At 38.0% G+C, this 288,358-nt stretch overlaps 4 protein-coding genes and 1 pseudogene across 11 annotated transcripts; 3 read left to right on the forward strand and 2 right to left on the reverse strand.

Moving 5' to 3' along the window:
* Positions 1-21,542: 21,542 nt before the first annotated feature.
* On the reverse strand, positions 21,543-85,564 carry ACTR2 (actin related protein 2). 3 transcript variants are annotated; one of them, XM_072635395.1, is made up of 10 exons: positions 80,788-81,143; positions 79,943-80,040; positions 64,829-64,939; positions 59,046-59,261; positions 56,648-56,720; positions 43,406-43,542; positions 40,192-40,341; positions 34,931-35,076; positions 32,312-32,444; positions 21,543-24,551 (listed from the first exon to the last, which is right to left on the reverse strand). In XM_072635395.1, the coding sequence occupies exons 2-10, from the start codon at positions 80,021-80,023 to the stop codon at positions 24,381-24,383; spliced, it is 1,218 nt and encodes a 405-aa protein (XP_072491496.1). In that variant the 5' UTR covers positions 80,024-80,040; positions 80,788-81,143; the 3' UTR covers positions 21,543-24,380. The 3 variants fall into 3 exon arrangements, with proteins under 3 accessions (XP_072491496.1, XP_072491498.1, XP_072491495.1); XM_072635397.1 differs by lacking the exons at positions 79,943-80,040; positions 80,788-81,143 and adding an exon at positions 85,254-85,564; XM_072635394.1 differs by lacking the exon at positions 80,788-81,143 and having other exon boundaries at positions 79,943-80,063.
* LOC140529881 (Y-box-binding protein 1-like) lies at positions 46,498-51,336 on the forward strand (annotated as a pseudogene).
* Positions 85,565-85,601: 37 nt separating the features above from the next.
* Positions 85,602-157,784, forward strand: LOC140520931 (N(4)-(Beta-N-acetylglucosaminyl)-L-asparaginase-like). 2 transcript variants are annotated; one of them, XM_072635398.1, is made up of 10 exons: positions 85,602-85,949; positions 117,267-117,405; positions 128,842-128,998; positions 129,392-129,437; positions 132,430-132,468; positions 132,655-132,743; positions 135,734-135,749; positions 149,306-149,373; positions 155,730-155,834; positions 157,225-157,784. In XM_072635398.1, exons 1-10 carry the CDS (start codon positions 85,838-85,840, stop codon positions 157,324-157,326), a joined length of 873 nt encoding a protein of 290 aa, XP_072491499.1. In that variant the 5' UTR covers positions 85,602-85,837; the 3' UTR covers positions 157,327-157,784. The 2 variants fall into 2 exon arrangements, with proteins under 2 accessions (XP_072491499.1, XP_072491500.1); XM_072635399.1 differs by lacking the exon at positions 85,602-85,949 and adding an exon at positions 86,081-86,190.
* A 38,547-nt stretch (positions 157,785-196,331) lies between these two features.
* On the forward strand, positions 196,332-239,775 carry RAB1A (RAB1A, member RAS oncogene family). Its single transcript, XM_072635404.1, has 6 exons — positions 196,332-197,672; positions 223,932-224,004; positions 231,180-231,275; positions 232,672-232,767; positions 237,251-237,382; positions 237,851-239,775. Exons 1-6 carry the CDS (start codon positions 197,650-197,652, stop codon positions 238,046-238,048), a joined length of 618 nt encoding a protein of 205 aa, XP_072491505.1. The 5' UTR covers positions 196,332-197,649; the 3' UTR covers positions 238,049-239,775.
* Positions 237,979-282,962, reverse strand: CEP68 (centrosomal protein 68). 5 transcript variants are annotated; one of them, XM_072635402.1, is made up of 8 exons: positions 282,814-282,962; positions 270,706-270,805; positions 269,345-269,797; positions 264,424-265,971; positions 263,049-263,171; positions 260,531-260,627; positions 245,482-245,640; positions 237,979-243,346 (listed from the first exon to the last, which is right to left on the reverse strand). In XM_072635402.1, exons 3-7 carry the CDS (start codon positions 269,735-269,737, stop codon positions 245,486-245,488), a joined length of 2,316 nt encoding a protein of 771 aa, XP_072491503.1. In that variant the 5' UTR covers positions 269,738-269,797; positions 270,706-270,805; positions 282,814-282,962; the 3' UTR covers positions 237,979-243,346; positions 245,482-245,485. The 5 variants fall into 5 exon arrangements, 4 of the variants coding, with proteins under 4 accessions (XP_072491503.1, XP_072491501.1, XP_072491504.1 ...); XM_072635400.1 differs by lacking the exon at positions 270,706-270,805; XM_072635403.1 differs by lacking the exons at positions 270,706-270,805; positions 282,814-282,962 and adding an exon at positions 282,605-282,769.
* Positions 282,963-288,358: the final 5,396 nt, after the last annotated feature.

Genomic DNA, 288,358 nt, shown 5'->3' on the forward strand with positions numbered 1-288,358 from the left:
AAGAGAAGAAGGAAGCTTGGAAGATGAGCATATGTAGCAGGGAAGCACCATGAGGTTTGTTTTGTATATGCTGACTTTGAGATGCCTGCTGGACATTCGAAAAGAGACATTCAGCTACTTGGAGATGTCTGGTTGGTGCTGAATGACTGGAACGTACAAGGAAGATGACTGTAATAACAACTGTTGGCATTTACATAGTGTTTTAACGTTTATAAAGCACTTTGAATACATTAGGTCGAGACTTCCAACAGCACTGTAGGTAGGACACAGAGATATTTTCCCCCCATTTCACAGAAAACAAAGCTCAGAGAGATTAAATGAAATTCACCCATGGTGACACAGCTGGCAAGGATCAGAGTGAGGATTTGAACTCAGGTCTTCCTGACTACACGTAGTGCTTTTATGACTGGGGCTATGGGTTAAAATTGTATCTTGGTCTTGTTCTAACCATCCATCCTTCTCTAGTCAGCATAGAAAATAAGTTTATAAGTGGTATAAAGGGGCAATAGCAGGAAATAAAATTGCAAAGGGAACATGGAAGTCGTGTAGAAACTATCCCAATGATCAGATTTGCAAATTGCATCATAGTAACCATAATTCACATCCTTTTGGTCTTATGGTATGTAAATTCCAGTCCAGCAGAACACCAGAAAGGTGCTGATAACTTTGAGATGACTTGAAAATTTTACCAATAATTTTGAGATGATCCGGATATATTAATGAACTAACCTCAACCTGGCACAGATAGGAGTTGGTCTGTTCCCCCAAAAAACCCTATAAAAATGAGACCTCAAATTTCTGTCCCCAAAACACTCTCCCATGCCTATTGAGTCCTTGCTGCCCAGTGATCCCTATTCTAATCCTTGGTTATGTGACTGATGTTCTCCCTCCTCTCTTCCTCGCACTGCCTTCCTTCACTATCCCTTTCCCTCATCTCTGAGCCATGCCATCTGCCTCTCTACCTTTTTCACTTCACTTGCCTTTATGGGCTTTTTGCCACCATGCCCTCTACGTTTAATTAAAGTATGATTGCCACCCTGTTTCCAGTTGTGGTCTTTTCTAGCAAATATTCAAAGAACTAGGTGGGCCTGCCTTCATTTCATAATTTCATAAATTAATTATCAGCTCAGGCTGAAGACATAGATTTGGGAATAAACTGCTTAGAGATGATCACTGAATCTATGGGAGCTGTTGAGATGAAAGAAGAGACTCATAACAGAGCCTGAGGATGCCACAATTAGGGGATGGGACATAGATAATGATCCAGCAAAGGAAAGAGAGAGGTAGTAAAATCAGAAGAGAAGTTACATGAAAGCCCAGGGAAGAGAAATTATCCAGGTGAAGGGGAGTAGCCAAAAACAACTATGTAATTGAAAGCTGTCTAAAGGTCAAGAAGAATGAGAATTGAGAAAAGACCTTCAGATCTAGTAAGGATTGGTGGTCATCTTGGAGAAAGCAGTTTCAGTAGCACTGAGGAGAGATAACAAAGAATTGTGAAGTGAGCAGCTGTTAAGAAAGTAGAGTTAATTGGGGTTTTTTTATGACTATGTCTATGAAAGGGAGGAGAGATATAATAGAGTAACTTGAAGGGATCTATTCCAAGCTTCAAATGAAAGCTTTCTTTAAAAATGGGGAAGCCCTATATAGCAGGGAAAGACTGACTAGAAAAGGAGAGAATGAAAAAGAGAGAAGGAGGGAGGATTATTGAGGGGGTAAGTTACCAGAGAAGATTGGGTGGGAATGGGATGGAGGAATCAATAAAGGTTGGTTTTGGCCAGAGGGACCACCTGTTCCTCAGAGAATGGAGAAAAGGAGGAGAGGATCAAGAATGACATTGAGGGGTGTTGAGGTATAGAATTAGGAAAATGAGAAAGGTTGGAGAGGGAGCAGTGTAGATGGATGGGAAGTAGGAGAGAGAGTCTGAAATAGTGTTGTGGAGAATATGTTAAAGAGTCAAAGGATAGCTGTGCATCGGTGAGAACCCAGTTGAGATTAGACGACATAAAATTTTAGTAGATTCAGTCAGCAGAGGTCTGTCCACATCCTCCAGTGGAATTTTGCAGCGTGCAAGGGTAATGCAGGGTTGGAGTGTGCCAAAGAAAGAACAGAGGCTGGACACTCAAGGGAAGAGGGCAGCGCATCACTGAAATGATTCGATGTAGGGTCCAAATTTCAAAGGCAGGAAAGTGAAGCTAGAATCAAGATGATGGACTTCGAGAGTGGAGAGGGATAGAGAAATTGGAGTCCACTTAGAGAACAAAGAAAAGACTTAGATGAAGTAAGGAAGAAGAGACAGAAGAATAAGATGTTGAGACCAGAAAGAAGAACTACACAATTTTAAATAATAGAGCTAAAGCAATTATGGGTGACAGTGAGATCCAGGGTGTGACCCTCCCTATGTGTAATAGAGGTAGAGAAAAGGTGCAGGTCATAGGAGTTGAGGCTGATGAATTGAAAGACCACAATAATTAAAGGAACATTAATGTATTGACATATTGACATGTGAGAGTAGGGTTTGGGATACAGAGGAAGTCTGTGAGCCAGGAATTAAACTCTTTGAGAAAGAAGTAGAATGATCTTTGGGCCAACAAGTGACTTCCTCAAGCATCTGGATAAAGTACTGGATCAATCTAGATGGAGTCAAACTTAAAGGGAGAGAGGTGGCTGAGTGACTGCAGCCAAAAGAAAATCTGGAAGTGGCAGAGAAGAAGACTATGCCAACTATTCTTTCTTCAAGAGGTTTGGGGGAGGAATGAAAGAAAATGCAGTTAGTATTAAAGAGGGTAGAAAGGGACTCAGGGGAGCCAGATTTCTGTTATTTCCAGATGAAAGGACTGGGAGAGGAACAAATTTAAGATGAGAAGTTTATTAAAAATAGAATGTGGCTTCCAGAGGCTTCTTTTTCAAGCCACCAAGGAAGAAAGAAGATTGGGTTGGGAACCTTATTTTGAATTAGTACAGTTTTTAAAGGTTGGCTTTAACTTTGCATCTAAACAGCTATATGACTTTGGCAAGTCCCTTTACTTTTCTAGTCTAAGTTTCCACATATGACAAAATGACAGGATTGGACTAGATGATCTTGACTTCTTCCATCTTCTAAACTTCTTCCATCTCTAATATCCAGTGGTTCTGTTTCTCTTCTCAGACCTAGAATGTCAAATGAAAGGATCTAGTAAAAACAAAAACACCCAGCAGTCTGGATTGCCTGCAGTCCTGAGTTTTAATGTAATCCTATCAGTGACTTCTAGATGAGCCTACCCCAGGCCAGTCCCAGTGATTCAGATTCAGGTTTGGAAACCTTGTAGATCATATACAATTGAATAAAAATGAATTTATTTAACAATAAAAGATGTCAAAAGGATCCAATCACTGATGTAGGGCGATGCTGCTCTCCTCTATCTCTGTGTTTGCCATGTTAGAAAAATTAATTGACTTGCAGTATAGTGGGGAATCTGTCAAGCCTGAAGACCACCAACTCCTGAGTTTTATATAGCTCAGGAAACCATGCCAACAGCTCAAACCCAAATACCAAGAACTACTTCTCTGCTCTTTTGAAGGGAAATCCGAGCAGCCCATGTAAAGCAAATGCTGTTCCTACCATGTAGATACTTTGAGTATTGATAAAGAGGCATGAGTGAAGGTACTTTTTCTGAAAGGGAAATAGTTTTAGAGCAATGACAAACAGAACCGTTATTTTTGGCAAGAGTAAACTCACCACATCTTCCGTAGGAAAAGCTACATTTTTTTTTTTTTAGTTGATGGAAAAGATGCAGGATAAAAAGGGCCCCTAGACTGTGCCCCATCTGTCCCTTGCTTAAGGAAGATCCTATGGTGATTAGTATGGATCTAGACAGCAACCAGAGGAATGATGGGAATTGAAATCCAAAATTGAAATTCAAAGAGCCAATTGAGTTCAAGGAAGAAGAACCTGAAGCATAAACAAGAAATTCAAGAGAGTCTGAGCCCTGAGAACTTCTGCTGGCTTTTGCTCACTGGTTGTATTGGCTGTTGAGTTGGATTCACAAAAAGAATTGAAATAGCTCCTGAGGTTATGATTAAAAGAGCTGACATCCCATCCCCTCACTCTACCCCAATTCCCCCCTAACCCCACCACCAGAAGCTTATGAAAAGATGAGCACATGGCAAGAGAAGCCAAATAGAGCCACCCAGTGTAGACACCAATGGATGACTACCATATAGGGTCAGTAGGTTGCAGTCCAATGGAGAGTTTAGCTCAGATATAAGGTATAGTGGGTTTACTGACAGCCAGTCTCTGCCATCAAGGAGCATATGTTCTAATGGGGGCGAAAACATGTAAACCTAGATATGAGATTTATGCAGAGAGAATAGAAAGGTAATGTGAAAGGAAAAGGCATTAGCATCTTGGGGGACCAGGAAAAGTCTTCAGCAGAAGGTAGGATTTGAAATTGAGTCGATCTGTCACTAATCAAAGAAACCAGGAAAACTAAAGGAAGAAATGACAGGGCAGAGAATTCTAGGCATGATGGATAGCCTGTACAAAGTCCCAAGATGGGACATGAGTGTTGTTTGAGGAATTTTATAATTCTATGATTTACAGACAAAATTCTCCTGACAAAATGAGGGAGAAGAGTGGAGATATATGTACCAACCTGAGTAATTTAACAGAAGCCATTGCAGCCTATAATAGGAGGCTTATAAAACAAGAAAGGCAATCTGAGGTCCTTGAATGAAAGATTCTCTTAAGTACAAATGGTGTGGCCAAGTTGTGATAGAAACAGAATTACAATAATGTCATCTGCTGGGAATAAAGACTGGTTTCACATAGAACAAGTTCCATACTTACGGCTTCTCTAATGTGCTTAATGTATGCCAATGGAAAGTCATTACATATGCACGAGAGTTGGGGGAAGGGGAGAGGGATTGTTAATTGTCAAGTTAAACCTAACAGATCATCTTCAGGCTAATTTCACTTGGCCCCGGACTGTCTGCCTGACTGGTTTTGTTTACATGTACAAAACCTGCAAAATATTTGGCTCCAACATGCTCCAGTCCCCAAAGCCCCGACAAGAACAGCTGTGTAAGACGAAGACTTCAAACTGCCACATACCACTTGGCTTATTAGTACTTGGCAAACTAGAGGTTGGGATAATTTAGTATAGTTACAAAATGCATGCTGTGCCTAATTACTGGAGGTGTTTGGGTGCTGTAACCCCAAAACCAATGAAGATCTCCAATGGGTAGGTCATCATCTTGGAAGCAGGATTGTTCTCCCTCTGGTTAGGCTGAACTGCTATCACATTTATCAGCAAGGCCCTCATCTTGAGTCTTCTACCAAAGACCTCATGTCATCTGTGAGGGAAAGCAAGCCAAGTATATTCCTTGTTTTTCCCTAAAATTCTGCCAGAAGGAGAAACTAGAATCTGGGTTTGCTTTGGACTAATCCTCAAATGGTCATTGGATCTCACTCTCCTTTAATATTTAAAGTGATTACTTATGGTCAATAGTAACATCAATAAGTCTGTTTAATTCCACCCTGGAAAACTCAAGTCCACTTTGGAGCTTGACTTCTAAAATTTGCTGTGTATATTTAAAACGATTAATATGTGGATTGTGCTGTGTCTAAATATATGGAAACATGAAACTGGTCTGTTTCTAATGCAGCTTTAGACCTAGCCAGTCACTCCACCCTCCCTTTGGCTATTTTCTTGGTATTCTCATTTTATGTGAAAGCATTTCATATTACCCATAAGCCTCAAATCTCCCACATGTATCTGAATTACTGATTCTTGCTCATCTGAAGAGTTTTCCTGAGGTTTTTTTTAATTTTGTTTATCCTACACAATTTCCTTCCTTCCTTCAAGTTCAGTAGCCTTGGTACCCCAGGGGTTTCCTATACTAGGCTAACCACTAATCATGTCCTTCTGCCCCAGCAACAGCAAGGAAGAATGAAGCTTCCTCTCTTTGCTCTGTCAAAGAAGGATGTAAGCAGTAAAGGAGAGCCTAAACAACACTGCCATTCTTTGTCTGAAGATCTGAGAAAATATCCTTGAATTCAGATGACTAAATTAGCTGCTGCTTGAGTAACACGCAACTGCTGTGTATGGGTCCCATAGCATCTTCTTTCCAGATACAGTTCTTCCCAACATGAGCTCGCCTCTGCCATGTGGGCCTTGAATTGGATGGTCCTCACCAAGGAATACACCAAGAGCATTCTTGCAATGAGCCAGTTTCAGAGAGCCCTCAAGACAGAAGTGAGGACATGGGCTACTTTAAATACTTGCCTGCCCTTCCCAAATGTTCCTTCTACTGGCTGTTTGGATTCCAACGCTTCTGTTAACTTTTATAACTTAGATTCTTTCCATTTCTTGCTTTCCTGCCTTGAATGGAGATTCTGAAAACTCAGTTTACTCATTTGTCAGGTTTCCATATAGATCTGGGGTCTCTTACCAAAGGGAACACAAAAATTCAAATAGGTAAAATTAAGCCAATGCCTAAGGAAAAGATCCCCAACTTGATAAATCCTGAGTGTTCCAAGTTTACATTTGATCTAAATATCTTACTGTTATACAGCATTTGCTTGTTAACAAACAGTTCAGAATACACCTAATTGTATATTTCAAAATAGCGTGCTATACACAGATAGTTCTGGATATTCCTATCAAAGCACTTTCAAACCATAATAGGGACTTTAATCATTCCTGCCAAGTCAGTGTCCCCATAGCCACTCTCCTTTTGAGTTAAATTCCATGCTCCCTCCTCCTTTCCTAACAAAGACATAATTTCCCCCAGGGCACTTAGGAAGAGTCAAAAAAGAAAACTTAAATTGAATTTGCATTTATTTTTCGTCTTTCCTTTTTCCCGCTTTTTCCTACAATTTTCTTCAACAAGTCTCAGTAGAAACATGTTGCCTCCTGCTATTTCTTCTCAGTTCAGGTCTGACAGTCCTAAGGGTCTCAGTCACTGGAAGACAAAGCACTTTAAGACAGTCTCTTAGAAAGTACTTGTCAAATTAGAGTGTCCCAGCTTTCTTTCCTCAAGGTTCAACTAATGGATTCTAGAAAAGTAAACAAGGGTGTGATAAATTTCTACCTCATAAGCAATTTCAAACAAATATATGAAAAGGGCCTCCCCCATGCCCAACATCATGCTAAGCAGGTGAGATGCCTACTACATGACCTGGCTTTCACTCTTGGAAAAACTTCAACTCAGGGTGGAGTCTTTTGGAAATGGCAGAATGAAAAGATATATGAATTTGTTTTCAAGAGGAGCTTTGGCTTTCCTGTTCCCCGTCCTAATTGTTTGAACTAAGAGTCCCTTAGCTTTGAGGTTTTTCTCCATAAGCCAGTAATGACACTGAGAACTCCAAGAAAGGATGAGTGGTGCTGGGGACTGTCACACCTACATGACTCAATATCTACCTTTGGCCTAAATGGAAATGATTTACACGGATCCTGTCACAAATCCAAGATATCTAGGCTTAAATGGTTTCCTCCTTAAATCAATCTCAACACTCTTGGCAAGCTCTCTTACTCTGCATGGTGGGCAGCTGTGGTTTCAGCCGGGTATTTTTTTTCCCCCAAACTACTCTCCTCTTCCTGTCTTGTGCGGATGCAATTCTTTCTCTCTGTCTGCCTCATAACTAATTATTTTAGCAACCAGGCTCAGATCCTAAAGAAAATAGACCATATTCTTGAAAGTATGAACTATATTGAAATATAGAGGGAAAAGTCCCTTCCATCTGTCCCATCCCTTTCTCAACAGCATCACCCAGAAAAAAAGCCGTTTAGCTTAGCTGACATTTATAAGATGCGCTTTACAGCACTGTATACATTAACTCATTTGATCCTTCCAACAAAGTGATCCGCAGGACAGGCGGGATTAGGCCTACTTTATAGATGGGTGACCCGGGGCATAGAAAGGATGACTGCTTTCGGGTCACTCAGTACTGGGAGAGTGGGTCATAGAGCCCATACTTTCTCACCGTCTTATCATCTTTCTACTGTTGCATCATACTACCTATTCACACTTCTTTTCTCTGCATTTATCTTTTTTCAAGCCCTTCTAGACCAGGGGCTTCTTAGATTTTTTTTCCACTTTTGACCCCTTCAGGGCTTCTTAAACTGTGGGTCATGACCTGTAGAGCGCTGGAGGAAATACAAGGCTTAGATAAGACCCTGGCCCCTGCCCCGGTGGAGCTTACAGACTAATAATAGCAGGAAATCCTCCCCTCAATGACTCAATCAAAAGTTGGGGGGTGAAGGTGTGATGGTGTGACAGGAAAGGTCTGGGGTAGCTGCACAGACACTCTCTCTGTTTCCATAGAAGCCTTGCTCTGATACTTATTTCCCCATGGAGTCTCAATTTTGATAGTCTCAGTTCAGTGAAAGCAAACTCCAGACAGCGCTACCCTTCTCAGCTGTTGTTGATCTGCTTTTGAGCTGAAGGCTGCCCTGTCTGGTGGCCTGGAAGAGCCTCTGCAATTTCATGGTTCCCCCAAAGCAGCCCTGTGTTTTAGGGTTAGGGCTATATTCTTTCCTTCAATATGCCAATCTCTATGATCAATAAAGCCCAGTAGCATCTGAAGGCAGTAACTTCTCAAATTATTAGTAGGCTACAGCTGGGAAGCTCAGTATCTTTCTCATCTCTCCCCTACCTCTGGACATATCTTTACTACTATCTACCTGAATGCCACCTGAACAAAACCATCTTCCAGTTCTCAGAAGAGGTTTTATTCAATAAACATACACGACTATACAGCCCACACAAATGTAACTAAACATTAAATTTCTAAAGAAGCCCTTTTTTGTTGCCAAAATTGTCCACGGAAGATGTCTGTATTTATCACCAATTTTTCCTTCCTTTCAATCTGTTTCCCATAGAAGCAAAAGACCTAACAAAAGGAGTGCTACACACATATCAAGTGGAAATGGGAAAAAACAACTATTATTTTGTCTTCACTTTGAATTTGTGTTAGTAATGCAAAGAGTGGAGTTTTGGGTATGTGGTCAGAACTTCAGTGCTTTGATAGTTTGCCCTCCCTCCCTAGATGCTTAGCAAACATTCAGACGTGAAGTTAGCAATTTGAACGGAGAAGATGGAAAAGAATAGGAGCTAACAGCTGTTGGAAGGATGTGTCCCTGGTTGCCCACTCCCTCCCACAAGTTTGCCCACCTTGAGGTGAGTCTTCTCCCTCTCCCTTCCATAACTTTCGTGGGAACAGGCAGCACCCAATGCCTCAGTTCTCAGAAATCTCAAACGTGACCCAAAATAAATCATGGTGTCTCTTTGAGGAGAACACCTCAGCAACCTACACATTCAGATCACAATTCTTTTTGTGTGCGTTCATTTATGTCAAGCCTTACACTCCAAATCTGTTAGCTCGTTGGAGCTACATGGAAGGTCAGAGCTTTGGTAAGATGACACAGTTTTGTGCTATCAATATTTGATGCATTTGGTTTTTTATGTGCCCAGGGTTCAATGTTACTATATTATCTAAATAAGTAATTGTTGTCTTCTTGGCATGAAGTTTAAGTGATTTGTTAATAGCTGAATCTGAAAGAAACATGGCTTCAGGGAATGAAGACTGAGTCAAAACTTAACTGGAACTTGGTGTAACAGGAAGGCAGTACTGAGGTATTTGCAGGATATTGTCACACGCCTGTTACACTAGAATTAATAAACACTAAAAGGATAGGAATAAAAACTTGTCACACTTTTTTTTTTAAGTCGGAAATAACAGGGGGGTAAGGGCTAACAGCTTAAAATAGTAGCTAAGTGTTCTTGGTGTCCCTTACACCTCATGTTTTTAAGAAAAGGCTAACAGGAAGCATGAATACGCTAGAAAGCCACAGTTATAGACAACACTGCTCCAAAAGACACCTTGTGATTGTTCAGTTCATTTTGCTGTCATGAGAAATATATTTATAGCAAAGTCATTAAAATTAATGTGTGGACTATTGGTCATTAAGAACAATTAGACACTGCTACTCTTGGACAATTTTCAAAAGGTCAACATTCAGAATTGATAAGGCTTCTAATGATCCGGCATGTGTTTTTATAGCCATCTGTGCTCTCAGTCTCAGAGGTGATGTTTGTAAAGGCTGGAAGCTGTTTAGTTCAGTTTGTTGACCTGCAAGTGAAATGGAAAACTTAAAAAGATAAAGAATACGACAGTAAAACAAAATGCAACTGATCTCTTGTGGAATCAAGGGAAAAATAAGATATAGTTACGGAAAACATCAAATTTTTACTACTGGAAATCAATTTTCTAGGGCCTGGAAAGTCACTTTCATGGCTTGAAAGTTGGTGAATCTCCTGAAATAAAGGTGCTCCTTACTGACTCGGAGGATCAGCATATCCCATTGCTAGGAAATTCTCAGCCAACAGGAACTGAAAATTAGACATTCCTTTCATGGACAGCATTCACCCCACCTTGCTAGTGCCCACACCTGCGTAGCACTTGCCACTCCTAGCTTATGCTTTCAGGACACCATCTTCATCTTCCTCTCCTGGAGCCCTGGACTCTACTCCTTGGGTTTGTTTTCTGGCTTGAAGTGGTGAGCTTTCACTTTACATTTCAGGAGACTCAGGCCTCCACACTACCTCGTATTCCCATGCCAACCCCAGAATGGCTTTGCTTTCTTCCCCCATTGGAATTTAAGCTCACTGAAGAGAGGAGCTGTTTTGCTTCCTTGTATTTATTTAGCACAGTACTTCTAAATACAGTTGTTCCTGGGTGGTGCCGTGGATAGTGATGGGCATCAGGAAGACTCATCTTCCTGAGTTCAGATCTAGTCTCAAGACACTTATTAGGTGTGTGACCCTGAGCAAGTCACTTCACCCTGTTTGCCTCAGTTTCCTCATCTGTAAAATGAGCTGGAAAAAGAATGGCAAATCATTCTACTGTCTTTGCCAAGAAAACCTCAAATGGGTTCACGAAGAGTCAGACCGCAAAGCTAGTAACTAGCACTTAAGAAATGCTTGCTACCTAGCTTTATTTCTCTTTCTCTACAAGGGAAGAAAGGTATAGCAAAATGAGCACTGTACAGTCAGAGGAACCCAGTCTTTAAATCCTAGCTCCCACAGTGTAACCTTAGGCAAGCCTCTTAATCTCTTGGAACCTGTTTCTTATCTATAAAATGGTAATAACAATATCTGATCAAATAAGAGAAAATATGTAATTGTTTTGTAAAACACCAAGTACTATAAAAATGTAAGCTGCTGTTATAGACGTCATACGTCGTTATGTAGGATCTGCCCATGTTCGTTCTTTACTAACTTCTCTACATACGCAAACGTAGGCAGTGTGTGTGCTCGTCCTTCGCTGCCGAAGAAGGCCAGGCCATCAGAGAAGTAATGCCATGACTTGCACTGGACTTTGTGTTGAGTGAGGGAGGGCTGTGCAGGTCACCAGCCTCACTTCTCCTCCAGAGCCATCTGAATCCAGTGACCAGATGTTCATCAGGATGACTGGAGATGACCCAGGATGAGGCAGTTGGGGTTAAGTGACAGCTAGTGAGTGTCAAGGGTCTGAGGAGAGATTTGAACTCAGGTCCTCCTGACTCCTGCATTGGTGCTCTATCCACTGTACCACCTAGCTGCCCAAACAGGCAGTGTGGTGCAGTAGAGAAAGCCCTTAGGAAAACTTAGGTTTTTCTTTGGTCTCCTCTGAAACATACAGATCATCTGCCCATGGGCAATTATCAACCTTTTGGTGCCTTGGGCAACTCTGGGAATTTCCATACCTAGACAAATGAAATCACCAATGATATAAATGTATTTATGTAAATATATATATGTACCTATACATACAGGGCACTCCTGCACACACATACATGCACACACAAAAACACACATATACACATACAAGGTACTCCACATACACATATAAAAGCCTTAGTACAATTAAACTATTAAAGTTTCTAAGTAGCTTTATGTGTGTGTGCGTGTGTGTGTGTGAGTGCGCAAAAGACACACTACAAGGCAGCTAGGTGATACAGTGCATAGAGTGCTGGGCCTGCAGTTGGGGAGATCTGAGTTCAAACACAGCCTCTGTTTGGTAGTTATATGAACTCAGCAAGTCGCTTAACCTATTTGCCTTAATTTTCTCATTTGTAAAATAAGGATAATAACAAGATCCTACCTTGCAGCAGGGTTATCATAAGGATAAAATGAGTTAATATTTGTGATAGCATTGTGCCTGGCACACAGTAGACACTATATAAATAGAGTAATAGTAGAGTAGTAGTATTCTATGGGTCACTAGCTATTTCTTTTTTCCCTAAGTCTACAACAATATTGAACCCTATAGTTAAAATTCAATAAATATTTGTTGACTGATAGAAAATATTTTTAGTTTAAAGTTGTAATGTTCTTTGCAGCAAGTTCTCCAATAATGGCTTCAAGTTTTTAATGAACTGATTAAGTTTATAATATGTAGGAAAGGAGAAGAAAATAAATTTTTAATGGGAAAAAATTTGAAACTTTGAAAGTGACATTATTTAGGAGGCAATGGGGTGATACCCAAAGATTTTTGAGCATAGGAATGAATGTGACTGAGAAAGAATAACCTGGCAATAATACATGTAGGAGGAGAGGGAGGACAGGAAAGGGACCACTCAGGAAATTGGTCAGACTCTGTAACAGTTCAAGTGAGAGGTCATGAAAGCCTGAATTAGGGTAGCTGAAGTGGGAACTGGAATAAGAAATTTTGAGGAGGTTGAGTCAGCAATATCTTGCAATCAAATAAATATGGAGCACAAAGAAGGAAAAGTTAGGAAACACAAAGGTTTTGAGCCTGGATGCACTATTAAGAGAAATGGAGGAGATCATAGAAGTAGTAGAGCTCTCTTTAGTGATGGAGTAAGAAGAGAAAGAGGAAGATATGTTCCATCTTAGATCTGAGTTTTAAGATGTTAATGACACATCCAGAAAGTTATTCAGTAGTTGGAAATACCAGTACCGTTTTCAAAAATAGGGAAGGTCTTTGAAAGACACAGAAGTACTTAGCTTACAAAATAGTTGCATTTCAAAAGTTCAATTCTAAGTTTTATGTTGATCATAATTCAAAACTTTCACATAACAATATTATAGTTGGGTTTCCAGGCTAGCCCACAATAACTCATTTAGCTTATAAATAAGGGGTACCTGTAGTAGCCTCGGTTCCAGATTCCTAGAATAGAAGGCTACTGCATACTGGAAAAGGAAAGAGAAAAGTGAGCAGAGGAAAAGGGGGTAGAAGCTGAAGGAAAGTTTATGATGGCACATCCATAGCTTCCAGTAGAGAGCTAGAAACATGAGTTTAAAACTCAGAAGATAAATCAGAAGTAGATACTGGCAGCATGCCTTTTTACTTCTCCTTTTTAGGTAGGCTTAGTGCCAGAGGCAAAATTTCACAACAGTTGAAATATGTCTTTGTTACTTTTTACCTTTCTACAACCCTCTCTGGAGAAACCCATGTTGCTTTAGGTTTCTCCCTGTAATACCCAACTTAATTCCCCCCTACCCTCTCCTAAAAAAAAAGTGTGCTGTGTGTGTGTGTGTGTGTGTGTGTGTGTAGACAGGGGATTATTTGCTTCATTCAAGTGTCTGAAAGAATAGGTAGCAATCCATTTGGGAAAAATAATTGGTTATCTATCATTACTACCTATGCAAAAATTCCTAGACTGGATTCATAGGACCTGGAACCCTACTCAACTTTCCCTACTAACTAACTGCATGACCTTAGGCAAATAATTTCACCTTTCTGAGACTAGTTTTCCTCATATGTTAAAATCAAGAGTTTGGGGCGGATACTGCTGTGGTCTCTTCCAGAGCTATGTGTATTCTACCTTAGGCAGCCACATTGAAATCATTTATTTATTGTGTAGACTGGATATTCAATATCCAAAATAAAGTTGAAATGTGGTTTCCATTTTTAAATTGTTTTTAAGTTGGGGAAAACACAACCTTGTGGGCTGCAAGAATTTGTTATCTGGATTCCACTTAAAAGGCAAAGAAAAAAACTGTCCTCCCAGTTTAGAAGAAATTGTTTTGGCCTTTTGATTTAGACTGTCACCACAATTGGGGGACCTAAAATGACACTTTTTTATACACAAAAAATGTTACACGTGAGGTTTTTCAGTATTTAGGTCTTTGGAAGAAAAGACAGGGTTGAGAATCATCAGACTTGAGTTTCAGATTGCCTCTTATTATTTGATTTTGGACAGACCACTTATTTATTCAACAGGCCTACTATATTAAGTGCCTACCATATGTCAGACATTGTGTGCTAAGTTCTAGAAATATGGAGTCAGAAACAACAGTTCCTTCCCTAAAAAAGATTAAATTTTATAGGGGAAATAACATAAGTAACTTAAGTAAATGTAAGATATATACATAGTTAATTCAAACTAATTCTGAGAAAGGGATACTAACAACTGAGGGGAATCAAGAAAGGCCTCTTGTAGGAAGTGGCACCTGAGCTGAGCTTTGAAGAAAGCTTCAACAGTTCTAAGAAGAGGGGAGGAATTACTACACTCTAGGCACAAGGGGCAGGTCATGCAAGGGCTTGAGCATAAATGAAATGTGAAGGGCAAGCAAGCTGGCAAGTTTGGCTGGGGTTACCGGAGCTCTGACACCTAAGTGACATGACCTGTGTTACAGGCTCCTCAACTTAGAGCTAGAAGAGACCTCTGAGGCTGTTTCATGCAACCTCCTCATTTTATAGATGGAGAAACTGGAGGTCATTCCAGCTAACTGACTTATCCAAGATTACACAGGTATTAGGTGGCAGGGATGGATTCAACCCAGATCCTCAGACTCCAAACCCAATACCACTCTTTCCATTGTACCCTTCTGTTCTCACTGTATCCTATCACTGACAAACAAATAAAGGATTGGAAAATGGAGAGACTTGTAGCTGGGAGGTGAATAAAACAGATGTGGCTGAGATGTGAGATATTGTGTAAGATGGGGAGGTAAAAAATCAACAAGCCAAATGTTGAGTGTTGGAAGAGAATGGAGAGCCAAGGATGAGACCTAAACTAGGTTATTGGATGGTGGTACCTTTGGCAGATATAGGTAAGTTGGGGGAAGGGGAGTGGAAGAAAAGATAACAAATTCTATTTTGGATATGTTGAGTTTGAGATGCCTAACAGGCAGTTGGTGAGGTAGGATTGGAATTCAGGAGAGAGAATAGGGCTATATATCTTGGTAGCTGATGAGAATCTTTCTGGGTTTCAGTTTCCTGCTCTGTTAAAAGACTGGATAAATCCTAAGAAATCATCCAATACTTAAAAGTCTAAAAGTTAATGAAAAGTCATCAAATTTGAGCCAGAAATAAAAAATTCACTACTCACTACCATAATCTATTTATTATCTTTTGTCTGAGCCTCAGCAAGTGAGGAAATTTCTTTTTTCTTCAAAAAAAAAAAAATCAACCCTGAAAGTGAAATATAGAAAAGTGAGTGCAATAAAGAGAAAACAGTTCACAACCAGGAAATCCTTAAGTTTGGTTTCCTGAAGTATGAGAATACTTTCAATTCTCCTGTGCATATTTTATGATATACTTACCTTCCCCCTCAAGGAAAACAGAAAGTTATACATTTAACAAAAGAAATTCTACAAGATCAAATTAATGTTGTGGTAGACCTTTCCCTTTAGAGTTTCCTGAAGTGAATGCCCAAATTCTCAGTCTTTAGGTGGTATTAATGTCTTTGCATTTAAAAATTTATAATCAATCCATCTTTATGTACAGGAACATTTATAAATAACATCCTTACTGAGCTTCTGTTGGTAAAATTTTAGATCTTGAGTTATTTCTCAAGGAGAATAGAATGGGAAACAACAAACTTTTAACAGTTAACAATTAAATAAACCATTTTCTTCTACCTCTCAAAACGTATTCCAATGGCTTAACTTTGTGTCAACTGCAAAAGGTTTAACTCTTGAAATCTACTTGGGACTGAAAAATGTGCCCTATATGATAGGAACAATAGGTACCCCTTTTTGTAGACCCCCAAAGGTTTCAGCTAGATTTCTTTTTTGCTTGAGTGAACCTAAGAATGGGGCAAAGCTTAAGCTGTCCCTCCCTGACCCACCCACACTGGGTTGAGAGCCCTTCAGACTTAAGTCACTACACCCTGCTCTGATAGAGTTGAAGGGGCCTGCAGGGTAGCTATGTACTACTACTGTGTCCTGAATGTCTTTGATACATTAGGGTTAAATAACCCTCCCTTTGTTATTCAGTGACCTAGCTAGCATTTTGTCCAGGCCTACCCCAATACCATATTCAGCAAACTTCTGCTTCTTACCTCACACCATCTTCAACTCAGTCTATATTAACACATGCAAATTCTTCAAGATGTCTATTTACAAGTCATCCTGGAAAAACTATCTGCAAAGTGCTTCCCAGTCTACACAATGAGGAGGAAGGAAATGGATAGGTTTGATTCTTTGATTCCCAAGGAGTAGGGAAAAAAAATCACATTCCACTGAGATATGATTTTGCATGTTTGCAAATAACTCTGAGCGAGACACTATGCAGTGGGGACAAGGTTGTTTTATTTTGGAGGGAGGGTGCCTGTAACAGGTTGGTGTTTGGCCTTATAGAGTCCGGAGATTTTGGTTGAGTACTGCCTCAGAAATGGACTGGCTATGTAACCTTGGGTAAATCAATTAACCTGAGTCTCACTTTCCTTACCTGTATCCTCATTTTATTTGCACAATTTGCTTTATACGTATGTTGCAAAGAAATATTATTCATGCAAATAAAATATGATTTCAGTGTATATAGATTCAGTATATTTCAGTGTATAAAACTCCCCTACAAGGGGTAGAGGAACTCATTCCATGAATGTAAACATAACCCTAAAAAAATTTAGTAGCTAAGTTCCAAGGACCTTTTTTAGATACATAGAGGTTAAGTAACTTGTCCAGTGTGGTCAAAGGGATGTGAACTTAAGTCTTTCTCATCCAAAGATTAACATTCAAATAGTACAGAAGTGATGAGGACATGGAATGAGTAGAGTGCTAAGCCAGTCAGGAAGATTTGAATTCAAGTTTCACATGCTTGCTAGCTATGTGACCCTGGGTAAGTCACTTAACTTCTCAGTCACAGTTTTCTCATTTGAAAAATGACGATAAACAGCACCTGCGCCATAGGGCCACTGTGAGAGTCAAATGTGATAATACACAACCTTAAAGAGATAAATAAGTGCTATTATAAGACAGGCACAATTTCAGGAGTGGATATTCACATAGGGCAATTTAATTTGAATTAAATATAGTAACTTTTCTACCCAAATCTCTTTATTAACATCTCTTTTCCATCAGTTATTCTATTTACTCATGTCTGACACCGATGGAATTCTTAAAGTCATTCTTTTATAGTTATTTCCTTAAGACTGTGAGAAGTATTTTCTTCCCTTGCACAACAGCTGATGAATCAGATCCAGAGAAACATTAACCCTATTCATACCAATATACTCAAAAATGACTGGTGAGCGCACTCTAGTTAGTTTTTGAAAGGTCAAACAACTTCTCCAAGGTCATGTCACAAATTAAATATTAAACAGAAATCAATCCTGTATTTTTCTAGTCCACTGTTCTTTTCTGGTCTGGAACTGTGAATGAGTCAGTATAGGAAACTTTTATAACTTACAGTCTCAGGGTTACATGGGACGCCAAGAGTCAGCGCTAAGATTTCAGCCCAAAGGCTACCCTGCTACTGCCAGTACTCTCTCCCTTACCAATTTATCTTGTATTTATTATATGTACATGTTGTCTCTCCTGATAGAATGCAAGCTCCTTGAGTGGAATAGTCTCACTTTTGTCTTTACCCTAATACGAAGTAGGTATTCAATAAATGCTTGTTAATTTAAATGTATCACCCTGCTGCTTTTAGAGCAAAATTTATTCCAAGGCTTTAGAATCAGAATGTTATTAAATATTCTCTCATACAATGATGAAAATTTAGAGTTTTGGGAGGGTGAGGGAGAAGGGCAACAGGACTCAGAATGTAGTAGGTGCTTAATAAAAACATAGAGAGTAATATATTGACTACATACTACTATTGCATTTCAGACAATGCCTTTACTCTGTGTAATGTAAGCAAACTAGAATGATATCCCCATAAACATATCCCATGTGAAAACTGACAACAAGGTATGTGAAGGCTTTATGGTAATGGAACAACACTCATCCATATCAGTACTCTCTCTCTTTTTCCATGCTCCTGTTTTTAAAGACTTCGCCCCTTTCTACTCCTCCAATTCCTCCAATACAACAAATATTTATTAAAACTGATATGTAAGGCACTATACTAAGCATGGAAGATATGAAGGTAAGACAAGACTCCTTTCAAGAAGTTTATTAATCTAATGGGAAAAAATACATAGAAAACATTAAAGGGAGAATGAGATGAGTTGCAAAGAAAGGGCTCAGAAAAGTATTATGAAAAATCTGGGAGAATCCTGCTCACTTGGAGGCTGAAGGGGAGGAGGTTGTCAGAGAAGGTCTGACAGAAGAAAAGTGGCACGTGACCTACCATCTAAAGAAAGGGACTTCAACAAGTTTGGGAGAAGAGATGCGACAATACATTTCAGACAGGAGAAGACAAAGAACCAGAAAGAGAATAGACTAGTTTGGCTACACTGTAGGATACAAGAAGGTGAACACTATGAGATAAAAATCAGAAAGGTAGGTAGCAGTCAGATTGTGGAGGATCTTTAAATGCTAAGACTAGGCAAAAGGCTGCTGAATAACTGACTAGTCACATTAAGGTTTTTCAGACAAAAATGTGAAGAATGCACTGGAGAGGGTGTAAGACTAGCAAGACTAGCTAGGAGGGTATGACAATGACAGAATTTTAAGGAGGAATTAACAAAATCTGATGACTAGATATATGTGGTGAGGCAGAAGGAAAAGGGAGAGAGTTAAGGGAAGGGAATTTTCCAAGAATTTATTAAATGTAAACTGCACTAAATATCTCATCTGATCCTCACCTCACCACAACCTTGGAAAGTAAGTTCTATTATCCTCATTTTACAGCTAAGGAAACTGAGGTGGAGAGAAGTTAGGTAACTTACCTAGGGTTACACACTTAGAGAGTATCTGAGGCTGAATTTGAACTCAGACCTTCTGAACTCTCAATCCAGTGCTCTTATCCACTGCACCAACTAGCAGCATCTAAGGATAATTATGACTCAGAGCTGTTAGAAGCCTGGTTGACCAGGAGGATTATGGTACCATCAATAACAGAAAGAGATGGTAGGAGAAAGACTGGTTCAGTTTTGAACATATTAAGTTTGATCTCAAGTGGACAAATTATGGATAATTCAGCAGGATGCTAGAAATACTCAACTGGGCAATGTCAGATGAGTTGTGGAAAAATAAACAAACTGGCACATTGTTGGCAAAGCTGTCAATCAGTACAAACCATTCTGGAAAGCAATTTGGAATTATACAAATAAAGTGATTAAAATGTCCGTATCTTTTGATCCAGAGATTCTATTATTGGGCTTATACCCCAAGAAAGTCGCTGATAAGAAAGTTCTCAATATACACTAAAATATAGCAGCATTTTTCTGTGATGTCAAAGAACTGGAAACAACATAAATACCCACCAATTGGGAAACAGCTAAATAAATTGTAGTACATGAATATAATGGAATATTATTGTGCAGAAAGAAATGACTAATGGAATGAGTATGAAGAATCATGGAAAGATCAACGGGAACTGATGCAGAATGAAATAAGCAGAGCCAAGAAAACAATATATACAACGACTACAATAAGGTACACACAGAAATAACTACATATACACACAGAAAATTATCCAGAACAATTTTGATTCACAAGAATAGATATGAGAAAACACTCCCAATTTACTTCTCTGCAGAGGTGGGAGGTCCACAAGCTATCTCACATTGCACGTTTTCAGATCTTCTTTTGGCAGTACTACTCAGTTAAGCAGATTTTTCCTCTTTTATCTTAAACTTTATCTGGGATAGCTCTCTGGGAAGGGAAGTGGAGAGGCTGAGGGAAAATGATGGCTATAGAAGTCATAAAGTGATAAATGAAGTCATAGATGTGAAAAAAAAAGAGAAGAAAATATGGCCAAGAACAGACTTCTAAAGGAGAAAAGCAAAGCACAACTGTGATTTTTAAACAGAGATGAGAAAACAATTTTAAAAAAAAGAGGAGGGCTGGTCAGACAGGTAAGAAAACCATAAGAGAATTCAAAGGGGGAAAAGTGTCAAAAAAGAGGGGGTGATCACATTGTCAAATGCCAGCGCAGAGTCAAGAATGATGAAGGATAGAAAAAAAAGCTATTAGATTTTAGTGATAGTGGTAGGAATACAAGTATGATTGCAATGAGCTGAGTAGGTGGTAAGATAATGCAGGCAGAAGTATTGACTCTTATTTCTCAAAACTTGGCACTAAAGGATGAAGAGCTAAGATGAGAGCTTAAAGACACAGAAAGGTCAAATATGGTTTTCTAAGCATGGGAAAGACCAGAGAAAATATGTGAAAGAGCTAAGGGCAGAAAGACAAAAACTGAAAATCCAGGAACAAAGGTGATAGTTGGTAAAAACAGAGCCATAGAGATGAGAGAGGAATTAATATCAGAAAACTGGTAGCATTTCAACCTGTGAAACTAGAGGGAACGATGAAGATGGGTTGGGGACGTAGCTAGACAGCAGTGAAGCTGAAGTTCATCTGAAATATCCTCAACATAATCAAGTAGGAGGCTGGGTTGTCTGCTAAATGTAAAGGGAAGTTCTGGGGGGCAATTGAGGGTAACAGAGAAAATGTATGATTAAGAAAGTATATTCTAGAGTCCACAGGAAGTGAATAAAAAGATTTCCATGAAGGAGAACCCTGTTGAGACTAGAGAGTATACATTTGTAGTAGATAGACTCCATTAGCAGGACTTCGTGATTTGCTTGGGAACAGAAGGCATGACAGAATTCAACCAAGGCTGAGAATCATAGGGTGGAAACAACAGAAAGTCAAGGATCAGAAGAAGACAACATTATTGGAGTGGCTAATGGTTAAATATGAAGAAGGAAAGGGAAAACATATTTACCACCACCCCACCACCTCTAACCCAGACTAAATCCTAAAAGAGATAAACTGGAAGTGTCACATGGCTGTTTAGTTATACATAATATATTCAAGGCTGCTTTAGTTGTTCTCCATTTACTTCATTCTAAAGCCTGAATTGTCAGAGCCTTTATAAAAGCCAATAAACTGTGAAAACAGATATGTTATCTAAGCTTTGTAGAAGATTAGTAATAATATGTACTTTGATAATCTGCATAGTCTACCTACATAGTTAAAATTTTCATTCAGGAAAATTTTATAAGACAAAACTAGTAAATATACTAAAATTAACAGTCTTGTTTTGGCCAAGTGTGAAACTGGCAGTCACAGGAAAACTCCATCTAGTCTTTTTCATAACATACTTCCTAAAGGTTGTCAACTGATCACATTCTAGTAAAACAAAACATGAATGAAAATGAAACAAAATGTAATCAAACACAATTATCAAAAGATAAGACTAAAACCAAACGAACTCTGAAAAATTTGATTTTATTTTTTAATAAAAAAGGCCTGTGCTCAAATTAAATTTAAAACTCTATTGAAATATCCATTGACAGTTTCTCAAATGGCTTTCCAGATATCTTAACATTGCTCAGAACTGTAATAATGCTTTTGTATCATTTGTTCACCTGGGTTAACATCCTAAATACCAAGGTTTGGTGTGATTTTAAAGCAGATATAGATATTTAAAAGCAGGATGTAACCCTAAGAAACCCTTTAACTGTCAAAGACATAAGCAAATTCTAGATAAAAAAAAAATCAAATTAAAGCATCATAATGATAGATTTGAGCGACTGTGGTCTTCAGAAGACAAAACCAGTTCTCTTTCACAGCAGCATTCCGTTTTAAGCTGTAGGAGCAATTGGAAACTTCCCTGTGGGAACCTTATCGGACATAACAAAAACACCAATTAAACAAAGACACCTAAAAAGACATTTCTAAGTGTACTCATTCAACTCATGAGAATCAGATTTTAAAATGGTATTTTGTAATACATGTAAATAGGGATTAATCAGTAGGTACTCTTTTAACTCAAAATATTACAATGAAAATTTTTCAATTCAAAATTCAAGGGAACAATTTTTTAAAAAGAATATTCATTTTGTTTATTTATTCCACAGATTCACTACTGTGTGAAGGTCAAAAGAGTTGTTCCATTAATGTTGAAAACAGCAACCAGTACTTCTCCTAAATGTGGATTCTCTGACATGGCCAGTGCTCAAGACAGTGCTGAATTTATGAGTATCCCACCCTCATGAAGTCCATTTATAAGACTTAAGGAATCTAAAATACTTCATCTCAATACCGCTAAGATTTATTACCTACTGCTATGTAAAGGTTCTGAAAAGCACATCCAGCATGCCTGCAAGTTTGCCTTTTTCCAACCTCAGGGTAAACATAATTTAATCACCATTATCAAAATATCGGCTGCATAACTAACCTCTTTTTTGTACTTGTTTCATTCAAACAGAAAGTTTTGCCTAAGTCTTCATAAACACAGGGCTAAGCCATCAATTTTTCTGATTTTAGTCAACCCAAAAGAAAAAAAAATTGTTTTTGTTTTTTTGGTCTTTTTAGAAATGAGAGGCAGTGTGGCATACAGCCTCAAAGCCAGGAGCCTAGGGGTTCTCATCCCACCTCTGATACATCTGGGTGACTCTGGAGAAGTCACTAAAACCTCTCATGCTCTAGGCAACTCTCCTAAACTTGCCATAGGTGGAGGGAGAATCCTCCCCGGAGAGAGTTCCCCATACAATGGAATCACAGGTCCAGTCCCCTTTATCCCCTGTCTTTAAACATTACTATTGGTGAATGAATTTCCCTTCTGGAATAAGGCTCTAGGTCTTCAAAATTCTCGTTTTTTTACTCCATGATACAATTTCCTGTTACTTTATTCAAAAGATTTGAACAGAACTTCATCTGCATAATATTACTTGATATTTCCAATAAATACTAAGAACCACTGTGTAGTTTTATACAGATGTGTAGCATAGGCAGCAGCCTGCTATGCATTTACATAAAACAGCAACTCTTCTTTCAAGCATAAAAAATGGATGATAGTTAGCAGCTACAATTATTTTTTTCAATAGTTAAGAGATTTTTAATCCTGATTTTTCTTCTGTAAACAACATTTCAAACAACTGAATTTCACCCTACCCCCTTCCCAGTATCAAATCAAGACAAGCAAAAATGACTTGTGAATGAGTATTTATCAACTGGCAACAAGTCCCATAACCCAATGTTATTTTTTTAATCCAACAAGGAGAGGTATCTCTTCTTAATTACTGCCAGTGACCATAACTGCTTGTTTTATTTATATCAGCACTGGTCAGTTACAGGAAATCTCCACTTTTTAAGAACAGTACTTGGCACCAGGTTACCACCGTTGCAAAATTTTAATGTAAGTGCTTCAGAAATAAACAAAAGCACTTTAAAAAAATTACCAATTCTACAATTCAGTTTTTAAAGTTATGCTTTTCCCTGTACTTTGAATTACTAAAAGCATCTTTCATTTGAGAAGTTTTAGGGAGCCAGTCCCAGAATGATGATGGTTTGGATATTATTCTACCCTTGCTTTTTGTATGGAAATGGATACCAAAATTAAAATAGAAAACCTACAAAATAAAAGTAATGTAAATAAAGTCACCCTATATAATCACAGAAAAGATATACAGCTCAAAAATCAAAATACAATACCTCTCAACTCATTTCTACCCCTACATCCCCATTAACCCCAGAAAGAAGGGAGTGGGGGGAGAAACTTTAACATTTTAGTTCACAGCCAGATATTTCCCCAAGACATTAACATGGAAGGCTTTAAGGTATTTATAGTAGTAGCAGTGACAGCTTAAAGCTACATACTATGGAAGAAAGGCGACAAAGGGTGCAAAGGTAACTCCCCCACAAAAGTAACGGGGTATAAAAGCTGCTGTAAAAGTTTTTCTTATGCTAAGAAAGGCAAACCACCTGGTGTGCTAAAGACAAAAGCTAGCAGCATTATAGCAGTAAACTGAAAATAAAAAGCCTACAGGAATTATCCAAATGCCTACAGAGAAGGAACAATGCAACAGACAGGCCCCTTAGCTCTCATGTTTTGTTTGTAGGGAAGTGGTCAAATTAAATAGTCAAATTTAGCCACATTAACCAACATTTAACAAAGCTTCCCAGAGAAATCAGAACAAAACCTGACCTTTCGAGTCAAAGGGCACAGAGAGGCCTTTTCCATGTCATGTAGCTGAATGAGTTCAAAGATTGGCAATAAAGGAAAAAAAAAGAAAGCTTTAAAGATGTGATGGGAACAAGCTTTGAGTTTATCGAACAGTCACACCAAGTTTCTCCAGCACACGAACACCCTTTTCCTGGTATTCCTGTCTGGTCATCCAAAAGTTGTCTTTGTCCTTCATGATGTCTGCCAGAACTGCACCACCCAGAAACACCATGTGCTTTCGGCGAGGTGGGTCCTCAATGCGGATCTTAAATTTCTAAATTGGGGAGAGAAATAAAATTAATTCCATAAATTGTAGGGAATTTACCATCTAAATGAACTAAAGACAGCCAGCCTGAAGAAGAGATTTGAAGGGGTAGCAACGGCTGTCTTCAAGTACACGAAAAGATGCATGTGCAGAGGGAATCAGGAATATCCAACTTGGTCCTTCAAAAGAGGCATGAGAAGAGTAATGCACAGAAGATGTACAGAGAGGCAGAATGAGTTTTTTTTGCTTTTGAAAGTGAGGATTCAATTCCTAATAATTAAAAAAATTAAATTAAACACCTATCCAATGCAATGCAATTGAAACAATTATTAAGTGCCTACTGTATGTAAAGCAGCAAATTGGGCTACCTTGAGAAGTAGTCGGTTCTTCCACACTAGGTGTCTTCAAAGATGACCAGTTGTCAAGGTCAATTGTTGGTGACCCTTGTTACTTTCTTATACACATTTAAGTTGGACTAGTTGGCCTCTGAGATTCTTTGATTTTAAAAAAATTCAAACTCCATTTTTTACAGAGCCAAATTGAAATAAAATATTTTTAAAAGAAATAAGATGAAATAGTTCTTAAAATACAAACTACTAAAAAGCAAAACATGGATGCAGGAAGTGTTGCAGTAGACAGTGCTGAATCTGGAGACAGGAACATGGGTTCAGTTCAGCCTCGGACACTCACTCACTAGGCTGGTGGTCATTTAACCACTGTTTGTCTCAGTTTCTGCATCGGTAAAACAGGGATAATAATAGCACCTACCTCCCAGGGTTGTAGTGAGGATCAAATAAAGTAACAATTGTAAAGTGCTTAGCACAGTGCCTAGCACGAAAGTGGGCTATTATTGTTTTAAATGCAAATTTTAAAAGCTCATGAAATAACAGATGAAACACTGTAAAGAGTAAATACTCTTTGTATCAGCTAAAATAAAATGATGTATTCAATCAGCATTTGGAAAGAAACAAGGGTAAAGATGTTTTTTATTTCCTACAAGCATGGAAAGAAAAAAGAACACAAATCAACTAATTACCTTTTACAATTATTCATTCTGTCACACATATAGAATAGTGAATCTTAATTTAACAGAGTAGAAAAAAAGGAAAAACATTGTCAGACAAGTTTTAAAATACTTAATTTAATCTAAAAAATTTGTCAAAAGAGATCTCTCCTAAGTCAGCAGACAGAGAAAAAGGCACAGTCAAAAAGATACAAAGACCCAAAGCCAGAATCAGGATTAAAACAATTTTAGAAACAAACAAAACCCCAATTAGCACACATTTACAACTATCTTTTAAAAAGAAATTTCTATATTTGAAATGCAAATTATTTATTATTCTACTTCCCCTTTCATTTTTCATATATATATTTTAGAATATATTTTTATACAACCTTAATTAGCATTTATACTACTCTTTCTTCACTTGCTTCATGTCTTTTTAAGTTTGTTTATATATCTCAGTTAATTTTAAATTGCATCATAGTATTGCATTAATTGCTCTAATATAGAAGAGTTTAATCAACCATTACTCAAATATTGGATATATAGGCTTTCTTGAGATATTTTTGTACCGTTAAATGATATGGTTACTTCTGTAATATTCATTGTGTAATACCAGATTTCTCTACAAAAAGAGTTTACCATTATGTAGTTCCCTCAACAATATAACACAGTCTTGCTTATTGGGGGAATTTTGTTAAGTTTTATAAGTTTTGATAATCTAAAAGTTATTTGATGGAATCTCAAAATTGGCTTAATCTTCATTTCTTTACGACTTTGAAGTGGTAATTTACAACATGTAAATTGTTCTTCAGTGGAGACTGGGTACTGCCCTTTACAGCAGTTTCCCTTTCTACTTTATTTCCTATATACATATTTCATAAATGTTTCATATTGGGGCAGGGAGGTGTCACAGTGGATAGATGCTGGGCCTGGAGTTAGGAAGTTCAGTCATTTCAGTCTCGACCAACTCTTCATGACCCCTTTTGGGATTTTCTTGGCAAAGATACTAGAATGATTTGCCATTTCCTTCTCCAGCTTACTTTACAGATGAAGAAACAGGGTTGAGTGTTTTGCCCAGGGTCACACAGCTAATAAGTGTCTGACTCCAGAGTTCAAATCTGCCCTCAGACACTTACTAGCTATGTGACCTTGGGCAAGTCATTTAACCTGTTTGCCACCATTTTCTCAATTGTTAAACAGGGCTGATAACAGCTTTTACCTTGCAGAAGTGTAGTGAGAATCAAATGAGGTAATTTCTTTAAGTGCTTAGGACAGTACCTGGCCCATAATAGAGGTTATATGTTAGCAGTGATGACAATGGTCATCAGATATGCTTCCTTTCATAGAATGTAAGCTGAAAAGTAAGTAAACGATCTGAGCCAATTTAAAGGTTGATTATACCAGTGGAGATAAAGGAATAACTGCAATGTCTATCTACCATTCCAGATTTATTATATACTACTCCCTTTCCTAACCAAACTGACTTTCTGTTTCTCACAAACTGCCTGAAATGCTTGTCTTCCTCACCTTCCCCTCTCAGAATTCCATTTCTTTCCTTCAAAACTCAACTCAAGCATCACTTTCTACATGAAGCTTTTATTAATCCCACCTAGCTCAGGGGTTCTTAATTTTGGGGTCCCACGATTTGGGTTTTTTTGGTTTGATATTCTGATAACTATTCCAATTGGTTTCTCTTTGTAATTCTATGTATTTTATGCATTTAAAAACACTATTTTGACAAGGACTCAATAGGCTTCACCAGAATGTCAAGGGGATCCAGGAAAACAAAAAAAGTTAAGAACCCTAGTCTGCCTCTCTATAATTGTTTTCTATTTATTTCATATTTGATCTATATATACGTGCATGTGGACATACTATCCTTACCCCATTCCTCAACAGAATGAAAGCCAACGAATAAGTTTACTTTATATCAATGAAGAACATCCTATTTAGCCATTATTCAAATGATGGATATTTAGACTGTTTATTTTTCTTCCAATATCTTTGACTAGCTAGCCTCCCCCTTCCAGATAACACTCATTAAGTAATGAGTTAGGGAGATGTGGGGGACAATAGAGAGTAAAACTGTACACTGAGCGTACTCATGTACAGGAACCAGAAAGGAGAAACATAAAATTAATAGAAACAGAAACGGAAGCAATTTTTTCTTTGGAGTATAGTACAAGGCAAATGGGCAGAAAAAGGAATTACATGTGGAATTTAGGAAATAGGTTATAAGCTTAGCACAGAGAAATGATACAGAAGTGACAAAGAATTTGAATTATGTTAACAGCTACTGGAGCTCTGCCAAATGCAGAATAGCAAGTCCTTTCTTGGTATGTTTTAATGATAATTTCATCCTTCCAAGTGAAGGGACCAACATGGAAAAAGTCTTATTCTGGGTCTTAAATCTCATACAAAAGGAGGAACTTGTTTCTAGGGTATAAATAATGATAGCTAATACTTATATAGCACTTTAGGGTTTTCAAACGCTTCACAAGTATTACCTAATTTGATCTTCTTCCTTGAGGGACATGCTACAGTTACCACCTCCATTTTATACAGATAAGGAAACTAAAGGTGAAAGAAATTAAACAACATGCCCCAAATCACACAGCTAGTAGATGTCAAAGAAAGGAATCAAACCCTGACTTGGAGTCTTTCTGACTCCAAGTCTGCCACCAGATCCACTATTACCTCTCTATCAAAATCTTGGGGAGAAGGCAATGACCATTTCATCTTGAAATGTGTAAGAGAAGACAGAAGAGCCTGCTATGTACACTAAATTTGGGGGAAAAGATTTCACAAGAATTTAGATAGGATCCTATGGTTTAAAATTCTATAAGGAGTCAGCCCAGAAAGATCACAATAATGAAATCATAGGGGCACAAAGATTAAAAAAAAAACCAAAAAACCTGGAGGAAAAGGGGTATTGTCCAGAGACTTAATGTGACTACTCGAGGAACCTAAAAAGATATTATGAGAGACAGGTAATGGAGAATGAATTCAAAAGCACAGCAGAATTCACTAAGAATAATATTAAACATGTCTAAGATGAGAATGACTTCAAAGTGAGAGAGAGAAACTAAGGTTAACAAAACCGGTTTCTAAAGTTATATTGTGTATAACCTATATCGAATTGCTTGCCTTCTCAACTGGAGGCTGGGAGAAGGGTGGAAGGGGGAGAATTTGGAACTGAAAGTTTTAAAAATGAATGTTAAAAACTGCTTTTACAAGTTATTGCAGAAAAATACAATACTAAATAAAAATATATTAAAGAAAAGTTATGTTGGGGAAAAGGGATAGAAAGGAAAACCAATGGGGAAGAAAAAGTATAGCTGCTAGACTCCTTTTTGTTTTTTCAGCAAAGAATGATTCTAGGAATGGAGTGAGAGAAGAAAAGTGGTCAACTGGGAATGGATACCCAAGATAAGTAAAGAAAAACAAGAATACTTGGCTCTCCCAGGTGAGATAAAGATACTTGACCCAAGTGAACATCATCTGAGGTACTCAAAAGAATTGGCAGATGTGCCTGATAAGTCAATAGAGACCTGCCTGAAGGCAGCAGGCACATCCTTGTTCATTCTCCATCCCCTCCTAACCTGTGGACGCAGGGAACCAAATGGTGATACAAGTAACAGGTACCTGCTGGGTCTCCTTTTCAGTGAATATTTTTAAATATTCGTACTCTTTGGTGGTGTCACCAGAGTTTTTGTTCATGTGGCCATCTTAATGGAAGTATCCCCAGAATTAACATTTAATTCAAAGTTAATAGCTGATGTATAAAGCTAGACTACTTCAAAAAGAACTGGGTTTCTAGAATATCGTTTAACCCAAGAAATCTTCTAAGACTGTATCATCAATTTTTTTTCCAAGTCAGTAAATCAATAAGTATTTATTAAGTATCAGCCCAGCACTATACTAGGGACTATGAAAGAAACAAAAATTCGACAGCATGGTCAGAAGGAGTACTGAGTTTGCAGTTACAGAACCTGTGATCAAATCCTGCCTCGATGATTTTCTATATGCATGGGCAAGTCTCTCTGGGCCTCAATTTCCTCATCTGTAAAGTAATGGAGTTGGAAAAGATGGCCTTCAAAGGTTCCTTTTTCTTCTGTCTAGCTAAGGAAAGAAAAATTATCAAATAACTGGACATAAATACTATATAATGAAAATTATTTCACTGCCATATCCTACTGCCTTTTCTTAGTTCACATCATTTTCAACCTCTCTGCAGTACTGAACATGGCAGCCCAAGCCCACTTCTAGATACTCTGCTGCCTGGGCTTCTATGCAGTCAGGGACCCTGCACAACACTGGCTCTCTCTTCATGCTTCTTTAACTATTCCATCTCTGGTTTCCCCTGGCCTCCCATCCTTGCAAGTGCAGGCACATTCTGAGATTGTGTCCTCATCTTTTCTTTATATTGGGGTTCTTAACATTTGTTATGACATGGACCCCCTTTGGAAGTCTGATGAGACCTACAGACTCCTTCTCAGAATGTTTTTTTTTTAATATATAAAATAAAATACATACAATTACATAGGAGGCCAATTACACTGAAGTACAGTTATAAACATATTTTAAAAACAAGGTCATGGTTAAGAACTATACTCTTGTTTGGTGATCTTAAACATATTCTCCACTATTCCCTAGGAATCTTTACTTAGAACTGTATAGAAACTTAGAAATAATTTTTATAGATGAGGGAACTGAGACCTAAAGTGATCTGCCCAATGTCAGCTAGGTGGCACAGTGGACAGTGCTAGGCCTGAAATAAGGAAAACCTGAGTTCAAATCCCGCCTCAGACACTTACTAGCAGGATGACCCTGGGTAAGTCCCGTTACCTCTATGTGTCTTGGTTTCCTCAACTGGAAAATGGAGATAATAGTAGCACTTACTCCCCAGGGTTGTTTTGAGATCAAATGAAATAATATCTGTAAACCACTTACACAATTTCTAACATACTGCAGGTACTTAATGAATGCTTGTTCCCTTCCTTCATTTAAATGTTAAAGGTGCTGTCCCAGGCACTGAAGATACAGAAATAAAATACATTTCTTGTCCTTAAAGACAACTTGGGGGCAGCTAGGTGGCACAGTGGATAGAGCACCGGCCCTGGAGTTAGGAGGACAGTTCAAATTCAGCCTCAGCCACTTGGCCCTGGGCAAGTCATTTATTTAACCCCAATTGTCTTGGGAGAAAAAAATCACACAGAAAAAAAATACAAATAAGCAACGTACAAAATAGACAAGAAAGGGGTAAGCAAAACATTTTAAAAGTAGAGAAAAAAATGTTAAATTCTGACCAAGGGGAAATTTGAGAAGATTGGCTAGTATTTAAAGAGGGCCTTGAAAAATGGACAGAATATAAACAAACAGACATGGTGGGCAGGAGAACAGAGTAAAGAAAAATAAGAACGAAATTACAGGCAAATGTTAAAAGTGCTAGAGGAAACCATGTAGTCCAGTTGGGCTGGAACACAGGGTACATGGACAGGACTAGAAAAAGGTCACAAAGCCAGATCATACTGTAGACAGGCTAAAATGCAAAGCTCAGGAATTTGTTTTTTATTTAGTAGACAATGAGGAATCAAAAAAGAGTATTTTTCAGCAGGGGAATTATACGATCAGAGTCATTAGAAGCTTTCATAGCTATGATGGATTTTAAGGGAATGAGACTAGAGGCCAAAAAACTGATGGTAAAGTTACTGTAACTAATAGTTTGGGGTAAGAATTAGAGAAGGTCTCACTTAAGAGTGTTATCAATGGAGGTGAGCAATACCATGGAAAGAAACTCCACAGGACTTGACAACTAATTGGGTACAGGGAACCAGACAGAGAAAAGAGACAAACATGACTCAGGATTTTCAAGCCTGTTAATTGGGAGGAGGTTAATGACATCAATTGGGGAAGGGAATGGGGAGGAACGAGAAAGGGAAGGAAATAAACACTTATATAGCACTTACTATGTATCAGATACTGTACTAGACACTTTTTACCAATATTATTTGATCCTCACAACAACCCAGCAAGGTAGGTGCTGTTATACCCATTTTACAGTTCAGGAAACTGAGACAAAGAGAGGTTAAATGACTTGCTCAGCATAACACAGATAAGAAGCATCTGAGGGCAGATTTGAACTCTGCTATTACTGACTCCAGAACCTGCAATCTATCCAGCATCACCTATCTTCCTCAAAAATTTGGAGGTCAAGAGAGGGTTTTTTGGAATTGAGTTGGTTTCAGGACATGCGAGTTTAAATGGGGGTGGTGCTGATCAAGCAATAAGAAGAGATCATCAAGTAGTCAGAAATGGAGGGGGGAGGACATGAATATACAAACTTTTAACACTATATTGTTTTGTAACACATAATAAAGGTCTTGTTTATTCTACCCCTCCCCCCCTTACCAATGTCTAACCCAATAAATAGAGTAGGTGCTCAGTGATTGTTAGGAGAAGAAGCGGAGAAATATTTAGTCATTTTAGCTGGAGAATTGGTTATGAATAATAAAATCAAAAAAGATCATTCTCAGAATCACCGTGTGATTTTAACCCAATCCTTGAAGTCTGCCCAAAAAGTCTGGTCCTGTCTGTCACTCCAAAGTCAGAAAATGCAAGGAAAAAGTCATCCCACTCTCCAAGAATGGTTCTAGTTGACCATATATCGCCCAAAGGCTGAGCTCCTAGCTCCCTCTAGTGGTTGTCAGGATTCTTATTCTACCTCCTAGAATTCAGAACTACAATGTTGCTTACTACTTACCGAAAGTTTCTCCACATCTCCCTTCAAAACTCGTTCCAGGTACAGTTGTTTAAGTTCACGTTCCAAACGAGATGGCAGTCCAGGGTACATAGTAGATCCTCCAGAAAGCACAATGTGCTTATAAAACTCAGATCTAAAATAGATAAATCAGATTACAGACTTAAGTTCGGAAAGACAAGAAAAAATCATGCATTTCTCCAACCCCCTCATTTTACAAATGGGGGGAGGGGCAGGAGGAAGAGAAATGGATAAGTAAAGTCATTTATCCAAAGTGTGATCCAAGTGGAACTAAAACTCAGGCTTCTTGTCACCAGTTCAACGCTTTCTTCACTGCTGTCAAAATGCATTAGTTTTGAATAAGAGCACTAGAGTGAGGAATGTATCTGGTATTCTCAGGAAGAGAGTATCACAGGACTTTGAGCTGGAGATCATCTATTCACATCCCCTTCTTTGATAGATAAGAAAACTGAAGCCTTGAGAGGTCAAAAAGACTTGTCTAAAATCACACAAGTAAATTTAGATTAGGTAAATGTATAAATCACAATTTAAGGAGCTGAAATGGCCTTTAGAAGTCATCATCTGATCCCATTCTTTCACAGATGAGAAAATTAAAGGGAAGTGCTTTGCCCAAAGCTCAGAGAGAGTCACTAACAAGGGCCAGAACTTGAACCCAGAACTTCTGACTCCAGAGTCAGTGCAAATTCTCCTCTACTACACTGACATCTCCCTCTCCTTCCATTCTACGAAATCAACACATTCAGTTTAGAATCTGTAAAGAATTCTAGGCAATACTCCCTCAGGAGTCTCTAATCCTTGCCTGCCCTAGACCTGGACAATACTGTCAACTCCACTCTTGCTGGGGACATACAGGTCAGGAGTGTTACTGGTAGGAGTCTAGGAGCTGTGCCACCATCTCCATGTGAAAGCGGTGGCTTTCCATCTTGTGTCTGTCCCAATTAATAAGTGGCAGAGCTGAAATTCAAATCCAGGTTCCAGCTCAGTGCCCAGAATACAGTAAGTGCTTAATAAATACTTACAGATAGCCTGGTTGTCTCCACATCGATGCTTTTTCCAGTAGCTATCATGCTTGACCTCAATTATTCCTGGTGCTGCTTTTAATGTGGTTTCATCTAGATAATCCTGCAAAGCCTCCATTTTCCATTAATATTGCATGGAAAAACACCACTAGTCACAGACCTTAGCAGACACTGACTGGTGCTGTTAGCGGACAACAAGCTTCTCAGTACAAAATTATGGACTCTAGTAAGTGGTATGTTACTCTATGTACTGATAGGAGTGGATACACTGCATCAGGAGCTGTGAGGATTAAATGTATGCATGTATATATATGTATGTATTACATACATACACATGAGTACTGAGTATTTAGATGTTTTTGTATGTGTGATGAAAGTGACATTACTCTCAAATGTAAAACTCCTTTGGGTAAGGAGTTATAGCTCGAATTATGCTTTACATGCTAAATGTGTTTAAAAATACAAAAAAAAAAAAAAAACCAAACCCTACCCCACAAACAAACAGACCAAATACTAGGCACAGGGAGACAATGGGAGGCAGCATAATATAGGGGAAAAAGCACTGGCTCTGGCGTCAGAGGAGCTGGGTTCAAATCCTCCCTGACACTTACTACCATGTATGACCTGGGACAAAATATACCTCTTTGAGCCTCCATTTCTTCATCTATAAAATAAAGGGTTGGAAATTTCAGAGGAGTCAGACAGAGGAGTCAGATGGACTCAAAATGCAAAATGAGACATGTTTTCAGACATGGTCATGGTGGGGGTTTATTTTCCTTAACTGTGCATATCTGCTACTTGAATATTAAGTATCTTTTTTTCAAATAGGGAGGTGTGGGGCTGAGGGAGAAGTAAGCCAAGGATAAAATCACAAAGAGAGGGAGAATGTCACAAAAACATTTTTAAAAAACATACACAGAAAGTCAAAAAGAATCATAGACAGTAAGAAGGAAAATTTTGAAAGTAACATGTTGAATTAATTCTATACTAAAAAAAGAAAAGCAAGCTCTAATTCTAAATGGAAAACACTCATTTGGTGTGTGTGATAAGTTCAGAATTTTTTTTAAAAAGTAGAGGTTGGATGAGATGGCCTATGAGGTCCCTTCCACCCCTACTAGGATCCTATGAACAAAAATGGGCCATGTGAGGTTTAATACACATTATTATATCAACTGTGAAATAAAAATATCCCTGCCAAAGTATTTACCATAATTAGAAAGTGTCAATTAGAGGGTTATCTGACAGTCTTCTATTTGGTTTGCTGTTTGCCAAGACCCAGCCTAAAATAAATATTCTGTTTTAAGATATACTCATTATTATCCCCTGCTCCACAGTTACTTTACCAAAATGACTCATTGGGTATATCCCTTAAATTATGGTCTACTAATCTATGCATTAAAAAATAGCTTTTAACCCACTATAATGGTTCTATTTTTATATTTGAAGTTCACGACCACACTTCAGATATTACTTTCTTGTATTTAAAAACACTAACTTTGCCAATTAATTGACAGCTCAAATACTATTTACAATATTCCCATTTAGAAAAGCTCGCATGAAAACACGAATCATCCTAACCTACCTGGTGTCAATATCAGCAGCCTGGATTGTGTTAAAAAGCAATTCAGCAACACCTACTCCTTCCACATTGATCAAATGAGGTTGAAATAAAGCTTCAGGTGCTTCAAACCTCTCTCCACCAACTTTGATAATCCGGCCATCTGGAAGCTAAAATGTGAGAAAACAAGGGTACAAGTACATACTTAATAAGAATTCATGACCCTACTGGCCCAAAGCAGAACTGACTCCAAAGCCAGAAGAGAGGCGGTGTGTTTTAGCAGAAAGAACAATGGACAAGTTCAAGTGTAGGATCTACCACTTAACACCTTAATGACTGGGCAAGTGATATAAATAAGCTTTTCCTCTTGTCTATAAAATGCAGGTCAATCAATAAGCTTTTATGAAGCTCTTACTATGGGTCAGGAGATGTACTAGGCATTAAGGATGCAAACACAAAGAAGAAACAGTTCCTGCCCTCAAAGAGCTTCTACTCTATTGGAGGGGAATAAAGCCTATTCACAGATAAGTAAAACCAAAAATAAATATAGATGCATTAACGACTGGGGAAATCAAAACAATTCTTTTAAAAGAGGTGGCACTTGAGCTGATCCTTGAGGGAAGTCTGGTTTCCCAAAAGGTGGTGCAGTATGAGAGCAAATGAGGTATGGGAAGACAAGTGTGTATAAAGGTATAGCTAGGCTAACATGACTTGATTGTAGAGCACACGATTGGGGAGTGTTATGTAGTCCACAGACCAACGTATGCTGAAGCCAGACTGTGAAGGTTTTAAGTGACAACGAAAGAGTATGTATTTTCTCCAAAAGGCAAAGGAGAGATGATGGTGGTGCCCTCAACGTAAATGTGGAGGCTGGAGGAAGGAAAGGATTTAGGGCAAGAAGATAATGAGTTCTAATCCTCTTTAGAACAGGGTAAGAAGCATACCTATGGGACCACCAGGTGCAGATGGCCTACAGCATGGTAGAGTGGAAAGAGCACTGACTGGAGTTTGAGCAGACCTGGGTTCAAATCCTGCCTCTGATGTTTACTATCTGTGTTACCCTGAACAAGTCACTTCATTGCCTCAGGTCTTGGTTTTTTATATTTATAAAACAAGAATTGAACTAGATGATATCCAAGATCTTCTCAAACTCAAGCACTATAATCCTGAGACTCAGACCTGAAGCTCAGCAGAGAGTGGGAAGGATCTGGGGGCTACCTGCATAGAGATGTATGTGAATAAATATATTCTAAGAACACTGTTCTAAGTATCTAAAGAGAGCATACATAAACTATGGTTAAAAGTTGGATTTTCACTCTATAGACAAGGGTTTATTACTTACTAAAAGTTAGATAACTAGCTATGGCTAACTATTCAGCAGCAACAGAACACCCTTTTCTTCCACACTACTAGACTTTTTCTAACAGATTATATTATTTTACCTGCTTACTATAGTTTACTACTTTTCATATAAGCTGACAGTATTCCTAAGTTTTGCTTTAAACATGAAATTCAAATTTTCCAGAAGAGTGTAATGGTAAGGGAATTTGAAGATCTTCCCTGTCCCTTAATAGGCCCATGTGACTTGCTTTGAGCTTTGGCCCATCACATGAAGCCCATGGTGGAAGGAGTTCGCCAACCGGTGGAGAGAGACTGAGGCAGAGGTGGGAGAGACAGGAGGCAGAACTGAAGCAGAGTGTGAGTGAGAGAGGGTGCAATTTTGCCTAGGGGATTTTGTTTGTGGGGAGGTCTAACACAGGGAAGGTTTGGGGATGGCAATCCTTCCTCTACTGGTAATGTGTACAAACTTCATTGTTACCACGGTAGAAATGGTTTTCTGGTAACTGAATAAATATCTTGGTTTCATCTTTGAGGAAGAGCGCTTATACGCATGCATATCCATAACCAATGCTGTGAGTATCACATTGGTACTACAAAGAGTTAAGAAAATGCACTTCCCTCCTCTCTTTGCAGAGCTGGGGGACTCTTGTATCTATATCAAGAACTATCAGCTAGTCAGAGCTCATATAGACAAATGCAAATATTGTTATAGTTGATATGCTGACTGTTTTCATTGCACTTCCTTTTTTTCCTAAGAGGGGAGAGCTTGCCAGGTAGGGATATATCTGGAAGTGAATGTCACATTAAAAAAATAAAAAAGATTGGGAAAGAATTTTTACAGCTAAGCTTGGGGATAAAGGCCTCTTTTCTAGAATATATAGAGAATTGACTCAAATGTATAATCATACTAGTCATTCCCCAATTGATAAATGGTCAAAGGATATGAACAGGCAATTTTCAGAGGAAGAAATTAAAGCTATCTATAATCATATGAAAAAATGCTCTAAATCACTGTTGATTAGAGAGATGCAAATCAAAACAACTCTGAGGTACCACATCACACCTATAAGATGGGCAAACATGACAGAACAAGAAAATGATAAATACTGGAGAGGATGTGGGAGAGTTGGAACACTAATTCATTGTTGGTGGAGCTGCAAGCGCATCCAACCACTCTGGAGAGCAATTTGGAACTATGCCCAAAGGGCTACAAAAATGTGCATACCCTTTGACCCAGCAATATCGCTACTAGGACTGTATCCCCAAGAGATCATAAAAATGGGAAAGGGTCCCACATGTACAAAAATATTTATAGCAGCACTCTTTGTAGTTGCCAAAAACTGGAAGTCAAGGGGATGTCCATCAATTGGGGAATGGCTGAATAAATTATGGTATATGAATGTAATGGAGTACTATTGTGCCATAAGAAATGATGAACAAGAAGACTTCAGAGAGGCCTGGAAGGACTTATATGACCTGATGCTGAGTGAAAGGAGCAGAACCAGGAGAACTTTGTGCACAGCAACGACCACAGTGTGCGAGAGTTTTTTCTGGTAGACTTGGAATTTTGTAGTAACGCAAGAACTTCTTAAAAAAAAATAAAATAAAATCCCAATGGTGGTTCTCTAAGGCAAAATGCCTTCCACACTCAGAGAAAGAAATATGGAAGTCATTTGCAGAATGTAGCAGATCATGTTTGTGTATGTGTATGTTTTTGTGTATCATGTTTTGATTTGTTATATGATTTCTTCCATTTATTTTAGTCTGACTACATAGCATGACCATAGTGAAAATGTACTCAATAGGAAAGTATATGTAGAACCTAATACAGAACTGTATGCGGTCGTGGGGAGGGAGGGGGGTAGTGGGGGGTAGGTGTAGGGGGGATAAAATCTCAATTGTATGTCAGTGATTGTTAAACATTAAAAAATAATAAAAATAAATAAATAAATAAAATAAAAAAGGTTGTCATTTAAGATATAAAATTTTAAAACACTTAATATAAGCTTAAAAAATGTTTAGTGTCATATCAACTTTTTTTGGTAGATGATTTTGTAAAGCAAATACTTGGGTCATACCAAGTTTATATTTATTTAAATAAGCAACGCTGAAAGAAACTGCCTCTCTTATACTACCACTACACTGTTCAGCAGACTGAATTATAAACCAAATATGTGCACTGGTATGTTGGCATTTGATATATTTCTTCATGAGATCCTAAAATTAATTATGGTATTTAATCACAGTTGCTTTAAAATTTTTAACATATTAATTATATTTAGCACCTCCTCAATTGATTCTGTTATATAATTAGTTCCCATGATAGAAATAACTCATCTAAAACGATTGCATCTGTTGGCTACAATAATCAAATTTTATTCAGTATCTAATAAGAAGTACATTCAGTCCTGCTATAACACTTGTTTATAAACACAAATTTGTTCCAATACAGGAAAAATCCGAGCATAAAATAAATTTTTAGTTTGTTTGGGATTTCATCAGAAAGAGCAAGAACACAGAAAACTGCACCAATTCAAAATAACTCACAAGCTACAATCTTTTTGATGCTCATTTCCACAAGCAAACTTAAGGTATTTTCCAAGGCAGAATGGGATGTTAGTGTTGATCTTCTGGTGCAGTAAGAGCGACATGCTCAAGCACAAAACACTCTTTTGTCAAGGTAAGCAGTGCCACTATTTATTGTAGTATATATGTATTTCTTAAGCATTTAACGTTTTCAATTGTGCTTGTGATTTATTAGGTTCGTATCATGTTTTTAAGTGTCGCTAATAAAGTTTTGAGTGTTATCTCCCTAACTCCATTTCCCTCAGAAAGCCTGTGGTTTTTGTATGATTTTGCATAGCACAGTGATTTTTAGGAACACATTTCATGTTATAGTAGAAGTGAATGCATTGTCTATTTCTGAGTTGTGAAGTGTTAAGTTCTAAAAGTATAAATTACACACAATACATTTTATCCTCAAATATTTCAAGTGAGTTAACAGAAAATTTGCTTTTAACAGATCAAGAGACCTGAGGGGAAAAGATGCAACATGAGGAGGACTTGGCTATATACAACATGACAAACTTCATGTAATGTTCTGTTCTTTTCTCTGACACAGCCATATCATCACTGTTTCTAGTTCCCTTATTGGTGGAACTTCTTGGTGGTGTCTTCTATTTTCCTCTAGTATCAATCATGAAGGCAAGTAGAAGATTAGGAATGATTTTAAGCACACCTTTAGAAAGAGCTGCAGAAGGAACTCGATAAATGTGATTTTACTTAAAAAAAACCAAAAACTTTATTATACTTTTAGTCAGTGCTAAATATGGCTTTCAATTCTTTCCAATAAAGTTAAGAAAAGAAAGACATTTTATTCAGATAAACTTAAAGGCTAAATGTTGTTCTTTAGGTCAACTAAAGATTTGTAAAAAGTTACCTTAAGTTATAGGAAAATAAACGTTATCCAGCAGATTCATTTTTTTTAATGGATAGGATTTATGAACATCTCATTCTTAAACACTAATTCAAAGAAAAGAATGCCATGTGCTGTATTATCAAAGCAAACTTTTATATACCCAGATTTGGGGGAGGATGGAAGACAGGTAGTGCAAGGTACAACAAATACATACAGAACTTTCAGTTTCAGCCTGTGCTGTACTGCATTATAATCAGATCATAAAACCTTAAGAAATGGAAGGGAAATTTAGATATAAATCACTCTAACCCTTCAAACAATTATTTGTAGTTCTTAACACAAGAACAAAAATATTTTGTTTGAAGCAGATGACTCTATAAAGCAATTACACTCCACTATTTAAATGCTTTGCAACCTCATCAATGTGTGTACTGTTTTCTTCTAACTATGGAGACTAAAACTCAGTCATGAAGAAAAAACATTGATTGTATCTTTTAATTTCTGAAATTAGACACATCGTACTTACTGTATAAGATTCAACTAATACTGTGGTTTCTAGGGCCAGTTTCTGCTCCTGTTCAATATTGTACCCCACATAGCACAGTTTTTCTTTAATCATGCGAACAGTTTCAAAATCAGCAGAATGGTTGAAGGCATATCCTCGAAGCAGAAGCAGCTGATGTAAAAACAAGAGAGGATGAGCACTGCCATTTCTATTTTTAGATCTTCAATGCTGCACAATAATAGTTAACATTTACAGAGTATTTTAAGGTTTACTAATGCTTTATCTATATTTTTATTTGACCCTCACAATCATTCTGAAAACACCATTATTTATCCTCCTTTTATAGAGTCAGGAACAAAAAGGTTCAGTGGCTCACTCAGTAACAGAATTTAAATCCAGGGTTCTTCTGATTTCAAATCCAATGTTTTTTGCTCTGATGCCCCAGGTACTCATGATTTATTAAATGCTAGCAACTCCATCTCTCTCATTTTTCTTTGCCTATACTCACTTTGTCTATACTTCCAATGTCTATACTCACTTCTCAATCCCCTACAATCTGACTTTGTTCTCCATCACTCAATTCAAACCTCCCTCTTATGGCTTTTGCTCATGAAATAAAAAAGGAAGAAATTCTGTGAAAAAAGTTTAATCAAGGATATGGCTTTGAAAGACATGCATTCACAGAAATATATTAAGTTATATTTATGAGAGCAGGTCTTCAGATGATCAATTATTTTTGGACATAGCAACTCATCCAGAACCAAGATTCATTAAGGGGTCTATTGCTGTAAGGCATGGAGGAACTGAGATCTTAAGTGGAAAAAATTAGCCCAAGACAATGACATTTACACCTCTGAAGTACTGAAAACGTGAAAAGGATACAATATGGCTTTTTATCTTACTTGATATTCCTATATTAAACAAAAGTTTACATGGGAGAAAGGTTCTGTGTCTCTACCCCATTTGCCATGGAAATCCTCCAAAGATCCCCACTAGCCATGGGCAGTGGAGTGAACCACCAATTTGCATTTACATACGATTTTCATGTTTAAAAAGGACTTTCCTCATCACAATGCTTTGAGAAAAGAAATGCAAGTATCACAATCCCCATTAAACCAGGGACTCAATAGTCAGTGGTACATAGGAAGGATTAGAAGGAAAGATCAAAGATACTCAATCAGGCCAACCAAGACATGATAAATTCTAGCTCAGAGATTAAGGGATGGCTACTTAAGCCAACAATCAACAATGGCAGACTGACTTGGTAGCCTTTATGTCTGGCCTTTTTCTGCACATGCTAATAGTGAGCAAAGTTTCTGATTTAAAAGATTTCCATTTTTCTTAAGTCTTTAACCAATCTTTGCCCACCCCTCTGCAGCACTGTTCCATTGATCATCTTATCCCTCCATCCCAACCTCAATTTCTCCTAACCAAAAATAAACCACCTCTCCAAATAACCCTTCTCTCAACTCTCATGCTTACTTCTCAGCTTTTCAGCTTCTCTATTCCCTTTTACAGCTCAATATCTAGCATGAGTTGTACACATTCAGTATATCCACTGCCTTTCCACTCATGCTCCATCCCCTTCAGTATGGCTTTCTTCTCTACCACTATAATGAAATGTCCCTCTCCAATGTCACTAAAAAATTTCCAATGATTTCTCCATCTTCAGCCCTTTCTACTGCATGCGACACTGTCTTCTTCCTCCTTCCCTCCCCCCACTTCAATATTCTCTGTCTCTTTCTATGTCATGGCACTTTTGGTTGTCCTACCCTAAGATCTCAGGGCCCTTTCTTTGTTTCCTTTGCTTCTTTTAATCACTATAAAGTGGAGATTTTCGTCAAGATTGTCCTCAGCCCTCTTCTTCTTCCACATGCTCTTGCTTGGCAATCTCATTCATCACTATCATATCAATTATCACCATTATTCAGGTATACTTCCAAAATATGTATCTTGACTTCCACCATTTACTCTAGTTTTACATGTCCAATGTTGGCTAGGTACCTCCTCCTTTCTCCCCATTTTTTAAAAGAATATCTTAAACTCAACATATCCAAAATTGAATTCATTAATTTTTTTCCAAAACCTACACTTTCACCTAATTTCTCCACTTGTCATTTTCTTTGCCCTCTCATTCACCTCTCTCCACTGCCCTCTCCCAAACAAAATTCTACCTCTGAAATCCATTAAGTCCCATCCTGTGCTTTCCATACCTGCTTCTACCAACCTAATTGAAGACCTCTTCCTCTCTTCTCTGAGCCTATTAGGTCATATTTACATAACCTCCAAAAAAACCATTAGTCCAAGTATTAGTCCCTTTTTAACAGGTGAGGAAACAGGTTCTGAGGTTAGGGGACTTTCCCTAGGTCACAAAGAATAATACTTCAAAGACCTAAATGCAGGTACTCTGATTCCAAATTCCATATGCATTTACCATTGGTCCTCACAACTGCTCTTTATCTGATCCTTTATGTTGCTACCAATAGATTTCCTACCATATACATTGGGTCACAGAACTCTCACACTGAAAAAACTTTTAGTGGTTTATTCGTTACCTACTGAATAAAACACAAACTTCTTAGTGTAGTATTCAATGCTTCCCATTATCTCCAGTTAACCTTCTAGTCAGATTTCATAGGACTTTCCTTTGCATAAATTTTATACTGCAGATAAACTGGCCACCTCTTCTTTTTTGCCTCCTTTGACCCTCTCTGTCTTCTGGCTTTCAGGATACCAACTTCTACACATGGTTAAGTTCTCTTCTTCCCTCCTCTCTCCCCTGACAATCTTCCTCTTCTTTAAGGCCCAGTTCAATTCAATAAAGAAAGGCCATTATTTATATCAGTTGTTGAAAAAACTACATGGATCCTAAAAAGTTATAAATTTTATGGGTGAAAAACAGAAAAAACATCCTTTAATATATTCAGCTGATTTATAACAAAAAAAAGGATTAAATAGAGTAGACCTTAAATAATTAGACCCTGAATCCTAAAAAATTCACCAGGAACACCTACATTATGTAAATCCTATTCACTTGTTATAAAAATTGTTGAGGGAAATATTACTGGGAGACTAATTTATAAAGAAGAGCTCTTTCCATTATGTCTTTTGTAGACTGAAGAGATCTTTTTATATTCTCTGAAATGAGAAGATTAGTTCTAAGATAAATCCAACATACTGCATTTAAATGATGACAAACCAGAAAGTGTTTAATATGACTTTTCCCCCAGCTTACCTTGATAAGGTACCTGGTAATATCCCTCCCAGCAATATCCAGTCTTCTGGTAAGGTGAGGAAGAGAAAAGCCTTCATATACTGGACATATATGAGTTACACCATCACCAGAGTCCACAACAACACCAGTCAATAAACCTAGGCAAGAGAAACAATATATGAAATAAAAGGAAAAAGAAAAATTGTGGCCAGAAATTTTAAATATTAGTAAAGAATGTCATCCAGGACTTTTATCAACTGGGAAGCTATAGAAACAAACACCTCTTACATCTACAACACAAAACTTCTATGTAACTGAAATACAGGTTTTCTTTTAGACAGTCCTGGCAAAGAGGTTAAAATTGTACTTAATAGTCTGGACTAAAGGGAAAAATAAAATCTTTCCCTAACATTTCAAATGGAGAAAGAGCAGAAAGCTTCAAAAATCCATGAAATAATAAGTATAGCTAAAATGTATATATCACTTTAGAGTTTGCAAAAGACTTTACTCTATTTGATAATCACAACTATCTTCTGAGGTGGCTACTATAGTTCTATTTTACAGAAGATGAAACTGAGGGTCAGAGAAGTTAAGTAATTTGTGCAAGGTCATATAGCTAGTAGATATCTGAGAAAGGGTTCAAACTAAGTTGTCCTTGACTCCCAGTCTAGAATGCTAGACAGACACTATGCCACCATTTAAAAGTTATTTCAAGAAATAAAGTTGTTGAAAAATATATAATGGGGCAAGTTCTGAATAAAATGAGACAAATGGAAATTACTTGTTAACAGTAATAAGGCTAAAAGAAGTATGAGAAATAAAAAACCTTGTCCTGGAATGTCCCATGCATTGAGACAGTTAGTTAACTGTACTCTCTTAACTTGACCACACCTCTACTCCACTGGCTCCCTAAGGCCACACTGTCCTGGTTCTCATCTTAAATTGTCTGACATCCCTCCTTCTGCCTCCTCTTCTTTCTCCTTCATAGGCATTTATTCTCAAGGCCCTGTTCTTGGCCCTCTCATCTTCTCTCTCTATGATCTCCCTTGCTGATGTGATTTATCTCCAAGGTTTAAATAACAGCAATCATCACCTCTGACTTCAGTTGCCCCTTCTACTGCTTACTTTCAGTGTAATCTTCTACCAATCACTCCCCCCACCCCCAATCTGGGGCATCTGGCTCAGATGAACAGGTCTTCTCCAACACCGAATTTTATAACTGTAATTTCCACTTGAATGTGACTCTCTCCATACAATTCATTTCAAGCTTGATAGATCTAAAATTTGAACTTACCCTTGTCAGGATAAATCCTGACTTACCTTTTCTACATAAATATTGCCTCTCCTTCCTGAATCCTATTCTCTCAGTAACTCAGGCTTGTAACCTGAGTGACCTTTGACAGCCTTCCATTTTGATTTTAGGCTTAAATATCTCACATCCACACCTTCTTTTCCATTTCCACTAGTGAAGATCCTTATTGCCCTTCTCTAACAGTAATCCTTACATGAAGTCTCCTCCCACCAAGACCAGCCTACACATCACTGCCAGATTGGTCCCTCAGTAAAACAGAAACAGGTTTACCAGACTACCAACTTTATGAGGTTTTGTAAACCTTAAAGTGCTATAGAAAATTGAGTAGTATTTCCCTAGTACAATACATCAGCACTTATTGTTTATTGAACAAACACCTAGAATAGTCCTTATAAGCAAAATAAAAAATTTGCGTTTAATCGATTTTTAATAATTAAAATTCTACCTCACATTCCCTAGATATCTGATGAGAATAATTAATAGAAGAAAGAAAAGATTTTACAGGTTACTATGAAAACAAATTTCAGTATTTTATGCATAATCATTGATTTAAAGCTCTCAAACATTTAAAAGTATAATACTGCTGTGAGAGAACAGCTTTATTATTGTAAAAGATTCTCTGGTGATAATGAGACCACATGTAGTCATAAAAACTAATGAATTTGGGTCAATAACTACTCTAATTAACCAGAACCACATTTATGATGCTTCACTTTAAAAAAAAATCTTCAAAGCTCTACAAAATATTGCTTCACGTTTTGGAGGTAATACCTATTAGGACTGGGTAGTATCTGGGAAGAGGCAGCTATGTGGCACAGTGAATAGACTGCCCAGCCTGGAGTCAGAAAGACTTCCTGAATTCAAATCTGGCCTTAGACACTTACTAACTGGGTGACCCTAGGCAAGTCACTTAACCCTGCTTGCCTCAGTTTCCTCATCTATAAAATGAGACTAAGAGGGAAATGGCAAACCACTCCAGTGTCTTTGCCAAGAAAACCCCAAATGGGGTCACAAAGAGTTGGACATGCCTGAAACAACTCAACAACAAAAATGTCTGGCAAGTTCATGTTCTTTTAATATTTTATTATAAAAGGGTAATAACGATTCATTAAGTTCAGTAAAAGTCTAGATGACAGTTGCCACTACATGAAGTTGAGTTATTCTAAATCCTTTCTGTGAAATTTTAAAAGATATTAATTCTTACATGGATAAGTACTAAAGAAGGCAAGGTATTGTAAAAACAAATTACTAGCCTTAAAGTAAAAGTATAAACAAAAGTAAAAAATTTTAAAATATTTTAGTGGAGTATTTGATCCTTACTTGCTTTGTATATACATGATAATGTTAAGTAAAACACCTTTAGGGAACCACTTAGATTTGGTTGTATAATTATAATAACCAAAGGTTGGTCCAAAGGAAAAATGGATAAAAAGCTCCAACTTAACATTGTTGAAGAGGTGACAATACGTGAGTATAGAATGACGCATGTTGTCAGACACAGGCAAGGGATTGGTTCTTTTAGCCAAACTTTTTAACCTTTAAAACAGTTTTTAAAAATAGATGGCTTCCTAAGTAGGGGCTAGGGGAGAAGTCAGATCAGCATTTACAAAGTGTTTACTATGTGTCACACATCGTGCTAAGTGCTGGGAATACAAAAATAGGCAAAAAACAGTCCCCGCTCTCAGGGAGGTAACAGTCTAATAGGGGAAACAACATGCAAATAACCATGTACTGCTCAGACATATACAGAATAAATATATAAATATACAGAATAAATGGGGGGTAATTGCAGAAGGAAGGCATGCAGATCAAGGAAGACTGGGAAAAGCTCCTTGTAGAAGGTGAAACTATAGCTTACACTGGAAGGAAAGCAGGCAAACTGGGAGAGCCGATGACACATTCAGAGCCAAGGAACAGCAAGGACACCAGTGTTACCGGGTCACAGAGTAAGGCGTAAGGGAGAAGAATGAAATGTAAAAAGATTGGAAATATGGGAAGCTACTAGGTTATGAAAGGCTATGAAAGCCAGACAGAGGATTTTATGTTTTATCCTGGAGTTAAACAGGGATACACTAATGGGAGATTTACTGAAGATGAAGGAGGAGCAACACAGTCAAATTTGAAAGGTTTTTTTGAAACGAAGACTAATTTGAAAGCAGAGAAAAGTTTGGGTTAGAGTGGGAAGAGACTTGAGACAGCAAGATCAACAAGAAGAGTACTGCAGCAGTCCAGGCATGAGGTGACGAGGGTCAGTGCGGTAGCAATGTCAGCAAACACACAATGGATGTTACAAAGGTAGAAATAATAGGACCTAGCAACTGATAGGATGGGGGGAGAGGGAAAAGAGAGGAACAGCTGAAAAATGACATCTTGACTGTCAGCCTGGGTGACGAGGAGGGTGGTAGTATGCTTGACAGTAAAAAGGAAGTTAAGAAGAGGAAAGGATTTAGGGGGAAAAGATGAGTTCAGTTTCAGACATGTTGAATTTAAGACGTCTACGGGACATCCAGCTCCAGATGTCTTATACAGGCAGTTGGAGATGTACAACTGAAAGTTCTGGAGAGAGTTTAGAACTGGACAATAAATCTGGAGAATCAGCTACACAGAGACGATAGTTAAATTCAGGGGAAGTGATGTGCTCAACAAGTTAAAAAAATAAAGAGGGAAGTGCCCAGGACAGAGCCTTGGGGGACACCCATTGTGAGCTTGATGAAAATCCAGCAAAGGAAACTGAAAAGGTACTGTCTTACAAGTAGGAGAAAAAACAGGTAAAGAGCAATGCCAGAAAAGTCTAAAGAGAAGAGCTTCAAAAGAGAAGAGGGTGATAGTATAAAAGGTTCTACAAGAGCTCAAGAAGGATAAAGATAAAGAAAAGGCCATCAGATTTGGCATCTAAGAAATCATTACTAACTTTGTAGAGAACAGTTTCAGTTAAATGAAAAAGTAGAGAGTTAAGAAGAAAGTGAGAGGAAAAGAAATGGATGCATCTACTCTAGACAGCCTTCTCAAATAGTTTAGCTACAAAAGGAAGAAGAGATATAGGATGTATAGAAAAAAACCTTGTGCATATAAAGGGTTTACTTTGCAAGGAGAAAGGCCACTTCTTTATGTCCAACAGTGGTATTAGGGGAGATAGCTCTAGAGAGCATGTAAATGACATGAGATAAAGAACAAGCAGGAAGAGGGAGCTCTACGAATGACCTCAGTTTTCTCAGTAAAATAAGAGACAAACCAGATAAGAGGGTAGAGCAAGGGGGAGCCATGGGAGATCTGAAGAAAGAGGAAAAGTTTTGGAAAACAGTTGTGATGAGTTGGATAGTGAATTGATTAGTGATGGATGTAAATGGATTGCCTTGCCATAAGGTGAAGGGGCAAGGTACTCAGGATAAGAGGACAACGTAGAAGTTAGCTGGTTTACCAAGGGACCAGATAGGGAATGAAGGAGAATATAATTAATACAAGAATGATAGCCTAGGAAAGAACTGAGAAGTGGCACGGTTAAAGGTCATGGAGAGGACAATAACAGAGAATTTCGGAATTCATGAACACAGATATGTAACATTTTTTGAGTGATGGCAAGATCAAAGGTATCACTATCTCTGCATGTAGCTGTGTTGGGGTAGACAAGTAGGTCATAGAAATAAGATGAAGAACTGAGAGGTTAAGGTGTCTGAGTGAGTATCAGTATGTATACTAAAGTCCCTCAGCATAAACCAGTTTGGGAAGAAAGGCAGATTATGAACCAGCTACTGAACTCATCAAGGGAGCAAGGAGTATACTAGAGGTCATCAGACAACATCACCAGAATCTCGATAAACAGGGACTGAATGAGCCTCAAAGGAGTAGAGGTTACTAAATGATGGTGGTAGATGGAAGGCCTGAAAGCAGCAATGAGGAGTAAGGAATCATACAACCGTCCCCCTCCCCCCCACACCATGACCAGTGAATAAAAGTACAGCCAGTCCTGAAAAGGTGGTCAAAGAAACTGTCACTAGGAAGAAGCTAGGTGTCAGCAAGTACAAGAAGACAGAAGAAGAAATGAAAAGGTTTAAGATAAAGACTGACCAATGGAATGGGCATTTCAGAGAGCACAGCAGAAGGGCTAGGTAGCTTCTGTGTAGGAAATGGGGAAAGAGAAGGAAGTGACTGAGGACAGAAATATTAGGGGGCTAGAGAATAGGATTTAAATAATAGCAATTAGGGCACCAGAGGAATGGAGTGGGTGTGAGAGGATGGAAGCATGTGAATCACTGAGGGGTTCAAGGTCATTACTGCCCAAAGGGGCACAGTCTTGGGGGAAATTCTTACAAAGTATCAAGAAATCAGATGGGGATGGGAAAGAGAGCTGAGGATACCTAGAAAGAGGCAAGGTAACCCCCATAGAGCTGTAAGTAATAGAAGGGGGTATGTAATGGAATGGCTCTTCAGGAACAGAAATCAATGTGATATAAAACAAAAAGCTATCAATAAATTTTTTTTAAAAAAATTAAATACTTTAAGAGTTCTTGAAAGAACCTGCCCTTATATCAAGGAATTTGTGTCCCAAAAGTCTTTTCTATCATGCAATATCTGACAATTTTTGATCTTAAATGAGTAATGAATTGTAAGGTGGTGGAAATAATTTGCAACATCAAAAATCAAACACCAAAACTTAAGAGGTCAACTGGCTTTCTTCAAACATTCATAGTTGAAGCCTGTCTTTAATTTAAAATAAATCACAACTTGATTTCCAGTTAGCACAGAAATGCCCTAAGTATATTTATGTGCCAAGCGTAGGGACAGTTTTTAATAGGAGGAGCAAAGAAAGCTTTCAAATACTGCTGCTATCCCAGTTTCCTATTTTATGCTATATGAATATGCTATATTAAATTCAATTCAAACATTTACTGAGTTCCTACTACATGCAGGCTATTATGCTGGATGCTGGAGACAAAAATAACAAGAAATAGGAAAAGACAAGTACACAAATAACCACAATATTAGACAAAACGAATTAAGTGGGGAGGAGAGTCTATCAACAAGCATTAACTAACATTAAGTACTTGCTATGGGTCAGGCACTGTATTAAGAACTGAGGATTCAAAGCCAAGCAAGAACACAAGTCCTTGTGTTCAAAGAGCTCACAGCTGGAGACAAGATTCAAATAACTGTACATACAAGATATATACATTACAAATGGAAGGGAATCTTGGAGGGAAGGCATTAGTGGGAGGAGGGGGGAGTGGCACAGAGAGTGGGAAGAGGGGACACTGAGAAAGGCTTCCTATGTAAGGTGGGATTTAAACTGAGTCTTCAAGGAAGCCAGGAGGTAGAGGTGAGGAAAGCACTCTAACCATGGAGACAGTCAATAAAAAAGGCATGGAGTCAGAAAACAGGGTGTGTTGTGTGAACTAATAGCAAGAACGCAATGGTGATAGACTGTGGAGTATGTGGAGGAGGGTAAAGTGTAAGAAGACTGAAAAGGTAGGAAACTCAAATGCCAAACAGGATTTTATATTTGATCCTAGAAGTAACAGAAGCCTCTGGAGTTTACTTCTTAAAAGGGTAACAGGATCAGAACTTTGCTTCTTAAGAAAATCACTCTGGAATTCAACTGGTGTGGGAGCAAAGAGAGGAGGCCAGAGAGCCCTGAAAGCAGCCCCACAGCTGCAGCCACCAAAGCCCTAGTCACTATCACACCTGTTGCTGCAGTAGGCCCCAGTCACCATCACTGCAATAATGAGTAGCCCATATCACTGGAAGCAAAGGTGGTCCTGGCAGCCTCTTATCAGCAGTGCCCACTTATAGAGACAAGAAAGTCATTGCAACGACGGTTCTGGGAACAATAAAATGATTCAATGTAAGAAATGGCCATGGTTTCATCAAGAGGAATGACGCCAAGAAAGATGTATTTGTACAATAGATGGCCATAAAGAAGAATAATCCCAGGAAGTATCTTCACAGTGGTGAAGATGGAGAGACTGGGGGGTTGGAAAGCTGAAGGAGAAATGGTACAGAGGCAGCCAATATCACAGGCCCTGGTAGTATTCCAGCGCAAGACAATCAATATGCAGCCAACTGAAACCATTACAGGTGTTGTCCACGTTACAGGGTCTCCCAAGGAACTACCAGCAGAACTATCAGAATAGTGAGACCATGTGGGAAGAAGAATGAGAGAGCACAGAGTGTTCCAGAAGACCAGCTCTGACAACACTGCAGCACTCCAACTGTCTTGTACAGGGAGAAGTAAGTGATGGAGGGTGCTGACAATGACAATGCAGGAGAACAAGGTAGACCAGTGAGAGAGTATGTACTGGGGTTATAGATCATGATTCTACAGTGGCCCTCCTTGTCAAAAACAGCCTAAAGAAAGTAATGAAGAAGACAAAGAGAACCAAGGAAATGAGATCCAGGATCAGCAGTCAATTTAACATCAGTACCTCTGTAACTTCAATTATTGACACTAATTCCCAGAGAACCCTAAACCACTAGACAAGAGACAAAAGCAGCCAAACCACCAGCTGAGTATGCATCCATCTCAGAGTCTGAGAAGGGTGGTGATGAGTAAATGTCAGCTCACATCTCTATTATCATCTGATTCAGGTATTACACAAGAAGAAAATGAAACTCTAGCAATAAGATTTGGAAGGGATGACGTAAATGCTTGTTTTTTTGCTGTTGACCAAATAATTAGAACTCCCTGAATTATCTATGTGGCATGGGGTTTTTATTATTTTTACCTAAAAAGGTTTATTTTGGGGAATGATATTTTTTAAAAACTTAAGTTTTCTCATTACACCTTTAAAGGTTTTTAAATTGTTTCAAATCTGGTCAAGTTGAGATTTTATCTTATTTTTGATTTGTATAAAAATACACCTGATTTTTCTCAAAAAATCCACAAACTGCAAGCAACTATTAATGAAGATCTTTAAATTTAAAAAAAAAATCACTTTGGCAGCTGAATGTAGGAAGAATCATAGTAGGCATAAACCTGAAGGAGACCAATCAGAACTGTAATTGTAATAGATTGTTTTATTGTAATATAGCCTAAGCATGAAGCGATGAAGGTCTAAACTAGGATGGTGGCTGTGTGAGTTAAGAGAAAGTGACATTTATAAGAACTCAGAAGGGATAAGACTTAGTAACAGACTGGATTATGTGGAGTAAATACAAGAGAAGAGTGGAGGATGACATTGATGCTGTGAATCTGGGTGACCAGAGGTGGGGGAAGGAAGATAATAACTAGTTCTGTTTTGGAAATGCTGAATTTGAGATGCCTATAGAACGTACAATTTGAGATGTTCAAAAGGTAGTGGATGGTGCATAACTTAATAGTTCAGTAGAGAGATTAGGGTTGGATATAAAGGCAGGGGAATCTTCTACACAGAGATGATAAATGAACTCCTGGGAGTTGTTAAGATCAATAAGAGGAAAAAAGAGCCCAGGACAGAGCTTTGGGGGATACCTGTAGTTAGTGAGCATTACTAGATGATAATAGAAACTGAGAAGTGATAAGACAGACAGAGTTCAGAGAACTAAAATAGAGTGGTGTCAAAAATTTAGAGTGCTAAACAGCATAACCTTCGGGAAAAGACAAATGGCATGAGATCAAGGGTGATTATGGAGAGGTTTTCCTGGTATGAAAGGTTACCTCTACATAGGACAGGGGTGAAGGAGAAGATAGGGAAAATATCTGAGTGATGTAAAATAAGAAAGGAAAAAGACATCTCTCAACCAATGACCCCAATTTTTTCAGTGTGGTATGAGATAAGGTTCTCAAGGGGTGAGTAGGGGACAGAGAGAATCAGGGTGGAAGTTTGCTCCTGGAGACTCAAGAAGGAATAAAAGGCTTGGAATCACTTAGTTCTCATCTTTGCCTCCCTTGTTCCCCAAAACCAATTGTCTCCAAATCTGTCTCTCACATCTGTCTGTTTTTTCATTTTTACCACTTTAAATTCAGGTACTTATACCTTTCTGTATACCTGGCCTCCAAATTCCAGATGTCACTTTTCCTTTCTCCTTCTCCCCTGTAAATTGTGCCACATTTAAATAATTTGATGACTGTGAATACTCGCTTTTCCACAGGTAGAGATCACAGGTGCTCCACACTTTTCACCCTGTCCAATTTTTCAGGCTACATTCATCTCCCTAAATTATCATTTCTCTATTTGAAAACTTTCAACAGTTTTTACTGCATATAGGACAAAATCTAAACTCTTTGCACTTAAGCTAAAGTAATGGCTTAAATCCAATGTACTTTTCCAACCTTATTTCCTAACTACCCTTTAATAATGTCCTCCCAACAAGCCTTGCTCTACTCTTACTTCTACATTTTTGCTCTTGATGTTTCATCACCCAACTTTTCCCTTTTCCTATATAAATACAAAACATATTTCTAAGCCCAGCTCTAGGCACACATCTATTTAAGTAAGCCTTCCCTAGTATTCCAGTTTCTTCTTCTGAACTCCTATGGCCATCACTAATTGTATCATCTTTCCACGTTTAATATTATATTACATTATACTGTTATGTAACTTCATGTCTGGTCTCTTTGATTAGAATGTAAGACCCTTAAGGGCAAAGCATAGTGTTGTTCTGTATCCTCTCCATAGCTCCTAGCAAGGTAGGTAATAAATACTGAGCCACGGAATATGATTTTAAAACGACCCAAGAGATCCATTGAAATTTTACAAAGAAAGAAGTAAAGGCTTAGAGAGATGATGTTACTTGTCCAAGATCACAAAGCTAGTAGGTGAAAGAAGACTAGAACATTAGTCTCTTTTCTCCTTAGACCACAACTTTTCTGATTGCTGAATTAATGAATCTGACCACATACTATTTCCAAGTTTACTCAACAATATGCTTTTGTAACACAGCTACCCACACTGAAAGGTACTATCTGTAACCATGAAGCAGAAGAATATCGCTCCCTGTCATTATTGGCCTTTAAATGAAAATCCGCTAGCATTATTAAACTTTCTTAAGATTAAATTTTTCAGAAGTATTATTAAAAATAACTAAGGATATCCAACTAGAGAAAAATAAAGTTATAAAAACAAAACAAAAGTTTTACTCAAAGATGATATTCATAATACCAAAAATTTTCAAAATTCTTTTAATAGACACTGGCCTGTAGCTATAAACTGAATGTTCACATTCATTCTTTTCTACTTGGAGAGAGAAAAAAAGTATAGGTAGAAAAAAAAAATCTTTCTAAAAATAATCAAAGAATGTGAAGAATCTGAAGGAAAATCAAAAGCCTAAATTCAACCTGAGGTATAACTCTCTTCTACTGAAGGACTTACCCTCTCCCCCCCAAATAATGAGGGAACTTACTATGCCACAGGAATATGACATTCCATTTTTTAACATTTTAGTAACTAGACTGGATTGCCTCTCAGATTAAAACTGGAAGGAACCTTAGAAATCATGTCCAACTCCTTCATTTATAGATAAAGAAACTGAGGCTCAGTGAGGTTAAATGACTTGTCTAGAGTCACATGGCCAACAAGCATCTGAGGCAAATTTAAATTCAAGTCTTCCTGGCAGTAAGTCCACTCTGTCCACTAATCAGGGTCCTAGTTTTGTCCTATGAGTCAAAAAGAGTCATCTTGATTCCACATGAAAGCCCTTCAGAAACTTTAAAGTGATCATCATGGTTTCCTCTTCTTCAGGCTGATATTCTGAGTTCTTTCAACTATTCCAGGTTTTGAGTCCCTTTAACACTCTGGTCACCCTAATCTGGACCAACTTATCTATTTCCTTCCTTCAATGTGGCACCCAGGACGGGCCACAATAGGTCAAATGCGATTAGATCAATGCACAATACAGTGGAATTAAAAAGTCCTGGTTCTGGACACTAAATTTTTTTTAATTAACTGAGCTTAATTTCAAATTCGCTTTTTTGGCTGTGATGTAACATTGATGACATATTGCACTTACAGTCCATCATAAATACTGGTCTTCTTTATATTAATTTCTGAGCATGTTTCTCCCAACCTTTGTTTACAAAAACGATTTCTTTGAATGCAAGTGTAAGATTTCACACTTATCCCTACTAAATGTCATTTTCATATTAAGCTCATTGTTCTGGATTCGAATTCTATCATCCCACATACTTGCTATAATCTTTCCCCAGTTCTGTCATTACAAGTTTAATAACAACAACTGTCTTCATCCAATTAATAAAATAATATTACTGAAAAAGTCTTTATTTTAAAAGTCAGATGTAAAAAATCAATCTTAATAAAGCAGTTGAAAAGTACAAAATCATTTACAAATGGAGCATCTCATGGACCTCTCCATCCACAGAAAATAATTCTTCCATTTCAACTTGATATAGAAAATTCTCTAGGACAGTGGCAGATGCCTTTGGCAAATTTTGTGCCCTGATATATGCCTAATGTTATAATAATTAGTAAGTCATAACAGCCAAGTTTTTGTTACACCTTTCAATCTTGTATGGTTCTTGTTTTATTCTGACAAATGCATATGGGATATTTTATTAAGAAAACTTTCGTCTTTTCTTCTACCAAACCAAATGCTTGATTTTAAAACAAACAAAAAGCCCCACAAATAGCAATTTCCATGAAACCTTATATTCTTTATACCCTACAGGCAATGTCTGACTGAAAATATGTATTCTGATATAAAATACAATTTGTAAAAAAACAAACAAAAAAAAAGCCTTTTATTGACCCCCCAGTTACTCCTTGAAATAAAAGCTGATTAAAAAAAAAACACCTTAAAATTCTTTTAATGGTGATATATAGCTATAAACCATGGAACACCACAGTCTCTGGAATTAAAATTGAAGATCGCTCAAAAGGCAAAAGGTAAGTTATCTGCTATCTGGCTATATCCTTATTACTTGTTACTGTGCCTGGTACAAAGTAACTACTTAATAAGTACATTTTCATTCATTCATTCTTGGTGATCATAAGTTCTAAAACCATGGTTATAACGTTAATGAAACACATTAGCAACCATAAACTGCACAAAAGAAGCTACGTAAAGAGACACATCAGAGATGCATGATGGACAGCCTATGTGCTCTTGTGTATTTAAATAATGTCAAAAGAAAAGGCTTTTGAGTATGTGGGGTGAATCCTCTGAGGAAGATTTATGAGATGTTGTATTTCCATGTATTCAAGTGGCAACTATAGATGACAAATTAATTAATGAGACTCAAGTACTCACACTTATTTCTACAATAATGTTTTTCATTTCTCTAAGAAAACAATATTTTTCAATATACTTTAAAACTTGCTTAAATCCTCTAAAGCAAGTGTTTGTTTATTTATGTGCATAGCAACAAACCAAATAGCTTAAAAATTCTACTACCACAAAATTTGTATTTTTTAAAAAAGTTTCAGGCATGTAAACACCCAATGCAGAAAAAAACACTAGCAAGTATTTAAAAGTGTTTGTTGCACAAAATACCAAGAGCAGAAATACTACATTAGCTATAGTCCTTGGTCTATTCAAATCAGTATTATACATTCAAAACAAATCTTTAAATGTTTAATACCTATTACAAACTACTCTAATTTTTCCTTTTCGGTCCATTATAAAATTACCATTCATGATCATCTAACCCCTCGCTGTACCTACATTTCTACTTGTGCTACTTCTCGGGGTAAGAAATTTTGCATACTTATTGACTATAGCATCATAATTTTAGGATAAATATCAAGAAAATATTACTAGCTTAAACAAGCAGTATTTAATAAGTAGGTTTGTGTTTATCTAAAGCAGATCTTTTATTGTTTTAATAAAAGGTAATTTTAGAAATTCAAAGCCTATGATAGACAAATTATTTCACAGATTTAAAATTTACAGTATTGAAAAAACATTCATTTAGGGCATACTAAGCAGATGACATAGTTGAAAAAGAATGTGTTTTCCTTGAATTAACTGACATACAGTTGAATAACTAAGAAATAGTTCCCTGATAGTTAAGTTTCACCTACCTTGTGCATACAAAGTAAGAACAGCCTGGATGGCTACATATACACCAGAAAACTGGTAAGTCTCAAACATGACCTAAAAGAAATTAAAAGTATCCATGACTACAAGAAAAACTTTAGAAAGTTAATCAGCCTTCATTATGTATTATTCGTTTACTCATTAGTTCTGTCTTAACCAATGCTATATAATTCAGCCCAAGTTCAACATGAGTCTTGCCTTTCCAGTTCTAATTGGTTTGTGTTCTCACTAGTTAAGTAGTCACATATTCCCCTAGTTTGATAATAGCTTTGTGAAACTCACTGAATCATATCACCAATTTAACAAAATAATGCAAATGAAAAAATCTGAGCATTTGTTATTTAGTAATTATAATGAAATAAAAGATTTCTACATAAGAATACGACCTTAATCAGTGCTATCTGTGAGAAATAAATTCCAATTCAAACTGTAGAATACCAGAGAAGCTCATCGTTTTGTATATGGACAATAATTTAGAAAAGTAAAAAGGATATCATGAGAAGACAAAGGACTAAAAATATATATATTTAACTACTGAGAGTGGGCAAAAATTAGAACTTTCTTGCTATGAAGCAATCCATCTCTGCCCACCTTTCTTAACAATATGCCAGTTGGGCAGTCAATGGGAAATGGACTGCTTTGAGCAGAATTTCCTTACACCTTGGGTGGATTAGAGTTGCGAATCCTGGGTCACATGAAACCTGTGACATTCAAAGGCCTCGAATTTAATCTAATCCAACTGGAAACACTATTTGATTATGCATACTATTATTCCCCACGAATTAAAAAGTTGAAAAAATTCTATACTTTTAAAGTTTTAAAAAATCTGAATAATGTTCATAACATAAAAAGCAGTTTATAAAATTTAAGGCTTACTGACACCAAATATAATAAAGCAATTACATTAATAACACACTCTGGAAAACATTCCACTTCAATGCCATCTTTTTTTTTTTTTTTAAAGCAATCAGAGTTAAGTGACTTGGCCAGCATCACAGAGCTATAAGTGTCTGAGAACTCATTTGAAATCAGGTCCTACTGTCTAGCTAGAGCTGGTGCTCTATCCACTGTACCACCGAGCTGCTCCTCTATCATTCTCTTTCTAAGAAAAGGTGAGCTACACAACTTATCGTCCTGAACGTTTTCTGTCTCTTGAACTGAGTCAAGTTACCAATTCCTACTATTATTAGTAAGATCACTAAAGTTTTTTGTAATAGTAAAAATACCTTCCATAAACCTCAGTTTCCTTATCTGTAAAAGGAGAATACTTATGCCATCTACATATTACAGGTTTGTGAAGAGGGCAGTTTGCAAACTTCAAAATACCATATAAATGAGTTTATTATTACTTATTAATTATTAATAGGACAATTCTGTGGGTGAAAAGTTTAAAATTAGACATTGCCAGTTTTAGACAAATTTATACTCAAAAGCACAGTACCCAAAAACTAAAATGGTAAATAAATAAAGAACATATGAGATATCTTTAAGCTCTGCTAGGTCAGGAACCATGTCTTCGTTATCTCTATATCTGGTCTTGTACCTACACAGTACTTTTCACGTATCAGGTACTTAGTACATGGTAGTTGGATGAAATAAGTTCTTAAAACGATAGTTCAATATGCAAGCTCCTAATTTTTAAACCTTTAACTCAAATGCTAGCCATCTTCCAGAAAATAATATCTCCCTATTGAAGATCAGTTAAAAGAACACTGGTTCAACAATTCTGCTAACCTTCAAAGAGAGAAGTGTAGCTATGTTTAAGTTCAGATGAAGTCAACATGGGGCTATAAATACAAAAAGAAAAACTGCTTAAAAAGCAAAAATTTGAACATCTCAGAGCTAGCCAAAAGTTTAATAACAAGTCAACTTTTAATTTAAAATGGCTACATTTAAGAAAAAGTTACTAGTTTGATCTACACCCACTGGAGTAAGACAAATTTACCTTATACATTATAGCTTAATATTACTAACATGCAACCTAACAAATGTACTCTGACTTGAAATTAGAAGGCCTTGGCTCTAACCTTGGCTTTGCCACCACTAAGCATGCGAACTTAGCTAAGACTGTGAAGGGTAGTTTTGATCTGTTAAAGGGTTAAACTACATTCTCTTTTGGGCCTACTTTGCTCAAACTCTTTCACTCAGTCTCTATGTTTAAAAGGCTATAGAAATATAGGAGACTAATCACCCACGCTGCTGATGACTCAGACTTTCTTTAGTGCTTTTTCCCTCTGGTAACCTATCTTTTTTGGAAGTAATTCACATTTTCAATATTTGGGAAAGATGAGAACGCTTATAAGATTTCTCTCTATATATTTTTTTAATCCTGAAATTGTGTCACAAAAAAATGTATGTACATAAATCCCATCTTAAATTTACCTCCACAATCTTCTCCCTGTTTTTTGTTGGGTTCATAGGAGGCTCCGTAAGCAAGATTTTACAGTTTCTGGTATCTATGTTAAGCTTTTCTGGTCCAAACGTATAGTCCCACAAATGTTTCATATCATCCCAGTTTCGAACTATGCCATTTTCCATAGGATAGTTAACTTCTAACATTGATCGCAATTCACTTGCCTCATCACCAACCATAAGATCCTAAAAATCACAATAGGAACATGTTAAAACTATTCAAATTTTTATATACAAGGTTTTAGAAAATCACATTTCTGTTATATTTTAAGAAACTTAACATGAGTAAGACAGTCCCTGATTTACTGCAGTACTTTCAAATATATACTTTCCCTTAAGTTTTCAGTCACATTAAATTCTGGCCTTTCAAAAGCACTCTGAAAAAGTTCATTTTTGAATGGCAGATTTCAATGTATACCATGGTTTAAAACAATAAATTGATCTTACCTTCTGTTCTTATGATCCCAAAAGAAAGGGTTATTAGCATAAATAAATTCTACATTTTGTTGTACTAAAGGGCTTTCTGCCTGGTTTCATCTGTTGCTTTTGATCTAATATCTAAGTAATAAAGTATGTGATAGGCTAAATAACACATAAAGGAGAAGAGAAGCTGATAGAAAAATTCTCAATGCATACAGCATATTGTGCATACTGTTCTTGTTACCAAAATGGTAATAATAAATATTTGAAGGATTTAGAATAGTTAAGTAAAAAGGGGGAACCACAATTTATTTCAGCATAATACATATTCATGGCAATTTATATTTTCCATATCACAAAAATAACAAATTTCACGAAACATATTCTTATGGCAGCCCAAAAGAACATTTCAATCTAGAATTAAAAGTTTACAGGTAACTTTTCAAATGGGTATTAAGGGAATTGAATCTTAAGGGAAAAAGTCCCATTTCTTTCAATAAGTGGCCCCAGTATGAACAATAATGTAAATCTCAAAAGCATTTCAGAAAAACGTGGTATCACACACAAAAGTCATTACCTCTCTCTCTATATTCTGCCTCCAATTATACCAGTCTTAATATAATCCAACTACAGAATATTATAATTTATGGGAAAGAATTACAGAAATAAAACTTTTTTTCTCCAATGGTTAACGACAAATTAGGCAAGCTCAACAAAATACAAGGAATCAGTAACATTGGTTTTTTTCCTAAAACTGTCCATCTCTAAAATACTCTTTAAGGAAGAAAAAAGCAACACTATTAAGAACACGTTCAGTCTTAAGATTAGGGAGGAGAATTCCATTGAAAAGCTAAAACTTCCAGCAAATTAACTGTATAAACAAAAACAATTAACAAGAAAAAGCTGAAAAGAAATTCCAACATATTTATCAAGATGCAATAAAGTTACAATGCTCACTTAATTTATAATTGGCCCTTTTCAAAACTGAAGTATTGTAAATGCTTTGTTTCTTTTATTTTAATACTTTTAACATTTTAATACTTCAGTATCACTCATAAAAGATAAAAAACCAAGAATAACTGTCAGCACCTGAATCCTCAAGGTACACAACACTCCTATGGAAATTTAACATTAACTTTAACATATTTTGGTACACATTATCCTGCATTTTATACATGTTAAAAGCTTTATTTAGGGCGATTAGAAGAAATGTAGAAAAAAACACCAAACTTCTCAGGAGAGCTGGGTTCAAATGCTGGCTGCAATACTGTATGACTATTCTCTAATCATCAACTATAAAATGACAACTACAACAATGGCACTTCCAATTTTACAGGATTGTTATGAAAAAAAGCACTTTATCAACTTTGTAGTACTACATAAAAGCATTATGAAGGACAGTATGAATCATTAGTCTTATTATTACTCAGTAAAATAATCATGCTTTCACATTTCATTAACCTAACTCTATGTACAAACTATATCTCATTTATTCCAGAAAAGGTCTGTCCCAAGGTAATGGTATGGATTCTTACAACAAAGTCAGCATCTTACTTTGAATACATTTAAACTTAAAGGAAATTTCTGAACGAACAAAGTTATCTTTACCATTCCTCAACACATAAGGAAATTTGGAAAGAAAGAAAAGATGCAAGAAAAATGTGAATGAATAAATGTAAATTATGTATGCTATTTATACTTATCTTTCTATGACGTCTGTTTACCTATAACTGAGATTTTAATATAATACACAATAACATGAAGAGCTCTTTCAAAGTGAACCTCTAATTCTTAAAATAAAACCTACTGAGAAAATTACGCATCCTGCCCTCAGACCTTAGAAACAAGGTGTGAGTTATGAGGTCAGGCCTCAGGCTTTACTACTCTCTCGACAGCAGTAGTCTTCACTGGGCACTCAAGCCTAAAACATCACCTGTTGCCTGAAAAGAATTAGAAATTATGGTAACTATCTGAAATGCCTTTAGAAAGGTGTTAATACATACAACAAGCAGCAAAAGTTATATTTTACAAACAGCAGGCAGTGTAAATTCCAATTACCAATAATAACAATTCAGAAATATGCAACTATATTAATGTCAAGATTCTGGACAATCTGAATTTTGCAGAGAACTTCAAACATTGAATAAAAAGCACACAGAATGTTGTTATATGCTCATACTACTCTACATAAAAATGTTAGTAACATTTGACCTCATCTTAATCTGTACCTTTTTAGATGTTTAATACTGTTTTGTCACTTATTTTGGGCTAAACTTTAGGCATTCCCCAATCTTCTTAAACTATTTGATATTTAATAGTAAACTAACATGACAAAGACTGAATGCCTAAAATGCTTTGTACAATCTCTAAAATCATTCGACATTTATCTTATCACATTTTCATACAACTACCAATCTTAATTTTCAAGTGGAGGGGAAAAAGTTAAAATGGACACTTTAAAGTCTTTAAAAATATTAAAAAATAAAATTAGCAAACAGATTAAAATATTTTAAATCCCAAGGAAATATAATAAAAGGATAGAACAAATCTTCTGGAGACAAAACTGTGGGGTTCACATGAAAAGGTTACTGCACAACTACATTTATTTGGAAAAATGAAATAACCATCGATTGTTGAAATTCTCATGAGCACCCTCTTTTTCTTAGTCACACACTTGTGATTCCTACTGTTCCTCACTAGTGATAACGGAAGAAACTGATCAATATCTCTTCCTTTCCCTCCATTTATACTTCACTTACATATTGAAATTTTATTCTAATACCTTGCAGATAGCATAAAACATGATGAATAAACCTCAGCTATGATTAAAATGTTTAACTGAACACGTCAATTAAACTTATTTACAACCTGAAAATTCTACCAATCCCTTTCGCTATGTAACACTGAATCCTGTAAAGAATCACTCAAATTCTAATACAATGCACACCACATTCCGTTTTAACTATTAAATTTTTCTACATGGTAGACAAAAAAAAAAGTCAAAACTATGTTAGTGATTAGAAAGTTTGGTCCTTGGTACATGTCCCATTCAGAAAAAAAAAAGCGTAAGACTTAAATTAGTTGCCACTAAACTGAAGCAATGAAGGAAAAAAAAGTAAAAAAAAAAAAAAAAAGAATGAATGTATTAAAAAAAAATTATGGAAATATCCCCCCTCCCAAATACTAAGGGACACAAAATAACAGCTACTGGTCCCATAAAGCAAAAGTGGAAAACAAACAGAGCATGGTATAACCTCACTTACCATCTTGTTATTCTACTTCAACAGGTCAAGAAAGGTGAAGAGAGAGAAGGTAGAAGTAAGAGTCAGAAAGGCCTAAATAAAATCCTCACTAAAAATTTTAAACACACAAGCAAGAGAGACAAATTAAGTAGAAGTCAGATGCAGTACTGCTATGATTTTACTGAGTTAATAAAATCAGGGCCAAATTAACATGGTCAGTATCATCAACCCTAAAAAAGAAATAGTTGTTCAGGCACCTTATATATAAATGGAATTTGCTACTTATGACTTAGATTTCCAGTTTCCTTCTATAGTTAACAACCATGTTAGTTGAAAAGGATGAAATAAAGTATCCACCAAACATAGGAAATTTCAAATTCCAAGCATCCCTCCAAATTCATTAATAAATGTTAATAACATCTGATTTTCTGAAAGTTACAAAAAAAAAAAGGAAGCCAAAATACTCTCTAGGTAGATAGATCAAAGCTACATTTCTGGTTCTTGCATGAAAACTTGGATTAGTCATATCCCTTTAGCCATATTTTTCTGACCTACATCATATGATATTATAGTTTCAAAAGACATGACAGGCTGAATAAACTGAGCCAATGGAGAACGGAGTAGGCAAACCCTGTGGGGGGAAAACTTCCTTCTCCTAATCATTTTGCACTTACAGCAAAAGTCATGGAGAGAAGGAAGACAGAGCCCATGACTACTCCATGGCCTTAAATGTAAAATGAAACATTTCCTAGAATGAGGACATGTATGTACAATACATGAACATGCTATCTGAGGATGAGTTATAACTATACAACATACTGTTTAAATACGGTAAAGCAGAAATGGCATTCTTTATTTCCAGTTTAGTATATCATTGAATAAAAAGGATAATATTAATTTCAGTTTAAAAAAAACTTTATCACAATTTTTATCACAATCAGTAAATGCTTAACTTATGTGATCATAATTATGCCCAAACTGGAATTAAGATTTAAATTTCAAGATAGAATTCAGTCAGAATTAAAGAAAAAGGTGCTTGGAAAATAAGGCATCATAATCACAGAATGCTAAAGCTGTAAGGGACTTTAGACAGAAACTACTATATCCATTTGTTGTCTCAAACAACTTATTTCTGTTTTAAAATCGACTTCTACTGCTTCTATTGTTAAAGGTTTCTCTGGTGATTTTTGTTCTTATTTTTAATATGGAAAAGCAAAGTCTGGATTACTTAAAGGCCTTTTAAAAAGATTTTACATGTTATTTGGGATAAAAAAAAAAATACCAATTAGTACATTTATACATTGAGCTAGTAAATAACATAGCAAGAAAACAAATGCCTACTACATGAAACTGTAAATCTAAACTTTACTATAGTTTACATCTAGAGTTTACTAAACTTTACATCTCGAAAGACTGACTGCATATCCTAATCTCTAATTCAAGTGACTTGGTATAGAACCCAGAAGTCTTACAAAGACGCTACATAAATAAGATCTACAACACTGGCTCATTCAAGGACAACTCTCAATTACTGCTCGTGAACTCCATAACATTCTATATTACCTGCTCCCTATCTCCACTCAAGACTAAGCTAAATAGTACACCAGAGAACCTTTGGGCAAAAGCCAAATGGAAGACATGCATAACTTCCTCCTAAGGCAGTGTATAGGAGGTTGGTAGTGTTAGTTGAGCAGAAGAACATATAAGATTTACATGGCGTCCAAAGTTTCCACAGCTATACTGTGAAAAAATACAGGATCTGGCCACAAAGCATTGAAAGAAAATGCACAAGTTTCCAAAGAACCATTTATATAACAGCAGTTGCCCTACAAAATAGAAAGATAGAAAAAGACCTTTTGAATTTTAAAGAATAAAAGCATTCTAAAAATCATTCTATTATGCAGCTAGGATTAAAATCCTCAGTAGAATATTAAGCATTATATACAGAACTTCATAGGTATTTTATTCCAAATATATGCTGTAGAGTCACAAAGTAAACAAAATTAGATTTAAACTGACATTAATGCTTCACTTTGCTTATTTCAAGTAACAGAGATTTCATTCCTGATTTACTTATAAATAAAATATTACCTTGATTTCAATGTTTCCCACTTTGGTGGTTGATCTGATAATAGGTCTTCCAACCAAAGCTGGAAAGATGTGTTCTGGAAAATTAGAGCCTGCATATCCACATTTGACAAACTGAAAGGGAAAAAAAAAATATGTTAAACACAAAATATGTACTACTTCCTAAATCTTTTGTAGAATGACTATTAGACCGTTATTATGAATATAAGAACACTAATAAAATACTTTTACACATTACTTCATTTGAATATAGAATGCCACCTTTCAAGAGTGAGACATTACTAAAATATATAGTAACAATAAAACAAAATGGAAGCTTCAATTATAACGCTGACTCTTGTACTGTGGATCATTATTTATCATTTATTCATACTGTTTGAACCTAGTTCCATGTGGCTAAAAAACTGTCTAACCCAAAAAGCTTACTTTAGAAGTAGCGGTAAGGCTGACCTCAGAGATACTCAGAGAAGCCAGATGGTTGTTAGGAAAGCTTAGATTCCATCCAGTCCTCCTTTTAGGTCCCCTCAAGTCTTGTTTTGGGTCCACCCCAAGCTGGTGTTTTGGGTTCCCCAAAGAGACTGACTTATTGATATACATCCCAAACTGTTCTTTTGGAGACTACCTACTGCCTAAATGAGACCAATCAGGCAAATGTCCATATGCCCTTTTCTCAATTCTATATAACGTAACTTCGCAAAGACTTGAGAAGGAGCCACCCCTTCCTTTCCTGTGAGCTGGCTTGCTGTTGTTCTGTCTCTGTCTCTCTCCCCCTCAAGCAACCTAACAAATGTCTTCCTAAAATTACTTCAGATTTTATACATTCTCATGAATAACAATACATTTTATACAATACCAAAAAACCTCCTACAACTCTCAGGAAATTATAAGTTAGTGTATAACACTTTACATGCTTCTACATATGAGCCAGTATGTATACACTACTGAATTAATATTGTAACAAAATATATCTTATTTAACAATAAATATTTAATTTTCCACAAAAGTCTTGCTCTAATGCCTCATCATCTATCAAACACTGAGTTCTCGATATACTAGCAAAACACAAGAGCTGGCAACTTCTGCCAAGCAAGCTAGAAAGGTTTCTACTATGATCTCAGAGACAGATTAGGTCTGCTGTCTTGTGAATTAGCTTTGTTCCAAGTACTGACTCATTATCTATCAATCAACAAGTATTTATCAAGTGCCTACTCAATGCTAGGCATTGTACTAGCTGTTGATAATACAAAAAGGACAGAAACAATTCCTACTCAAAAGGAGCTTACATTCTAATGGAGAAAGTGAATATATATTATGTAAATAAACACAGCTGAAATATAAAATCAATAAAATAATTAAATACAAGCTAATGTGGAAGGAAGATACTAGCAGTTGGGAGAATGAGGAAAGGCTGACTCTTGAGCTATGACTCAAAGAATGAGAGGACTCTATGAAGCAGATATAAGGCAAAAGTGAGTTCAAGGCTTGTGGGACAGGCAGCACAAAGGCAGAGAGAAGAGAGAATGAGTATCCTGTTTGAGAAACAGAGAGGTCAGATTGGATGGATCTCAGAGTGTGGGAAAGGGAATAAAAATGTCGCATCAAGACTAGAATGTGGGTTTACCCTTTTTATTGCTGGACCCTTTGGCAGTCTGGCTTCTGAGGGCTTTGCCAGATTGCCAAAAGGGTCCATTAACACACAAAAAGGTTAAGAATCCCTGTTCTAGACCATTCATAAACAAAATTAATTGCTAGTAGCCCAAATCTGACATTTCTATCCAAAGACTTACAAAAAGACAAATTACCAGAGGAACTGCACTCCATCAATAATGACAGTCTCTTTATAAATGAGACCAGAAAACAAGAATATACAACTACTAAATGTTAAATGAGGAGGGGCTTATGGGTTCTCCGTTTGTTACTGTTGTATCATTTCAGTCATGTCTAATTCTTCATAACCCCATTTGGGGTTTTCTTCACAAAGATACTAGACTGGTTTACCATTTCCTTCTCCAGCTCATTTTATAGAGAAGGAAACTGAGGCAAACAGGTTGAAGTGACCTACTCAGCTTCTCCCAGGGAGAGGCAAATAAGGAAGTAGATTTCACCTTGAGTCCAAAGATATCAATAATTATTTAATTCCATTCAATTCTACATTACACAAAGTAATGGGGCTACAACTAGTCTCTTCCTTTAAGGGAGTAGGGATGGTGGCAAAATATATTTACAGATAGGCCAATAAAAAGTATATACAAATAACAGGGAGTACGTTTTGAGAACAGAAAGCATTAATAACTGTGAGGCTGGTACTGGATATCAGGAAAGACCTCCTAACAACAGGTGTCACCTGAGCTATATTTCAAAGAAAGCTAAGTGAATCCAAAAGGTAGAAATGAGGAGGGAATGCATTCCAGACATGGATAACCACCTACACAAAGTCACAGATATAGAAACAGAAAATAGGGAACAACAATTAGGTCAAAGGAACTACATTAGAGAGCAGGGGACAACAGATGCGAGAGATGTTGCGGACAAGACTTGGTAACTGACTAAATGGTGGGAATGAGATAGAATGAAGAGTCAAAGATAGAGAGATTTGAGTCATATGCCTACATCTGACAGTTTAACTCATGAGATCAGCAAAGGAGAGTAAAGAGAAAAGGACTGAAGAAGGACATTTTAGAGGATGTCCAAACTTAGTGTGTTAATGATCAAGCAAAGATAAATGAAAAAGAAAGGTCAGACAGGTAGAAGAAACAAAAGCTGTATCACTAAAGAAAAGGAAGAAGGAAGTGGGGCTTAAGTGTCAAAAAATGCAGAGAGGTCAAATCGGATAAGGATGAGAAAAAAGGTATTGGATTTGGAAGGTAAAGAGATCACTGTTAACCTTGCCAAGCATGATTTCAGTTAAGTAGTGGGGCTGGAAGGCAGGATGCTAGAGACAGAGGAGCAGGAAATGACGAAAGGGAGGCAATGAGGAGAGAAATTGTTCCAAGGAGTTTATGCTAAGGATAAATGATTAGACAATCGTTAGAGGGGATGGTAAACTAGTCTTTTTTAGTCCCTCCCTCCGTATCCCCATTATTACTAATCTGTCTCATATTGCAAACTATCCCAATAAATGAAGCAGTGAACAAGATCCCTAAGTGAATATCAACCTATATTATACCTAAACCCTTTAAAATCTGGATACTGGCCTAGGAAGTTGGGTATCATAAATTCAGGTTATATACAAACAATACCATTTGTTAGCTTCTGAGGATCTGCCATCCTCAATTATAAGAAAATACTGATAAAATGTCTACCACATCCTAGTCCAGAGCCATGAGATCAGGTATCTTCTATGCAATAAGTAATAAAAATACATGTTCACATACCATGAAGTGAGTCAGGCCCTTCCCTCCACATTTTTTTTCTTCTTCACTTCTTCAATGAACTATAAAGCTAAAATATTCCAAAGTATAGATTTAAGGATGGCAGCATTAGATAATACCTTGTCTTCCAATCAGTGACTGCCCTAGAATCCCTGGAAAGTGAGGGAACTGATCACCAAATATGTATCGAAGATGGTACTTTTTTTCTTCGTATAAGGGCAAAGGTGGAGAGACACTTTAGTCCTACTATATTTCATGAACTCATCTAGGGACATTAGTGGCAAAGTTGGTTACTTCTTGTAATCTAACATAATAATAATATAATATATATGATATATAATATATATAATAATAATATAATAATCTAAAATCTTGTAATCTAAAGACCTGAACAAAGATATTCCCCCTTCTAGAAGCACTTGTAAGAAAAATCATGATACTTGTGTCTTTAGCTCTAAATCACCAGACCCACTCCAAACTTGATCTTTTGGGTTAACATCTTATTCTGGTCCGCCAATCGCTTCCCACTTCTAGTCAGTAAAGCAAATTTGTAAGTAACAGCTATAAAGAGGCAATAGCAGGATATAAGATAGCAAAGGGGAACTTGGAAGTCATGTACAAACAGTTCCAAAGATCAAAGGAACATAATTTACAAACTATTATATAGTAACTAAAATTCACATCCTGGTAGTATATGCTGAATCAGAGGAAGTCATCTGCTGCTGTCAGGGCCTCTGGTCCTACAATATGTAAATCTAAGACAAGTTCCTGACATCCATAATAAGAAAAATTGCTGATAACTCTGAGTCAATGTTAGCTTTGAAATTTTAGTGACAACTTTGAGATGATTTGGTTATATTAATGAACTAACCCCAAGGTGGCATAGATAAGAGTTAGTGTGTTCCCCTACAAAAAACAAGACCTCAAATTCCTGTCCCCACCCCAGCACTCATCCATTTCCATTGGGTCTGTGCTGCCAAGCATTTTCAAATCTAATCTGTGGTTGCCTCTTCTTCTTCCCCATCACTGCCTGCAATCCTTTGCTGTTCCATCCCCTGTCCCTATGCCATTTGCCTCTGTATCCCTTTCACCACTTGTCTCCGTACCTTCTGTGCTCTTTGCCCCCACACCCTCTGTGCTTATTAAAGTACAATTGCTGCCCTGTTTTCCAACTGTGGTCTTTACTGGAGACTACCCAAAGAACTAGACTTGCCTGCCCCCATTTTATAATTTATAAATTATCAACTCACTTTTCAATAAGCTTTGCTAGAATATAGAAATTTTGTGCATGGGCTTGCTTGGACAGTGGATATGAGTGTCAGATCACCTCCACCCCTAAAAAGCTCCTGTGAACTTACAAATTAAGATAGAAAGAACAAATTAAAAATTTAAGGATATAGGAGACTTAAGCAAGTTCAAAAGTAACAGGAAAGGAGCCACTGAACAAGGGATGCAAGAAGATGACAGAGAAGGAATGATTAAGGGGACAAGCTTCCAGACATTCTAGATGTCTAGATACACATTCAAGAGCTCACTTGAAGGTGGTTTTGGCCAGAGAAAAATTACCTTATTCATGAGACTACAGAAAAGGAGAAAATGGGAAATAACAAAGAGGGATATTAAGGAGAAAAATGGAGCAGAAGATATTTTAAGTGATGGCTTCCATTTTCTCAGTCAGGAGAAAGATTTAATACAATTTGACAACTGATTAGGTGAGAGAGTAGAGGTGAGTATATAACCCCGGTGCTGAAAATCTGGGTGGTTGAAAGAATAATGGTGTCCCCAATAGAATAAGAAAGTTGGAAAAATGGACTTGGGGAGAGAGAAAAGAGATTTCTGCTTTGGAAATATCAAGCTTGACAGAAAGCTTGGGACATTTAGGTGGAGGTAACTAGGCAATAGCTAACACTGGAGAGAGTTGATATGAGAGTTTGGATGTGTAAAATGTGAGTTATTTGCATAGAGATTATAACTGAACATTGGGAGTTAATAAGATCACCAAAGCAGAGTTTATAAAGAGAAGGGAGACACAGTGGGACAGTAGAAAGATCACAATTCTTGAGCATGTGACCTTAGGGTAAATCATTTAACTTCCTTGCACCTCAGTTTCCTCACTTGCAAAATGAAGAGACTGGATTAGATGGCATCTATATCTGTGATCTTATAAAAAAGCTTAGGATAGAACTTTGGGATACCTCCTACATAGAAGGCAATGCATGGATGATAATTCAGCAAAGGATTCTGAGAAGGAACAGTTAGACAGCAGGAAAACTGGGAGAGAATAATTTCATAAAAACCCAGAGAGGAGACAGTATATGGGAAGCAGGACAAGTGTCAAAAATGGCAGGAGTCAAAAAAGATGAGAAAAAGTCACAGGATTTCAAAATTAAGAGATTACTAGTTTAAATGGATTGCAAGATGTTATGGAGTAAATTAGAAGTAAAAAGTGGAGGTAGTGAGTATAGATAGATGACTTCAAGGAGTTTGTGGGAAAAAAAATAGGGTAAGATAGCTTGAGATGAAAAGGATGATTGAAGATTTCAGAAAAGGAAAGAATTGAACATGTCTGTAAAATGAAGGGAAGGAACCAGGTGAACAAGAAAAAATAAACGGAGAGAAAGAAGAGAGGATAATTGAAAGGGCAAGCTCCCTGAGACGGTAAGAGATAGGATCAAAGACACAAGCAGGAGGGCTGACATAAGAAAAAAGGGCCACCTAACTCTCAGAGAAAGGAACAAAGAAGAATAGATGAGGGAATAAAGTTGAAGAGATATCTGGCCTATAGCCAGAAAGACAAAAAAAAGGAACCCACAATGGAAGATCTCAATTTTCTGAGTAAAGAATCACAAAAGGAGAACGGTAGGAAGTTAAAAAACACCATCACCTCACAAAATAGTGACAAGTGACAAATAGTTCATCCACAAAGGAGAAACAAATCCATAGAAAGCTTAGGTTTCATGTCAACTAAGTCAAATCACCAAAAATATTTATAGATGACATCAGAGGGTCAGGATAACAAAGAAACTCAAATCACCAGTTTTTATCATCAAAGACAGCAGACCTTCCATATTTAGATTCTAATACTTTGTGCCTGATGGTAGCTTGAAAGGGTGCTTAAAAAGATATGGCTAGAATCGATCAAGTATACAGAGAAGAAATCTATACTGGAGGTGATAACTTTGAAAGCACTCAAAGATCAATTTTCAAAATCTCTCAGGGAGGAAAGAATCCCAAGAGTGGAAAAAACTCACATCATTTTGTGTGTGTGTGTGTATACACAAATATATGGCATTATCAATTACCAACAAATGTCTTTTTTCACATCTGAAAAAGGGGAGGTTTTAGGGACAGCTAGTTGGTGCAGTGGATAGACCCCTGGGTCAGGAAGGCCTGAGTTCAAATCTAGCCTCAGAAAATTATTAGATGTGTGACCCAGGACAAGTCATTTCACTGCTGCCTACCTCTGTTTCCTCCTCTGTAAAATGGGGCTAATAATAGCACCTATCTCCCAAGATTGCTGAGAATCAAACAAGATATCTGTAAAGTGCTTAGCACAGTACCTGGCACACAGTAGACACTTTGTAAGTGCTTGTTTCCTTCCTTCCCATCTCTATAAAATCTTTACAAGAAAGGTTTCCACATGTTTTAGAATTGTTTCTCATGATATAAGGAACAGGAACAAGTAGAATTTTATAGATAATTTTCTACAGTGGTTAACATCTTCCCAACCACACAGCTGACTGAAAGGGGTAAAGCAGGGGTGGGGAACCTGCAGCTTCGAGGTCACATGTGGCCCTCTAGGTCCTCAGCCCTTTGAATCCAAACTTCACGGAACATATCCCCTTAATAAAAGGATTTGTTCTGTAAAACTTGGACTCAGTCAAAAGGTGGCACTCAAGGATCTAGAAGGCCTCATGTGGCATTGAGGCTGCAAGTTCCCCACCTCTGGTGTAGAGAATACAAAATCTGGCTGTTTACTAGTTACACAAGAGCATTTGAATGGATAGACCAAAGCTGCTTACCAATAATGTCTCCCATGCATATGTTTTACTGATAAATACAACCACAAAGATAACTTTGTTCTACAATGCACTGCTATAAATACCAGAAGGGGAATGAAACAAGTAAAATTTGCTCAACAAAGGTATTTACCATCATCATGGGAGATATCCCATATAATTAGATAACAGCTAGAATTTACATAGCAGTTTAAGATTTGCAAAATGTTTTACATATTTTAACTCATTTAATCCTCACAACAACTCTATGAAGTAGGTGCTATTATTATTCTCATTTTAGAGATTAAGTAACTTGTCCCACAGCTAATAAGAGTCTGAGGCAGAATTTGAACTCAGGTCTTCCAGTCTCCAAGTCCTGCACTCTTATCCACTGTACCACTTGGCTAAATGGTGCAAGTGGGGTTTTCCATATTCTCTTTTTTGTGGATTACACTGCCAATTGCAGAAAGTTCCAGAGCACTACAAGGCTTGCTCAATGCAATCCCAGTACACTGAAAACAGAATGACAACCCACAGACAAAAAGTCAATTAAAAAAATCTATTGTTCTATTTAGGAAGTGCAATCACATGGGGTGCACCGAGAGGTGTGTATACCTATATCTCTCTATACACAGATGTATGTACATACATGCACCCATGTCTTGAACAGGATCACAGATGGTCAACGAGAAAGACCTAAATTGAATAGCAATAGGAAAGGAGATGACCGGGTTATATGTGGGAGAGGTAATCCCTGATCTTTCCTCACCTCCAGTAAAAAATACATCATCAACGTTTTCCTAGTGATGTTATCTGGCTGAAAAAATAGAATATAACCATCTCCAAGTAATCAAAATTGTTTAGAACTGAAAAGGTAAAGGAAAGAAGGTTAGTAGTTATAAGTTATAACATATTAAAGTAAATTTTGCAAGAAGGAATTGATGAAAAAAATACCATCCAGGAAATATACAGTCATAGATTGGGTCAGTTAGGTAGTAAGAGCACAAAATAAAAGTATTATGCCTGTTGATATGCTCAACAAATCTATAAAATGTTAAAAGATCTAAGATATATTCAGTAGATCCTCTTTGGAAGAATAATAGAGGAATGCAGGTAAGAATTACAAAAAATGAAAAGGTATAGATAAGACTGTAATTTGCTCCAGTGGAAGAAATATCCACTGAAGAGATACACAAAGTCTTTACTAAAACTTCTTCCAACAATCCGTGGTTTCATCTTTATGGATATTCAGTCCACCAACATAGGTAACTCCTTTCAACAGCTTAATGAATTGCTATGGCCAAAAAAATTAATCACCTGGTACTCAACCTTCTAAATGAAAACCTCTAATGAGGTTTTCCAAACTTAGCAAGCCTGGTCTTCAATGGAGTAGAAAATTTTCCTACCAGCTAAGCCCTACCAGAGTTTGTCACTAAGAGCTCTGGACTAAGGATCAGCTCCATTCTATGATATTGGAATTGGTGTCTTATTTTTACATCACTTTGAATTCCAAATATCTTTTCTTTCCCCTTTCCTATTACCTTCCCTTCCCTCCCTGGTGGCTATTCCCTACCCAGTAAGTCTTCCTTTGGAACAAAGATTTTTCAAGGAAAAAAAAACAGCTCAGTAACACAAAACACATTGATGTCATGCACAAGCAGCATTCTACCTACATAGTCTCTCACCTCTTCATTGGGAAGAGAGAGATATAGTCTCATCTCTTCTCCACCTTGATTCCAAGATGTATTGGGAATACTGTTTCCATGGAAGCACTTAATAATATATGGTCACAATAGGTTTTTATTTACCTGGCATAATCTGCCAAAGATGTAAAAAAATGGATAATAATCTTCTAGATAATTCTTACAATAATAACATAAAGATATGAGAATATTCAGGCCCAAAAGAGATTAAATAATTATTTATTAAAGCCAAGGGTTTTCATTCTCATACTCATACAAGTCATTTATTCACTCTTTTTCTAGTCTCCTACCAAATCTTCACCAACCCTCATTTATAAAAAAGAAAAACACTTGAAAGTATATTTCAAAGAAGACAGTAATAAGGAGCTACTTGTTTTCTTTCTAAGATTAACTAATTAAGCAATACTATAGATACAAGTTGACTGATTTTTGCCCCATCCCATAAAAAAACAAATGTATGGGCATAAACAAAAACCAAATGACCAGTATCTACTAAGAATGTACAATGTGCATACTGCCATTATAGTTATTCTTTTTACTAAATGGTTACATGAATCATTCATTAATATCTCTAAATGCCATTTGCAAATTCTCCACATGTAACACATGAAAACTCCATGTAACACAACTTGAGGATCTTCAAAATCCTCCACAGCAATCTGGTTAAAGATTTTGAAGACATCTATTTAATCATAAATAGCTCAAGATATACTGTCATTTAGAATTCTACTTGGCTTTAACAGATGGGACCTGTGAGATGTGTCAAACTCATGCTCTCTTCAACAGATCTTTTATAAAAGTCTGTCTGAAAATTATTTCTTTTATGTACAAAACACTAAATGAATTATCCCCTGATGCATTATGGTTATTTTAAAGGACTAATAATCCAGGAGTGATTCACACATGGTCCTTCTTCCAAAGTACACAAGGACCATACCTAAGATTTACTAAAGACAGTATCAAACAAGGACATTATCATTCTATTTCCCTACAGCTTAACATAAAGGCAATTCTTACTGAGACAAAAATTAAGAGTAATAGAAATAAAACAATAGAAAGTACTTGCTTAACCTCATCACACCCCAGACTTAATGGCATCGGTTGGTATAGAAAGACCTAGGAATTACTTCCCAAATTAAGTTAGTTTTGCACTAAAAAGACTCCACACATTTGGCTTTTACCTTAAACTACAGGAGCTAGTGTGACATAAGTTACTCAACCTTAACTGAAACAACTGGTTAAAAACCAAAAGGGAAGGGAACACAGCAGAGAGAGAATCTGTTCCTAATTTACTCAAATAGTAAGCTCCTATCAGAGGTGGGGAACCTGGGGCCTGAAGGTCACATGTGGTCCTGTAGGTCCTCACATAGGGACCTCACATTTGTTCTGTGAAGTTTGTATTCAGATAAAGGGCTGTACTTGACGAGGCCCCAGGTTCCCCACCCCTGTATTACAGTCCGTGCTGGCTAACATCAACATTAGTCAACACGTATACAAATGTAAATACTTCAGTACCTTAATGAATAAAAATTTATTAATCATTTACTAATACCAAATACTGTACTAAGTGCTAGGGGCACAACTAAAAACAAAGCAAGACACAAAAGAAAGTTCAGATGCAGAGCAGATGAAAAGACCTAAAAGTCCTAAGTGTACAGCAGTGGATTAAATGGACAAGCTCAGGCGTCCTGAGATTATATGAGAAGGTCAAATGACAATGCAGGGAATACATGTAGGGCTGATGTTAAGGCCCAGCGGAATTCAGGAGGCACTTGCAGGGTACATAAGAAGACCTGATGATACGCCAACTCATCACAAGGAAGAATTGTTGACTCTGATCTTATCCAAGTCTTATGAGAGTTGTCTAGGACCCTGGATTAAGGGAGAAGGGTTGCCAAGTGGTGGAAGATCTTCCTTCTTTCTACAAAGCTATTCTTGATAGGTTCCATTTTTTTTTTTTGTCCGTGTGGGTCTTTCTTCCAATAAGCCATACCACCACCAACATATTTACTATTTATCTGGCAAATAGTCTCTATGCCCAAAAGTTACCTCATGGCCAACCTGATGATTATCTTCTATCAAACAACAGACAGATTTCACTACACTTGAACCTCAATTGTTCTGGCATTATAAGACTTGTTGAAGCCAGTACTTCACTGGCAAGACTACTGGCACAGTCTTCAAGAACCCCAGGGTCACCTACATTCTACAATGAGGGATTAGAATAGGACTTCAGTAAAATATATCCATTCAATTATAATTATTTTAATATTATATTTTGTTAATCTCAAAGTTAAATATATAAACTAGATATAAATACAAGAAGGGTCAAATGACTCTGGTGGTTTGAAAGATGAAAATGGTTAGCTTTGACATATAAGCTATATACATGCCTACCCTCTACAAGGGCCACTTTCAGCATCTATCTTAAAAAGAAGAAAGATCTGTGCTTCAGGAAGATCATTTTATCTGGAGAACAGAATGGAGTCAGAATAGACACAAAGCAGGGAGATCAACCAGAAGGCTACACAAATAACACTTACTGTAACAGTTCAGTTTTTAAGGTAGAGGACCTGCACCTGGGTGGCAGCTCTGTGAGTGGAGAGAAGGGGATGTATATGAGAAATGTTGTAAAGGTAAAAAATGACAAGATGCAGTAACATATTGGACATGTTGGGGTAAGTGTAAATAAGTAAGAAGTCAAGGATAACATCATAATTATGAGCTTAGAGAACTGGGAAGATGTTGGTACCCTTGGCAGGAAGAAAAGAGTTCACAAAAAGGGAGGATTTGGGGGGGAAATGAGTTTTGTTTAGGACATGCTCAGATAAATATTTCTATGGGCTGCTTCCCAGCTGCCTAAAAATAAGCTTGTGTATCCCCCATCCTTAAAGAAAAGGGGAATAATGTATAACAAGCTTGGAAAGGTAAGTTGAAGTCTGTATTTCACCATAGAGACATTAGAGTTTACTAGTGAGGATGCTAGCATAGTCAAACCTGTAGTTTAGGAATATGACTTTGGCAGTGATGTAGGGAGGGGAGAGGTTTGAGACTGGGAAACTTATTAAGTTACTGCAATAGTCCAGACAAGAAGTATGGGAGGGAGGTGTGGAGGGGAGAACAGGGGAGTGACTAGGTGAGTGGAAAGAAATGAACAGATACAAAAGATGCTATTGAGGTAGAAGTGACAAGGCTTAGCAACTGGTTAAGTGGGATAAGAGTGAGAAGCCTCTGCTGACTGAATCTTGAGGTATACCTACAGTTAAGGCTAGGACTTGAATGATGATCCAACAAAGACGACTGAGAAGCACTACAAAAACTCAGGAGAGGAAAGATTACATAGGAGAGAATGGTTCAAAAGAGTGGTAAGGTCAGAAGCCCGACCTAGAACAAAGGAAGTTAAGGGAAGAAGTGTATATGGCTTCCCTCCCCCTTCCCCCAAGGATGGAAGAGAATTAGGCATGTGTGTAGACAGCGGGAAATGAGTGAAACATAAAAGATTAGTGAGGGGGACATTTAAGGGTAGTCTATAGAAGATGGAATGGAATCATGATTACAAATAGAGGGGCTGGCTTTGACAAGGACCATGACTTCATATGCAACTAAAGGATAGAATGGAATACAATGACAAGGACTTTTAAGATATAGAGTAGAGGAAAAGATGGAGCTCAAGGCCCATGGTTTTTATCTTCTCAAGAAAGTATGAGGCAGAGTTTTCTGCTGAGAGGGAAAGAGAAACATGGGAGAGGGTTTGAAACAGCCATTGAAGAAAGTCACTGAGTATGGTACCTTAGGCAAAGTTAAGTTTTTATGGTTTAAAAAATTCATTTATGGTTATATGTATATACAATTAAAATGAAAGCATTAAATTGATTTGCATTTGTAGGAGGGGATCAAATTTATAACCTGTTTCTAAACAAGAAGACTAGCTAGATAAATTCAAGTTGCTATTCAGACAACTAAAAGCTGAGTGTTTTTAGGTCACCTATGTACAATGCTGAGTCAGAGTCTTAATATTCTTAAAACTTAATTGCTTGTGAATGTAATGGAATACTATTGTGCTATAAGAAATGATGAACAGAAAAATCTGGAAAGACTTATATGAACTGATGCTGAGTGAAATAAACAGAACCAAGAGAACATAACATACAGTAAGAGCCACAGTGTACGAGTGTTTATAATAGATTTAGCAATGTAAGGACCTGAAACATTTCCAAAGGACTCTTGATGCAAAATGCCATCCACATCCAGAGAAAGAACTATAGAGTTGCAATGCAGAATGAAGCAGAATATTTTCTATTTCATTATGGGTTTTCTTGCTTTTTCTCATGGTTTCTCCCATTCATTTTAATTCTTCTATGCATCATGACCAATGTGAAAATGTGTTTAATAAGAATGTATGTGTAGAATCCACCTACAATTGCGTGAAGGGAAGAGGGAGGGAGAGGAAGAAAAATTTAAAACTTATAAAAATGACTGTTGAAAACTGAAAAGAAATTATTAATAAAAAAAGCACAATATTTAATGCAATAAAAAGATTGCAAACTTGAAAAAAAAACTTAACTACTTGGAAAGCTGCAAAAGACATTTTCAAAGTTTCCAAGTTTAAAGATAAGAGACAGTACTGAAAGTGGAAACAATTTAGATTGTATTTCTGAAGTTATCTGAATTTCTACCTGTTCAAAGAAAAAACTGTTATAATATAACACTCAAATGCAAAATAATGAACACTTAAGTGTTAAATTATTATGTAGCAAATGTATTTATCAAACAATGACTAACATTTCTACACAGGTTTCTTTGGGATGCTCAAAATCATTCGATAAACTATACTATAGCACACATCTTTCACTTTAAATTTTAAAACTACTTCAAAACTATTTTAACAGGTACATAGTTTAAAAAAAAATCTCTACCATAAAAATATAGCCCAGGTAATTCTCTTTCCATCAGCTGTCCCCTTCCACTCCATATAATATCAGGCTCCTGGACTTCCATATACCACTCCCCCTTGCTTTCCAGTTTCCTTTTGAGTGTGGTCTTCTCCTCTTTCTCCCCTCTTAAATTGTGAGCTCCTCAAGGGAAGAGACTTTCTTTTTCTTATTTGTATCTCCACGGCTTAGCACTCAGCCAGGTAACAAAGTTGCTTAATAAATGTTTATTGAACTGAACTGAGAGCCTAAAATCATCTACAAACTCTTAGGAGGTATTAGAGCAAAAGACTCTTAAAAGGGAACTGATAAATAGGTAGCCACCACCACCTTCTCCCTGCCTCCCCACTCCCAGAAGCAAGGAACAGCTCCCCTACATGAAACCATAAAGAATCTGACAGGATAATTTTTTCTGATGTAAGAAAGGGGATTTTAGAAAATTTGATTTTGGTATTCACAAGAGCTGATTAAGTCTGTTTACCGCTAAATACAAGTGGCAAAATTAATGTACTGTACATAATGACTTGTGTTAGCTCTTGCATATGAGTTTAAGCTCACAAGTACATATGCTAACTTTAACGTACATGTCAGCTCCCAAATATACATGGTAGTTTTCATGTTCGTCTATGTGTGCACTTGAGTATACTGTAAATTTAACATTTTAAAAACATGAACATATTCATTTCATTTATAAAAACAAAATTAAGGTACATTTATTTATGTATTATACATAATACATGTATTATACATAATATATGTATAATATATATTCATGTATTATATATTATGTATTACTATGTATTAAAGTACATTATTATGTATTAAAATTAAATGAGTTTTTTAAAAGAAATATATATTAAGGAATTTCAAAAGAAAAAAAAACATTTATTCTTCCTGCACCAAAATCACAATTTTCAGAAAATATGTAGAAACCACAATTATTAATTTGTAAAATGAAGGAAATAAGCCTTGTTCAAACCATATTTTGTCACTTTAATCCTTAAAAGGCAAAATGTGACATGGCATACGCTTACAACCTCTCATCATTTAAAAACTTAGCTACTAATTTCCCCTGGTGTGTGCAAGAAGGCTGTGTTTAAGAAATAAGTTTTACCATATATAGTTTCCTCTTCATAGCATTGTGGTTGAAACTGACTCTCTTACTTCCCACTGAGTCATCAAATGGTAAGAACATTCACAGTCTGTCACAGTCTTTCAGGCAAAAATTAAAGAGTATTAGCTACATTAGCTTGAAAAAACATTTTATGAGCAAATTTAAACCTTGCTTTTACTTGTCTTTTTTCTTCCACTGATTTTATCAGAAACTAGTCCTTTTTCATTATTTTAATCAGATAATTATTAGAACACCATCCTGCAATCCTATTTGTCCCAGAAAACTAAAGACTGAAGAGTTATTGACTTTCACCTCAAAGTTATTCTTTCTTAACCAGATGATGGTTTTATTTCAAACAACCTCAGTATCTCCATAAAATCAGCAGAGTCCCTAAAAAATCCTACCCACAGTTAAATAACAGAAAATTCATACACTAGTGCAGAACTTCTATAAACTACTAAAATTCATAGGGTGGTAACCGGTAGCCAGCAAAGTTCAGGGTTCAACTACATTGTTGTTGAGTCGTTTCAGTTGTGTCTGACTGACTTCATAAATTCAATTTTTGGAGGTTTTCTTGGCAAAGATACTGGAATAGTTTGCTATTTCTTTCTCCAACTCATTTTATAGATGAGAAAACTGAGGCAAGCAGGGTTAAGAGCTTTGCCCACAGTAAGTGTCTAAGGCCAGATCTGAACTCAAGAAAATGAGTCTTACGGACTGGCTTCTTATCTACAGCACCACCAAGTTGTCCCTGCTACGTAAGGATTGATTCTTGAATGAATCACATAGTATTAAAGCTGGAAGTGATTTTGGTGGTCATATGGTCCAACCCCACTATAACATACTTGAAAAGAAAAGTGGTGATCCAGCCTCTATTTGAAGACCTCCAATGATTCTCTTAAGGCAGCCCATTCAATTTTTTGTTCAGTTCTAATTCTTAGGAAAATTTTCCAAACATCAAATCTCAATTTGTCTCTTTGCAATTTTCAAACACTGCTTTAGTTCTGCACCCTAGGGCCAAACAAACAAGTTCTGTTTCTCTTCCACAAGAAGGCCCTTCAAATACTTGGAGAGACAACTATTCTCTCCCTTCCAAGTGTTCTCTGCGTCAAGCTATCCATTCCCAAATCCACCAACCAATCCTCAATTGAAAGAGACTCAAAACCTATGTAGCCAAGAATAGAGTGAATGCAGAAAATTGAGGGAAAAACTCTCACAATCTCTCAGATAGAATATGATTGAGTCATAATATTTTTGTGATGTAGGGAATGATGAGCTGGTGGATCTGGAAAAATATAGAGACTTGGACTTATGAAGGAAGATGCTATCCATCTTCAGAGAAAAAGATGACAAATGGAAACACGTATAATACGGTCTTACATACACACATTTGAATGTATATGTGTATATATGTATGTTTATGTATATGTATATATATGTGTATGTATATTTATGTTATATATAAAAAATATATCTGCACTTAATTGCAGCCTTCTTGGGGAGGGGAAAGGGAAAAATAAAGTAAAAAGTGCACAGCAGAGGATAAAAGAAAATCTATACAAAAGCAAAGAAAAGATGGACGGCTTTGAAAATGTGTTGTACTTATATTGTTTTTCTTGAAATGGGAATTCATTGCTTTATATTGAATCCTCTCGTGTTCTGCTATGTATATGGCAATTTTTTTCTTCTATTATTTTGTATTTAAGTTCAAAATAAATTTTAAAACTTTAATCCAGTCCCAAAGTATATTAAGTATTTTGAGCAGCTACATCACTCTCCTGCCTCATACTGAGTTTGCATTCCACTAAATTCCCCAGATTATTTTTTCAAAAACTAACAAAAAAAACCCTGCTAACTTTCCCTCTCCCATCCTGTGCTTTGGAAGTAGGTTTCTAAAGAACTCAAATCTAAGACTTTGCCTCTACCAGATTTTATCTAATTAGATTCTTCCCAGTGTACTAACCTGTTGAGATCTTTTTGGATGCAATCAAAATGTACTAACTATCCCTCTCAGCTTTGTGTAAAGCCTTCCTGATCTCCAGATTGGAGTTACTTTAGGGTACAGATTCACTGCCAATCCTTGTGATGCCACTTTAGAGAGCAGTTATGCCAAATACTGGAGGAGTTTAAGGGCTAGGACATTTTGGAGAAGAGGGAGAGGAATAAGCATTGATATGTGCTCCTCCTACATGCTAGGCACTGTGCTAAGTGTTTTATTAACATTATCTCATTTGAGCCTCACAACATCCCTGCAAGGAAGGTGCTGTTTTTAATACCCACTTTATAGCTGAAGAAACTGAGGCTAACAGATATTAAATGACTTGCTCAGGATGGTACAGTTAGTGTCTGAGACCACATCTGAACTCAGGACTTCTTTACTACGGGCCCTTCAAACGCCACCAGAAGCCTAACTGAGAAGTATTAGCTTCCTTTCTCTTTGCCTTACCCTGAATGTTATACGGAGTGGAAATATTAGAAATGAAGAAGTAAATACTGCACCTTCATCCTGCCTTGTAACTGTGAAATGCTTGGGCATTTTTAAGCCTGACCAATATTCTGATAATTTTATATTTCAATGGAGTTAGGATTTCATCCCTCCTAATGATGAACACTAGAAATCATCCATGCACTCTCATTTTCTCCCATAAATTGGCCACAAAGGGTCTATCTAATGATTTGGGGACCTACTTCTCATTTTCCAGGCATCAGTGGATATCAAGGAAGTGCAGGCTATCCATTACTCTTTGTTCTTGACTGGCTTACCTTTTTTGGTTTTCCTGATCATGTATTTCTGATTACATCTTTATCACAAGGCCTTTCCTGAGCCATTTCTGGTTTGGAACATACTGTATGCTACCCCTGCCTACCATGTACCTTTTGGTTTATCCTCCATCTAATTCCATAAACCACAGAGTATGATTATATGTGACTATGTAACATCACAATAAGACTACTGGTGTTAAAAAAAAAATAAGAGCTTTTGTTATAGGAAGAAGCTTGGAGGGGAACTGTCACTAAAATAATTGTGCTATTTAACAAACACAGTCTAGCCCATTATTCTTCTTGTTTTATTTTCAGCACAGCTCATAACTGTATTAAACGATCACTTAACTTTTTTTTAAAGCATCTTTTAAGTGTCCAGTCAACTCATACAGGTTAACGTGGATTCTTGCTCTGTTGCTTATTTTCTTTGCTTCAAAAAATTGTTGAACAATTTGTTATTGTTCAACAAATAGAAGCTACAGGTTGCCTATCAAACTGCATAGCAGTCTGGGATGGAGGCATTCTTTAGGTTTCTCTATGTGAATAGTTAAAACTGAACTAAATGATTTAAAAGGCTCTGTGATCTTCTGGGCCTTGGTAAAACTCAGCACATTATTATTTGCAAACAGAAGAATCTGAAGGCAAAAGGCCTGGCCAATAAGTAGTAAAAAATCACCAAACTTTGGCATAAACCATCGCTAAAAAAACTTTGAACGAACAAAGAACAAATGAAAATGCTACATGCATACTATGGCCTTGCAAATATTTAAATGCATATGAAATGTTGTTCTAGAATAAAATCAACATAAAAGACAGGGTGTGATTGATTTACTAGACTGTATATATATATATGTCTATATCAAAAGCTTATAGAAATGCCAAAGTATCCATGAATGTATTATGATGCTATCAATATTACTTCATTACTAATGCTGGTTCTTTCTTCATTTTAAACTAATTAATGTATTCATATTTGCAGACACTAACAATATATATACACACACACACAGTTACAGAGAAGGTGTCAATTTGCATTGTCTGCAGAGGGAATTTCCTCATTTAGAAGTTCTCTAAGCGAATGAACTCTCATCTACTATCACTAACCCTATATAGATCTCTAAATACATGCACAAAATTGCTTTCTGAACATTACTGTGAGTATAGTGGAAATAAATCAGAGATAATCCTATATTTCAATCTTCTCCTTTGACAAAAATCAAAATGAAAGTGTCCTAAGAAATCAGTGTATTTTTTCCAGTACATTTTATATTTAATAATCCCTTTAAAAGGCTATGGCATCAAAGCAACAGGGATTCCCAACCATTTTTTTTTTCCAACAGCCCACACCATTATAAGAGGCAAACCTGTGTAGTACAGTAAGTAATAAATTACCAAGCTGGGTTCTAGTCACAGTGATGCCACTAACATGAGGTGTTACCTTGTGCAAGTCACAACTGCTCTGGGCTTCAATTTCTTAATTTACAAAAGGTTTACTTATGTTTATTTCAAGTTCATTATGTTTTCCACAGTATAATTCTAGAAGAGTTTACCAAAATAATTATTTTTAATTTTAATTCACATACTAGACCCTGCTGGGAGAGAGAAGTGTAGGCAGGATCACTAAAAAAGCATCTGTACATCGGTATGCTGTGGCAACCTCAAGAAGAGTTGAGAACAAATGTACCATAAAAACGTAACATAAAAACAAATGTAACATAAAATCATTCCTGGAGAACACATTCCAAAGAAATCATGTTTCAATCTTGAGATTTGTTCTGATTTTGCTTTCTGATAAAAAATTTTAAAAAAAGGCAGACCTTTCTTCCCCTCTCCCAAAAGGAGCCTGGGGGAAGAAAGGGAGGGGGAATAACCAACCGTTTTTACAACTCCCGGCGTTCGGGGATCTCATTTAAGATCATACCCATGGGGAACTCGCAGTAGGAGAAAAAGAGGAACGGGAGGGGCTTGGTAACTTCTCCCAAGGTCACCACCACACCTGGGCAGCCCTCGGCCCCCGGGGCTCGCCCGCCCAGGCTCCTCCGACTGGACGTCCACGGTGGGCGCCTCCCCCAGACCCCCTCCCGGGAGCCCCTCCGAGACGCGGCTTGCAGACGGAGGCTGCCAGCCCTGCTTCCTTTTTTAGCCCCTCGCTTCCTGCCTCCGAGGCTCTACCTTCGAGTTTACAGGAAGAGGAAGGCCCGACCACTCTTGTTTTATAAAACCACAAGCTGCTCGAGATGGAGCGGGTCTATCTTTCATCAGCCACCCCCGTTGTCCTCGGCAGCTCCTCCAAGGCACTCAGGGAGGGGGCGAGCAGGAGACTATCCCCCCATCCCCCGTCCGCGGGGATGAGAGGCGCGGCGTGGGGGTGGGGGGCTGACAGGAAGAGGGGCGGCGGGGGCGGCGGGGGCGGGAGGGCGCAGGCCCCCCACCCCCGGGGGCCCGCACGGCGCCGCGCCCAGCCCGCCTGCCCACACACCTTCCTCTTCCCCCGGCGGGCCCTCTTCGGCTCCGGTCCCCACAGGCCTCCCCCGGGCTCGGCGCTTACCCCGGTGCCGTTGTCACACACCACCACCTTCCTGCCCTGGCTGTCCATGGTGAGCCCCGGAGAGAACCAACGCCGCCTGCCCGCCTCTCTCCCTCTTCAGCTGGGCTAGCCGCCGCCGCCGCCGCCGCTCCTGCCGCTGGGGAAGCTACCACAGCCGCCGCCGCCGCCGCTGCCACCGCCCAGGATCGCTCGCTCGCTCGCTCTCTTCCTCTTCCTCTTCCTCCTCCTCCTTCTTTCTGCCCCTCCTTCAGCTCAACTTTCTGGCCCCAACCGGAAGTGGTTTGCCCCGCCCCGCCTGCCGTCTAACTGACAGCTCCTTGAGGGGGGAGGGAGAGAAGTCGGATGGAGGACTTCGAGAAAGCGTCCAAGCGAGGAGTGGCAGCGCCGCTGTCCAATGAGAGGCTGGAGGAGGCAGAGGCTCCGCCCCGCGCCTTGTCCTGCCCATTGGGTCTTCTCTCCCTCTCTCTCTATGGTTGCCTACTCCCGCCCACGCTCTCTGCCCCGCTTCCGGCCGCCGCGCCCTGCCACCGGAGCCCTTCTTCCTTCCCTTTCCTCTCGTTTCCAGTCCTCCGCGGGGCGTTACCATGGCCGCCGCCGTTGGCACTTGGGCGTTCTCGATGCCGGCCGTGCGGAAGCTGAGCTTGCTGCTCAAGAAGGGGGCCGGGGCGACGGACTCCGTGCAGGAGGCGATGGCAGGTGAAGGGCACCGGGAGAGGGCGGGCGTGACCCAGCCCGCTGAGCCGGGCCGGTGACCCAGCCCGCTGTGCCGGGCCGGGGTGAGGGGGTGCCCTGGAGTGAAAGCCCCGCCCCCCGCGCTCAGGACACGCGTTATTGGGACCTGATCTGATGGCGTTGTGTCACTTACGTTACTCTGCGACGCGTCAATTACACGTTGTCGATAGGTTAATGGAACGATCGTGTATTGATTAACTGATGCGTATGTATGAATATACGTTATTGATAATATGTAGTGTGTATATTACTACGTAGTATTGAGTTAATTAGGCAGCCAGGTGGTGCAGTGGATGGACCACCTGGCCTGGGGTCAGAAAGATCCGAGTTCAAATTCGCTCTCAGACGCTTAGTAGCTGTGTGACCTTGGGCAAGTCACTTAACCCCTATTTGCCTCCTTTGCTCATCTGTAAAATGAGGAGACACGGGAGAAAAGAACATGATAAACCACTTCATTATCTTTGTTTGTCCAAGGGGTCTTTTCTCCATGTGGTTCTATAGATCTGCACATGACTGAACAACAACGCAACTGTGCTAATACATGTTATGCGTATTATATATATGTATGTATATGTTGTGCATATTATATGTATTGATATATAATTTTATATATTATTATGTTAGAAACATGATTATAAAAATTATAAATATATTACAAGCATATTGCAAATATAACTTATAATATTTAATATATTAATAAATATGTTGATCTATTGATACATGTATTCACATATGTGTATGAAGTAATTGTTATTAATACATTATATATGTGTATTAAGCAGTTGTATGAATATATATTATATGCATAAGTATTTAATACTTTTTTGTATTTTTGTTGTTCCGTCATATTTGACTCTTCATGACCCCATTTGGGGTTTCTTGGCAAAGATCGGAGTGGTTTTCCATTTCCTTCTCCAGCTCATTTTACAGATTAGGAAACTGAAACAAACAGTGTTTAGTGACTTGCTCAGGATCACGAAACTGTGAAGTGTCTGAGAAAGGATTTGAACTCATGAAGATGAATCTTTCTGACTCCAAGCCCAGCACTCTATGCACTCCACCACCTAAGGGCTGTAAATATATTTTCTGTGTATTAATTGATCAATACTAATCATATGTATTAATTCCTACATATTATGTGTATTAATTGATACCTAAATGCATCAACTTGTGTGTACACATGTATGTATTAGTACATATTCTGTGTATCGACTGGTACTTATTTGTGTTAATACGTGTACTGATGAATACACATATAGATTATATTAACCTATCAATGCATTTTAATAGATATTATGTAGTTAATGTATTATATATAATAATATATAATATACTATTTAATATATTAAATGTTATTTTTTATGTATGGCACTGATATGTAACAATATAGCATTGATATATATATATACTTATATTAATAACTCATTTATATGTGAGCACTTTAAGTTTTGCTAAGCATCATAGGTTCACATCAACTCCAAGTTTAGTGTTACGAGTGTTTTTATATCCATTTTACAAGGGGGGACACAGGCTCGGAGGTTAAATGATTCACTCAGTCTAAATATTAGCAAATGAGATAACATGTAAAGTACTTTGCCTACCTTAAAGAGCTATATAAAGAGTAGCTATTATTAATTATTATTATCTGAGATAGGATTTGAACCCAGTGCTTCCTGACACCCAACCTCAGCAGTGTAGTCTCTCTAGTCCAGAGGTTTATTAACCTGTTTTTTAATGTTGTACACCCCTTTGGCTGTCTAATGAAGCTTATGGATCTCTTCTCACAACAGTACTTTGAAATGTATAAAATGAAATATATCCTAGGACAAAGGAAACTAATTATATTAAAATACAGTTACTGAAATATTTTTTAAAAACAAGTTCAAAGAACCCATTCAAGTCTCATCTGTGTCATACATTCTGACTAATCCAAGAGGTAGTAGAAAAAGCACCACTTTTGGAGACAGAAAACCTGAATTTGATTCCCCAGTTTTGCTAGACTGTGGGAAGATTAACAAGCATTTTTAAAGTCCTTTTTCTATGCCAAGTACTGTACTAGGTACTGGAGATACAAATAAAAGAAATGAAACATTCCCTACTCTCAAGAACCTTATAGTCTAACAAGGGAAACAAGTGTGTACCTGAGTGTGTTTGTGTGTGTGTGTGTGCGGACAGAGAGAGAGAATAAACATAAAGAGAACAGATACAGGGTAGTTTGGGAAGGAGGATCCTGGAATGTATCAGGATCTTGTAGGTGTCTTTGTAGAAGCACAGTTCAGTAAAACAAGGCCACACGTGGGCCATGTCCAAAAATGTGGATCTCCCTGGGTACTTCTAGTCTATCTCCTCTCTCTCATGAAAAACACACTTCATCATCCCTCTTCTGAAGTCATAGTTGGACATATCTCTCAAGTCTTTCAAAGTTATTTTTCTTTTTTCTTTTTTTCTTTTTTATTTTGTAATGTTTAACAATCACTGCCATACAATTGCGATTTTATCCCTCCCCACCTACTCCCCACTACCCCCCTCCCTCCCCACGACTGCATACAATTCTGTATAGATTCTACATATACTTTCCTATTGAGTATATTTTCACTATAGTCATGCTATGTAGTCAGACTAAGATAAATGAAAGAAATCGTATAACAAATCAGAACATGATACACAAACACATACACATACACAAACATGATCTGCTACAATATGTGAGTGACTTCCATATTTCTCTCTCTGAGTGTGGCAGGCATTTTGCCTTGAGATCCTCCATTGGGATTTTTTTTTTTTTTTGGTAAGAAGTTCTTGTGTTATTACACAAATCTAAGTCTACCAGAAAAAGCTCTCACACACTGTGGTTGTTGCTGTGCATAAAGTTCTCCTGGTTCTGCTCCTTTCACTCAGCATCAGGTCATATAAGTCCTTCCAGGCCTCTCTGAAGTCTTCTTGTTCATCATTTCTTATGGCACAATAGTACTCCATTACATTCATATACCATAATTTATTCAGCCATTCCCCAATTGATGGACATCCCCTTGACTTCCAGTTTTTGGCAACTACAAAGAGTGCTGCTATAAATATTTTTGTACATGTGGGACCCTTTCCCATTTTTATGATCTCTTGGGGATACAGTCCTAGTAGCGATATTGCTGGGTCAAAGGGTATGCACATTTTTGTAGCCCTTTGGGCACAGTTCCAAATTGCTCTCCAGAATGGTTGGATGCACTCGCAGCTCCACCAACAATGAATTAGTGTTCCAACTTTCCCACATCCTCTCCAGCATTTATCATTTTCTTGTTCTGTCATGTTTGCCAATCTTATAGGTGTGATGTGGTACCTCAGAGTTGTTTTGATTTGCGTCTCTCTAACCAATAGTGATTTAGAGCATTTTTTCATATGATTATAGATAAGTTATTTTTCTTTAAAAAAAAAAATTACTTCTTTTCAGTGAACAATTCTCAACCCTACTTCCAAATGAAAAATAAAACCCTTGTAACAAATATGCAAACATAGTCAAGGAAAACAAATTCCTACATTGACCATTTCTAAAAATAGATGTGTCATTCTTCTCCCTGAGCCTCTGTGAGTGGTATGTGTCATCATTGGTCTTCTGGAATTGTATCTGGTCATTGCGTTGATCAGAGTTTTCATCTGTCAAAGTTGCTTTTATTCATAACATAATTATTATATAAATTGTTCATTTTCCTCTCTTTTCACACTGATTGTCCCTGATTTCTGTTATTTCATCCTTTTCATGATTTCTTATGAAATAATATCCTGTTATATTCACATACTATACTTTGTATAACCACTCCCCAATTGATTAGATGTTTTATTTCCAATTCTTTACTATGACAAAAAGTGGAACTATGAAGATTTTGTACATATAGGTTCTTTCCCCTTTTCTTCCTTCTATTGGGGCTTATGCTTAGTTGTGGTGTGTGTTCGTCCTTCATTACTGAAGAAGACCATGCCATCAAAGAAATGATGACATGACTTGCACTTGACTTTGAGTGAGAGAGGGCTGGTAATAATGGGCCAAAGAGTACATGCAGTTTAGTGATTTGGGGGGTTTAGTTCCAAATGGCTGTTCAAAATGACTTAGACCAGTTCACCAACTCCACCTACAATACAGTTATATGCTGATCCTTCCACCTCTCCTCCAACAATTATATGTTCCTTTTTTGTCATCTTTGCTGATCTGAAGCATGTGAAGTATAACCTCAGTTTTAAAATTTGCATTTCTCTTAATATTATTGATTTGCAGAATTTTTGGTATGCTTCTTTTCCTTCTTTTGAGAACTGCCTATTCATATCTTAATAGTTCGTTGAGGGGTGACTTTTGTTCTTATATATTCTAATCATTATCAAACTTTGATTTATCAGATAAACTTATTGCTAAGATTTTTGTTTCCCAGTTAACTCTTTCCCTTCTAATTTTAATTTCATTGATTTTTATGTGTGGCAAGGCTTTTCAACTTGATGTAATCAAAATTGTCCATTTTATCTTTTATGATCCTTGCTATCCCTTGTTTGGTCAAGAAATCTTCCCTGTCTAATTGTGAAATGTATTTTCTTCCTGTTTCTTTGTTTATAGTGTGACTGTATTCATTTGGAGCTTATTGTGGTATATGGTGTGAATGTTCATGTAAACCGAATTTCTGCCAAACTGCTTTCCAGTTTTCCTAGACATTTTGTTGAAGGTAAACCTTAAATCTAGCTACTGGGTTCTTTGGGTTTGTAGAACACTAGGTTTCTAAGTTTGTTGCTTCTATATGTTATAAACCTAATCTTTTTTTTATTTAGGTTTTCTTTTTTATTTAAACCAGTGTCATAATGTCTTGATGATTCCTGCTTTTAGTAGAGTTTGATGTCAGGCACTTCTAGGCTTCCTCCCTTCCCATTGTTTATTCATTGAGATTCTTGATCCTTTTTTCCTTTGACTGAATTTTGTTGTCCTTTTTTCTGGATTTATAAAGTAATTCCTAGATTGTTTGATTGATATGGTTCTTAATATATAAGTAATTTAAGTAATACATTGTTGTCACTTTTATTATATTAGCTTTGCCCAACTATAAGAAATTAATGTCTTTCCAATTATTTAGGTCCTGTTTCTGTAAATATTGTTTTATAGTTATATTCATCTATTTGTTATATGTGACTTGGAAGATGGACTCCTAAATATTTTATACATTCTGTATTTCTTTTAAATAACTTTCTTTTTATTCCTGTTAAGCTTTGTCAGAAAGGCTATTGATTTAATGTGATCAAGGCTGATAAGAACAGAGAAGAACTAGATGTCTTCCGTCTTCCCTTCCAATTCTACATCTTTGATCCCCATTAACTGGACTTTGGTATCACTCTTATAGTTAAAGTACTCATTCTTGCTAGTCTTTAAAGGTGCTAATTTAATGATGATAAATTTCTATTACAAATTGCTATATGCTCTTACAAGATAAAAGTTTTCTCTTACTCGAGCAGCAGTTTTTCAAAGTGTGGTCTGCAAGACCAAAACCATTTTCATAATAATGATAAGATATTTTCATTTCAAACATATTGTCCTTAGATATAAACCAAAGCTCTTTGCAGGTCCAATGTAATTTTTAAGATTGTAAAGGAGTTTTAAGACCCCTTTAGTTTTAGGGATCTTAAGAAAGGTTTAGAGCCACTGCTCTAGAATATAAACTTTAGCCTCAAGAAATCCAGGTGATCATACCGTTCTCCCAGACCTCCATGCTTCAAAAGAGATCGGTAAACTTGAGCTGGTTAACTTGAAGAGGGCTTTGAACCAAGCCAGTATCTCTGCTACTGTGTGGCTGCTCTACAGCTATGAGCCTTGTGCCTGCAGAGGTGCCCTTTTTTCCAATTGTGCATCTGTTCAGAAGAATTCATTGAGATTAAAATTGTAGATTTATAACTAAAAGGAACAGTCCTCAGATTTACAAATAAAGAAACAGGCTCAAAGAGATGTGAAGAGACTAGTCCAGAATCACATATATTCAGCATCATTGCTGGGAGTTAAAGCCAGGCCTTCTGCTGTCTGATCCAGCACGTATCCACTCCACCAAGCTGGTTTTTTTCGTCTTAGCCTGATCCTTACAATGCTTTTCATACCAACGTACTCTTTGTTAACTGAACACCGTTACCTATGAATGTGACCATGTCCAGGCAAGTTGTGAAATTTAAACCAAAATATTTCAGCTTTCATTGAATTCCCAAGAGATAAAAAAGCCTATCTTGAAATTTAAAGTACTAATGACATCCATTATTTCTGATGATGAAATCTTCTCAGGGTTTATACTTTTTCTGTAGATAAAATTTATTAGTTTTAGAATTAGTCTATAAAAGCTAAGGTACTTTGAGATCTTTCTTCCTTGTGGAGTTGCATGGCTTAAACATTGTTAACAAATGTTTTTGAGAACACTAGGTTGAGATGATTGTGAAAACCCTGGATTTGGGCTAAGCCTAGGAGTTTCGACAAGACAAAGACCCAGACCTCTTTGGAACTTATTTATATGGATAATGACTCCAGTCTGCATGAAAGTCTGGAGACCCTATGAGAATGTTTTAGATTCCTGAAATAAGTGTATTTCTACTCAGAAAGTTTAAGGAAAATATAATATCTAATAGCAGTAAAAGTGGAACTAGGACTTAAATTATCTCCAGAATTTGTACCATTATGTTCAAAATAAGGATGCTTTGCACGGACTTTGTTCAGGATATAGTAACACATACCATGAGCTTCCCAAATTAAAAGACAGGCAGCATGGCTTAGTGGAAAGAGAGCTCAATTTAGAGTCAAAGAATGAGTTTAAATCCTAGCCCTGCCACTTACTAGCTACAGGCTTTTGGACAAGTCATTTAACATCGTTGGATCTGAGTTATTTCAATTGTAAAACAAACTGATTGGACTAGACCACATGTGGCCCTCTAAGTCCTCAAGTGCAACCCTTTGACTGAATCCAAACTTTACAGAACAAATCTCCTTGAAAAAAGGATTTGTTCTGTAAAACTTGAACTCATTCAGAAGGTCACACCCAAGAACCTAGAAGGCCACATGTGGCCTCAAGGTATTAGGTTCCCCCTTGAAGCACCCCTACCCACTAAACCCTCTTTGCTGCTTTCCAGCTCTAGATTTTTGATTGATGAATAAAAAGTGGGAAGGCATCATTGTAATTCTTAATTAATTAATTAATTCTTAATTCTTAATCTAGTTTGACTTTGTGAGGGATCATTGCTGAAATAATCAAGAATAGTCATATTGCAGTTATCCTATTATAGAAACTATTCATTCTACCTCTCTTTGCAGATGATGGGAAAATGGGAGTAGAGATGCTTCACTATTTCAGTGATCTCACCAATGTGGGTATTCCTTCCATTAGTGAAGGGCTACACCTCTCTCTTTACCAGTTCTTGCCCATTGATCCTGTTTTAGGATCTACTTGACATGTTGGAAGAGTCCTTCTGGGCCAGAGGATCTTTACCTTTTCTGTGCTGTGGGTCCCTGTGTCCTTTGAAAAAGGTATAGATCCCTTCTCGGAATAATATTTTTATGTACATAAAATACTTAAAATTATAAAGGAAACCAGTTCTTTTGAAACACAATTGTCAAAATAGTAATGATATTCCAAGATTTTTGAACATGAAACATCAAAAGTAGGACACTCATATTAGAAAGATGTGTTATTTTAGTGGGTTGTAACTTGGAATGGTTAACAATGTTACCTACCCAGTTTCCCAAATGCAATCAGCCTATTTTTTTCCTCCTGTGCAAATTCATTCTCATTCTCCATAGGAAGTACCTGTCCTAGATATATGTACTGATTATCACCTCAGTGAAGTGGCTTAATTAAAGTCTGTAAACGAATAAAGGTTTATTACTATCAGAAAGAAAGGGGGAAAAAAATCTTCCATCTTGTCTTCATTTGTCCCAGGGCATTATTTATCATGTTTACCTTTATCACGTTTATCTTTAGATAATGATTAATATTAGGCATATAACATTAATGTTAATTCATTGTAGTTAGAAGTGAGTTAATGTGTTTTCCAACTAACCTGGATTAATTTAACATACTTTTGTGTCATTTACGGGATTCTTTAGGTTATATTTTGATGGCATAAGCAGACATAATGCACAACTGATAATAAAGCCATCAGGGCTAAAAAAGAAAAAAAAAGGCACAGATAGACACTCCCCTCACATAGGTAAGGTGAGCAGAAAAGGGGGGTTAATCTAGTTTGGGTGCTCTGGTAAGGTGAGAAAATACAGATCTTAAGATTTTATGTGGTTTCTTATAACCTAATGTTGTTTTTAGATCCTTTATGTAAACTTCTATAGTCACTTCCTGATCACACAGGCATATTATGTGACTGGAAGAAAATGTTTCCTCCAGTAATCATTAAGCCCCATCTATGTGCCAGGCACTGTGCTAAGTGTTGGGGATACCAAAAGAGGTAGCAGACAAACCCTGCCGTCAAGGAGCTTACAGTCTAACCAGGAGGCTACATACAAACTAATATACAAAGCAAGCTATATGCAGGATGAATAGGAGATAGTTAACTGAGGGAAGGCACTAGAATAAAAAAGAGGTTAGCATTTTAGTTGGAACTTAAAGGAAGCCTGGAAAGCCAGGAGGCAGAGATGGGGAGGGAGGGCATTCCAGGAATGAAGGACAGCCAGAGAGAATGCTCATACCCGAGAGAAGGACTGTCTCGTTTGTGGAACAGCCAGGAGGCCAAAGTCACTGGATCTGAGAGCATATGTAGGAGAATAAGGTGTAAAAAGCCTGGAAAGGTAGGAGGGGTCTTTGAATGTGAAACAGCATTTTGTGTTTGTTCCTGGAGGTGAAAGTTTATTGGGGGAGTTTATATTGGGGGTTTGAGTTTATATTGGGGGAAAGGAAGTTGACGAGATCAGACATTTCAGGAAAAACACTTTAGTGGCTCAGGGGAGAATGGATTGGAGTGGGGAAAGACTTGAGGCAGGCAGCCCCACCAGCAGGCTGTTACAGTGGTCCAGGTGTGCAGTGGTGAGGGCCTGCACCAGTGGTGGCAGTGCCACAGAAAAGAATAGCATTATCTTCAGTTCTCACATAAGGTAATATTTAATTGGACCATGATTTCCTGATTTTTTGAAACAACTATGACATGAATGGGCTATTGTAATTGAATTAAGTGATTTACAGAATTATGTTTTCATGGCTGTGTTGCTTAAATCATTTTGGAAAACAGGGTACTAAACATGGAAAGAACAGCTTGCTTTTAGTTGGTATTTAGTTATCATTAGCTGATAGTCTTCTGTTTAAACTAATATTAAATCATATTCCATTCTTGCTAGTGGATACAGAGCTGTGAAATACTTTTGGGGATATTTTTAATATATAAAACAATAAACCTGGTGTGATCAGACCGATGTCTGATGCCCTAGGACGTTCCTCTCTTCTTGCAGTCAGTAAACAATAGTAATTAATTCTCCCTTAAAAGCAACAAAACTGTCCCTGGGATTTGATTGGCCTCTGCCCCCCTCAATGCAACTTCCTGGTCACCTGTGGACATAAGTCCCTCCCTTGTGGAGTCAGGTCCCCTCCTCCTTGGGGATTGTCTGAAGACCATGCAAGTCACCATACGCTGTCTTAATGACCAGATACGTTGCCACGTGTAGATGAGATGGGTCCGAGCATAGAAGATAAATGCCTCAGTTCCTTGTTGCATATCCTTGAAGCATTAAGGCAAAGTAACCTTTCTGTTAACTCTTCAGTGACTTATTGGTGTCTCATTTTGTTTCCAGATCAAACCTGAACTAACAGCAGGCTAGTCAAGCCTACCCCTAACACTCAGAGTATTTCAGGTTTTAAGAAGAGCTAACATTTATATAGCACTTACTATGTGCCAAGCTCTGTACTAAATGTTTTACAAATATCTCATTTAATCCTCCCAACCATTAGGTGCTTGCTTTTATTCTCATTTTATAGATGAGAAAACTGTAGCAAACAGAAGTTAAGTGACTTACCCGGAATCACACAGCCACTCCAGGCCCAGCACTCTATCCACTGCAATTTAAGAGTGTGTGCTATCTCAGATTCTGTATTTACATTTTGGCTTGGATAATGATGCTCTATTCTCCCAGCCTCTCTGTATAGTTTTTAAATGCACAATGTTCTTTTTGAAAACAATACATATTTAAGCAAAATGGAAAGATAAAGTTGATTTGAATCCTTTTTCAACCTTTTCACTTAGTGAAAGTTAATATACCTTAATTTTTACATTCAAACTTCAGAGATGATAATGTGTTACAATATGAGATGTTCTAAAGATTATTGAATTAATGTCAATATTCCAATGAGTCTGTTCCCATCGATGTGAATTATTCCTCTTAGGATTCAACTTACAGCCCAGCCGTTCTTGCCTATTGACTCATTTATTAACTTCCCTAAGTCAGTCACATCAGATCAACCTAATGTGCAGGAAGCCTTCCGTGTTTCTCTCGATATCATGAGGATACCAAAGGAGCATATAGAGAGTTTGTAGGTGATCCATCCCTTCTACTCCACAATTGACCTGTCTCCTTCCATGTTTCTTCGGCAGCATTCATACTGTCCTCTGCTTTGTAATGTGTGACAGTTTGCTCACACCCATCATGAACCTCTCTGTTCCCCTCCAGATGACACTCATTTTGAGTACTTCTTAACTCAAGAGTCATGCAATACTAGTAGATTGTTAAATACTTAAATGAATAAATATCAGGTTTATTTCTTTACATGCACAAAGTACTGTCCTAAGTGTTGGAGGTCACAAATAGAAAATTAAGACAGTCCCTGCTGTCAAGGAGCTCACATTCTGGAGGGGGAAGGGGAAATAAAACATGAAAAGTTTCAACTGTAAGTCTCTGACAAGTCTCATTTTCCTTTGAGTGCAATGCATATGGTGATCCCTCTTCTTTAATGTCATTTTTACTGATAGAATCACATCAGTTTCTTGTGTTGTATCATTTACCAGTGCCAAGGACTTTGGTGACAAAAAATTTCCTTTATGGGTCTTCAGTGGATGTGACTGTAGCTGTTATGGGAGCCATTACCAAGCTTCATGTGGATACAAGGCTGGAAGCATGGCTATTCCCAAGGCCTTTGAGTTTGGGATCCAATGCTACCTCTTGTCTTTCTCTCAGAGTACCATGCTTCTTCAGCCAGACTGGCTTGTCTGCTTTGTGGGTGGCAGTTGGTTGGCAGGAACTGTCTCTCCATATGATGACTAAAAGGCTGAGTTAGAAGCAAGACTGGTGGTTTGAGGGATGCTGCCAATCTCAGGGCTCTACCTATCTGCCTTTTGGCAGCCATTGATCAGCAGTTGGTAGTGGTGATAAGGAGGGTGGGTTTCTTTCTCTGTCAATTGTGGCTTCAAAAGCGGGACCAGAAGCAATAATAGTGGTTTTTGGAACACTATTATTTCTAAGCCTCTTGGGTCCAGAGTGCTGGCCTAACTGTCTCAAGGTCTGAGTGGAGAGATAGTGATTAAGGTAGTGGTTATAATTTTACTTGCTTGGTGCTTGATCCCTTTTCTTCCCCAAGGTGCTACCTGAGCTAGGTTGGCTTGCCTCCCTATTAATATTTCATTTAAGTATTTAACAATCTACTAGTATTGCATGACTCTGAGTTAAGAAGTACTCAAAATGAGTGTCACCTGGAGGGGAACAGAGAGGTTCATGATGGGTATGAGCAAACTGTCAAATGGTTAAAAAGATGAACCTTTCTAACATGACAAAACAGGAAGATGATAAATATTGGAGAAGATGTGGGAATGTTGGAACACTAATGCATTGTTGGTGGAGTTATCAGCTGATCCATCTGTTCTGGAGAGCAATTTGAAACTGTGTCCAAAGGGCTACAGAAATGTGCATACCCTTTGACCCAACAATACCACTTATAGGGCTGTATCCTAAAGAGATCATAAAAATAGGAAAAGGACCCACATGTACAAAATATTTATACTAGCTCTCTTTGTGGTGGCCAAGAATTGGAAATCAAGGGGATACCCATCAGTTGGGAAATGGCTGAACAAGTTGTGGTATGTGAATGTAATGGAATACTATTGTACTATGAGAAATAATGAACAGGAAGACTTCAGAGAAGCCTGGAAAGACTTATATGAACTGATGCTGAGTGAAAGGAGCAGAACCAGGAGAACTTTGTACACAGTAACAACCACAGTGTGCATGGAATTTTTCTGGTAGACTTAGTACTTCATTGAAATGCATGGACTTAAAAAATTTCCAATGGACTCTTGAGGCAAAACACCTTCCACATCCAGAGAAAGAACTATGGAATTGGATCACAGACAGAAATAGACCATTTTCTTTTGTATTATGTTGTGTTTTGTTTTGTTTTATGGTTTCCCTCATTCATTTTAATTCTTCTGTGCAACATGTATTTAATAGGAATGTACATGTAGAACCTATATAAGACTGTACACCATCTCAGGAAAGGAGTGGGGAATAAAAGGGAGGGAGTGGAAAAAAATCCAAGATATATGGAAGTGATTGTCAAACACTGAAAACAAATAAAATAATTCAATTTAAAAAAGAATTCCTAAAATACTCTCTGGAATAACACAAATTCATTTGAGCCAGGACAAAAGGCAAGGTAATTAATTGTTCTCTAATTATATGTACTGCATTCCTGTTTTCATTATCCATGTCAATTAGTAGCAAAACCTTGTTACTTTGGTGCTGTTTCTTGAAATTAAACATCCTCCTGTGTCTCTACAGATGCAGTAATAGGTGCACACATATACAAATGTTCATCATGTGAAAATTAAAAAAAATAAAAATGAGGCTTTGTTTTGTTAAAAAAAATGAATTTTGAGATTTCCTAAATTCATTATATCCCATTGTGCCTGTTCAATTCATTGTACATTTTCAGTATTTAAGCTAGATAATAATGGAAGAGTTCCATAGGTTTTCTATCAAATTAAATATCATAGTATAGATGATAAGCAACCTTTATCTAAATACTTTTCTGACAACAGTTAAGCCATTTTAAGTGAGTATGAATCAGCACAATATCATCTGCAAAAAAGAGCATTTGGAGGACCTCCCAATCATAGGAAAGTCATTTTTGACTTAAAATGTGTACTGGATTTCTCCTGTAACATAAGTAAATACCTTTGGCGAGCATATATGCTCAAGTTAGAGTTTACTTTATGATAATAATCACAAGGTTGTTAAGATAATCTGTTGAATCTTTAAGGAACTCTAGCATAATTTTGATGTAGTCATAGGAATCAAATGCTTTTTCATATTTAAAAACAATAGACAATATCTTTTAGTCAGTTGTATGATAGTAAAGATGTGGTCTAAAATGTGTATACACATACTCATATACACATGTACATGAAAGTAGGCATCTGGTAATTGCTCATTTTTTTCATGGTAATAAGAACTGAAGTGATTTTTTTCCTCACCACTTTTCTGCTGTCTTCCCGTCTTTCAAATAACCAAGACTCACTCTCTCAGTGCCCTTACACTTGATCTGGCTTCAGTATAGATCTTCTCCATGTACATCTAGTCTAGTCCAGTCCAGCTCAGTGTTTCTACTTCTTCTCCAACCCCATCCAGGACTGGTATATTAGAGTCCAAGTGATGAATAACTCCCCTGTCCTCGGTGATGGAAAAAAAAGAGTTTGTGATCAGTTTTTGTGTAGATCTTTTCATCTTTTGTCAGTATGTTGCTGTTCTTCCACTTTCATCTGTCAGTCCTCTCAGAATGATTTTGCAAAGTTGTATATCTCACTAAGCTTTATTTTTTAATGTTATTTCTATGATTACTTTTTGTTTTTACATTATATGGATTTTTAAATATATTCCTTCTACCCAGAGAGCCAACCCTTCTAATGAGAATTTTAAAAGAAGAAAAAAGAAAGCTATTCAACAAAACCAACCAATGTATCAACCATATCTGATAGTATATGCAGTATCCTACATCCATAATCCCTTATCTCTAAAGAAAGGAAAGAGGTACATTTTCTCAGATTCTCACCAGGACCAAGATTTGATGAGGTTTTTTTTTTTTTTTTAAACTGATTTTACCCTCCACTGCTTTTCTCTGTTTTATGGGGTGATACTACTTATAATCTACCATACCCTATAAAATTTCCCAAATGATCGCACATTCTATATTTATGTTCCCATTGGCTGCCTTATCTCTCAATTTGAAAGACAAGTGCTTGCTGACCAGGCTCATTTAAAGCCCCTTTGTCTTCTTGTTATGGTAATTAATTTATATCACTTAAACTTTTATATGAAATTATTGTAATTTTGACATTTTTCTATCCATATCCCATTTTTGGCATCAATAACTTATTTTAATGAATCTGCTTATAGTTGTTTTAATTGTCCACCATATCTTTTTGTCATTTTAATTCTTTTAGCTTTTTTATTCATTTTTATTTTTGTCCTAACAGAGTTATCTGACTGTATGTAGAGAACTGATTCAGGAGTGACTCACACATTAAGGATGAATTGTTTTCTGTCTGTTAAAACATAATTATTTTTTATGCTGGTCATCACATCCAACATCTCACTTTTTTCTCAGAGAAATCAACCTGTTAGTTGATAAGTCAACAAGCATTTGTTGAGCATTTTCCCTGTTCCAGGCATTTTGCAGTTCTTGCCAATACAAAAAAGTCAAACATTCCCTTTCCTCAAGGAGTATACATTCTATTTAGGCAATAACAGGCATATATTTAAGTATGTACTTAAATGTGTCCATAGCAAAAAGGAAGATATCTGGGATGGGAGGCACAAACAGCTAGGGGAATCGGGAAAGGCCCTTTTGCAGGTAGTCCTTGAGCAGAATTTTGAAGGAAGGTAGGAATAAAGTTGGTCAACAAGCACTTATTAAGCACCTACTATGTGCAAGGCACTGTATTGGGTGCTAGGGATACAGAAACAAAATGATCGTGAGAGTTAGACCAGATTATTCCAGATCTATGTTTGCCGTGAGAAATGACCAAATGTTCCATGAATTTATGTTTCTTGATACCATCGGATACCCGATAAAACTAGTTCTGCATGCTCACTTATTTACTTCTCCAATAATAATCTGTCAGCCATCTTTCCATTTTGCTGTAACTTCTTTCTGTCTTCTGGTTTCATTTTTTTCAAATTGATTTTTATCAAACTCTTTAAAAATCTTTAGAAGAAAGACTTAGATATAAATGTCTACTTTCTCAACCAGGCTCTTATTGTTCTCTTAAGGAGTGTCTTCATTATTGTTTATATTTTGCTATACATTTCACTGGTAGGCTCAGTAACTATTGTGATACATAACGTTTTGTTAGCGTTCACGTAATGTGTCATTTTGGTAAAAATTATTAAAGAGTGAGAATCTGTTTCACCAGAAAGTACAAAGTACAATACATCAGTCTGACCCATATTAAAAATAGCACAGCATTATATTTTTAGCAGTCAATTTTGAGGTAAAATATTTAACTCATTCTAGTAATGTTTTAAGTTTGAGTGCTGCAGAATGTTTTACAAATAAACCTTGAAACCATGCCTGACGGTAGCAGAAACCAAGCTCTTGATCTTCTGTTGACCTGTCCCCATTGATCAGTTATAAATTTAAGGGCTGGGTGGTGCAGTGGAAAGAATGATGTCTTTGTGGTCAGAGGACTTTTGCCATGTGCTCTCTGTGACCCTGGACAGACAGGTTACTCATCATCTTTTGGTTCCCCTTTATCTGTCTAGGCTGCATTTTCCTCATGTCTAAAATGAAAGAGTTGGGCCAGAAGGCATATAAGGTCCATTCCAGCTCCAAATCTATGGTCCTGTGACTTAAGGATGGTCAAAAGGGTCAGAACAGTAATCTAGGTTCCCATTTTAAGAATCATTCAGAAGATACAAAATGGGAGTGAAAAGAAATCTCATCAGATTAATACATTTTTACCTAAATCACATTTTCTCTGCTCTGAGCTCTCAGACTCGCAATTGAATACTGATAATTTGCAATAGAAAAAGAGAACACAAAGCTTGTGGGGGCAGAGGCAAATTTAGATCTCTAATGAAAGATGACAGAGGGGCGTTTAAGACAGCCTAGGCAGCCAACAGCAGGGTCTGGGACAACATGAGCTTTTCAGAAGCTGTTTAGTACCCACAAAGCTTTAAATAAACAAGGCGAAAAGAAAAAAAGACCTCATCAGAGGAATGGCAAACCTAGCCTCTTCCATTTATTCTAGAGGCGAAATGTCTAATGCACCTAACCATCCTTCTTTCTCATTTCTGTTCTGGTTTTTCTAAATCCAACAGAGATGTCATAGAATTCCCTGATGAAAACCTTGAGCCTACTCTTGTTCTAACTAATCAGTTTATTTCTGGCTTCCAGATAGGGTATGGACAGCCAAAGAATTCAGTAGCTAATTAACTCTTCCAAAACTAAAATGATATCATGGAATCATATTTTTAAAAGTAAGCTCCATCTCTTTTTGTTTTATTTTTAAAAGGTTTAATTGATGCATTTGTTATTTTATATCACTGTCATTTCATAGTACCCATCCCGCTCCACCCCCAACACTCCTTTGCAACAAAGAGGAACAGCTAAGTAAAACAAACTCACCCATTAGTCATGCCTGCCAGTGCATACATACATCATCCTCTATTGATAGAATTTCAGCCTCTCCCCTCTTAACACCTTGCTGTTGAAAGAAGAACTGTGTTTCATCATTAGGCCTCTGGAATCAAGAAGATTAATCTGAATTTTCATATCTTTTTATTGTGATTTTCCTTTATATTATTGAGGTCATTGTGTTCTCTTGGTTCTTTAGTTCGTACAAATCTTCCTAAATTTCTCTAGACTGCTTATTTTCCTCCTTTCTTACAGTGCAGTATCATTTCTTTATATTCATATGCTACAGTACAAATGATTAAATGAAAATTTACCAAGTGCTTAGTATGTACCAACCACTAGGGATACAGAAAGAAAACTGGAGACAGTCCAAGTTTTCATGGAGCTCATATTCTAATGAGTTGAATAACACACAGCTACAAGGAATGGGAAAGTCCCATGGTCCTTAGGATCCACCAGTAAATTAAATCATAACACATCTTTAATGTCAGTTCCACTGACAAGATCATAGCCATTGCTGATGTTAAGCTATTTGACAGTGCCAAGAACTTTGGGAGTAAGAATCTTCTTTTTCCAGTCTTTGGTAGCAATGGTTGCTGCAGAACCCACAGAAGTGCTTAGTAGGTCCCTTTTCTCCACGGACAGCTTCCAAGAATGACGGTTGGCTTCAGGGGCTCGACTGTGGGGTACTTCAGTTCCCAGAAACCTTGGATTCTGAATCCTGATCTGTGTCCATACAAATTTAAGAAGAGATGAACACACCAAAATTAAGAGGGATTAGGAAGAGATTCCTGTAGAATGTGGGATTTTAGCTGAGTCTGGGAGGCCAGGAGGCAGAGGTGAAGAGGGGCAGCATTCCAGACACAAGGGACAGCCAGTGATAATTTCTGGAGTACGGAGATGGAATGTTTTGTTCCAGGAACAGCAAGGAGGTCAGTGTGACTGAATCAAAGAGTAGGTGGAAGTGGGAGGGTTCTAACTTATAAGAAGACTAGAAAAGTAGGGTGGGGTGGGGAGGCAGGTTATGAAGAGCTTGGAATGCCAAACAAAACATTTTATGTTTAGTTCTGGTGGCAATAGGGAGCCACTGGAGTTTATTGAGTGGGGTAGCAGGTGATGTGGTCAGACATGTGCTTTAGGAAAATTGCTGTCACAGCTGTGTGGAGGATAAACTGGAGTGGGGAGAGACTTGTGGCTTGCTATTTCAGTAGTCCCCGCTAAAAGTAATGAGAACCTTCAGTAGGTAGTGTCAAAGGAGAGGAGAGCTCATATATGAGAGATATTATAAAGGCAAAAATTGATATGCTTTGGAAACATTGGATAGTGGAGAAAGAGAGTGAGGAGTCTAGGATAACTCCTGGGTTGTGAGTCTGAGGGACTGAGGGCAGTGATAGTTACCTTAACAATAATAGGGATTCTAACAAGAGGAGAAGGTTTGGGGGAAAGATAAAAGAATCCCAATTTGGACATGTTGAGTTTAAGATGTCTACAGAATATCAAGTTGGAGATGTCTAGAAGTCATAGATGCAAGACTTGGAGAGGCTAGGACTGGACTAGTAGTTGAAGGTCATCTGCTTAGAGATGATAACTGAAACATGAGAACTGGTAAAATAGTGTTGAAAAGAGGCCCTGGGCCAGAGTCCCGTGGGACAGGCATGGTTACCTTTCTAGTATTCTTATACTTTTCTCCCCTTCACACACCCTGTGATCTAGTGATTGTTCTTGCTATTTGTCACCCATGCCATTCTATCCCTCAACTCCAAGCATTTTCATTGGTTGTTCTTCATGCATGAAATACTCTCCCTTCTCATTTCTATCTCATAGCTTCCTTGGCACTTCTTGACACTCTTTGAATCTCAGCTAAATTCCCCTCCCTGTCACTTAGCTCCTTAATCCTCAGAGCTTACTCCTAATTTATCCTGTGTGTGTTTTATCCATATGTAGCTGTTTGCTTGTTGTCTCCCCCATTAGACTATGAGCTCCTCAAGCGACTCTTTTTTGTTTTTTTTGTATCCCCAGAGCTAGGTGACTGACAAGGCCAGTTCTTACCTTTCTCACATTTTTTGCCACTTCCCAAAATGGCCAACGTCCCCCTCCATCCCCCCACCCACCCACCCAGTTCTGGTGCTCACTTCTCAGGCTTGCCTGGATTTTTGCCATGGCTTCCTAATAGGATTTCTGTCTTCCAGTCTTTAACTTCTCCAATCTATCCTCCACACAGCTACCAAAATAATCTTCCTAAAGCATAAGTCTAACCATCTGATTTCCTTGATCTAGAACCTTTAGTCACTCCCTGTCTCCTTTAGGGTAGCACACAAATGCTCCGTTTGGAATTTGTGGCCCTTTACAATCTAGCTCTAGCCTACCTTTTCAGGCTCATTGCACATTACACCCCTTCATAAATATTCCAACCAAAATGGTATACTTATTACTTCCCAAATTTGGCACTCCATCTTCTCCCTCCATAACTCTCTACAGACCTGAACTCCTTAGCTGGAGTGCACTCGTACTCATCTCATGTGCTATTTACTACTGGAAGTTTTTCCAGGAACCTTTAGTCGTTAGTGCTCACCTCCCCCTCCTCATCAGTATGTATTTACTTAATAAAGTCATAGGATCAGGGAATCAGAGATTTGCTAGTCCAACCTTCTCATTTTATAGATGAGGAAACAGGCCTAGAGAGATTAGATCTAAGATTTACCCCAGACCCTTCCAGCTTGAAATCGATGATCCTATAATCCTTGATATGTTGTATCTCCCCAGTAGAATACAAGTTCCCTGAGATCAGGAACCATTTTTTCATTTTGTTATTGTATTCCCACTGCCTTATACATAACAGGTACTTTATAAACACATGTTAAATTGGACTGAATCAGAAAAAGAATAAAGGAGAGATGCATATCAGATTTAGTAATTAAGAATGCACTGTTCACAATAAATAAAGAAGAAATTCACAACAAATGACAAATGAAAGGATTAGAAACTATTTTGCCCTACTGTATGGTAATAAAACCAACAACTCAAGTGAAATGAATGAATATTTACAAAAATACAAAATGCCCAAATCAACAGAATAAGAAATGGAAAATTTTATTTAGATAACCCAATCTTAGAAAAAAGAAATTGAACAAGCCATAAATGAATTCTTCCCCCCCAAAAAACTCTGGGAGCAGATGGATATACAAATGAATTCTAGCAAACATTCATGGAACAATTAATTCCAATATTATGTAAACTGCAAAAAATAGCAAAAGAAGGGAGCCTACCAAATTCCTTCCATAATCCAAATGTGGTCTTGATACCTAAACTAGAAAGAGTGAAAATGGAGAAAGAAATTTATTGACTACTAAGGCTAGAGCCACATATAAAAATACATTTTGATTCAATATTAGGAAAATTATGAACAATAGATTATATTAAATTTATAGAAAATTATAAACAATAGATTATATTATAATTAACAAAAATCATATTATTATACTAATAGATGCAGAAAAGAAGCTTCTGACAAAATATAGAAGAAAACATAGGAATAAATAGACCACTCCCAAAACCATCTAATCATACATATTTTGTAGGTTATATTTCTCCATCTTTTACACAAAAATAACATAAAAGACTTGGTGAAGTGCCTTCCTAAAATCAAGGTAGACTGTTATCTACAGCATTCCTTTCAATCTACCATCTAGTATCTATCAAAAGGAGTACCTGTTCTTGACAAAGCCATGCTGGTTCTTGGTAATCATCACTTCTTTATCTAGATCTTCAGTAATCATTTCTTTAATAATATGTTTCAGAATTTTTCTAAGAATCCAAAGTCAGGCTCATTGCTCTCTAGTTTTCCGACTTCATTCTCTTCCATTTTTTGAAAACCAGGATATTTTCCTTTTCTATTACTTTTCCATTTTTTCCCATTCCTACAGTTCCCCTTCTATTCTTCACATTATTTCAGAGATCGCTGATAGTAGCTCAGTCATCACATCTACCAATTCTTGAAGTACCCTAGAATATGGATATCTCCTCAGGGCCCGGCGTCTTGAACTTTTTGTTGGTGATTAGAGGGGCATTCTTCCTTATCTCCTTAAGAATCAACTCCCTCCCTAACAGTTTTTTGTTTTAACCTTTCCAGTCCAAAGTCTCAGCTCCCGGTATTTTCTCTGGCTGTGCGCCAAGCCTTGAATGCTCTCCCTCCTCCTCTCTGCCCATTGGCTTCCCTCCACTCCTTCAAGTCCCAGTTAAAACCCTGTTGTTCATCCTTTGTTTCGAAGAGGACCAAAGTTAAAATCCTAGTTTCTGTTGGAAGCCTTTCCCAATCCCTCTTAACTCTAGTGTCTTTCCTTGGTGAATATTTTTCCATTTATTCCATACCTAGCTTATTTGTGCATATTTGTTTGCCTGTTGTCTCCCTCGTTAGCTTGTGAGCTCCTCGAGCAGGAATTCCTCAACACTTAGCACAGTGCCTTACACATAGTAGGCACTTAAATAAATACTTATTGACTATTGACTTGACAACTATCATTTTTCTTGGCAAAGAAAACAGAAGCAAGATGAGGTGAACACTTAGGCCTTCTTTCTGCCCTTATTCCTCTTGTGATATTCCATATTTCCCCAGTATAGTGTTTTTAAAAGCTTTTTTTGTTATCCTTAGTTTTCCTCAACATCCTTCCCTCTGAGCTTTAGCAATCTTTAGGCCTGGCACTGTTTCATTTTTATCTTTGTATTTCCAGTGTCAAGTATCAGTTAATATTCTTAAGCATTCTACTATGTGCCAGGCACTGTGTTTGAGGAACAGCGAGGAGGCCTGTGTCAGTGGATCAAAGAGTATTGGGGGGAAGGATAAGGCATGTATTTTCTATGTAGTTGTTGAATTGAACATAGATTATTATAGAATCATACTTTGAAACTCTCAGTAGAAATTTGGGCCCTAGAGAATATTATTGATATTCAATCAGAGTGACAAGTCCATTTAATCACTTTTTACAGCTGACATCTGAATTATGGTAGCTATATATGGTAGTTACAACTTCCAGGTCATTCTTCCTCCTTTCTCAAGGAGTTCATTACCTGACTTACCATCTTCCTCTCTTCCCCAGTTCTTCCCCTTATAACAGGGTACCTTAATATCCAATTAGAGGCTTCATCAAACTTCCTAACCTTCCTATTTCTTCAGCCTCAATAAATCCAATGACCTAGTCTTTCACTTCATCTCAGCCACACAAAGAAATGATCACACAATATTAGATCTCACCATTACCTGTGAATGTTGCATTTTCCTAATTAGAAACTCTGATATTTCTCTATCCAACTCACAATCTTCTATCATTCCACCCCTCCTAAACCTGTTCTTTGCCAAGATTTCCAGACCCTCTGTCTCTCAGTACTTTTTCAGGCCGTCAACACTTCTCTTATTCACTCCCTCTCCAACCTCACTCAGTATTTAACCATATCTGTTCTACATGTTCTTCTACCGATGACTCCCTTGCCCACTTGTTCCATCACCTTTTCTTGGCAGACCTCAGCCCTGGATTACTCCCACCATCTACTTCCTCTTTACTCAGGAGATGTTAGACACAAATGAAGTCTCACAATCATGTTGACTGAATACCTTACAAATTTATCCAATATTAAGTGGACTCTCACTCTAATAAAAGCAGTGCTTTTATTCCTCTCTAATTGATGCCCTATCTCATTTCTCATTGAAACTATTCCAAACTTTCTCTTCTTTCCTCAAGTCTTTCACACATCCCTTTCCCACCCTGAGGTATAGTTCTTGTCTCTAATTTTACTAATAAATTGGGACCATTTGACATGAACTCCCTCTTCTTCTAGGTGAACTCTCTCCTCCAGTCTCCTCATTTTAAAACTCTTTGATATCATCTCTTACTCCCTCTTCCTTTCCCCTAGAATCTGGCAAAGAGGTGGCCTCTCTCCTTGCCAAGACCAAACTCCCTACATGTGCATCCGATCCCCTTCTCTCTTCTTCAGCATATCACATCCACAATCCTTCCTCTGTCTTAAATCTTCAGTCTTTCCCTAGAAACTGGTTCCATCCTGCCTTCAGATATGCTCATGTCTCCCTGAGATTTAAAATACTTTCATTAAATACATCATTTCAATCCCATTCAGCTATTATCTTATGTGTCTCCTTCTCAACCAGATTCCAAGATAAAGCTGCCTTCACTCACTACCTTTATTTCCTCCCCTCTCACTTCTCAGCGTCTTGAAATTCTTAACTCATTACTCAATGGAAACTGGCCCTCTCCAAAATTACAGTCTCCCAGTCACCTGATTTAGTGGTGTTTTCTCCTTCCTCTTTCTTGGCCTATCTACTGCATTTGACATTTGGTTGACAATACTCTCCTCCTGGATACACTCTCTTCTCTGGATTTTCATAACACTGTTCTCCCGGTTCATCTCTTCCCTGTCAGACTAGTCCTTAGTCTCTTTTTCTAGTTCTTTTTTTTTTTTTGCTAGTTCTTAATCTATATCATGGCCCCTAATTGTAGGTGTTCCCCAAGATTCTGTCCTAGGCCATCCTTTCTTTTGTAACTATATTCTGTCTCCAGTAACCTTATCCCCTCCCATGAGTTTAATTCTCAGAGAACTCCCAGATCTATATGTCTAACTTATCTCTCCCTGAAACTTTAGTCCTACATCATCATTTTCCTATTGGACATTTCAAACTGGATGTACCAGAGGCATCTTAAATGCATCATGTCCAAAACTGGACTCATTTTCTTTCCCCCAAAACTTTCTCTCTTCAAAGCAACCTTATTCCTATAGAAAGCACCAACATCCTTCCCATTTCCTAGATTTGTAACCTTGACATAATCTTGAACTTCTCACTCTCCCTTAGCCCACATATCCAATCAGTTATCAAATCCTGCTGCTTCTACTTTCCTAATAACTTCCACATCCCACACTCTTTCCACTCATACAGCTCATACCTTCGTTCATCTGGATCACTGCAGCAACCTTTAATTGGTTTCCCTGCATTTTGTTTCTCCCCACTCCTGGTCAACCTCCTGCTGACAAAGTAATTTTCCTTAAGTACAGATAGACTCTGTCATTCATGTACTAAATAAATTCCAATGGTTTGCTATCGTTTCTAGAATAAAAACAAAAACCTCTCTTTAGCTTTTAAAACCCTCCAGTTTGTCCCCAACTTCACCGGACATTCCTTCCCTCCCACACTCAACCATATAGCCAAAGTTTCTTTTCCTCACATACTATACTCTCCACCTGTCTCCCATACCTAGGAATGTACTTCTTCCTTACCCCCACCTCCTAACAGTGATATTAGGCTCAAGCACCATCTTCTGCATGAAAACTGTCTTAGATTTTCTTAGTTACCACTAGTGACTGCACTATATATTTGTGTATACTGTATGTGTATAATATATATATATATTATGTACTGTATGTGTATAATATACATACATATTATTTAACTTTATAATTATCTTTGTACTTTTCCTGCTCCCATTAGGAAGTAAGCCCTTTATAAGCAGGGATTGTTTCATTTTTTACTTATACCCCCTTATTCAGTGTGGTGGCTGGCATGTGTTAGACACTTCATAAATACTCACTGAATGGCTGATTCTGTAATTGTAAATCTCTTGGCTAGAGGGGCCAATTGAAATCTGAAACATCAAGAATTCGTCCATTTTCATTTTTGCCCTTAATAAAGACACAGAGAAACATGATTCCCAGTAGGGTAGAAACCACATTCCTTTGAGTCAGCTGAATTTAGCTCCTCTAGGTGAAATTTACCAGGCTTAGTGAAAGACCATTTCAAATTGAGAAAATAAATGCAGTTTTTATAAAATTAAAATCTTCCTTATCATATGGTCTCCCGAATTTAAGTTTTCTCCTAACCATGTGGTTAAGATTTCATCCTGGAATATAAAGTACGGTCACGGGGAAAACAGATGGTTTATTCAGACTTGATTGCCTTTTCTTATGAAAATCTTTTCCTTATGATTGTTGTGTATTAGACTTCAGATTCTTTTCAAACTAAACTTCCTTGTTAATTTAATTTTAAGTTAATGTAGGTCAGGAGAGAGGCTATATCAAGACTTTAAGTAACTTAGAGAAAAATAATTTACTAGGGAGTATTTACAGAGACAATTTTGTACTGCTTTAAAGTTTATTTCATTACACATTTGGAAAGTATGGAGTTGTAAGCATGTTTTAGCAAGGGAGTAGCCAGGAATATAAGCATTAGCCAGTTGGGGCCTAAAAGGAATTATGATAAGTCAAGTAAAAATTGGACAGCAGGCTTAATGACAAGAAGGCATTCTTTTTCTCCAGGGCCTATAATTCTAGTTGAAATGAATCAAGATGACTTCCATGCAGGTGCTCACATCTAGTATAATTTTCACTCTTTGTTTAATGTAAACCTAGTTTAAATGACTTAAAATTTTAATATTTACATAGCAAGTTTTTTGGTTTTGTTTTCTTTGACCTTTCATGCTTGTTTAATATATTCGGTGAAGAGGAGGCCCTCATAAGGAGAGCTCAGTATGCCTTTCTACCCTTTTGTTCTGGCTCTGCACTTAAGAGCAGAAGACAACTGCTTCCTCTTTCATATCATACCCTTCAGATAGTTGGGGAAAAAAACTTACATGTTCCTTTTTATTCTTCCCTTTTCCAAGCTGCAGACCCCAGTTCTCTTATTAACACAATTTCTAGACCCATAATATCTGATCATTCTCCTCTGGACATATTCCAGTTTATCGACACCCCCTACATGTAGCATCCCAAACTGAACACGTAATTTTAAATGTGATCTGCCCAGAAAGATTGTTATCTCCCTTCATTTGCCCATAATATTTCTGTTAATGCAACCTATCCTTCCATTAGCTTTTTTAGAAGGGAGACATTACTAATTATTTTAATTGTATTATGTTTTTTAAATATTGAGTTTTATTTTTTAATGTTTTCTCCACATAGTCAAAATTGAGCCTTTGGGAATGACCCTCATTGAAGGACTAAAGAAGGAGAAGAAATGTGTGGAAATACAGGGGAACTCAGAAACATGTAAAGTGAAATAGCCTAAAGAGGAAGGCAGCTAGGTGGCACAGTAGATAGTGTGCTGGGCTGGGAATCAGGAAGACACTTCTTCCTGAGTTCAAATTCAGCCCCATATACTTACTAGCTGTGTGACCCTCAGCAAGTCATTTAACCCTGCTTGCCTCACTTTCCTCATCTATAAAATGAGCTGGAGGAGGAAATGGCAAACCATTCTAGTATATTTGCCAAGAAAAACAAAAATGGGGCCTTGAAGAATGGGATGCAACTAAAATGACTCAATAACAAAAACAAGCCTAGAGAGGGAAGTTTAAATCAGCAACATAGTTATTGATAACCTACTATGTGCAAGGCTCCATAAGTACTTTCAGGGCTACCAGGAATCCCCTGGGGAAATGCATGTTCTATGCATCATCTAGTAACCTTTGTAGCCCTTTCCAAGACTCTGTCAACCTAGATTATAGCCTCAAGAACTTTGTAGACAAGGAATAAGACCAAGAAGATCTAAATAGCAATAAAGACAACATAAAAATATTCATAGGGCATTATATGATTTCCAAATGAGTATTAGAAACAGTCAGTGCTGTTTAGAAGAGGAAGAAGTCACTGTGGCTTCAAATAGGTTGAAAATGTTTCTTAGAGAAGGAACTTGAGCTAAGCTTTGAGAGTTAAGAAAGTTTGGCCAGGTGGAGAATGGAGAGGGCATTTCAGGTTGGGAAAATAGTGTGAAAAAAACACAAGAGTGCTCGTAAGGAATCATCAAGGTGGTTTGAGAAAAGAAGAAGGATTTGGTGAACGGTGTGAATTATATCTCCAAGAAATCTAGGAATTCAAGATTCAGTGAATCCCCATGATTTGTCAAGGAGATAAGTCATACATTTTGAGTAAAATTTCACTAAAATGGTAGGGATGGAGAACAGACAACAGAAGGTGAAACAAGGAAGGGATGGTGAAGAAATGAAATGAATAGGCATTATGAGCTCCCCATTTGATAAGTTTGGAGTGAGAGAAAGGAGAGAAATGGGTTGATCTATAGAAAGAACATCAGTGTTTTTTCATATTTAAATTAATTTTTGTTTCTATTTTTTCTTAATCTCCTTCATTTCCCAATACATCCTTTACCTCTCTCATCCAGAGATCATCTTTTATAACAAAGAATTAAAAAAGGACATAAGAGGACAGTAATTCAGCAAAACAAGTCAGTATATTGATCAAGTGTACACAGAGTTCTGCATGCGTAGTTCCTCTCCTCGCCTACAAAGAAGGCAGGGAAGTGCATTCTCATATTTCTTCAAGGTCAAGATCATCAATCATTATAATTACAAAATGTTCAGTTTTGATTTTTGGTGCTAGTAGTTCTTCCCACTTATGCTACTATAGTCATTTTGTATATTGTTTTCCTACTCCTGCTTGTTTCACTTCTCATCAATTCACATAAATCTTCCCCTGCCTCTCTGTATTGTTTATATTCACCATTTTTTAAGATGCAGTAATATTCTAGCATACTCATGAAACAATTCATCTTAATGATTTTCCAACTGATTAGCATTTACTGCTTTCATTTCTTTGCTACTACAAAAAGTGCTTCTGTCAATATTTTGTTTCGTAGGGGAGTTTACTTTCTATCTTTGAAGTCCTTCAGTTTTATCTTTTTGTACAGTAGTGTGATCTCTGAGTCAAAGGACTTGATCATTTTAGAAAGCATCTTAGTGAAGTTCCAAATTGCTTGCTAGAATTGTTGGACCAATTTGCAACTCCACTAAATGGATTTGTGGGCCCATTTTTTTTCCACAGCCATTCCAATACTGAATATTCCCATATTTTCTCATCTTTTGTCATTTTTCTAGGTTTGAGGTAAATCTTCAAAGTTCTTTTGATTTGGATTTTTATTCGTGATAAGGATTAATCTTTCCAATAGTTGTCAGTAATTAGCAGTTCTTCTTTTGAGAACTATTTGTTCATATCCTTTGACCATTTATTTACTGAAGAAAGTCAGTGATTTTTCAATATGGAAGAAGTAAGTGCATGTTTGAAGGTAGGAGAACAGACTTAGCAAATGTGTAGAGATTAAAGATGCCAGAGAAGGAAGGGAATAAGTGTGAGAACAAAATCTCAAAGGAGATAATCTTAACAAAGAAATAGAAAATATCTTTGTCTTGATTTAGAGGAAATATGGATTTGGGTTCTTTTTTTGGCTTATTTTCTCCTTTTTAAATTTAACAAAGATAACTTTTTAAACTGAAAGCTTTTTCTTTCCTATTCAACTACAGTATTTTTTTTCTTGCCTAGAAAATCATACCATATTCCAAAACAAGTCAACAGATATTTTGGAAGTTAGTGCCTCAGGGAAGAATAGAAAAAATATTATGGAAAATGAGAAAGGAAAGAGGGCAAGGGCTGGTCGAACTGCCACCCTATAATGATGAATGCTTTCTTCAAGAAGAAAGCCAGAAAGTGCTGAACATGGAGAGCGTCAAACAGCATCATCACAAAATCCAATCAACTTCATCTTAAGAGGCAAGATACCAGTAGTTTGGGATGTAGTCTTAATAATCAGAAGCAGTTGTCAGTGTACAATCAACCAAACCATTGGCTATTTAAAGCAAAAATCAGAATTAATGTCAAATTATTAGGCGTAATAGCTAACATTTATCTGGTGCTCTAAGGTTTATAAAACACTTTATGTGTTTTCTTATTATAGTTTCATAATAAACTTATGAAGTGTAAGTATTACGGTTCCTATCCCAAGTTTAAAGATGAGAAAAGAAGCCAAATGACTTGCTCATCATCACAAAGCTCCTCAGTCAATAAATATTTATTAATTACCTCCTATGTGCCAGACATTGTGCTCTATATTGGCTAGTAAATAGTAGAGGTGATATTTCAACCCAGATCTTCTTTACTTCAAGTCTAACACTATCCACTGTGCTGTATTGCTTCGTAAATCAGAAGAGAAGATAATGATTATATTGGATACAAATGCAGCCAATTCAACTTGGCCTTGTCAACAAGCTACTGATGTGGCAAATGGAAAATAGAATAAGCCAAAGACATCTACCTTGATTAACACCATTTCCTACAGCAGTTTAATGTAAAGTAGCCACCATCATCAGGTCGAAAGAGCTAAGAAACCATCCGAGCCAGCAAATAGTCAGGTTCTTTTACTGCCTGGCAGAGAGAGAACAATTAAGCTTCACACTAGTTTAGCATTCAGATTCATAAAATACTATAGAGAAGAAAGTCTTAAGAACTCTAATCAATGCAATAGTCATGATTCCAGATGATCAGTGATAAAGAAGACTACTCCGATTCACAGAGATGATGGACTAATTTGCAGAACTGGATATGCATTTTTAGACATGGACAATGTGGAAATTTATTTTGTTTGATTATCTATGCTTATTTGTTACAAGTATTCTGTTTTTGTTTACTTTTTCTTTTTTGAGGTGGAGGTAAGAGGGAGAAAAAGATATTTGATAATTGAAAAACAAAATCTAATTTAAAAATACTATAGAGAAGGATGATGTTGTTTGTCCTTTGTTTTCAAAGAGGACCAGTGACCTCACAGGGTGATGTCTTGACTTCTACATGAATTGGATTTAAGTGAGGCAAAGTTGCACAGAGTTGTCAGCCTCACTCTCTCTTACAGTGTCATCGAAGTCCAGTGGAAACACAAAAATCAGGATGATCGTCAGTGACCTAGATGCAGTGGATGACCTTGGCATCTTCAGTGCTTTCAGTATCTGACCAAGCTTGCCTTTAGCCACCTTCATGGCCATTGAAACAAATTGTTCTCATCCAGTGCTGTTCCACTGGAGGAGGTCTTCACATGCTTGGGTTCACCCCCCTACCATCTTACCAATGGGTTTAAAGCCTCTTGGTTACCCTCCACCTGGTTTAGACCATCTGTCAAGATGGTTTACCAGGGTATGGCTACTGCACATTGCTATAATTTTTGGAGCCACAGGTGAGAGTTGAGTGCCAGGAGGGCTTAGCAAGCCCTCACACCAGAGGTGCTGGTCCTCTTTGAACACCCCATATAATCTAGGAAGCTGATAGGAAGATTACAAGTAGTATCACTTCATAAAACTTTGAAAAACAGTGGAGGTAAAAGCCAGTCTACGGAAAGCTTAACATAAGCCCCAGTTTAACCATATCATCCCAACGGCATTTATATATACATGGAACTGGTAGGAGGACAGAAAATAGACAAAAGATTCTGTAATTAATCAGTGATTCTGTAATGAAGAACATGGAGGACTGAGTAGAGCACTAAACTTGGAGTTAAAAGAACCTGGGTTTGAATCTCCTATCAGACACTTACTAGTTATATGGCCTTGGGCAAGTAACTTGGACTCTGTAGACATCAGATTCTTCATCTATCAAATGAGAGGGGTTAGACTCAGTGACTTTTAAGGCCCCTTCCATCTCTAAAATACACAGTTCTATAATCTCTTTTCATCATCAATGAAGATGAAACTACCATATTTGGACCCTAGTACCTTGGTCATCTGTGTGGTATGTGAGGAAATAGAAATAACACTAGGAAACACAAAGACAGAAAGAACATCTAGAACAGGCCAGGTACATACTAATGAAATCCAGATTGGAGATGACAGTCTTAAGAGCATTAAGGAATCATTTTATCCGTCTGTTTCAGGGAAGGTAACATACAAAAATAATGATGAGGCAAGGGAGAGAAATCATGAATGATATTGCTACCTAAAGAAAAGGTGTTGAGGTTTTTGCATAGGGATGATAATGTGCTAATTTCATTAAGCCCAGAACACTGCAGGGCCTCCTTATTGAAATTTATTTTGACCAGCTACTCAAAAAAGAGTGGCCTAAGTACCCAGAGAGGAATAACTAAATGGATGAAAAATTCTATTTGTTTGGTCTGTGACATGCAGTTGAAAAGCCACCTTATTAGGATATGCATGACAAATGGATTGTGAATTGGGCCCAGACTTGAGTAGGAGGAAAAGAACAGACTAGATTACATTTGGAAAATTGTATACTTTTTTTAATTACCTGGCACAGAGCCCCATCTTTTTAACACAGATTTTCTTTCAGTGATGTCAAGTGGTTGTGAATAACACCACAGTCTCCAAAGAATCAAAGTTGTGGGGGACCTGTAAAGGGCAATGGAGAGATTCATACAGAGCAGGCTGTTCATATTTACAGTGATGACCTATATACAAGAATTGGTATAGATGGACATCATTCAGGAAATGTATGATCAGAAAAAACAAAAGATGTAAGCCTTTCATATAGAAAGAATGAGAAAATACAGAAGAGTAGCCACACTGCTAGTCTCAGAATGTATTAAAAACACACACATACACACAAACCAGAGGAAGACTTCCCATGCCAGTTAAGTGAGAAGGCATAAATAACCTACAGTCTCTAATGATAGAGAATAGTCCCATTTCAGTGAGATCACAGATCCATTGAAGCATTAAAATATAAGAGCAACAAAAAATGTTTTTATGAAATTCCTTGATAATTTATAACCACTGTATTGTTATGGTACAGCAGTAAGTTTTCAAATGGATATTTACCTCTCAAACTACCATATACAACATACACTAAAAATTAGAGATTAATTATGGTCTATCACGCTTTTGATTATATCTAGAAATCGAGAACAGTGAAGAAACTGGTCAATACATAATTGGACGAGGAGGTTACCCTAACAAAGATGGACTGGTCCAGTGTGATGCAGCTGTCATGGAAGGTCTCCCTGGTCGATTTGGAGCAGTGGCAGCCTTACATGGGTATGTGATAAATTTTGTTAATGTAAGTACATTAATGTGAAGTGTGCTTGTTAGTGTTTACAATGAAGGTTCATTTAACTATGTCCATAGGAGGGAAATGGTCACATACAAAATCTTTTAACACATAATCAAAATTCACATATTCACATGATTATTAACAAATAAGACTTTTCTTTCATCTATATATAACATATGCGTATACATAAACTTATACCCATATATACATACACGAGTATACGCACTAATACTAATGAGTGATAACTTGCTATTAAGGCATGTTGTGCCTTTGACCCTCTACTGTCCTGCCTCTTAAGGGTTCTGAACCTTTCGTTGAAGCTTTCTATTTTCTACATTTTTCATCTCTCCCTTTACACTGGCTTTCCCATTGTCAACTATCCTGCCTAAGTCCTCCATCTTGAAAAAGTTCACTTTACAGGACTGCCTCCACTAGCTATTTCTCTCCTTTGTTTCATAGCCAAATTTCTTTAATTATTGGTCCATACTTGCTGCTTCTACTTCCTTGCTGCTTATTCTCTATCCCTTCCCCTACAATTCAGTTCCTCTTCTCATTACTCTACTGAAACATCTTCCTGGGAGTCACTAATGATTCACAGTCCTCAGATCTAATGGCCTCTTATCAGTCAGTGTTCAGTCTCCATTTTCATAATAACTGTTAACCGCCTCTTTAAAACTCTTTTTTTCCTTGGCTGTCTTGGAACTGTATTACTCTGGCTCTCCTTTTACCTTAGTCTCCTTTACCACCTCTTCTTCTTCTTATCCACTAAACCTGGAAGGAAGGAGTGCCATGACTGGACCCTTTTTTTTCCTAAAATTGTCTGTTCTAGACAATCAGCTCCCACAACTTCAACCACCTTACCTCTATGCTGGTGACTTCCAAATCTCTATTTTTAGACCTTTTCTTTCTCTCAAACTTCTCCCAAATTTCTGCCAAGATCTTCTTAAGATTAGAGTGGGGAGAGGAAAAGGGCTATACAGAACAAGTGTAATCTCTCTTCTAAATTACAGCTCTTAAAAACTTGAAAACAATACCATTAAAAATAAGGCTTCCTAGTAGTCCTTATGCCTTAAGCTTTGTTCATTTCTTTATCTCAAACCATATTTTTCAGTGTATTTCCCATCATTTACCCCTTTCCCCTACCTTTAGATTAGCATTAAAGAATATCAATGAATGTGTTGATTTGATTTGATGAATTTTCTCACATTTTTTTCATTAAATTTATTTTTTCTTTATCTACTACAAGAGAAGGTTGAATATGAACTATAATCTTCCTTGAAAGTTTCGACTGTTTTCCATTTCTGCCTGTGCATACTCAGCTTTGCCTACAGTAAAAACATGCTAAATATTTGTTGAATTGAAAAAAATATATATCATATCCTTTCTCCCTGACTGTTGTATCTGCTCTACTAAATACCCCTGATTCTTTGCCACTGATTCTTGCATGGTATAATCATCTCCAGGCTCTTTCTCATCATCACTATCCTTCAAACACTCAGACTTATCAATTTTCCTCTTAGAAGTGGTTACTGGAATGTACACAATATTCCAAATATGGTCCAGGCAAAGCAGAGTGGGGCAGTCACCTCCCTGGTCCTAGGCACTACACCTCTCCACCTACTGTAAGATCTCATTAGGTATTTTGACTGCTATATCACATTATTGACTCACTGAGCTCTCCATGCACAAGAACTTCTGAATTGTTTTTCAGTTGACCTGATAATCCAACTATATCTTCCTCTATCCTGTATTAGCTGAGTTCATTTTTTTAACCCAAATATAAAATTTTACATTTATTCCTAGTCACTTTCATATTTTTTATATTTAGTCTAACATTCTAGTCTGTCAAGATATTTTTTCACCTGATTTCTACTCAGTTCATTAGCCATCCCTTCCAATATTGTGTTTTATACCCATTTAATAAGCATGACATTTATTTCTTTATTCCTTGATAAAAGTGTTAAACAGTACAAGCCAAGCACAGATCCGAGGAACACCCAATAGGAGACCTCATAGCTACTCCTTGGGTCTAGCCTTTCAACTTTTTCTAAATCCTAATAACAGTACTTTTGTCTAACCCACATTCTGTCTACAAGAATAGTATGAGAGACTATGTCATATGCTTTGCTAAAATTTAAATTTATAACATTCCCTCAAACCAGAGATATCCAACATGGCAACTCAGTGGCTGCTTTGTAGCCCTCGACACTATCCAGTGCTGTCCAAATCAGATTACAATATAGTTGAGAAATATTTAACAAAATAAATAAAAATACAACGGAACATAGAAAATATTGACAAGTGGTTTTCTCAGTCAGTGTGGTCCACAGGGATCCTTGTGTAGATCCTTGTGTATTGGCTACCTTTTCTGTTTGATTTTGACATACTGCCAAAGTGTCAATTTGGCAGACCTATCACAAAAAGAAAGGATTTTAGTCTGGCATATTCTTGTGTTGATAAAGTTATTCTGGCTTTTTGTGGCCACGACTTTCTTTTCTAGATGCCCACTAATGATCTCATTAGTAATATACAACTAACACATAGTAGATGCTCAGTAAATAGTGTTCCACTGAACAATTAAAAAGCAAAAAGGAGAGAGAAAATACAGGCCAGATAGGAAAAAAGAAATACCTGATTTCATATATTGTAAAGTTTACAAAGCAACATAAATAAATCCCATTTAGGAAATGGGAACAAAGAAGAAAGAGGCAGTAAAAAAAGTCAGGAGCCATGAATTTGTCAATAATTAGGTATAATAAAACATTCATAACTTTTTCCTTTTAACTTTTTAATGGAACTATTTCTAAAATATAATTTTTATTCACCTACCCTACATTTGTAGTTATTGATGCTGATACTTATGGTATGGAATATAGAGCTGAATAATTTTGTCCATTTTGTACTGACTGCTGACCTGGGGTGTTAACTGTTGACAGTAGAACTCAGTTGTAGGTGCAGGTGACAGCTACTTTTCCACACAAATATACAGACACAGACCCACACACAAGGTGGGGTCTCCCTTTGCTTGTGCTTTCAAGTGTTACAATATGGAGGCATAGAATTCTGTCTGTCATCCTGAGAGGGCCATCTTTTCATCTCTGACACTCTTCTTCTCTGCTGCAAGGAGCGTCTGCTACTCCTGTTCTGATCTCCACTGGCTACTGCTGCTGCTACCACCTCTGTTTATTCTCTACTGCTTCTGATATCCACTACTCACTTTCTTTTTACTTTTCTCCTTTCTTGTCTCTTCTATTGCCCTGCTACCTTTTCCTTACATTTCAGCTTTGACGGGAAAGGCCTACCCTTTATAAATGTCACAGGTAATCAGAAAAAGGCAATCACCTTTCCTTCTGATTGAAGAAATGACCAGTCATAGAATGGTAAATGGTTCTCTTGCTTTTCCTGATTGTTTTAATTACTTCTTGATGCTCTTTCTTTGCAATCAGAAACAATTTCCAACCATATGAACACAATTACAAAACACTTTTCACACAAATCTAAGCAAGTGGAAAAACATCAGTTGCTCATGGGTGAGCCAAGCCAATATAATAAAAATGACAATTCTACCTAAATTAATTTACGTATTCAGTGCCATACCAAACTATCAGATAATTATTTTGTAGAGCTAGAAAAAATAATATCAAAATTCATCTAGAAGAACAAAAGGGCCAGAATATCAAGAGAACTAATGAAAAGAAATGCTCGGGAAAGTGGCCTCGCTTTATCAACTCTCAAATTGTATTATAAAGTAGCAGTTATCAAAATCATTTGGTACTGGCTAAGAAACAGAAAGGTAGACCAGTGGAATAGGTTAGGTACCCAAGACACAGTAGGCAATGAATATAGCAATTTTGATAAACCCATGGACCCCAGTTTCTGAGATAAGAACTCACTGTTCAACAAAATTTGCTGGGAAAACTGGATAGCAGTGTGGTGGAAACTAGGCATAGACCAATGCCTGACACCATACACAAGAATAAAGTCCAAATGGGTACATGATCTAGGTATAAAAACTGATAATATAAACAAATTAGTGGAGCAAGGAAGAGTATATTTATGAGATTTATGGAGAAGGGAGAAATTTTTGACCAAACGAGATAAAAAAGATTATGAAGTGCAAAATTGATAATTTTGATCACATTAAATTGAAAAGTTTTTGCACAGACAAACCCAGTGCAACCAAGATCAGGAGGGAAGCAGAAAACTGGGAAAGAATTTTGCAACTAGTGTCTGTGATAAGGGCCTCATTTTTTTTAAGTTATTTTTTAATGTTTAACAATCACTGCCATACAATTGAGATTTTATCCCCCCCACACCTACCCCCCACTACCCCCCTCCCTCCCCATGACTGCATACAGTTCTGTATAGGTTCTACATATACTTTCCTATTGAGTACATTTTCACTATAGTCATGCTATGTAGTCGGACTAAAATAAATGGAAGAAATCATATAACAAATCAAAACATGATACACAAAAACATACACATACACAAACATGATCTGCTACATTCTGCAAATGACTTCCATATTTCTTTCTCTGAGTGTGGAAGGCATTTTGCCTTAGAGAACCACCATTGGGATTTTATCATTTTTTTTTAAGAAGTTCTTGCATTATTACAAAATTCCAAGTCTACCAGAAAAAACTCTCACACACTGTGGTCATTGCTGTGCACAAAGTTCTCCTGGTTCTGCTCCTTTCACTCAGCATCAGGTCATATAAGTCCTTCCAGGCCTCTCTGAAGTCTTCTTGTTCATCATTTCTTATGGCACAATAGTACTCCATTACATTCATATACCATAATTTATTCAGCCATTCCCCAAGGGCCTCATTTTTAAAATATATAGAGAACTGAGTCAAATGTACAAGAATACAAGTCATTCCCCAATTGATAAATGGTCAAAGGATATGAACACGCAGTTTTGAGAGGAAGAAATCAAAACTATCTATAGTCATATGAAAAGATGCTCTAAATCACTATTGATTAGAGAGGTGCAAATCAAAACAACTCTGAGATACCACATCACACCTATCAGATTGGCTAACATGACAAAACAAGATGATGATAAATGTTGGAAAAGATGTGGGAGAGTTGGAACACTAATTCATTGTTGGTGGAGCTGTGAGCTGATCCAGCCATTCTGGAGAACAATTTGGAACTGTGCCCAAAGGGCTACAAAAATGTGCATACCCTTTGATCCAGCAATACCGCTTCCAGGACTGTATCCCAATGAGATCATAAAAATGGGAAAAGGGTCCCACGTGTACAAAAATATTTATAGCAGCTCCCTTTGTAGTGGCCAAAAACTGGAAATCAAGGGGATGCCCATCAGCTGCGGAATGGCTGAATAAATTGTGATATATGAATGTAATGGAATACTATTGTGCTGTAAGAAATGAGGAATAGGAAGACTTCAGAGAAGCCTGGAAAGACTTATATGAAGTGATGCTGAGAGAAAGGAGCAGAACCAGGAGAACTTTGTACACAGCAACAACCACAAGTGTGTGAGGATTTTTTCTGGTAAACTTAGAACTTCATTGCAATGCAAGGACTTAAAATATTTCCAATGGTCTCTTAAGGCAAAATGCCTTCCACATTCAGAGAAAGAGCTATGGAATTCGATCTCAGAACGTAGCAGATTATTTTCTTTTGTTATTTTGTTATTGTTATTTCTATTTGTATTATTGGTTTGTTTTATGATTTCTCCCATTCACTTTAATTCTTCTATGGAATATGACTAAGGTGAAAATGTATTTAGTAGGAATGTATATGTAGAACCTATATAAAATTGTATACTGATTCAGGGAGGGATGGGGGAGGAGGGGGAGGGAGGGGTAAAAAAATCCAAGTTATATAGAAGTGATTGTAGAACACTGAAAACAAAATTAAAAAAAAAAAGAAGCAATTTCTATTTTCCCCCCTTTTCTTCTGGATGCAGAAACATTCTAGCTGCTTAAGGGTACCAGAAAGTTAATCATTATATAACCAGAAATTTACTAGAGAGCCCCTTCAATGGAAAGAAGTATTAAGATATATTAAATGACAAAAAAAAAAACATAGTGAGTATGCATGATTTAAGTAAAAAATAGTTGGATGGAAGAAAATAAAGAATTGGATACATCAGGAGACCTTGAAATATGGCACCATATTTAGGATTCTAGAAAGCATATTGCCAGTGAAGCACTGAGAAGTTTCAGAAGCAATAGACATTTTAAAACTGAAGGTGCTCAACTCAGAATACCCTTTGACAAGTAATGATTACGTGCAAGTTCAGGCTTAGCAAAAGTAGCAAGGAGATGCTAGACAACAGATCTGATTTTAGTGTCATTAAAGCACCTTACTAATAGTATACTTATAGTCCCCAGATCCTCTACAATATTGCTTATCTTGAGCTCAGTACGATTGGCATAGCTTGACAAGTGTGCTATTCAGTGAAAGAGGTCATCTTGTTTGATTTAATGCTCAAACTCTTCATTTTTTTGTTAGAGAAAAGGGTATATTTTTAGCTTTCAAACCAGTCAGTGAAATGACATCGTTCTGCCCCTTGAAAATTGCTGTGGGCTATCCAGAAATTTCTTGCTTTACCCAGACTGTACCCAAGACCTGCCTCCATAGTTTCAACACTTCTTCCTAGTGTGTGAATAAGAAATTTTTTGTACCGTTCCCAAAGGAGGATAAATCAGTTTCTGCACAGAGACATTATACACTTATAACAGAGGTTCCAGCAGAATGTCATCAGGATAATAATTTTGAAGAATTCATGGAAACCCTTGATAACTGTGGCAAAAGTTCTTTTAAAAAATGTTATGGAAGGTAACTTAATCAATTATTGATGTACCTCAACTACAGACAAATTCCATTTATGAGTACTGTTAGAAATCCTGAAGTATCTTTGCTACTGATATTCTGAAAATGATACAGTTTTGAAGTTAATTGTAATATAAATAGTCAGGAGCATCACAACTCCTGAGAAATAGGGCCTAGAATAATGCGGTAGTAGATACTTAATAAATGCTTGTTGATTGATTAAGTGATTGATTCATTGTGATGATCCAGGACAAGCACATTCTCTCAAATTTGTCACTGAATTTGGAAGTATAGCATTGCTATAATTCTCTAAAGTTTAATCTACAGGTATTGTAAAGAACGCACTTCCTGGTTGTTTCAGCTCTACCAGTAAAAATTCTCTGCTAGCATGCTAAAGACAGAATTGTTCATTAGATCTACTCTTTTAATTTCTATACTATGTAGTGATACTTACTCCACAAAAGTCTTACTCCAGTGCTTAATCATGTCATGGAGACAGGGAGGAGAAAAGGGAATAAGCATTTGTAGGCTGCTTACTTTGTGCAAGGCACTGTGTTAAACACTTTACAAATAGCAGCTCTACAAAGTGGCAGTTAGCTGATGTGGTGAGTAGAGCACTGAACCTGGAGTCATGAAGGTCTGAGTTCAAATCCAACTTCAGATACTTTCTAGCTGTGTGATCCCGGGCAAGTCACTTAACCTCTTTCCACCTCAGTTTCCATATCTGTAAAATGAGGATAATAATGACATTTGTCTTCCTGGATTGTTGTGAGGATCAAATAAGATAATTATTATAGTGCTTAGCACAGTACCTGGCACGTAGTAAGTGCTATATAAATGTCAGTTATCATCATCATCATTATTAAATCTAGCCACAGACACTTACTAGCTTTGTGATCCTGGGTAAGTCACTTAACCATTGTCTGCCTCAGTTTCCTCATCTATAAAATGGGGATAGTACTAGTTAGTACCCACCTCCGAGGGTTATCATGAGGATTAAATGAAATGAGATGTATAAAGTGTTTTGCAAACCTTAAAGCCCTGTATAAATATTAGCTAACATGGAGATTCTGAGATCTTGAAGGTTATGCCAGAGAAACATACTCTAGTAGATCCTATCAAGCTGGAAAGGCATTGAGTTTGGGCCAAAAGAACAAATATGTGCCAAGTACTCTGCTAAATGCTGGATTAAAAATATAAGCAAGCAAGGCAGTTCCTACCTCAAGTTCATTCCAGTGGGGCAAGACCAGGTAGGTAGGTGAACTAGAGTTGGGAAGAGAAGGGGGCCTCCCCAGGGGACTTATGCATCCTTCGAAATACCCAAGTGATTCTGGTTAAGAGAAAATGACAAGTCACCTCTCAGAGCCCAGATTCCCAGGGACAAGAACCTGAGCTGGTGGGAGGATGAAGAGGACTAGGGTGCAGAGACATAGTTTGGATTTGGATATAAAGTGGGATGGTGGCCTGTTCTAGTCAAGATAAAATTAAAGCTTGCCTACGGTTCCAGTGCAGTTTGCTGAATGTCTGCAATCTGAGGACAAACTTAGGTCCAAAAAAGTTTCTCACCAGTTTGTAGGGTGGTGTTTTTTTGGCCCTAGCAATGCTTTAGAGACTATCTATCAAGTGATAAAAGGGGGTTGCAGTGTTCGTTGGTAGAAGGAATTCTTACACTGATGATATTTCAATGACACAGTCTCAGTGGGCGGAGTCTTGTCATAGATCATTATAAATGTTAAGTTTGATTCACTCTTGGGGTAGTCTCTGAGGGCTCCTTCATGACCTCTGCATTCAAGAGAATCCCAGAACATGTCACGTAAGAAATCTCTCAAATTGCAGTGTTGAGAGCTAGTGCTGTTCCGTAATAAAAGCAGCAGTGCCCTCCTCAGGCTCCTGGTTCCATTTGTGGAATTGAATTCTGGGTGCTTTCTGTAATCCCACAAGTCTTTGTATGGTTAGTGTAGCTGGATACAATTAAAGGTGTCATAGACGTGATTCTCAGAGATTTTCGATGAATGTTATTTTAAAGCCAGTTTCCTTAGCCTTCAGGTAGGAGGGCATCTCATTTTTATTCATTATCTGCTTCAAATATAAAGCAATATAGATTGAACTTAGGAGAAAAATTAAAGTTTCATGTTGTTAGATTTTTATTACAGTAGCTTTTAATGATAAAGATAGCTAGGTGCTTTTGAAAGACTAGTAGTCTTTGAAATTTTTCCTTTCTTGTGAATTTAACAAACATAAACATTTCAGTACAAAGAGAAAAAAATTGAAAAGAGGATTATGTCTGATACTCTGAGCATCTGTTATATACAATTTGAGTTTTTTTAAATGTATATTAAATTTAACACATTAATAACAAATCTGTGTCCCCCTTCTGAATTTCCTTCTGCTCACTTCTATGTATTTTAAAACTATTTCCTTGACACTTTTTTTTGTATAACTATTACTATCTGCCAACTCTACTCCCAAATAGAATCCTTCCCTTGTAACAAATATATATATCTGAGCAAAACAAATACTGAAAATACATATTTTCATGTACTTCTTGGTTGTAACCTCTCTATCAAAAAAAAAAAAGTGAAGCATGCTTCATCAGTCTTTTGAAGTCATGATCAGTGATTGCATTGACCAGAATACTGAGGTCTTTCAAAAAGTTTTTCTTTGCATTATTTCGGTCATTGTGTAAAAATGTTCCATTGATTCTTCTTATGTCATTGTGTTCTCTTGCACTTCCCAGGTATCTCTAAATTCGCCATATTCATCATTTCCTGTAGCAAAGTAGTATTCCATTCTATTCATATACCATAATTCATTCAGCCATTCCCCAACTGATGAGCACTCATTTTTTTTTCTAGTTTTTTGCTGCAACAAATAGTATTACCATAAATATTTTTGTACATATGGGCCCTTTCCCTCTGGATTTGAACTCTTTGACAAATAATTTTTTCTCCATTAACTAAGAAAAATTCATTTCATATCAATTCAGTCTATACTAATTAGATTTATACACTGTATAAAGTAAAATGAGTCAATTCTTTTTTTTTCACTTTTTTTTTACTTAGAGTTCACTTAGCAGTTAAAGGGAACTCTACACATATAAAACATACTATATAATCTATAAGGGGGTAATAATATTGTTCCAGCAAGAAAAAAATGAAATGCCCGTGTCAAGTTAGTTTTGATGTCCTTCCCATTCAGAATGGCATCTTTTATAATCTCAAAAATTAATCAGTTCTTCAAATCTCTCTTTTAAAGAAAAATACCTAAAAATATTGATTTGGAACCCATGGCCATTACCCAAAAGTCTGAGTCCATATGGATCAGGTTTGGTTTTGGGGCTTTTCCCACATCACTTTCTCTCAGGCTTATTCACCTGCCTGTGGAAGGTGCAAGTTCTCAGAGTCCTTTCGAAGGGAACCCTTCCTCCCTTAAGATTATAGTCCTCCACATTTGGTACAGCTCCTCTTCTACAAGGAGAAAGACTGGCATGGAGGTCACTGGAGAGTTACCCTCTGCCCACCAGGACCTGCAGAGTGCACGTAACTCACAGTATTAATGGAGAAAATGATCCCCATTTGCTCCTCCACATAGTAGCTCTGACCCAGCAGAAGATTAGAAAGAGAAGCAGTGAGCTTCTTGAAGGCAGGGACTGCTTTGTTTCTATCTTTGTGTTCCCTGCACCTAGCACGTTTCATGATGCTAAGTGGATACTTTAAAGAACACATTTGGAAAGATCCAGAGGGATGATTCAAGATTCAAAGTCTTTGAGGAAATGCGAGTGAATGAGATCAAAAGAGTAAGCCCAGGGATTAGATTTGCTTAGAAGGAAAAAACCAGCTCTTCTGGTCATACCATCTACAGTTTCTCCTATAGAGATTATTCTAGCTTGGTTCAATTCATTTAATTCTTTAGTTCCAAATTTCACCAGTTTCAATTTGAATATTTGAATCTTTTCTACTATTTAACATTTGCCAAAAAAAAAAAAAAGCATTTGATCATGATTATATTTAATGCACCAACTTTTATTAGTAGAGTGTAAGAACCTTGAAAACAAAGGCTGTCTCCTTTTGTATTTATTTCTCCAGCACCGAGGACAGTGCCTGGCACTTGGTAAATACTTAATAAATTCTTGTCCATTGATTCCTCTATATGAAACTCAATGCCAGGATTCTGGGAGGGATAAAAGAAAGTATAAGACATAATTCTTTAAGGATATTGGGAAAATAAGCATCTGTGAAATGGTTAGGTAGCACTGGTTTAGAGAGTAAGAATTATAGGAATTCATCCAAAGGACTCATGATGAAAAATGCTGTCTATCTCCAGGAAGGAAACTGATGAACTCTGAGTGCAGATTGAAACATGATTTTTTTCACTTTATTTTTCTTGCTTTTTTCCCCAATATGCCTAATATGGAAATATGTTTTACATGACTTCACATGTATAATAGGTATCATATTGCTTGCCTGAAGGGAGGAAGAGAATTTGGAGCTCAAAATTTTAAAGAGAATGTTAAAAAAAATTTTAGAGTTATAGGAATTAAGAGATTGATAAATGTATTATTTATGTAAATAGTACGCAAACATTGCATCATAATATTTTCTTGTCTTAAAAAGAATTTCAACTCCCCTTGCTGTGGCTCGAAAGGTCATGGATAAATCATCTCACAGTCTGCTTGTTGGAGAAGGGGCCATGGCTTTTGCAAAAGAAGAAGGTTTTGTGGTAGAAGAAAATGAACAGATGCTAACTCAGCATAGTGCAGATGCTTATCAGGTAATGAACTTGACTCATGCTTTAGACTTTGGACTCATAACCAAATGCATTTTACAGTCAATAAAAAGATTATTTACTAAGACCAGTCACTGACTTCTTATATTACCTCAAGCTGAGAAAAAGTAGTTTGGGTTTTACAACTATTTTATCCTTTGTCACAGAATCAATCAGTTAAACACTTGTTAAGTGCAGAGTATGTGAAATGCATGTTGCTAGAAGTATGAGAGATGGTCCCTGCCCTCAAGAAGCTTACAGCCTATTTGGAAAGAGTTTCATTCTATTTCTTCTCTGTATGATTTAAAATAATAATAAAAACTAACATTTATATAATGTTTTAAGGTTTGCAAATGTTATCTCATTTGATCCTACTCTTTGCTTATTTTTTGACTACAGGAATATTTGGGGAATAAAGCAAGCCTCACTGGGCATGATACCTTAGGTAATTAATTCATTTATTGAGGGGCTTTTTATATTTTAATGGTATAAAGTAATGATATAGTTAGTCATATTAAATTATAAATGTTACTTTAGGGGTGAAGAAGTTAACATTTCCCAAACTTGGAGCAATAATTTACAAACCAAGAGAATATAACTAATCTGATACATGTATAACTTTGGGTTTGTGTCTTCATATAGTGTTAGACATACTAGACAATTATATGACAAATCTTCACCAAACTTTGTCTGGTTTCCTCAATGTCTGTAGTCAGTCATCACTGTTAACTAAGGTCTTTGGAGAGGGTGAGACGCTTTCTGGGTTTTGTTTAAGACACAGACCCATTTGAGTGCTTTCTCTAGTGCTCTACAATCTAACAACACTTGGTTTTCTATTTTTAGCCCTAAACACCATCTCCCAACTATGTTCCTTTGTACTGGCTGACACCCATGCCTGGAATGCTCTCTCTCCTAACCTCTGCCTCTTAGATTCACTCATTTCTTCAGGACTCAGCCCAAATCCCACTTTCTTCTGCAAGAGGCATTTCTCAGGACCTCCCACTGCTAGTACCTTCCTCTGACTGGGATCACCTCCCATTTACACTTGTATATATGTGTATTTACAAAATTGTTTACATGCTGTCTCCCCCTTTTGAATATGACTTCTGGAGGATGGGGACCATACTTTTTTTTTTTAATTTCATGGGATTATTTTATTTTTTTAATTAAATTATTTTGTTTTCAGTGTTCTAGAATCACTTCCATATGTTTTTCCCCCTTGTTCCCCCCTCCCTCCCCACTCCCTCCCAGAGAAGGCATACAGTCTTATATAGGTTCTACACATACATTCCTATTAAATACATGCTACAAAGAAGAGTTAAAATGAATAGGAGAAACCATAAAACAAAGAATACATAATACAAAAGAATATGGTCTGCTTCTATCTGCTCTCCAATTCCATAGTTCTTTCTCTGGATGTGGAAAGTGTTTTGTCTCAGAAGTCCATTGAAAATTTTTTAAGTCCTTGCATTGCAATGAAGTACTAAGTCTACCAGAAAAATTCCTCACACACTGTGGATGTTGCTGTATACAAAGTTCTCCTGATTCTGCTCCTTTCACTCAGCATCAGTTCATATAAGTCTTTCCAGGCCTCTCGGAAGTCTTCCTGTTCATCATTTCCTATAGCACAATAGTATTCCATTACATTCATATACCATAATTTGTTCAGCCATTCCTCAACTGATGGGCATCCCCTTGATTTCCAGTTTTTGGCCACCACAAAGAGAGCTACTATAAATATTTGTGTAGATGTACTGTGATCTCTTTGGGATACAGTCCGAGAAGCGATATTGCTGGGTCAAAGGGTATGCACATTTTTGTAGTCTTTTGGGCATAGTTCCAAATTGCTTTCCAGAATGGTTGGATTAGCTCACAGCTCCACCAACAATGAATTAGTGTTCCAACTCTCCCACATTTTCTCCAACATTTATCATCTTCCTGTTTTGTCATGTTAGCCAATCTGATAGGTGTGATATGGTACCTCAGAATTGTTTTGATTTGCATCTCTCTAACCAATAGTGATTTAGAGCATTTTTTCATATGATTATAAATAGCTTTAATTTCTTCCTCTGAAAATTGCTTATTCATATCCTTTAACCATTTATCAACTGGGGAATGACTTGTATTCTTGTACATTTGACTCAGTTCTCTATATATTTTAGAAATGTTGTATACCCTTATTACCTTTATCAAAGATACTAGTTGCAAAACTTCTTTCCCAGTTTTCTTCTTCCCTTCTAAATTTGGTTGCATTGGGTTTGTTTGTGCAAAAACTTTTCAATTTAATGTAATCAAAATTATCCATTTTGCACTTTGTAATGTTCTCTATTTCTTGTTTGGTCAAAAATTTCTCCATTCTCCATAAATCTGACAAATACACTATTCTTTGCTCCCCTAATTTGTTTATTGTATCAATTTTTATACCTAGATCATGTATCCATTTGGACTTTATTCTTGTGTACAGTATCAGGCATTGGTCTATGCCCAGTTTCCACCACATTGTTATCCAGTTTTCTCAGCAATTTTTGTCCAGTGAGTTCTTATAGAGACCATACTTTTTAACATTCTTGAATTCCCCAATGTTTTGCACAGTCCCTGACACATAGTATATGTTTAGTAAATATTTGTTGATTGATTGATGACCAGAGTTTGTCATAAAATGACCATGGGGAAAAAATTGTTTTAATATCTAAGTATTCATAGACCTCTTTATTAAATAACACATTAATAATTTAGTGATGTACTCCTTGACAATCATGTATCTTTGATGTTATTCTGAGACTTTCTAAGTAGAAACATTTTGGATTATATGCATTAGTTAAAATTTGGGTCAAACTCCATCATTGTGATAATGTTGTATACCCTTATTCATATCACATTCATCACACTTCCTATTATAATTATGTATATCTATATTTTGTAAATATTTCCTGTGAATTCTTTGTGAGAAAATAAATTTAATCAAACAGATTATATGGGGATTTTTCTATTTATTTATATATCTATTTCTGTTTAAATTCAGCCACATGAAAAAAATACAGTATATTGTTTTATGGCATAACACATGAAAACCTAAAAACTTTGATCTTTTTTTAGCTGCCTAAATTATTCATTTTTCCAAATTAATCTTCTGAATCTATGAGACAGTACTTTCATCTTTTAAATAATCATAAAATCAAAAGTTGATTTCCTGAGGGACTTTAATGAAGTTCTATCTAACCGAGCTTCATTTCTATTAGCAATGAAATTCAAGACTTCCAGAGAACACATATTTTCAGAGAAAAGGTTGAGTAATTTGAGATATATTTTCCTTTTGGAAATGGCAGCCTTTAAACCAATAATATTAATTGGGTGGATGGTCATCTACAAATTCAGACATGAGAACGATTAATACTGCTAGAGTTGTGATTCCATTTGTTTTTACATTTTCCTTACAGGTCTCATTGCCTTGGATGTTCACGGAAACATAACTGTTGGTAAGAAAGAATTAAATGTAGTATTTTATCTACATGAAAAAGAATAAAATGAGCATTTGGAAAGAGAAAATTTAGCAGGATGTCTAAGGCATGGAAAAGAAAATGGAACTTTAATTACCTCTTTTTTCCTCCTTTCTGTAGTTTGAGGGACAAACTTCAAATAAAATTTCAACTTTATCTCCATAGGTGTATCTACATCAGGCTCTCCATTTAAGTATCCTGGAAGAGTGGGGGATTCTCCCTTGCCAGGGTGTGGTCTGTATGCAGATCATCAGGTGAATTTTCTTCTGTTATGCTTTATTAGACCTGAAGTTATCGGGAAAGATGGAGAGGAAATCCCAAACCCTACCTATAGCTTAGCCTCCTGCCACTGACCAGCCCCACAAAGTAAGGGAGAAAGTCAGAAGATAGAGCTTGAAGGAAAAAGTACAAGCAGGCTTACCTCCCTGGGACTCAGTTTCTTTATCCGTAAAATGAGAGGATTGGGTTATATGGTCTTTGAGGTTCCTTTCAGTCCTAAATCTATGATCCCATGATCCTCCTTCCTTAAAGAAAATACTTCTGCATGTATTGAGTACATTTCTGCATAACAAGTGCAGAATAGGGTAGGTGGCATTTAAGCTGCCTTATAGATATGGGACAGTGAAAGGTTTTAACAGTTGGGAGCTACTAAGCATGCTAATGTCTGTTCTCAGAAGTACTACTACATAAGGCAAGTTAATAAAAAGTATTGTCATTTTAAGAATAAATCTGGAATCTGCATGTGCCCAGCAGAAGCCAACTTGGTTCTTTGATTGTACTTCTTATAATGTTTCCTTTGGCTGTCTTTAGGCCCTCCCTGAACACCTACTATTTACTGTAGTAGGAAACCTGCTATAGATTACTAGAAGGAGTCAGAATTGGCCAGAAACTCCGAAGTGCTGGTCTTCAGCTTTGTATTTTCTTCCCACTTCAGTTAACTATGTTAACCTGTGATTGACTAGACCTTGACTCCACAAATGCTGAGAGGGATAGGGGCATCATATTGTCATTTCCACCACTCAACTATCAGTTCTTTCTGAGCAAGAGTTATGTACTTGCTTTCTTTTTGGTAGCTCCCAATCTTTTGTATGTAATAGATGCTTAATGAGTAGTTTTCACACTTAAACCATTGACTTCCTTAAGTGACTCTTCTGCCTTCTGGGTGTTTTTTTCTTAAATCTAGACAATCAATATACTGAATCAAGCCCTAATCTATTGCATACACCACTAGACCTTCAAGGCGTAGATATTCACACCCAAAATGTAACCATTGCTCTGGAGACCAGTACACCTCTGAGTCAGAGTCCTGAATCTGACCCTACTTTCTGTTTAACCCTAAAATCACTCCACCCCTTTTAGCCCCAGCAGCTGTCTAAGACTTCAAGTTGCAAATTGCTTTTGTTCCTTGATAAAGGAAGTTTCTTCACTGGATGTTCCCTATACCAGTGAAATCGCTGGTCCTAAAAAAAGTTTTAATAAAGTCTTAGAAATTCAGAACTAGAATGGACTTTTGAGACATCAACCATCTGGTCCACTGCCCATTTAGAGATAAGGTAACTAATGCTAATGTGTTTAAGGGATTCCCCAAAATTCCAGAGCTTAGAGTGGCCAACTTGAGTCTTGAACCAGGTTCACCTGACTCCCAGCTAGTTCTCAGTTTTATGCGCTATGTAATTATGAATGTAATCTATTATGAAATACCCAAGAAAGAAAACTTAAATCAGGCTTTCCTGGAGAGGAAAATTCTAGTTTATTTTCATAGTTTCCTATATCACTTTTTCTTTGGTCATCATGATCATCAAGCAACAGTGTTTCAATTAAATGTGTAAATATGTATTAATTTAATGTGTAAATATGCATGGAACTGCTTCAGTAAAGATAAAGTATGGAAGTGGCATTTCTTATTCCTTTTTTATTGTATTCAGCAACATATTAACATCACAGATTATTCTTCATTCTAGGTTACAAAGACATGAGAATTTTTTTAAAGTAATGAGTTCGTGCTTACAAATTTAATAAAGTTTAAGAATTCGATGTTTTTGGCCCCTCAGCTGAATCTTCATACTTCATATCTACTCTAGCAGAAATCCTCTCACTGATCCACTTAGTGAAGACCTGTATTTCCTAGGCCATCTTTTGTCATCTGTCCTTTGAACCTCTGTATCTTCTTTAGCAGTCTTTAAATCTCATCTGGTTTTAAGAGAGGTAACTTAATTCTATTCTTCCAAGTTGTATCATCATCCTGAAATTGGTCTACTTTTTGAAGTTTTAAGGCTATCAGTCATATGTCATATTGGAAAATGGAAGTCTAAAAAAACTGTCGACCTTACAGAGTTCATCCTAACAAAGATAAACAGAATTAGTCTGTATGTACATATTTATTTCCCTCAAAGTGGGCAAACATGCATATGGGTACATGGGAGTTCATTGGAAAATAAGCTCAAAGAAAGGCCAGTTGAAGGAGACTATATACCCATAGAGCAAAGAAGTGTCCCCTTCCCTTCCTGACTCAGTGTGCCTGTGTTAGCCACGTGTGTAAGTTTCCTTGTCTGTCAGCCATAAACATGGAAATGTCATAAAACATAAATGTCATAACAGGATAGTATCCATAAAATATCCAGGTAAGAGAAGTACCATTAATCAAGATAGTATCTGGTTCAAAGCACTTGGTCCTTATCAGTCATAAACAGAAGAATCTTCCCTGTCAGTTTCATCTTGCTGAGGCAGCAAGGAGCATTTTGAGTTCACTCAGAGAACATGCAAAGGATTATGGTATGTTAACTCAGAGTGGGCCAAAATGTCTTTCCCAATTGACCAATCCAGGTTTGGGGCCTTTTTCAGATGATGAGGGCTCAAGCTGGTTTATAAAACTAAAGAGGAAAAAAGATATCTTAACTAATAGTTAATTTTCCAAAGCAAATTTAGCAGTTTAAGAAATAACTTTTAAAAAGTAGCTTTTAAAAAAAAAGTCATAGTCTACTCATTTCAATTTTTTTTTACACAGGGAGTACACATTATTTTTAAAATATGGAAAAGTATCTGTATATAACATGCTTTTTATTCTATGTCACTGGTTTGTTTTTATGCTGACTTTTCAATATCTAGGATTTTGTTTTAAAATATTGTCTGAATGTGTTCCTGGTGACAGACTTTTTAAACTTCATAATTTCACTATAGTAAAATTGTTAAAAAATAGTTGCTGCTTAATCCAAAAATAATTTAATTTTCTTTCTCCTAACTTTAGGTTGGGGCAGCAGCAGGTATGTAAATATATACAGAAGTTAAAATTAAGGAACATTGCTCTCTGACTGAGATGAAAATGGTCAATGTATAAAGACTGTCTGTAGGGCTAAACAACTACAAGGACCAAAAGTGTTTAATATTATGATGATGATGATGATGATGGTATCCAGTCACCATTATAGTGAGATCTATCAGTCAGCAGTCATTTATTAAGCACTTACATGCACCAGGCACTCTAACAAGTATACAAGGCAAGATGAAACCATCTTTGTCCATAAGAAATTTAAATTCTATTGGAGGAGACAACATGTACACGTATCAAAATGTGCAGATATTTTAAAATAAGTACAAGATAATTTTAGGAAGAAGGAACTAGCAATTAAAGGAGTGAGAGGGATCAGGAAACACTTCAGTAGTGTTAAGGTAGGAATTGGTGCTTGAGTTGGGTCATTAGATTTGATCAATTAAAAAATTGTTGGTAACTTTGAGAAGAGTTTCATTTGAATGATATATTCAGATAGAGATTACAAGGGATCGAAAAGAGAACAAGAGGAAAGGAAGTAAACAACTTATTCTAGGAGCCTGGCTATGAAAGATAAGAGAGAAATAGGATGATAGCTTGAGAGGGTGGTAGGGTCAGTTGATATTTCTTTAAGCATCAGAAGACCTGGGATTTTTTGTAGGCAGAGAGGAAGGAGCTAGCAGTTTGAAGATGATTATGGGGGCGGTCTGCTTGAGAAGATGGGAGAGGATGGAATCCCAAGTATGTTTGGAGGGACTAACATCTCTGAAGAGAAGGGCTCGCCCTTCATCACAAACTGGAGTAAAGGAGGAGAGAAGAGGGGATGATGTCAGCAAAAACCCTCAGGGGTTTTTGAGATGTAGACCAGAAGAGAAGCACCTCCTGATGAATAGAATGATGTAGATTACTCAGATACTTCAAGGATCTGGTCTCTCCAATTGTCTAGGAAAGCATTTTCTTCTAGATATTAAAACATTCATTTTTAGGTAATAGTCAAAGTGCTCACTAAATGATTTCATTTTGGCAATTTTTGCTTTATCCTAGAAGAATGTGTTTGGTGCTGTAAGAATGTTAACAAAACCACTCACCACAGAACCATTATTTTGGATACCAAGAAATATGATTCATCTCTTCATTACTTGGGATTAGATAAATTGAATTTATTATGCATACAGATGTCTTTATAACATTTTAAACTGGATATATTCTATCATCCCTTTGATAGTAACTATTCAAAGATGTTTTCCTTTGCTGTGATGGTTACTATAATTTTGCAGTTTTAGAATAAACTCAGAACAGATTTTCTCTAAGGAAAGTTAGTCATTTAGGTATCTTCTGCCTTAAAACAAAGCTAGAAACCACACACACAAACACACACACACACACACACACACACAAAACCTCCCTTACTTAAAACAACCTAACAAAAATCATTACCAAAGCCATGATTATGAAGATTTTAAAAAAGAATTTTCAGGCTTTCCTTAACTCCCTCTGGGAGTCTTTATCTAGGTTTGTGAATACCCACTCACCTGCCTAATATTGAGAGGACCCCTAGAACCCCTTAAAGCTGACTCCTTCCAGAGGAACTGTCCAAGTCTTCCAGAAAACCCTCCGCTCCTCACCAGCTATTCTGTGCCTCTGACGGGTAAGCCCCCTGCTCACCATATCCACTTTGTCTTGTACAGCTCCTCAGTTCCCCTCCTAGGGAACAACTTCCCCAGTAATCTGTAATCACTACTGAGAGTTGTACTGATTGAAGACTTTTCTTGTGCTAGAATAATCCCTAAACTGAAGACACCTTCAAAATGTTACACTAAACTTTGCCTAATTTTGCATGGAAGGTTCCTATGAAATAGCAATATTGCTACCACTTTATTTTTTTCTATATGTTTCTCTTGTTCATTCTTTTTCTGTCTGCCTTTACCCTATCATTCTTCCTTTATTTCCATCATTCAGGAAATTTGGGTTCTTATCTTGTCTTTGTCATTTTCTGTGTTTGAACAAGTCTATATTTAACCTGTCTGGGTCCTTGTTTCGTGGTCTGCAAAATGAAAGAATTAAGTTTCCTTCCCAGACTGAAATTCAATTGTTCTCTTTCTTTAAAATGGCCAAATGAATATATCTTGCTTTATTTTTAAATCAAGCAAAACAAACTCCTTTTCTCATTGTCATTTCCATTTTTCTTTCCATGGATTATAGTATGGTGGAGTGGAAAGTTAGGATACATTGATTGTAGGTCTGCTCTTGTCACTGAGTAACTATGTGACCTACAGGAAAACTATGCCACTTCTCTGGCTCTTAGTCTCCATCTCTAAAAGGAGGATTCTGGCTATAGATGATCTTTAAGGACAGTTCCAGTAGAGGAAAGTCTTATGTGTGAAAGAAATCACCTTTGAACTGAGACCTTAACTAATTTAAAGTTTGTTTTTATTTCTTCTTTCAGTTCTTGTTTTTTTTCTTTTCAATGTGATTGACCTTTAGGGCCCTTTCTACCCCTAAAATCCTATTATCTCAAATCCTGTGTTTCAACCAAAAGGATAGTAGAACTGTAGCCCTGAGGTACTACTGTTTTGTTCTACAGTCTTTAGTAGTTGGTTGGAAGCCTCAGTTCCGTCAGGGATTCTGTCTTAGTCTTTTCTCTCTCCCATTGCCTAGTGCTCTGAACATATTGGGCGCTTAATGACTTTTTTTTTTTTTTGCCACTAAATATTTCCCCTCTATCATTTCTTTGAGAGAAAGAACCTTAAAGGGAGTGTTTGTGACCATAAAGAAAAGCTTAATAAATATATGCTCTTTTTTCTCCAACATAGTTATTTAGCCCAGGAGAAAAGTTGAATAAACTCCAATGGGATTTTGATTAATCTACAGTGAGAAATTGGCAAATAATGTTAAATGTTTGTTATTTTCCATCTTTAATAGGCTTTTAAAAATCTCCAGACCCTAAAGTCCATGTACTCTTGGAGCAAGTGGGCAGTAATCCCCTTTCTATGAAGGAGGGATGTGTGCACTCCTAACAATCTGGTTCAGTGTGTTCTGAGCCCTTCCTAATTACTCCCACTTATCTTTCTCAACAAGCACTGTAGTTTGAGAAATATTAATGGGTGAGAACTGGTTCTTGTTTCATCACTGTAATTGTTTTTATATTTATAGATTATCGAAGGGCCTAGTAAAGTTCTTGGGGTAGGTTTCACTTTTTATATAGTTTTATTTTCACAACAAACACACTTGTGGAGTAGAAGACAGATGATCCTATTTTCCCTTTCAGGCATGGTGCACATAGAGTTTAGACTGATTTGTCTGTGCCTTACTGTAGTAGGCAAGTGACTGAGTTTGAACCAGAACTCAGTCCTTCTATTTCCCAGTTCAGTCAGCATTCCCCTTTACCGGCCTAACTTTTATTAGAAGCTCTTAGATGATGTAACATGTTAGACTAATGCTACAAACCCATTGGATTGTAAACTCCTTGAGGACAGGGACTTCGACCTCTTTTTGCATCCCCAGCACTTAGCGCAGTGCCCTGCATATCACAGGGTCTTAATAAATATTTTTGGACTGATAATGCTGTCTTTTATAAGAATAATCATCCTGGGTTAGCTCCTGCACATCAGCCCAAAATGTGGAACTTAAAAAATGAATATCCAAGAGAAAAAAATCATTTAAAATAGGACTGGTTCCCTTTTTTGAATTCACAATTAAAATATTTGCAGACTTTGTCATCAAGAGAAGCCACAAGGTAGAGATCATGACATGGCAGTGATATGCAGGGAACAAAATATAGTTTCAGAATCTTAGATGATTATAAGGCAGTGATCAAGGCTGGTATGGTAGAATATAAGGAAATAGCTAGCTTGTATATCACTGGTGATATGGTGAGTGTTCCAGATGTGGGCATGTAGTACCTCTGTGACAAGAAGATATTTTCAGATTTGCTTCATATTTGTAAGCTGATATGGAGAAAATGGAAGAAAAAATGGGGGCCAAGAAATGTTAATTGAATTAACAACAGAAGTATAGTACCCAGTCAACAGGAGAAAAAGCTTATTTTTTTAAAAAAACAAAAACACAAGTTGCGTTATTTTTTGAGAGTCAATGCATAATTATCATTCATTCAGCGTGCATTTACTAAACTCCTACTGTGCCAAGCACTGTGCTGGATGCTGAAGGAGTAAAGCAAAAAAACCACAATAGTGTTCACCTTTGAGGAGTTCGCATTTCACTGGGAGAAAGCAACATATACCTAAAAGATTAGATCCAAAATATATATTAAATGGATGCAGAATAATTTCTGAGGAAGAGGACTAATGTGGATATTATGTATTGTCCTCTTTTCGTATAATTAGTTTTTTCATCTGTTTTCTCTTTCCTAAATAATTCCTTGTTATGAATGAATCCTGATGTGAATGTGGACTCTGGGTCTTGTTTAAAGGTCTGGGTCTGGATAACTAGACCTGAAGGAAATAGCAGCCCTTTCTCTTCTAGACCTGGAATTTGCCCAAGGAAAGAAGAATGAGAAAAAGAAAAAGACTAGAGAGTGAATAGGAAGAGGAAGTAGAGCTTTCAGTTCTTGTTGTTGTCATTTCAGTCCTGTCCAACTCCTCAAGACCCCATTTGGGGTTTTCTTGGCAAAAATACTACAGCTCATTTGAGAGATGAAGAAAGTGAGGCAAACAGGGTTAAGTGACTTGCCCAGGGTCACATAACTAGTAGTGTCTGAGGCCAAATTTGATCACAGAAGATAAGTGGCCCAGCACTTTATCCAGTGCACCACCTAGTGGCCTAATTCAGAATTACCTACCCAAAGAAAAGCCACAATAAGGGATTTTGGAATGAAATTAACACTTTATTTCACTTGTACCTAAGTTAAGGACAGCAACTTCAAGAGGCAAGTGAGTCACCCCCCCCCCAAAATTTACTAAGTGCCTACTAGATTAATTAATATAACAATTACTGTTTTTTTTAATGTATTATTAAATGTTAATAATTTAAGTCCTCTGAAGTTGTTGCTGGGGGAAATAAAATGATTTTAAAAAGAGTCCTTACCCCCAAAGAGCTTATAGTCTAATTGTAATCTAATGTGAAAACCAGAAAATGTTTAACCATAGCTCACTTTGTTTTGCAAATAAGTTATATTGTGTAAGAGTGGTACATTCCTGTGATATATCACAAAATCCCAGAATTCCAGGATCACAAGAGACTTCCCTGGGGCCAAGTCAATTCAAGATTTTTTTGAAAGGGAACTCACTGCCTCCAGAGGTAGCCCATCTCACTCTAGGAAGGTGCTTTGTTGGGAAATATTTACGTCCAGCTGAGTTTTGCCTCTTTGTAGCTTCTTCCCCACTGCTCTTAGTTTTCTGGTTTCTGGACCAAGCAGAACTAGTTTTAATTCCTCTACTCTATGACAGCCCTTCTGATACCTGAAAATGACTGTCATGTCATCCTGAGCCTTTTCTTGTCCAGGCTAAACATTCCTAGGTCCTTCAACTGAATCCTTATAAACATCAACTCAAGAGTCCATAGCCATCCGAGTCATCCACCTTTGGATATACTAGCATATTAGTGTCCTACAGTTTCTTCAGCTGTAAAATGGGGACAATAACAGCCCCTGTCTCAGTATCAAATTCATTAATATTTGTAAAGTTCTTAACATAGTGCCTAACACATAGTAGTTCCTATAGAAATACTTATTCCCTCCCTCAATCAGAAGTTTGACCCTTGTGTGTTTACATTAATTGACAGTGGGAGGATTCAAGCTAATCTCTTCTAAATAGATGAAAACAAAATAAAATAATTCAATCAAAAATACATGAAAGTGTGACTATAAAATCATGAAACTGATGTGCTTATGAGATTCCTGGAGTCAGGCTCATTATTTCAGTTATACCTCATATATTTATTGAGGAAAATTTGATAGGGAGATTTACATATATTTTTTCATATATTTTCTTCAGTCATATCCAAGTCTTTATGACCCCATCATGTCTTCTTTCTCTTCTCTCATCCTGAATTTTCTTTTCACTCCTATTGGTTGGATTTTTACTACTACCACTATTACTAATGGTTATAGCACTTCAAGGTTTGCTGAGGAAAGCTGTGGCAAATTTGGACAACATACTAAAAAGCAGAGACATTACTTGCTGACACAGGTCTATATAGTCAAAGCTGTGGTTTTTCTATTAGCGGTGTATGGTTATGAGAGTTGGACTGTAAGAAAAGATGAGCACCACAGAAACATGCCTTTGAATTGTAGTGCTGGAGAATACTTTTGAGAGTCAGTTAGACAGCAAGGAGATCAAATCAGTCAGTACTTAAAAGATGTTAATTCAAGCTATTCACTGGAAGGTCAGATGCTGAAACTGAAATATTTTGACCACAGACTCATTGGAAAGACCCTGATATTGGGAAAGGTGGAAGACAAAAGGAGAAGGGGACAACAGAGGATGAGATGGATAGAGAGTGTCATAGAAACAACACACATGAACTTGGATAGACTTTGAGATGTAATAGAGGAGAGAGGGGCCTGGTGTGCTATGGACACAAAGAGTTGGGCACTTTATATGACAACAAGCACTTTATATGTGGTTCGATCCTCCAACAACCCTGGGACAGAGGTGCTTTTATTATCTCCATTTTATAGATGAGAAAACTGAGATAAGGGTTAAGTGACATACTTGAGGTCACATGGCTAGTATGTGTCTGAGGGCTGTTTTGAGCTTTGTCCTTTAACTCGAGGCCCAGGGCTATATACACCGAGCTGCTAATACTTAAGATTCAGAGGATTTAGCTGCCTCCTGACTACTGCACCACCACCACCACCACTACTTTGGTATCTGAAGACTTTTGATAATGTTTAATATAAAATTTTAGAATAATCTCTTTGGTCTCTCTGAAGCAAACTCAGAGAGTGCCTCTTCCTATGTCAGCAAAAGCCAGCCAAGGCCGACTCTACACTCCTTAAGGAGACCTTTAACCTAAGACACTATATCTTGAATAATGAGGCTTTCATTTGTATCTTATTATCTATAGACATATACTGTGTTATGGCATATTAATGGTAAAGAAAAATAGACATCTTAGGTCGTAATTTCTATTGAACATTGTTTACCCTTTCCTATGTCAGTTATCTGTTTAGGGGAGGAAGCCTGCCACTCACTAGTGGTGGGATTTCCTTCTTTATCACCGAGACATATGTTTACCCAGCTGGAATCCCAAGGCCTGACCAACATTACTTTGTTAATTGTCTTGTCTTACTAAATTTATGATTTGTTCAACTAGGAGAGTTCCTTTTTCACAGCAAAATGTATATAAGCCAGAAGGTTTCTGCACTGGGTAGCCAGAACATTTCTGGCTACATATGACTGTAAATTATCTCATTATTCTTTTTCTTCTACATATTGTGAATCTTCTTGCAACATGTATCAATGTTTTTTTTATTGATTTAATATTCCACTATGATGAGGTAACATCTGTTACTCACTGAGAATCTATAAGTTCAAATCAAGCTAAGAATAATCTTGATTTGGCTTGGTAGGTAGGATATGAATGAGTGTCTCTGTTAAATCACATCTTGTTCTGGTCCCCCTAGCTATCTCCCTTGTCTCCCCACCTCCACCTCCCCATCAATATAGTAAGTTTATAAGTAGCTAGTACCAAAGAGCAATGGTAGGAAATTAGATTTCAAAGGGGAACCTGGAAGTTATGTACTAACTATTCTAAATATCAAAAGAGTGTAATATACAAGTTGTATGACGTAGTAATCAGAATTCACATCCTGGTAAGATGTGCTGAATCAGTGTAAGCCATCTTGATGCTACTATCAAGCATTTGGCCCTTTGCTATATAAATTTCAGTCAAATGCCAGAAAATCCAAAAGTTGCTGGTAACTTTGAAATTTTACCAATAACTTTTAGATGATTTGGATATGTTAATGATCTAATCCCAAGGTGGCACAGGTAGGAAGGAGCTGGTGGGTTTCCCAAAGAATATAAAAATGATACCTCAAACTTCTATCCTCTGAACACCCTCCCACCTCTTCAGGTCCTTCCTTCCTAATGCTCCCAATACTAATGTATGAGTATGGGAGTGAGAGTCTATATCTCGCCCACCCACCCTCTTGCTCACACTGCCTTCCTTCCCCATCCCATTCCCTCATCTCTGAGCCATGCCAGACGGCACAGCCTCTGTTCCTTTCTCGCTGCCTGTCTCTGCCTTTTTGGGCTTTTTTCCTCCACCCTCACTGTGTTTAATTAAAGTGTGATTGCCACGCTGTTTCCCACCACCGTCTTTCCTGTGAATACCCAAAGAAGTAAGGGTGTCTGCCCCGTTCCGTAATTTCATAAATTAATTATCAGTTTAACCCCCAAGTATTTGTGCCTTTTGACTACATTTGTAAATGCCAATCTTATTTAAAATTCCATTCATGATTACTAGATACCACATAACATTCAGCACACCATGTTGGATTCTGAAAGAAGCTAGAAAATTTTCTTTTGATAAAATAGCTTCCTTTTAATCTTTTCTGGCTCTACCCTACAATACCAGAAGTTACTGGTAATGCTCTTAAGGAGAACTAATTATTCTTATCGTTATCCTGTTTTCCAAAAATAGTCCTTTTGGAATATATTGCTAGCCCATTAAGTCCTGCTTAGATATATGCAGAGTGTGTATTTTGAGTTATTCGGAGTAACGTTCAGAGTTTTGAATAGAACAGAATCCAGATTGTTGCTGTGAAAAGAACCAGGTATTATTCCTCTAGCTTTTTCTTTTCCGTAATGGAACTTAAAGGAAATAGAGCTATTTACTGTCTTTTGCGATCACCACGCAACTTCATTCCTAGCTATGTGGATTGTTCCTCAATTGAATGTCTGCTCTATGAGAAGCATTCTGTGGAAATACAAGGAAGTATCAGGTGCAGCCCCAGAATTTGCTGTTGGCTTGAGGAAATAGGAAGCATACACAAAAATATGACAAGACTTATCTTACTATTATTGATGAGGGCCAAATAGACTGGATAGGTAGTAAAGAATATTGGCGATCAGGAAGGAAAGATAATCTTCCTGGCAGATCATCAGGCAAGGGCTTAAGGAGAAGGACTAAACCTGGAATAAGGACTAGCAGGAGCAGCAGCAGCCAACACCCGTCTACAAAGCTTTGAGCCTTGCCTTGTGTTTTATACACGTATCACCTCACTTGGGCCTCACAATAGCCCTATGAGGTGCACGCTGCATTTTAGAGATGAAGAAACTGAGGTGCAGAGAAGCTAAGGGATTTCTTCAGTGTCATTGGTGGGATCTGGCTCCAGATATCCAGATCCAGCATGACTCTTTCAGGGCTGGGACTTGGGACACTGGACTTGGGACATCAATAGGAACACCTCTGGACAAAGTATCCTTGACCTCTTGGTACCTCGGTTTCCTCAACTGTAAAATGGGGATAATAACAGTCCATATCCCTACAGAGTTGTGGGGAGGATCAAATGCAATAAAGTTCATAAAACTTTTTACAAACCTTAAAGTGATACGTACATATACATGGGGTGTCCAAAAGTCTTACTGCAGTTTTAAGTGATTAAAGCTATGTATTCAAGCCACAATTACAATAGACAGCTCATGGTAGTTAGCTTTTTCATAGAAGGAAAAGAATGAGGACAATCATGACAGGGATAGCATAAGAACAAAGGCAAGAGACTTATAGGCATATTAAAATGATAAGATCAGTCTATGTAATGGAGTAAAAGGAGATAAAATTGTCGAAATAGGTTGGGGCCAGATTTTTGAGAGCCTTTAATTACAGACTAAAGAGTTTGGGCTTTGTTTAGCAGATAATGGGGAGCCATTAATGGTTCTGAGTGACAGTTGTGTTTTAGGATGATTTGTCTGGCAGTCATGTGCAAGCTGATTAAATCAAACACTGAGAGGCCCTTGATTTATAAAATATTCCATAAAAGAAAAGAGCCGTTTTGGCATGAACTTTTCTTTACCTTATAGTTAATATGGGTTAAGGGGGGACTCAGGTTTAGAAGTCCAGAATGTAAATGCCACTGACTTCTGAGTTATCTTTCTTTCCTGGGTGGCCTTTGTGTCATTGGTTTTATTCTGGAGCTGGAAACAAGTTGCTTTCTCAGTTCTATATTTATTTGACTGTAAGTAAAACTGCTATTTTGCTTGTCTTTAATAGACCGGATATGCCACGTTCAGAGATAGTTAAATTGAATAAGTACATTGTAACCTCATTTATCCAGCCCTGGATGTCTGGTTTACCCAGACAATTTTGCCATCTAAGCTTGCCTATTGAACCTCTGCAGACCTCCCTTCAGGGAGTATTTTACATCAATACCATTCTCCATGAGGCCTTTGTTCAGTTATCTCCCATTAAATTAAAGCCACTGGAGCTAACTTTACTCTTTGGCCTGTCCTTAGAGGTCTTGTTCAGTCTCCCCTGTGGTATGGTGGACCTCTGCATCATAACACCTGTATTCACTTTTACCTCTGAACTTAGAGGTTCATAGAATATTTCAGGCAGTAAAGAGTTCTTAGAGGTCATCTAGTCCAGCACCATTTTTCTAGCCCTAAAGGACTGGGTCTTGCCCCTGGGGTCACATAGTCTGTCAGTAGCAAAATCACAAATAGAATTTAGATCATCTGACTCCCAGGGCATTATTGTTGATAGGACCTAGCTGCCTCTGTAAGGTTCAGCTCTTGGAAAACCAACTTGGAAATCAGAGGAGCTCAGATTTGCCATTCTAATTTAATAAAGGGTACTCAAGCACTGTGTTCCTAAAAAGTATTTAATGACCACCAAGCACTATGCTAGATGGTATGAGGTACAAAATTAAATATAAGATTTATTTCCGGACATCAAAGAATTCTCAATCTAGTTAGGGAGCTAACCTTTCTTTTCTCTGGGTTAGTCTTAATTGCTAGACTATGTGATACATAAGAATTCAGATCAGAAGGGAGCAATGTGGGTTGTGACTGTATAATAGGTCACCACCTATTCCCCAGGTTGAGTATGGGAGTGTTTGGGTTAGAGAAATTATGAAAGGAGCAGGCAGGCAGAAAGGAAACTGGGATAGAGAAATGTCACAAAAACCCAGAGGGACCAACATCCAGGTGGAGAAGTGGTCAGCAGTGTCAAATGCCACAGAGGATGAAGATTGCAGAAAAGGTCATTGGATTTGGCAATTGGATTTGGTCCTTTTAGAGAGAGCAGTTCCAGTGGAAGTCAAGTTGGATAGAAAAGTGGGTAGGATGGGAGCACATGCAGGAAAGAAGTATATATAATTAACCTCAGCTTATGTTGGTGATTCCATGCCCTTGTGATTAGGGTTCATTGGTAGAGAAAACGGGAAGGGAAATGGATGGGAAAACATGAACTGAGGTTTAAGTCAAGACATTAGTTGAATAAGTCCTCACAAACTGCAGGCCTAGAAAAATGAGACGTTCACTGATGCCCACCTGAGGTGTAAAACTTTGGGGGGAGGGGGAAAGAGCTCTGCCACTTGAACTCCCAAGCTTAATGTTTACCCCTTAACTCCCTCTGCCCTCTAGTTTTCAGTGGATTAATTTTGGGATGAGCAATCTCTGGCCATCAGCAAGTAGGGTCAGGTAGCTAGGTAGTAACACCTCTCCTGGTGGTCAAAGTGATATCTTGTATTGTGGTTATTATTTATAGTTCTATTTTCCAATATACTATATACTCCATAAGGGCAGGAATTGTAATATCTAAATTTCAGATCTCCTCAGCCTCTAGAACTGTGCATTCTTAGGTACTTAATAATTTTTTTGTTGATTTGATTGAATTGAATTGGAACCAGGTAAAACTATATAAAACTGATAAAAAAAAATATAGTCAAAACTGGTTTTAAAGTTGTGGGTCTGATTTTTTTTAATGTTTACCCTGTTTTTCCCAGGGTTGCCTTTCCCTTCCTCATACCTATGAAGGCCTATTAAACCTTTCATCTCTTCTAGCAAATTAGACTATGTCATTTGTTGTTCTGATTAATCTGTTACAACACGTGTTTATTTACAAATTTGAAGTTTTCCACTATATTTTAATGCATCCGTGATGGAGATAGGGATAGGACCTATGATTATATCGATATGAGGAACTCCCATAGAGATAAGGAATTTCCCTTACCAAAACAGTTGGCAGTCTTAGAGAGCTACCTAGACTCATGAAAGGTTTAGGTGACTTTGCACCGGGTCATAGAGTCAGTGTGTATCAGAGGTGAGACCTAAACTCAACTCTTGGTTCTGAATCCTGCTTTCTGTCCACTGTGCAACACTGTCTCTCAGTGTAGAGAAAATAAAATTAATTATGAATTCTCATTACAAGTACAACACTACAAAAAAAATTCTTATCAAAATATTTCTATATCCTAGTGGGTGGCTAGTAGTAATGATGCTTTGTTGATCAGGTTACACCGAGAAAGTTGCTAATGCTTACCCATGTAACTGTCATCATGATCATCCTATTTATGTAGCTTTTACTATGTGCCAAGCACTGTGCTAAGCGAGTTACAATTATCTCATTTGATCCTCACAACAACTCTGAGAGGGAAAATGCTGTTATCATCTTCATTTTACAGATGAGTGGACTGAAGCAAACAGGGTTAAGTGACTTGTCCAGGGTCACACAGCTAGCCAGTATCTGAAGCTGTTCTTGACCCCAGTTGCTAAGTTCTGTCTGCTGTGACCCCCCAGCTCCCCTTTTTAAAACACAAGTGCCTGATTGTGTGCCTTTACATTGTTGGTGAGAAGAATGAGAAGAGCGCTGTGCTGTATTATAGGAGACCTGAGCTGATATGGTACAGCACTTTGCCTCAGACAAGTCACTTTATGCCTCTAGGCCTCAGTTTCACCTTCAATTAATTTAGACTAATAACATAATAGAATTATTGTGGAAAAAAAAGCACAACATATTATTGTGTCTTGATATCAAGTTAAAATCAGTCTTCAACTTTCTTCATTCCCTGTTTCCAACTACAAACCACCCCCTGATCCCCAGAAAACCATGTCAACCCTCAGACCCTCAGCAACAAACATCAAAAAGCCCTAGGTCTATTAGGGCAGGGAAAAAGAGGAAGTTGTGTCCAAGAACACTCTCCCTTTTCAAAGTGGATTCAAAGCCCTTTTCCGCATTTGATGATCCTTATTGCATTCTGGCCCTAACAGATCTTGTTACACTGAGTATTTCTTTACTACAAAGTCTTTGGTTGCAGAAGTCTTGGCTTCAAGAGCCTGCGCTTAGCTCGGTTTGTCATCTTCATGTTCTAGGACTATGATTTTCTGAGGAACTATTTATTAAAACAAAATATCATTGTAATGCAAGCATTCAGTGGTTCTATGGGATTAGCTACAATCAGAATTTACTTCTTTATGTGAATAACTTAAGTGTTAATTATTCATTTTAAGTAGTAGAAGTTTGCACAAAATGTTGTTTAATGCAGTATTAGACTATAAGTACCTTGGGAGAAGGAATAATTGATTCTTAAATATATAGACTGTATTGCAAGTAAATTTGTGACATCTCATCTTTTTTTATTTACAGCAACTGGGGAAGGAGACAAGATCATGTGTTTTTGTCCTTGCTTTCATGTTATTCTCCTAATGAAGCAGGTGATGTAACTACATTTGTCTTTTAAAATGATTATATGTGTTTGGATAATATTTATGTTTTTGCTATTTTTAATCATGTGATTTAGTAGAAAGAGTACAAGACTCGAAATTAGGAATACTTGTCTTCCAGATAACTGTGTGACCTTGGGCAAGTCACTTCAATCACTATAAACTTCAGTTTTCTCCTTTGTAAAATGAGGTAGTTGGACTACCTCTTAATTCTAAAAATGACAACCACTTTTTTTGATTAAAATTTTTTTTTCAATTAATGAACATTATTTTCTCTCTGGGGCAGCTAGGTGTCACAGTGTAGGGCCTGGAGTCCTTGAATTCAAATCTGGCCTCAAGACATTTACAAGCTATGTGACCCTGGGCAAGCCACTTAACCCTGTTTGCCTTAGTTTCTTCATCTGTAAAGTGAGCTGGAGAAGGAAATAGCAAACCCTTCTAGTATCTCTGCCAAGAAAACCCTAAGTGAGGGCACAGAGAGTTGAATATGACTGAAAAATGACTGAACAACAAAATGTCTTCTCCTTCCCATCTCCCCCCACTTTTAAAAAATATTCATAGTCAAACAGATTTCTACATTGGCCATGTCCTAAAATGCATGCCTCCTATTTAGTCTGTTATCTTTCTGGCTGTGAGAGCATTTTTCATCATCAGTCTTCTGGAATCATGTTCCTTTGCTGCATGGATTAGAGTTCTTAAGTTTTTCAGTGTCAATTTTTACAGTGTCATTATAGTATAAAGTGTTCTGGTTCTGCTTGATTCCCTCTGCATCAGTTCATACAAGTCTTTCCTGGTTTCTCTGAAAGCCCATTTCATCATTTCTTGATGACCCAAGCGTATCCCATTACATTCACATACAATAGCCATTCCCTATTTGATGGATAGTTTGCCCCCAACAAAAAAAGAAGATCCAGTCCTAATGTCATTTTTCTTAGGTTGCTTCAGAAAAGTTTGCCATCAAATAGATATGCAAAAAAAATTATCTGTTTAGGCAAGGGCAATTTGAATAATAACATACTGTTGCTCTTGGTTTTTCCTTTGGGGCCAAACAAAATAAATTGAATCCCTCATCTACATGACCACCTAAGCAGGGGCAACTGGATAGAGTGCTGGGTCTGCAGTTAGGAAAGGGTAAGTTCACTTTCAGCCTCAGGCACCTATTAATTATGTGACATTGGGGAAGTTGCTTAGCCTCTGTTTGCCTCAGTTTCCTCAACTGTAAAATAATGACAGTAACAGCACCTACGACCCAGGGTTGTTATGAGGATCAAATGAGATAATATCTGTAAAGGGCCTAGCTCAGATAGTAAGGGCTATCTAAGTACTTGTTTTCTTTTCCTTCCCACTCTTCAAATACCTTCTGAAGACTGCCATGATATCCCTCTAGAGTCTTCTCTTCTTCTTCAGCATAAACATACTTATTCCATTCAATCCCTCCTCACTTGATATGGATGGAAGTTCCTTGGTCATCTTAGCTGACCTCTCAGATGGTGTTTAGTTTATCACTTCCCTCTTTAGATTTAGGCACCCAGAGCTGAGCACCGAAAGAGGTGTAACTAGGACAGAGTACAAAGGCACTTCCACCTCCTTACTCCTGAAAGCTGTGCCTCTTCATGTAGCCCAAATTTTCATTAATCTTTTGGCAGCCATATCACACTGCGGATTCATATTAAACTTGGCACTGCATTATAATCCTCGTACAGCCTGAAAATTCTGGGCAGTGTTTTCTTTGCCCTACTTTGAGAATCTCTAAAGCCTGCAAAATGTTTTTATCTCCATGGTATTAGGATGTCCTAGAGGCTTTTTCAGTTGTTGGATCTTGGCTTATCTCCCAAGAGGTCAAGCTAGTTTGAGCAGTGCATAGGGCACTGGGCCTAGAATCAGAAAGAACCGAGTTCAGATCCAGCCTCAGACACTTACTGGCTGGGTGACCTTGTGCAGGTCACCCTGTTTGCCTCAGTTTCCTCATCTACAAAATGAACTAGAGAAAAAAAACTTCAAACCACTCCAGTATCTTTGCCAAGAAAACCTCAAAACAACAGAGTCAGGCATAACTGAAACAACTGAACAACATCTCCCAAGAATGCGTATAAATTTTGTTTGGAGAGCCTCTCTATCTACATTTCATCAGCTGAATGATCTCTTTGTGTTTAAAATAATGTCTTATTAGATTTAATTATGGTCTCCCAAACATATACTTAAGAAAGAGTCACTTCCTAAGAAAGAACTGATGGAGTCTGAATACAGATGGAAGCACACTTTCATTTTATTTTTCTTGGTTTGGTTTTGGTTAGTGGGTGTTTTCTTTCACAACATGACTAATAGGGAAATACGTTTTACATGACTACACATATATGACCTATATTAAATTGCTTGACTTCTCAGTTAGGAGGAAGGAAGGTAAAGCATATGGAACTCAAAATTTTAAAAAACAAATGTTAAAAAATTTTTAAATGTAATTGGAACAAAATAAAATATTTAACAATTTTTTTTAAAAGAGTCACTTCTTTGCTGGAAAGATTTCCTCTTTCAAAGGGACTTATTTATGTCTGTTATAAGGATAAAAATATTTTGGTGATAAATATCTTCCAGAATCATGAAGGTGCCATACAGCTGCCAAACGGATGTTCTGAGAATGCAGAACAGACTATGTTATCTCCCCTCTGCAGAACTCTTCAATGACTTTTTATTGCCTCTAGGATCAAATATAAAATCCATCTCCACCCTGGCTCCCTTCTGTCTTTCTAAATCTGGCCTCAGATACTTACTAGTTTTGTGACCCTGGGCAAGTCACTTCACCTTGTTTGCCTCAGTTTCCTAATCAGTAAAATGGGCAGGAGAAGGAAATGGCAAACCACTCCAGTATCTTTGCCAGAAAAATCCCAAATGGGATCGCGAAGCGTTAAGCACGACTGAAACAACTGAACAATGCCATGCCTGTTCACATAGTAGGCACTCTATAAATTATTTATTACTATTTCATATTATTTGCCTTTATGTGCTCTCAGTCCAAGTCAAACAAAGCAGACTTGCCAGTTGTTCCCTATCCATGACAGATCTTTTGCCTCCTTGCTTTTGCAAAGTTGTCTTTTATGCTTGGAATGTGCTCCCTTCTCATCTCTGCCCTGTAGGAATCCTTGGTGCCTTCCAAACGTAGTTCAGCTGTCACCTGTATGAGGCCTTTCCTGATCCTCCTAATTTCTTTGTGTGTGCTTTATTTTTCCTTATTCGTGTGCACATTTCATCCTTCCAGTTGAACTCAAGCTTTCAGCAGATAGGGAGTGTTGTCTTTATGTCCACAGTAGTGATTAGCTCCCAGCGACTCAAACGTAGTAAGTACTTCATCAGTGTTGAATTGAATCAAATCCTATAAACAAACGTTCTGCATTTGTAGGCCAGCAGACGTTGTGGTGAAGGTCAGTATGACAGAGCACTTCTTCCTCCCCTCTCCCCCACTTTGACCATCCTTGTCTTTACCTTTTGGCTCTGGAGTCTTTCTTCTTTCCCCTGGGAGTTTGGGAAAGCCCAGAAGCCCCGGATTCTAAGCAACCTATTATCTGGAAGACAGATTGTTTGCTTGAGACATTTTTTAGCTAAAGGCAAAAGTCCCTCTTCCACATGCCCCCTCTTTTCTGTAACATTAGAAAATTTAAAAATACCGATTATTAATCAAAATGTTTTGTATCTTTGAGCCTCAGGCAGTCTGTTGAATTCAGCATAGCTAATTATTTACTCACTTGTTCAATCCTGTCTGACTCGTGGTGACCCCATTTGGGGTTTTCTTAACAAAAATACTAGAGAGGTTTGCCATTTACTTCTGTAGCTCATTTTACAAATGAAGAAACTGAGGCAAACGGGATGAAGTAAGTTGCCCAGCTAGTAAGTATCTGTGGTCAGATTTGAATTCAAGAAAAGAGTCTTCCTGACTCCCGGCCCAGCATTTATCCACTGGGACACCTACTTACTAGTTTACTGACTATTTTCCCCTCTTATCTGTGATGTCCATAGCAAGATGAAATTTTAAAAATCTTTATCTAGTACTCTATATAGTACAACTAGTCCTGGTTGTTTACAAACAACTAGGAAAGGTTTAGAGTATGAAAGAAACATTTAGCAGTAACCAGGGCTTGTCCACATGTAAGCAATAACAAGGAAGAAACAGGCACCCTGGTGCACTGTGAAGCAGAGCCTTCTCCAAGTAGGTATAGATATGCTTGGTTTTCTTAAAAAGTAGATAAGAGAGCCAGGTAAAGAAGACTCCAGACACCATAAGACTTAGAGCCAGTCTCCTGGAAAATCCCTTCCATCCGCTATGACCACCCCTGCTGCTCTCCCGTCTTCTGTCAATTCACTCTCTCCAGCTTTTTCCAGAGAGATTTAAAAACTCTACTCTCCAGTGCCAATCCAAGATCACTTCACTTTTTCCTAAAATGAGGAAAAAAAAATACAACTCATGGGATATTTAACAATTCAACTCCCAGGCTCTCTCTCTCACCTTTGTCTCCTCACAAGGCAGCTAGTCCAACCCTTGCATGAATGCCAGATATATAAAAGTCAAACTATCGTGAAGTGAAGCTTTACATTATTGTTTCCAAGATCAACCTTTGCTGCCCAGGTGTTAACTTCTAAAGAAGCCTAAATTAATTATTTCAAATGGTATCATAATTGTGCCCCACATTAACTGATACATGAAAACATGAACTTACCTGAGAAAAAATAGGGGATTGATGAGGTCAGGGAACCATAATGGTGAGATTTGGGGTGCTAAGGACCCCAAAATACTGACACACCAGGTCCTGCTGAATGAATTCAACTCAAGCCTTCTTTCAGCCAAAGTAAAACAAAGTTTATTTAAGATTTGCCATATTGGGTTGACTCTTAAGGAGCCTAACTATTTTTGACGCTTGTGTTGACAAGCGAGCCAGATAGAATCTCAGCCAGACAGAATCTGAGCACCTTCATGGAGGCAAGATGGAACTTATATACAGAAAGACTGTGGGAGATCTGGGGGTGGTCTAGACTTGATGGGACTGGGGTAACTGGTGATGTAATCAAGGATGGGAAACAGCTGGAGGCAATTGGGAGGTATCAGACAATGGAGGGCTTGGGTGGGAAGCAGGTGGGCCTATCCAGAGGTAACTGACAGTGGAGGGCCAGGGTAGGTTAAGGGCAACAGATTTGAGTATGAAAGGCCAGATTAAGTGGGAAGATTCAAGGAGGTTCCCAGAGTCTGTACTGCATCTGGGTGATTGATTAATCCTATTTCAAAAAGATTTTTCACTTTTATGACAGAATTTGCTACAGAGGTCTGCTAAATGGTACATTTAGTGCATTCAGACAACTAGGAGGCTCTGGTGGATAGATTGCTGGGCCTGGAATTAAGAACCGAGTTCAGATCAGCCTCAGACATTAGCTATGAGACACTGGGCAAAACTTAACTTCTATCTGCCTCAGTTTTCTCATGATAAAATGGGGAGGATAGTATTAGCACCTACCTCTCAGAGCTGTTTGAGAGATGAAATGAGGTATTATTTGTAAAGTGCTTAGTAATAAATGCTTTTTCCTTCTCATTTGAAATTTCTTAATTTATAAAAATTCAACTAATAATTTTCTGAACACATTTGTTACATAAGGCAAGATATACACAATATACATTAAAACTTAGACTTTCAGTTCTCTATTAATTTCTGCTGTATTTAAATGAATAAAGTTGATAGAATCACAGACTTAGAGCCCAAAAGGACCTTGCGGACCATCTCATATCTCATTTTTCAGATGAAGAAACTGAAGTACCAAGGAGGGTGGGTCACTTGCCCAAGGTTACAAGCTTTAAGCAGCAAGAAATCCCTCCCTGTCCTCAGAAGCTAAAGCTGCCTCTTACTGTACTACAAAGTTTCTAGCCCCATACTGTATTTGCAAGTACTATTTTATTGCATTTAGAAATTTAAATTATCTTTAGATGTTCTTATGTCACTTAAAATGGTTTGTTTTCTTCCTATATCTGTATTTGTAATTTGAATTTAATAGTTTTCTCCAGTTAAATGCCAAAATAAGATTATTAAAAAGATGCTATAAAGAAAGTACAGTTTAAAAATTAGAAGCAAACAGGAGACCATGAGCGCTCAATCACTAACATAAATGTGTTTTGGTAGTTAAAGTTATTCTCAAATCCTGCTGTGATTTGATATGACAGCTGGAATCTTAAAGGTAGGATGTGTCATTGGCTTCCCTTTTATTTCAAGTATTGGTTATTTATATTTTTATTTAAATAACTTTAGCTCCTGAATTACTTTTACTTTTTCCACCTTGGATTAAAACCTGTTCGAATCTAGCTTTTTCTCTTGTAGGGTTTATCTCCCAAGGAAGCATGTGAATCTGTCCTTAAACATATAACTTATCAAATGGGACATGAAAATATGTTTGAACTTGGAATCGTTGCAATGAACATGAAGGTATGAAATGTGAATTTTTTTTTTTTTATAATTTGGGTGGAGAGGTAAGGGTAGATGAGATCGAAGTAGAGAGAGGGAAGAAATTGGCCCTACCTATAATTTTATCAGTGCCAGGAACTTCTAGTTGGAATCAACATTCTTCACTGAAGGAGATCGGTGCTTCTTTTTAAGATATAGTGTTGGAGAGTTGCTAAGTCTCAGAGAGGTTAAGATTAAGCTCACTCAGTGAGGAAGTCTCTGCCAGAGGAAGGACTTCCTGACTCCAAGGCCAGCATCCTAGTCAGTAAGAGGAATCCTGCTTAATTTTCCAACTTGAAAGACTATATAAATGTAAGCTACCATTCCCTGAAAACTTTGCAAAATGGCATAATACTTTAGGGTTTTGAGAGTTCAAACTCTGCCAGTCAGTTTAAAGTCAGCACCCTGTACAACCTCACCTCATATTGTATCCTGAAGACCTTTCCCTTTCTGATAGTCTGGGATAGCCTCACCTTGCACAGAACAATTCTTTTTTCGGATTTTGAGGCAGAAGAGCCAAGGACCCAGAGTTTAGACAGATCCTTGGAGAAATCTCTGTGATCCAGATTTCTCTGTTCCAACTAAAGTAATTCTAAGATCTCACCAAAATCACAGAGCTTTGTGAATTAGTTCAATATGAATATGTATATGCACATATATGATGTATTCATCTAGTGTATATGTGAGTATGTACATACATACACACATGTATAATTTTGTTATTCAGCTGTTGTGCAGTCGTGTTTGATTCTTCATGACCCCATTTGAGGTTTTCTTGCCAAAGATACTGGACTGGTTTGCCATGTCATTCTCTAGTTCATTTAACAGATGAGGAAACTGAGGAAAACAGGGTTTTCCTAGGATCATAGAGTTAGTAAGCGTCTGAAGGCAGGTTTGAATTCAGGTTCCTGACTGCACACCCAGTATATTCACCATACCACCTATCTGCCTCTCATGTATGAAATATTTCAGTAATTGTACACATACATATACAGCGTACTTAGAAATATATATGTATGTATGTGTATTTGCAAGTGTACAGTTACTCAAATTAGTACAAATTACTCAAATTTCTCTCTCTTACATAACCCTTACTGTTTTTTCTAGGGCAGCTTGGCACAGCAGATAGAGCACTGGGCCTGGAGTCAGGAAGACCTTAGTATAAATCCAAACTCACTTCTTACTAGATGAATGACCCTGGGCAACTCACTTAACCTCTGCCTGAGTTTCCCCAGCTCCAGACTAATGATAATAAAAGCACCTACCTCCAGTATTGTTGTGAAGATCATATGAGATTATATTTATAAAGCGCTTACCACAAGGTCTGGTGATCAGTAGGTGTTGAATAAATGCTTGTTTCCTTCCTTTTTAGGGAGAAACTGGAGCTGCTTCATCAATTCAATTCACCTATTGTGTCTGGTCTCAGGAAAATGATTCCATTGAACAGTTAATACAGCCATCTTTCCAACCATGAAAAACACTACCAAGTATTTTACTTTTACTGTTCATCCACTGATCTGTGAATTAGTTAAATATCTAGATAAATGTAGATTAAATGAATCTTGAATTTGTCTTTTTCCATTAAATATATTTTCACATGCTTATTTTAGACCTCCGCGATTTTGTAGATGCTTCATTTCTTTGTTTTCATAACTTTCATTTTTCAAAGCTAATTTCCTGGTTCTTCAAGTCAAATTTAAAAACTTTTTGAGTTTATATACTGCCTGAAAGACACTGTCCTTTTAAGTGTATGTTTCACCAAAGAAGCAAGATGTTTGTATTAAGAACGGGAGCATTTGTTCCATGTGTTATTTGATAGGATTGAATCCTCCAACCAGAAATCATTCATTTCTTTTGATTGCTCAGTTTTGTGGGTTTAAAAAATGTTGTCAAAAATGTTCCTATTGCAAAGTAATAAAAATCTAAATGGTATTGATGATATGAAAAGTGCTATTCTTTGTGCATATATATTTGCAGGATTAGACTAGATCAAGGAGTAAAAGAATTCTTGACCAGAATTTATTTTATTTTTGCAAAGCAGTTGGGGTTAAGTGACTTGCTCAGGGGTATACAGCTAAGAAGTGTCGAGTATCTGAGACTCAATTTGAACTCAGCCCCTCCTGACTCCAGGGCTGGTGTTCTATCCACTGTGCCACCTAGCTGCCCTCCCCCTTTTTTTTACCAAAACTTATTGGAATCACCCTTCACCTTGGCAAGGAGGATCTTGCCCCCACAGAGTGTGGACATCATACATCATTAATCGAACCTTTGCTGTGTTTGACTAAATGATACAATAGGTAGTAAATATATGGAGCCTTTTATCTAGTAGACTATAAACTCCTTGAAGGCAGAGTCTATTTGAAGTTTTCTTCTTGTATCCTCAGTTCCTAGAACAGTGACTTAGCCATAGTAGGCACTTAGTGGTATTTGCTGAGTGGAATCGAATTTCTCTCGAGAGACCCTACGTATTTAACGAGCAGGGCTTAGATAAATCACTACGCTATGCAAAACTGTACAAGAAAAACCACAAAGCTTATGGGGAAGATGGAGTTATAAGCACAACACTCAAAAATGTTGTCAGTGTCATTAAAAAAAAATATAGAAACCTAATAAAAATGGCAATGCCATTTTATATATGTTAAATGGTAAAATACATTTTCATTGGCTTGGATAATTCATTCTGGCTTTCTTGTAACCCTTCTGAATCATATTAAACTTCCACAGAGACTTTCAGAGCTTCAGACAAATGGCTTTCTAACCATACCTCCTACATCTTGTGAAAATGATTTTTGAACCCCAGTATAAAATTTTATATTTATATGGATTAAATTTCATCTTAATTCAGCCTATTGTTTCAGTCTTTGCTCCTGTCCTACTCACCTCAACATCTATTCCAAACCTCCTCTCTTCTCTTCAAATCCGTGACAACTCTCCTCTTCTCCCTTCTTTCAGGAGATGCCATTGCCTCTTACTTTACTGGGAAAATCGAGATATATTCATGATGAGCTCCCTCATGTCCGAAACTCTATTCCATGTCTCAAAATTCCCTAAGTCTTTACCACTTTTCTCCTCTGATGGTCCTGTCTCTGAGGAATAGGGGACCCTTCTCTTTGCCAAGACCGATGCCTCTACCTGTGCTTTAGTTCCCATCCTCCCAGTTCCTCTAAAAGCTTGCTTGCCTCATCTCTCTTTGTGTCGCTATCTGTGTTTCTGCTCTGTCTCTTTCTTAATCTCTATCTCTAAGTCTCTTTTGGTCTCTGTCTCTCTCAGACTCTATGTCCTGACATTTTCCCTCCTGTCTATGAACATGTGCAAGTCTCCCAATCCTAAAAAACCTAACAACCTTTTGCTTGATTCTAATATCCTCTTACTGTGCTCTATCTCTCCTCTCCCAGACTCCTAGAAATAAAACAGCTGCCTCAGTTTCCTCATAATCCACTTACTTGTCTGTGACTTGCAACTTGGTTTCCAATGCCTCACTCCACTGACACTGCTCTCTCAAATAGTATTTTTGGAGGAAGTGAATTTGGAACTCAAATAAAAGAATGTAAAAATGCCTCATGGTGCCCAGCTCTCTCATCGCCTGACCTAAATCGCTGCAACTGAGTACTTTAAGCCTAATGCAGGCTTCCTAGATCCTCCAAGTGTTCCTGCATATGTATGTTACAGTGAAAAGGACTGCTGAGATGGCAAGTGATCTAAGGGTTCACCATGTGAACAGCAGTGACTTCTTCATAAATGAGAACAACTAATTAGATCCACTGAATGCCTAATTATCTCCTCAAGAAATCCCATTTCAGGCACGTTCCTTGGACTATGCCCCCTTACTTCAGAGTTGAAGCTGTCATTCACCTGGGTTCTCTTTGACATCAGTGACTAAAAAGTAAAGAATGGAGAAAAAATGACACTGAGGTCAAAAAAGGAACATGTAATCTGGAAGTACAAATGGCACCCCTCCCTCTCCCACACCCCACAATTTCTCGCAGCTTCTTATCAGAGTCTAATCTACTTCAAAAAGGACTGCTCCAGATTTTTCCCTGTACCTGGTTTGACCAAGGACCTGGAGTTTACACTCCTATTTTTCATAATTTTAAAGATAATCTTCTTGCCCTTTGCCTCACTTTCTGTGGAAAAAGCAAAACAAAACAAAAGATTATTCTTGATCTCCCAACATAAATCTAATAGCCTTTTCTCGATCCTAATCTTCCTAGGCATTTGTGAAGCTTTTGTGAATTCTTTCTCCTGAACATTCTCTCCTCTTTTGGCTCCCATGCCTTGAATATAGTAAGTGCAGTTGTTGACTTAAATTGATTGGATGTGTGTGTATGTGTGTATACATACTCGTGCACTTACAAGCACACACACTCGTACACATACACCCACACACAGAGTGGATGGAGTACAAAGCTCAGAGCCTGTAATATCTGGATTCAGCTCCTGACTTAACAATTAATATCTGTGTGACCCTGTGTAAATCACTTATATGTGTTTCCAACAACTTCCTACAACTTTATTAGCTTTTCAAATGCTGAGTCCACAGGTTGTGATCTGAATTGGTGAATATAGTTCCCCACCCAAGAAGTTCTGCACATTGTCAAAATCATAGAATTATAGACCTAGAGCTATTAGGGACCTTAGAGTTCATCTAGACCAACCTCAAATAACAGATCCTTAGGTGTTGTGTTTTATTTTCAGTGTATATGCATCTGTATTTTGCATATAGGTGTATACATAAATGCATACACACATACATATATACACATATGTGTACAGAGTATATATGTATTCTGTTAAGTGAGATAAAATGAAATAATATATGTAAAATGCTTTGCAGAGATGTCACATACAATTCAAATAATTCTATCAAGACCTATTTAAATAAGCTATTGATGATGAAAATCAAGTATGGATGGAAGAAAGGATGTGGATACAGACTAAAATAATTTCATAAAGATTTTTAACCTATGAATGAATAGGTGAATGAAAAAAATTGTTAATCATTTACTACTAAGCCAAACATGTTGTCAAGTGATGGGGATGTAGATGCAAAAGTGATATTGTCCTTCCCCTTAGGGGCTTACATTCTCATAAATGGAAGCAACAATAGGAGAGTGATGGACAGGAAAGGAAATTTTGGTTTGGGGAGTCACAGGAATTCATGAATAGTGCCATAGGGACATTGACAGGGTTACTGCTCCCACAGCAAGAAGTGGGAAATTGAAGAAGAGTACACAATGAGGGTGATGGCAGGGGAGGGGTAAGCTACAAGGCAGATGCTAAGATGGCCAGAATGGTGCATGATCTGCTTTGGAACCACCTAAATATTATGGACTATGTGAGTGTCCACTCATTCATTCGTCATTCTGTTCAGCTCAGCCCTAAGGCAGGAGCTCCAAAACCAAGTAGTTTAACTTAGCCAGGAATGAGAGGCATGAATTCTAGAAATCTGAAACTGCTGTTCAAGGTAGTGAGAATCGGGGAAACAATGGGAAGGTGTCAGAATGCCCAAGGTGAACCAATGGAAGTCATTTTCCTTAAGAAGGAAACCATCAGAGCCTAAAAAAGCACCTTAGCAAACATTTGACTTATTTGTCAAACAGAAAGATAATTGCAGCAAAAGGCAGAATCGTTTTTAGAACAAAAATTTATTGATAAAGTTTTCCAGAGGATAATGAAAGATTATGAGTAGCATCCCTTCAGAAAGCAAAGAGGGGCAGTGGAATTAAAAAACAGTTTGAAGAAGGCTTGATGAGAAACCCAATTAGTCAAACTCATCCCAAGAGTATTCAAAGATAAAACTGGAAGAACAATTAGATAAAAAATGGAAAAGTTATGTGAAGATTTAAAAAAAATTTAATGGACTACTGTTACCTTTTGTGTTTGCATTGCCTACACTTCCTTCTTTATCATTCCCCTTCTAACTGCTTCCATATAGTCTCTTCCAACTCAGTATCTCCAATGCTTGCATGAAAATAATTCAAAACATTACTTGAAAGATAAAACAAAAGAGATGATCTAATAACTTGGTTCAACAACTCTGTCATCATCTGGTGTGTCACAAAACAGAGGAACATCCTCGCCAAAGGCATTATTTGTCCTGACCATGAAGAAGAGGCAGAGGAGGGAAGAGCATGGGGGTATTTTAAGTGTTTCTATTTGCAGATGGCATCATCCTGCCTCCTGGATGGGATCAAGGACCACCCAGAAGAGTTTGGCATAACCACACAAAAAACTAAGTGCATGAAGCATATCTATTGTCCATATTAAAACATTTTATTAGATTGACAACCTATAGAACTCAGTGGGGTGTAGGGTGTGTTCAAGGAATAAGAACACCTCTGGTGTGAGGGCTGCTAAGCCCTTTCCAGGGCTGTTCATCAACCTGTAGGTGTCCAACTGATCCACCCAACTCTCTCACCTGTGTTTCTAAGAAACTGTAGCATGCACGGTGGTCACACCCTGGCAAACTTCCTCAGCAGACAAGCTAAACCAGGTTGAGGGTAAGCAACAGTCCTCAAACCTTTCAATGAGTTAGGGGGTGTCTACCTCAGTAAGTGAAGACTTTTCCCAGCAGAATGGGTGGATGAGAACAACTTGTTTCAATGGCCATGAAAGTGGCTGAAGGAGGCACCATGGAGCACTTAGAGCTTGGTCAGACATCGAATATGCCAAGGTCATCCACCACATCCCAGGCCATCACCAATCATCCTGACTTTGTCTTACCACTGGGACTTCAATGACTCTGGAAGAGAGAATGAGGCTGAAGACTGTGAAACTCTGCCTCACTTAAATCCAATCCGCATATGAGTCAAGACATCCCCTATGATGTCATTGGTCCTCTTTGAAAATGAAGGACAAACAACAGTAGTGCTCATCCATCATTATTTTGACATTCATTTCAAGTAGACAATAAGTTGGGCCTAGAATTAAACAAAAGGAGGAGAGAGGGCTGGATTGATTACCTCTGAGAAATTTCAGAGCTCTTTTAATGAGAACAAAAATCTTCCAGAAGCAAAGGGGTAGATGTATGACTTGCAATTAGCACTATGTGTGAACATCTGTGTAATTGAGAACACAGATTCATTAGACTGAGGGTCATGATTATTAAATTAAAAGCATCTATAGTGGCAAGGGTGACAAATAATATACCACGTTTAATAGAAAACTTGGTGAGAAAATCACCAGCTTGTTGTTAAGATCAAATGAGAGGATACTTGTAAAGTTCTTAACACAGTGTATGGCACATGGTAGGTGCTTAATAATTACTTGTTCCCTCTTCCCTCCCTTCCCCCTTATTGATTTTAGAGAAACATAGCGAAAATACTGTCTTAAAAAGAAATGAAGTCCTAAAGACTTTCCTTAAACATGTCTCTCACATGTACATCATAATTGCATCAGATTCCATGACAGAGAAGAAAAGAGATTGTTTTATTCAATAATCTGCTAAGTATTGCCATCAAGCCAAGTATTAAGCAAGGAGAACACCAGAGGCAATCCGTGGAGTCATGGACAACAAAAGATCCACCAGCATTTGTATCTACAATAAGGTTTCCAAATGGAGTTGGGATTAGAATTGAACAGGAGGTTTCTGGGATTGTATTGTAAACTATCTGCTCCTGAAGGCAGTGTTAGATATGGAGGTAACCTCATGGAAGATAGGTTCAAGAGTTTGTAGACCTGGCCTTTTAGAGAGAGAAGGGGATTTCCTGAACAGTATGCTTTTTAGAGAAAAAAGAATCTTTTCCCTTTGCCCTGTGGTTAAAGAAACGGATCGATGACTTGGGGAAACAAGGGCTCTGACCTTGTTGGCCCCCCCGCTGCTATTACAATGAGTAAGTTGGAGAGTGGAGGTATAACAGAAAGGACTATTTCTCGTTCAGCAGCAGCTCCGAAATTGGTTGCCTTCTGGGAGAAGTTTATAGGCTAGTTGAGTGCTTTATATGTTTTCTCTATCTATTTATAGACTCCAGTGAGCTCTCTGTGTTGTCTTCATTTACTGTGGCATAAAATAAAGGCTATCCCATGCTCTAAACTCACATTGCTACTCGAACTGCTTGCTAGGGAGCTAGGGACTCGCTTTACTCACTGCCATGGAAATCTAGACACTATTTATCGTTAACCTTTATTTGGAGATTGGCAGAGAGTAAACTCCAGATGGGTGTATAACAAGCAAAAGAAAGAAAAGGACCCTTTTGGGGTAATGCCCGGAGGTTAGACTCACATATGCCAGGTGGCTAAGGGGGAAATGCCCAGGCCATGAATTACCACTGTTATCCCCAAAATGCTATAGGACTTTAAATCATGGAATTCCACATTCTCAGAAGAACTAAAATGACAAACCCTTTAAAGGGCAATGGGAAGGATGCAGTAAGTATCAATAATTTATGTGTAAGAATTGGCATAAATGATATGATTGAGACTATGTATAATTAGAAGTGAACACTGATTGGTCACATAGTAAGAAGGAAGGACAACAAATGGACAGACCCAGTGATATATTGAACGTCTTCTTGCTCTTATTGCTGAATGAATGAAAGAATCTGACACATTCACTAGATCTTCTCTGATCTTATGGGAAAACATGGGTAAGAATTGTAAGAGTTTTGTTTAGGGAGGTGTTGGGGAGTACAAATGTTAATGTGCCAGGCTAGGTGACCGCACAGTGGATAGAGTGCTGGACTCGGAGTCAGGAAGACTCCTCTTCCTGAGTTCACATCTGACTTTAGATACTTATTAGCTGTGTGACTCTAGGCACGTCATTTCACCCTGTTTGCCTCAGTTTCCATATCTGTAAAATGAGCTGGAGAAGGAAATGGCAAACCAATCCAGTGTCTTTGCCAAGAAAATTTCAAGGGTCGTGAAGAATCAGAAACAACTGAAACCACCCAAAAACAAAAACAAATATTAATGAAATCACCCACCCTTCAAAGTAACAGCGGAAATATCAGCTTAGGAACAATAAGCAAGCATATGTAGCTATCAAGGCTACCTTATAAGTAATTAGCACTATAACAACATGTCATACATTTATGTTCATAAGCAAAATTCCTAATTTTACGTTTTTTCACTTGAATTATTTCACAGAGACTTTTCCATCTCTCTTTATGTCTTATCTTTGTCATTCCTGGTTGTGTATTTTCTCTTTATACCTATCAGTGAAGAGTGTTTTCATTGGTGGAACTAGCTGCCAATGAGGAAACTTTGTTGTTATTAAATCATGTCTGACTCTTCCTGAACCCATTTGGGGTTTTCTTAGCAAAGATACTGGAGTGGTTTGCCACTTCCTTTTTCCACTCAATTTGACAGATGAGGAAACTGAGGCAAACAGGGTTAAGTGACTTGCCATGGTCACACAATCAGTATATATCAGAGAGGGTCCTTTAACCCCAAGTATTATTGACTCTGAGGCCAGCACGATATCCCCTAAATATGCTTGGGATATGCTTGCCCTTCATATTTTTCACTGTATATGATAACATAGTAATGTGTGACACTGTGAGGTCCAGGGAACTCTTTGACTACAGGAGGTTTAGATTGTTTGAAGTATTTAGCTATTATAAATAGTGCCGCTATAAACATCTATGTGCAAATAAATCTTTTTTTCCTTTTACCTGTTTCCTTGGCAAACATTACAAAGGAATGTCTCTCCACTAAGGCCTAACTCTCAGGTCTCAACTTAGAATTTTGTGGCTGTGAGGTAGAACTTCATGATTGTTTTAATTTTCACTTCTTTAAATATTAGTGAACTTAAATCATGTTTCATTTTGAATGAGTCCTTTGAGATTGAGAGTTAAGTGTTTGTAGCAGCAATAACTCAAATTCATATAGTACCCTAAAACTGACAGGGAACTTTGCTTCCAATAACACTGTAAGTAGTTTCCTTATTTCCATTTTACAGATAAGGAAACTGAAGCTCAGAGGTTTTTACGATCACATCACAAGTGGAGTTTTAGAAATCATTCTAGGACAAATGAAACATGCCTATTTTCTATTCATGAAACATTTTATTCTGACATTTGTAATTTAAAAATCACCATCAGCATGTTTTCTAATCCCTTTTTCACATAAAGGAAACATTTAAATAAATACCCCAGAGGCAATAATGTGAGTAAATATGAAATATTAATTTCACAAGAAATTATGAAAGTAAATAAGTTAAGCACCTTGAACAAATACAAGGGAAAATTGTCAAGAAATAATTGGATGACATGCTAGCATGCCTACCTCATGTATGCCCCAACTGAGTTGGAAACAAACAAGCAAATCTCTCCTTGGGTGTGTGTAGAATAGCCAATGATACTCATACTTTTGATGGTTAACTGATTTAGTCTTAGACACATAATAATCCTTGCACCACCGTTCTCATAATCACTTACAACTTTGGAGACATTCTTGACTCTTCCTCCCCCTTTCTGCTCCACCCTCCCAATGCAATTAGTTTCCAGATCTTATGGATTCCACTTCTGTCATATCTTTTTCATCTATCTATTCCTTACCAAACCCACTGCTATCCCCCTAATTCAGGCTTTTATCCCTTCCTTTCATGGAATATTGCAATGGCCTTTCCTTTAACTCACATTTTTATGTTGTAAAGATATACATATATATTTTACCGTTACATAACACTTTACAGTTCACAAAACACTTTCCTCCAAATATTCATTGAGGTCAACAAAGTGAATATTATTATTTCCCTCTTTTACAGATGAGGAAACTGAGGTTCAGAAAGAATAATTCATTTAATTATTAAGCATTTTTTAAATTGTCTACAGTATAGAAGGCACTGTGTTAGGTACTGGGAATAAAATATGATAAAATACATAAGTACAAGATCATTTGAGAGGAGGGAAGGAAGCTGGCATCTTTTTTATGGCAGTTGGGGTTTGTGTCACATGGCTAATAGGTGTCTGAGCTGGGATTTGAACTCAGGTCCTCCTGTTTCTGGGGCCAATAGCTCTATCCACTGAACCAACTAACTGCCCCCCAGGAAACTGGCATTTATTAAGTGCCTCCTATGTGCCTAGCAGTGTGCTAAATACTTTACAAATATTATCTCATTTGATCCCCACAACAATCCTGAGATGTAGGTGCCATTGTCCCCATTTTACAGATGAGGAAACTGGGACAAACAGAGGTTAACTGACTCATTCAGGGTCTCAAAGCTAGGAAATATCTGAGGTTATATTTGAACTCAGGTCTTCCTGTCTCCAAGATCAGTTCTCTATTCTCTGTGGCACTTAGCTGCCTTTAGAGAACACTAACATTTGCCTTCTTTAGAACAATCTTGGTTGTAGTATAGTGAGTAGGGTGTGGGGTCTGGAGTCATGAGGACCTGAGTTCAAATGTGGCCTCACCAGCTGTGTGACCCTGGCCAAGTCACTTAATCCTGTTTGCTTCAGTTTCTTCATCTGTAAAATGAGCTGGAGAGGAAATGGCAAACCACTCTAGCATCTTTGCCAAGAATAACCCAAATAGGGTCAGGAAGAGTCAGACACAACTGACCAACAGCAAAATCCTTTTGTGATTTGGGGAAATTAAAGGTCAGGATGAGCCAGTCTGGTGAATAAGGTATAATTTAGAATGAGTAGTAACAGCACTGGAATTGGAGGACCTTGGTTCAGATCCTAGCTCTTTAACTTACTGTGTGACCTTGAGAAAATAATTTCTCCTCTCTGGGTTCCATTTCCCTATCTATAAAAAAAAGAGCAGATTGGAAGTAACCTCTAAAGTAAATGCTCTGATCTGGGGCCAAAAATATGGTGTGACCTTAGGGGTGGGTTTTGCCATGTGGAACCATAAGATCCCTCCCAAAGAGGAGCCAAGTCATTGATTGAGCAATGGTAGTTTCCTGGAGCAAATGGTTTTTACACAATCCTTATCTGGTGGGACAGGTTCTAAATCCTTCATTTTACAGCCTGCATGCCTTACTCCCCAGCCAGAAATAGCCAGATTGTCCTCTCTTGACCTCTAAGTACTAGGCTTTACTATCAGTATTAAAAAAAAAAGTAGGTATCGTTTGTACAAGTAGTAGTGGTATGATGGCTACAGAGGCACCCTCATAGCCCTGAAAACGTGGATTTGATTCCTACCTCTCACATATATTACAGATCTGTGTTACCCTGGGTAAGTCTCAGCCTCAAAATATCCAGGGCAATTAGATGAGAAGGTGTGGACCTCTGCATTGATAAAAAGAGTTATTTCCCTCTGGGAATTTCCTATACCAGTGATACCAAAGATCCAGGTTCTATCCCTATAACAAGTATTGTTTTCCAGGAATTATAGTCTTTGAATACTTATTAGGAAAAATTATATTCCTGTTCTTTCAACCTTCAGATTTAAAGTGAAAACATATATATACTGTGTGGCTAGTGTTTGCCCCTAAAGTTGTTGGCTTTTCTGATTGAGAATTGACATGTTTCTATTGGTCTTTCCTTTAACTCTGTCTCAGTAAATTCCCCTTCCTTTCATGTTTTATGAAATTTCTGAAGTATATATTTCTTTTTTTAAAAAAGAAATTTATTATTTATTTTTACGTTTTTTAAAAATTTGTGTTACAAATTCTCTCCCGCCCTTCCACTCCTCCCCCCACCCTTTGAGAAAGCAAGAAATGAGATATCAGTCACATATGTGAAATCATGCAAAACATATTTCTGTACTATCCATATTGGAGAAAAAGGCAAGAAAAATAAAGAAAATGAAAAAACACACTTCAATCTGCATTCAGATTCCATCAGTTCTCTCTCTGGAGGTGGACAGCATTTTTCATCAAAAGTTCTTCAGAATTGTCTTGGATCATTATATTGATCAGAATAGCTAAGTCATTCACAGTTACTGGTCAATGTACAGTATTGCTGTTAGTGCATACAGTATTTTCCTGGCTCTGCTCACTTTGCATCATATAAGTCTTATCAGCTTTTTCTGAAACCATCCCCTCTCATATTTTCTTACAGCAAAATAGTATCCCATCATAATCATATAATACAACTTGTTCAGCCATTTACCAATTGATGGGCAAACCCTCAATTGCCAATTCTTTGTCACTACAAAAATAGATGCTATAAATATTTTTGTACATATAATCCTTTTCCTTTTTCTTAGATCTCGTTAGGCTATAGACCTAGGAGTGGTATTGCTGGGTCAAAGAATATGTAGTTTTGTAACCCTGTGGACATAGTTCCAAATTGCTCTCCAGAATGGTTGGACTAGCTTACAACTCCACCAACAGTGCATTAGTATCCCAATTTTCCCACCTTTATCATTTTCCTTTTCTTTCATGTGTGAAGTGGTACCTCAGAATTGTTTTAATTTGCATTTCTCAATTGTGATTCAGAACATTTTTTTATGTGACTATGGATAACTTTGATTTCTTCTTCTGAAAACTACCTGTTCTTATCCTTTAACCATTTATCTATTGGAAAATGATCCATAGTTCTATAAATTTTACTTAAGTTCCTTTATATTTGAGAAATGAGGTCTTTCTCAGAGAAAGTTGTGATAAAATTTACCCCCCCCAATTTCCTGCTTTCCTTCTAATTGAAGTACATCTTTCAAAAGTATATTAATAATACAATATTACTGTAAAGAGCTTCTCTGGGCCCCATGGGCCTTAGGAATCAAAGTGTTCCAGTTCCAAGGGCATGAGTAAACATTCAGAAGGTAGGAGTTTTCTAAAAGGATACTGGGAAGATAAGATTAGGAAAAAGGTAATAGCCACAGGAGGAGCATGTATATGTATAGCCTCCAGGGGCCCCTGCAGGGCAGCTAGATGGGTTGGTGAATGGGGTGCTAAGTAAGGATTGATATCTGTAACACTCATCTTTCCTGAGTTCAAATCTGGTCTGAGATACTTGCTAGCTGTGTGACCCTGGGCAAGTCACTTAACCTTGTTTGCCTCAGTTTCCTCTTTTGTAAAACGAACTGGAGAAGGAAATAGCAAACCACTCCAAAACCTTTGCCAAGAAAACTCCAAATGGGGTCAGACATGACTGAAAAATGAATGAACTGAATGAACACTGTCGTTGTGTGGAGCTGTCAGTCTTTGTCCTCAGACTTGATTGTCCAGACTGGAAAGAGGCAGAATCAGAAACAAAACAAAACAAAACAAAAAACAAACCCAAAAAACACTTTGCTGTCTCCTTCTCCTTTGCCTCCCTCTCCCTCCTCTTTCTCCGTGAAAACTTTAACTAAACAAATCACATTTAACCCCAAAGCACCATGAACAATGAAAAATCTGCATAGAAGGAGTAGAAATCCCCATGGTAGCAGACAAAGGGAGGGAAGATGCCCTCAGTGGTTGCCTTCACAGCCAATGGAAGAATAAGTCCCCTTCAGACCTCTGGGTGTCCTTCTCCAGTTGAGAGTCTCTATTTTCTCTCTCTGTGTCTCTCGGTACCCTCTTCAGAACAGCATTCTCTCTCTTACCCAATATCTGTAGAGCTGAGATCCCCAATTCCCTCTTCTTCCAGACTTATCTCGTTAGTTCTTGGAAACTTGCAAGAGAATCTACCACATACTTCATTCAGTCTTACTGCCCACATAGAGGCTTATCTTGCAACTTAAGCTTTAGGTTATAGAGTCCAGATTTGAACAGGAGATCTATCCTCTTGCCTGGCTTGGGACTTGATGTGATCACACTCTCCCAGACACTAGGCAAATCCATCTCATCCATAAGCAGAGATGGGGGCCAGTTCTTGATCCCTCAACTTTGTGAACAATAAAGGTGATCCAAATTTCAGGTGCAGAATATTTAGTCCGTTGGACAAGTATTCCACAGTTTGTCTGCTGTTTGTGGCTCACAGTGTGGTGTGATAAGGCAGTATTTGGAAATACTAGTAGCCCTAGCTACTCATGAGTCAGAAGTCAGGAGCAAAGGTGGGGAAGAAGGAGGAGTTGGTTTAGAGACAGGATTGCATTTGCTGTATTTTAGTACATTTGTCATATGATGCTTTCTTGATATCACTGCTTTCTATTTTAAGAAAATTTTGTTCCTACTAAGATAGGAGGTCATGTGATAAATACCGACTGGCCTGAAAGATATGGGTAGGGCCTTATGAGTATAATTTTGATGTGATCTTGAATTCAAGCCAGCCTTTATACGCTTAGAAATCACTAGAGGGCACCATGTCATAGCAGGCCTGCCTTTTAAATTGTCAGTGAAGTATAGGGAATTAATCCAAATATACAAGACCAAAAGCCACTCTCTAATAGGTATCAAAAAGTTCTTGAAAGGGAAGTTGTCAACTGTTCACAACTACATGACAGATTGATCTGGATCACTGATGAGAAGAAAAATGCTAATTAAAACCACTCTATGATTTGACTTCCCACCCATACAATTATAAAGGTGAGAAAACCAAAGCTAGAGGTACTGTGGGAAGACAGGCACAAAGACTAGACTGCTGGCGGAAATATGAACTAGTCCAGCCATTCTAGAAGACAATTTGGAATTATGTGAGGAAAATGATAAAACTATTCATACTTTTTGACCCAGACATCCCATGTCAAGACATATAACCCATGTTGTTATTTGTCCTTTATTGTCCATCAAGGAGGTGATGCCATGACGTGCAAGTGAACTGGATTTAAGTGAGGCAGGGCTGTGCAAAGCCACCAGCCTCACTTTCTCCTCTGGAGCCATCTGGGTCCAGTGGTCAGATACAGATCAGGATGACTGGAGATGGTCCCCTGTAACCCAAGTATATCAACAACAGAAATAAAGGTCCTATACAAATACCTATGATAGCTCTTCTTGTATTATTAATGGAAACAAAAAAGAATGGCATTTCAGATATTTGGCACCTATGTGGTAGAGATATTTTGGCATACCAGGGCTTTTCAGTTCCCTTCAAATCACACCATATAGGCAGAATCACAGCATTTTAAAGGAAGAAGACACCTTAGGATCATTTTGTCCACTCTTGCCATTTTTTTCAGAAGAATAATCTGGAGCATTAGGTTAAGTGACTTGCCCAGATTGATGTAGCAAGTAGGTGACAGAGCCAGGATTACTAGATTCCTGATCTCCTGTCTCTTACTCCTGTAAGCTCTTTTGCCTACATGAGATCTACTCTATCCATCCTAAGGTGAGTGGAGTTCCGAAATAATCAAATAATGCAATAGAAAAGGTGTTGGATTTGGAGTCAAAGGACTTGAGTTTGAATCTTGTCTCTGCCATCTACCACCTGGGTGACCTTGGGCAATTCATTTACACTCCCTGGGCCCAAGTTTCTTCATCTGTAAAATGAGGACATTGTTTGAGTTCAAATGAAATATGTAAAACAATTTTACGAACTTAAGCCTTAGGACATTCAAGTGTGTTTGCTATCCTTTGGGTTAGAAGAGGATCAAAATGATATCACTATGTCAGGGTCAGGGCATCCTCAAAAGGCTCTACCACAGGTTGGGCACAAATCGTCCATGTGAACATTTGGAGTGAATTCTCTAAATTTGTATATCTTGTATTTCTTTTGAGCTACTTTGGCTCTGCTTTGCTCACCATGCTGACCAGTCCTGTGCCAGTGTCTCCCATGTCACACAATCAATTACAGAGTTCTTCAGAGAGACTTGAGATTGTCCCTGTACATTCAAGAGTAGCAAACTTCTCCAGGACTACTCTCCCAACTTGCCCTTTTTCACTCCAATTGTGGCCATTTCTACTTCTTTCAAGCATTACTACTCTAGTAGTCATTGTTGCTGCTGCCATCTAGTTCCAACTGCTAAGGGGACCTCTCATAATACCTCTGGATCTCCTACATTCATAAAAGCAACCTAGACATTTAAATCATGGATCATTCATTCACCTAAGATTAGGAGAGAATATAAAACAATTGCTGTGTATTCACACCCTGTATGACTGGGTGGAAGATGTGTCTGCCTTCCCTCCCCCCTCAATTCTTGGGATCAGCTTTAAGTAGTCCTACTACCTCCCAGCTGCAAAGAAAAAGAGGGCAATAAAAGGGAGGGTCATCCTTATGTGTACCCATTCAGATATCCAGTTTGGCAAGCCCTGAGTCATCAGCTCGTCCAGCTCCAAAACCAACTACAAGATTTTTCAACATCATGCAGTACCAGACCTCAGACGTGTAATATCAGAAAATGGCTCCCAGGGAGCCACATACGGTCATTTGGAGTGAAACCAAGAAGTGTAATCTGGTCCTGATAAGACAGTCCCCACTTGCTACGCAGGAAATGCTACAAGAAAGCTTTATTTGTTTTGGGGGGTAGTTTTTCTCCCGTGTCCCAGGCAGTAGAGTTTTACACAAAATCTGAAGCGATTACTCATCCTATGTTTGAAAATGGAAGTATAATCCCCTTCAATAGACACAAGAATGTCCATGAAGATGCATCATTCCAGGTGCTCTTGGCTTCTCTGAATGAATGAATAAATCGACGATCCACCATGGCTGTGTGAGTGCCCTGGTCCTTCAGAATATACAAATATATAACTGAGGTTGCCACGAAATCAAAGTTTATATTCCCAAATAGCTTTCTACTGGTAACCAGCTAAGTGGAAAAGCGGATAGAGCATTGCCTTAGTATCAGGAAGACTCCTCTTCCTGAGTTCAAATCTGGTCTCATACACTTACTAGCTGTGTGACCCTGGGCAAGTCACTTTAACCCTCTTTGCCTTGGTTTCCTCATCTGTAAAATGAGCTGGAGAAGGAAATGGCAAATCACTACAGTATCTCTGCCAAGAAAACCCCAAATGGGGTCCCAAAGAGTTGGACATGATTGAAATGACTCAACATGGCTTGACATCTAACTCATATTCCCATATCTGACGTAAGTGATGAAAGAGAGAATGAACATTGCATAGTGGATAAAGATCTGACTTCAGAGTCAGAAAGACCTGGGTTTGATCTCTATGTCTGAGGCAGCTAGGTAGTTCAGTGGATAGAGTGCTAGTTCAGCAGCCAGGAAGACCTGAGTTCAAATTTGGTCCTTAGATACTTACGAGTTGTGTGACTCTGGATGAGATACTTAACCTCTGACTGCCTCAGTTTCCTCAACTATAAAATGGGTTATTGTGAAGCTCAAATGAGATAATATTTATGAGTACTTTGCAAACCTTACAATGCTGCCATTATTATTGACACATCCTGGCTCAGTGACTTTGGACAAATTATTTAACCTCTGAATGCCCTAGGCAATTCTCTGAGATTATAAATTACAGAGAAGTTACTGATCTCTGTTGGTGGAGGCTCTTCACAGATACAAAAACAGATCTGATTTTTTTTTTAAGTGATAAAAAGTCTTATCACAGAAGTCCTCTTTGCCCTTATTTTAGTCTTGTCAGAGTCCCCAGGCCAGACTGAGCACAACCAGTTTGACTGGAAGTTTGAGCTGGTACAAGAAGATGTCCTGAAACTGGTTTTGGTATGGTTGGGCAACAAGTTGGCCCTTTTGCAGTTATTTTAGTGGAAGGTGGAGGCAAATTTTTCTCTCTTTCCCCTCAAGGTGATGCCAGATCTTGATTTGAGGATGACATTCACTCAATCCAAGGGACCAGAGCATTTTTAGGTTCAAATATAGCTTGCCAATGACTAGGTCAAAGCTACTGAGAGCAGGAAAACTTCCCTGCTAAATAAAGCCTATTCTCTGAACCTTCTTGGCTGAGTCGGTGGGAAAGATAAAATGATTTTACCGCCTCTCCCTAGCCCTAGACTAATTCCAGTAACCCAAAACAAAACCACAGCCACTTAAGCTTATATCACAATGAATTATTAGATGGAGTTCTCATGCCTTTACTTTTCTGTGCATCCTGTTGTGTTTTGCTATGTAACTGCTTTTCTATGGCCAATTGCAAAGTATGTCATTGAGGCAAGTTGACAAGTATTTATTGAGCACCTTCTAAGTAAGGCACTATACTAAACATTGGGGATACAACGAAAGGGGAAAATATACTCCCTGCTCTCAAAGAGTTCTCAGTCTAATGAGGGAGATAAAACACAAACAATTATGTATGAATAAGATACATACAAGATAAATTGGAGATAATCAACAGAAGGAAGTTACTAGCATTAAGGGAAAGACTTCTTATAGATGGTGGGATTTTAGCTGAGACATAAAGGAAGCCAGGAGATGGACATGAAAGGGAAGAAAATTCTAAGAATGGGGACAGTCAGTGAAAATGTATGGAACCAGAAGAAGGAGTGCCTTGGGCAGGAAACAGAAAAGAGCTATTATTAAATGATATAAAGATGATCTAAGTGCTAAAGGTATGTATCATCTGCCCTCAGTTATGAAAGGCGGTAGGGAAAAGATATCCCATACAAGACTCCAAATGTTACAATGTACTTTGACTCCTTGAAATCCCTTGATCACTTAATCAATAAGAATTTATTAAGTATCTACTATGTGCAGGGAATTATGGTAGCCACTGGGAAGACAAATTAAAAACTGAGACTGCCTCTGCCTTCATGGAGCTTAAATTCTATTAGGGGAGTGAAAGTGAAGGGAACTTTGGTTTGGACAGAGCCATGGAGGAGAGAGGAGGGAAGGAAAGAAGCATTTATTAAGTACCTACTATGTGCCATACACTGTGGTAAGGGTTTTACAATTATGATCTCATTTGTTCCTCACAACAACCCTAAGATGTAGGTGCTGTTATTATCCTAATTTTACAGTTGAGGAAACCGAGGCAGACAGTGGTTAACGTGATTTGCTTGAGATCACACAGCTAGTAAATATCTGAGGCTAGATTCGAACTCAAGTCTTCCTAACTTCGGTTCTTTGTTCTATCTGCTGCACCAGCTGCCATAGGGTAATAGATTGTCATACACTTTCCAGAAATAATGGTAATATTGATTGTTATTATTGCTTCCTAAGAAAGAGATAGAGAGGGAAAGGGTACATGAATAACAGCAAATTATACGGTAAGAGGCTCATGTGAGCTAGGCGCTGCTGTGCTAAGAACATCTGGATAAGATGATATGTAGGCTGCCAATATACAGAGGATTGAGATAAAGATTGACTCACTCTCTAATCTGAGAAATTTTGCTTCAGGGTTGGTCCCTAAAATGAATAGACTATTTCCTCCTTTCTTCCCTTTCTTTTACCTCTTTAGCCTCCATCCTATAGAGAAACAGGGTCTCTAGAGTATCTCTGTTCTTGGGGAAAAGTAGGCTGCAGCAGGACAAATGGCAAGATACCTGCACTGACTATGTCCTGGTGTCCTGGTAGATGGATGAATGGTCTGCAACTGGCCAGATGTAGAGGGTTGAGAGGAAACTGACCCATCACATGATGCTATCTGTGATCACAAAGTAGGCTAAAATGTGACATCTATGGACAGCTGTATGGCTTCAGTATTGGATTCTTCTCTCATCACAAGAGCCATCATGTCCATTTTATATACAACAACGCATTTTACAACCCATCCAAGGGTTCTTGCCCATGTCTTTCCATGAATCCTCCAGAGAGTGTTGACCCAATATACTGTGTGCCTTCCTACATTCTTTTGACATTAGATGAATACCACAAGAGGATATGATCTCTCATCAGTGATTCCTTGCTTCACTCTGAGACTGGCTCATTTTTTTTACTAGTCAGATATCTTTGATGCCTGTCTTGCATAATTCCTCATATAGATAGAATCCTAGACACTTAGATCTGAAATTCCTCTCCTCCCCACCCCCTGCAAAAAACAAACAGACAAACAAAAACTTCATCTTTGGCCATAATTTTCAGTATGGGTGGCACCTTCTTTCATATACCCCAACATGTTGATGCTGGAAGGGGAGTCAAAATACTCCTTGCTCCCCATTGTCATGTCACCATTACTTAACACCACCTCCTTTCAAAATCCTCCTTTCACATTCCCCCAATGCAGATGCTGGTTCCTATTATCTATTGGTCTCCAAGTTATTCTCTTTCCTTTCTTGAGGAGTTTGGTACCTCACAGTCTTCCAAACCCAATTTCTGCTGTTATATACTAGAGACCTTCAACTCCATGTTGCAGCAGTCTGACCTCCTGATTCTTCACTCTAGTCAACTGACATGATCTATTCTTCCAACCCACCTAAGTTATACACAGAGATGGGCAACTCCTTAATCTTGCCATTATGCCACATTGTTTTACTTCCATAATTGAGAGCTTTGAAATTCCTTTATCATATCATAACCTCCTATCATTCCATCTCTCTATATACTTTTTTTACTCTTCCATAAACTCTTACTTCAACCTCACCATGATATCCAAGCTCTATACCTCTCAGTGTATTTTCCAGGTTATCACTCCTGCTCTGACTTCACTTTCCTAACCTTCTGCTAAAAGTCCTTTAGTTAACCTCAAGCTTAATTGCCAAGCATTCAAACTCCAATGGGCTGGCCACGTTGTTCAAATGCAAAATGTATGCTTGACCATTTTATGGAGAACTCACATGGGCCAGGTGATCACATGGTGGCCAGAAGAAACGATACAAGGACACTCTCAAGGTCTCTCTCAAGAACTTTGGATTTGACTATGCAACATGGGAGACACTGGCACAGGACTGCTCAGCATGGCATGCCCACATCAGAAAGGGTTCTATGAGCAAAGCAGAATTGAAACAGCACAAAGTAAATGTAAGATGTGCAAATTTAGAGTATCCACCCCAAATATTCACTAGCTGTGCCCAACCTGTGGTAGAGCATTCTGAGCTCATATTGGTGTGATCAGTCACAGTCGGGCACACTGAAATTTCACTTTATCATGGTGATGTCATTTTGGTCCTCTTCAAGAATGAAGGACACCAACCAATCAACCAACCAAGCAACCATACTCCTGGTCAGGTGCTCTATTCACTGTGCCACCTAGCTACCACAGTTAATCAGGTAGACCTAAGTTCAAATCTGGCCTCAAGCACTTCCTAGCTGTGTGATGCTGGGCAAGTCATTTCACCCTGTTTGCCACAGTTCCTCATGAGTAAAATGAGCTGGAGAAGGAAATGGCAAACCACTCCACTATCTTTACTAAGAAAACCCCAAATGTGGTTATGAAGAGTCAAACAGGACTAAAACAACTAAACAACAACAAAAGCTGGTTGAGTGATTGATGGTGTCGTGGGCTGCTCATGGCCACCATTCACCTCTCTATTGCAACATCACCTGGTATGAATGAACTTCAACTCTAGTGTTCATACAGGGCCATAGTCTATTGAATATAACTAAGTGCCAGAAATCTGTGTTATGGATTAAATAAAACTATGGGTCATCAGGAAAGGTGATTTTGATATTGCCTAGAATTTGAGAGATCCTGAAACCCTAATAATAAAGTCTTGGCCCAGGATGACATTTGGTTACCAATAATGGCAGGCTATTGTTATAGGATGGAAGGTGTAGTAAAGTAGAGAGTGGTGTATGCTCTGAATTATCCCTAAGATATTGTCCCAGGAGACAGGGACATTCTGAAAACAGCCCAGTGCCTCTAAAGTCTGGTTTGATTTGGGATCCCTGTGGTAGTCATAACATGTAGCTGATCTCTGACAATATCCTTGGAACTTCATTATTCTTTGGGGGCTCCTTTCAATCAGGGGTGACCCAAGGATACTATAGTAAGTATGCTAAAACCTAACAGATCCCCAAGTGGTAGGGGCAGGACACTAAACAAATAGCCTGTCATTTGTCCTGTGTGTCCTATTCCATGACAAGATCCTGGATGATTAATCTGTAGTATTATTTAAAAATAATAGGGCAGCTAGGTGGCACAGTAGATAGAGTGCCAGACCTAGAGTCAGGAAGACTCTGCCTAAGTTCAAATCTGGCCTCTGACATTTACTAGCTGTGTGACCCTGGGCAAGTCACTTAACCCAGTGTGCCTCAGTTTCTTCTGTGTAAAATGAGCTGGAGAAGGAAATGGCAAACCACTGCAGCATCTTTGCCAAGAAATTCCCAAATGGTGTCAGGAACAGTCAGATACAACCAAAGAAAAATTTTTTTAAAACCACTTACAACACCAGTCAGCCTTTTCCTAACTCATTCCACTACTGACTTTTTATTCTGCTCCTGGAAAGATAGTCATCTCTGATGTGGTGACTTCTCAATGAGCTTTTAAAATACAGCAACTCTCCCAAGAAAGAGATTGAGCTTTATGTGGGGCTGGCAAATGAGTAAAGGAAGGAAGGAAACAGGCATTGATTGAGGGCTTACTATGGGTCAGGCACTGTGCTAAACTCCTGAGATACAAATAGTAGAAAAAAGAAGCACAGTTCCTGGCCTGGCAGAGCTTACTCTGTAAAGAATGAAGGCAACACACAAAAGGAAGTTGAAATAGGATGGGGAGGGTTCCTGTCTGAGGCATGGCCAGAAGCAAAGTCAAAGGGGAAAAGAATAGTTGACCTGGGTAACCTCCTCAAAATGGAGACTCTAAGAGGAATTTGCCAATGGGCGAAGAAGTAAGGCAGCATGGAGGAGAGCCATTCCACAGTGAGGAGGTCCCAGGCACTAAGGTAGCTAAGTCATGGTGCCAGAGTCTCCAAAGTCAGCAGAAAAGTAAAGAGACAGACACACTTGGTCCTAGGGTGCCTGAAAATATTTAAAAAACAAAAAACCTCAGACCAACCAATCAATCAACACTGTACAGATTGAATATTGCCTACAAGATGCTCTATTAGGCACTGAAGGGGAGGGAGCTGGAAACAGAGATATAGAGCAATCTCTGTTCTGAAAGGGCATATTATGTAGTTAGGGAAACAACACACATACAAATATAATTAACAATACAAGGCAAGCATTAGGTTCCGTGGCTAAATGGTTGGTAGACAATGATCTTTTTAGGAGTTCTGAGGAGGAAGAGATTCTATCAGACTTCTGCGGTCAGAGAAGACTTTAAGAAGCTGGTGCGTGTTGAGCTAGACTTTGAGAGGCATTTAGGGAAAAGAACAGGGAAAGGGCATTGTGGGCTGTAGGGCAATGAGAGAGCTCAGCACTGATAGAATGCCCAGATAGTAAATACTTAACAGCCACCTCTACTCTCCCTGGGCACTTGTTTTTTCTTCCAGTCTTCGTGTTAGAAAGAATTGAGTTTGATAAGGATTGCAATGACTCACCCAAAGTCACACAGTTCATACGTGTGCCTGGACCTGAACCCAGGTATCTAGATACTGTTTACCCTACATCACATCGCTTCTCTTTACTCTCCTCCTAACTTCCTCCCTGGGAAAATTATTTCAAGATATCATAGTAACAAATGATGGGACTGATAAAAGAGACAAACACACCAAAGTACAAATTAAATGGTTTTAATCTAGCTAACAGATTTTTTTAAAAATCTAGTTTATTTGCCTGGTTTTTTTTAGTGCCCCATGAAAGCATTTCATAAGCAAACGAAAGGCCACGAATGGGTAGAAATCGACAATGTAGTTTAACGAAAAGAATGCCCCATTTGGAGTCAGAGAACCTGGATTTGTCTCTTGGCTTTAGAACTTAAATCCCAGTGGCTATGCACAAGTCCCTCTAGCTCTCTGGGCCACAATTTCCTCATTTGTGAAAAGAAATTGGTTGGATTAGAAGATTTCTGATAGTCTCTTTTTAAAAATTTTATTATCGCACCAAGAGGAACAGATCCAAGCAGGCTTCAGGGATGGGATCTCCAGCGGCCACACAAGTCCCTCCACCCACAGGTGACAGGGGTCGGTGAGAGAGTCTCTTTGGCGGGTCGAGAGGGGAGTGGGGTGCCCCCATGGCTTGGGCCCCCTCGGGAGGCAGAAGCTGAGGGGCGGTGGCAGACCGGGGCTCCCCAAGCAGGCAGGAGCCTGGATCCATTGTTGAAGGTCTGTGCATAAACTCCCTGAGGGAACTGAGCCTGAGAGGCGGCCCTGCCCCAACCTGACCACCTGAACTTAATCTCACACTGAATAGCAGCCCTGCCCCCGCCCAAAGCCCTAAGGCTGGAAGCAGCATTTGAATCTCAGTCCCCAAACGCTGGCTGGGAGGATCAGGAGGCGAGGTGGGTGTGAGGAGAATATTCAGAGGTCAAGTCACTGGCTGGGAAAATGCCCAGAAAAGGGAAAAGAAATAAGACTATAGAAGGTTACTTTCTTGTTGAACAGGCATTTCCTCCCTTCCTTTCTGATGAGGAAGAACAATGCTTACCATCAGGGAAAGACACAGAAGTCAAGGCTTCTGTGTCCCAGCCCACCCAATGGGCTCAGGCCATGGAAGAGCTCAAAAAGAATTTTGAAAATCAAGTTAGAGAGGTGGAGGAAAAGCTGGGAAGAGAAATGAGAGACATGAAGTCAAAGCATGAACAGCAGATCAGCTCCCTGCTAAAGGAGACCCAAAAAAATGTTGAAGAAAATAACACCTTGAAAACTAGCCTAACTCAATTGGCAAAAGAGTTTCAAAAAGCCAATGAGGAGAAGAATGTTTTCAAAAGCAGAATTAGCCAAATGGAAAAGGAGATTCAAAAGCTCACTGAAGAAAATAGTTCTTTCAAAATTAGAATGGCACAGATGGAGGCTAAGGCCTTTATGAGAAAGCAAGAAATCACAAAACAAAACCAAAAGAATGGAAAAATGGAAGATAATGTGAAATATCTCATTGGAAAAACAACTGACCTGGAAAATAGATCCAGGAGAGACAATTTAAAAATTATGGGACTACCTGAAAACCATGATCAAAAGAAGAGCCTAGACATCATCTTTCATGAAATTATCAAGGAAAACTGCCCTGAGATTCTAGAACCAGAGGGCAAAATAAATATTCAAGGAATCCACAGAACACCACCTGAAAGAGATCCAAAAAGAGAAACTCCTAGGAACATTATGGCCAAATTCCAGAGTTCCCAGGTCAAGGAGAAAATATTGCAAGTAGCTAGAAAGAAACAATTCAAGTATTGTGGAAATACAATCAGGATAACACAAGATCTAGCAGCTTCTACATTAAGGGATCGAAGGGCATGGAATAGGATATTCCAGAAGTCAAAGGAACTAGGACTAAAACCAAGAATCACCTACCCAGCAAAACTGAGTATAATACTTCAGGGGAAAAATTGGTCTTTCAATGAAATAGAGGATTTTCAAGCATTCTTGATGAAAAGACCAGAGCTGAAAAGAAAATTTGACTTTCAAACACAAGAATGAAGAGAACCATGAAAAGGTGAACAGCAAAGAGAAGTCATAAGGGACTTACTAAAGCTGAACTGTTTACATTCCTACATGGAGAGACAATATTTGTAACTCTTGAAACATTTCAGTATCTGGGTACTGGGTGGGAGTACACACACACTCATGCACACACGCACACATACATAGAGACAGAGTGCACAGAGTGAATTGAAGAGGATGGGATCATATCTTAAAAAAAAATGAAATCAAGCAGTGAGAGAGAAATATATTGGGAGGAGAAAGGGAGAAATGGAATTGAGCAAATTATCTCTCATAAAAGAGGCAAGCAAAAGACTCATTAGTGGAGGGATAATGAGGGGAGGTGAGAGAAAAACATGAAGTCTACTCTCATCACATTCCACTAAAGGAAAGAATAAAATGCACACTCATTTGGGTAGGAAAACCTATTTTATAATACAGGAAAGTGGGGGATAAGCAGGGTGGGGGGGATGATAGAAGGGAGGGCATGGGGAGGAGAGTGCAATTTGAGGTCGACACTCATGGGGAGGGATAGGATCAAAAGAGAATAGAAGTAGTGGGGGACAGGATAGGATGGAGGGAAATATAGTTAGTCTTATACAACACAACTATTATGGAAGTCATTTGCAAAACTACACAGATTTGGCCTATATTGAATTGCTTGCCTTCCAAAGGGAAGGGGTGGAGAGGGAGGGAGGTAAAGAAGTTGGAACTCAAAGTGTTAGGATCAACTGTCGAGTAATGTTCTTGCCACTAGGAAATAAGAAATACAGGTAAAGGGGTATAGAAAGTTATCTGGCCCTACAGGACAAAAGAGAAGACGGAGACAAGGGCAGAGAGGGATGATAGAAGAGAGAGTAGATTGGTCACAGGGGTAGTTAGAATGCTTGGTGTTTGGGGGGGGGAGGGGACAAAAGGGGAGAAAATTTGTAACCCAAAATTTTGTGAAAATGAATGTTAAAAGTTAAATAAATAAATTTAATTTAAAAAAAATTTATTATCTATGTATTTTAACTTTCTTTTTCTTCTAAATTTTGAGCTCCAAATCCTCTCCCTCTTTTCCACCACCCACTGAGAAGGCAAGCGACACATCAATAATACATGTGAAACATGCAGAACATATTTCCACATTAGCCGTATTTCAAAGAAAAAAGCAAGAAAAATAAAGGGAGAAAATGATACTTCAATTTGCACTAAGTTCATCAATTCTCTCTCTGGAGGTGGATAGCATTTTTTTCATCTGATCGTCTTTTAAACATGAAAGCTGTTATGCTACGACCCTAAATTGACTGAGTTTGTCCTCTCCTTGAAGTGGGCTTGGCTTTGAAACTTGGTGACCCACGTTGCCTCCAGTTCCAGGTTTTGAAACTGCCATCCATCTTCCCCTCAGCTGCCCAAACTATCTTCCTAACAGATCAATATTGCCTTTCTTTGGATCACCAGTGTGTAAGCACAATGCATGGTATATGGCAGGTGCTTAATAAATGCTTGCTGACTCGTTGAATGTGGCGGCTCTGAACACGTGACTTCCTTGCTCAGACTCTTCAGGGGATCCCCATGTCCTCTAGGAGAAAACACAGACTCCTCAGCCTGGTATCTAGGGCCCTCCGCAGACTCAGAGAGAGCTGGTTTTTTCTTTCCTTCAGTCTTCTTACACCTAACTCCCTTCTATTTACTCTGTGATCAGATGGCTCCTGGAAGGAGACATTCCATCTGACTTGGAACATTTTCATTGGCTCTCCCTCTTGCCTGGAATGCTCTCCCTCATCAAGTCTAATTGTTAGCTTCACTGGATTCCTTTAAGTCTTAGCTAAAGTCCCATGTAGCTATGTGACCTTGGGCAAGTCACTTAACCTCAATTGCCTCATTCTGGGTCATCTCCAGTCATCCTGATGAATATCTGGTCACTAGATTCAGATGGCTCTGGAGGAGAAGTGAGGCTGGTGACCTGCACAGCCCTCCCTTCCTCAAAACAAAGTCAAGTGCAAGTCATGTCATCATTTCTCTGATGGCATGGTCTTCTTCAGCAACAAAGGACAAACACACACAGGAAGCTTCTCCCCCATCAGCCTTAATCTTAGTGCCTCCCTTCTGAGATTACCCCCAACTTATCATATGTCCAGCTCTGATTCTCTTTTTATATATATGTATATAGATAGAGATATATCTACGAGTCAGGAAGATATATTTTCGTGAGTTCAAATCTGGCCTCAGATACTTCCTGGCTGTGTGACACTGGGAAAGTCACTTAATCCTATTTGCCTCAGTTTCCTCATCTGTAAAATGAGCTAGAGAAAATCTTAAACCACTCCAGTATCTTTGCCAAGAAAACGCTAAATGGAGTCATGAAGTCAGACACAACTGAAATGACTCAACAATAAATTATACATACGTATGCATATATATATTTCTAGATAGATATCTGTAGCAGCAAGCACCCTGACACATCCAGGATGGCCTGTTAGCACAGGTTCTTAGATCTGCTTTTCTAAAAAGAAAGCAACTTTGGAGGGGTTAACAATCTTCTTTAATCACATATACCAACAGAGAAAATACAAGCAGAGAAATAAAGACCAAGAGACAGGGCTTCCAGCTGTTTGACCATAAGTAATACATACATCACACATCATGAGACAGAACTGTCTGACCATTACATACATACATAGTTACCAGAGAGACAAGCACCAACATCTGGGTTTTGAAAGCTGGGGGGGAAAGTGGAGGCTCCTTAATGGCTACCCAGAGTCTCACCCAGTACATGAACCTTCCTCCAAGCCCCCAAAGCAAAACCTCACCTCAGAATAAATATATACACTTTTCAGAGCCAGAAGGCATGACCCTCTTGACCCAGTGCCTCATTAGAAATAAACGAAAGGTGTGGACTTTCCTACAAAACAAGCCTCCCCTAATCAAGCTTTTCTTAATGGGCTTCACCTGAGGTCTATTAATGGGGGGGAGGGGAGGAAGATCTTTAACTTGCCTTACAATATCCAGTCTATGGGCCTTGCTACATGTGACTGTGGTAAAGAGGAGAGTGATGTGTGCTCAGAAGCATCCCTTAGGATTCCAGGGGACAGGGAGATATTTTGAAACCAGCCCAGTGACTCTAGGATCCGATGTGATTTGGGACCCTCACTGCAGTCACACCATAAACCTGTTTGTTTGTATGCCCTTTGACACTTCATTAGTCCTTACAGTTTCCTTATAATCAGGGGGGACCCAGGGACACTCCAGTGAGTATCCTGAGGACTAATGGATCCCCAGATGGTGGAGACTAGGCACTAGCCTTTTCTTCAGCCACCTTTTCCCAAGGAAGATTTGATTTTCTGCCAGGAGGGAAAGCAAAAAGTTGGGGCTGGAAGGTTAGCTATTCTGCTCTCCTCAGAGAGATGGGGTACTGAGCTAGAATTCTGTCTGTTCCCTTGAGTATTATTAGTCTAGGGGAAGTGATTTTCCGAGAAGAAAGGAGGACCTTTGCATCCAAGACTTGACTCCCTTCCTGCCAAATACCAGTTCCATAATGAACACACATAAAAATTCATTTATCCAAGTCAATAGCAAAAAATAAATTAGAGAAAATATGTGTAGGATAATACATAGCAGACAAAGCAGAGCGAAGGAACTCTGTCACTGAGAGCACGGAAATTCAGGTCAACCAAGAGAGAGAGTCCTAGATCTCACCCAAGGGAAAGATTTCCAAAGTCTCTAGGGTAGCAGGTTGGGGATAGGGACATAATAGAGACTACCCTCTCCTCTCACATTGCCTTCTTCCCAGAGTCTTTTCCTTCAGCAGCCTGAGGTGGAGTTGGCATCTTCCATCTCTCTGAAAGGTGGAAGCCAGAAGCACCCAAAGCAACTTTAGAGACCAAGATGACTAAAGAAACTCAAAGCAGGTCCAAAGACTTGAAGGGAAGGAAGCTCTCACTCAAGTACTGGGCATTGATCTCCACCACGTAGGAGAGAGTCCCATACCATGGGTTTTGAACTTCACATGTATCTTCTTTGTACATGGTTGTTTGCATGTGTCACCCCTTTGGACTGTGAGCTCCTATACAGCACGGTCTGGTTTGGTTGTTGTCGATGCTGCTGTTTTGTTTATTTTGTCTCTCTTTTTTTTTTTGTATCTCCAGCACTTAGCACAGGGTAGGTGTTTCATAAATTAACTAATTGATTCAGGAATCCTACATTCCAGTCAAACTAGCTTTCTCAATACTTAACATTCCATCTACCCTCTCTGTGCTAAATAAACATCTGTGGAATTTAGTTGAATTTCATTATTTGAATATCCTATAACACTGCAAGATTACCATGGTGTTTAATACTTCTAGACACATATTCCACGACTTATATATGTCAATAATAGATTATTATAATGTACTTTACCCAAACAATCCATATTGATGAATCAATAATTACAATCCACATCTATAAAACAACAACCCTAAGAGATACCAGGTAGTACAAATGTTATTATTACTTTGGTGTCAGGAGGACCTAGGTTCAGATTTCCACCTTTGATTTACATAGGCTGAGTAACTCTGGGAAAATCACCTAACCTCTCAGTGTTCCAAGCTGTCTCTAGACTACAAAATTACAAATAAGGTGCACTCTGTATTAGTGAAGAGGAGTTCTACTGATGAAATCAGATCTGAACAAAAAAACCTTTTTTTTTAAATATAGGAGGCAATTGGTACAGATAAAAGAGGTTAATGATTTTGCCATGGTCCCACTAACCCAGCACGTGAGCCAGGACTATCCTGTCTTCTGACTCTCCTTCCAACACTCTGGTAACTATAGTATGTTGTCTTTCGCAGATGATTTCTGATTCATTTCTTCTATAAAAGTAACTACTACTAAATACCTAAGTATGAAACAGAATTAAACTGATTCATTTGAAAAACTATTTTAAAGCGTGATTTTAGATATCTTAGGTTGAGTAAATGAATTTTAATGAAAATGTCATGAACTTTACTAATTTTTACTAACATTTAATAGGTTTACTAATTTATTAAAATTTATTATAAATTTAATAAATACATTAAACAAAGTAAAACTTACTAATTTATTCATATTGTATGATACACAGAAACTGGTATTGAAAGAAATCAACTTTTTAAAAACATCTGGGTAATATAGATTCTGTCCCTATTACTTGATGTTTGTTTTTGGCCACATAGTTTGTTGTTCGTTCATTCTGCAGTAATGAAAAAATGACAACTTAGCATATTTTGTGTCAAAGGTATTTAAAGCGATTTTGCAACCAGTCTCTACAGATTATTTTCTTGGTTTCTTAGAACAAGTTGGAAGATAAACTTTGGTCAGTGTATTATACTATGCCCTTTGTAATTAAATAACCCAAGATAGTGTGTGTTTAGTAGAGATTTAAATTCCAAACCTGATTAAAAAGAGCTGTTAAGACTTGTAAGATTAAAAAAAAAAGAGTTCTGCTACATGTCACCAACCAAATTCACACACATTAGGGGGGTCATCAGAAGCTGTATGGTGTTTGTGCATTGAGTACAGCCAGATTTGGAACTAGGACAACTTCAATTCAGATCACATCTTTAACACTGCTCAGCTGTGTGTCAGGCAAGGGCTTCAGGCTGCTCACAAAGTTGCCCAAGTTGTCATCTCTAACCCAAGTCATAGTTTGGTTCACTGTGCCTTGTTATACATGACCATTGATTCAATACCCTGTTCGTGTTAATAATCTCTTATGATTCTCCTTTGTAATCATACAGACTTGGTAGGTAAGTTATTCAGCTAATAACTACAAAAAAGATAATATACTTCAATTGACAAGTGGCTTTCATCCAATGAACTAAACAAAGATAACGTTAAGGGTACAACACAACAGTCTTGATATTGCCTATGGAGGCTGAAATCATCAATTCCCAACAAAAAGAGGCCTGTTGGATTTTGCTGAGCCACAGAATGAACAACCTTTAATTCTTAGATGAGAATTAATCAGTTTCTAAATATCTTCCCTTTCAAATGCATACTCTTGTCTCCTGTGCTCTTCTGCAAATGTCCTTGATCTGAGGATTCCATATAAATACATACATATCTATGTGTATTTATGTATATGTATATATACACATAATTATGTATACATACACATATATATGTATACTGAGACAGAGACAAAGAGAATGATTAAAAAGTTGGCAGGAGAGTAGGGAATAATTTGAGCAACCTTTTATTCCTAGGATGAGATATCATTTGTATCACAGACCAATTCATGGAGGAATCATTAAATTTACAGAGGAATTTCCTTTTCCCTTTGTCTAGACACTGAGTTTTTTTTCATTACGAGATTAAACAAACAAACAAAAACTTTCTTCCCATACTTACAACCAAATTCTAAAAGACATTTTTAGGTGAAATAACAAATCCTTGTTAGTTAGGTGGTATAGTGGATAGGGAACCAGGCCAGGAGGCAAAGAGACCTGAGTTCAAATTCAGCCTCAGACACATACCAGTATCATGTCCCTGGGCAAGTCACTTAACCCTGTTTGCCTCAGTTTCCTCATCTGTAAAATGAGCTAGAGAAGACAATGGCAGACCACTCGGGTATCTTTGCCAAGAAAACCCCAGATGGGATCATGAAAAGTTGGACACAACTGAAATGATTGAACAACAACAGAAACAAATTCTTGGAGCTGAGATTTGAAATCACTCCAACAAACTACAGGGAACTCACCATGGAGGACACAAAAGGCAAGAGGGATCAGACTTGTGATTTCACTGGTTTGGGGATCTCTTGGATGAAGAAACTCCCTCTACCAATGCAGGGTGGTCCCTTCTCTGAGATTTATAGTGTTAAGACTTAGGGAAGTGGTGTCATACTCAGAAAGAGGTCACTAATCCTTCTATAAGGATTCCTGCAGTGGCATATTGACTTGGTTTTAAAGTGCAATATAATTTATGTTCTATTGTATTTTTATTTTGTTTACTCTTTCCTAATTACTTTTTCATCTCGTTCAGGCCACAGTAATACCTCTGTGGACCAATGGAGGCCCTGGGACCTGTGTTTGACCCCTTTGACTTACCGCCCTGAGAGTTTAAGTGTCTTGGCCAGAGTCATACAGACAGTATATGTCAGAGGCAGAGTTTGGATCTAGGTCTTCCTGGCTCTGAGTCCCATTCTCCATTCACTACAACAGGCTTCCTCTCGCACTTCAGTTACAAGAAAAGATGAGGAGGAATACAAGACCCCATGTTTTTGCTCTGCCTACTTCAATTAAGCAGATATTGCTTCAATTAAATTCAACAAGCCTATATTAAGTATGTACCAGGTGTAAGGCACCATCCAGATGGGAAAAAACAAACAAGCAAAAACGAAAACAGAGAGAAACAGAACAAACTATATATGTAAATACAAAGTATTAATGAAATTATAAAAAGTGAGTTTGAGAGGAAGAGAGGAGGCTAACAACTGAAGGGATCATTGAAAACCTCCTTTGGGGGAGCCCTTGAGATGAGCCCTGAAAAAACTAGACATTCTATGAGGACTAGATGAAGGGGAAGGGCCCTGTATACATGGGAAACCACTTATGCAAAACATCCAGAATGGATTTGAAATGTTGTGTACAGCAAATAGCTAGCACACCAGTATGAGTAGGAGAGGGTAGATGAGGGAGAATGAAATGAAATAGGGCTGGAAAGGTAGGAAGCTATTACATCAGGCAGGGTTTTATCCAGAGGAAATTGAGCCACTGAAGATTTTTGAGTAGAAAAGTGACACGTTCAGATTTGGTTTTTTAGTAATATCCACTTGGAAGTTGTGGGGGAGAATGAATTGGAGAGGGGAGAGGCTCTCTTGAGTTAAGAAGATGGCAGATGCCTAAGAGGGATGTAGATGAGATGTAGAGTAGAGAAATGTGGGGCCTTCTAGTGGGACAATGGAAATGGGACAATGTACAATCTCTATGTTTATAGTAAAAAACGAGATGAAGTCATTTGCTGAGGGGGAGAGCTAGAGGCTGTGGTGTAGGAAGTCAGAGAAGAGAGGAGGTTTGGAATACATGGGATAGAGAGAGTGATGGGTCGAGCCAAGTCAAGTCAGAAAGCATTTGTTAGGAATCTATTATGTGCCAAGTACTGTGCTAAGGGTTGGGGATACAAAGGAAGGCCAAAACAAACTTCCTCTGAATTAAAAAAAACAAAACAAAACAATCCCTGCTCTCCAGGAACTCATTGTCTATTACTGGCAGGAAAACAACATGCTAACTAGATATATACAGAATAAATTGGAGATAATCTCAGAAAACACTAGCATCAAGGCGAATTGAGAAAAACTTCTTATAGAAGGTAGGATTATAGCTGGGACTTGAAGGAAGCCAGAAAAGTCAGGAGTCAGGAATGAAGAGGGAGAAATTTTCAGTTATGGGGGGCAACCAGCGAAAACAACCAGAGATGGGAGATGGAGTGTCTCATGGGAGAAACAGCAAGGAGGCCGATGACACTGGATCACAGAGTATGTGCAGGGGATTAAAGACCATAAAATGTGACTACAAAGGTAGAAAGGTGTCAGGTTATGAAGGATTTTGAAAGTCAAACAGAAGATTTTACACTTGATCTTGGAAGCAAGAGGAAGTCACTGGAATTGATTGAAAATGGCAGGGATGAGGCAACATGGTCAGAACTGTGCTTTAGGAAGGTCACTGATAACTGAATGGAGGATAAACTGGAGTTGGGAGAGAGTGAGTGAGGGAGTCAGAAAAACGAAAAGGCTTTTGAAACGAGGTGGTATGGGTCTGTGCCAAAGTAGTGGTAGTGTCAGAGGAGAAGGAGACGTATACAAGAGTTGTGAAGATGGACTCAATAAGCACTTGGCAACGAATTGAAGATGAGGTCAGTGCTCCAGAAAGAGAGAAGTCAAGGATAACAGGTACATTGTACGCCGAGGTAACTGGGAGGATGGAGGTACCCTGAAAAGTAATAGCGAAGTTAGGAAGGATTATCTATAGAAAGACACCAAGTTTTAGATATGTGGATTCTTAAGATACCTACAGGACATCTATTTTGAGGTGTCAAGTAGGCAATTGTGAATGCAGATCTGGGGGTTCTCAGAGGGGTTAGGGCTGGATAAGTAGATTTGACAGTCATCAGCATAGAGACGATTTGATCCATGAGAGTTGATGAAGTCACTAAATAAAATAGTATAGAAGACAATAGGGTCCAGGACACAGTCTTGATGATTAGCAGGAACGACTTGGATGAAGATCCAGCAAAAGAATTGAGGAGCAGTCAGACAGAAAGGTAGGAGAAACAGGAGACAGTAGTGTAACAACCTATTAGGGCAGTTAGGTGGATAGAGTACCAGATGTGGAGTCAGGAAAGCCTGAATTCAAATCCAGCCTCAGATATTTACTAGATGTGCGGTCCTTGCAAGTTACTCAGTGGGTATTTGCCTCAGCTTCATCATTTGTAAAATGTAAAATAATAGCACCTACCTTGAAGGGTTGTTGTGAGGAATGAATGAGATAGTAACTGCAAAGTGCTTAGCACAGTACCTAGAACATGGTAAGTGCTACATAAGTGTTAGCTATTGTTGTTACTAACAAAACAGAGAAAGAGAGAGAGAGAGAGAGAGAGAGAGACAGAGAGAGAGACAGAGAGAGACAGAGAGACAGAGAGAGACAGAGAGAGAGAGAAAGAGAGGGAGAGAGAGTGTATCAAGGAGAAGAGAGTGATTGAGAGTATTAAAGGCTGTGCACGCAGAGATGTCCCAGAAGATGAGGACTGAGACAAGGTCATTAGGGTCAGCAATTATAAGAACATTGGTAAGTCTGGAAAGAGCAGTTTCAGTGGAATGATCAGGTCAGAAGCCAGATGTTAGCAGGCGGCAAGTTCCCCACCCCTGCTCCAGAGAGTTAAGAAGACTGAAAAAGGAAATAGAAATCCTGATAACAGATGACCTCTAGAAGTTTTGCCATGAAATCAAGGAGAGATATTGGGGATGAGTGAGGGGTTTTTTAAGGATGGGGAGAAATGGCTGTGTATATCGACAGCAGAGAGATAGCTGGTAGACCAGGAGAGATGGAAGTAATTAATAAGAGAGTAAGGATGATAGAGGGAACAATTTGCTGGAGAAGAAAGGAACAGGATCCCTTGTGTAGGGAGAGGGAGAAGGGAAAGGGGGAGGGCCTCTTCTTGGAAGACAGGTTGAAGGAGGAGATGGTGGGGAAGGCATCAGAGTCATGTGAGAGGAGGAGGAAGAGATAAGAGGGAGCTCTCAGTGAATGAACCTAATGTTTTCAGTCCTTAGGGTGAGGTCCTTACCTGAGATGGCTGGGGGCAGGGGGAGCTATGAGAGGCTCCAGGAGGGCAGAAAAGGTTTGGAAAAGTGTCTGTCTTGAGTGGGATAGCAAGTCAATCAAGGAGGTGTAAAAGTATTGCCTTGCTGAGGCAAAAAAAGGCCCACCTGAGATTTTACATATAAATTTGTAGTGAACCCAGTCAGCAGGGTTTCATGATTTCCTTCAGCTTAGTTTAGCAGCACAAGAGGAGGAGAAAAGGTGTTGGATGGTGGGAGTATCCAGAGCTAAGGCCTGGAAGGTCAAGATCTTCAATAGAATAAGAGAAAGATGACTGTGAGGACTTGAATTGGTTTCCCAGGGGGTCAAGATGGGGAAAGTAGGAGAGTATAGTGAGTATAAGGGGTGATAGCCATGGAAAGAGGCTGAGGGGTAGAAGGATTCGAGGTTGCAATGAGGACAAAGAATAGTGTTTGGGATTGCAAGGCAGGGGAAGAGATGAAATGACAACAGGCTGTGATCCGATAAAGGAATTTCAGAATTCCTAAACATGGAAGTTCATGAACATACATGTGGGAGATGGCTTAATCAAGGGTATGACCACGTCTGTGTGTACTTGAGGTCAGATGGAGAAGCAGGCATAGGAAATGTGCAAATTTGAGGAACTGGAAGGTTAGGGTGTTTTGGGCAATATCAGAGTGTATGTTGAATTCCCCTAGTGTGAGGGTAGGAATTGGGGAAGCGGGGCAGGAGAGGGAGAGAGACAGAGAAAGAGACTGTGATCCAGGCACTGAAGTCATTTAAGAGAGGAGGGTGTCCTTGAAGTTGGTAAATAACAGCTGCCAGACTCTTGATTGGTAGCAAATATAGATTCAGTGAACCTCAAAGGAGACGTTTACTTAATGATCAATGGAGAGCCTAGAAGTGACAATAGGGAGCAATGAGTATTCTAATTCCCCTACCATGATTAGTTGGGGTATAAATGAAAGGGCAGTTAGTGTGGAAAAGGGGGGCCAGAGAAGCTGTGTTATTAGGAGGGAGTCAGATCTCAGTAAGTTTCTGTAGACCAAAGGAGTGAGAAAGGAAAGGGTTTAAAATGAAAGCAAGTTGTTACTTCTGGAGTGGATATTCCAAAGAACACAGTGGAAGGAGGGAGGTAGGTTTCGAGTGGTACATTGAGGGATGGGGACAGTTGGATTGCAGAAGATGGAAATAATGATAATAGTAGTAATAGAAGTTAACATTTATAGAGTTCCATGTGTCAGGCACTGTGTTAAGCACTTTACAAATCTCATCTCATTTGATCCTCACAATGACCTTAGGAGATGGGTGCTATGAATATATCCATTTTATAGATGAGAAAACTGGGGCAGACAGGGTTAAGTGACTTGCCTAGGGCAAAGTCAAGTGCAAGTCGCATCATTAGTTCTCTGATGGCCTGGTCTTCTTTGACAGCGAAGGACAAACACACAAGTGTCTGAGGACACATTTGAATTCAGGTCTTCCTGACTCCAAGCCCTGCTCTCTATTCACTGTGCCACCCAGATCATCAGAATGGATTTGAACAAATCAGAACGTGGATTTCAATGGTTCAGAGTCATGGTGATGGGGAGAGTATGACTGGATAGGAATTTGTTAATCATTGACAGAGGGAGGTATGTAAGTGGTTACAGGCTCAGGTGAGGGGCCTAGTAGAGGTGGAGTTACAGGAGGTCACGGAGCATACTAGGAGGGAGGAGGACGGAGTGGAGGACCCAAGAAGCCTGGGACTAGGCAGCTAGGTAATAGCATTGGCCTTGGAGTCAGGAAGACATGAATTCAAAATTGACCTCAGTTAGTTACTGCCTGGGTGAATCTGAGCAACTCAATTAACCTGTCTACTTTAGATAGACAACCTCTGTCAGCTATAAAATGATTTAATAATACCTACCTCTCAGGGTTGTTGTGAGGATCAAATTAGATAATATTTGTAAAGCACACTTAACAGGGTACCTGGCATGTAATATGTGCCTAACAAATGGTTGTTTCCTCCCACCCTTCCATAGCAGGCAATTCCTTGCTTACTTGACAGGCTCAAGAGAATTAGTAAAGCTTTAAAGTACACTAAGACTTTTGGGACATCCTATATTATAAAGTACCTAGTGGCTGGTACATATAAGTGGTGCTTTCTTTAAATGGTTAGAGAATACAGAAGTTAGCTGGAGTAGTTAAAGAAGTCTTCAAGGTGGAGGTAGAAAAGGGAATAGAAATTAGAGAAAGGCCTAGCCAAGAGAATTAGTGAGCGAAGACCAGTTGCCTGGAGTGGGTAATGCATACTCAGGGAAGGAACAAGGATATCAATCTTACTGAAACAAAGGATTCCTATAGAGAGTGATAAAGTTAGGAAAAGAGCATCCAAGGAGAGACTGTGTCTCAGGGCAAGAGGGGATCCCAGACCTAAACTAGGCACCTCCAGATCCATACTAGGGGAGTGTAATGGGAACGGGTGCCCACTGAAATCTGTGTTGCCTACTACACTTTTTTAGGTCACAGTCCTACACACAAGGGTAGTGTTGCTGGGGGGGAGGGGGAGACAGACTGAGAGACAGAGAGAGATGCTTTTATTAATGGAGTAAAAGCTTGAAGAAAAAAATGGAAAAGAAATTAAATTTCTGAAAGGATTGGAAAAGGGAATTAACAGTGTGGGACAAGAAGTATAAAACCTTGTCTGAGCAACAAACTCCCTGAAAAATAAAATGGACTAAAAAGAAACCAATAACTCCATGAAACAATGAGATGATAAAACAAAATCAAAAGGTTGAAAAATAGAAGAAAATATAAAGTAGCTCAAAATGAAAACAATTGACCTACAAAAGAGTAGAAAAAATTGAAGATTAGACTATCTGAACACCATGAGTGAAAAAAAAGGTAAGTGACCACATCTTGTAGAAAGTAGATATAAGAATAATCCACCAGTTCCCTTCTGAAATAAGCTCCCAAATGAAATTTCCCAGCTACATCACAGCAAACCCCGAAGTTTCCAGATTGAAGAAAAAAATCCAACAAGCAGCCGGAAAGCAAGATTTAAAATACCAAACAGTTAGGATCACACAGGATTTAGCACCCAGAAGGAAAAGAATTAGAGGCTAAGAATAACTTGCCCAGCAAAATGCATATAATGCAACAAGGGGGGCAATGGATCTGTAATGAAATAAAGGATTTCTAAGCATTCCTAATGAAAAGGTCAGTATAGAAACTTTGAAGTTCAAATGCAGGAGGTAAGAGAAACATAAAAAGGTCAATATGAACAAACAATGATAATTGCCTAAACAAAGACTTAACTGCTTACATTCTATTATAGACAGGTGATATATGTATACCCTCTGAACCTTATTATCATCAGGGTTCATAAAGGGAGTCTAACTCTACAAAGTCTAGGAGCAGTTCTGTTACCTCTTGACCTTAAGAGAAAAATGGAAAGAGAAGGTAAGAGAATAGAGGAGGGGAAGGAAGATTAGGGAAAATTATCTGACATAATTAGGGTGTACAAATAGATATCTACAGAAACAAAGAAGAGAGGAGGAGAGAACATCTCACACTTCAATTTCACTCTCATCTGAATGGGGAAGAACATACACACACATACATCTGCTTACAGAAATATAGTTTATTCAACATAGGAGCGAAAGGGGAGAAGTAGAGAGGGAAAATTGGAAGAAGGGTAGATTAAGGGAGGGGTTAGTTTTAAGCAAAACAAATTCTAAATTTGTACAAAAATATTTAAAGTTCTCTTGAGGTGGCAAAGAATGGGAATCAGAGGGGGCACCCATAAATTGGGGAATGGATGAACAAATTATGATGTTTTGGAATACCATTGTGTTGTAAGAAGCGTTGAAGGGGATGGTTTCAGAGAACCCTGGGAAGACTTGTATGAACTGATGCCAAGTGAACCGAAACAGAACAATTTATAGCATGATATAAGCAACTTCCCTCATGTGTTGTTAAATGAAGGTGGAGAAAGAACCGGGAACTCTTATCAGCTAATAACTAACCACAGTTCCAGAGGACTAATGATGAAACATGCTATCCACATCCTGATAGAGGTTTCAGAAGGAAAAAAAAAGGATTCAGAGTGTAAAACGAGACAATTTTATTAAAGGACACGGTCAGTGTGGGAATTGTTTTTATTGGCTATATGTAACAGGATTTGTTCTTTAGTTCACAAGTGTGCGTGGGGGGGGAGAGGGTTGGAGTAGAAGGGTGAGAAGGCAGATTATTGCTAATTGAAAAAATATGTTATATACAATTTTTTTAAAATATTGGTCTTGATCATTAAAGGCCATAACTCCTAGGTTCTTAAGGTGTACAAAGAGCTACCTCCCATCAACCCAGATGGGCAAATAGTCCCCATTTTACAGATAAGGAAACTGAGGCTTGAGACTGGCCCAAGGTCAGCCAGCTCATAGCGTATCAGAGGCCCCGACCGGACCACCTAGACCAGGGAGAGGCCGGCGGACTGGAGAGGAGACTTCGGAGACCGTGTCTGCTCCGAGGTGGGGGCGGGGGAGGGAGGAGTCAGGACCGCTGCGGTCCGACCCGAACACAATTCCAGAGTTCCCCGCGGCGCCGCAGAGCCACCGGGGCATCGCCTTTGCTCCCAGCCCCTTTCAAAGTCTTTTCCTAGGGATCGTCTATTAAGGCCCTAGAGCGAGCCGGCTCAGGGCGGCTTCCCACTCAGCGGCCGTTCTAAAGCTTTCTCCCCCTTGGGTTTCCTCTCCAGCTGGACCCTTCCCTTTTCTTCCTTCCTCCCGGCTCCTTTCTCCCTTCCTCTTCCCCGCCCCTCGCTTCTCGCCCCACCCCTCTCCCGCAGTTCAGCCCCTCCCTTGACACCTCCCCCTCTCCTTTAGGTCGCTGACTCGCCCAGCTGCCACGTTTCACTGATGACATCACCGAGGCCGCTCAGTTTTAGCCAATCCGCTAGGGGGAGTCAGAGCGGAGCCTTCTCCCGAGAGACGGTCGGGAAGGGAGAGGAAAGGGGGGGGAAGTGGGGTAAAGTGGGGTGGTCAACAGCTCCCTCAATGCGCATGCGCCAAAGGAGCCGGGCTCGTCGGGAAAGCGAGTCCCAGCCGTCTTGCCAAACCATCTGGCTGCGGGGCCCCCAGGCGCGCGCCTGGACTATCTTGCCCGGCATGCAGTGCGGTGCGGCCGCCCTCTGGGCTGTGTAAAGGCCCTTCGGTCTGAGGCTTCCCTATTTCCTGGTTCGGCGGCGGCCATTTTGGGTGGAAGCGAGAGTCGAGCGGCAGAAGCGGCGGCGGCAGTGGCAGCTGATTGTGTTCACTGGGTGCGGAGGGGGGTAGACGTTTGCTCTCCCGGAACGGACTTTCTCATTCCTTTTCGTCGGTTCCGGGCGCGGAGAATCAAGGCGGCAGCGGCGGTAGTAGCAGCAGTACCAAGGGCGGAGGTGGCGGCGGCGGCGGCGGCAGCTGCAGTGACATGTCCAGCATGAATCCCGAATAGTGAGTGAGGGGCCGGGAGCGGGACCGAGGCCGAGGCTGGGCCGGGCGGTGAGGGGCGGGCACCGGGCAAGAAGAGGAGGAGCGCAGGGCCCGGGCCAGGCGATGCGGAGCCGGGCCGAGCCGAGCCGTAGGCCACCGGCGCGCAGCCGAGCGAGGCCCGCCGCTCCGAGCCGGGCCGAGCCGGACCTGGCGGGCCCCATTGTCTGACGGCGGAGGGGGTGCGGCTGAGAGGGAGCCGCAAGACCCGAGGGGGGGGCGGGGTCCGGTGAAATGGAGGCTCCCCGAAGCAGGCCCGGGAAGGAAAGGGGGGTTGTGAGAGGCTGCCTCGGAGGGCCCGCTGAGGGCTTCTTTTCTCTGAGAGAGGTGACTTCCGCGAAGCGGGTGGGTACTTCGGGGGGGCCGGGGTGGGGTGCTGTCAGCCCCCCGCAGGAGAGGGGAACGGCTCCGCTTCTCCGGAGCTTGTTTTGCCTTCCTTCCTTGGGGCCCCGCCAGGCGGCAGGTGAACATGGACGCTCCTCAGGGACCGTGGGGAGAGGAGAGGGGCTCTTAAAATGCCCCTACTTCTCCGAGCCTGTGTTCTGGAGGAGCCAAAACCCTCCTGAGGACCTGGTCACTCGGGCCGGAAGGACTCCATCGCCTCTGAAACACTTCTCTGTAGGACCCAAGGAAAACCTCAGGCACAAGCGCACCTCCCCGTCGTCACCGTGTCAGACGAGCCGAGTGTGGCAGCCTGTCACCCTGAGGGTGATGGAGAGCCGGCCTCCGCGCTGACCCTTGGGCCCCCGGGCACGCCGCTCTCCGAGCCCCTTAGAGTTGCCCAGGAGGTGCTAGCCTGTGTGGGGAGAGGGAGTTTCTTCCCTTAAGAGTTCCGGGTGCTGCTGAAATCACAGGTCTTGTCCCTGTCCTCATCCTTACAGTTATAGTAGAGAGAGAAACTGGTGGATCTGCAAGTTTTGGATTACCTTACCTGAATGATTGCAGATAAGGAATGAGGTTTCATGACGTGTCATGAAAAGTTAATGCATTTCTTTTTCTTGCTTAATTGAGAAGCAGCGACAGCAGATGTGACATACTTGGCACCTTTCCTAGTAACTGGAATTCACTTTTCTTGGGAAAATTCTGTCGTTCTTCCCCAAACCCCCCAATTTCCTCCCCTCAATACATGTAAAATTACTCAAATAGTAACGATGTGATTGAAATGGATGCTTTTAAAATAAACCGGTATGTCAGAAGGAAAGATTAATGTTAGAGTGTTTTCTTAAAATTTGAAGTTCTACTGCTAAATTCCCTGTACTCCTATCCCCTTCCCCTCTGGTCAACCCATCAGCTTAGCTGACAGTCATGTGTGTGTCACATGGCTCTTGCAAAATGCATTCTGACTGCAGGTTTTGTAACACTGTGGTTTGGTACTGAAATGTTTCCTTTGGTTTGTATTAAATTGCAGAGAAGGCATCATATTTGATTCGAATTCTGCATATTTTAAGATGTAGCTAGTTGATTTGCAGTCTTGCAGTTTCACCTTTCCTTACAAAGTTCTAGGAAAAGGGGCCCCAAGAAAACAAAATTGCAGAGTTGACTAGTGTCCTTAACTACTCCTTAGCAGTTTCTTGGCCACAGTCAGAAACACTGATTAGCCATTGCTTTAGAAGTTGGTTGCCTTGCTGCTTAGGGCGCTCCTTACGCAAGATTCAGTTTATGTAAAAGTAGTTAAGAGAAAACTACTGTTAACATCATAATCAGATATTAAATAGACCAGGGCAAGTTACTTAATTTTTAAAATTTATTTCCTCATTGTAAAAAGGGAGTATTAATAGCTGCCTAATCCATACCACAGGTTTGCTTTGAGGGTTAAATGAGGTAATATATGGTGAAGTACTTTGAAAACTGTAAGATTATTGTTGTTTATTATGATTATTATTTAAAATCAAAGTTTCAATAGGTTGTTTAGGAAAGCTTTCAAAGGTAACTATCATAGAATTGCTAGTCCAAATTTGATCACTGTTTATAAGGTGCTTGAGTTATGAACAGAAGTAAGCCGTAGACTCTGCGTTTAGGGATTTTGCAATTTTAATTAGAAACTAGAGGTAAACATACTGTCTTACACTATAATTTATAACTGCTTTATGAGCACTGCATAGGAAGGAAGAGATCACCATGGTCTGGAGAAAGCTCATGTAGGAGGAGCCACTTGAACTGCCCTTCTTGATGGAATGGTAGGACTCTGATAAGTGGAAAGGAAAGGCGAGGACGTATGCAAGGCAAGTGAAACATTGTTGGGCAAAGATGAAAAGGAGGAAGAGCCAATATTTTTAAAGTGTGCTTTGGAATTTCTAAAGTGAGTTTCACATTTTTGTGACTAAAGTTAATAAATGTGGTGTGAAATGTATCTACCTATATATTGGCTTTTTAATGAAGTTAAAAGCTTGAGCAGAAGCCCTGCAAGGATACCTTTTTTGTATGATAACTGTTTTTATTGGTTGCATCCTAGCACAGAAAATTGACCCATGACCACACTTTTACTGTCTAATAGTGGGTCCAATTGAAGTAGAAGGGAGTTTGGAAAGAGGAAGTTGTTGTAAATCTTAAGAGTGGATGGTGAAAATTATTTGGGATATGACATAACATTTAGTGGAAAAGACCAGTAACTTGTCAGCAACCAGATTAGAAAAGTCAGACTTTGCAAAACACGTTTCTTGAATTTTTATTTTATTTTTTTGTGGTGAGGCAATAAGGGTTAAAGTGACTTACCCAGGGTCGCACAGCTAGTAAGTGTCAAGTGTCTAAGGCCAAATTTGAACTCAGATTCTTCTGACTTCAGGGCCAGTGCTGTATCTATTGTGCCACCTAGCTGCCCCAACTTTTCTTGAATTTTCAGATTGCTTTTTCTAATTTAAACTGACACTAGTTTTGTGGATAAATAAATATTCTTCATAACAATGTCCTGAAAGTTCATAGTCAAATATTTTTATGTACTTAGAAATGTTTGCTCTGAGTTAATAAATAATCATCATCTATATGGCTAAATATTGAACTGTAGGGAAAGTTGGAAAGAATTAAAAATGTCACCTTTTTTAAAGCAAACTCTTGGTAAGATAGAACTGAGCATTGAGCTTAGTCAGGTCTGGATTCTGCTCCCAGATATGCCTTGGTGTGACTTAGGTCAAGTCTTGTTGGCTTTCTGGATTTCTGATTGCTTGTCTATTTAAAACAAAAAACAAAATAAGGAGGGGGGAGAGGTGTTAAAGTTTGGCTTTGGATAGTAGGCTGGTTTTTAGATTGATGTTTGTCCAGCCAAATGTTCAAACTTCGTTATTGGCAAAAGGAATATTCTGTGGAGTAGTACAGGAATCTTCCCCTTTGACAGTCTCAAAAATTAGGGATGTACTTCATATTTCTTAACAATCCCATAATAACTCCAAAATGTGTTTTCTTGATAAATTCATTATAACCCAAATCCTTTCTGAACACTTTCTATTTTCTATTTTCATCATTGCTGCTGAGTTTAATAAAAAATGGTGGGAGGTAGGTGGAGACAAGGCCTATAATTAGAATGGAAAGTTATATATAGTTTTTTGTTTTTATATTAGTTAATATAAAAAGGGTGGCCTATAGCTGCTTTACCATTTTTTTTTTTTACTTTATGAATTGTAAAACTTGAAATAACATTAGTAACAGTAATTTCAGTCTAGCCTCAGACTTACTCTAGTTGTGTGACCTTGGGCAAGTCACTTGTACCTCTGTTTACCTCAGTTTTCTTATCGGTAAAATGTGGACAATAATTACCTCAACCTCCCAGGGTTGTTGTGAGGGTCAAATGAGATAATATTTGTAAAGTGCTTGTCACAATTCCTGGTACGTAATAGGTGCTATATAAATGTTAGCTATTATTGCAGTTATTGCTAATTATAAGAATAATTGATAAGGTTAAAGTTGTGTTTTTGCTCTTTTCTCCCTAATAACCTGACTGTTTTGAGATAAATGTGTGATGCTCTAATGTGGTGTACTTCAAACTAGGACTAGGTACTGAGTTAATTAAATTTCAAAATATAGGGAAATGAGCAATTCAGAGGATTAAAACAGTAATTTTCTGGAGTTCTTGTGGGGTGGGGAAGAGGTATTCTGCTTAAGAGGTATTTAACAAAGATAAACCTTAAAACTTTACAAAGTAGCTATGATAGTGTTTTTAAAAATCAAAGAATTAGGTATCTACTTTCTTAGGATAATTTAAACACTATTAGGAATCCACTGTTGTTTTTTGCCTTGAGAATTGTAGTTGATTAAAGTGTGATGTTTTTCAAAAAAGAGTTCATAAAATTTAAGTCTTCAGCTTGAATCTTTTTTGGCAATATTTGTTGACCTTTTAAAATGCCATGTCTCCAAATTCTTGTATTTTGAAGTCTTAAAACCAACTTTTTTGGACTTTGCTCTCTCAGCTATAGCAGACTTAGAAGGGCATTTGACCTTTTTAATAATCGCCAGACTTCATAGTAAATCTCTCCATTTAATTTATGAAAATAAAAACGTTAACCAGTTCTTCCAAAAACTTGATATAGTGAAGAACCCTTAGCAATTATACTCACATAGTATGAATTTAGGTTTTACTTTAAACAAAACTGTAGGCTAAAGAAGCAAAAACAACTCAAAGTAGTTTGACATTCAGTTTTAGTTTGTCCCAATACCTTCGTAATGAATACACTTCTGAGCTGTGAATTTTCTTTAAATTATATAAGATTAGAGAAACTTAAATTGTCTTCACATATATGAACTACCTTACTCTAAGATGTAACTACTTTATATCAGCTGATTGCTGGAAGTTAAAAGATAAATTTGTATTGATTACAGAAAACATTTATGAAACTCATTTTATTCATTTATTAACTCATTTTAAAGACAAGTTGAATTGTAGAATGTTGGAGCTGAAAAGGACCTTAGAGACTTGTTTGGTTTTGTTGTACTTTTAAAGTTATTTAGCTTATGATCTAGTTACATAGAATGACATACTGAAATCTTTCTGTTTCATTGTTGACTCTTTTAGTATATTTTTTGAACAGGAGATTTTTAGAGTCCAAGTACTTAAATTTAATTAGTTACTATTAAAAATTTTGCCAGATTTCTCAAGTGGACACAGAGCAACCCTGAGTAGTTAAAGCTTCTGAAAACTACTTTTCTTTGAGGCATTCTGTTCCTTCAGTAATATTAGTCTTCATTCTGAAAGAATGACACTAGATCTATGTCTTAATTTGTCATTTTGCTTATATCGTCTCAGAAATCTTTTAATTTTGTATTGCATCTTTTTTCTAATTATCTTGGGGTTCTTATATTTTTTTTCTGGCTATACATCTATCAATTTGTTTTTTAAAATTGTCTTTATTCTTTCACTACTCTATTCTTTCTAACTTCCGAGGGCAGTATTAGGGTTTTTTTCCTTGCCTCTTGTTATGATCTACTTTATCTTGCCTTCTCCCAGTTTAATAGATAGCATGAAAATGTGCTTCGATACTTAAATGCTTTTCAAGTGTTAGAACATAGAAAGATTTTTTGCTTAACTTTCAAATGCCCAGCTGGAAGAAAAGCCAGGAGAGAAAGAGAAGAAGGGAGAAGGAGAGGGAGAGGAAACGAGAGAGAGAGAGAGAGAGAGAGAGAGAGAGAGAGAGAGAGAGTGTGAGTGTGTGTGTGTGTGTGTGTGTGTGTGTGTGTGTGTGTGTGTGTGTGTGAACTTTTCATCACAGTTTGGCTAAACTATATTTCCAATTTTAGTAAAAGATATAGGTGAAATGCCCCAGGTTTTTTTGCCCCGAACTCCTCCTGGGGGTGGAGAGAGGTGTGGTCAGGCTTTTTTACTGCTTTCCAGTTGAAGGTGGGGCTGGGATTTTTGCTTTGATATCTAGATTGGAGCCTAGTAGCATGCAGAGGGGGAAAAATGACTTTAACTTTAGTCTTTGGTTTGTCAAATATTGATGGGAGAAGAAGATGCTTCCAAAGATTGTGAATAGATTTTTTTTGATTGGGAAGAAACAATCCAGGGTCTCCCAGGAGCCTAGAGAAATACAAATTTAGCTAATAGTTGAGACCACTGTGTTTTAAGCATTTGTACAGGTAGGCTATGGAGAATGTTGTTGGAATTTCAAGATGGGGGTTTTTTTTGTTTTGTTTTGTTTTTTATTTGTACCACACTGCAATGAAAACCAAGGTCATGATTATGGCTTCCTTTGTACTACCTAGCTTTGCTTTGTTCCACAACCACTAACACTGACCAACTGTCCTGCCCATGCCTCCCTTATCAAAAGGGGGACTGTGTAGATCTAAAGCTCCGTTGCAACTCAGAGGTCATCTAGTCCAGCCCCCTTAATTTTTTAGTTAAGGAGACTGCTTACCTAACGTGGACCTTTTTTGAGTAGTTTCATTTCACTGATTATATTCTACAGAACTTCTTGCAAATTTATACTTGCCCATATTCTGATTTTATTACTACAAATTGATCATAGCACTAATATTCAAGTTAGTTTCTAGAAGACTTTTTCTTAGTCTTTTTGGACTTGGAGTCCAGAAGGTTTTGGTTCTATTCCTGCTGCAGACACTTAACTCTGAGTCTGGGGAAATCACTTAATCTCTGGGCCTCAATTTCTACATCTGCAAAATGGAGGATAGTAGCACTTACTTTACTGGATCATTATGAGGATCAAATAGAAATGCTTTATAAACCGTAAAGTAAACTATAAATGTCAGTTGACACAACAGGATTCTGAAATTCTGGGCTAAAGGATGTATTATGGTAGAAATTATTTCCCTCAGATTCATTGACTCAGTATTTAGGGGAATTTTGCCAACTCATGGAATAAAGAAAACGTGCTGTTAATTCTACAACCCGTATGCTAGTTTTTTTGTATTTGTATTATCATCTTTGTTCTAACATCTTGGCAAAAAATTGAAACTGGGTACTGATGGTGAAAAAATCTATGTAAGGAAAAGTATTTGGAGTAGTGGAAAGTGGAGGACATGGGTTTGAATCTCATCTCTGCTACTTATTATCCATGTGTTCTTGACAAGTCACAACTGTCCAGCTCCTAATTTCCTCATCTATAAAATGAGAAGATACTTACAATCTGGATTCTAGTTGCAACTGTGATAATATTGGAATGATAATAATGAGTAGCATTTACATAGTACCTATTATGTGCCAGGCTGTGCTAAACATTTTAGAAATATCTCATTTTTATCCTCACAGTAACCCTGGGAGGTAGGTGCTGCTATTGCCTTACAATTGAGGAAACTGAAGCAAACAAATTCAGTGACTTACCCAAGATCACACAGCTTCTTAAGGTTCTTGAGGGCTTTTGAACTCAGATCTTCCTGACTCTAGACCCAGCTCTCTATCCACTGCACCATCTATCTGTCTAAAACTAGAAACTTTCTGTGTGACCTTGGGAAGTCATTAGACCACTATGCCTCAGTTTCCTTATTTGTAAAGTGAGAGTTGGATTAGATACTAAGGCTCTCTGTTGCCATAATGCTTTCTATGTAATTTATGAGTTTATGTCAGTCATACAGAAATCAGGCACCAAAGAGACTACTTTTTCCAGAAATTCGACATGGGGAATGAGAGGGAATAATAGGATAAGGAAACAGGATCAAAAGTTTTGGGAGAATACTCTCTTGGTTTTGCTTTTTAAAGCTAAGTGATATACCTGGGCATTTTCTAGACTGGAGTGATGCAAAATGAGAGAATTGGCAAGATTGATGGAATAATGTCCCAGAGAGTATGAGATCAACAACACTGTAAGACAAATTGTTGTAACTCCATTTAAGATTGCTGTGTGGAGAACATTAGTCTTTTTGTCACTGACCTGGCTTCAAAATCCTCCCTCTGGTACTTAATAGAGTGTTAACCATGGGCTAGTCTCTTAACTTCCTTAAACCTCATCTCTAAAATGGGTTCTTACCTTATTGGATTGTAATATATGTAATATATGTAAAGTGCTGCCTTGAGGCTCTCAATATCTTAGATGTTATTTGCATTTAAATGAATAAAATGTGGGGAAAAAAGATCTTTGAAACTAGAGTTCCAATTTACAACTGTTAGTAAAGATGGTGAATCCAAAATACCACAATCAGCAGCTAACATCTAAACAGTTTTTATTTTTACCTCTTAAACATTTAAATTAATACTCATCTAAAAATTGTGAGTGAGAAGGTTGTCTTGCTGTTTTGAGCTGAATAAAATTTTTGTAACTTTGTAGTTTCTAATTTTCTATTAAAGTTAGTTTACTGTAAAAATTATGAACTAACAATAATTTATTACCAAACTGTATATCATTTGAAACATTGATATTATATTTGTATTTATGTATTTTATATTTATGTATATATATCACAACTATAAATATATACATACACACACAGAGACACAGTTTTGAGGGTTTTCCACTTAGTTTCTTAGAAACAATTCCATATATTAACATAGTGTAGCTTTCTTACTTCATTCCCTCTAATCATTTGGATTAGTTCCAGGTTTTCTTTTAGTATAAAAAATGCTTTTATGAACATCTTTGTTCAGATTTGTAGAGATTTTTTTTTTCTTCTTTTGGGTGTTAGAATATAGTCTCCAAAGTATAATTATTGGGTCAGAGTGCATGAAGTTTTATAGTTTGGAGTACATAATCTGATTCCTTTCCAGAAATATTGAACCACTTTACAATGTTACCAAAAAGTTTGCTTTTTTCCTCCATATATTTGTCATGATCATTCTTGTTTTTTGCTTTAATGAACTTTTTCTAAAGCTGTCCAAGATCTTCCTTGTCATTTGGCAGATCTTGTTTGTCAGTTTGCTTTCAAACCTTGAGCAGCAAAAGGGCCACTTTCTAAATATAGAGTATAAGGTATTCACCAAAGTATTTATCATATGATCATATAAAGTATTATGATTTTTACAGTAAGTGTCCTGGAAAACATTTCAGAAAGTAAGTTTAGGTATTGCCTATTTATTTTAGCTACTTCCTTATTTTTGGATTGTTAGAATTTTTATGTGAATATTGATATATTAAATAGTTGCTTTTTGTAATTTAGGAAATTTCTTACCTTCTGAAGGAATGAAAAGTGCAAAAATCGATGTTTGTTTAGTTCCAAACAACAAATTAATTGTTGCTGACTAATATTCATAATGAGCCAATTTTGTCTTACATAAAATTCCTCCCAAGACAGAAATCATCCATGGTTGAGTGTTTTGATTTGAGAGGGGAAACATTTTCTCCAAATATTTGTTTAGTAGCTATTATGCACCTGATATTATTATAAGTAAAGTATAGTGGAGAAAGGAGAAGCATTCCGGAAACTGATTTGAGGCAATATTTAGGAGTATGTGGGGATTTACCTTTTATTTATCTCTCATGTTCATTTTGGATATTCTTCTCCATTGTGTTTATAATCTGTTTCCTACGATGCATTGGGTGTGAAATAAAGCTGTAGGAATCAGTTAATTCTGTAGGACTTTACCTGTTTTTCAAAACTTCTTAAACTTTACTATTTGCCACCTATTCAGCCATGTTTGGATCATCACATATTGTTAGCTTTTTACTCTCCTCTGTCTCCTTCACTTTTCATATTCAGTTATCCACCCTACAGTTATCTCATCCACATCATGACTTTCCCTATCAAAGTTTCAATATATCACAGATTGGCATAAGAATTTAAATGAGAATTTTTAAGGAGTTTTTTGGAAGCCTCAGACAACACATGAAAGCCAGCAGACTCCCCAGAAAAAGTTTAGAAACTCAGAAATGCATAAAATATATATATAGTATTATATAATCTCAACTTATTTTATCTTCTAATACCATAAATATACATAATTTCTTTTTGAAAGTTAAATAAAGTTTGCAAAAAGAATGTGACACACATAAAGACGAGAAATGTAGAGATACCACATTGACCTACATATAGCCTGTGACCAAATGCTTAATCTAAATTTTACAATAAGGTACTGTAAACATCCCATTAAAGAAAAAGAAAAAATTTAGACTTCTTCTGTGGTATGAAGAGGGGCCTAAAAATTTTTATGTGGATTTTCTAGATCACAGAGTGCTGTACTCCTAACCCCCAAGATGTAGAAGGAATAACTGTATATTCATTCCACCCCTTCACTGTCCCTTTCTCCCACTGTCACTGCCACCAGTCTGTCAATCAATCAGCATTTATTAAGTGCCTATTGTGTGCCAAGTACTGTGCTAGGCACTGGGGATAGGAAGACAAAAACAACAAAAAAAAGTGAAACAATTCATATTCTCTAGGACCTTATATTTTTTCCAGGGAGGCGATACATACGAAGATAAGTCCTTATTACTAACTTTCTGGAGTATTGCAATAGAATCCAAACAGCTATGCCTTTTTCTACTTTCTCCCCTCTCCAAGCTATCCCTACATAGATCTGGTTGTTACATCTGCTTCGATTTTTAGTGGTTCACAGTTCTGTAGGGTTAATGTCTACTGAATCAGTTTTGTATTCTTCAGGTATTCAAAGGTGCTTTATACTCTGATGCCATCCTACCTGCCTTATTTCATATTCCCTGCCCTGAATTCTGTGCCCTAGCTACCTGAACTACATATTATATATCATTTACTGTCTCCATTTTGCAGATGAAGAAACTGATTTAGAGAGAGATTAACTGACTTGTCCAAGGATATACAGCTGGTAAATATCAGAGGCCGGATTTGAATTCTGATATTGTGACAAATTCAGTAGTTTTTCCATACTACATTACCTCTCAATGTGAACCTGGGTGCTTGGGAGGATGGTTAGATTTAGGGGGAAATTCTCAGTTCTCTTAAGGAACATACTGAGTCTGGGATACTGATAGTACTTGCAGATTTATTTAACAGGTGGTTGGAGATATAAGACTGGAGCTCTAGTAAGAAATTGGACCTGGATAATATCCATTTGGGAATTATCTTCATTGAGACAGTGATTAAACCCATAGGAACTGATGAAATCTCTGAGTGCAAAATTAGAGAAGAATGCCTACAATGGATTTGATTGACTCCCATTCATAGGAGTGAGTAATGAATGGTATAAGAGGATACTGAGATGGAGCTGTGAGACGAGGGGAGAGAGCAGTTTGTGGAAGCTAAGGGAAGAAAAACAGTCAGAAGACAATGTGGTTAGTCCATTTTCAAAATTGCAAGAGGTCAAATGGAATGACAAAAAAGACCAGATTTAACATTTAAGAAGTCATTGGTAAACTTTTAGGGAGCGGTTTCAGACAAGTGGTAGTGCTGGAAGCTTGCATGGGGTTGAGTGAGGAAATAGAAGTGAATGCAGATGATTCTGGGATTTTTGTCAGTGAAAATGAGAGAGAAATGATGAATGTTAGGTGCTGTCTTGGTAAAATGAAGATTTTGAAGGGTAGATAAGGCATGCTTTTAGGCAACAGAGAAAGTCAAAGCCAATGGATAGAAGAGATTGTAGATGAGAGAAGGAGTGATGAAAAGGACAAGCTTGGAAGAGGTATGGTAAGAGGTTAAAGTGTGGAAGGGTTAACTCTAATAGGGAGAAGGGCCACCTCTTCAGGCTGGATCAGAGGAAAAGAAGAAATATGAAAAATACTAGAGTTTGAAATGTGTAGTAAATGGAGATGAGAGCCTACAAAGTACAACCTGGATTTTTCTCAGTAAAGTAGTAAGCATGGTGTCAGATACAGTTGATGGGATTTTGCTTCACTGCTTCCCCTCCCTTTTAAAATGATTTTTAAAAGAAATGATTTTTAAAAGAAATGATTCTTGGGCAGAGGGGAGAGAATTGCATGTGATGTTAAAACAAAAGGCATCCTAAGAAATAGAAATAACCTGCCAAGATAGGGTTAGGTATAACTCAAAAAGAGAAGAGTGTCATGAAAACCTAGACAGGAGAGAATATCCAGGAAGAGAGTGTGATCAGTAGTATCAAGTGCAGTGGATCTGAGGTATCAGACATAGCCACCAACACTTCCAAGTGGGTCCCAAACCAGATTAAGTTGTAACTGGGAAATATTTAACACAATAAAAATATAATAAAGTAGAGAATATTACATTTCAAAACTGTTGGTATGTGACTTGAAGGAATTCCTATGTACAGATTAGTGGTCCACATTTCTTTATGAGTTTGAATCATTGCAACAGATAATTTACAAAGGAGGAAGCTGCACAAAGACTAGGAAGTCATTGGTAACTTTGGAGACAGTTTCAGTTGACTGAAGTCAGAACCAAATTGCAAAAGGTGAGGGGGGAAAAAAACGAGAAGAAAGAAAATGGAGACTTCAAGTGTAAACAAGTCAAATCAGCATGTGTTTAAGTGCTTACTATGTGCCAGCCATTCTATTACTCATGGGGAGTATAAAAGCAAAAACAGGATTTGTCCTCCAGGAGCTGACAGTATAAAGATAATTTGTACATAATTACGGTCAGAGGGAAGGTGAAAAAGGCTTCTTTCAGAAGGTAGGGTTTTAGCTGAGAACTTGAAGGAAGCCAGGAGGCAATTGAGGAAGGAGAGAATTCTGGGAATTCAGAACATGGCTAGTGAGAATGTCTGGAGTTGAGAGATGGAAGAATAGCAAGGAGGCTAGAGTTACTTGATTGTAGAGTTATAGGAATGGGCCTGATTTGGAAGGACTTCAAAAGAGGGGAGGGGGAGGGAAGGGGGGAACTGACATCTTGGAAGCAGTAGAGAAGTTAGATCAGTTTGACAACAGGATGGACTGGAGGAAAGAGACTTAGATAGGGAGACCATCTAGTAGAAGACTTTTGAAATGGGATGATGTTGGCTTATGTGGTGTAGTGGTAGCAGTGCCAGAGGAGACATGGCAACAGATTAGATATGGGAGCTGAGAGAGTGATGAGGAGTCACCTAGGCTTTGTGAGCCTGGGTGACTGGGAGGAGGATGGTGGTATTCTGAACAGATAGGGAAATTAGGAAGTTATAAATGTAAAATTACTTTATGGGGAGGAATATCTCTTAGTTTCTTAGGGACATGGCTATCACTCAGCTTTAAACATATTATCTAGTACAGTGTCTTGTACATTGTAGTTGCTTAATCTCTGGGTTAGAAAACCTCTTAGGAAGAGATAACTATTCCAGAGATTAACCTACAGTAGACACAGGCCCACCACATTAGGGACTATGGTTTTATGTTTTTTCCCACTGTAATGCCCCCCCCGTTTAAAATAGCAGTTTATTTCCCACTCATTACATGTTTTACAAGATTTTGAGTTCCAAGTTTTTCTCTCTCCCTTCTTCTTTTTCTTCCTTTAAAAAAAGTTATCTATTTTTAGTTTTCAGCATTCACTTCCATAAGATTTTGAGTTCTGAATTTTCTCCCTCTCTTCTCTCTCATTCCTCTGCAAGACAGCATGCAGTCTGATAGGCTTTATATATACATTCATATTAAACATATTTTCACATTAGTCATATCGTAACTAAGAATTAGAACCAATGGGTAAAACCATGAGAAAGAAGAAATTAAAAAAAGCAAATAGTATGCTTTGATCTGCATTCAGGCTCCATAATTCTTTTTTGGATGTGAATAGCATTTTCCTTCATGTGTGTTTTGGAATTGTCTTAGATCCTTGCTTTGCTGAGAAGAACAAAATCTATCAAAGTTAGATTTGAACAGTGTTGCTGTTACTATGTACAATGTCCTCCTGGTTCTGTTCAATTCACTCAGCATCAGTTCATGTAACCTGATTATCATTTTTTATGGAACAGTAATATTCCATATGGGTTCGCTTTTGACAGAAATGGCTTTGGGGGATTACATAGGGTCATATAGGAGGGTTAAATAAACTTTACACTTGGAGCAGGGAAGACTTGGAATATCAGGCAAAAAATGGTGCTATTCTGACTGTTCTTAGAAACATTGTGTTCTCAGCAATCCCCAGTTGATGGTTAAACTTCATGTTCTTTCTTTTTGTTCTAAGGGAAACCTGGCTATCTTTTCCAAGCTTAGTTTCTATTTACACATGTTGATACCCTGGACCAGAAAGAGGAGTTATTGCATTCCTTGCTTCCAACTCTTCCCACCGTCACTTCTAGACACTTTGGAACTTCTCTTCATTGGAAATTCACTGCATCTTGTCTCTACGGTCAGCCTTGGTTCTTGTTAAAATTGAATCTGACCTCCAGGTCATTACCTTCTTTTTTTTCAAGGAGTTCAGTAATTCTCAAGGTTCTTGTCTGCAACTCAGCTCAGTCCTTATAGTTGTGACTTTTGTAATACATGCTGGCCTTCTACAAATACTACTCACAGAGAAATATTGGATCTGACCCTTCTTTTCTAACCCTTAAGAATCATGACCCTACAATTAACTAATTCACCTCCACAGTATTCCTTACCCCACCTCCTCATTGTCTTACTGCTATCAGTAACCTGTACTCCCACCTCCAGACCATTTTTTTGCTTTCTCACACTCAGGGCTTAAGGAAGTCAAGTGCTTCTCAACCAGCTTGGTTTGATAGAAATTCTGTGATTAATTCTCTTTGCTGTACTGCAAAACTTGACCTTTTCCTCCATTCTCTCCTTTCTACTTAAGTTATTGGCTGTTTCTTCTCAAATTCACAGTCTCTGTCCCCTTCTGTACCCCTTTTTTCCCCCAGCAGATGCCCTTGTTGTATACTTTATTGAGGAAAATGAAAGCCTCCTGTCTCCATTTTACATTCTAGCCTTTCTCTATCTTTATGCTTTTTTTTATAAGTTAATAATCAGATAACAACCAAGTAAGGAACAGAATCCTGTATAAATCCTGTATTTAATAGAATAGACTTAAACAAATTAATGGAAAACAAACAAATGTGTTTCCTCTTTCTCTCTGAAAGTTGACAGGGCTTCCATATTTTAACTTTAAATATATTATAGTTTCATGTGCATTCTGATTCAGTTAATCTTGCCTAGTATCGTATAGGTCTTCTCATTTTTCTTTGCATTGCATGTTCCTTATGTGAATGTATGTTAATTTAACCAGCCATTCTCAGTAGTTGATTAATAATGGTTGTGGAGTTTTTTTTTTTGTTACGCATAACTATATCAAATGAATGTTTTTATATAGCCAGGTTCCATTTTTCCTTGTCATATTTTTAAATAAAATCTTTTTTCATATATGTATACATATATACATATATATGTATATATATATGCATATGCTTTTAGGCTATTCTCAGATGTTTGTGCCAGTAAAGAATTTCACTAACAATGGATCATTATTGTTTCTCTTTCCCTAGTGAATCTCCATAAACATGAAATTCAATTATTTTTTCTCACTTTTGTTGTTTTAGTTAGTTTATAGTGGCATCTTGGGTTTCTCTTGGTTTGTGCTTTTCTCATTAGGGAATTTAAGTACTTTTTCATATTGAAAAATTGGTTCACATCCTTTGTTGCTCTGTTGTAGAATGTGTGTTTTTTAACACATATATGTATATATGTTCTTATAAATCCTGGCTATTAAACTCTTATCTGATATATTCACTGCTGATAAATATTTTCCTTTAATTTTAGAGATACTGCTTTTTGGTGCACAGAATCCTTTTAATTTGTAATGTAATAAAATCCATTGATTTTTGTTTCCCATCTTTTTTTTGTACCCCATTGCTTAGTGCAGTGCCTACCACAAAGTAGGTAATTAATAAATGTTTGTTGATTGACAATATAAAACAATTCTCTTCATAGCTGGGAAAATATATTCTCTTTTCTTCCAATTTTGCTTTCTGATTGTTAGGATTGTCTTCAATCGTTCCATAAGAAGGAAATATATACTTTCTTGTTATTTCTAAATTTAATAGTCTTTTTTAATAAGTTCTTTTATATTAAAAATGTTTAGGGATCTTTCACTTGTACTTCTGTTTTATTAAAAGATGGTGTTTATCTTTGGGATTTCCTTCCTTCCATCGATTGTGACACATCTTTCAAGTGTGCCATTCAATTCTGCACGTTTTCCAGTTTTAGTAGTTATTTTTCTGTACCTACACTTTCTCTAGTTGATCCCGTGTTAGTTGCAATTCTGTTCTATTAAGTCTAATTCTTTCAGGTTTTTTATTACGATCTTCACACTGGAAACCTCCAATATCCCTTTTTAACTATAATTCTAGCTTGATTTCTTACCCTCATTAATGCGTTACTTCATATCTTTGAAACTAATTGAATCATCTGAGGACATCTTTTGTGATATTCTTCTGGTTTTTCTAATCTGCATTACTTTTGCGTTTTAGCTGATTCAGTTATAATTGTTTAAAAAATTGCATCTTGCTCTTTTGCACATTTAACTTTTAAAAAATTTCTTGTGGCATTTTTAGTTGTGTTCCTTGCTGTGAAACCTCTCATAATGCTACCATAGCTGTCTCCCTTTACTTCTTTCATCCTCTCCTTTCCATACTAAACTTCTTCTACCATGTGTACCTTTGATACTCGTTTATTCCATCCCTCTCACTCTTAGTCTTTTTTAATCTACTTATTCTTACCCCACTGCCTATAAACATCATTGGTCTACTCTTTCCTTAAAAGAGCCTTTACTTGACCAAGGAGGTTAATAGCAGAAGGAAAAACATTCCATAAATCCCATATTATTAATAACACTTTTGTGGTGGCAAAAAAAAAATTCCAGCAAAGTATATGTGCCCATTGATTGGGGAAATGACCGAACAAATTGTAGTACAGGAAAGTAATGGAATATCATTGCATTGTAAAAATGAAACAAAAATCTAGTAAGTCCAGCAAATATGAGGAATTCAGAAAAACATGAGACGATTTGGATAAATCAGTGAAGAGTGAGATAAGCAGAAGCAGGAGAATAATGTAAATGAAAAGAACATTAGAACAAAGTAAGTACTTATAATCTTGGCCCAGGAAGAGGAAATGAAGCCCTTCCCTTTTTGTGGAGAATTGAGGAATAGTATAGAATATTGTATGCATACACTATCAAATTTGGTTACTAGAAGTTGGTTTTGTATACTTTTTTTCAGTTTTACAAGGACAAGGGAGGTCTTTGTGGTTGTGGGAAAGGGAATAAATGTCTGGAAGTTACGGTGATGTAAAAACAAGAGGTATCAGTAAAATTTACTTTAAAAAGAATGTCACTTGGCATTGACATCCATTCAAGCTAATGTCATGTACCTCTGACTTCCTTTCACTGCCATGCTTCTAGAATTATTCACATTTTCTGCTTCAACTTTACCCAGCCATGACTCACTTAATGCCTTGAAGTTTTATTTAAGTTCCACCTCTCAAATGAAACTGCCCTCTTTAAGACTACCACTGATCTTTTTTGATGGACTTTTCTCAGTCTTCATTTGTTTGGCCTCTGGAACTTTTGATTCTGATGACTTTCCTCTCTCTAACTTACTCTCTTTTCTCTGGCTTCTATACCAGGCTTCTTATCTGACTGTTCCTCAGTGTTTTCTGATAGATTGTATCCTTCTTTTCATTAGTGTCAGCTTCCACTGAATCCTCTTTTCTCAACACTCACTTCATAATTTCAGTTACTGTGCTTTATGTACATATGACTTCTGAATCTTGTCTGTTCAACCCTAATTGCACTTGACCTTTAGCCATACATTTTCATTCATCTGCAAACAAGATATCCATGAGGAATGCCTCCATTCTAAAGCTTAGTATAACCCAAACAGAACTCATATAGCACTCTAGATTTAGAGCAAGAAGGAACCTCAGAGGCCATCTAGTTATTCATTTTACACATGAGGAAATTGAAGCTATAGGAGGAGGATAAGTACAAGATCAAGATCATAATTGGTATTTGAATCTGGTCGTCTGGTTCCAGAGCCAGTGCTTTCTAATATATGACATTTCATAATTTCTCCTCCCACATTGTACTTTCTGCAGATTTACTTAGTTTTGTTGAGGGTACTACCAACTTTCCAGTTATACAGGTTTTTAACCTCAGCATCATCTTCCACACTCCCCTTTATCTGATCAGTTACTAATTTTTATTTTTTCTCTATCTGTAATATTTCCATGTTCTACTGGGGAGAAAAAAACATTAAAGGTAAATAGATACACAATAATTTGAGGAGCAGGAGAGCATTATTGCTTGTTGTGGGATCAAAGAAACTTTCCCTTAGGTGATGACCCTTAGGTAGCCAGGAGGCTTTGAAGGCTAGACATAGAGTGCCAAGTTTGGGGAACTATAAATAAGCCAGCCCCTCTCACTTTGACTTCTTTTGTTCCACTTAGAAAGCACCACCCTAATTTAGGTCCTCATTGTCTTTCCACTGAACTACTGTAATAGTTTCCTAATTCTTCTTGTTTCTTGCCTGTTTTCCCATTCCATCTTCCCTAGAACTCCCAAAGTCTTTAAAAGCCACTGATTAACCATGTCAATCCCCTGCCTAAAAACTTTAATGGTCCCTCCCCCTCCCCATTGCTTATAGGATAAAATGTGAATTCCTTAACCTTGAATTTAAGGCCCTCTGTAGTTGGACTCTGACTCACATTTTCAGGCTTGTTTCATAGCAATTCTGTTCAGAAACTCTTTCAGAAACTCTGCATTCTCATCTACCTGGACCATTAGTAATTATTCTTGATGCCATCTACCTCCTTGCATTTCCCCAAAGCAGTCCCCCATACCTGGAATATGTTGGCTTGTCACTGCAGTCTCCCAGAATCCTTAGTTTACCTTCTAGCTTCAATAGCTTTAACACCTCTTAATACAGCTTCCCGTAATAGAGCCTTCCTTGACTGCTCCCTTCTCTACAATTGTGTGCTCATTTGTTCATGTGTATCTCCTCCCTGTCCCCAAAAGATTACTCTTCTTGACAGAGACTATTTCATTTTTGTCTTTATGTCTACTCATGGGACCTTGTGTTTAAAGTACTTCATATCTGTTGAGCTTAATTGAATGGTGGTAAGCAAAGAGCTTTTAAAGGCAAATGCCATGCTTGAATGTTCCTTGGATCATAAAATTAGACCTAGATCTGGAGGAGGAAGGGTTGTTATGCCAGCCAGCCCTCTCATTTTACAGGTGAGAGAACTGAGGTGCACCAGAAGATTAAGGGACTGACTGGTCAGAGGTCACACACTGGTTTTTTGTTGTTTGGTAGTTTTCAGTCATGTCCAGTTCTTCATGACAGCATTTGGGATTTTCTTGGCAAAGATACTGGAGTGGTTTGCCATTTCCTTCTCCCATTCATTTTATGGATGAGGGAATGGAGATAGAGTTAAATGCCTTGCCCAGGGTCACACAGTTAGTGAGTATCTGAGCCAGATTTTAACTCAGGAAGATAACTTTCCTGACTTCAGTCTCACCACGCCATAACTGTTAACCTAGTTGTGCTACATAGGTAGCAAGTGCCAAAGGTGAGATTTGAACCCTAGAGCTCCTGGCTCTTTCTGTTGTACAATATTGTCTCCCTCTGCTCATGTTAATTACGTATTGATGAGGTTGGTAATACAATAATATTCATTTAGCACCTAGTATATGCTGGATGGACCCTGTGGCAAGTGCTTTACAAATATTCTCTCATTTGATCCTCATAATAACCCTAGTAGAGGTAAGTGCTATTATTATCCCCATTTTGCATTTGAAGAAACTGAGGCAAACAGGTTGGTAACTTGCCCATGGTCATACATAGCTAATAAGTATCTGAGGTGGAATTTGAATTCAGGTCTTTCTGACTCCAGGACTGGCATTTTATCTACTGTCCCACTTGGCTGCCAGTCTTCTACCTAGCTATTGTTACATGTATAAAGGTTTGGAGGGGAGGACTCACAATGATCTTCTAAACTTACAGAGCTGGACAAATAACTTAGTTTTCTGCTCTAGATTCTCTTTTGATTGCTGCTGCAAGCAGTGTTTGGAGAAAAGCATAGGATCAGGGAAGTATGCTACCTTCCCTCATCCTACCCTCCTTTGTCAACCATTGCCAGAGTACCCTTGAAATTATTGGCTCTAAGTTTATAAAATATTCATCTGAAAAAAGCAAATATAAGGTAAATTGGGTTCTGGAAATAAGTAATGTTGTTTGAATCTGAATATCAGAGCAGCTTTTTAACATTTGTGGGTGCATTTGAAAAGAGACACAACACTGTACCTAATGTTTACTTACCTTTGGTAGAGAGAATTTTGTACCTGGTAGGGAACTGATTGTTTACTTAGCTCTTATTTTCTTTGCCAGACTAGGTATTTTGTTGTAGCCAGGCATGAAGAAATAACTGACTCTACGTTAGCAACTTTGAGTGAAACGTTAAGCAACATAATTTGATAAGCCTTCGAAGAAGCAAAGTTACAGTCATATAGGACTTGAATTCTAAGTTCTGATGTAATCATTCTCATTTTCTGTCCTTAGATGTTACATTGCATTTTCTTACCTCTTGCATTATAATTATTTGTGTGTGCCATATAAGCCTCCTTGTAAAACTCTACCTATTGGGGATTTATTAAATGTATATTTAAATTTTAAAAATTGATGGAATTTGCTGCTCTAGAATTTAGTTCTAAGTAACCTTGGTTTTAGATTTTTAAGTAACTTCATGATTTGTGATTTTCTAATCTTTATGCCTCTGGAGACATTCTTCATGAATCATCACTGGAAAAGTTCATTATCTATTTGGTAAACATTCTGATGGTAAACTCTTAAAAGGTTAGCTAGATTGGTGCATAAAACACAGAAATAGGCCATTACTAGATGTATGCTTGAAGCTACATCTTGTAGCTTCTTGCCTACAGCATAGTTTTTGAAGCTCTAGGATTACCTGGAAACCATGATTTATCTACTTTAGTAGAAGATTGATAGACAATATTGTGTACTAGAAGGCTGACCTTAGAATTAGGGAGGATCTGGTTTCAAGATCTGCTTCTGACACATAATAGCTGTCATCTTGACAGATCAGATTATTTAATCTCAGTTCCTCAAGCACTCCAACTTGTTAATTTTCAGACAGGTTGCCAGCTTGCATGATTAGAGGGTGTCCCTACACTGATAAATTTATTGACCAAAAAAGTATGAAAGGTTAATATTAGGTGAGGTAAATTAGTTAAAAATTCTAAATCTGTTAATTTGAACATTCTAGACAAAACAAGTAAAAGTGACTTATGTTCAGTTTTCTGCATGCTGCTTTCCTTTTTCTAAGGCATATGTGGTAAAACTGGCACTAAAATATGTACTAAAAGTCACACCTTCTAATCATGCTATTTTGTTATTTTACCTTTTCTGTTCGACAGCATCTTATACATTAAGTTTCCAGAGAGAACTGTTGGAAGTCAGATGTTAACGTAAGGCCAGCTTTCTGTTGTTCATTCCTTAAAATAGCATCATAGGATGATAGGATGGTTTATTCTTGTACTTAACACAGAAAGTAGTTGGCTTTTTTTTTTAAATATGTGAAGATACCATAACAATAAAATCTTCTGCCCAAATGTTTTGACTGATACAACCTGATAAAAAGACAGGTTGTACCTGTACTTTGTGATATGTAATGAATTAGCAGACAGGAAAGTTTATGCAGTCTTTAACTTTTTATTAATAATTGAAAATGGTCATGGCTCACAAATTAAACTTATGATTATGCATTTATTTGGCCTTTGGTCAGCATGTTATATGAAAATACAAATCAATTTGCTATACTTCTACTTGAGTCAGACAGTTGAAAGTGAATTCAACAAATCATTCCCCAATTTTTAAATGGTCAAAGGATATGAACAGGTAGTTTTCAGATAAAGAAATAAAAGCTATCTGTAGCCATATGAAAAAATACTCTTAAATGATTGTTGTTTGGAGAAATGAAAATTAAAGTAAATCCCAGGTTCTACTTTACACCCATCAGAATGGCTAGTATTAAAAAAAAGTAAAATGATAATATTGGAGAGAATGTAGGAAAATTGGGACACTAATGCACTACTGGTGGAGTTGTGAACTAATGCAACAATTCTGGAGAACAATTTGGAATTATGCTCAAAGGGCTTTCAAACTGTGGGCCTTTGATCCAATAATACCACTAGTAGGTCTGTATCTCAAAAGAGATTAAAAAACAAATAAGAAAAGGAGCCCTATATACAAAAATATTTAGAGTAACTCTTTTTGTGGTGGCAAAGAATTGGAAATCGAGGGGATGCCCATTGATCCAAATAGCTGAACAAGTTGTATATGATTATAATAGAATATTATTTTACTATAAGAAATGATAAGCAGGATTTCAGAAAAACCTGGAAAGACTTAAATGAACAGATACAAAGTGAAGTGAACAGAACCAGGAGAATATTTGTGTACAGTAATAGTATTATATGATGAATAACTGGGGGTGACTTAGATATTCTTAGCAATACAATCAATGATCCAAGACAATCCCAAAGGGCCCACGATGAAAAATGCTATCCACCTCCAGAAAAAGAACTGATGGCATCTGAATATTGATGGAAACATACTGTTTTTTCCTTCCTCCCTCCCTCCCTCCCATGGTTGTGCACACATATAACTAATTGGAACTCAAAACTTTAAAAACAACAATAAATGTTAAAATTTTTTTTACATGTAATTGGGGAGAAATAAAATGTTTTTGTTTTTTTTTTTAAAAAAAGGATAAAGATACTTTGACAGAATTTTTGGGGGAAAAAGTGACTTTAGATTAAAAAAAATTACTGGAGAAACTCAATTTCCTGACTTACAGATTTTCTTTTGCTAGTTATTTATATATTTTTATTTTATTGCTATATTATTTTCCACTGTAGATTAAACTTTTAAAATAATTTTTGCTTTCATATTAACTTCATTTTTTTTTCTTCCTCTACCCTCTGAGCCTTCCCTTTTAACGGTAGAAAAAGGGGAGGGAGGGAGCAGTAAGCAAAACCAACTAACTCGTTCACAAGTCTGACAGTAATATCCAGTATTTCAAGGCATGCACACCTTTCCCCAAAGGACAGAAGTGAATTTTTTCATTTCTTCTTCATGAACAAACACAAAATTGTCCGTCCGTCCTTCCTTCCTTCCTTCCTTCCTTCCTTCCTTCCTTCCTTCCTTCCTTCCTTCCTTCCTTCCTTCCTTCCTTCCTTCCTTCCTTCCTTCTTTCTTTCCTTCCTTCCTGTAGTCATTATGTATATTATTTTCCTGGTTCTTTCTTCTCTATATCACTTTATGTAATTCTTTCTTTATTTCTCCAAATTATTCAATGATTGTTTCTTATGGTGCAGCAATATTGACATTACATTCACACCATAATTTTTTAAGCCATTGTCCAAGTCCTTGGGCACCTTCTGTGGTGTATTTTACCCAGTCTAATAAAGAATGGCCGATTTATGCCAGTAATCTATAGGCAGATTATGTAGCTTATATAGAATGAAGTTCGTAGGCCAGATTCACTTCTTCATTACCTTTGTTACTATTGTCATGTTAATATAACTACTGTTGAGTTTAGAAGAAAATCTCACTCTTACACATCTTTCTGGAATGATTATGTTTAGGGAATTAAATTTACTTTTTAAAACTGAAACTTAGATATGTGGAACTATATGTTTGGCAACTACAGAGAATTTAGTAATGAAAGATGTTTTCTGGGTTTTGAATAGATTGTGACATGTTGGAATGCTGATGTTCAAATGATAGACTCTTTCATGAGAAATTTTTTTTCAGGTTATAATTATTTGTAAGCAAAGTATGGTCATACCATTTAAAACTGGAAGAGACATTAGGAAATATTAGGAGGAAACTGAGATACAGCATGTAGTGTCAGGTAACTTGAGCAAGACTCAGAACCTCAAATGTAAACACATTCTTTGACTTCAGTCCAGTGTTCTTTTTCTTATTCTATAGGTTAATCTTTAAGGTAATGAAATAACTGAGGCAAAATTTGTAGCTCAAATACAGTTTTCTACTCAAGTAGAATCTAATGATAGATGACAAAAGATTCTTTTTTCATTAGTAGTGTAATTAAAGTCTCTTTGCTTATTTTCCATCTTTTCATATTTTGTTCTTTACTAAATATCCAAAATTAATCTCTGTGTACCTACCTACAGTAATTCTATTAACTGCTAACATTACTTGACAAAGCAAAGCCAAAATATGATAGTAGAATGTTTTAAATTCACTATCTTAAAAAATGCAGCCACATTAAACTAGCTTTTGAGAGTAATGGGGGTAATAAATATTGAACCCAAACCTAAAACTGAAAAGCAAATGAGAGGAAAGCAAGAGGTGAAACTGGAAAGTAAGATCATTAATATCACCAGCATTTCTGCACAAGAGACAGTAAAATCTGCGTTTGGACTTTTACTACCTCAGTATCCAGTGTACTGTATGAATAAATAGCAGTGGTATGGTTAGGAAAAATTGCTAGACCTGACAAATGACTGCTTGTGTCTACTTTCTTATCCCTATAAAATAGTTCTGATAAGGTTCTGTTTACTTCTTAAGGGTATACTTGAGAATATATGAAGGGACTAGGTGGGCTTTCACAGACTTTTCAGGAGAAAACTATATGATCATGCACAGAATTGGCTACAGTACAGAGAATAGAAGATCTTGCTTTCTCAGGTTTATATGAAAAGCATTTGTCCAGGTAGGACAAAATTTAGTTTTAACAACTCTAATTAAAGCATATTTCCCTTATATTATTGTTATAATAATCTGATAGATGCGACCACAAAATTAAAAGATTTCTGAAAGAATATAAGCAAAATGACAAATTAAGACAGATTTAGTGTTATTTCTTTCAAAATAAAGTAAGCGGTTTTTGAGTCCTTGCTTTGTGTCAGGGTCTGTGTAATGCCTTTATCAAAGCCCTGAGAATACAAAGGCACTCTTAGTCTTCATGGACCTTACATTTCAGTGGGGAAGACAGCACATAAAAGGAAGCTGAAAGAGGAGATGAGAGAAGGTACCCATTAGGGTCATAGTGGAGAAAATCTAGAGACAAGGAATGGAGCCAGGAGAGGAATGAAGACATAGCTGGATTGGATACATTCATTAAAATGGAAGCTGTAGGAAGAAGCAACCAGTCAGATGAAGGGGCTGCAGGACGTAAAATTATCCAGCAGTTTGTTGGCTAGCAACATCAAGGAAGTTTGAAAATACATGATTAAGGATAGGTGTAGTTAAGAAAGAGGTGCTGTAGATAGATTATGTAACAATAATGATCTAACCAGATGGACAGCTTCAGTTTTGTTCTGGTATCCATGGCATAGTAAAAGAACCAGAGGAAGGGCTTCCAGCGAATTTATGAACAAGAATCTCATATAAGAAGGCATATGTAGGTTGTGATACATGATTGGAGAGAGTACCCATTGGGGACAAACTAAACTGAAGTAAGCTAATTTTAAGGTTAAAGTTAAGTCATATTGACAGTGAGCCTTGATAACTTAAAATGATATGACTTAATGTACATAATGATGGCATTTACTTTAAGGTATAATGTTTTAGCTGAAATAAAACACACTTGAAATATATCTCCTTAAAACCTATCAAAAGTGACAGCTTTAAACTTGAATGACCAAATACATGGTAAAACAAAAATATTTTGAAAAATAAGGATTGTTTTCACTGAACTATGAATCCAAAATTATTATCACCTTTTTGACCTTGAACATTTAGCAAATGATTTAGAATTGGAAAGGGTAACTAGCAAACAAGCTTGGTTAAAATCCATTGGTGGAAACTTAAAAAATTCAGTTTGTTAAAGAGTTGCCTGTTGACTCTGAACAGCTCTCGTCTTCCTTTTCAATCCACCTCATTCCTAAGACCTTTGAGATTATTTTTATTTAGGGATTCTTCTAGTTAGTCTAAGCATTGATGAGAATAAGTATAGACAAAACTGATTTGCTGTGTTCTTGGTATCATTTTCACGCCTAGATATTTGGTCAAGATTTGTGTATGCATAGGTAGCTTTTAACTTCACCACAATTCTAGGCTTGAATGTTTATAGTACCGCTTTCAGAAATTAAACATTTGCCTCTTTAAGTAGGAGTAAAAAACCTCTGCAAAGGTCCCTTCCTGTGAGTACTAGAGTTAAGTAATTATTATGAACCTTCAAGGAGGAGAAAACAAAATCCATTTATTGGCAAGAGTTACTTGCAGACTTTTTTAAATTTTTGCCTGGGAATAGGTGGTTACTGAACTTCAGAATTGGGAATATGGTTGCTTGTCACAGAGATTTCTGTATCAAAAGAGCTCCTGCTGCTTTATGTAATGTTTATTGTGGCTAAACTATGCATAGAAATCATCTTAAGACCCCTGGTCTTCCAACACTTGGCTAGCCTTTTTTCAACTTATGAAATATGTTTAATGTATTTCCTTTTTGTCTCTTGCAGTGATTATTTATTCAAGTTACTGCTGATTGGAGATTCTGGTGTTGGGAAATCTTGCCTTCTCCTTAGGTTTGCGGTAAGTAAAGTTTGAAACAAGATTGCTTTTTAATGAATAATACATAATAACAACATGTAAGATAGTTTTTCTTGCCAGTGATGTCTGCATAGTTAACTTCTTAGGCTGTTTTTATTTGGAAAAGATTCTTTTGTGAAATTTGCTTTGTAAAGGTTTTTCCGCTCTTTATTGTCAAACACGTGTGTTTTTTTTTAACACAAAGGTTTTTATTATTATTATTGATAGTTTTTGTTTTTTCATTGCTCGGATTTTCCTTGTATTCTAGCCTCTTTCTTCTCACAGAAAGCCATTCTTGAAAGCATTCATTGGGGGTGGCGTGGGGGGGAGAAGGAAAAAAATTGAGCAAAACTGATCAAAACATGTAAACAATGACATTAAAATGATATACACAGTATTCTACATTCATGAACCCAGATCTTTATAAAGAAACAAGGGAGAGGGGAGATTTCTTCCCATATTTCTTGTCTGTTTGGGGTCAAGCAGCTTTATAACTTTGTAGCATTCAGTTCTGTTTCGTTAAGTTACTGTTTCTGTTTCCATTGCTGGATATTGTGGATATTATTTTCCTGGTTCTGCTTACTTCACACTGCATCAGTTTATGTCTTTCCATGATTCTCTGTATTTTTCATGTTTGTTGTTTATTACAGCAAGGACAGTAATATTCTATTACATTCATGTACCTCAATTTGTTTAGCCCTTCTCCAATTGAATGGATAGCTACTTTGTTTCCAATTCTTTGCTACTTGACAAAAGGAGTAAAGGAATAAGCATTTATATAGCACCCCCTGTGTACCAGGCACTGTGCTAAGTGTTTTTAAAACTTTTACTTCATTTGTAATGCGCACAGAAAGTGCTGCTATAAATACGTTGGCGTATGTGCAATCAGAAGTTTTGTTTTTTCTTGATGAAATTAAGCTGAGATTGTGAGTTTCAGTAAATGTGTGTTGTACATCTGTGATGTCTGATCTGTTTGGTGGAGGACTGACTCATTCCATTAGTGGTAGAGAAGAGGAAATTATTTGATAACTAGATTTTATAAAGAATCTTACATATAACACATCACTATTAGATTGAAAGAAAGAACAGGGGCTGGTACACCATCTCAACCTCACAATGGCATCATGTTCCAACTGCTGAACTGGACATGTGGATAATGGTTTATGTGAATAGAAAATATTGAGAATCTTCCTGGTACTGTTTCATCTACCACTCCCCAATTTTACTTTTTTCTTGGGCTACTTTTATCAGTAAATAAAAGGATAAGTCGAGGCCTTTCGTTTGCATCTGCTTTCTTAATGCAGATTCTATTACAGACTTTTGACAAATAATTTAAGTATTCAGGAAATAACTCCTACCCCTTGAGATAATTAATGTAATGATCACCAACAGAATTACTTTAAAAAACAAATCCCTTGTTTATACTTGTTTATTGACTTCAAAGGAAAAAAAAAACATGCTTATGAATCATATTTGGGAAATTAAGCTTATATGTTCAGTTTCAGTGAAACCTTAGTTTAAAAAAAGTCCTTCCTTTCTTACAATATAGAGCTGTGTCCAGATAAGGTTTAATACTTCAGTGAATTTGCTATATTAAAAAATTCGGAATTCTTTTTATAAAATTAGATTTTAGAGCTATGCATATTATAGTCATAAAGGACAAAACCTTCATTTCTGTATAAAACACCCATATGATAATTGTTATGTTAGAATACTTCAGCACTAATGTGAAGTTATGGGTTAGCTTGATCAGTCAAAAACTTAATCTAAAGAAAATCTCAAACTTGGCATATTGGTGATGGAGCTCAGATTTTAAGCCATCTGTATGTGGTGGTCTTGTGTACTAAAATGAAATTGGAAAAAAGTTAATTTTTTAAAAATTCAAGTGACAGTTCAAATTAGTGACTAAAGCAATAGGCTATTAAAAATGTGAAATATCACAGTTACCAGTTCAGAGAAAATTTAACTTAAAAAACAGGTTGACTTAGATATCATGTGTTAGGAGGGTAGAACCAGAATGTAGCAGGAATTACAGAAAATTGTTTTTAAAACTCCTTCAGACATATCTAGAAAATTCACCAGACTAAATCCTGGTAGGGAAATACAAGAAAAAGTCATAGGGAACCTTCTAGCCCAGGTTGACACAGGCAGATGGAAAGTGGACACTAGAGAGGGGATCTAACTAGGAGTATGCTTTCTGGGGAAAAGACTATACACAGGACAAGAGGAGTTCCTAGACCTATACTTGGCCTCAGTAACCTTGTGCAGGATGTAGAAACAGTCCAACTGGCATCTTTGTCAGTCACTGCCCAGTTCCAGGTCACAGATGGAGGGTAGGCTGAGAAGAAGGCCTTTGCCTAGGGCTAGTGTTTAGAGTTTGGAGTCTTTGTGGGCCTTAGACTCTGTATGATCAAGGAACAAGTTCAGAAACAAGCAGCAGCAGTATGACTGACCTCAAAAGTAAAGGATAGTTTCAATTCCAACTTCTAGCCTAGTCTGAAACCAGCTGAAGAGTAACTGGGGCAGGAATCTCAGACCAAAGGTGAGTCTACAGTTCTCTCATTCTGAATGAGTACAGCTGTCTAGCTAGGTGGTAGTGACAGTATTTAGTAGCAGTCTACTGTTCCTATGATCCAACCCCCATAGGTGAGAATCATACAGAGCTCAGATTAGAGGAGTAACGATCATACTTTGCTCTAATCAGACCACCTTGGGAGCATGTTTAGTTTTCACGTGTCCCTGCTTCACCTGTCTCTGAGAGCCTGAAATAACATAGCATTCAGTACCCTTAGGAACACAGCAGGAGAATCAGCACAGATTTTCCCTCCAGAATTGCACCAAACCTAGCGCTGACATTAAGTTTGAAGAAGACTAGAAAAATAAGCAGTCAAAAAAAGAATCCCATTGTAAAAAGTGATTATGGTGACAGGTGCTCAAGACACAAACCTAAAATAAGAGAATGACTCATCTACAAGCAAAACCAAGTGTGAGGACAAATTCAACTCGAATTCCTGGAAGAGTTTTAAAGCAAGAGTTTAAAAAGAACCCTAAATATATTTTTAATCAGTGAAAGGAATCACTAGAGGAAATAATTGGAAAAGAATTGAGAGCTGTGGAAGAAAAAAAAGAATTGGAAAGGGAATTAATAGGTTAGTGGAATAGTATAAAATTCTTGTTCAAGTATCAAACTGCCTGAAAATTAGAATGAGTGTAATAAAAGTCCATGAGGCAATAAGAAATTTTGTAAGTTAAAAGACTGGGGAGCAAAAAAGAAGAAGAAAGCATAATAGCACTAGCAAAAATAACTGGCCTGGAAAACAGATTAAGGAGAAAAAATTTAAGATTCATTGAATTACCTTAACACCATGATGGAAAAATTTTAAAAACCGATCCCATAGAACCAGAGGGCAAAAGAGGAAGAATCCACTGGGGTCTTCTCCTGAATGAAACTCCAAAAAGAGAACTTCCAGGATCATCATAACCAAGATTCAGAATTTTCAGGACAAAGAAAAAAATATAGCAAGCTGCCAGAATGAAAGAATTCCAGTACCAAGAAGTTCCAATAAGGATCACAAATGATTTCGTGCACTATAAAGGAACAGAGTTCTTGGAATGTGTTATTTCAGAAGACAAAGGTGGCATAAATTTCTGACTTGCAGCCATGAATAACATAACCAGGGGGGAAATACACTTTTAATGATATAATAAAGGATTTCCAGGCATTTCTGATGAAAATACGAGAGCTGTGTGGAAACTTTAAAGTTCAAACATAGGAATTAAAAGAAACTACAGAAAGAGCAACACAAATGAAAAATGATGGATTAAACCTTACATTCATATACAGGGAAATGATATATGTGTTCCCTCTGAATCCTCTCATCAGCAGTCATAGAGGAAATCTAAGTAGATAAAAGGTCTGTAGGGGTTCTCTTATGTCTTGTTGCTCTTATAAGAATGGAAAAGAGAGAAAGGAGTACTCCAGGGGAGTGGGCAGCAGAGAAAAGGTTGCCTAACCTAAATTATCTGTCATAATCAGGGTGTCATGTAGAAATCATTAGAAATAAGGAGGAAGGGGTAGGGAGAGTGACTGACGCTTGAAATGTTCATTTGAACTGGTAGAAGGAAGGAATCATTTATGCAGTGACTACTATGTGCCAAACAATTTAAATTTGTTGTCTCATTTGTTTCTGCTTCACCTTTTGTTACCTCTAGGTAGGAAGAAGGTAGGAAGAACACACACACACACACACACACACACACACACACACAGAAGTACATTTCACTTGAGAGGGAAGTAGTGGGGAAAGGTAAGAAGGGAGAATTGAGGATATATAGAATAAGGGAAGGAATAGTCATAAGAAGAACAAACTAAGGATGTACAAAAATATAGCTCTTTTTAGGTGGCAAAGAATGGAAATGTTATGGGGGTGCCCATCAATTGAGGAATGGCTGAACAGGTATATATAGGTATGATGAAATGATGTTGTGCTGTAAGAAATAATGAAATGTGTTGGAGGGAGGGGGTGGTTTCAGAGAAACCTGGGAAGGTTTATATAAACTGATACAGAGTGACATGAGCAATATAATAACAACAATATTGTGAAGACAAACTTTAAAAGACTTGGAAACCCTGATCAGCATAATGACCAACAATGATTTTAGGGGATTAGTGATGAAATAGGCTACCTACTTCATGATAGAGAGGTAAAAGATTCAGAAAGTGATTTTAAAAAGTGATTAGCAAAATTAAAATGAAGTATAGTATTATCTCTGGAATATGACCAGTGTGAAATTTGTTTTGCTTGTCTATACATGTCTGTAACAGAAGTTTTGTTTTTCTTTGGTTCTTGAGGGGATGGAGATGGATTTTTGCAAATTGAAAAAATTTAATTTTAAAAATAGGCCAAGCAAAATACTCATGCTTAAATGAGTAATTCTTGAATTAATAGTGCCTAAAATAATGAAACAAGTTCTATACAGATTTTATGGATAAAACCTGAATTGTAGCCAATTTAAGTGGCCACAGTAGTTGCAAACATACTCATTTTGTCTTCTTGGAACAGGTCAATGCTCCTCTGATGCAATGAGGCATTTTTAGTCATCTACCCAACCAAGGAAAGTAACTATAACATCCCTTCCATATGTTGGACCCAGTGGAAGTTTGATCCATAGCTTTCAACTCTGTACATTTTACATTAAGAGTAGATCATTTTTGTTCCTTTAGAAGTAGTCCATTCTATTGCCTACTTAGCTAGCTGCTTGCTTTTTTCACTCTTTAGAGTAAAAATAAAGATCTGTTTCTCTATATGTACCACTACTCCCAAATTGTGGTTGTGGCAAATTTTAGGGACTTTTAACTTTTTATTTATGTTTTTGTTACACACTGATCTTTCTGTCTCCTCAAATAGCATTTCTTTAGCTACTCAGTCAGTTTAATACAGATTAATCACCTGTTTTCTACAATAGCATCTGAGTGTTCGTTATGGCTAATGTCTAGAGCTTGTTAATATAGTTGCTATAATTCACCATCTCACCATCTTATTATTTGGTTTAGCTTCCATTTGCAGCCTATGTTATGACCTATAATCTTGCCCCAGTTATTTTATAGTAGCATCATTAAGACATTTTAACAAATACCAATAGTGTCCCAAATTGCCATGTAATAATTTTAGACCATTTGATTAAAGCCAGCCCATTTGAACCCCTAGTCTCTCACCATTCCTATCCACTATCCACCCACCTTGAGCCCCCTTTCCTGTCTGGGTCAATAGGCCTTCAGTTCTGCTTTCAGTGACCTGTGTTTCTATATTCAGCCTATTCAGGTAACACTGTTTTGCTCAATGTTGTCATGTTAGTTTTTTATTTGTTGTTTTTGGTTTATTTGCTAATCATTGAAATTGGTCAGGGTGCATATACCCTACACACTTTACCTTAGTTCTGTCTTCCCTAAAAATTAACCTGGATAGCAGTTCTCTATTTGTTTTTGTGTGAGTACTTCATCTGGGAGAATTAGTATAAGATAAAAGAACAAAAAGATTGAGATTAAACTTTTTCTTATGAGGAGTTGCTGCAATAGATCTTCCACTAAAATCCTCTTCATTTTTAATGGCATAGCAACGATTCTGGATTCTTGAAGGCTATGCCAGGAAGCATGCTCTGGCAGGTCCTACCAAATAATATAGGTTCCATGGTGGTATGACTGTCATCTGAGTACCGCCCAGCTAAGTCTGGAGGGGCTCGTTACCAGGCTGTGACCCTAAGTCATCAAGAGGTTGGTCTGCTTTCATAGTGTGCTCATAGTAATGAAATCATGATTAAGTATAGAGTTTTATGTAGTAGGTGTTTTAAATGTTACTTACACAGAAGTTGTCCACTGACTGTGACCATGTAATCATTCTTTTGATTTAAATTAAGACAGTTGACTAAAGGAACAAAAATGTTAAACTTCAATTTCATTTTATCAGTTACTTAACAAAAGTTGGCATTTCTCCTGAAGGCTGAATATCAGTTATAGGCAAATGGAAAAATATTTGGACATTACATAGTTCCTTTTTTTGCATTTTTTTGTTACTGTAATTTGCACAAAGAAATGACTTCCTTCTTAAAAGTGATTACCAAAACCAGTTTAATTTTTAAAAGTTCAACATCAAGTAAGGAATAGAACATATTTCTTGCTAATGAAAAGAATAAAAACTTCATATGGAAAGATTTCTAGATATTCTTTAAAAAAAATTTTATTTAGTGTCTTATAATTAGGACAATGAGGGAAATACTGGAATGAGACTCAGAAGAAGCTAGCCTCTTAATTATGTGCTTTCTAAAATATTAGCTAGAATTTGTGTTATAATTTGTTTGTAGATTACTTTACAAATATTATTTTTTATCTTTACAACAGCCCTGAGAGGTAGACTTAGTTAATCCCATTTTGCAGATGAGGAAGCTGAGGCAGATAGGTTTAAGTGACTTGCCTACAGTCACATAGCTGATAAGGGTCTGAAGCAGGATTTGAATTCAGGTTTTCCTAACCCCAAATCCAGCACTCTGTCCAGCATACCATCCAGCATACCATGTAACTTCCTCTAAAACCTGAAACTATGAGTAAGATTGTATATGCCATTCTTTCTTTACCGTATCAAACGTGCTGAATTTTGCTGATTATATTTCTTTTGTTCTCACAGGATGATACATATACAGAAAGCTACATCAGCACAATTGGTGTGGATTTTAAAATAAGAACCATAGAGTTAGATGGAAAAACAATTAAACTTCAAATAGTAAGTGTTTGTTTAAGATTTGTAATATTATCTTAATAAATTTATGATGATTTAGGCTTTGTTACTGCATAAGATATATTTTAATAAAATCAAGTAATTTTGGAAATCTATAGCCAAAGCAAGCAGCAAAGTCAAATGATTGGGATTAAGAGTTGTCTTGTGTTTTACGTTGCTTTCTCAGAATCTTCTGTTAAAGCAAGAAGAAATTGCCTTACTCACTTAAAGTAGGTGTTGAGTGTGTATTGAGCTGGCCATGGTAGTGTGTGGCTCTAGTTTCTACTTGGTCATTTGAACTCAGTTCTGAGCTATGAGGGAGTAGAGCCCATTGAGTTTTCACATTAAGTATAACCAGCAGTATGGTGAGTTCCAGGAGCAGGGGACTACCAAGCTGTGTAAAGAGGAGTGAGCAGGCCCTCATCAGAAATAGTCAATCAGTTAAAATTTCTATATTGATGATAGGTGGTGGGGCCTGGCCTAGGGGCCCAACAAGATAGAACCACTATTCTCTCTCTCTCGTTCCCTCAAGTAAAAAGTATTGAATGACAAATTTCAGTTAAGGGCCAATTGTGGACAGTGTAGCCTACTAGGTACAGAGAAAAACATATAGATAAATGTGATTATATCCCTGCCCTCAAGAAGCATTCAGTGTTAGTTTAGTTACAAAGTGTGTCCTAATTTTAAGTAAGACCACCAAAAAAGGCAACTTTTTCCCTCCAAATGGAATTTTGCCTAGTCTGATAGTCAGCAATTTACACACACACACGCACGCATGCGCGCACGCACATTATCTTCTCTGAGATATGCAAAATTAAAATAAATTTTTACTTACTGAGGTTTAGGTATTGTCTTAGTTGGAAAGCAAATTGGTAGTAGAGGGAATATGATATCTCATGGATTCTTTAAGTACTTCTTAGGTAGTTTTACATGGAAAACAATCTTTAAAATTGTTTTAAAATACTGGCATGGTGTTTCTCATGTATAAGGTATACTGCTTAAATGAAATTTGATGCAAGAATACTTTTATCAAGTATTTTTGTTTTCTTACATGATCAGCACAGTTCCAGGTAGTGTGGTAACTGTGTTTTTTAAAAAAACAAACAAACAAAAGAAACCTGACATGGATCCATACCTTGGAATTCACTGGTGAGTAGAAAATACCTTATGGTTGAATTGTAGCTGTGTCCTTTTTAGTTAAAAATAATACAAATACTCCTATAAAGGTCTGTGTATTACACCTGTGCCCATTATATTTGTATTCATTCTCATCTTAACATTAAGGTATTTTAGCAATTGAGTTACCATCGATTGTCTGAAGCTAATATCTCCTTAATATATGTGGGGAGTTTTTAAAAGTTACTCTAATCCAACAATTTGTGTTTTGTTTTTTAAATAACAGTGGGACACAGCAGGCCAAGAGAGATTTCGAACAATCACTTCCAGTTATTACAGAGGAGCCCATGGCATCATAGTAGTATATGATGTGACAGACCAGGTGAGCCCTTCAGAAATTGTTGATTGAGTAGAAGCATTGTGTGAGAATGATCATATTCAGACATTTTAATTTAAAATGTAACTGTTGTCGAAACCCGTTGTGTTTAACAAAACAGAATGTTTGTAATATTTGGTATTTTTAAATACAGAAAATATCATAAGACCTGGAAGAAACGCTAATTTTATCCTGTTACAAGAGAACAAACAACTTTTTTCTAGTTTTTTGCAGTATTTTCTAGTATTTTGAGGTTGTTTTTTTTTTATAGTCATTAAAGGAAGATTTGTAGCAGTATGTTCTAACTTGATAAGCTTAGGGATGGTTCACTTACAGTTGTTTTGTCTTTGATTTTCACATTTCTGAACCAGGATTTCACTTCTTACAGTCCAGGTTTTCAGTATATTCATATCTCAAGTACATCAACAGTGAGCTTGATAGTTCACCTTCAGAGGACAAGATTCCTTGGTTAAAGGAGTGGGAGTTCACTGGGAGTTCACTGTTGAGTTTTTTTTAAAAGGCATAATCAACATAGTAAAGATCTTTTCTTTAAAGACTTCCCTTCTCTGTTGACTCCATTGTGTGCCAGCATCAGTTTTGATTTTGAAACTGCTTCTTGGCCAGTCTTTGTTTTAATTGGCTTTTACTAATAATATCTTCAGATTGCTTTTTATCCTGCAGATCTCTAGAGGGCAGTGCTATATTTCACAGTGAGATTGATACCAGCCGATAGCTTGATTATCTAATACCCAGTAAACCAGGGGGTTTGTTGTGCTTTACTTTCACTGGCAAGTTTTAGGAGAAATGAGCTGAATTTTTTTTTATCATGTTTTATACCTAAAGTCAGATTAATAAAGTTGTTAAAAGTGAAATTTGAAGTCTCTCCTAGTTGAGGTATTAGTATTGAAAAAAAGGGATAAGAATATGAGAGACTGAAGAATATTTGGAAGAAAAGTAGTATGTAAGTAATTCAGTAAGCATTTGATAGGTTCCTACTTGCAAAAGTGGCTTAGGTTAAGAACCAAAGGTTAGGACAACAGTTGTATACCAAGAAGCTGTTTTGTTTGGGAATGGAAATTTATAAATATACAGAATTCAGACGCCAAAGAAGCACTAGTCAAAAAAAAAAATTGGGTGTAAATTATGCTTTACTTCTAAGTGATTTTATATTTAGGCAGGTTTTGTTTTCCAGAATCATTTAAAATCCGAGATTTTGATGGTAAATTATAATTTAAAATTTAGTGTAGTTAAGCCTAGAAATTATCAGTATGGCTGGCACATAGAAGGTGCTTAATAAATATTTATTGATTAAAAAGGGTCTGTTGTTTCAAGAACCTACAATTAAGGATTGTTCTGTTGAAAAAACAAGAGTTAAGGTAGATTTAAATTAGAATTTTTTTCAGTTTTTTAAAATTACTTTCTAAAGTTGCAGTAAGGATGTAATTAAAGATAACATTGGTATTTCAGTGGATTGTGATCACATCATTGTGTGTACTTCAAGTGACAAAAATCACAGCTTTTTCTTTTAAAAGAACTATCTCGACTAGATGGTTTTTGAGGTCCTTTCCGACTCACTAGACCTCTGTCTGCCTCAGTTTCCTCATCTGTAAAATGGGTATAATAATAAACACCTACCTCCCAAGATTGTTGTGAGGATCAAATAATAATTGTAAAGTATGTAGCACAGTTGCTGGCACATAGTAAGTACTATTTAAATGTTAGCCATTTTAATTATTATAGATGGTGTGTGTGTGTGTGTGTGTCTGTGTCTGTGTCTGTCTGTCTGTCTGTCTGTTTGTCTCTCTCCCTCCCTTCTACACCTCCCCCTCCCCAAATATGTCTTTCTTGCAGACTTTGCTTCTGATACTGTGTGTATTCCACTAGAGCACCATAAACTGTCCATTGGTAATTCTTTGCCCTCCTCCACATGATTGGCCCTTCCCTCACGCCCTAGCCATACACATAGATGGTACAGTGGATAGAATTCTGGACCTAAAAGCAAAAGTCTTGAGTTCAAATGTGGCACCTAACGACCTATTACCTGTATGATTTTGATTAAGTCACTTAAATGTTGTTTGTCTCAGTTTCTTCAGCTGTAAAATGGGGATAATTTGAGATCTACATCCCAGAATCATGAGGATCAAGTGAGATAGCATTTGTAAAACACTTAGCATGGTATGTGGCACGTACTAAGTGCTATAAAAATGCTAGCTATTATTATTGTTATCATCATCATCTCTGTCGTTCAGACTGATCATCCTGCATGATTTTCTAGAACAATGAAATTCATTTGGAGTAGAAACTAGTAAAAATCCTGCTGGTGTGAACAAAAGGAATGGAAAAGGTCTTTCTTTTGACTCTGGCCAAAAGTTGCCACGGCTCTTAAAATCTTGTCCTTTAATCTCTAAGATTTGGTGTAATGGGAAACATAAATTGTCTTCCTGTTTCAACAGGTCTTTTATTATGAACATCCAGAAAATTAAGGGACATGGAATCTTCCGAGATTAACTTGTTTATTCTTCTGTGGTACCTTTTGTGAAAACATCAAGTAATACTTAGTACACAATCAGTATCATGCAGTAAGATCACCCCTCACCATCCAAATCCCACATAGCAACTTGTACCTCTTACAGACTTAATACCTTGTTGTGATATTAAAACTATAAAGAACAGGAACTGGGAATCTTCTATCATACATAGCCCAGTGCTCTGCATATGCTGTTGTTGTTTGTCTTTCATTCTTGAAGAGGATCATTACATCAGGGAGATAATACCATGACATGCAAGTGAATTGAATTTAAGTGATAGAGGGCTGTGCAGTCACCGTCTCACTTTCTCCTTTGGAGCTGCTAGGTCCAGTGGCAAGATATAGATCAGGATGACTGGAGATGGCCCTGGACCTGCCTGCATGTACTAGATGGATAATAAATGTACCATACTCTTGTCTGGTAGAAAATTCTTTGCTTTGTATTAGATTTACATTAGCTATGGTTTAATGTTAAGCTAGGGAGGGACATGAGATCTGTTCTGGTAATTTCCTAAGTGTTGAAACTCACTGCACTGATACAAGCCAACAACTCCTTTGTAACTTAGTTTTAGTGACTTGGCCTGGGGCACTGAGAAATTATGTGATCTGTCCAGAAGAAAGAAGGGAAAGCCTTCCTGTGTCAGAGGCACAGAATGAACATGAATCTTCCTGACTCAATGGTCAGTTTTCTATGTCCTGCACCACATTCTTTCTAAGCTCTTTTTCCAAATACAGTACTTGCCTGTGGTAGTCCTAATACTGATGCTTTATCGGTTGAGGTGTGTAGACTTAGGAATATTTTCTTGTTTATATCTGTTTCTCAGAACCTCAGAGTTGGGAGGGACGGACCTAGGGACTTCCTTGTATAAATCATGAGGTAGACAAGAATCCCTTCTCTGTGGCTTCACTTCATTGTCAACAGTTCTCTACTTGCAGAGTTAATCTTGATTACAGATGCTTGTCTCCCTTTGGTATCACATTCTACCTATAGAAAGATAGCTTTCATTTTCTTAGGAAATTTTACTTTACATAGAACCTGAATTATCTTTTTTGCAACTTACACACATTCTTCTGGTTCTGCTTTCTTTTTTTCTACTTTCCCCGTTCACCTACTGCCTCTGCCTCTTTTCCAGTGGTCAAGAGGGACGATTCTGCCATCTTAATGTATTCAGTTATTGCTCAACAAACATTAAGTACCTTTTGTTGGCAGAACATTGTACTAGTCTCCAGAGGAGATAGTGTTTAGATAACCTTGTCACCTGCCTCATGGAGCTTATGTCTTGGTGGGATTTTATTTAGTCCAGAACTGAAATACAAAATAATTCATGTACAAAAGTATTGTTCTGTAAAGCCTAATTTAAAGAGGATTTTTCCCAAATGATATAATGAGGGAAGACTTCTTGGAGGCGTTAGCATTTGAGTGAGGAATTTAGGCAAAGAGGAGAGAAAGATCAGTTCATTCCTAGAAACCATTATAAAAAAAAGACTTGGAGACTATGAAAAGTAGAGTTTGGGGATCAGTTGGTGTAGTATGTATGGTGGAGTAATTTGAGGTTAGGTTGGAAAGGTCCACTTATGTCATTGTGGAGGGCCTTAATATGTCAGATAAAGAGTTTGAACTGTATATGGTAAGCAGGCAATAGGGAGTCACTGAAGATGCTTGTGGAAAGAGGTGACATACCAGGGACTAGATGCTAATGAGAAAGATTATTCTAACAGTGTTATAAAAAAGATGAATTGGTGGAGAGCAGTGAGCCTTATATTTAGGGTGGAAGGAGGAGTAGAAAGTAGGGGAACGTATTTGAGAGACTTTAAAATCAGTAGTACTTGGTAACAAGTGTAGAATCGAAAAGTGAAGGTAGAGAAGAAACAAAGATAATGCTAAGGTTTCCAGTGTGGAAACTGAATATTTGATGTCCAGAAGTTGATTTTGACTATATTTCTTGATGCCTTTTTTTATAGGAGTCTTTCAATAATGTAAAACAGTGGCTGCAGGAAATAGATCGTTATGCCAGTGAAAACGTCAACAAGTTATTGGTAGGGAACAAATGTGATCTGACCACAAAGAAAGTAGTAGACTACACAACAGCGAAGGTATGTGAGTTTTATTCTTTAGATTTTATTGTTATACTTTTATTTCAAGTTAAGGTTTGGAAAAAATAGAACAACTATTCTCACTTTTAAATATCTACTATCATTCCTTATTTAAGTACTCCTATCTTTCTGAATCAAAAAACTGAGTATTGTTAGAGGAATGTTCATTTTAATCAAAGTAAACTTGGAGAATTTAACCTAATATAATTCAAATAATGATGCATGTACAAAACAAATTGCTTTGTAGAATCAGAAAAGACTTCCTGAAAGAGTTAGTATTTGAGTTGAGATTTAAAATGGGAAGAATTCAGGCAAAAGGGATAGGGAGAATAATCATAACTGGACACCATTATGGGGGAAAGGCTTGATATATTTATTATCAATACAGTTTATTATGTTTTTTGCTTAAAGGATGCAAATGGAGAATGGGTCTGACTTTATTCTTCATGTCATATTTTATATTCTTAGGAATTTGCAGATTCTCTTGGAATTCCATTTTTGGAAACCAGTGCAAAGAATGCAACAAACGTAGAACAGTCTTTCATGACAATGGCGGCTGAGATTAAAAAGCGAATGGGCCCTGGAGCAACAGCTGGGGGTGCAGAGAAATCCAATGTTAAAATTCAGAGCACTCCAGTCAAGCAATCTAGTGGAGGTTGCTGCTAAAATCTGCCTCCCTTCTTTTCTCACAACAATGAATTTGCAATCTGAACCCAAGTGAAAAAAAAAAAAACAAAAAAAAATAACAAAATTGCCTGAATTGTACTGTATGTAGCTGCACTACAACAGATTCTTACCGTCTCCACAAAGGTCAGAGATTGTAAATGGTCAATACTGACTTTTTTTTTATTCCCTTGACTCAAGACAGCTAACTTCATTTTCAGAACTGTTTTAAACCTTTGTGTGCTGGTTTATAAAAATAATGTGTGTAATCCTTGTTGCTTTCCTGATACCAGACTGTTTCCCGTGGTTGGTTAGAATATATTTTGTTTTGATGTTTATATTGGCATGTTTAGATGTCGGGTTTAGTCTTCTGAAGATGAAGTTCAGCCATTTTGTATCAAACAGCACAACAGTGTCTGTCACTTTCCATGCATAAAAGTTTAGTGAGATGTTATATGTAAGATCTGATTTGCTAGTTATTTCTTGTAGAGTTATAAATGGAAAGATTACACTATCTGATTACTAGTTTCTTCATACTCTGCATATAATTTGTGGCTGCAGAATATTGTAATTTGTTGCACAATATGTAACAAACAACTGAAGAAATGTTTAATAAATATTGTACTTATTGGAAGTAATATCAAACTGTATGGTGATAAGTATTGTCTTAATTCTTATGGTTAAGGGGAAATATAGGCTTGCATTGTGCTCAAAACATAGCCATTTATGTTCAACCAGGGCACTTTAGATCTATTTTAGAATAGCAGCAACAATGCTTCCCAGCTAATATACCTGATAAACGATGCAACAGTGCAGGCATGTATACTGTACAGGGATTTAGCAGATTTGGTTTGGAGGGAGATTAAAGTGGTATTTATGGAAATCAAGTACATTTTGAATGTACAATATTTAGTCTATTATCTCTGAAATTTAAAACCATTTTTAAATGGCTTTATTATTTAGAAATGCTTTTGTTAATTCATCTGTAGTAGAGATGGAAAATTGTATCTTTTTCCTAACTTGTGAATGATCAGACTAACAATTCAAGCTAATGTAATTTAGCCAGTATGTGCTTTTTTTATATACTGTTACTTCCATATTCTGAATCAATACCGTTTCAACTTTATTAAATAAGTTTAGCGCACTATCTTCAATAATTATTCTGCCCTCCATAAACTGTAGCTATATAACTTGTGTTGGGGGAAAAGTTAAAACACTGAAGAAGCTTGGGAGTAGGCTTTCTCTCATTAGTTGATAACCCTTACCTGAAAGATGATACCCCTAAAAATAAGTTAAACCATTTGTGGCTGGGTGGAAATGATAAAAGGAAGTTATTTGCCTGGGTGAATTTTTGCACCCACATGAAAATGTAAGTCTCAAGAAGCACTTGGGTTTTTTTGAGTTGGGTTCTCAATCTTTTGTTTTCCCCTAAACACTTTCATTTAAGATTTTCTCCCCTTATTGTTTGTTTAAAGATATGCTACAATAGCCAAAATGCTGTACACAAACACATCCTATGGTGGAGTCTTTGAACTTAATTCAGGGGTTAAAAATACAAGTAAAAGCAACCCTTAAAATATTTTTTATTTTATTTTCACTAAACAGGCAATCGTAATACATGGTACAAAAATAAGTGGGTAAGATTATTGTAAAATGAATGAACAGAATAAATATACAATTGAATTTTCCATCTATGAGAATTTCACAATAAAATCATAGTTTACTTTGTATTTTAGATGTGCTTATTGAGAATCTATTCATACTACATAAGGCAACTGATCATTTCCTGAAAAAGACAGTACTTGGGTAATTTTAAAAACACTTTCAAATAACTAATAGCTAGTATAAAACACAACTTTCAGAAATACTTGAAAAATAATTGAGTAAAACACAAACTTTGGATTCTGAAGCAAAATTTGATTACGTACAGTAATTAGGTTGCTCAAGGCATTCATTATTCTTGGTGCACTAGCAAAGTTTCCATGAGATTTACATGCTCATTGAATAATCCCAGAAAATCTTGATGATTCCCCAAGACATGGAAAATCATGTTGCCCTTCATTATGCCTGTTGGAGGTGGACTGAGTCTTTAGTTGCATGGGGGAAAGGCATTGCTTTCTGCCCTCATGTTTAGAAACAAGCTATTTAATGTGGGACTGTGGGCCACAATAAACTGTGGCTAGATGTTGGGGATTATAACATACACTAGAAACAGTTCTTTGAAGAAAATGGGGATCTTTGCGAGTAGGAAGCCATTCTTGAGCCTCCTTGACCTTAGGGTGTTGAAATTTCATTTATTAGCAATAATGTTGACTTAGTAAAAGACTACCATTAACATTTCTGTACTGCTTTTTGCTTGGCAAGTGCTTTCAGATGCATGCTCATAGTAACTGTACATTAACATCTTCAATTTACAAATGAGAGGCTCAGAAAAGTTTACCTATGCATGGTCACATAGCTAGTCATTTGTACAACTGGGACTTTCCTGACTTAATCCAGTGCTTATTCTACCATTCTACATTATTCCCGTTGATGTTTACAGAGGAACATTAAAGTATTTCTAACAGGGACGTGGGATTTAATAAAACCTATTTTCAAGAGTTTTATAATACATAACATCTCTTATCTGTCTTGATTTCAGCAACTCTTTGCCCAGGTAGATTTAACTAAAGGGATAAAACCTATTTCCTCCCCACCCCCGCTGCAGAATAGTGCCTTTGACTGGCTTACTACTGGCACTCTTAGCCAGCTATAAAGTTAGCTTCCACAGATACTATGATGTTTTGCTACTGACTGGAAAAAGGATGTGAATGCTAATAGCTTAAAGTCTCTTTTGTATGATGTAGAATTGGAGTGTCACTTACAGAAAATGGACCTCTCCCAAGAATGTTCCGTGGAACTTCCTTTCAGAAGTTGTGTAAATCTAGTACTAGATTTCAGGAGGCACCATGAGTGTAGAATTCCATTTTCTGTTATCACTTGTTGTACAGAACCAAGTAGTTTCCTTCTACAGGATGTTCTATCCACATAGCTGACTCATGTACAAATTCCTAACTTTAAGATCAGTCCAAATGTGACAGACTAGTATTTCTATTGAGGATTGCTGTGTATTTGGGGGCAAAATATTAAATATCTGTGATTTTATTAGTATCAGGAAGTCCTTCCACTAATACTAATCACAACCAGTCTGTGACTCAGGTCAGTAGTTCTTCAACTTTGTCTCAAGACCCTTTTATAATTAAAAACCAAGGACCCTCAAATTTCTAATTTAGAAATTAAAAGATTATTATAAAACATATTTTTGACCTTCTGGAACCTAATTATTCCCTGACCACATTTTGAGAAGCTGTTGACTAGTTTTTTTACACAGGGTTTTACATTTTCATTTGAACATCATAGTATAACCCATGAGATGCATACTATAGGTATTCACACATTATAGAGGAAACAGGTGAGGTGATTGGCCCATGATCTCATCAGTAGTGGCTGTGGCAGCATCTAAGCCTTGCTTTTCTAACTCCCAGCCCAGCACTCTTTCTCTCCTATACGAAACTGTCTCTATAGGCCAAAGGTTTTGGGTTTTTTTTTGAAGGGGGGAGGGGAAGGTTTTCTAGGACTATAATTTAATTTGTATACAGAACTTCCAATATGCTAACTCCCTCCATCAACGCAGACTAGCAATTCCTCTAGTCCTAGAGGGAGAGAGGGAAGGAGAGAGGCCAGGGTACCACAAGGTTTAGGTTGTACCTGCCCAGGATCAATGAGTCACATCAGGATAGAACTTTAAACTTGAGTCATCTTTATATCTAGAAAGATTTCATTTTGTGTTTTAATTGGCCTTAAGTCTTAGAGGATTATTTCCTCCCTATAATAAACATTTACCATCTAATTGAACATTCCCTATAACAGACTAGGTAGGAATTACTTCTTTGTAGTAATGCATGACCAATTATTTGAAATGTCTGAATCTGGCTAGATCATATAGGTAAGCAATTTACATTTTGTAGATCCCAGAACATTATCATAATCTAGCTTCAAAGAGGTTTTATACCACTGCAAAGGAGCTTGCAATTTCCTTTAGCTAGAGTTGAATGTTTAGAATGTATACTTCATGGCTTGCCTCAGAAAATGATTAGATCTACAGCTGACCTTTCCCATTCTTCATAAATGTAACAGATTTTTCTTTCTAAAGCAATATATTCAAATCTAGAAGTATTCCCCAAAAGCTCTAAGTTTAATACTCCACTACAGAACCCCCTTTTCTCAATTCTTAGGTATTAAATTCCATTTGTGAAAATGAACTTTTCGGTTCTTCAGGCCTCTAGTTAGTGTCACTGTTCTAAAAAGGAACAGAATTATTTTAATTGGTTAAATTACATTTCCACTTTAAGGTGGTAAGGAGACTCCATCTTTTTCTAATTCTTTTGTTAAGGGTAAAGGTAAATTTACACCTAAACCTTAGGAATTAAGTGAGCCCAAACACTAAGTTACCCAAGAGATGGACATAAAAATCACATCAAGTCATCTATCTGATAAGAATCTAAAGTGTCTTCAGTAACAGGCATTTAATGTTTACTGACATGCCATCTTTCAATTCAAAAGAGACAACTGTCCTCAGCAAGAAAACTAGTGTTAATATCTCCCCAACGTTTCAGTGGGCTGTATTCATTTTCATCAGTAGATCAAGTGTTAAAATGCCTTTCTTGTAAACATGCAAAAAGGTTTCCCAAACAAGGTTTGGTTTTTCCAAATGAGGTTTCTTTGTGGAAAGATCAAAAGCCTCTGGCCAATGATAGCTCTTTTAGTTCCCAATTGGAAGGCCAAGTACTTTCAATGTCATTTCCTAGCCCTCTGTGGACACTTAAATAAAACAGGTTCCTGAGACAACTGTCTGGCTATGAGAACTGCTGCCATTCCCTTTTTTTTTTTTTTTTAAAGGGACAGACTTGTCACTTAGGCTATTTTATTTTCAATTAAGAACTAAGAAGCTGAGGGGCTTGGCAATTCCCATAGAGTAGCTGGAAGCACCATTTGAGAAAAACCGTGGTTTAGAAGACATCTGCTTTTCCCTTTTACAGATTCTCGTTAGAGGATTCATTTTTTCAGTAATAATTCAAGTAGCTTTCCACTTCACACATGAGAATTCATGTAGAGCCAGTAGGTCAGTGCTGTGGTTCTCTATCCTACATCAGTGTAATCTGGAAAAAAAAGTCATTGAATTTGCTGGGCTTCCAGCAAGTTCTTGTTTTTCCAAACTACCAGGTTTGGGCTGGCAGATTCCAACACTGCTTGAGATATTACCTGAAATAGAAAGAAGGCCATGTGTTACTGGCAGGAATGGGCCAGCAAAGAAAAATAGAATTCAAGATTTATGTGCATCCTTAGTCATGCCAGGGTGTCTTACTTTAGTAGTTTGAATTTAGGCATAGTAGATCTTCATTTTAGAGTAAGAAAGGACCTTAAGGGACCATCCTATCTTTTGTTTTTACCCATGAAGGAATTAAGGATACAAGAGATTAACTGTCTTGCCCAAAGTTACACACAGAGACAGAGCTGGTACTAGAACTGGGATGTGATACAAATACCATAGAATGTATTAGCAATACACAGCAATCCTGCACAGATTGCTCCTTTGACATGAGTACAAGAAGTATCCTATTCACCAGAGAGACCATTCTGGAAGAGAATGCCATGCTTAAATGCCAGCCTAGTCTACTTCTTAAACCCTTCCTGAGATAGTGGGGATGAGCGATGACAGTGAGCAGCCTCTGAATGGTGGTGAGCACTTGGCTGGCATGTTCCTCTGCCAAGGTCCTTAACAGTCACCTCATCTTTCCACATAGATCAAAAGATGTAATTGTTCTTTAAAAGCATGAAGAAACTACCCCCTTACTTCCTTTTTTAAAGTCAGGGTAGGAGGACTGAAAACAGGTTCACCAGAGCCTGAGTGGGAGGCAGGAGAGAATAAAACTTGAGATGCTGAGCTCCTGTTGGTCATGAGGAGTTAGCTATGGCATAGAGAGAAAAGATACTGGGATTAAATTTGTTTTAAGTTTCTTAAAATGCTAATGGGGAAAACTGGAGGTTTCAGAGAAGACAAAGACTGGCATCTTTTTGTGGGTGAGGGGAGATGAGGGAGAGAAACCTTGCTTCTCAATCAGTATTGCTGCATGAGATTATCCTTTCTCTAAGCTAATAGAAAGGATTCAAGAAAATTAACAGAATCACTAATGAGCTGATTCTATCCATGATATAACAACAGAGGACACAGGGCCAGCCTTAAGAGTCAGGAAAATAGGTTCCAGTCCTGCCAAAGATGTAAGTACTGGCTCTAGGACCATGTGGACAAGTCACTTAAGCTCTTGTCCCAGGCAAGGAAGGTTTAAGTTATAGATGGTTTTCCATATGTGCATGTCCCTCCTCTAGGCTCATAAATAAAAAGCCCATCAGACCCCAGCTCCAAACCACCTTTCCAACCACATTATGTATACAAATCCACTTCCTCTTGCATGTCACAGCCTTGTCAAACTGGCCTTCTTGTGGTTCCTCACACAACACTCCACCTTCCCTCTCTCTTTCTTTGCGATGGTTGTCCCCCATGCCTAGCAAGCACACCGTCCTCCCATCTGCCCCAGAATCCCTTGTTTTCTTCAAAACTCAGCTCAGAGGTCACACATGAAGTCTTCATTGATTCCCTAGCTGCAGGAGCCTTCTCCCCAAACTACTTTTTATTTATCTTATATACATGTAATATGCATGCATATGTAGAATACACTCATAACGCGTATTAAATATAATTATAGTTACATAATACATCATGAAAATGGCAATATATTAAGTGTAACATACACATATACTTAACATATATACATTTCTTCCAAGAGAATGCGACTGGAGGGTTATATCCCTAGGCCTGGCACATAGAAGGAATATTAATAAATGCATTTTTAACTGATTCATTCTACATTGGTAATATCTCTCCATTAATGAAATCAAAGCCTCAATATTAATAATAGCTCACGTTTATATAACGCTTTAAGGTTTGCAAAGCACTTCATAGATGTCATTTCATTAGAACTGAAAAGTGCTTGGAAGAGTTTGAACCCAAGTCTTTCCGACTTAAAGCCCTGCTCTCTGCCCATTATGACAAGGCAGGCACCACCCAGCCTGCCTTCTAAAAATGGTCTGCCTGGGCCCCTTCCTCCGATTCCCACCCTCCCCATCCCCCTCCAATTGGCAACTTGTTTATTGTTTCTCTTCTCTCAGTTCTCCATCATTTTTAACCTATCACAAACAACTCTGAGCTCAGCCAGTTTTAAGGACCGTAGCAGACAAGTATTCATTCTACAAATACCTATTAAGCACAAGTGTTTCTGAAGAAAGAACAGAGAAATCTCCCCACCCCCAGCCCCGTTTAATTTTATTTTTTTGCTTACCTGGTTATATCCTTTCACTTGTAGCTGGCTTGCTGTCTGGGCCAGAAGTATTGCCGGCCATCATGTCCAGAGCTGCTAAGACTGAGTCATATAGGTGTTCTGCATGGTCCTCCAGCTCATTGGACTGCCTTGCAATCAACCCAAGGGCATCCTTTAAAACTAACAAGTAGGGATCAAAGTAATTAACACCCAGAATGTGCAAGTGCTATCCAAGAAATAAAAAAAAAACAAAACATACTATTGGATCCTACAGAAATATTTTTCCCCATCAAGTTGACAATCCTTGGTTCAAAGATAGTTTTACAAATTTACTATTAAAAGCCCAGTGGACTACCAGAAACTGATAGTAGGTGATCTTTCAAAACCTGGTTCACAAATCCATGTGTTTTTTTGTTGTTTTTTACCCTCAAAGCTACAAGTTAGCTCATGAGGTCTTTGGGTTTAAATAATTGGGCAGCAAAATGTAAAGAATGAGGAATGACTCGTCTAAGCCCTTCCCCAAAAAGGAGGTTTCAGAAAAAAAAACTCACTGGGAATTGGAGAAAGGGTTGGCAGTAGGAGGAGACTGAGTGAGTCATGGTTATGAGGTTTAGGGCAAGTCTTTGAAAAAAAAAAATTCAACCTCTCAGGGCCTGTTTCCTCATCTGTCCAATAAAGGGACTGACTTCTAAAAATTCTTCCAATTCTAAATCAATGATCCTAGAATCTAATGAGTACAAACACTGACAAGGAATTCTGGAGAAAAGTACCATGTGAATGGACACACAAACCTTGGGGGGTTTAGACAAAGTATACAAATCCCCAGATAGGGAACTGGGATCAGGGTCCCAAGCTCCAGTATTTACATCAATCTCTTGGAGCTTATCTTTCTCCTTTATGGCTCTTGGCCCTGCCCCTGAATGTTGCCCTGGGAAACAGGAGGGCTAGGACCCTCACTTGTGGGCTCTCACTTCAATCACCAGGCCACTTCAGGTTCTGTGGGGTCCTTGGTAGGTGAGGGTTATCAATCTATAATGTGTTCTCGCTAAATTAATTTTGTTTTAAAGCCAAGTAAAAAAGCCCTCATTCAAACAAACTGTTTACAATTTTTATTTAGGTCTCAAACCAGACAAAAATCCAAGCTTGTGGGGATGTGGAAAGATAGGGAAGATGAACCTCTACACTTGTATTCTCAGGTCACCACCTTTAATTTCAGAGCCATTTCTGCACCCGGAGGAGCAGAGGGACGGGTTGCTCGTGACCAATTTGGCAGCAGATAAGTGCCCTCCTTTGGATTGTAATATTTGCAGCCATTATTGGAACACAAAGACCATCTCATTCCCTGGACCTTTATCAACCTTGGTAGTGCTCAAGTTTCCTGCCACAGCTACAACATCAGCCAGCAGAGGAAGAGGAAACAATGCTGATGAGATGAAAGGAAGGACCAAAGGCTGGAGATCAGCTTCTACAGGAAGCCACACCAAGGCAGCGTCATCCGGGCAAAGGCAAGTCTTCTAAGAGAGCTGTAGAGACACTGTGGCCTAACAAGACTAGCCAGAAGAGAAGGAAAGTAATTTCAAATGTGATTAAAGCAGGTGTGTAGCACATCTTTGGCTCTAAATGGAGCAAATTTAAAACGAGACCTTTGGGGCAGCATATGAGATGATGGAGAGGCTCACAGGATTCAGACCCAGGTCTTCCTGATTCCAACAATGAAAACTCTCTCTGCCTTCTCACACAATTTCTCTGTTATTTTCTTTTTCTGAATTTCAAGTTTACTATGAGGTTATACTCTCCTTCTAAACACCTTAAATTCTTATGAAAATATTTAGGGGGAGGAGGGAAAAGGGCTAGGAATCAAAAGAATGTGTAGTTGAATAGAATTCCATTTCCCAGTGTAAGTTCAGGGAATAACTTGAAAAGAATCTTAGTCTTGACTTCAGTAAATAGCATCTAAGTCTTGATATAAAAAGGTAACTAAAAAGGATTTGGAGGCAGTCAATTTGTCCCAGAACCATGTGATAAATAATGTGCATTTTAGCGGTTTCAGGTACTATAAACCTCAAGAGTGAGGCCAGAAAATGAAAACCACTTTTATAACTAAACCAAAATCACATAATCAGTTAGATGGGATCTTAGAATCTACTCTCACCCATACAAGCCCTTCCTATCCCTGGATATTAACTTTTTTTTTTGTATTTAAATTTTATGTTTTCAACATTCATTTCCACAAAATTTTGAGTTCCAAATTTTCTCCCCATTTCTCCCCTCCCCCCAAAATGCTGAGCATTCTAATTACCCCTATCACCAATCTGCCCTCCCTTCCCTTATCCCCATCTTTTCTTTTGTCCTGTAGGGCAAGATAACTTTCTATACCCCATTACCTGTATTTCTTATTTCCTAGTTGTATGCAAGAACACTCAACAGTTGTTCCTAAAACTTTGAGTTCCAACTTCTCTTCCTCCCTCCTTCCCCACCCATCCCCACTGGGAAGGCAAGCAATTCAATATAGACCATATCTGTGTAGTTTTGCAAATGACTTCCATGATAGTGTTGTGTAAGACTATATTTCCCTCCATCCTATCCTGACCCCTATTTCTTCTATTCTCTCTTGATCCTGTCCCTCCCCGAGTGTTGACTTCTAATTGCTCCCTCCTCCCATTGCCCTCCCTTCCATCATCCCCCCCACCTGCTTACCCTTCTCCCCCACTTTCCTGTATTGTAAGACAGGTTTTCATATCAAAATGAGTGTGCATTTTATTCCTTCCTTTAGTCGAATGTGATGAGAGTAAGCTTCATGTTTTTTCTCTCACCTCCCCCCTTTTTTCCTCCACTGAAGTCTTTTACTTGCTTCTGAGAGATAATTTGCCTCATTCCATTTCTCCCTTCCTCCTCCCAATATATTTCTCTCACTCCTTAATTTCATTTTTTTAAGACATGATCCCATCCTATTCAATTCACCCTGTGCTCTGTCTCTGTGTGTGTAATCCTACCAACTACCCAGATACTGAAAAAAGTTTTAAGTGTTACAAATATTATCTTTCCATGTAGCAATGTAAACAGTTCAACTTTAGTAAGTCCCTTATGATTTCTCTTTGCTGTTTACCTTTTCATGCTTCTCTTGATTCTTGTGTTTGAAAGTCAAATTTTCTTTTCTGCTCTGGTCTTTTCCTCAAGAATGCTTGAAGTCCTCTATTTCATTGAAAGACCATTTTTTCCCCTTAAGTATTATACTCAGTTTTGCTGGGTAGGTGATTCTTGGTTTTAGTCCTAGTTCCTTTGACTTCTGGATTATCATATTCCACGCCCTTCTATCCCTTAATGTAGAAGCTGCTAAATCTTGTGTTATCCTGATTGTATTTCCACAATATTTGAATTGTTTCTTTCTAGCTGCTTACAATATTTTCTTCCATTAATTTTTTCTTAATGGAAACAAAGATCCCATTAGCCTTTTTTTATATACATTCCGATGATTCTCCCTGAGCCTGAAATCAGTCCAATAAAATACCCAGATCTTTCTTCAGATGAATTGCAATCTAGCTTTACTTCCCCATTTTGCACAGTGAATTCAACCCAACATCCTGGGTCATCAAAATCTTTTTGGATCTTGACTTACCATTCATTGGATTAGTTCTCAAAATCCAGTTTTGTAACATACACAAATCTCACTTGCTGTGCCAGCTTCTGATATTCTAGGTTTTCACACCACATGACTCATCTATAGCTTCACCATGGAACAAGCATCAGGCCTTGTGGTCTTCTCATATTGCTCTGCTATGACAGTCCCTTTCTTCCAGAGTTAAGTTCCTCCTTGGACCTTTATTTTGGGGAGGGGCCCAGCTTAGCCAAACTTGCATTTCCCTTCTGGTTGTACTTGTAACTTTGACACCCCATCCCCTAGGTTTGTAGTTCTCTTTTGTATATTGGCTTTTCTCATTAATGATAACCTACTTGAGGGCAGGGACTAGTAGGCACTTAATAAATATTTATTAATTGATTTTCACTTGTATTTGTATCCTCAGCTCTTAGCATAGTGCCCAACACACAATAAACCCTTAACAAATGTCTGCTGTCTTGCTGATAAGGATTCCATTTATCTATTCTAAAACATTAATGAAAAAGTTAAAGAGCACAGGGCCAAGAAGAGAAGCCATGGGCTTTCAAACAATTAGGTAAACTCAAACTGGTTGATAATTAGACTGAAAATCAATCAAACTAGATGTACTACCCCTACCCTCATCTCTCCATCTTTTCTGCAACATCATGAGATACTTTATCAAATGCCTTACTAAAATTAGGTAAACTACATCTACAGCATTTTTCTCTGCTAAATGTCTAGTAATCTTGTCCAAAAAGAAAAAAAATGGACTACTCTGAAATGGTCTGGATGAAGCTGAGAAATGAGAAATCACACACTTGCTGTAAAAATTGTTTTCCAATTTTCTGCTTTCCTCCCAATTTTGGTTGTACTGGTTTTGTTTGTGTAAGCCCCTTTTAATATAATCAAAATTGCTCATTTTACATCTAGTGATACTCTATCTTGTTTGGCCATAAATTCTTCCTCTCTCCTAATTTGCTTTTATGTTTATATTATGTACCCATTTTGATACTGTCTTGTTATATGGTATAAAATGTTGGTCTATACTCAGTTTTTGCCATACTGTTTTCTAGTTTTCTCAACAATTTTTGTCAAATAGTGAGTTCTTGTCCCAAAAGCTGGAGTCTGGATTTATCAAATACTAGATTATAATGGTCATTTACTACTGACTGCTGTGTACCTAATCTATTCCACTGATCCACCACTCTTACATCTTAGCCAGTACCAGATTGTTTTACTGATTACTGCTTTATAACACAATTTGAGATCTGGTTTGGCTAGACCACCTTCCTTTACATGTTTTCCCTAATTCGTTTGATATTCCCAAATCAGAGAGAACATGCTGGAACATGAGAAATCAGGACAGGAATCTGTGGGATCCTCTCAGAGATGGTGACCCTTTTTATTCTTACAGATGAATTTTGTTATGATTTTTTTTCCTAGCTCTGTAAGAATTTTTTGGTATGGTACTGAATAAGTAGTTTAATTTAGGTAGAATCGTCATCTTCATTATATTGGCTTGGCCTATTCATGAGCAACCAATATTTTTCCAATTGCTTTAGATCTGATTTTGTGTGAAAAGTATTTTATGATTGTGTTCATATAGTTCCTGGTTTTGTCTTGGCAGGTAGATGCCCAAGTATTTTATACTGTCCACAGTTATTTTAAATTTCTCTATCTCTTGCTGTTGGGCTTTATTGGTAATATATAGAAATGCTGATGACTTATATATGCATGTTTCATATCCTGCAACTTTGTTAAGTTATTTCAATTAGTTTTTTAGTTGATTATCTAGAATTCTCTTAAGTATATCATCATAACACCTGCAAAAAGTGGTTGCTTTGTTTTCTCACTGCCTATTCTAATTCCTTCAACTTCCCTTTCTTCTCTAACTGCTACAGCTAACATTTCCAGACAATACTGAATAAGTGGTGATAATGGACATGTGATGTTACTGGGAAGGTTTCTAGCTTATCCCTGTTACAGATGCTTGCTGATAGTTTTAGATATACTACTTTTCATCTTAAAGAAAGCTCCATTTATTCTTATATTCTCTAGTGTTTTTAAAAGGAATGGGTGCTACATTTTGTCAAAAGTCTTTTGTGTATCTATTAAGATAATCATATGATTTCTGTTGGTTTTGTTATTGGTTAATGCTGATAGTTTTCCTAATTCTGAAGTAGTCCTGAATTCCTGGTATAAGTCCCACCTGATCATAGTATATAATCTGTGATATACTGTTGTAATCTCCTAACTAATATTTAATTTTTTTGTGTCAATATTCACTAGGAAAATTGGTCTACGTTTTTTTTTTATTTTGGTTCTTCTTGGTTTAAATATCAGCATCATATTTGTGTCATAAAAGGAATTTGGCAGGACTCCGTCCTTGTCAATTTTCCTAAACAGTTTATATAATACTGGGATTAATTGTTCTTTAAACATTTGATAGACTTTGCTTGTGAATCCATTTGATTCCAGGGATTTTTTCTTAGGGAGTTCACTGAGGGCTTTTTCAAGTTCCTTTCTTAAGATTGGTTTATTTAAGTATTCTGTTTCCTCTTCTGTTAATCTAGGCAATTTATAGTTTTGTAAATATTCATCAATTTCATTTAGATTGTCAGACTTCCTGGCCTATCATTGGGCAAAATAGCTCCTACTTATTGCTTTAATTGCCTGTCACTGGTGGTGAGTTCACCCTTTTAATTTTTGATACTGGTAATTTGGTTTTCTTTAATCAGATTAAACAATAGCTTTTCTATTTTATTGTTTTTTTTTTTAAAACAAAACCAGCTTTTATTATTTATTCAATGGTTTTCTTACTTTCAGTTTTATTACTCTTTCCTTTGATTTTCTGGATTTCTACTTTGGTATTTAATTAGGGATTTTTAATGTGGTCTTTTTCTAGCTTTTTTAGTTACATGCCTAATTCACTGACTGTTCTTTCTCTACTTCACTGATGTAGGCACTTAAGAGTTATAAATTTTCCCCTAAGTACTGCTTTGGCTGCATCCCATAAATTTTGGTACATTGTCTCATTGCTGTCATTCTATTTAATGAAATTATTGTTTCTATGATTTGTTCTTTGACCCACTCAATCTTTAGGATTAGATTATTTCATTTCCAATTAAATTTCAATCTATCTTTCCAAGGCCCTTTATTAAATGTAATTTTTATTGTATCATAATCTGAAAAGGATGCACTTAATATTTTAGCTGTTTTGCATTTGACTGTAAGGTGTTTATGCTAATATGTGGTCAATTTTTGTTTAGGTGCCATGTAACTGCTGAGAAAAAGGTATATTCCTTCCTATCTCCATTCAGTTTTCTATAGAGGTCTACCATTATCTAACTATTCTAAAATTCTGTTTACCTAAACTTTTTTCTTATTTATTTTGTGGTTAGATTTATCTGGTTTTGAGAGGGGAAAGTTGAGGTCCCCCACTAGTATAGTTTGTCTATTTCTTCCTCATCCAACCTCTGTCGAAGTTTGGATGCTATACCATTTGGCACATATATTTTTAGAATTGATGTTACTTCACTGTCTATGATACCTTTCCGCAACATGTAGTTTTCTCCCTTATCTCTTTTAATTAGATCTATTTTTTGCTTTTTCTTTGTCTGAGATTATGCTTGCTACCCCTGCTTTTTTTTTTAACCAGGTAAAGCATAATATATTTTGCTCCAATCTTTTACTTTTACTCAGTGTGTCTCTCTGCTGTCAAACAACGTACTGTACAATTCTGCTTTTTAATCCACTCTGCTATTCACTTCCATTTCATGTGTAGTTCATCCCATTCACATTCAACTATGACTATTATGTATTTCCCTCCATCCTATCCTCCTCATTTATACTTTTCTCTCGGCTCTCTCCTTTCATCCTGTCCCTCCTCATTAGTGTTTTGCTTCTCACCACCACCTCCCTCAATCTGTTCTCCCTTCTATCAGCACCCCACTTTCTTGTCCTCCCCTATAAATCCATAGATCAATTTCCATACCCAACTGAGTATGTCATTCCCCCTTCAAGCCAAATCCCATGATAGCAATGTTCATGCAATGCTCGTCCTGCCCCCCTTTCCCTCCACTGTAATAGGTCATTTGTGTTCTTCATGTGAAATAATTTACCTCATTCTACTTCTCCCTTCCCTCGTTCTCCCAATGCAATTCTCTTTTTCACCCCTAAATTTTTTAAAAATCATCCCAATAAAGTCAACTTATACCCATACCTTTTCTCTACGTATACTACTTTTAACTGCCCTAATAGTGATACAGTTCTCAAGAGTTGCAAGTGTCACCTTGCCACGGAGGGATGTAAGCAGTTTAACCTTATTTAATAACTTATGTTTTTTCTTTCCTGTTTACCTTTTCATGCTTCTCTTGAGTCTTCTATTTGAAAACTGAATTTTCTCTTTAGCCATTTTTTTCAGGAATGTCTGAAAGTCCTCTATTTTATTGAATGTCTTTTTTTTTTCCTTTAAGGAGTTAACAATCACTTTAATCAAGCACATGTATCATTCCTTTAACCAAGCACGTATATCATTCACCTAGTTGGGGGGGGGAGGGCACAGCACCCTGAACTTCAAAGAAAATACAGAAAAGTGAAAGATCAACGGACATGGCCTCCTATGCCTGAATTGAACAGACAATTGGACCCCAATTGTCTGGCCATAGTTACCAGAGAGCGAAGCACTGACAACTTGGTTTTCAAAAGGGGGGGGTGTTCCTTAAAGTGGCCTCCCAGAGTCTTCCTTTGGCACTCAAACTTTCTTACAAAAACTAAGCCCCAAAGTACAGCCTCACCCTCAGACTATTTATACGCTTTTTAGAGCCAGAGGGCATAACCCTCTGACCCAGTGCCTCAATAGAAAAAACAAAAGGTATTTGGGGTCCTCCTACAAAACAACTCCCCTAATCAAATTTCCCATAATGGGCAGGTCCATTAATGGCTGGGAAAGATCTTCTTTAATCACATTATTCAATCAGAGGCACTTTTGGTAAAACAAAAATTTTGGCAAAATTCTTGCTAGAGTCCTCCTTAATAGGCTGATCCTTCACTTGGAAGATGGTCATCTACCTGAGAGCCAGTGCGGCTTCAGAAAGGGCCAAGGAACAGTTGATATGATGTTTGCTGCCTGACAACTCCAGGAGAAATGCCAGGAGCAGAACAGAGGTCTGTACACAATGTTCGTAGATCTAAGGCCTTTGACACTGTAAGTCATGAGGGCTTATGGAAAATTATGTCAAAATTTGGTTGCCCAGAGAAGTTCATCAATATTGTACATCAATTTCATGATGGTATGTTTGCCCAGGTTCTGGATACTGGACAATGCTCTCTTGCCTTCCCAGTCATCAAGGGAGTGAAACAGGGCTGCGTTTAGCATGATGCTTTCAACCATGTCGTCAAATGCCTTCAATGCTTGAGCTGAACTGCCAAGCATTCAAACTGCTTCAGAGTGCAACTCCAATGGGCTGACCACGTTGTTTGAATGCAAAATGTATGCTTGCCAAAAAGACTATTTTATGGAGAACTCACAAGGGCCAGGCAATCAACATGGTGGTCAGAAGAAGTGATACGGGGACACTTTCAAGGTCTCTCTCAAGAACTTTTGTTTTGACTGTGCAACATGGGAGACACTGGCACAGCAATGCTCAACATGGCATACCCACATCAGAAAGGGTGCTATGCTCTTTGAGTAAAGCAGAATTGAGACAGCACAAAGTAAACTTAGGATGCACAAATTTGTCCACACAGACTATCTGTGCCCAACCTGTGGTAGAGCATTCCGAGATTGTATTGGTCTGATCAGCCACAGTTGGATACAGTGACATTTCACTTTATCATGGTGATGTCATTTTGGTCCTCTTCAAAGATGAAGGACAACAACCAATCAGAGGCACTTTTAGTAAAACAAAAACAACAAAAGATCCTAATTTGACTGCCATCACACTCCACTCTTCCAGGATTCTTGGTCTTACAATCTAAATGGCCATGGATCCTGGAACAAACAGAGGCATTATACTTCTTAATTATACTAACACAAAAACAGCTTACCTTACAATATCCTTGCAATACCTTACAATATGCTTGCCTTTTTACAATATCCACCCTTCCAGGATCCTTGGCCTTACAATCTAAATGGCCCTGGATCCTGCAACAAATAGAGGCATTATATTTTGTGATCTCAAATTTAAGCAGGTCATATAGGCAACTTGTATCTGAAGAGGCACTAACATTTCATTAGTAAATACAACATAGTTCCCAAAAAATAAACACATCAAGAACTTTACATTTGCAGAATACATAACATAGCAACTCATTACCAGGGTGGCCACATGGCTTAAACAAACACAAAAGTATATGCATAAAATAACATCATTCTTTGAGAGAGCAACCAGTTCCTCCTTCCTCAATCCCAAACAGAAATGTTCAAGCAAAGTCTTCTTAGGGGTGTGTCCTCCCCACCCTGCCATTTTAAGCACTCTCAGGTGTAGTATCTAATGAGCCAAGTCAGTTTTAACAATGTTTCAGTCACCCCTTCCAGTCCACCCCTTGAGGGGAACAAAGCCATCAGGGTGGAGTCTTTGGGGGTACAGGGCACTTCCACCCACCATAGGCAACTCCCTGACCCCTGGGTCCCAAATTGTCCCAGGAGAACGCTGTAGAAAAGCACACTCAGTGCCTTGCTGTGCAGTTCCAATCTTGTTCCAGGGCTGAACTCTGAGCTCCTGGGGTCCTCCTCCTTCAGCAGGAGCCAACCTCTCCCAGCTCCTGCCTGGATCTGAGCACAGGTAGCTCTCCATTCCTGTTTCTCTCACCTCTCCAACGTTGGCACACTGGTTCTCCACTTCTGCTGGGTCAGTACAAAGGCAGTTTTCTGCTGGGATTCCAGTGCTCCATTCCAAGTTCTTGCTGTTCTGGTCTAGTTTCTGAATACAAAACACTTTCAAGACCTTCACTCCTCCAGCACAGTCCACAGCCAGGCTAATCCACTGTAGCCCTGGCTTTGACCATCCCCACCTCCCAAGGTTCCACAGAATCATAGCAACCACAACTGGGAAACTACAGACAATTTTCCCAGTCCCACAAAACCTCAAAGTTTCCTTCTAATTTATGCAGATCCTTCCAACTACACGATAATGTATCAGTAAGCACCCAATATACACAAGGGGGCCTGCTATCACAGGTTCTTAGATGTGCACTCATAAAAGAAAAGGCAACTTTTAAGGGGTTAACAATCACTTTAATCAAGCACATGTCTCATTCCTTTAACTAAGCACATATATCATTCACCTAGTTCAGGGGGACTCAGCACCCTGAACTTCAAAGAAAATACAGAGAAATCAAAGATCAGCAGACATGGCCTCCTCTGCCTGAATTCAAAAGACAGTTGGACCCCAACTATCTGACCACAGTTATCAGAGAGGGAAGCACTGACATCTAGGTTTTCAAAACTGGGGGGCTCCTTAAAGTGGCCTCCCGGAGTCTTCGTCTGGCACTCAAACCTTCTTACAAAAACTAAGCCTCTGACCTTTTCCTTTTAAACTTTGAAGGATTATGCTCACTTTTGCTGGATAGGTGATTCTTGGTTGTAATCCGAGCTCCTTTGCCTTGTGGAACATCTTTCCAAGTTTTCTAATTCTTTAACGCAGAAGCTAATAAATCCTGTGTGACCCTGACTGTGCAGTTCTTGACATTTAAACTGCTTCTTTCTGGCTGCTTGCAATATTTTCTCCTTGACCTGAGAGTGCTGTAATTTGGCTAAATTAATGCCTGGGAGTTTTTATTTTCAGATCTCTTTCAGGAGATGATCAGTGGATTTTCTGATTACTATTTTACCCTCTGGTTCTAGAATACCAGGGCAGCTTTCTGTAACAATTTCTTGAAACATGCTGTCCAGGCTCTTTTTATGATCATGGCTTTCAGGTAGTCCAATAATTCTTAAAGAATCTCTCCTATGATGTGGGAGAACTGGAACACTAATTCATTGTTAGTGGAGCTGTGAGCTGATCCAACCACTCTGGAGAGCAATTTGGAACTATGCCCAAAGGGCTACAAAAATATGCATACCCTTTGACCCAGCAATATCGCTTCTAGGACTGTATCCCCAAGAGATCATAAAAATGGTAAAGAGTCCCACACGTACAAAAATATTTATAGCAGCTCTCTTTGTGGTGGCCAAAAACTGGAAATCAAGGGGATGCCCCTCAACTGGGGAATGGCTGAATAAACTGTGGTATATGAATGTAATGGAATACTATTTGCTATAAGAAATGATGAACAGGAAGACTTCAGAGGCCTGGAAAGTCTTATATGAAATGATGCTGAGTGAAAGGAGCAGAACCAAGAGAACTTTGTAGACAGCAACAACCACAGTGTGCAAGGAATTTTTCTGGTAGACTAAGTACTTCACTGCAATGCAGGGACTTAAAAAATTCCCAATGGACTCCTGAGGCAAAACTCCCTCCACATCCAGAAAAAGAACAATGGAATTTGACTACAGAATGAAGCAGACCATTGTGTTTTATATTACGTTTTATGATTTCTACCATTCATTTTAATTCTTCTATGCAACATGACTAAGGTAAAAATGTATTTAATAGGAATGTATGTGTAGAACCTATATAAAATTGTATGCTGTCTCAGGGAGGGAGTGGAGAAGGAGGGGGAGGGAGGGGGAAAAAATCTAAGATATATGGAAGACATTGTAGAACACTGAAAACAAAATAATTTAATAAAAAAAAAGAATCTCTCCTAGATCTATTTTCCAGTTGTTTTTCCAATGATTTATTTCACATTTTCCTCTATTTTTTCTTTCTTTTGATTTTGTTTGATTCCTGATGTGTCATGGAATCATTAGCTTCCACTTGCCCAATTCTCATGTCACTATTTTTTTCAGATAGCTTTTGTATTTCCTTTTCCATATGGCCATTTTTACTTTTTGAGGAGTTAAGTTTTTTCCACTGCATTTTTGTACATCTTTTTTCCTTTTTTTGTGTGATTCCTTTATCAAGCTGTTGACTTTTTTCATTACTTTCTGGCATAACTCTCATTTCCTTCCCTAATTTTTCTTCGACCCCTCTTAATTGATTTTTAAAATCCTTTCTGAGAAGGCCACTTAGAATAGCTATCTCCACTTCCTTTTCTCTCATTCTCTTCTTAATTCTCCACAGTTTAGCTTCTGACCCTCAACTGAAACTGTTCTCTCCAAGGCTCCCAATGATCTCTTAATTGTCAAATCTAATGGCTTTTTCTCAGTCCTTATCCTTCTTAACCTCTCTGCATCCTCTGATCAGCTTCTTCTTCTTGAACTCTCTTCTCTCTAGGTTGTCATGATTTCCTTCTGGTTCTTCTCCTATCTATCTGACCACTCCTTTTCAGTCTCCTTTATTGGACCTTCTTCCAGGTCATGCCCATTAACTCTAGATGTCCCTTAGGCCTCTGTTCTGAGTTCTCTTCTCTTCTCTCTCTATATTATTTTGTTTGGTGATCTCAACAACTCTAAGAGATTCAATTATCACCTCTATGTAGAAGATTCTCAAATGTACTTATCCAGCCCTAATCCCTGTCCTGACTCACAACCCCAAGTGCCTACTGGAAATCTCTAATTGGATGTACTGTAAACATTTTAAACTCAACATGTTCAGAACTTTCACTTATCTTTCCCTCCAGAAAGAATTTTTCCTAACCTCCTTAATAATGTCCGGGGTTCCCCCATCATCCCAATCATTCAAGCTGGCAACCTAGGTGTAATCCTTGACTCCTTGCTCTCTCTCACCCTTGCTGCTCACACCCCTGTATATCCAATCTGTTACCAAATCCTGTTAATTTTATTTAACATCTCTCACATACACTTCTCTCGTCTGAAGCTGTCATGTCTCTAATGCAGACCCTCACCACCTCACACCTGTATTATTGCAATACCCTGCTGGTTGGTCTCCTTGCCCTAATTCATCTTCTAGTCAACTATCAAACTGGTCTTCCCAAAGGTCAGGTCTAACCATGTCACAATCCTGACTCCAAATTCAATCAAATCCAATGACTCCCTATCACCTTTAAGATCAACTATAAAATCCTCTGCTTGGTGCTAAAAGCCCTTCCTGTTCTGGCCCCTCCTGCCTTTCCAGTATTGTTACACCATGCAAACTCCCATGTACTCTGCAATCCAGTGACACTGGCTTCCTTGCTGTCCCTCAAACAAGACACACTTCCTCCAGGCCATGAGTATTTTCATAGGCCTTCCTCCTTACCTGGATTTCTCTCCTCATTTTTGTCTCCTGGCTTCTCTGGGATTCCTCAAGTCCCAGCTAGAACACTACCTTCTACAAGAAGCCTTTCCCTAATCTTCCTTAATGCTAGTGGCATTTTTTCTACTGATTGTCTCCAATTAACCCCTGCATCTTGTATGTACACACTTGTTTGTATAATGTCTCTCCATTAGACTGTAAGCTCCCTGACAGCAGGGACTGTCTTTTTGCCCATTTTTTGTATTCCTGGTGGTTAGCACAGTGCCTAGCCTATAGTAGGTGCCCAAGAAATGCTTGATGAGCAACTATGTGACTGAGCCTCACTGATCTATGGGGAGGTGACGTGTGAGATGGAAAGAGCACTGGACCTGGAGTCTAGACAAGGGTTTGATTCTCAGCTTTACTCCCAGCAAACTGGGTGAAACTAGTAGTAATGGGTGGAAATTAGAGGCCTAATGCAGGCTTGATATTAGAAAGAACTTTCTAAAAATTAGAGCTATTCATACATAGGATGGGTTGCTTCAGGAGACAGAAAGTTCCCTTGTATTGTACGTATTTATATCACCAATCTAGGCTGTAAGCTTCTTACAGGCTGGGATCGGGGTTCATACTTCTGTGTACTCCAACAGAGCCTAGCACAATGCTGAGTACAAAAATCCTTTTTTGTTGGTCAAATGTACTTTTAAACCTCTAGGTCCATTTTTTATTCCTTCACAGACCCTGATTCACTTTAAAAAGTAAACATTCTATTTGACCCATAAAATTGTTATCGGTTGGTCTTGCATTTTCCATGGTGACCACTCATCATCTTCCCCCCTTTTATGAGGTACCTATATATCTCTAGACTGAAGACATAATTATCTTTCCTTATATAATCATATTTGCTTCTCTAAAAACCAAACTTCCAATGGACACAAAAATAAAAGAATATCAAATGCTGTCAAAAGCAGATTCAATTTCCCATTTTCAGGACCAAAGAAAACATACATTTTTATACTTTTAAGTGGAAAGACTAGGCAATAGCTAGGAAGTATAAGGGAAAGATGAGTAGTACAGATGTTTAGCTACCACAAGGTGAGTTAATGGGAATATAATGGTATATGATTCAAGGTCTGTACAATCTAGGTTTCTTATATCTGTGCAGAGTAAATATCAGGTCTCCATTCTGGTTTCTTGAGAGAAGAGGGACATAAGCTACAGTCTGCATGAAGCAAAATGTCAAACATCTCACCTGATGCATTCTCCAACAAGCACTGGAGCAGAATTTCCCCTTTCTGTAAGACACTCTCAGTCAGGGCTTGGTGTTCAGCTATGTCTTTTTTAAATTGCTAAAGAGGGTATCAGGATAAAGAAAAATGAACATTGTACGTATTAGCATAGTTTATTAAATTTTATAACAAAAAGTGCCCCCAAATTAAGATAATACAAAGCCACCATATTAAAGCTAAGATGAAGAATAAATAAAACCCCTATCCTACGAGCTTCTGACGTCTTTGCTTAACATCAGAGAGTCTTTGAAACTAAGAAAGATATATACAAGAAAAATGCAAGACAAATTTTACTGTTGTCTGCTAGAGAATGCCTGCTGGATCGTCAAATGAGACTGTCTGAATGGCAGAGTGCAGCTCAAAGGTAGTTTGAGGCAGTCTTTCAGAAGACCACAGATTTAGAGCTAGAAAGCATCTTAAAATTCATCTAGTCCAACCTCCTCATTTTATAAAGGAAAGGTTGAGTAATAAGCAGCAGAGCCAGAATTTGGATCCAGGTCCTCTGATACTAAATCCACCATAGTCACCTGTATCATCACTTCTGCTCTTTTTCAAATGTCTTGAGAAGACATTTCCACTCTTCTCTCCTCACCCCTTCCCCCCATAATGCAGGACATCACAAATTGTCTCAAAGACTTTTTCATGAACTTCTCAAAGCAAAACTAATGCTAATTAACTTGGCTTCAGGAAAAAAAAAACCCAAATAGCAGAGAGTACAAGACACCACTTTGTGTGTGCTGGAGTTCAGACAGTTCTATTTCAGACACAGAAGGATGTTCCTCCTCACAGACTATTCCAAATTGTGATAAAATGCACTGAAGATCATCTCCCCACTGAGAGAGTGGACGAGAAAATACCTGAGAGCCCCATAGTAGGTACCAAGCACAAAGACCTTGACAGGGAAGAAGAATCATGGCATTCTCCTTCACCAGGTGAAGGCCACCTGGACAACTTCACCTAGTTTGGGGGCAATTTTGGTCTTGGGATGAGAGAGAGAGGGAGAAGGGAAAGGGAAGAAGCATTTATGTAGCACCTGCTATGTACCAGGCACTGCACTAAGTACTCTAGGAATATTATCTCATTTGGCCCTCACAAAAACCCTGTGGGGCCTGAGGAGCTGTTTATTGCTGCTATCCCCATTTTACGCTTGAGAAGACCAAGGCAAACAGTGGTTAAATGACTAATCTGAAGTTACAAGTTATTAAGCATCTGAGGATACATCTGAACTCAAGTCTTCCTAACTCTAGGCCCAGCATTCTAACCACTGTGACACCGTGCTGACCAATATAAGACAAAAATAATCTATTGGGTTTTTTGCCTGGAGGTTTTTCTAACTGCTAGCTCATATCTGGACTTAGTAAGATCATAGATTTAAAGCTGGGAAGTAACTTTGAGGTCATCTAACTAACCCCTTCATTTACAGATGAGAAAACATGCCAAAAAGAATTTGAGTAACTTGTCCAAGGTTGCACTGAGGGAAGGGCCAGGATTAGAACCCAGTTCCTCTGACTCTAGATCCAGGAATCTTTTTATTCCACCATGTTGTCTTTGTATGGGCTTTTGGAAGTACAGATAGAATGCAGCCTCCAAATATTTCTGCCACAATCCCGTCTTACTCTAAGTTGACCCTCCATTACAAACCTGCCTCAACTTTTAGCCCCAGAGTAAGTCCCAGGCCTCATCAAGAGTGGGCCATTCCAGAAGGACTGGACTCGCTTAGGCTCTCTGTACTCTCTGCCATGCCATTCTCTTGCACGATATGCAATTAGCTGCATTTCACTCAACTCTTAACAGGGGGGAATCCCCTAAAAACAGGGTAGAGCAGAAACCAGGCTTAGTTGACCTGACAGAGTCTGGGCTCAGACAAAATAAAACAGCTTCTCTCTGTGGAATAGCTCTCAGTCAGACATTCTACACTTCAAAGGCTCTAATAATTTGCAGAAAGAATCTTAGGGAAACAATCCTTGCTGAATTACTTTATTTCCTAGAAAACAAGCTGGGAAGTAATTTACTAAGACAAAACACTAGAGAAATGAATCAAGTAATCCAATCAGTAATGATTAACAAAGATGGCAGCATCAGATAGTGTAAAGTGCCTGGCTCTTATGCTTACTAGCTGAGTGTATCACTTTACCTTGTTTAAGCCTCAGTATCTTCATTTGGAACATGGGACTAATAATATTTGCCCTGCCTTTTCCACAAAGTTATAAGGAAAGTGCTTGGTAACCCTTAAAGTGCTATGTAAATGGGAGCTACTAATTCAAATAACCAGGAGCCCCACATTAAATCGATTTATTAGCTTTCTTTTTTCTACTTTTGGCAGAAAGAGGGAAATAACTGCCCCTTCCCAGTAGCCTGGTCAGGCGAACTCTTAGTTCACAGGATAAGACACAGGTTTATAATGTTAATGCTAAATATTTTAGCCACCTCCTCCTCACCAGAGGACAGATGGGTACAGGGAACATGGGGTTTTATACTTACACGATAAAGCTGTAGGGAAGACTTGAGACTTGCAAGGTTAGACTTTGGTGGAGTCAAGTTGTCTGTAACTTCAGCTACTTTATACAGCCAGCAAATCAGCTCTTCTAGGTAACAGCAAAATATCTACTGAGGCCAAATATAACTGTTATTTATCTGTGTTCTAGGGATACCAATACAAAGACAAATATCCTTTTACTGCAGACACAGGGTTTTTTCCAAGGTGCCTTCCCTATACTTCTGAAGCCCTGCCCTGCAAAAGGCCTCTATCATACTGACATTTAAAAACATTTAACCTTTTAGTTCAGTATCTCTACCATCTGGGTTAATACCTAGAAAAAAGAGATGTTAACCTAGACTGAGAAAAGGCAATATTGCCTGTGAAAAATCTGGGGGAAAGGGCAGCCATGTTCATAATAGGACTACATAAATGTCAGGTGGTATTATAGCTATTTTAGCATGTTAACTTTAAAAAGTTTACTTCTGCCAAAAAAGGTTAGCCTAAAACAAATGGCTACAAACATCCCTGGCCTTAAAACATTGCTGAAAATAATAAAACTTGCATCCTCTATCTTTCTTCACAAACCTAAGGACTAGAACACTAAAAAGTCACAGAATCTCAGAACTAAAAGAGATGTGGAAAATTATGTATTTCAGATGCTTCATTCTATAGATGAAGAAACCAAAGCCCTGAGAACTGTATTACAGTGACTCACCAGAGTCATAAATACTCTGCCCCCACAGGTTGTCACTCACTGGAGGTGCAGTGATGTCCTCCCTGAAGAAGTGAGGTTACAACCTGGGTGTCCTTAGTCCCAGTTTATTGCTTTTTCAAATCCTGGCTCCGTCCTTGGGTGTAGCCTTGGTTTAGCCAGCTACTTCAACTTTCCTGTGTCTCAGGGTCCTCACTGTAAAATGGAGATAACAGTATTTGCCCAGCATTATCTCCTTTGAGCAGATGAGTTTTGTTTATCTGAAGTATAATGCTCTCTATAAATATGAGATATTGTTTCTATTAAGTGACAGACCACAGGAAGAATGAAGAAAGATCATCCTGCATGTGCCTTCTACCCTCCAAATTAACAAACATGCAGCAGATGAATCCATGCTTCTCTATCTGAAGCCCAGTGGGGCAGATCACATACTCCTTCCCACTCTACCAAGAAGGATCAGTCTGACTTTGAGAACACTGAGCCCGCAGACACCACCAAGGGGTTGGATCACAATGGCCTCTCTTACAGTGAGAGTTGAGACCATCTACCCCAATACACCATAAAGTAAAACTTAGCTGTGACCCAGTCAGCAATGTAATTTGGGGTTTGGGGGTGGTGGCAAGAGGTATCTTTGTGTAAATCTCTTTAAATTTTCTTTTCCTTACCTTCACACACTGTAGAAGGGATTCTCTTTCTTGGTCCCTCTCTTTCTTTAGATGATGCCCTTCTGGTTTCAAGTCACAATAAGCCAGGCCAGCAAGCATTTTCCTAAAGGAAGAAATTGTCTTCAGTTGGCTGGCTGGGCCTCCTGGGTCCTGACTGATCAATATGTTAGCATCACCTTTCCTATCAAGTTCTTGAAACTGAAAGTGGGGGATCTGGGCAGAGCAATCCTTATCTGCAGTACCCCACTTCCCTCTGGATTCCTCCCAAGTAGGAGACTGCCTTTTGCTACAGTGTAGAAGGGGAGCTGGCTCTTTACCACTAGAAGAAGCTGGTAAACGTTGCCCTTCAGTGGCTACAGAAGGCTGAGAATCAGGCATCTGAATGGTAGAGAGATATGGAGCCAGACTGGAAATCTGGGTTAGCCGAGGGGGCAGAGCAAGATATTCTTCTTCAATTTCAATATCCTCTTGTGTTTTCCACTCTGATACCATTGGAGCCTCATGGGAAAGGCACTGGAGATCACTACTCCCACCATTCTTTCCTCTAAGTGTTGAAAAGGAGCTCTCTCTGGACCATTCTCCAGGTGATGGCAAGTGTGCCTCAAGGCATCTTTCCACAGGTACAGACTTTCTGATATTCATTAGAGGTTCCTCCTTGTCATTCTGAAGAGCACATCTGCTACTGGCTTTGGGAGTAGATGTAAATTGACCAGAAGCTGCTGATCTGAAGCTACCCTGGGTCCGAGGCACTACAGTAGAAAACCTGTCATCACAGTTTCTGGATTCTGGAGGGAGTTGAACATCTGGTTCTGCTGGTAGGCAGTCATGGGACAGAGTAGCAGGAGACTTCAGTGTATTCTCAGGTGAGAGGGAAAAGCTGTCCAGGTCAACACCTGAGTCATGCAGGAAGGTGTCGGCCAGCACATGGCTGTCAACGTGCTTTGGAAGCTGGGCCTTGGGTTTTAAAGGGTAAGTATAATCAAGCAAGTCTTCATACTCTTTATTTGGATTCCAGAGAGGGGAGTGACGATCCGGAGATGGAGGCAGGGAATCAGGCAGCACACAGGCCCAGTAATCAGTCTGAAAGGAGCATCGCCTCCTATTTGCCTCAGCTACAGCTCCACCACTGCAGGATGCTAGACAAGACATCCCATGTGTTGGAGGCATGGGGCCCAATGCAGAGCTCACTAAACCAGATGGTAAACATGAGGGTGTGAACTCAAGAGAAGAGCTTTTAGCAGGCCACAGGTTTTGGGATCCTGTCTTCTCTCTCTGTCTTAGGAAACCATTTTGGGTAGGTGAGGTGGGAAAACTGTGGCTGGAAAGAGAAAGGGCAGGTAAATCTAGGTTCAGCAAAGATTTCCACCTCAATGAGAAAGAAGAACTGGAGTTATAAGGTCGTTGCCTAGGCCCATGGATTCGGGGGGATTCAAAACTGGAGCAGTCATCTTCATCATCAGCAACCTCTCCTGAACTGAGAGTCCTGGCTAGAGGATCAGCAATATTCGGAGGTAGCTCTGGAGAGTCAAGACACAATTTCTCCTCCATCTGTAGTAAAGAAGGAAGGGAAGGAAAGAAGACAAAGAAAAAAATATAAGCATAGATGTGACTGTATTGAAGCAATCTGCTAAGATAACAACAGGACCAAGGACTTTTCATTTGGCACTTGGATGACAACCAAAAGACCTCACTTAGGACTTACTTAAAGAGTTCTTACTCTTTAGAATGGAAAATTCACAGATTCCCAAACTGTAAGACTCAAAGAATAGGATGAATGGCATTTGCACAATACTACTGTCTTGGAATAGAGAAAGCAGGTTTCATAGGATTTCTTTTCCAACAGATAAAAGAACAAAACACCAAAGACTACCCTTTAGGATGGGGGTTAGCCAAATAAGTCAGTGACGACTGGTACCAAATTCATGTCCTTTCTGAAATGGAGTAAGTCCTCTTTTTTTTTGAGAAATGTCTCAGGTAGAGAGGACCTCATTCTATCTACGAATCTTCTCCATAGTGATCCCAAGACTAGAAGAAGGCATACTGCAGACCTACACTCTCTTTTTGTTTTGTCCGCATGTTCAAACATCAGTGTATAATTCAACTCTTCTATATGAAATAACTCCTTGTTACTTCAAGGAGTTGTGATTGTGTAATATTAAATAGCTCCAACTGAGGAAAAGCAGAATAAGGAGTACCACTAACAATAGCTTTGTTTCAAGGATAAAGGCAGGATCTATGAAGTGGATTAGACTGCAATCCAATGGTACCTCAATCTAAATCTTCAGGAAGTGCTTGAAGCACAGAGGAATGAAATTGCCAGGGTCACACAGCTAGTAAGTGTTAGAGGAAAGATTTGAATTCAGAAGTTTCTGAAATCCCAGTGGTGCTCTACCCACAAGGCCTTGTTGCCTCTCTTGGCTGATGCCATTTTTGAGTAAGTTCTCCCCTCTTGCCTCATTGGAGAGGACTGATCGTGGATGCCTACTGCCAATGAAATGTAGGTCCTACATAAATCAGAAGATTTGAAGTCTATCATACAAGGACAAGTCGAGCTAACTTCAGAAATTCATCATCATGTGCAGGGTGAGGAATTTTTCAGTTACAGCAGCTCAAGAATACTGTAGTAAAGTTTATCAATGGAAGAAGAGGTCTTGACTGAAATTAAAGCTTCCTGAAGTATTACTAAGTATGCATAAGATGTGAATATGTAATTCAGAAAAACAGGAAGGGGTTATGAAGTTACTGCTAAGTTACTATTGATAAACATGTCATTACATATAAGGCTTATGAAAAACCAAACCAAACCAATCCAAACCAAAACCATATCCTTAAGAATAAAATAAAAAGGAGAGGAAAACTGGGAGAATCTCAAAATTTTCCCTTAGCATTTTCAAGTAGTCCAATAGAAGAAACAATGTTAAACTCATGTACTTGGAACTAAATTCCAATACCACACCTCTGATTCCTGTAAGCCCCGGGGTCCTCAAAATTCATCTACCATGTTTCATATTTTGCCCAGAGTACTCCAGACTGTCCAGCTTTTGGATAATACAGATAAGACCCTAGAATGGATCCTTTATCTTCTCTCTGATATTTGAGGTCAGGACTTCTTCACAGGACAGTGTCAACTGATTTCAAAAGGAAGATAAACATCTGGTTGAATAAAGGCCCCAAGAAGGTACCCTAAGGTTCTATCCAAGACCTCTTCTTTCTCTATACTGTCACTTGGTGATCTCACCAGTTTCCATGGGCTTGATTACCCTCTCTATACAGATAATTCCAACATCCAGATCTTCAGCCCTAAACACTCTCCTGAGCTCCAGTCCTGCATCACTATTGGACATTTCAAAATGGATGTCCCAAAGGCATCTCAAATGCAACCTGTACAAAACAGAACCCATTATGTCTTCCCTTCTAGTCACCTGGCTGTGTAACCGTGGTATTATCCTCCTCTCCCTTCTCTCCCTCACTCCACATGGCTAATCATTTGCCCAGTCTTATCCTGTACCTCCCTCTACATCATTTGCATCTGCATGCTTCTCTTCACTGGAATAGACCCACTGCCTCAGTCCTTTTAACTCTCATCACCTCTCATCAAGAATACTGCCCCTAATGGGTCTCTGAGCCAAGATTTTTTCCCCACTCTCCTTCATCCTCCACACAACTGCCAAAGTGATTTTTCTAAAGCATAGGTCTATCCTTATCACTTCTCTGTTCAATTAACTACAGTGGCTCCCTATTCATCTAGGATGAAACAGAAAGTCCTCCATTTAGCCTTTAAAGTCCTTTACACCTAATGCCAACCTACCTTTCCAACGTTTCAACAGATTAGGCCTTTTCATACATTCCACAATCCATCCAAATGGTCTTTATTGCTCTTATTCACACATGACACTGTATCTTTTGTCTCCATGCCTAGAATATGCTCCCCTTCCTCACCTCTATCTTTTAAAATTCCACCTTTCTTTCAAGACTCTGATCAAGGGCCACCTCCTCTTAAGAGTAAGAAAGAGTACACACCCCAACCACAGAAGCTTCCTAGGGTGATAGCACAAGATCTTCTTCTAGTTAGGACGCTGGTACCCTGGCTTCACATCTGAGTGGGGCTGAAGTGGAATAACTGAAGGCCTTAGATCCTTCATAACTCCTTAACTTGTGCCATCAGAGAACACAGCCCAAGGGCCAGGAGCCTCTCAGGGTCCAGGTAATGACAGCTAATATTTACACATCACTTTACATTCTGAAAGCCCATTTTACATATATCTACTCTCTTATTTAAGCTTCACAATCACCCTGTGAGGTAGCACTTTATTCTTAGTAGTACAAGCATCACTATTATAACATCCCCATTTTAAAGATAACCTCTACTTTTGCCCTGGGTCCCCAGATGCTAAAACAATCAATAAATAAACATTTATTGTGTTAACTAAGTGCCAGTCATGATTGAAGCACAGGAGAAACAGATACAAGAGCAAGCCAGCTCCTGTCCTGTAAGGAGTTCACATTTTCCTTGAGGTGGTGGCAGGGGACAACATTTACACAATTAAGTAAATAAAAAGTACGTACAGAAGTACGATATAGTTTTTTGAGGGTGGGGGAATAAGACATAATGAAGCCAGCAATATAATGTCCCACATGTCCATAACTGGGGCAAGGTAAGTAATCCAGTGCACAAGGTTCCATCTTAGAGATGACATTTAACTCTGACCTTTCCTCGCTACTGACCTCTAGGAGCCAACCACCCAGATAAGGATAATTTGCCCTCATCATATCTGTTTTTCCATCTATAAAATAGGTATCTAGGCTCTTATCTCACCTTGTATAGTGGTTGGAGTGAACAAATAAAACAGTATCTGAGTAAAAGCCTTTCTAAAAGAAAGGTAATCTGCAAATCCAATGTAACATAAGCAACATTCCCTACCTGAGCTCCTACTTTGAGCAAAAGGTCTCCTGTTCCAGGCCTGTCTTCAGGAATCAAATGGCTATAAACAGGTTCAGACCCAGTGATGGAGGAGTCTCTCTCTGAGGTCTGGGTTTTGCCTCCTTTGTCTGTTTGGTGTTTCTTCCACACTCCACACGCAGCAATGTGGTCAGGCACGGCCTTCCTGTTGGTCAACTCTTCTTCCTCCCGCCGTGGGATGCATTTTCCTCCACTAGCATCTAGAAAGCGTTGCATCGAACTGCCCAGAGCCATCGAGCAGTCTGTCTCTAGTTCCTGGCTATTCCAGCCTCCATGGTGCCTCACATTCCCATACAGCACCGTCTCTGCTTCAGTCTCACTCTCTGCCAAAGTCTTTTCTTCACTGAGTGCCATTGAGGAGAGACTTCTTACCCTAGTTCAGGGCCCATCAGCTGTCAGAAAATCTAAAGGAAACTGGAAAGGAACAGGAAAAACGTAATTATTTTTCATACGATTCAATGTACCCTTTACTCCTACCTATCACAGAATTTGACTAAAGAAGAAAAGAACTCTCAAGTCATAAGCACTGTTTGCTGAAGAAGTCTGAAGTCACAACTTCCCCTTGTGCCAAATCCTTCTAATGTAGCTTGTGAAAACACAACACTCTGTTTACCTGCATTTAGAGCAGTTAGTACAGGTCCCAGCATCAGGTGGGGACTACCTAAGAGGAACACAAATTTAGCAAACCTTAAGACCCCTCCTGAGCAGAGCCAGGATTGTGATCTTCTACTACAGATGTCACCTTTACTCACACTCCCTCACCCCACTCTAACTGGAAAAGAGAAGTAGGGTCCTTCTAGGCCAAGCATGCACTGCTCTCCTGTTGTGACTACCGAGGAACTGTTGGCATGTTCCTGACCCGCTTCCTCTCAGGAGCACAACCTTCAGAGAACAAGTTGGGGCACGCCAAAACTGATGCTCCCCTGGGTAGAAAGGCTGCCCGAGCAGGAACAGTAACTAGCATCTCTAACACAGGTGGGAACCAATTTTATTTCTATAAAGTCAATGACCCAAGAGTGAAAAAAAATCATTCCACATTATTTTTGATTATATGTGAACCAGTTTCCTCACAGCCAAGAACTACAAAATGCAAATGTGGGCTTTAGATATATTAATATTTCAAGACTAGGGAATAAGAACTAGGGGCAGAAGGGGAATGTTGGAATAAGAGTGGCATGGGAAAAAGGGGAGGAGAGGGAATAAGCATTTATTAAGCTCCTACTACATGCCAAGGGGCAGCTAGGTGGTGCAGTGGATACAGCACCAGTGCAGGAGTCAGGAGGGCCTGAGTTCAAATCTCACCTCAGACACTTGACACTCACCAGCTGTGTGACCTTGGGCAAGTCACTTAACCCTAATTGCCTCACCCTGGGTCATCTCCAGTCATCCTGATGAATATCTGGTCACTGGATTCAGATGGCTCTGGAAGAGAAGTGAGGCTGGTGACCTGCACAGTCCTCCCTCACTCAAAACAAAGTCAAGTGCAAGTCATGTCATTATTTCTCTGATGGCATGGTCTTTTTTGGCAACAAACGATGAACACACAATACATGCCAAGCACTATGCTAAGCAGTTTGCAAATACTATCTCATTTGATCGTTACAACAACAACCCTGTGAGGTAGGTGCTTTTATTTTCCCCATTCTGCAACCGAGGAAATTGAGGCAAAAAGAGGGTAAGTGCCTTGCCTAGGGTCACAGAGCCAAGGAAGTGTCTGAGACTGGACTTAAATTCAAGCCTTCCTGATTCCAGGCACAGCACTCTATCAACTGCATCACCTAGCTGCCTCTTAGGATGAAGAACAAATTGTTTTATAAAATGAGATTAGAGATAAAATTTTTCTAGAGCATCAGAAAGTATAAGCATTTCAAAAGTCAATTTCTATATCAAGGCTATTTTTATTTAGAAGCAATACAGAAGGGTAGGGGGAAAGTGTCAGACAAAAAGAAGTAGGTGACAAACACAAAAGTGATATGAAAGAGCAGACAAGTATAGGAGACAGAAGTAGACAAATTTTCATGAAGCAACATCCTAATCACGTAGAATTTTAGGATATTACAGCAGGACAATTACATGTTACAGTTCCACAACTACGCAGGTGAAAAGATAACTAGAGCATGGATTCTTACCCAGGGGCTTGTAAACTTGATTTGAAAACTGTATTTCAATAAAACTGGTTTCCTTTTATTTTATGCATTTAAAAACAGCATTCTTTGAAGGGGTCCATAAGCTTCACTAGATTGTCAAAGGGATTCATGACACTCTCCTGATTAAGATTAAGAACTCTCCTGAACTAGATGAAATTAAACAGAAGGCTTGAAGCAGGATTATTCCCTACCTCTGTTTTAGAAGGACAAGCCTATCTTTTTCACTCCTACAAAATCTCTCATTAGGCAGAGAGAAGCAATGCTTCTAGAAAGACACTCAAACTTGGGAGTCATGGGGCCTGAGTTCAAATCCTGACTCTGTCACTTGCCTGAGTGTGACTATGGACCAATAAACTAATGACTCTGGGCTTCAGGTTCCTCATTTGTAAAATAAAAGGATGGAGTTGTTTGCCTCGGACATCTCTCCCAACTCTAGATTTGTGATCCTATTTACTTCTTTCCTAGAAAGGTGCTTTTTGTAAAGACAAAAGGGTTCTACAGGCTGGAAATACAGATTAAAGGTGAATATCTGTGCACATTCCTGGCTGCAGTTTAAAGCCAAATATAATTTTTCTAATCTTTAACTAGAAAGACCTTAGAGCCCCTGACCTGCCACCCTGTGTGACCTTGAGCGAGTCACCTAAACTACCAGGACTTTCCTCATGTGAAATGAGGGATCTGAACAACATGACCTCTAAATCTGTGATCCCATGACTATCTAGTCTAAACCTGTCATTTTCCCCTATTTCTCCTTTCTTCTACAAGAGTAGCATTTATTGTATAATAAAAGCTCTTTTCTTTGGGCTGAGTCTGACAATCTAAAACAGAGACCTATTTTTAAAGGAAGGTGGTAGTATCACTTTCATATATACAATCACTTAAAACCCCTGGGGTCAGAGTAAGATCAGGGCTGTCAGGGCCATCAGAGATTTTATGCCACAGGGCTAATATAACTTGCCAAGGTCACAGAGAGAATTAAGGCCAAGGTCTGGACAGTGACCCAAGTACCCAGACCACCAGGTTATAGCAGTTTCCAGCATACTAAAGCAAAGCACTAGGCTAGGTACCTAAATGATACAAGTGCTGACAAAGTATTTTCCCAGACATGGTTTCAGTTAACCCTCACAACAGTTAACAGGAGAGGATTTTAAACTCCACAATATGAATAATGAATTCAGCCCCACTGTCAACCTATCAGGAATCCTTACAAAACCAAATCTGCCTCCCCTCTTCAGTCTAAAATCAGCTATGAAAACCAAAGAGATTTTTCTGACTTTGTTTAACCTGACTTTGTTACTACCTTTCTTGTAATAATCCAAATCTGCAGCAGCTCAGAAGAGCTCTGTCCTCAGCCGAGAATGAGGAGCAAGACAGCCCTGCCTGCTCTTACTGCATGGTAAAAATATGTACGCATACATCACACATCCGGTAATTCTAACTTGGCCAGGCTTGGCCAGCTATCTGGTGTCAGAGGCAGCACAGCTCTCTGATCTCTAACAGATTATATCACCACCTCTGTACAGAGCTGAAAGAAGGAACTGCATATGAGGAGGGTCTTGATTTAAACAAACCTGGTATGCATATAGAGTTTGGGGATAGTTCCCTTCTATAAAACAAAAGAGATTTAATTCAGGATTCCAAGGAACATTCTTACTGCATTTAAAACAACTTAATTTAGAACAATTCCCTGACAAATATATCAATTAGATGAAATGAAGTAAGGGGGCCTTACATATATTCATACATCCTTCTGAGAACTAAAACACCCAAAATTCAGCTTAACAGAAGAATCACAACTCTACCTTTTGCTACCTGTGTAACTTTGGACACTTCAACTCTCTGGGCCTCAGTTTCCTCATCTGTAAAATGAGGGAGTTAGACTAGATGACAGATGATTTGAGGTCTTCAACTCTAGTTCCATGATACAACAATTTAGAAGCTAAATCAGATTAATTTTGTTATTTTTGATGGTGAGTTCAGGGTATACTCCAAGAATGTTGGGGTGTAACCTGAAATGATGAGGAATAGAAATTTACTCGGGCAGTTCTCCAAGTTAAAGAAAGGCATTTATTGGGGTGAAGTGCCCAAGCAGGACTGCTTCCACATGTGGGAGAAACAGAGCATAGGCCCTACTCTCCTAAGTGCCCTGCTTCCCTGTAGGAGGCAAAAACGGTTACTGGGGTTCAGTGTCTGGTTTAAATACAATTTTATGGAATAGGGGCACAGGGGGATGAGAGAACGGGAGGAGCAAGCATGGCTCCAAAATGCCTGGGATATCAGGTATCTGGGATACAGATAAGCAAAAAGAATAAGAGAGGAGGGGAAGAGTTGTTCTGGAATTAGGGGGGTTTTGTGAAAGCACACAGGTAAGTTCATGTTGGAGGGCTTCAATGCTTGCGCTTTCTTGATCACTTTTCTGGCTGGTCACATCCTGTATCTTATCCCACATCTCATATCCTGCATCCTGCTTGCTCCATCTGCCTTGAGCACTCCTGTCAAGTCACCTCATCATTGAGAGTAATAAAAACTCACATTTATAAAGTTTCTATTTTCCATTGTGTCCTACTGTTTGTGACCCCATGGACCATAGTCTGCCAATACTGTTCATGGGGTTGTGCTTTGTCATTTTCTTCTCCAGTGGATTAAGACAATTAAATAGTTAAGTAATGTGACCAAAGTCACATTAGTAAGTACCTGGGGCTGGATTTGAATCCAGGTCTTCCTGCTTCCAGGCCCAGAGCTCTATCTACTGTGCCAAGTAGCTACTTTAATGCTTACAGGGGACCATTCCCCACAAGGACTCCATGAACTAGGCAGTGCAAGTATTATTATCTCCTTTTTACAGAAAATGCAACTGTGGCTACCAGTGATCACATAGCTGGAAAGGGTTAAGGTCAGGACTCAAATCCAGTGCTCAGTTATACAATGGTAGCCAACTAGCAGAAGTGCTAAGTGCTATGAAAATGTAGAGCACTTAACCACAAAAAAGACCACCCCAGGCTAGGAGAGGTCCTTTAAACAAGCACAAATTTTTGGCAGAATGAGTGGAAAAAGAGAAAAAAAAAAGGCCAAGGCATTATTAGGTTGCCTGAAAGCTTCTGGAAGAATGAGATTTATGAAGGAGAGGAATTTTAAAAATGGAGGTTGGATCTGAGAATAAGAGAGAGTATGAAAAAGAGGCAGGGTTATAAGGAGCAGAAACTAACAAAGGGAAGGCAGTCATGAGAGAAGCCTGGTCATACCAGGAGGAGGGGACATCAAAGGAGCCACAGCTGGAGTGCTAGAATGGGCAGCCAAGCATTCCCCAGGGTGCAGGTTTAGGGATAACCCCTAGGTAGGGTTCCCCAGACATGGGTAAAGTCAGTGTATACACAACTTTCCAAAACATTTCACATATGTAAAGTCAGGTTAAAGCTGTCATCGAGGGCAGCTTTAAGGGGAAAATTAATCTCCAAAAAGGTTGTCTTAGAAGAATATGGAAGGGAATCAAGAATCCTTCTGCACTGCTTATCAGGAAGTCACACCACAACCAAGTCCCATTCCAAGAAAAGAAAAGAAAAAGACTTATAGAACACTTAAAGCTAAAAAGCATTAAGAGAGATATGCTACAAAGAAGAATTAAAGAAATAAAGTAACTACATTAAGAATAGGCTAAGGAGGAAGCATGGAATTTTTGTTCTACCCTCTAATGGGTATATTTTGCTATCAGTAAACATCCTGGAAACTGTCATCTGGAAGAAAATTTGAAAATCCTTTTAAAAATTCAGAAAAACAGAAAAAAAATCCCTCTTGATTTTTTTGCGGGGAGGGGGAGGAATGTAATAAAAACCAGTGATGCTTGTTATGGCTTGTCTGTTTTGTTTTTTAAAGTTCAGGTCTTGTCTGGTGTTTTTTTTTTAAACACCAGTGGTCATACCTCCTCTTCTACCTGGAGTTGCTTTCTGAAGTTCCTGCCCACCCAATGTGTAGTGAAGCTCTGAGGGCCTGGAGGTCAGAAGACTTGGGTCCAAAATCCAATTTTCTAGGTACCAGTGAAGTATCAAGCAAATCTCAACCTCAGTTCTCTTACCTTTAAAATGGGGATAGTGGTTTTTGCACCTAATACACTGAAGAGTTGTATGGAATATATTTTGTAAATCTTAAAGTATTATAGAAACATGCCTTAATTCTCAGGTCACATGAGCCAGTCTAGACCCCACTGAGTCAGAGATGTGAGGCTAGTTTGAGTGTCTCAGGGATGCAAGGGAACAGAGTATTTATTTACTGCCTAACTACCTATATTCAGCCCACTTTCCCATTCTGCTGATTCCAGCTACAAAAGCAGGAGAAAACACTGCCTTTCACTCTTAAAAAGAGTGGAGAGGAGGGAGGAGAAGGCTGGTCTGCTGGCCAGTCAATGCAAGGCTTTCAAAGGTCCGTGAAAGATACACAGCTGCCACATGGACAAAGGAACCGCACTGCCCTTACTCTCCAGCTTCTCAGCCCACTTCAGCTGTATGCTAATGAGCATAGTAACAAAGTTCAAAGTACTGATGCTATAGATAATGCAAGCTGATCTAATCTGTTCTCAGTATACAGGAGGGGAAGAATATGTTACTTGCAATTACAAAAATCTCTACAATCAGAAACATCTTCCCAAACTTAGCATTTTCTCCAAATCCCACAGGTAAATCAAACTTGGCTCCTGCTGCCACTAAAAGAGACCCCAACAATTGAAGAGTTAGTCCATCTGATACAAAATCTGATACCAAGTTGCCAAAGAGGTTTGTTTGGCAAAGGACAGTGTCACCTTTTAACAGCGCCATGGCAAACTGCCATTGCTGCTACATATAAACACAATTTGAGGCAAAACTGACGAAGTTTTGTCATTTACAGTTGGGTCTGTGAAACTGGCCTCTATCTGAGGTAACAGAATAATTTGCAGTAGGTTATAGCCTCTGGGGCACCCCCCTGAACGATTCTTACACTTCAAAATCCACCCCGTAGAGAAGATTATTTAGTAAAAACAAAAAACTGGAAGTGAGGTAATATCCTCTCTTGTATCTTGCAGTTTCAGGCAGCGGCTACCAGATTTTGCTACTTAGATACCATTTCTTTGGAACAACAAAGAACTTCTCCATGTTTCTGCTGGCTTATTGCTTTTAAGTGATCTGAATTTTTTCCTCTTTGAAGACTGGTTTAAGATACTAGAGAAAATAAAAGTCTCATTTCCAAAGAAACCATCACTCTGCACTACACATAGAATGTTAGAACTGAAAAAGCCCAACCCCCTTAATTTATAGATGAGAGTACTAACGTTATAGAAAGGAGGAATTCTTCTCAAGGTTCCACAGCTAGTGAGTTTCACAATCAAAAAAATCCATGTCTTCTGGTCGCTCATTGTTCAACGCTTTCTTCATACTAAGTTGTCAAAATATTTCCTACCTATTGGGGGGTTGAGGTTCACAAATTTACATTTTTATTGATACTTTGTTTTCATACCATCTTCATTTCCAAATACAGACAGTTCTCACTTTACCTAAATCCACACTAAGCAAATTCAACTTTACCTAAAGAATTCTAAAAGAAATCCACCTTCCAGTTCTGATTTGAAAATCGAGTAGGATTTCATAATGTGCAAGTGTCACAAGAAGCCACTAGTGTAGATACTGAAGCAAAGAAGTTCTCAGAGTTCCTGCAAAAAATAACAGATGAAGTTCCCTAGTTGCCAGAGGAAATCTTTAATGTAGACGAAACTGGCCTATTTTTATCAAGAATGCCATCTCAAACATACATCACAGGGGAGGAAAAAATAACTGTTAGGGCACAAACCTCAGAAAAACAGAGACACTCTTCTGCTTGGAGGGAATGCATCTGGGACTTGCAAATTAAAATCTGTTCTTGTGCATCATTCAGAAAATCCCAGAGCATTGAAAGGAACCAGCAAGGCAATATTTTTGTTGTTCATTTTTTGTTGCTTCCATGACACCATCTATCCATCTCATCTTCCGCTGTCTCCACCTTTTGCCTTCAATTTTTCCTAGCATCAAGCTCTTTTCTAATGAGTCCTGTCTTCTCATTATGTGGGCATAATATTTAAGCTTAAGTATTTGTCCTTTCAATGTGTGAATTAATTTCTTTAAGTAGTGACTGAAGTGATCAATCTGTGCATTATTTCCTGCTGCTTTATTCCCAAAGTTGAGACATTTTTAGTGACAATGGCATTCTTTTAAGATTCAACTTCCCCATTAGGATGGTTTTAAAGCAAATGTGAAAGTGATCTACCTTCCCCCTAACACTACTTCATAATTAAAACTATCAGAAAGTGATTGTGAATCTCAAGGTAACTTTATTTGCCCAGGCACTTGCAACTTTGGAGACATTTCTTCAAGTCCTATAAAATTTACCATGCAACCTAGAATACTGCTAAAACATGTGAAGATTTAACAGAAATATGAATGAAGAGAGCAGGAAAAAAAAGTGTGCCCACAGTTTGATTTGACAAAGATGAGATGTTCAAAAAACCAGTCTGTAAAATTAGCACAAGAATTGAAGCTAGAAGTGGATGAAAATGATGTGGAGGAGTTGATTTGAGTCTCATGGAGAAAAACTGCTGAATGAGGATCTGACTGAGCTGCTAGCTGCAGGGTGCAGAAGAAAAAAGGGAAGCTTTGGAACCTGAGGTCAAACCAAAAAGGTTTACAACGAACGGTCAGCAGAAGTGTTTCATCATCTGAATGAATTTTTTTTTCTTGTATTGAAAAGATGGATCCAAATACTTAAGGATTTTTAAAAGTTCAAAAAGTAGGTGAGGATGATTTTGCTTTCTATCACCAGATATATGAGGGGGGAAGCCACTGTTCAAACATCTCTCAATAGCTTTGTTAAAAAAAGTTGTAGAGCCAAATAGCAACGACAAACGCTAGGTGAAGTGGGTGGCAAAAGGTCAACACACTACACACCTATGTCAACTTTACAGTGCTGTACATACTTTATCAGAAACTTTACCTTTCATTTCATAATTCTGTTTATTATCACGGTGCAGTACTTAATGTCTGCCTTTTAGTATTTTTTTATGACTTGCAATAAAGGTATTATTTTGTGTATATAGGCTAAATGAAGTGGGCAAATTTGTATTACATAAAAGGCACTTTACAGTTTTGCATAAAGGTATGATGAATGGTCCACTTAAGTAAAGCAAGAACTGTCTCTACATTCTTTCCCCCTTCCCTTCCCAATTCCTTGTAACAATGAGTAGAAAAAGAGGGGGCAGAGAGCAGTTCAGCAAAACCAACATTTTAACTGTGTCTAACAGCGGGCAATGTTCCACACCCACAGTCCCAAACCTCAGCAAAGAGAGTGCTAATTTCCCAATGAGAAGTACCTCAATATAACTACCTAGTTGGTTTTTTTTTTTTTTTTTGGTAACCTGAGGTTTCATTAGGAAGTTCTGGATTAAGAGAATCAAACTTCTCTGCAGCAATGCATTTAATAATAGTGGGTGAGGCATTGCACACATGAGATTACTTCTGTGAAATAATTTCATCATATACAGGAAAAGGAATGAAAAATTTTTTTAAAAAAAGGGATAGCTATAAAGAGGACATAAGGATTGGATAGAGAATGTACAACATCGCTCAGTTAATTCCCCAAAGTAGTCAAAAGATATGAACAAACTATTCAAAAAAGAATTGTATAGTATTAACAATCACATGAAAAAACGCTCTGCATCACTAATAATAGGTGAAATGTAAATTAAAACAACCCTGACATTTTACCTCACACCCACCAAATTGGCAAAAATGACAAAAAAATAGCAATATTTGATTGTGGAGGGGTTGTGGGATAATAGGCACAATAATACATGTGGTGGAGATGCAAACTGATACAACCATTTTGGAAAGCAATTTGGAATTATGCAAATAAAGTGACTAAAATGTCCATAGCTTTAATCCAGAGACTGCATTCCTGAGCTTATACCCTAAGAAGTCATTGAAAAGAAGAAAATTCCTATACACACCAAAATATTTATAGTAGCACTTTTTGTGAAAGCAAAGAATTAGAAACAAAGTAGATGCCTATGGATTAAGGGATTAATAAAAAACTGTGGTACATGAATATAATGGAATTATCACTGTGTTGTGAGAACTATGTGAATACAGAGAATTAAAAGAAAAACATGAATTGCTGATGAGTGAATAAGTAAAGAAAATAACATATATGACTATCACAATGTAAACAGAAAGACCCACACATCAAAAAATCAAAAGTAAATTTTACAAAATTATAAAGATCAAGCATTACTCGAATGAAGAGGTGAGAGGACACCCCCTAGGACCCAGGTCCACAGATACACATTTCACTTTTTTTTTGGACTTTTTCAATATATTGATTGGATGTGCTAATTTTTTCCTCTTTCTTTCCTTTTTTTGGGGGGGTAGATCTTTAAAAATACTATTTGCTATATGAGATGGCTCTCTGGGAGTAGGAGGGGAGAGATACTGGGGAAAACTATGATGATTGAAAAAAAATCAATAAAAACTTATTTTAAAAAATATTCAGTTAATTTAGCTGGAGAGATTTTTCTCAGTCTCAATTTAATTAGTGAGACATCAGGTTTAGTGACTAGAGCTCAGGATTTAAAGCCAGAGTCTCTGTGCCTCATTTTCTTAGCTGTAATACGAAAAGATTAGATAGATGACCTCTCTTCTAACCTTAAAAGTCTACGATTTCAATCTGTTATTATTTCTCCCCAATAACTCAAATGTTCAGAATTGATTCAGGTAGTCTGAAGTGGCTGGAGGTGGAGGGGAAGGAGCTAGACAAAGCTGAGTGAACCAATTAGGGAGAATAGCAGGAAATAAAAAACATGGCTTCACTGTTTCGTTTCATTTAGTTTAGAAGTTAGAGGCAAAGTGGCCTGTTATTTTATCATTTTATCATCAGGTTTATTCAGACCCCGAACTACCATCAAATACCTGAAATTCTCAACTCTAAGAAACTACCTACTTATGGTCTGTGATCATATAAAATTTGTAACCTAAGTCTCTTAGCTCCTCATGAATTTGTTTAGCAACAAATTTTCTACCATTTCCCACAATTGTAGTCTACAGTATAAGAATGTTAGTTTATTTTTTTAAAGTTCCACTCAACTCCAAGTTACTATCTGAACTTCTGTAAATTGTTATTACCTCAACCACCAACTGGCACTGGCCCATTTCCCTTATTTTATTTTTTACCACATACAACACAATTGTTGTTAAACGAACCCAGCCTAGTAGGCTTTTTTTTTTTTAAAAAAGGTTTTGCATTGTCCTTTTCCCTAACTGAGCTGGTGGTGAGAGCTCTAAAAGACATCCCCTGTTACAGTGAAGCCCAGAAGAATCTGCTATCACAATAAAAAAGTTCATTTCTCCTATTGCTTGACAGGTCTCCTTCACTGGGTGAGAAACAGGTCTTTCTGCAGCAAGCAGAAAAGCTGCCCCACTCCCACACGGGATACCAGCCCCTAAATGAACAAAACCCGGAAAAAACACCCTGGGACCTCAGGACATCCCAAAAGGAAACTGAGCTCCAACAAGCACTACGGAGGCGAGCAGCTGTGCAGAAACAGGCCGACGGAGGTGCTGCCACTGATCCAAACGCCTCCAATAATGATTCTGCATTATTCCTCATGGGATGGAAGGCTGGAAGGAAGGCTGGAAGGATGGATAGATGGATAGACAGACAGATCGATGATGGATAGATGGATGACAGACAGATGAAAGATAGATGGATAGATAAGATGATGGATAGATAAATGGATGATAAACGGATGGAAAGATGGATGGATGGAAAGATAGATACATGGATGATAGATGGATGGACAGATAAATAGATGGATGGAAAGACAGATAAATAGATGGATAGATGGACAGAAAAATGGAAGGATAGATGGATGAAAGATGGATGGATGTATACAAAGATGAATGAATGGATAGACAGATGGATAGATGGACAGAAAAATGGATGGATAGATGGATGGATGGATACAAAGATGAATGAATGGATAGACAGATGGATAGATGGACAGAAAAATGGATGGATAGATGGATGGAAAGATGGATGGATGGATAAACAGACAGATGGATAGATAAAGAGATGAAAGATGGATAGATGAATGGATGAATAGAAAGATGAATGAATGGATAAATAGATGGATAGATACATGGATGAAAGATGGATGGATGTATACAAAGATGAATGAATGGATAGACAGATAGATGGACAGAAAAATGGATGGATAGATGGATGGAAAGATGGATGGATGGATACAAAGATGAATGAATGGATAGAGAGATGGATAGATGGACAGAAAAATGGATGGACAGATGGATGGAAAGATGGATGGATGGATAAACAGGCAGATGGATAGATAAAGAGACAGAAAGATGGATAGATGAATGGATGAATAGAAAGATGGATGAATGGATAAATAGATGGATAGATAGATACATGGATGAAAGATGGATGGATGGATACAAAGATGAAAGAATGGACAGATAGACGGATAGAAAGACAGAGGGAGAGATAGATACGTGAATGATAGATAGATGGATGAATGAACAGATGGAGAGATGGATGGATGGATAAAACAGACAAGACAGAGATAGGTAGGGATGGGTGGGTATAGGAAGACAGACATACAAGAAAAATTTAGGTAGGTGGTAAAGATTTAGATAGATGGATAGATCCAGAAATAGGTGATAGAAATAAAAAGATAAAGACAAATAAATCGGCAGAGATAGGTAAGTAGGCACAACTGCAAGTAGGTACAGACAGATAATACAGAGACGCGAAAGAAACAGACGGAAGCGACCTTTCTCCAGCGCTCCCCATCCACGCAGCCCGAACCCCGAACTCGCCCGCCCCCTCCCCGCGGCGCGCACGCACGCTCCGCGCAACGCCTGTTGATATACACACACGCACAACGCCCGGGCATTTTCCACCCTCCGCGTGTTTGCCTCTTCGGGGTCCAGCTCCTCCCCCTCTGGCCTGGGACCCCCGAGTGCACAATCTATATACGCGCGCCCTCCCACGGGGCCAGAACAACCACCTGCGAAGTAGGGGGGAGCACCCCCAGGACAGGCTGCACAGCCCACGCGCACGTGGCCCGGCTCCAGAAGAGGCCGCGCGTCAGGGGGCCGCCGTGTCCCGGGCAGAGGGAGCCCGGCTGCGGGCTCGGCCTCGACCCGCCTCGAGGAGGGCGGGGTGGCCCGAAAAGGGCCCCCAGCTCCACAATACACACACCCGCACGTCTCCTACCGGCAGAGTCCAGGAATCCGCTGTCCGGCCCGACGCCACCCCAGTCAGCCGGGGTGCGGACGCCTCCCGGGGCAGCCGGGGCAGTGGGAGGGGGATAGCTGCGCGCTAGCCCGAGGGCCCAGCAGCACGGCCGCCCCTCCTCTCCTCCGCCCCCGCGGCACGGGGCTCCTCCCCTCCGCCCAGCGCCCCGCCCACAGCAGGAAACGCCCGGATCTGGCGCCGGGGGTGACCTTCCTTAGCCAATCCGCTTTCTGGCAGGAGGCCTCGGCCAATGGGGAGCCTCGCCTTTCCGCCCCGCCCCTGTCTCGGCTCGCGGCTCTCTGGCGGTAGTTTCTCAGTTTGAGTTCTGAGGTCTGAAGGCTGCGGCTTTTTGTGTCTTTCCCCGGGGAGGGGGAGAAGAACGGGGAAGGGAGAAGGGGAAGGGGGAAAGAAAGATGGAAAGGGGGAGGAGAGAGCAAACGACCTACAATGAGGGCGAAGACTGCAGTCCGTCCATCCGTCCATCCCGTTATTTACCGAGCCCGCTAGGACACAGCGGGACCCTGGAGTCAGAACAGACCGAATTCAAATCCGTCCCCTGTCTGTCCCCGGGAGGGGCCCTTGGCCCCTGCCTCAGTTTACTCCTCTGTAAAATGTTAGTACCCTCCTCCTAGGGTCGTTGCGGGAACTAAGGAGATAATGTTTGTAAAGTGCTTTGCTAATCTTAGAGCTTTACGTTTTGGGGTACTTTGGGGTGTGCCCCAAATTCTTTTTAAAAATAAGGGCCATGTGTCTCTGTGCAGTTATTACTGTTAAAACCTTTCCTTTTTAGGGGGAGCGGGGCAGAATTTTTAAAATTGTTAAAGACACCTTTACAAAAGTTCTATATAATGACTCATTTCAACATGGAGAGGAGCTTTGGTTCTTAAAGGTTACTCAAGTAAAACACGACTTTTTTTAAAAATTTATTTTCACTTTCAAAATTTCTCCTTCTCTTTCCCTTCCCGTCCAGGAGGCAAGAAATAGGATATCCACTGTACATATGAAGTCACGCAAAACATTTCCACCTTAGCTGTATTGTGGGGAAAAAAGCAAGAAAAATAATGAAAAATATGCTTCAGTCTGCATTCAGAGTCCATTAGTTCTCTCTCTGGAGGTGGAGAGCATTTTTCATCATAAGTCCTTTGGAACTGTCATGGATCATTGTCTTGATCAAAACAGCTGAGTCTTTCCAAGTTGATCATCCTTACCATCCTTACCATATATCAGTTACCACGTGCAGTGTTCTGCTTCTGCTCGATTCACTGGCAAAGTGGTTTCTTTAAACCTTGGTTGGACCATATCACTCCAAAACTAAATAAACTGCAAGGACTACCCATCTCCACGCAGGTATATTCTTTGTTCCTCATTCAAAGCCCTTCAAAATCTAGCTCCCTCCTACCTGTCCAGCCTTCTTACACCTTCATATCCCCTCTCATAGTCTTTGATCTAGTGACGCTGACCTCCCTGTTGTTCCTGAACAAAATCCTCTCATCTCTCCACTTCAGTACTTTTTTTGTCCATTTGGAATGCTCTTCCTCCTCACGTCTGACTCTGTCTTACTTCGTTTGTTGTTCAGTTTTTTCAGTTGTGTCAGACTCTTTGTGACCACATTTGGAGTTTTCTTGGCAAAGATACTGGAGTAGTTTGACTTCCTTCAAGTCCCAACTAAAATCCTATCTTCTAGGAAGCCTCTCCCAATTCCTCTGTATTTTCAGTGGGTGTCCTCTGTTGATTATTTCCTTTTTATGCCAATGTAATTTGTTTGTGAATAGTTGTTAGATTAGATTGTGAGTCCCATTCAGAGTAGACAGTCTTTTGCTTTATTTGGTATCCCCAAAATTCAGCACAGTGTTGTATCAGCAAGGACCCCAGCATACACAGGAGGACCTGCTGTACAGGTTCTTAGATCTGCTTTTCTAAAAGGAAAGAAACTTTTGACGAGTCAACAATCTACTTTAATCAAGCACATATAGCATTCACTTTGTTCAGGGGACAAGTCAGCACCCTGAACTTCAGAGAAAATACAAGCAGAAATTACAAACAGAAAGACCAACGGACAGAGCTTCCAACTGTCTGACCATAGACAATACATATATTGTTACCGGAGAGAGAAGCACCAACATCTGGCTTCTTTAAACAGCTACCCAGAGTCACATCTGGAACAGGAACCTTCTTCCAAAAAATAAACCCCAAAGCAAAACCTCACCTCAGAGGCTACATACTCTTTTCAGGGTGGGAAGGCATCCCTGTGCCTCATTAACAATTAACAAAAAGTGTCAGAGGCCTATTAATGGGTGGGGAAGATCTTTAACTCTTCCACCCCTCTCACTAGTAACCTTAGTTAACCTTACAAGTGCCTGGCACATAATAGGTGCTTTAAAAAATGCATACTGGCTGACTGACATTCCAGGAGTAAACTACCAGAGTATGCAGCCACCTCTTAGATATTTTATTGTTGCCTGGTTTGTAGCATTCAAATATTCCATTTGACCAATGGGAAATCCAGAGTCAGCATTTCATCATGTGTTAGAAGTGAGCCTGTCTAACAAGTCCCCAACAGTGAGAAACATACTCACCTTAAATAAAGAACAATACCTGTTGTGAAATCAGGAAAGCTTTTATTAATCTTTATGTCTATTCAGGGGGAAGCCTCCCCAGTAAGGTTACAGGAAGACTACAACATGTGCAGAAAGATGGGGTTTCTTATACTGTTTTTCTAACTTTGGATCTCCTGCTATACCTCCCCTGGTCATGTGACTCCAGGTTCTCTCTGATAGGCCTTTCCTCTTACGACTTCTTGGGTCTGCACATTAGTTTCTGACCTCTAACCTGTCTATGCTAGGTCACAACCCTTATCACCTAGGAATGTGGACAACAGAACTTTCTTGCTTTCCACAAAATCCCCCCTTTTTTCTTTATTAAAATTTGTTTCCACACCTAAATCCAATCAATACCTCCTCACATTCTTTCCTCTATGAATTCTTCACTTCATCTATCTCCCTTTTATATGAATCTGGGAAGGAACAAAGTTGACCAACACACTGACAAATTACAAGGGGGCAGTCCCCTTTCATAAGTACAAATGCAGAGATTCAAAAGGAAAAGGTAAATTAATGAACTGTCCATTTAGAAGTTCCGTCTCATACAGCAATCTGGGGGGGAACATCATCTGATGCAGTTTTCTGGTCTGGATGCTCTTTCAAGCCATCTTCAGCACAGCATCTCTGCATCTTCTTCCATTTATCTTCTTGTAGAAATCCAGGTGTCCACTCTTCTACAAAACTGACCTTGATACAATTTTAGATCACCATTCCTAAGCTTTATACTCTTACCACTTGTACAGAATCAAAATTGGGACTTTGGCCAATTGTCATGTTTAAGAAATTCACAGTAGAACCCAGTTTTTACATTTTACATTAATTCACTATTCATTTCCCCCATCAGGAAGATGAGATTTCACTAAGGAGTCAATACCAGGCTCCAGTACTTACATAAATACAATAAATAATCATTTTTAACACAGTACGTATCACATCATAAAACAATTCCAACTTCTGATTATGTGATGCTTCTTTTAAAGCATTTACAATATAGACCACAAACCATTTTTCTTTTAACATTAACCAGCTGAGAGAAAATAACAATAACTATATATGTTAACCTCACAAGCCCTTGACCTGATTTTTTCCATGCAATCATTAAGATTTAAAGGACCCTTACTTATTGTTGTTAAGTCTGAAATCCTAAACCTAATAGCTTAATATTTTTACTTAACCTCAAATGTTCCCCTACCAACAATCTATTATTTAATAGATCTGGTATTATGCTTACAAAACTTTTGATTATAGGAAATTGCCACTAAGAGTAGGGACATTTAGAGAAACATCTCCCTAACTTCATGTCAATTTCAGGCAGGAGTAGATTGTTCACTGGCATTCAATCAGGCTTAAAGTCTGCCATGTGTCAGTGGGGAAATTGAGTCAGAAGAATCCTACTTCAGTGCAGGCTGAACACCGTTCTCCCAACCTTCCCATGAGATCACCCCTTTGCAGTTCATACCAGTATCTCACAGGCTTACTGGCATCATGGATCAGTGGCTCAAACTGCCATTCTTTGCTTTCCATACCAGGAGTTAGACTCAGAAGAACAGTCAGTTAATAGTTCCATAAAATCTTAAAATAGCAAGCTCCAATAATCAAGTTTCAGATATGACTATCATTTCTTTTTTTAATAGTTTTATTTATTTTTAGATTTCGACATTCATTTCCACAAAATTTTGAGTTCCAATTTTTCTCCCCATCTTTCCCCTCCCCCCACCCCATAACACCTTGCATTCTGATTACCCCTTCCCTCAATGTGCCCTCCTTTCTATCACACCCCACCCTTCCCTTATCCCCATCTTCTCTCTTTTTTTGTAGGGCAAGATAAATTTCTATACCCCATTACCTGTATTTCTTATTTACCAGTTATATGCAATAGCAATTCTCAATATTCATTTCTAATACTTTGAATTCCAACTGCTCTCCCTCCCTCCCTCCCCACTCATCCCCAGTGAGAAGGCAATCAATTCAATACAGGCTATATGTGTGTCTTCCATAAGACTTCCATAATAGTCATGTTGTGTAAGACTAACTATATTGCCCTCCAAATCTACCGTCTCCCCCACTTTTTTTCTGCTCTCTCATTTGACCTTGTCCCTTCCCAAAAGTGTTTACTTCTAATTACTCCCTTTTCCCATTCACCCTTCCTTCTATCATCCCTCTCAATCTACTTGTCCCCTTCTCCCCTACCTTCCTGTAGTGTAAGATAGATTTTCATACCAAATTTAGTGAGCGTGTTATTCCTTCCTTAAGCCATATGTGAAGAGAGTAAGCTTCACTTTTCCCCTCTCACCCTCCTCCCTTTTCTCCTCCATTGAAAAAGATTTTTCTTATCTCTTTTGTGAGTGATAGTCTGCTCCATTCCATTTCTCCCTTTCTCCTCCCAATATTTTCCTCTCTTACCCCTTAATTTAATTTAATTTTTTTATGGATATCATCACTTCTGATTCAACTCAACCTGTACTCTCTGTTTATATGTGTGTGTGTGTGTGTGTGTGTGTGTGTGTGTGTGTGTGTGTGTATAATCCCTCCATCTACCCAAATACTGAGAAAAGTCTCAATAGATACAAATATTATCTTTCCATGTAGGAAGGTAAACAGTTCAGCTTTAGAAAGTCCTTAATGATTTCTATTTCCTGTTTACCTTTTCAAGCTTTTCTTGATTCTTGTGTTTGAAAGTCACATTTTCTATTCAGTTCTGGTCTTTTTATCATGAATGCTTGAAAGTCCTCTCTATCACTGAATGACCATTTTTTACCTTGAAGTATTATACTCAGTTTTGCTGAGTAGATAATTCTTGGTTTTAATCCCACTTCCTTTGACTTCTGGAATATCCTATTCCAAGCCCTTCAATCCCTTAATGTAGAATCTGCCAGATCCTGTGTTATCCTGATAATATTTCCATGATACTCGAATTGTTTCTT

The sequence above is a fragment of the Notamacropus eugenii genome, chromosome 1 (genome assembly GCF_028372415.1).
Source record: "Notamacropus eugenii isolate mMacEug1 chromosome 1, mMacEug1.pri_v2, whole genome shotgun sequence".
NCBI classification, from domain to species: Eukaryota; Metazoa; Chordata; class Mammalia; order Diprotodontia; family Macropodidae; genus Notamacropus; species Notamacropus eugenii.

Bases quoted from the DNA above. Each gene is read 5' to 3' on its own strand.
- LOC140520931 (XM_072635398.1), top strand. From the start codon at position 85,838: ATGGCCGCCGCCGTTGGCACTTGGGCGTTCTCGATGCCGGCCGTGCGG. The intron at 132,469-132,654 runs GTAAGAAAGAAT...TTATCTCCATAG, and splicing joins TCACGGAAACATAACTGTTG to GTGTATCTACATCAGGCTCT. The intron at 155,835-157,224 runs GTATGAAATGTG...CTTCCTTTTTAG, and splicing joins TCGTTGCAATGAACATGAAG to GGAGAAACTGGAGCTGCTTC.
- CEP68 (XM_072635400.1), bottom strand. From the start codon at position 269,737: ATGGCACTCAGTGAAGAAAAGACTTTGGCAGAGAGTGAGACTGAAGCA. The intron at 263,172-264,423 runs GTAAGGAAAAGA...TGGCCTCAGTAG, and splicing joins CCCTTCTACAGTGTGTGAAG to ATATTTTGCTGTTACCTAGA. The intron at 260,628-263,048 runs GTAAGTATAAAA...TACCCTCTTTAG, and splicing joins CTTCCCTACAGCTTTATCGT to CAATTTAAAAAAGACATAGC.
- RAB1A (XM_072635404.1), top strand. From the start codon at position 197,650: ATGTCCAGCATGAATCCCGAATA. The intron at 197,673-223,931 runs GTGAGTGAGGGG...TGTCTCTTGCAG, and splicing joins TCCAGCATGAATCCCGAATA to TGATTATTTATTCAAGTTAC. The intron at 232,768-237,250 runs GTGAGCCCTTCA...CTTTTTTTATAG, and splicing joins TATATGATGTGACAGACCAG to GAGTCTTTCAATAATGTAAA.
- ACTR2 (XM_072635395.1), bottom strand. From the start codon at position 80,023: ATGTTCTTACCATTTGATGACTCAGTGGGAAGTAAGAGAGTCAGTTTC. The intron at 59,262-64,828 runs GTAATATTTTAT...TGTGATTTTTAG, and splicing joins TGGGAAACATTGAAATCAAG to GATCTTATGGTTGGTGATGA. The intron at 43,543-56,647 runs GTAGGTGAAACT...TCTCTTGCCTAG, and splicing joins TCTTACTTTGTATGCACAAG to GTTTATTGACTGGTGTTGTT.